The sequence below is a fragment of the Oryx dammah genome, unplaced genomic scaffold (genome assembly GCF_014754425.2).
Source record: "Oryx dammah isolate SB20612 unplaced genomic scaffold, SCBI_Odam_1.1 HiC_scaffold_6, whole genome shotgun sequence".
NCBI lineage: Eukaryota > Metazoa > Chordata > Mammalia > Artiodactyla > Bovidae > Oryx > Oryx dammah.
In genome coordinates this window covers 20741955-21027703 of record NW_024070190.1, presented here as the reverse complement: position 1 = coordinate 21027703, position 285749 = coordinate 20741955, and the positions used below count along the sequence as shown (strand labels likewise).

The 285749-nt window shown below is 41.2% G+C and overlaps 2 protein-coding genes and 1 pseudogene across 11 annotated transcripts in view; all 3 read left to right on the top strand.

Moving 5' to 3' along the window:
* Nucleotides 1-8951, top strand: part of RGR (retinal G protein coupled receptor) — a 10393-nt gene extending 1442 nt beyond the window's left edge. The window contains exons 2-7 of the mRNA XM_040242621.1: nt 558-714; nt 1729-1850; nt 3326-3479; nt 5085-5202; nt 7727-7840; nt 8314-8951. Of these exons, the coding sequence (XP_040098555.1) occupies nt 558-714; nt 1729-1850; nt 3326-3479; nt 5085-5202; nt 7727-7840; nt 8314-8445 (797 nt within the window). The 3' untranslated portion in view covers nt 8446-8951. The remainder of the gene's footprint in view (nt 1-557; nt 715-1728; nt 1851-3325; nt 3480-5084; nt 5203-7726; nt 7841-8313) is intronic.
* Nucleotides 8952-51237: 42286 nt separating this feature from the next.
* Nucleotides 51238-215342, top strand: CCSER2 (coiled-coil serine rich protein 2). Of its 10 annotated transcripts, none has more exons than XM_040242558.1 (12): nt 51238-51500; nt 87648-89103; nt 90232-90428; nt 115083-115173; nt 126379-126541; nt 139850-140045; nt 159238-159321; nt 165248-165334; nt 181323-181412; nt 200344-200428; nt 205714-205755; nt 210911-215342. In XM_040242558.1, the coding sequence occupies exons 2-12, from the start codon at nt 87687-87689 to the stop codon at nt 211003-211005; spliced, it is 2547 nt and encodes an 848-aa protein (XP_040098492.1). In that variant the 5' UTR covers nt 51238-51500; nt 87648-87686; the 3' UTR covers nt 211006-215342. The 10 variants fall into 10 exon arrangements, 8 of the variants coding, with proteins under 8 accessions (XP_040098492.1, XP_040098493.1, XP_040098494.1 ...); XM_040242559.1 differs by lacking the exon at nt 205714-205755 and adding an exon at nt 206012-206051 and having other exon boundaries at nt 210911-211203; XM_040242560.1 differs by lacking the exon at nt 205714-205755.
* Nucleotides 215343-223738: 8396 nt separating this feature from the next.
* LOC120865129 lies at nt 223739-257593 on the top strand (annotated as a pseudogene).
* The last annotated feature ends 28156 nt before the right edge of the window (nt 257594-285749 follow it).

The following is a 285749-nucleotide window of genomic DNA, read 5'->3' as shown; positions in this document are numbered from 1 at the left end:
GCTTGCAGCTCGCGCCCCTGCCTGGGGTCCTGCCGCCTCCTTTCTGAGGCTCTCCCTAACATTGTTCCAGAGTCCTTGGAAAGGGCACTGTGAAAGTCGAAAAAGCTGAGTTCAAGTCCCAGCCCTGCCCCTTACTAGCTGTGTACTTAGGCCAACATCTCTGAGCCTTGGCATCTCTGTGGCAAGTCGGGAGGATGGTGTCCAGGTGAAGACCGACTGGGAGGATCCGTGTAAAGTGCTTAGCCGGGCACGTGATAGGTGCCCAGTGGCTGTCCATAAGGGTGATTGCGCTGGCACAGACCATGCTGCACTTGACTGATTTTCTTCCTCGTCGATCTTTCTATCAGACTGTGCCTTGGTAGAGGGCAGGGTGTACATTTCATGGCTTTCAGTATCCGAGGGCCAGCCTGCCTCATAGGTGCTTGATGAGCTGCAAGGAGATGGGTGCTGAGTGTGATGGGGTGGGGGGTTGTAGAGGGCCCATCCATTCTGTGGGCCCTCATTCTGACCCCAGGAGGGCCTCGCAGCTCCACTGCCAGCTCTCCCCTTCTTTTCAGCTCTTTCTGGCCTCAGCCTAAACATCCTGACCATCCTCTCTTTCTGCAAGACCCCAGAGCTGCGGACCCCCAGCCACCTGCTGGTGTTGAGCTTGGCGCTGGCCGACAGTGGGATCAGCCTGAACGCCCTCGTTGCAGCCACATCCAGCCTCCTCCGGTACCTGCTCCCACCCTAGTCCCTGGGCTCTGGGGCCTGACTTCAGGGCACTGGGCAGCAGGCCAGAGACATGCTTCCTACCTGTAGAAAGCTATAGGGGAGAGGGTGGGCAGACCAAACTAGGGTAAATCCGAAATCCAGGCCATGCCTGCAGAACCACAGCTGATTTCTGGAACACAGGAGTTCCTTGGACTTGACCATCAGAGCTGGCTGACTGTGGGGACTAAGAGCCTGGGCCCTGCAACCAGGCTGCCTAGGTTGGAATCCTGACTTCATTATTTCCATTTCTCTGTAAGTTACCTATTATTGCCTAACTCATATGGTTGTTGGAAGTATTATTTGTAAATAATTTAAAACAATGCTTGGCACCTAGGAAGACTTAAATAAGTATTTGTGAAAGCAAACAGGATTTTGACAAATGTCTAAGACCTTACATGACCGGGGTCTTCCAGTGTGGTCTAAGAAGGTGTTTATAGGATTGTTTTCTTAAGCAGATGGATCATTCCTGTGGAAGCCAGAGCGCCCCTCCCCTCGCCTCTGTGTACGAAGGCTCAGGGCTGACTGTAGGGTCTGAATCAGTGAGGGTTCCTTGCCCTGTTGCCCTTCTGCTCCTTCCCAGGGTGGGGGATGGGCAACTGAAGCTTCCGCCCTGCCTGACCTGTGGGGCCAGAAGTTGGGAGGCCTGGGGTCTACCCTCTAACTTTGCCTTCCTGTGCTTTGTGACGCTGGCTCTACCGCTTCCTCTCTGAGCCTCAGGCGCGAGCTCTCCTCGCATCATGTTGCTCCATTTCCTGTGACATAGGCACCCGATCACCAAGGAGACTCTTTGATCCAACCAAGGTGCCCCCTCACCCCAGTGGCTCGATCTCTAAGGCCTCCGTTTCCTCATAGCAAAACAGATACTAACGCCCTTTTCTAAGGAGCCGAAGGTGCCCTCCAAGCTGCTGACAAGCAGGTGAGGGAGGGGGACAGGGGCGAGGGGGAGGGGTCACTGGCGCCCCGTGTCTCCCACAGGCGCTGGCCCTACGGCTCGGAAGGCTGCCAGGCTCACGGCTTCCAGGGCTTCGTCACGGCACTGGCCAGCATCTGCGGCAGCGCAGCCATCGCCTGGGGGCGCTATCACCACCACTGCACCCGTAGGTCCCTGGGTTCCACATATTGAGGGTGGTCAGAGCGAAGGTCTGCTCAGCATTTCCCAGTTCAGGGAAGTGCGGGTGGGTGTAAGTGTGCCCGAGTGTGAGGTGTGGGCCCCCAAGAAAGGGAGGAGGGTGGGAGAGGTGTTGAGGCGCCTGCTGGAAAGGTTCCCTGTGCCCCTCCCTGTGGCCTCAGGCAAGTCAGGGGTCCTCTGTGAACCTTGCTCTTCTCCTCTGCAACGATGAGTTTTATAGCCAAGTCACAGTTTTATTTGGAAACTCAAATGAGATTCTGGATACAGAAGATGCCCTTGAGGCCAGGCAGTGTTGGGAGGCAGCAGAGAGGTGGTGTGTGTGAGACAGGCTGGGCGCGTGCCTTTGCACCTCACACTTCCATGCAACCTCTGCCATGCAAAGGCTTCATGAAAATGAGTCTGGTTCAAGACTTCCCAAGCTGTATTGTCAAATTCCCTCTTCATAATTAGACATATAAGTGTGCCACCTGCTTTGTTATTTACCTGATGTTTTTCTTAAGTGACTCATTTTTTAAAATTTAAACAACTGCTTTAGTCTCATTCTAAAAAGTATCTGTGAAATCACAAAGTTAATGTCATAATTTTAATACACATAAAGGTAAGAAACACATTCACCCATAGACCATGTAGAATCTCACTCACCATGGCCGAAACATAAACATTCTTTGGGGGCTGTGGCTCAGGCACCCCTCACTCCAACCCCCAGCTTGCAGACTGGGAAGCACAGGTTCAGAGAAGTCAAGTAGCTTGCCCTGCGTCACATGGCTACAGGAGCCAAGCTGGGATTGTGCGTGGCCTGGATGCCTCAGAGGGAGCCTCCCATTTGTCTCCCTGGGCTCTGAGTCCTAATCCCCTGGCAGAGAGGTTACTCTGGGGTTCACAGCTAACATGGCCTTGAGCCGTGAGCATTAGTCCTTTGGAATTGCAGATCTGCCTGTGGACACACGGCTCACTGCCCTCAACAATGTCACATGCTTCTCTCCAGGGCCAAAAACACAAACGTCTTTGTTCTCCGCTAATGCTGACTCCTATCTGCCTCATCTGACCTTGGAGCTCCTCTTCCACTACTAGCCCAGCCCTGTCCCCAAACCTCCCGCAGACCATCACTCACACGTGCACGCACACCTGTCTCTTTGCCATCTCCCTCTTTCCCTCCCTCTTTCCCTCTCTTCTCTAAAGATGGTACAGAGTGTCTCTAGGAGACTTCCACATCCATTGTCTCTTTTATTCTTCATAACGATTGTCGGAGGCAAGGATGATCATTCCCAGTTTATGAAGGAGAAAACTGAGGCTCAGAGAAACTTAACTTGCCTGAGGCACTGCGCTGTTAAGCATCAGCGCCAGCATTTAAGGACATTCCGCAGGACCACCAAGGCCACTATGTTTTCACTCTGCCAAGCTACCGCCTCCCCTCCACCATCCTCCTTCCTGTGTCCCACGCAGGCAGCCGACTGGATTGGAACACGGCCGTCTCCCTGGTGTTCTTCGTATGGCTATCTTCTGCCTTCTGGGCAGCACTGCCCCTCCTGGGCTGGGGCCACTATGACTATGAGCCGCTGGGGACCTGCTGCACTCTGGACTATTCCAGGGGAGACAGGTGAGGTGTGGGCAGCAGCTCCGAGGCTTCTTTGCATGGGAATCTGGGCTTTGAGCCTGCAGTGTCAGCTGCAAATCCAAATGGGGGTGTGCCAACATCTGCCAGACAGTCTCAACTCCTTAGCCATGATCCCCATGTGTAAGTTGACCGTGGGACTAAGAAAACCCCATTCTGAAGATTGGCCAAGGGATGGGAATGTTATGTAAGTTGGGGTGCAGAGTTGGGCCCCAGAAGGGGTCCTGTCCAGGGAGCTGCGTGGGTTATAGCAATGCTGATCTCCTGTGTTAATGATAACGGTCACTGAGCCCCAGGACCACTTTGCCACCTTCAGCGCAGTCAGATCCCAGCTCTGATTTATTGACTCCCACAGAGAGCCATATCCTTGGTTCTATAGTGTCAAAGAATGTTAAGATCTTTGCATTGGGAGGGACCTCTTTGGCATCGAGAACAGTTCTCTGGATTCTCTGAGCTTTTCTGTGGGCCAGACCCTGGAGAGACAGCGGTAAATGCGTGATGGCGCCCCCATCAGGAAGCACTCATCCAGTACTGCCAGGCCCACGGGGCTCTGGGGAGCCCAGGGCTCCCTCTAGGGGCTGCCTCGGGGAGGGACCACATGGGCTCCAGCCCGGATCTTGCTCTGCTAGAGGCACACCGCATTCATCTGCTTGACAGGTTTATTCATGTTTACTCATTTATTTATTTGGCTGTGTTGTGTTTTAGTTGCAACCGGATCTTTCATTGTGGCACACAGGCTTAGTTGCCCTGTGGCATGTGCGATCTTAGTGCCTGGATCAGGAATTGAACCTACATCCCCTGCATTGCAAGGTGGCTTCTTAAGCAGTGAACTGCCAGGGAAGTTCCTATTCATGTTTATTCCTAATGCACCTGCCTTGATGACAGGCTTCTCAGGTCAAACCCACTGGAGAACGCAGGGGCTGGTCTAATGTCCTCCGGGGAGTTCCCTGCAGGTATTTCCCCCGCTGGGGTCCCGCTCCTCTGGCAGCCCTCCCTCCCAGCCCTCCTTATGGACAGCAGCCAGATGTTGTGGTCTCCGCTGCACAGAATGGCAGTCTGCCTCCCTATGACTCCCACCTGCTCCTGGTCAGCCCTTGTGCCTCCCCATGACCACTGCCTGGGACCCCTGGTTCTTATCTGGTCCCTTCAATGATTTCTCCAGTGATACAGTGTCCAGTCTCATCCACAGGGTCCTTCTAAACTCGTGCCAGAAAACTCCTCGAATGATCTTTCCTCCTGGACAACTGACATCTCCATTTGCTAAACACATTTCCCAAACAAATTGTCCCATTCGTGTTTGGGGCACATACAGAGAGAAGGGCTGAGCCCCTGAACTGCCCAGCAGCAAATCGAAGTCAGACTATCCTTTGTCCCAGCTCCTTGGCCTAAAGGCAGGTTCTAGGAGGACCTCATAGCTCCTGGTTCCCAGGAGAGTTCAGCTGGGACCCGGGAGCACCCATATTCTGAATACTCACCTGATGGGAGCAGTTCCCTGCATCTGACTGTCTAGCCCGAGTCTGATGGGCCTTCTTGGGCAACTGATCATCTCTGAGAGGCAGTTCTTGACTTCTCCATCCCCTCTGCCTGCAGAAACTTCACCAGCTTCCTCTTCACCATGGCCTTTTTCAACTTGCTCGTGCCCCTCTTCATCACAGTTGTATCCTATCGGCTCATGGAGCAGAAACTCGGGAAGACCAGCCGTCTCCCGGTAAGGATCAGCTCCGAGAGGAGGAGGAACACCGGGGAATACGAACAACGCGACTGCAGTCGGGTTCTCTGTGTTTTCAATGATCAGGAGAGAAATCTAGCTTTGTATGTAGAGCATGGGGTGTCGGGGCAGAAACACACCCTCCCCTCCCATTACTGGAGGTCACCAAGACCTGGGAGGAAGAAACAGAACTGCCCAGATTTGCCCGGACCCCGTAATACTGAGAGGCAGGGTGTCCCAGTGGACATCATCCTTGCTGTTACCCTTGCTTCTTCCCAAGGATATGAAGATTGACACAAAATTACATGCATTTTAAATGGCTTCAGGATGTTTCATTTAACCGCAGGCACAGACTGTTACCCACAGAGTAAAATCACACCTGCAAGCACATTTGTCCAAGAGAAACAATGATTCAAAATAAGCCCTCCCGGCCATTGCTCAATTTCTGCATTAATATCCTCTTACCGGATTTGTTTTTTATTACCTGAACAATCTCTAGCTGATGAGTCATAGCTCTAAAGATTCAAACCACAAAAACAAGCTAAAAAAACTCAGGTACTAATGCAACTTTATGTGCATTATATAATTTCAATTTTGCACCCAGGCTCTGAGGAAGGAAGGCTTTATTGTCCCTATGTCACAGATTAGAAAATTGAGACTGAAAGGGGCTATTAGCTAAGCAACTGGTCAAAAGCGGCAGCGTTAGTAGTAGCAGCACTGGATCAAACCCAGGTCTGGGGCTCTATCACTCAAGTGGCCAATCCTAGTGCATAAAAGAAGCACTCTCTATTGAATCACTTCATCTGCTACAGTTTTTCCCCTTGTGAATTGGAAAAACCCTGTACCAGTTGATTGTAGCTGTGGACCCAGGGTTTCCTGGTCACAGAAGGAGGGCGAGGGCTGTCCAGGTGTTTTCCTGTTCATCACCGCCTCCACGGTTGCCTGCCTCCAGGCTGCCCTCGCTCCTACCCCTGCCTGGGTGCTCAAAGTCGCCACATTTATTGGAGGTTCAATGGGTCTGCAGACAAGGCTGCCACACGGATTTTCTCATTTTTCCCAGTTGGCTTTAAACCATCCCTCTCACTAGCATCAGCAGGGGTCGCCACGCACTGTCCCAGGGACCTCAGATGCGAGCTTAAGTTACCTTCTTTGTTAAAGGGCGACATGGTCGGTTAGAGAATAGGCACTGGTTTTTAACGTCAGAATTTTAACCTCTGAGTGTACGTGGCGAATCATAATTTCGCAAATTCCATTCCGAAAATAGTACGGAAATCGTGCGCCCTCCTGTGGCCACTGGTGGTACCAGGTCGCCCGCTGCCTGGTTGAGTATCTCACAAGGGTGGAAAGCGGCCGCTTTGACCCCAGGACAGGTCGAGCCGCCAGTGAATGCGCGAGCTGGTTGCAAGGTAGCCCTGGGACCGAGTTGTGAGGGCAGCTCAGCCCGGGGACCTTTAGACACACAGCTACACTCACGCAGCCCCGGGTTTCTCAGAGAACAGGCGGAGAAGGAAGCGAATCCTCTACTCCAGTCGCTGCCTCCAGGCAAGTCAGGCATTATCAGGCCACTTTTTGGACAAGGTCACTGAGGTCAAGAAAGCTTGACTGAGAGGCCTAGGGTCAAGCATCTTAAACAGAAGAGAGATTCAGCTGGTCCCAGTTTGCTCCACACGCTCAGCACCTTCCCACAGCCCTGCCAAGCTGGTCCTGGGACCTCATAGGGCTGCCAGCCGCCTGAGCCAGTCAACGCCACCCTCCTTAAAAAAAAAAAAAAGAATAATTGCTTTACAGTGTTGTGTGGTTTCTGCCATACAACGTGAACCAGCCGTAAGTATACACATGTCCCCACCTCTTGAACTTCCCTCCCACCCCCTACCCCAGCCTACCCCTCTGAGCTCTCCCAGAGCTCTGGGTTGAGCTCCCTGTGTTATACAGCAGCTCCCCCAGTTAGCTGTTTTACGTATGGCACTGTGTATGTTTCAGTGCTGCTTTCCCAACTCTTCCCACCCGTTCCTTCCCCTGCTGCGCCCACAAGTCTGTTCCCTATGTCTGCATCTCTATTTCTACCCTGCAGATAGGTTCATCGGTACCATTTTTCTAGACTCCACATATATGCATTAATATAGGATATTTGTTTTTGTTTTCCTGACTTACTTAGCTCTCCATAACAGGCTTTAGGTTCATCTGCTTCACTGGAACTGGCTCAAATCCGCTCCTTTTCATGGCTGAGTAATATCTCACTGTGTATATGTGCCACAACTTCTTTATCCATTCATCTGTCGATGGACACCTCGGTTGCTTCTGTGTCCTGGCAATTGTGAACAGTGCTTCAGCGAACACCGGGGTACATGTGTCACTTAGAATTGTAATTTCCTTGGGGTTTATGCCCTGGAGTGGAATTGCTGGGTCACATGGTGGTTTTATCCCTAGTTTTTAAAGAAATCTTCATGCTGTTCTCCATAGTGGCTATATCAGCTTACATTCCCGCCACCTGTGACGCCACCCTCCTTCACCCATGTCTCCACAGGTGAACACCGTCCTGCCCGCCAGGACGCTGCTGCTCGGCTGGGGCCCCTACGCTCTCCTGTATCTGTACGCCACCATTGCGGACGCAACCTCCCTCTCCCCCAAGCTGCAGATGGTATGGACACCTCCAGCACTCCAGTGCCGTCTCCCCATCTGTGCACGCCTGTTGCTCCCCATCTCTCTCTCTGGCTTTATAGCCTCCATGATAGGCTTGCTCTTTCTCTTTTCCTCTGAACACTCATAACTCACTGGGTATTTGCTTGTCCCCCTGGTCATGTGGGGCCACTGCTTGACATTGCCCAGGCCTCACGTGAGATGACAGGGACAGCCAGCCAGATGGTGATGCACGCACTCTGGCACCAGGGTCTGAGAGTGGTGTCTGGGGAGGAGCAAGATTCCACGTGCCAGCAACTAGTCAGAGAAGGCTTAGCGGCTGCAGAGTCAAGCCAAGGGCAGATGCCTGGCAGCTGAGGCGGGGCAGGGGTCGGGGGGAATGTTGGGTTGGGGGGGAATGGTGGTCACCCACTGGGACCAGGGAGACGAGCAGCGGCTCTGAAATTTCTTTCCTGGATTTCTCCGTCACAACAGGTGCCCGCTCTCATTGCCAAGGCAGTGCCCACAGTCAACGCCATGAACTATGCCCTGGGCAGCGAGATGGTGCACAGGGGAATCTGGCAGTGCCTCTCGCCACAGAGGAGAGAGCGCAGCCGAGAGCAGTGAGCCTCTCTGGGGGGCTGCCCAGACCCAGGCCCACCCAGGCCTTCCTGGACTGAGCCCCTGCCTGGGCAGTCCTGTCCAGAAGCCTCAGGAGCCAAGCTCCAGACACTCACCCTTCATCCCCGATGGCCCTTTGAGCCTGGCCCAAGGCCGGACATGGGGGATTCAGAGAAAAACCAGACTGCATGGAACGAGCCCAGACTTTGGAGCCACACGGACCTATTGGCCGTAGCTCTCCACACAAAGGCTGAGAGACCTTGGAAAAGTCACACTCTCTGGCTCAGCTTCCTGGCCCCTAACGTAAGGATGTTAATACGGACTTTGGGTCTGTCGTGAAGCTTGAACTTGATAGCATATACTCATATGCATATAGAAGCTGCTGCTCATTAGTACAGCTCTTAGGATTCAGAGACTTACATAGAAAGGGGTGAAAGCCCCAGGTTTGTTTGTGGGAGCTCAAACCCAGGCTGCCAGCATTCAAACACCTCTTATTAAATCGTGATCTCGTACAGGTGACTTCCACTTCTTGGGCTTGGGTTTCCAATTTGTGAGGCACAACGACAGGAATGGTGACTTGACCGTGCAGAAAGGCCCAGCACCTTACCAGGCACATATGAAGTGCTCATCAAGAGTCGCCGTCACCACCCTCCAGTTTAGACAGCTGACTGCATGTTGCTTAGTTGCCAACATTAAAAAAATCAGGACAATTTGTTTAGAACTTCAGACACCTGGAGGTGAGGCCCCGCCAGCCTGGAGGAGGCTCCATGGTGACGGTTTGGGGCACAGAGTGGCTCTGCCCTCCGCCTAGGGCATGTGCTCTCCTGCCAGCTGCAGCTCGTGTGCTCCCTTCGGAGCCCGTGGCATCTGAGTCTGAGATACTCGTGCTGGGGTCCCCACTCCTGGATGCACCTCTGCACCTCCCATGGGCTTAGCCCCTCAGAGACAAGGCATAGCAAGTGCACGGGCCTCAGTGGCACCCAGGCCTGGTTCTAGGGGGAAGTGGAGACGGGTGGAGGATGGCTGAGGGCGCTGCAGAAGGTCTGACGCTGGAGGGGCAGTTGCCCCAGGCACCACCTAGGCAGGAAGTCTGAGAGCCAATCCCGTGGAGCTGAGAGAAGGAGGTGCCGAGGCCGCGGGGTGGAGGTGGGGGACGGGCATGAGAAGAGCGTCCGAGGACCCTGCAGACTGGAGTCTGCCTCTTGGCTTTGCAGCTGTAGAAAATCAGGCCACAGAAACACCAGACCAGAAGTCGGCACAGAGCAGAGGCTGGTTCAGTCATTTTGCAGAAGCTCGTGGGGTGGCAAGAGGACCAAGTCTTTGCGCAGCACTGTTCCAGGCACCGGGAAGAAAAGATATCACTTGGCCTCACTCCAGCACCCACGCAGGGTTCTTGCCTTGGCCCTGGAGTGGGGCCAGGGTGGGGAAACCCTGAGGCTTGATCCAGGCTCATATACAGACTGAAAACACAGGAAAGCAACGGGTTCTGGGGCCCAGAGATGCTGACACTGCCCCCACAGCCCATGGATCTTAGAAGCACAAAGTCTCTAAGGAGGGATGAGGGCCGCAGTGAGAAGAGAGGGGAGATGTGCCCCAGAGTCCAAGAGAGAAGGGCTGGAAGGTAAGGGGGGCTGAAGACTCCAGCAAGAGTGGCCCATGTCCCCAAGCAGATCACACCCCTGCCTGTGCTCAGAGAGGAGGTGGGGAAGGCAGGTTGAGCTCTCTATCCCCAAGTTGTATCTGTCCGGAGCTGCGATGCTGGGCTTGGGGCATCTCCACGCTGAGCTGGGTCGGCCGGAGGTGCGAGGGACTGTCAGCTCCTGGTGGGGAATGACCAGAGCCCCGCCTGACACTGCCAGCTCAGAAGCCCCAGGTCCACCCACACCCCTGCATCTCACTCCTGGGCTGGGTTTAGGGAGCCTCGGTCACCTTTAGGCGCCGCACCTGGGATTATATAAAGCCCAACCTAAAAGCCACAAAGTTTGTGTCCCAACAGTGCCCATTCTAAGATCCATTGATTCCAGGGTTTATTTAAGCGCTTTTTAAAAGAAATATAAATTAGGAGATTGGGATCGACATATAGACACTATTGATACTAGGCATAAAATAGATAACTAGTGAGAACCCACTGTTTAGCACAGGGACCTCTACTCAGCACTCTCCTATGATCTAAATGGGAAGGGAAAACAAAAACAAAACCAGGGAGTATATGTACACATATAGCCGATTCACCTTGCTGTGCGTTAGGAACTAACACAACATTGGGAAGCAACTATACTCCACTAAAATGTTTAAAAAATAAATATAAGTACAGTGGAATAACGTGCCCCCATCTCGCCCCATCTTCTTTCTGGGAAAGATGACTCTGCCTATTGACAAATGGACTTGAATTAAAGTTACAAATACAGTAGCAAGTTGTTTCTGAGGTAAAGGAATATGTCATCTCTGGCCTCCTCCCCAATATCCCCCATTGGAACAAGTTTCCTGAGGAGAAAGACTTCTAACCTGATTAATTAATTAAAAAAAAAAAAGAAAAAGAAATTACTTATGGCCTAAACTATGTCTATATTTTCTCTTAAAAGTAAAGGGCTTCTGCAAATGTTCCACATGGGTAAATTTGACAGCTAGGTAGTTGGCCTAATTTATTTACATCTTTCCCCTTGCCACAAAATTGAAAGGATTTCTGCTGTTTAGAAATCCTTTCAATTTTATTCCTAATATCCCCGTTAGAGATAGTTCGAGTTTGGTTTTTTCAAATACAAGCTCACTCTCCCACTGTCTCCTGAATTGTTTTTCCCATCTCAGTAAATATTATTAATATCTGTCCTGTCAAAAGCTTAAATGAAGAGGAAAGGGGGGACGTGAGGATGCTAGAGCCGTGCGCCCCGTGGTAGGCAGAAGTCCTTGCCTCAAAAACAAGGGTGGCGCAGTGCCTAGTTTCTGCCACAGGGTGGCAGTCCTAACTCGATGATCAATTAATTCAACCTGGGCCTTCAGCCACGATGTCTCTTGAAGAGCCAGGAGGTGTCTCACAAGGCCACTTGGGTGAATTGTAGATTTCTGCAGGATCCCAGACAAGCTTTCTTTTCTGCTCTTGTTGTAGAAGCGTGACGCCTACTTGCTTTCCCCGCCACATCTCTCCTTGAAGGGCACGGAATTGCACACCCACTGTGCACAGGGCTCCCAGAGGGCCCTAGCCAGCTCCCCTTCTCTCTGCCTCCAGAACAGTCATTGACAGTGCAGCCAGATGCCAGCCTCTCAGATCTTCCCTTGCATGGGATGAGGTTAGGAGGTCTGGCCTGGCTTCTGCCTCTAAACTGTGAGAAGTTGGGGCAGTGCCTGAAGTTTTCTTTCTTGGAGTGCTTATCTAGAAAGCAGAGGTGATATACCTTATGCCGATATTACACGTGGAAACACACTGGAAACTACAGTCATTACAAGGGCTGCGCACAGGGAGGCAGCTCAAGCCCCAGCGGAGGCGCCGTAAGCGGCACTGGGTGATGGAAAAGAGTGCTGGAAAAGCCCCGGGTGAAGGCCACAACCACACTCCTTAAGTCTTCCCTGTCCTCTTGGTTGAGGCAACTTGCTGCTCCCCTCTTAGTACTGCTCCCTGGTGGGGACCTAAAGGAGATCTGTTCTGAATATTCACTGGAAGGACTGATGCTGAAGCTGAAGCTCCAGTACTTTGCCCACCTGATGCGAAGAACAGACTCATTGGAAAAGACCCTGATGCTGGGAAAGATTGAAGGCGGGAGGAGAAGGGATGACAAAGGATGAGTGGTTGGATGGCATCACCGACCCGATAGACACGAGTTTGAGCAAGCTCCGGGAGTTGGCAAAGGACAGGAAAGCCTGGCCTGCTGCAACCCATGGGTTGCAGAGTCGGACATGATTGACCGACCGAACTGAACTGAACTGAACTGAACTGGCCGGGACACTGCACATCGGCTCCCTCCCCCCGCTCCCTGCAGCTGCTGCCGCAGTGGCCTCCACTGTCTCCCGGCGAGGCCTCCTCCATCCAGCTGCCCTCCCTTTTGCAGCTGTCAAGACCCCTGCAAGCCCTTCTCTGTCTAGGTGAAGACAGCATGGCAGCTTAGAAGCTGTGGGTATCAGAAAGACCTTGCATGAGGAGGATGGGCCTTTTTTCAATGTGTAACTGAGTGTGAGCAAGCTTCTTATCTCTGACTTTGTGCCGCTCCCACCAGAATGACCTTGCTGGGGTGGCATATTTTAAACCACATAGTATGTAGTGGGTGTTCAATAAATATTAGAGTCCCACCTTATCAACGACTCCCTGATTTTTACTATCATTCAAGAAGGGGGCGTAAGAAAAAAAGAAAGGTGTACAGGAGAATTATGATTGAGTGATGGTTATAAGCAACCTGTGTCCCCTCCACAACTTTATTTAGTTCCCACACCACATCCTCAAAAACATATCCTCAAGCTCATTGGCACCTTTGAACCATCTTGAGACCTGGCGATTCAAAGCGGTCCCTGGACCAGAAACATCTGAATGCTGGTTAGAAATGCGGGTTCCCATACCCCACCCTAGACCTCCCGAATCCAAATATGCTGTTGAAAGAACCCCCAGGACCTCTGGATGCATCTTAAAGCTTGAGAAGCACAGTGGAGCTTTACAGACGGTGATGTCTGGTTTCCTCCCGTGGAGACTCTGATGTAATTGGTCTGAAGGGCTGGCTGGGCTTGAGGCTTTTAAAAGCTCCCAGATGATTCTGTTGTGCAGCCAGGATTAAGAACCATTGATTAGGGGTGGGGGTGGGGGTTATGGACACTCATTTTATGAAGAGTGATTTAGCTGAGATTTACTCTGAGTCAGCTCTGAGGCCATTCTTTGCTGTTCTACATGAATACATTATATATATATACACACATATACATATCTCCACATACACATATGCATATACTTTTCTCTCTAGAAGTCTATTTCTTTGTTACTCACCCCCATCTTACCCTATGGCTTGCTCTCATCTTTCATCTTGTATTAATTCCCCAAATCCCAAAGATCATGAACCCAGCAGCAGTGTTTCAGCCTAAGTAAGGCTTTTCGTTTTATCACCATGATATCATTTACAAGAGAACAGGGTCAGGTCTTGTAATCGATGGTGAGACACTCATAAAGAGGTTAAACCCACTGCTTAAGGCCATATAGTACGTGGGGAAGCCTGGCTTCTGAGTCCCAGTCCAAAGATTCTGGGCTATCAGAGCTGGCAGTCCAGATGCCAGCTGGGAGAGAGCTGGGCTTCTCAAGCCATAACATGCACACGAACCATTGTTAAGGGCACATTCTGATTCAGTAAGTCTGAGGTGGGGCTAAGATTCTACGTTTCTAACAAACTCCCGAGTGAGGCCGATGCCGTTGAAGTTGTGGTGTATTTGCCCAGGGCGGCACACTATGATCCCTAGTCCTGATGCCTGGCTTTCCTTTCCCAGTAGCTGAGCGGGCTGTTCGTTCAGCCTCCCTCACCTGCCAGACAATTCATACCAAAGTTTCAAAGTGGGTCGTCCGGCTATGAACATCGCTGATCGCCATGCTGTACCTCAACCCACCGCTTGGTGACGCTCTGGGAACACCTCCCTGCAGGATTTCACGTTGAGCAACTCTGGTGTTGGTTCAACAAATATTTATTTAACCTAATTATATCAAGATACCATTTAAACAAGACAGTCAAGGTCCTCATGAGCAGTTTACTTTCTAAGACAATAAACAAGGGTATAAAATAGATCATTATGAACTGGGCTAAGCAAGGAGATAAGAGACAAAGTGAGTAGGAGAGGTGGTGAGGAAAGACAGCACCGAGGTGGTGATATCTGAGCTGAGATTTAGAGGATGAGAATAAGGCAGTCAGGTGGAGAGCGAGGCGGGGAAAGCAGTTCAGGCAGAGGGAACAACAAGTGGGAATGGGCTTGACTGTTCAAGGAACATGAAAGTTCATGATGCTGGAGCAGATGAAGTCAGGAAAAGCAAGAGGAGACTCAGGGGCCACGTTCAGCAGGGCTGCGGAATGGGGAAGAAGGGGAGGCTAGGTTATTTTAAGAGCAAATGAAAGCCTTTGGAAGGTTTTAATCAGGGAAATAACAAGATCTGATTTCTACTGCTAACTGATCGAGCTGACTGCTGTGTAGAGGCTGCCGTGGAGGGGCCGACGGAGGGGGTAGGAAAGTAAAATAGGATTGTTACAGTAGTTCAGGCGGCAGGCACTCTTGCCTTGACATGGAACGGTGATGATGTTGGTGGGCTGGGACTGGTGAGAAGTAAACAAATACAGCACATAGTTTTGGAAGCAGATGGGACAGGACTTGCTAGTAGTTTGAATAGGTTTATCAGTTTGGATGCTTTTGATTTCAGGAGACAGAAAACACAATGTTAAGTCAACTGTCTTCAGAATATAAGGGCAATTTAGAGACTCACACAAATAGAAAGTGTGATGAAGATAGCCTTCAAGCAATTTGATTAAAGCTCTAACCTTATTTTTCTACCATTTTCAGTCTCTCCACAGCTCTTTATGTGTTGGTTTATTCTTAGGCTGACTTCATACATAGTTGCAAGAGGCCTTCAAGAGCAAGATACATGCATGCTTGCAAGATGGCTCCATTTGCTTGGAGGAGGAACAAGCATAATTTGTGACAACCGTGAAACAAGAATCTTGATCTTGGGATTGACTGACCCTATTTAAACCAATCCTTTTTGCCAAGAGCATGGATCAGATAGGTGGCTTAATGCTTCTGCTAAACCTCCATTGCTAGCAGACTGATTCACTTTGATAAAGTTACTGGAAAGAATCACCATGTGAAATGAAATTAAGTTACCTTAGTTGGCTTGGATTGATGACGGTAAAGGTGTGTCTGTCCTCCCCAGATGACTGTATAGTAGGTGCTGCATAGTAGGGGAGAACAGCATGGATATTGAGGAGAAGATTGCAATTTCCATTGCAGGAACTATATGAGATTTGAAGGCATGGGAGAACGTAAGGATGACTCCCAGGTATTTTGGAGGTGTGATATCTAAGGAAGATACACAGGCTTGGAGGGGAATAAATACAGACGCCTCTTAGAGGCTCAGGTATCTGAATCCAGTGAGCATTTGGAAACATGAGTAGGAGCCAAAGGGAGTTGTCCTGGGTGGAGTAACCCACATCACATGCCATCCTCTAGGTGTGGGACAGGAGTGCCCTAGGCTTCTGATGAGGGATTTAGGGCCAGGGATTCTCCAGCTAAAGCCATCAGTATTAGTATTCTGCTACTAGGGAAATAACTGGAGGGTCTTAGTGAATATGTGGATTGGGAAAATCGAGAATTAAAAACCTCTTTCGGGACTGCCCTGGTGGTTCAGTGGTTAAGACTCTGTACTTCCACTACAGGGGACGCAGACTCAATCCCTGGTCAGGGAACTAAGATCCCACATACTGCATGACGTGGCCAGAAAAACCACAAACATACAAAAACAAACAAATCCAGGTCTCTTTTTCAAGTCTTTTCTTTCTGTGATTCTTAGAACAAACAAAAGAGTAAAGCAGGAAGGAGATTTGGAGCCCCCTTTTTTGTGAAAAACTGAGATTCACACAGGTTAACTAATGACACCAGAGCCTGCATGAACCCCATCCTCTTGATTCTAAATTAAGCCTCCAAACCCCACAGTTCCAAGTACCAGATAAACTATTCTTGGAGAACATGTCCATGACTCAAGACAGCACGTGCTCAGATGTGTTTTTTCAGTGGTGACTTAACAGGGTGGCAACAGGTAAGCTGGAAAGAGCCCTGGGCTCCCAGTCAAAACAACACCAACCTTGGAATTCCGGCTTTGCCGCTCCCTTCCTGTCTGACCTTGGGTAGGTCACTGAATTTTCCTGGTCTTCATTTTCATCTAATAAGGGATTGGGATTTTATAACTTGTTTTCAAAGTTTAAAAAAATGAAAGTATTTGCTTGTCTGTTTTTGGAGAAAAGCCATACCAGGATGTAAATAAATCAGAGAGATCCCAGCTAACTGGTCCCAGTCCTCTTCTCTGAGAACCATCATCCCGGAAGGTCTGATGACCCTCTTTTTGCATTCTAGGAGTCTGTGTGCTTCCCTTTCTAGGGAAGTCCTGGGGCTGCCCACCCGCCCCAGCTTTAAAGCCTCCTGCGCCCAGGAATGTGCCTCCCAGCCCCTGTCTTCATGCCTGGCAGCCCCACGAGGCAGCAGGTGCTCTCTGTCCTTAGCTCTGTCAGGGCACGAGCCCCACAGATGGAGTGCCTCAGTTGTTCTGCCTGCCTGGGTTTCAAAGAAAGCCTTTGTAGAAGCTCAGGCATCACAGAGCTAAAGACACTATAATTCATCAGTTGCTGTTGGCAGGTACATTTGCCCAATCTTTGCTTAAGTTAAACAGGAAATGATTAAAGAGCTCCCTGGAGTTAGAAAAGGCAAGAAGAATAAACACTCATAATTATGAGCAGCATTGCCTGACACCGTGCCATGTCATCTCATGTAATCCTCTGAACCATACTATGATCATAATATTATGATCTCGGGTATTACTATCCACATCGCATATATGAGAAAACTGAGGCTCTGAATGATTATAAAAACTGCCTTAGGACACTGTTAATAAGTGACACAATTGGGAGAGAAACCTCCAGAACAATCTAGATACAAATAGTTTTTCTAAGATTCTCTGAATTAAGGAATAAAACCAGAGACTCACAAGAAAACACACAAACGTATCCTCAGTGGTTACCTTCTTGGGACTTCCCTGGTGATCCAGTGGTGAAGACTTCCAAAGCAGAGAGTGCTGGTCCATCCCTGATGCGGAAACTAACATCCTGCATGTCACGTGGAACAGCCAAAAAAAGAGAAATGGTTATCTTCTTTGGAATTCAGTCACTCGTACCCTTAATAACAGCTTGCTATTTACCAAGCTCCTGGCTTCATTCTGGAGGTGGAGATAAGGAGATGAATAAGACGTAATCCTTTCCTTCTAGGAGTTCATAATCTAGCAGAAAAATAAAGTCATACATTATTATTTGTTACAAGTGCTTTAGGTGAAGTTGATTAAAAATGCTATGGGGTGTCAGCAGGAAAGACGGAAAAATATATTTCACCATGTAGTTCAGTTTTAAAGTATGTACATTAAAAGAGCTACAGGATCTCAAAGGAAAGTTAAAAGGTACAGGGAGATCCAGGAAGGCTTCCCTGAGGAGGTGAAATAAGTTCCCTTTCTATACCCTCTCAAGTCTCTGAAATATAGTTGGCTTGCAATCATGTTCAAAGTAACGCCTCACTAGAGCACTGAGGTCCGATTCATGGTGATGGTCCTTCCTACTGCCTTCCTTTCCTCTGTAAAGGCTTTCCATCCCATTGATAAAATTCTCCAAACCCTACTCGGTCATCCTTTCTTTAGTGGAAATTTCTTCTACATCCGAATATATTTTTTGTAACCTTTTAAAAATCATTATTTAATAGAGATTTTTTTTTTTTTTTTGGCCACAGTACATGGCATGAAGGATCTTCCCTACCAGTGATGAAACCTGGGCCCCCGCCAGTGGAAGTGCAGTGTTAACCACTGGGCTGCCAGAGAGGACCTTTAATAGATGTCTTGCATGAGAATTTTCACATCTTCCCCATGTTTAAGGCTGGGCCAGGGTGGGGGAGAGTCCGTCCATGGGGATGTAAAGGAAGAGGTGTGCTAGGGGCTGAGTGTCAGGGCACACGGGGCATTATCCTGTGACTTGTAGCATGGTTTTGCAACACACTATGCTTACACCAAAGTCACATGCTATCAAAGCAATGCTGATAAGGAAACCATGGCCCAATGCCAGGATCTGTTGGGTTGTGTTATTGATCAGAATGGGTTCAGAACAACAGATAGTGGTGGAAGCATCCAAGGGGTACCATGGAAGGAGCATAGATTTGGAGATGGGCTGGGAGGAGCAAAGTCCTAACTCTAGGTCCTGGAGGAAGGAGCATTCATCTTTAGAACAGGAATTGCCCTCTCGCCATGCCCCTCCCCGCCCTCCACCACTCTCTGGATCTTAATGTCATTGAGATTTGAGAAAATTATACTATTTTAACTGGGGTGTTTTTAAGATGTGAAAGGAGCTCTAAGGCTATTAGGGTTGAAATAACAAATGGAAAGAAAGAAATCCTGTAAGCTGAGGCAGGACGTACTGATCAGACCACATAGGTCTGTTTACAGATTTTGGATTTCACACTAATTGGAAAGCATAGAGGGAGGTTAAGCGTAAGTCAATATGATACAATTTATAGTTTGACATTCTGCCACAAAGAAGAGTTTTTGTTAGGAAGAGTGGATGCAGGGGACCAGTTAAAGGCTATTTATGGACATCCAGGGAAAAAATGGTGGAAACTTGGATTGTAATGAGAGCAGGGCAAGTGGAGGAAAGAGCTGGAGGGTGGATGGGTTTCCAGGGGAAGATTACACATTTGGCCTGAGATTGTTGTGATGAGATGTCTATGTGAGGCCAAGTGGAGATGAAGAGAGGGTGATTAAATATAAGGATTTGGAACTCAGAGATGTCAGGATAGGGATGCAGATGTGTAAAACTTTGCCTACAGAGTCAACTACTTGAGCTGTAGTCCTAGATGAGATTTCCCAGGAAACGATAACACATGGAGAAGAGGAAAGAGCCTCAGCTGAGCCTTCAGGAACTCCAAGATATTTAATGGCCTGATGGAGGAGGAAAAGTCTTGAAAGGAGACAGAATGAATATCCAGAGTAACAGGGAAAAAAGAACCTGGAGTGGGAGCGTCCAGAAGTAGAGGGAAGTGAGTGTGTCAAAAAGGAATGTGTGAAGTCAAGTAAGCATGGAAAAACGTATGTTGGATTTCGTGACATGGTAGCAATCATTGATCTGGTTAAAAACTGTCCCAGTGAAGGGAAAATGGAAGCCAGACTGGAAATATAGGAGATTATTTCAAGAATTTTGACTGTGAGGTGAAAAAAGAGAAATAAGGTAATGTGGAGGAGAGGGAGCTCTGTGAACTCTTGTTTAAGAAGATTGAGATTTGGGAATTCTCTGGTGGTCCAGTGGTTAAGAATCTGCCATTCAGTGTAGGAGACACTAGCTGGATCCCTGGTAGGGGAATTAGGATCCCACTTGTAGAGCAACTAAGCCTGCACTCTGCAAGCACCGAGCCTGTATGCCCCACAAAAGATCCCGCATGATGCAGTGAAGATCTGAAGCAGCCAAATAAATAAAATAAATATTTTTTAAAAATAAGGATGAGACTTGAGCAAGCTTAAATGTGGAGGGAGACTTGGATGTGTTTGTGGGTGTACTGACTGGCAATATTTATCAGGAAGCTCCCTTTGGATGACTTCAATTTTCTTCGTGAAAGAGGAAATCTGCTATTAGCAAGGGAGGAAGTAAGAACGTCAAAAGTTTAGGAAAAATGATAAGAATGAAGAAGATTTAAAATAAATGTTGAATTTTACCAAAGAGGATTACAAATAAGCACATGAAAAGATGTTTATCATCATCAGGCACTAGGGAAATGCAAATTAAAGCCAGGAGAAGTGACAAAAAAAACACCCCAAAACCCATGAGAGAATTCTTGTTTCCAGGAAATTGGAATAGACATACGATTTCTTGTTCTTCTTGCCAAGTATAACTAAAAACCCCAGACACCATGTATAAAACAAACAAAAGAAATCAGCAAAAAGATGGAGAGAAGGAAGACTGCTCGGAGACCTCAAGACCAAGAAATGACACAGCCGTAAGTTCCCTGGGTTTTCTTTCTTTTTATTTTAAAATATGGCAGGAATGAGGGTGCCTGATTGGGTCTTTTGTGTATGTGTGTGACTGCTCTGGGTCTTTGTTGCTGTGCAGCTTTCCTCTAGTTGCTGTGAGCAGGGGCCAGTCTCTAGTCTCAGCACACAGGCTTCTCATTTTGGTGGCTTCTCTGTTGCAGAGCATGGACTGTAGGGCATACAGGCGTCAGTATTTGCAGTTCCTGGGCTTTAGGGCACAGGCTCAATAGTTGGTGCATGGTCTAGCTGCTCTTCGGCATGTGGGGTCTTCCTGGATCAGGGATCGAACCAGTGTCTCCTGCATTGATTGGCAGGCGGATTCTTTACCACTGAACCACCAGGGAAGCCCTCCCTGGGTTTCCTTTTAGCCTCCTGTATCGCAGATTTGAAGCTGAAGAAGCTAGCAGCCTATCGTGACAACTAGCGAAGGAAAAATAGAGCCCCAGTGAAACCCTGCTCTCTCTAGCCAAGTCAACAGGAAAGATGAGACCTGGCGAGACAGAAAACATTTAGAAAATAAAGACCCCAATTTAATTAAATACCATGGAAAATTATATTTAAACACATCATGTGTTCACATTATGTGAAATGATATAAATTTCACAACTTAAATTTTACCAATTCCTTAAAAAGTGCAAACTACCACAATGTATTCGGTATGAAACAGATCATTTAAATAGCCCTGTAACTGTGAAGGAAATTGAATTTATAGCTTAAAAATTCCTATTAAAAAAATCTCCAGACCTAGAGAATGGTACCAAATGTTTAAAGAAGAATTAACACCAAGTGTCTGCAATCCCTGTTATATAATAAAAGGGAAGTCTTCTCGATTCATTTTATGAAGCTATCATTATTGCCCTGATATCATATTACCCAGACAAAGATAGGACAAGGAAACTACAGACTAATCAGTTCAGTTCCATTCAGTTGCTAAGTCATGTCCGACTCTTTGCAACCCCATGGACTGCAGCACGCCAGGTCTCCCTGTCCGTCACGAACTCCTTCCTAGAGCTTACTCAAACTCATGTCCATTGAGTCAGTGATGCCATGCAACCATCTCATCCTCTGTTGTCCCCTTCTCCTCCTGCCTTCAATCTTTCCCAGCATCAAGGTCTTTTCAAAAGAGTCAGTTCTTCATATCAGGTGGCCAAAGTATTCGACTTTGAGCTTCAGCATCAGTCCTTCCAATGCATATTCAGGACTGATTTCCTTTAGGATGGACTGGTTGGATCTCCTGGCTGTCCAAGGGACTCTCAAGAGTCTTCTCCAACAGTTCAAAAGCATCAGTTCTTTGGTGCTCAGCTTTCTTTACAGTCCAACTCTCATATCCATACATGACTACTGGAAAAACCATAGCTTTGACTAGACGGACCTTTGTTGGCAAAGTAATGTCTCTGCTTTTTAATATGCTGTCTAGGTTGGTCATAGCTTTTCTTTCAAGGAGTAAATGTCTTTTTAATTTTGTGGCCTCAGTCAGCATCTGCAGTGATTTTGGAGCCCCCCCAAATAAAGTCTCACTGTTTCCACCATTTCCCTATCTATTTGCCATGAAGTGATGGGACTAGATGCCACGATCTTAGTTTTCTGAATGTTGAGCTTTAAGCCAACTTTTTCACTCTCCACTTTCACTTTCATCAAGAGGTTCTTTAGTTCTTCTTTGTTTTCTGCCATAAGGGTGGTGTCATCTGCATATCTGAGGTTATTGATATTTCTCCTGGCAATCTTGATTCCAGCTTGTGCTTCATCCAGCCCAGCATTTCTCATGATGTACTCTGCATAGAAGTTAAATAAGCAGGGTGACAATATACAGCCTTGACATACTCCTTTTCCTCTTTGGAACCAGTCTGTTGTTCCATGTCCAGTTCTAACTGTTGCTTCCTGACCTGCACACAGATTTCTCAAGAGGCAGGTCAGGTGGTCTGATATTCCCATGTTTTGAAGAATTTTGCCACAATTGGTTGTGATCCACACAGTCAAAGGCTTTGGCATAGTCAAAAAGCAGAAGTAGATGTTTTTCTGGACCTCTCTTGCTTTTTCAGTGATCCAGATGATGTTGGCAATTTGATCTCTGGTTCCTCTGCCTTTTCGAAATCCAGCTTGAACATCTGGAAGTTCATGGTTCATGTACTGTTGAAGCCTGGCTTGGAGAATTTTGAGCATTACTTTACTAGCATGTGAGATGAGTGCAATTGTGCAGTAGTTTGGACATTCTTTGGCATTGCCTTTCTTTGTGATTGGAATGAAAACTGACCTTTTCCAGTCCTGTGGCCACTGCTGAGTTTTCCAAATTTGCTGGCATATTGAGTACAGCACTTTTACAGCATCATCTTTCAGGATTTGAAATAGCTCAACTGGAATTCTATCACCTCCACTAGCTTTGTTCATAGTGATGCTTTCTAAGGCCCACTTGACTTCCAGGATGTCTGGCTCTAAGTGACTGATCATACCATCAGTATTATCTACGTCTTGAAGATCTTTTTTGTACAGTTCTTCTGTGTAGTCTTGCCACCTCTGCTTAATATCTTCTGCTTCTGTTAGGTCCCATCATTTCTGTTCTTTATTGTGCCCATCTTTGCATGAAATGTTCCCTTGGTATCTCTAATTTTCTTGAAGAGATCTCTAGTCTTTCCCATCCAATTGTTTTCCTCTATTTCTTTTCACTGATCACTGAGGAAGCCTTTCTTACCTCTCGTTGCTATTCTTTGGACCTCTGCATTCAAATGGGTATATCTTTCCTTTTCTCCTTTGCTTTTCACTTCTCTTCTTTTCACAGCTATTTGTAAGGCCTCCTCAGACAGCCATTTTGCTTTTTTGCATTTCTTTTACTTGGGGATGGTCTTGATCCCTGTCTCCTGTACAATGTCATGAACCTCCATCCATAGTTCTTCAGGCACTCTATCAGATCTAATTCCTTTAATCTATTTCTCACTTCCACTGTATAATTGTAAGGGATTTGATTTAGGTCATACCTGAATGGTCTAGTGGTTTTCCCCACTTTCCTCAATTTAAGTCTGAATTTGGCAATAAAGAGTTCATGATCTGGGCCACAGTCAGCTCCCGGTCTTGTTTTTGCTGACTGTATAGAGCTTCTCCATCTTTGGCCGCAAAGAATATATTCAATATGATTGGAGATCAGTGGAGAAATAACTCTAGGAAGATTGAAGAGACAGAGCCAAAGCAAAAACAACACACAGTTGTGGATGTGACTGGTGATAGAAGCAAAGTCTGATGCTGTAAAGGGCAATATTGCATAGGAACCTGGAATGTTAGGTCCATGAATCAAGGCAAATTGGAAGTGGTCAAACAGGAGATTGTGAGAGTGAATGCCAACATTCTAGGAATCAGTGAACTAAAATGGACTGGAATGGGTGAATTTAACTCAGATGACCATTATATCTACTACTGTGGGCAAGAATCCCTTAGAAGAAATGGGATAGCCATCGTAGTCAACGAGAGTCCAAAATGCAGTACTTGGATACAATCTCAAAAATGACAGAAAAATCTCTGTTCGTTTCCAAGGAAAACCATTCAATAACACAGTAATCCAAGTCTATGCCCTGACCAGTAATCCTGAAGAAGCTGAAGTCGAACGGTTCTATGAAGACCTACATGACCTTCTAGAACTAACATGCAAAAGATGTCTTTTTGGTTATAGGGGACTGGAATGCAAAAGTAGAAAGTCCAGAGATACCTGGAGTAACAGGCAAATTTGGCCTTGGAGTACAGAATGAAGCAGCGGAAAGGCTAATAGAGTTTTGCCAAGACAACGCACGAGTCATAGCAAACACCCTCCTCCAACACAAGACTCTACACATGGACATCACCAGATGGTCCATACAGATTAATACACTTCATGAATATAAGACAAAAGCACTTAACACAATATCAGCAAACAGAAATCAACAACACTTAAAAACAATTATACCTAAAAACATGATCAAGAAGAGTTTATTTCCCAGGGACATAAGCCTGGTTCAATATGGGGAAATCTATCAGTGTTATTGTAGACCAAGAATGTCATCTGCCATTTCAGTAAACAAAGAATGCTGACTGCTATTCCATAAACAGCAAATGCTGCCGACCATCAAGCCTTCAGCCGCTGCAGCTGCGACCTCCCTGCGGTACACCCTGAGGGGAATTCAGGACGGGGGAAAAAACAGGATACTGGCCCTCAACGGCTAAGATGCATATTTAAGGAATAATTTCAGTGTGGCTCAAGCTCTTGTATCTTCCCATACATAGAAAAAGCATTAAAATCATCAACTTGAGATGTCTGGGGGTTTTTGTGTGTGTGATTAGCAATAATTTTATGACCTTCAACTACATACTGTTGTTGTTTTTCATGACAAACTCCTGTCTATTCTGGCTTGTCTCTTACCTCTTAGGAGCAGTTCCTCAGAGCTATCTGAAAGGCCTTCTCTCAGGCTTTGGTCCTCAGTAGGATCCCTGAATGAAACATAACTCAGAAGTTTTAGGTTGAGCATTTTTCTTCAGTTGAAATAATCCAGCAAATTAACAGACTAAAGAATAAAAAATCACATGATCATACCAATAGATGCAGGAAAAGCATTTGATAAAGCTCAATACACATTCATAATAAGAATTCTCAGAAAAATAGAATAAAGTTCTTTAGGCCAGACAGATACGGTTTCTTAATCTGGTAAGAACATCTACAAAAACTTACAACTAACATTCTACTGAAAGTGAAAACCTGAATACTTTCTCCCTACTTTCTTAGGAGCAAAGCAAGGATGTCCACTTTCACATGTCGTATTCAATATGACGCTAAAGCTTCTAGCCCTTAAAGTCAACGCAAGGAAAGGAAATAGATGGCGTAAAGGTTGAAAAAGAAGAAATAAAACTACCTCTATTTGCAGAGGAAAAGATTGTCAATGTAGAAAATACCAACAAATATATAAATAAACACCTGGAACTAATAAGTGAGTTCAACAAGGCCGCAAAATAAAAGAAAAACATATAAAATCTATTATAGTTTATATACTAGCAACTAACATGTGGAACTGAAATTAAAATACAATACTATTTATAATTATTCAAAGACAATGGAATACTTAGTGGTGAATCTAACAAGACATATATAGGACTTGTTGATTTTTTTTAAAAATGCACAAGAGAGTTGTGAGTTAAGTTTTATTTGGGGCGAAGTGAGGACTACAGCAGAAACAGCAGTTCAAATAGGTCTGCGAAACTGCTCTGAGGAGGTGTAAAGGGAGGAGCTAGAGTATACAGGAATTTAGCAACAAAGGGCAGGTGGTCAGGAACATCAGAAGATTACTGTTAAAGAAAACCAGATATCCTAAGTTAAGGAATTTAGTGTCTTTCTATGTATTTGTTGTTTAGTTGCTGTGTTCAACTCTTTTGTGACCCTGTGGACTATAGCCCACCAGGCTCCTAGGCAAGAATACTGGAGTGGGTTGCCATGCCCTCTTCCAAGGGATCTTTCCACCCCAGGGATTGAACCTATGTCTCTACAGTTTTACAGTCAAAGGAGAAGTGGGGAGGGGAGAAGACCTTCTTTGTCTTTCTCGAGTAGACTTCATGCTTCCGTCATCATCAGTTCCTCCCGCAGGTTGGCCAGGGCAGTTTTTTGTCCCTACATGGTCAAGCTAGGTTCACAAATTATTGTGTGTGTGTGTGTGTGTGTGTGTGTGTTTTAATGTGCTCAGAGAGCATGTCCTAGGGATTGCTAACTTGCTGAGCTCCCTGGGCAGGATGTGGGTCTTATACCACCACTGTTTTGTTGTTTGGAGGCGTGTCTCACACTTCTGTTGCATGGTTTTGTTGCTAAGCAAGCCAGCTTGGTTTTGTGGTTAAGCAAACCTGACTTCTTGAGTGATCATTAATTTACAGGGGTATCCCATATTTTTTTCTACTTACAGCCCCCTTGTGGGATTAGCTTGGAGAAGGCAATGACACCCCACTCCAGTGCTCTTGCCTGGAAAATCCCATGGACAGAGGAGCCTGGCAGGCTGCAGTCCATGGGGTCGCTAAGCGTCTGACACTTCCCTTTCCCTTTTCACTTTCATGCATTGGAGAAGGAAATGGCAACCCACTCCAGTGTTCTTGCCTGGAGAACCCCAGGGACAGGGGAGCCTGGTGGGCTGCCGTCTATGGGGTCGCACAGAGTCGGACACGACTGATGCGACTCAGCAGCAGCAGCAGCAGCGGGATTAGCTATATCATTACCTCCTTTGTCCCTTCACTGTATCCCTATCCCAGTTATGACTCTGTGTATGATATTGCATCCAGCCCCACCCCTCACTTCCATCTCTGGGGTAATTAGAATGTATTCATTCTGTGCTTTGTGGAAGTCCAGATACCACTGTCTACGTGAAGTCTCTCAGTCATGTCCAACTCTCTGTGACCCCGTGGACTGTAGCCTACCAGGCTCTTCCCTCCATGGGATTCTCCAGGCAAGAATACTGGAGTAGGTTGCCATTTCCTTCTCCAGGGGATCTTCCCAACCCAGGGATCAAACTTGGGTCTCCCACATTGCAGGCAGACGCTTTAACCTCTGAGCCACTAGGGAAGCCCCTACCACTGTCTAAAGTAGTTCTAAAGATCTGCCTTTCTAGTGATCCCATCACAAATGGCTCAATTGAGCCTGGCATGCCCTATGCTTGGTGTGATTTTCTACACAGTACACTCATTATGGGTGGATAAGACAAATGATCTGATTAATAAAGAAAGCTACAATCAAAGCATTTTGGCTGAGACCCTGTAACCCCCGTTAGAAGGAAAATACATTTTCTGTTTGAGAAACCTTGGATTTAAGTCTTCCATTTGGAGGTTGGAGAGTATAAAGAACGGACACTGTAGCAACAAATTCATCCAAATCTTTGTACAAGGTAAAGATCTACTGCCGGCCTATTGTTTGGAGCTCATAGTAAACTTTTGAGTGGAAAGCAGTCTCGAGCGTCAAGGTGACTGCATCTTCCAGCCTCAGAACTCCTGTGTGCCCTTTATATTATCAAGGAATCAAATGTTAATAATCATACACCGTTTGTGATAGAAACCACTTTCACCCCTCTTGGCTTCATTACACACTGCTCTGAAAATGTTTCAAATTCTTCCAAAGACAACTGCCCAGGGAGTAGTCACAGAACATTCTCCTTCAACCTGCTTATTAACCCAGCAAGCAACAGCTTCGGAATTATGCACCTGTGATCAGGCCAAATGTGGTAGGAACATTATTTACCCCTGTCTCCTCAGAGACAAAAAAAACCAAATAAACAAACTCTGCATTGCACATCAGCCTCATTTTTTTTTTTCTTGCTCTCTGACCAGAGATCCAGCCCCACCCCTTAAAAGGCTGTTTATTCAATCAGAGAGACACACATAGTTGGCTTGTGCAAACCAGGCATAAAAGACACAAGAGCAATTTGTTCTGGTTAATAAGCTGGGAACAGACATTTAGAGGTCAACTGTGCGGTGGGCGCAGAAGGGTTTCTTGTTGGCGGGTGTCTAATGTCATGACAGACACTGTTAATTGTTTACCTACACAATAGCCACCCCCTACCCGCCTACTTTATTGACTCGAAAAGAACTATTTGCTCCAGGTATCAGGCAGGTGGCCCTGGGATTTAGGAAAGAATGATTTGCTACCAGCCCTGACAGATGAACAAATGAGGATTTCTCTCTACAAATGCTGGGAGGCAGTTTCGTGATCCGCACGACTGTCAACTCCTGGTCTTCTCGCGCTTGTGTAATTGTCTCCTGCACTGAACAGGGCTGATGCGTCAACCACAGACTGTGGTGAAAATGGCAGGGAACGCTGGCTAGCAGAGCTGAGGACCCCTAGGAATAAAACGTCTCTTAAAACAAAACAAAACCTGAATCAGCCGAGGCCCTCTGGTCTGATGAGAGCTGCCTTTGGACCCACATAACCTTTCTAGCCAGGAGGAAGAAAAGAGTAGATACTCTTACAATGTATATACTCTGTGTTATCACTGGACTAGGTGCTTTATAAAAATTATTTTAGTTGATTCTCATCACACTGTGTGTGGGCAGATATGTAGGCATTATTCTCCTGATGAAGAACCCAAGGCCCAGAGAATTTAAGTAACTTGCTGGAGGTCATCAGTGAGCTAATTGGCAGTAGGGAAGGAAATTCATTCCAGGTCTCTCTCAGTCCAGAGCTCCAGCTCCTTACACTCTGGATGTTGCTATTTCCAAAAAAGTCAAAAACCACAGTGCACCCTTGACTAATCTAAGAAGAACTAAAGAGCATTTGGATTAGATCATAAATATTGTGGATTCTTTACTATTATAGTGCTCTGCTTGAAGTCAGGAGATACTGTTCTTTCCATACCCACATCTTCAGCCTTCAAGGAAGCACCTCTAGGTGCCAAAAAAAAAAGCCTGAAAATAGCTTTTTTAGGGGAAAAAATGAGACCATTCCTGAAAACTTGGACTGGCAATGCCCTGGAAAGTGACTTAAGCCAGAGAGCACCAATGCTTGACTGCAACCTAAGGATTTCCTGGTGTGTGGTTATGTGCCAGTGAACAGAAGGGGCTTCACACACCAGGACTTGAAGCCCATCTTGAAACCATCCCTGAGGTGTGGTCAGTTCAGCAAACAGCACACTTTGGTATAAACCTTTTATAGTAAGATAATAGCCTGGTGGTTAAGTGCCAATTCAGGATGTTTGCATGCTCATTGTTTCCACTAGCTGCATAATCTGGGGTGCATTTGTTTAACCTGTAAGCCTTAGCTTTTCCATCTGTAAAATGGGGATAATAGGGTTGCTTGTATGCAATTATGTATGTCACATGCTTGAGTTATGGAAAGTATTCACTCATCTTTACGTATCTTTATAATCATCATTACTGTGCAGTGATGCAGGTCACTGAAGGAAGAGGCAGAGTTTCAACAATAAAAGGAAGATGGTCCTTACTGTGTCTCCATATTCCTTGAAGCAGAGCTGGAAAGACAGGATGGACTTGGCCTCCCTGCTGCCCTAGGCCCTCGCTGTTGGATTGTCATTCCTTTGCAGATGCAGCCCCACCCATCTCCTGAACATTCCCAACCAGGACAGGAGGATGCCATGGCCTTAACCCAGCAGCTGTATCACAGTTGAGCCTCTTGCCAGATTTCCAGTGAATCCCAGGCCATCGCTTCTCCTATCCTTGTCCATCTGACCTGGCTTCTGACTGGTTTTCTTTGCTGAACACTTGTCTGGGACTGTGTCCCCAACATGGATCTCATGGTCCCCTGCCCAGAGGTTGGGGGAAGAGGCTCCCGCACGCTAAGGTGACAGCTGAGCTCAGTCCCTTGTGAGTGCTGACTGTCGGAAGAATGACGGCTCTCTGTTTAATGGAGCAGCTGCCACTCTGACTCCCATACCCGATGAGCACATGTCATGCCCCTGTGGATCACCAGCTGCTTCGCAGAAAGGTTCTCCAGTCCTGTGATGACCTAATCTGGCTTCCTTATCGTCCCCAAAATATGATACCGCTGAGGTCCCTGTGGGTCTTGCAGATATACTGACAAAGGACATTTTATACACAAGACAAGCTGCTTATAATTAAACAGACTTGCTTTTCAGTTCCTGGGCCCTACTTCATGACAGATGGCAGCCAGCCATCTGGCTTAGCCACATAGACGAAAGGGATTCAGAGGCTTCCCCACTCATTAGAGCTGCCGCCTTCAATTCTAGACAACATCCCTTAGTAGATCTACTAAAACCCAGTCTCTCTGCTTCACCTGCTTGGTGTACCCCAGGCAAGCCCACACGCGGATCTTGATTTCAGTTTCTGTTACTGATTGCTATAGGAACATGGGAAATAGTAACTGCATGAGAAACTGAGAATGCTCAAACTACCGCACAGTTGCACTCACCTCATGCGCTAGTAAAGTAATGCTCAAAATTCTCCAAGCCAGGCTTCAGCAGTATGTGAACTATGAACTTCCAGATGTTCAAGCTGGATTTAGAAAAGGCAGAGAGGAACCAGAGATCAAATTGCCAACATCTGCTGGATCATCGAAAAAGCATGAGAGTTCCAGAAAAACATCTACTTCTGCTTTATTGACTATGCCAAAGCCTTTGACTGTGTGGATGACAACAAACTGGAAAATTCTGAAAGAGGTGGGAATACAAGACCACCTGACCTGCCTCCTGGGAAATCTGTATGCAGGTCAGGAAGCAACAGTTAGAACTGGCCATGGAATAACAGACTGGTTCCAAACTGGGAAAGGAGTACATCAAGGCTTATATTGTCACCCTGCTTATTTAACGTATATGCAGAGTACATCATGAGAAATGTTGGGCTGGATGAAGCAGAAGCTGAAATCAAAATTGCTTGGAGACATATCAATAACCTCACATATGCAGATGACACCACCCTTATGGCAGAAAGCAAAGAAGAACTAAAGAGTCTCTTGATGAAAGTGAAAGAGGAGAGTGAAAAAGTTGACTTAAGACTCAGCATTCATAAAACTAAGATCATGGCATCGGGTCCTATCACTTCATGCCAAATAGATGGGGAAACGGTGGAAACAGTGAGAGACTTTATTTTTCTGGGCTCCAAAATCACTGCAGATGGAGACTGCAGCCACGAAATTAAAAGATGCTTCCTCCTTGGAAGAAAAGTTATGACCAACCTAGACAGCATATTAAAAAACAGAGACATTACTTTGCCAACAAAGGTCCATCTAGTTAAGGCTATGGTTTTTCCAGTAGTCATGTATGGATGTGAAAGTTGGACTATAAAGAAAGCTGAGCACTGAAGAGTTGATGCTTTTGAACTGTGGCGTTGGAGAAGACTCTTGAGAGTCCCTTGGACTGCAAGGAGATCCAACCAGTCCATTCTAAAGGGGATCAGTCCTGGGTGTTCACTGGAAGGACTGATGCTAAAGCTGAAACTCCAATACTTTGGCCACCTCATGCAAAGAGTTGACTCATTGCAAAAGACCCTGATGCTGGGAAAGATTGAAGGCAGGAGGAGAAGGGGATGACAGAGAAGGGGATGACAGAGGATGAGATGGTTGGATGGCATCACTGACTCAATGGACATGAGTTTGAGTGAACTCCAGGAGTTGGTGATGGACAGGGAGGCCTGGCATGCTGCAGTTCCCGAGGTAGCAAAGACTCAGACACGACTGAGCAACTGAACTGAACTGAACTGAACTAAGAAACTGAGCTTGACTGTCAATATTATAGAATCCACATTTATAATAAATGGTCTTGGGCTTGGGTCTGTATTATTAAAGGAAACGATTCATGGATGCTTGCTAAAAAACAGCAAGACAGAGTTTATTTAAGACTATTGCAACAGAGGAGAAACTAAACTCAACTTTGAGTATAAATGGAGATAGGAGGGGATTTATAACCAGGGCAGGATGAAGGAGACACTAGGAGGAACTTGATGAGGTATCAAGAGTCAGGAAGAAGAGGAATTTGATAGGCTCTTGATAAAAGTGGAGCGAAAGGAGTTTGATTGAAAATCAAAGGGTGATTGGGGACAATTCTTCATAAACTGGCTTAGAAGGATTATTTGGTGAAGCTAGACTTGGCAGGCCAAGGATGCACGCTAGTCAAGAAGATCAAGGAGGGAGTCTTTGTCAGTATCAGTCAGAATCCCTAGAAAAACGGAACCAACAGGTTACATGTATATGGAGAGGGGATGTGGGATGAGACGGAGGGAGAGCAAGAAGGAAAAAAAAGAGAAAGAGATTTATTTTAAGGCATTGACTCATGTAATTATGGAGACTGGCCAGTTGAAATCCATAAAGCAGGCCAGCCAGCTGGAAAACCCAGGCTGAATTTCTGTGTTACAGTCTTGAGGCAGAACGTCCTCTCTGGGAAACCTCAGTTATTTACTCTTAAGGCCTTTCATGGATAGGTTGAAAACCACCCACATTATGGAGGGTAATCTGTTTGTTTATTTCTGATTTTTTTTTTTTTCACTGCACCACTCAGCATGTGGGATCTTAGTTCCCAGGACAGGGATCAAATCTCCACACCCTACTTTGGAAGTGCAGAGTCTTAACCAGTGGACGTCTAGGGAAGTCTCCGCTTCATCCCTGCTTTATTTTTGTAATCTGCCTTTTTTTCCCCAAGTCAATTGATTGTACCTGTCAATCATTATCTATAAGTCACATTTGTAGCAACATCTAGACTAATATTTGGCTGGAAGACTGACCCTCTTTGAACCACCTTGACATAAAATCACAAGGTTCAAAGAAAGTACAGTATGTGGAAAGCCAGTGGGCATGTCCAGTCCCCTTTGACATCTGAGGGGTGCTCACCAGCCTCCTGATCCCAGTTTTAGAGAAGATGAGACAGAGGACCCCTCTCTACAGTGGTCCTCTTTATAGCCCAGAGATTAAAGTGAGGTAGAAAATACTTGTGCCTTTATACAAGTGGACATCTTTTGTTCAGGCACCCACTGTTCTGGGAACATCCGTCTCCCTCAGCAAAGGTGTTTTGAGCTGTTTCGTACAGATGCACTGTCAAGGAAAGGGCAAAAATAGTCACTTGAACCTAAAAGCAAGGCCTCAGTCCCGGAGACATTGAGGTTTGGCAAAAACGCTAAGAACACTGATACAGGCACCACACTGTTATTTAGAGGTAAGAGCAAGGAAGGCTTAGGCCATAGACCTAATGCTGAGGGATGATGGAAACGAAAAATCTCACTTCTCATAAATGCTATTGTCTCCTGACTCAAAAATGAGCTTCTAGACTGGGCAGGGTGGGAAAAAACACACAGATAAAAATGGCCACCGTCCTCCCCCAAATAGGAAATTGCCAGGGAGCATCTTACTGGTCTGCTGGATCTTCATAACAATAATCCACAGAGTGAAAGCTAAGCTGCTCAGGACCAAGTTCCCATGGCCGGCGGCTGCTGCTGCTGCTTCACCAGGCACCTCAGTTCCACCAGGACGGGCTTGACCTTATTTCACGGGGAGTTCCTCTAGTCGAATACTGAGTTGGTCTTCAAATAAGCAAGGGAGTGAATATAGTTTTCCTCAGTTCTGTGATGGATTTTCTTGGTGTTATTATAAAGCAGGATGTTTGTCTTTAGAAACACAGCTCCCTTGGCTTTACTTACTACATCCTGTTCTCCCGGAACTTAGACATTAAAGGCTGCTCTGAAGGACAAAGCTGCGAGACGCCGGGTCTGGCTCCTTCTTGATGACCAAGCCTGATTGGATGAGGCTCAGCCTGTGGGAATTCCTCCCCTCTCATTCACTCACAAATGCACTTTAAAAATATATTTTGAATGCTTATTATGCACCAGGCTCTGCTCTGGGTGCTAGGAAATCAGCAGAGACCACGCAGCCTCCACTATCCTGAATTGTCCTGTCTCGTAGAGAAGACCTCTGGTCTCATGACCCCCGTGGTCAGATGTATCCAAACTGGCCTGCTTTCAGTCCAGACTCAAGATGGGCTCTGTCACCCTAGCTATGTTTGAGCCATGATGCGAAGCATGAGAAAACTTCCCCACCAGGAATGGAATCTGTGCCCCCAGCAGTGGAAGCTTGGGGTCTTAATCACGGGAGCATCAGGGAATTCCCTGCATATTTTAAAGAATATTTTGAAAGATTTGTCAAATAGCGCTTCATGGTAGATAGAGATCTTTAAAATAGGAAAATACAGAATAGTATAAAAAAGAAAAGTAATCCTTTCCATTGATACATCCATGCCCAGAGATAACAACTATTAACATTAGTATATCAGTATATTTCCTTCCAATTTTTCCCCAATATGTCTAAAGTTGAAAACATACTACCCATCTTTGTAATGGGAAGAATTGGCTATTATCTCCATTTCCTCCAAAAGGACTTGGAGGATCAAAGGCCCTTGGCTGAGGATGAAGCGAAGGCATTGTTAGAAGCATCATTTCACAGATCCTTTCAGATGCTTCCTCTTGGCATAATGTGGCTTCTTTAGTTTTCAGGCCAGGCCCAAGGAGAGGCAGGAAACAAACCAAGCACGACACAGCCTGACAATGTGGCGTACAGACTCCCAGGAAATAGGGAGGTGCACTTCTAATTATGGAGCTGCTCAGGCAAGAACTCCCTGCTCACTGTGGGTTTGGACACTGTCTCTGACTACTAGCATTGCTGTTTGTCCTTGGGACATATGGGTGTTGATGCTGGGTTTAACAGCTGCATCATTTGAGGAAGCTGGATGTAACAGGTGCATCCCTGGTAGGAATGTGGCAAAGGAAAGCTGACCAGATGACGGCATCCATGTCAACCCTTGACATCTGAGGGCCAAAGCCCTCCCCACTCCAGCCCAGGATGTGCAGGGAACTAGATTATGGGGTAGGAGCTCCCCATCATCCTTGCAAAGCCCAGCAGATGACAGACTCGGGCCTGGGGGAAAGCACTGGAACCTTATAAAGGCATGGGTGTGGGGAGCGAGAGGGCTTCCCCAGTGGCTCAGCAGTAAAGAATCTGCCTGCAATGCTGGAGATGCAGGAGACTTGGGTTCGATCCCTGGGTAGGGAAGATCCCCTGGAGAAGGGAATGGCAATCCACTCCACTGTTCTTGCCTGGAGAATCCTATGGACAGAGGAGCCTGGCGGTCTACAGTCCATAGGATTGCAAAGAGTTAAACATGACTGAGCATGCCCGAGCATGTGGGGAATGATATACTGTTCCTCAGATGCGGGCTGTGTTGCTCAGAAGTTGAGTGGAGGTTTAAAGAAGGAGGCATCACCCCAGTGGAGCTGGCGCAAGAAGGGGACCTAGAGCTAAATTAGGACCTTGGTCATGCTCTGAGGAGCCCCTCTGTGAGTGGCTCATCTCTTTGGCACTGTTTCTTTGGATTCTGGGGAGAAATGCTAATTACCACCTTCATGAGACAAATCCTCTTCTTTTACGCCCTAATCAAAGGCCTTGAATGACATCAGGGGTCAGGAGGCCCAGGTCAGAGTAGACAGGGGCCACTGCAAGGGGAAGGCTCTGCCTCCTGGAGAAAAAAGGAGATAACTGCATACCTATACCACAGAAGCCTTGCTTTTGTGGTTACTGTTTAAAAGAAGAAAAGAAAGAATGTGAAGGCTTCAAGAAAGAAAGACACAAAGAAAGGAAATCTACTGATAATGAACTCCCACTCTAAGGAGAACATTGTCAACGTGGACACAATCAGGTAGCCTCTGTTTATTGATCTAACCAAAATAGTAATGGAACTATATTGGGAGAATGGAAGGAGGGAAAGATGACGCAAGAAAGCTAAATCATGATTCGAAGGGAGTAAAGAAAGAATGTCTAAAATTAATAAATTATGATTAAAAGTGCTCTTCCAGGGAGATCTGGGCTGTGGTCAGTGGTGGTGCAAGATACTGCTTTATCATCCTTCCCTTCCTTCTCCTTCTCCTCTTAATTCTCTTGGCCATGTTTGTGCATAACTTTTACCAAACAGTTACAATCTAGGAAATTATCTGGGAAATGGAAATGTGATTGTTTATGTGGCTGGTACATGGAGAGAAAGTCTTGGGGGCTACAGGAGGGTGGTAGAAGAGGGGGCTTCCTGCATGACTCCCCGCCTGCCAGCCCCCATGTGTGTGCTGTCTTGGAGGATGAGCAACAAGCAGCCACCTAGTCGATAGAATCCAGGAACAGCTTGAATGCTGAGGACATCCAGCAAGGACCCTTCCTGAGATACACAGGTCAGACCTTCTCCTGACTTGTGTAAGTGAGAGGAAGCTGGTTTTGGATGGGGAAGTTGAGGCTGACCCTGATGTTTCACATAGCTCTATGACTTGCTTTTTTCACTTGTCGTATCGGCATTTTTTCATTATATATATATATGTCCACTTATATTTTCAAATTTCCCTTTGGACATTTGATTGAAGTGATATCTGGTCTCGTGTTGTGACTATGCCATGTTCGCAGCAGAACCCAAAGCCGCACCGCTGGGTAAGACGACAGGTGTACCAGTCCCATCTTCTGGGCTGGAGTCCTGGCTCTACCACTTTCTAGACGTGTGACTTTGGGGACATACAGCTTCAGTTCCCGCCTCTGTAAAATGACCTACTTCACAGGGCAGTTGTGAGATTTAAATAAACGGATACATGCAAAGTGCTTAAAATAGCATCTGTTCCGTAGTAAGCACTTAATAAATTGTAGCTATCACTTAAAAAATATTTAACTATCCTCATGTTTAAATTTAGTTTTTTCCCTTAAAGCTTACTTTGATAAACATCCTTGTACAATATTTTTTTGTGAAACAACACAATTATATTTATTATGGAATTTATATTAATTTAATTTATTTATTATATTTATTATAGAAAAAATCAACAATGCAGATGAACAAAAAATAGGAAAAGGAAAAGAAGAAAAGCTGCTTGTAACATTACGCCTCAAAGACAACCGAAATATATTTGGTGTATATATTTCAAGTGTTTTTCCTATATATGTGTATACACACACACACACACACACACACACACACTCTTTACAAAATGAATCTTGTGATACTGTTTTATGATTTTCTATCTACCAGTTAGGAATAATCATGACCACTTGTCAGGAAAAAAGGCAACGACCTAGTTTTTATTAGCTGCCTAGTATTCCCTTGTATATCATTCTTTATTAGCACTTGCTGCCAATTACAAACAACATTTTATTATTCAAATTGTGTATATATGGTGGGATAAAAAGATAAGCACATTCTCCTCAGATGCAGACGAATACAGCTTTAAATTTTCTCTATAATTAGCACAAAGTAGTCTCTATCAAGTGGAGCAATGACAAGAATTTAGACCTGCCATATAAAAAGTTTTGCTCTCTCTTCTGGTCTTTATCTCTTATGGGTGATATTAATAAACTGCCTGTCAATATTTAGTCTTCTTCTGAAATGGGGATCTCGGTTGATGGGAGCATGGTGGGTATAGGGAGGAGGAGGCTAGCTCTGAGGCAGAACTTGGAGCTCTGTCTAGCATCAAGCCTCTGGGGGTCCCTCTCTACCACCTGAGCCCTTGACCCCTGACTCCTGCAAACCCTCTGGCCACTTTCTCCATTAGTCTCCTGGACAGTCTGTCTTCACCAGTACTTATCAATCTTCAGTACATAGAGCAATTAACTGGAGAGCTTGTCAAAACAGATTCCTGGTATCATACCCAGAGGCTCTGATTATAGGTCTGAGCTGGGGCCGAGACTTTGCATTCCTAACAAACTCCCAGGTTAGGCAGGTTCAAAGCCCATAATTTGCATAGCCCTGGTCCACGTCTCCATCACAACCTCTGCTTTGGGGTCACGTTGCTCTCACGAGGTCTTATGGCTGGCTCATTGGGTTCCAGCTCAGCTGCCTACCCCATGTGTCAATGCATGCCTGCTCACTCATGTCCTAGTCTTTGTGACCCCATGGACTGTAGCCCACTGGGCTTCTCTGTCCAGTGGAATTTTCCAGACGAGAATACTGGAATGGGTTGCCATTTCCTCCCCTACGGGATCTTCCTGACCCAGGGATCACACCCAGGTCTCCTGAATTGTAGCTAGATTCTTTATCATCTGAGCCACCAGGGGAACCCAGAGAACAGTATGGAGGTTCCTTAAAAAACTAAAAATAGAGCTACCATGCATGCATGCGTGCTCAGGTGCTTCAGTCTTGTCCAACTCTTTGCAACCCTATGGACTGTAGCCTGCCAGGCTCCTCTGTCCATGGATTCGCCAGCTAAGAATACTGGAGTAGGCTACCACTTCCTCCTCCAGGGGACCTTCCTGATCTGGGGATCAAACCCACATCCCCTGCATTGGCAGGAGGATTCTCCACCACTCTGCCACTGGGGAAGCCCATCCCATGTGTTACTGGGAACTTCAGAGGATTTCCGGATTCCTTGCATTCTACAAGAGAAGCAGGAGTTGGGGCTGGGGACATGCTTCCTCTAGGTCCCCTGGATGAGCGTTCCATGCTGCCTCTTCTCCCCTAAAATGAGGGTGGGAGCTCCCTCTGAGAAGCATCCTTACAAAGTAGTTGGAAAGAGAAACACAGGCTCCCTGTGCTTTAGGCTTTTGGTCAGAAGAGGCAGTTTACGATCTTCCCCCATTTTAACATTAAGATGAAATGAATGTAGGGAGGGGTAACACAAGGGCCCTGGCATTGTTCGTATCTCTCTCGGTCCTCTCCTTTTGAAAGAACCAAAAAGGCTTTTTAAAAAATTTCCCCCTTTGTCTGAAAATCGCTTTCCCATTTTTAAAGCCTCCTTCTTCCTATGGTGGACATTTGGCTGCCTTCCCTGGGGCCATAATGGCAGAGTGGCTTCTGGGAAACATGAATTAGAGAATATTAAAATATATACAGTTTAATGTTTTCAAAAGGTTGTCTCTGATACATGCAGTAATTGTGTTATCTTTTTTCTCTATTACATTTGCCAGACATTTGTCTATTTGTTTATGCTTCTTTATTTGGTTTGATTTATTAATTCTACCTTTTTTCCTATTTTAAAATTCAATAATACTGTTACTTTTTTTTTTTTTTTGGTTGCTCTGCGCAGTTTGTGGGATCTTAGGTCTCTGACCAAGGATTGAACCTGTGCCCCCTGTAGCTGAGTCTCGGTGTCCTAACCAATGGACCACAGGAAATTCCCAATATTTTTACTTTTATGACATTCTTCCATTTTATATTTTTACTTATTTTTTTTCTAACGTCTTGAATAGAAAGCTTAGTTTATCAGTTTTCATCATCTTGAACTTTAAAAATATATTTCATAGTCACATATGGTACAATAGGCAATTTTACATAGATGGGATCATGTCACATATGGACACCTTCTCTGCTATCCTCAGTTACATCATACCTTTGCATCAGCACTGTATCCCTTTGCCTTTTTCTTCTTATAGAGCATTTGAGGCTAGAAGTTTATCCCTTTAAATAGTTTTGGTTGTATCCTATTAGTTCAACATATAGCATTCTTACTGTCTTAATGTCTATAGGCATTAAACTCTGGCTGTAGGTTGCCACATAAATAATGTGAATTTGAACATGATGCAAGTTTAGTTTGTTGAGATGGTGCTTGGCCCCTCCCTTCCTCTGAGCCCTCTTCTTCCTTCTCCAATAGGGGGCAGCTAGAATTCTTATCTTCTGCAGAGGAAGGAGAATGTTAGAAGATGTGAGACTGGACAATGAGATGAATTTAGCCGACAGCTTCCTGGGATTCTCCTGGCCCACTCCCTGGACCCAGGTCAGTTGGAAGACAATCACTAAGAGAGCCTGGGACTGTTGCTTATGTCTTGGATGGAAGCAGCCACAGAAGTCAGATGCACCCCTGCGAATATTTAGGTTGGGGCAGCCATTCGCTAGCAGGTAGGACCAAATGCAGCCAGGACCTGGATGATTTGGGCAAATCCCAGCTACAAAGACTTGGCCCTCATCTTTTCATTTCATTAAGCTTCCAGTAACATAAACCCGTACATTTTACAAAACTGAATATTTTGGACCCTTCTAAGTGGGTTATGGTGGGGTTTTACTGCGGAAGGTGTCAACAAAGGATAATGAGTGTCGATCACCACCCACTTATATTGATACAAGGGTTAAGTTGAAACTCACTGCGGTTGCCCACCAACAGTATACCTGAGAGAAGTTCAGGATGAAAAACAGGATGAGGTACTCTGTGCTTTGGATAAATGAGCTCCTGTATTCCTAGGGAGTTAGGTGCCTATCTCAGGAAAAATTTCAATGACTCTCACATCTCCCCATATATATAACAAAACACTAAAAGCATTCACTTGAGATGTCTGTTATTTGTGATTAGCAGTAATCTTTTACCTTGATGTATGCTTGACTGTATGTATTTCCTAGCCAAAAACAAAAAAACTGGCTACCCTCCTACCTCAGTGCTAACTAAGTGGCCGTCTCCATGGCTATAGTCCTCACTAAGACCCTGAATAAAACTTAAACTCTCCACTCATATTGTGTGTTTTTGTTTAAGTTGACAGATGAAATATACTTGAGTCTGTTCCTACTCACAACGCCATGAAAGTGCAGTGCCAGAGAACGGCTCCTGCCCCTGATGTCCCCTTACCCGCCGCCCTCCCTCGGCTCATCTCAACTGTTGTCCTGGTGCCAGGCTTTTCTGCATTTTGCAGCCTTCGGTCCTATTCCTGTCTGCCATTTCCTCCCTCAAGCCTTCTGCTCCAACCAGTGATTCCGGTACTTTTCTTTTTGACTGTGTTTTAAAATTATTATTATTACTATTACTAGCAGTAGTAGTAACAATATTTATTTCCTATATTGCATAGGTATTTTCTGCATACAGTACAGCATTGAAAAACTGCACAGGCGTGTACAGTGAAAATAAAGACTCCTTTCATTCCACATCTCTTAGTATTAGAACTCTTTGTGAAAGCAACCACTGTTAGAAGTTTCTTGAGCGTCTTCTGAGAGATGTCCTTTAAAAAATACAAACATTTGTGTACATATGATAGCATCACTGACTCAATGGACATGAATTTGAGTGAACGCCTGGAGATAGTCAAGGACAGAAGAACCTGGTGTGCTGCAGTCCAAGGGATTGCAGAGTCAAACAGGACTTAGCTACTGAGCAACAACAAAAACCTATTTGTTTTTCTCTAAACAAATTGTGGCACATTATAAGTACACTTTGCACCTGGCTTTTTCCCCTTGACATTGTGACTTAAAGGAAGCCCCATTCCAACACATGGAGACTTGCTCATTGCTATTAACATCATTACTTTTCTTTCACCTTAACTTTTGGAAAAACATCTTGGGTCATTCTTGGGAACCCCCAAAGCTGCCTTCTGCTCCCCACACCGTCAATTCCAGTAAGAGATACCCTGTGCAGTCCCCCGGCCCTCAGGGACTGGCTCTCCCTGGCTTTCCTGCCACTGGTGGAGAGGAACGAGCAAGTTCTAGCCACAGCGCTCTATTTCTCCCACAGAACAGATCAGCTGAAAAGGGAAATGGCTTTTTCTGGAAGGGAGTTTGTGGACCTTCAACAATGACATGCTGAAGCCTGGCAAGGAGCCCAGAGTCACAAATTCTCCCCAGTCATAGCAGGCAAATAGTGTTTATACGGGGAGGGCAAGCCTCAGTAACATCAAATCAGCAATCCTTTCTGCTTTATCTGCGTGTTTATCCTGTAAGAAAAACAAAGGGTCACTTTCCACAAGGACCTGTCAGCATCCTTCTCAGAGCCCAGACCTGCAGAATATCTCAATTTTCTGACTCCTTGATCATACAGGTTATTGTGTTCTCGTTTCCTAAAAATCAGCCTTTTTCTTCCTAATTCGACAAATATTTTTGAATACATACTATTGTATTCTAGGCACCAAGAATATACCCATACAGGAAGGTCTTTGCTTTCAGTCTAGTTTCCCTATTTTTAAGTTCTCCAGTCTTCTCTCTTACATACTCTAAAACCTGTTGGCCACTTCTTGTATGATATGTTCATGAAGTGAAATGAACTGTTAGTCGCTCAGTCGTGTCCCACTTTTTGCAACCCCATGCTATGTCCATAGAATTCTCCAGGCAAGAATACTGGCGTGGGTTGCCATTCCCTTCTCCAAGGGATCATCCAGACCTAGGTATCAGACCCAGGGATCAAACACAGGTCTTCTGCATTGTAGGCAGATTCTTTACCATCTGAGCTATCATAATATGTTCATTGGAGAGTAATTTCGTGGGAAGGATTAAAAAACTTTGTTCAACTTCCTGCTTGCTTTTAGTTCCTATGCCTTCTTCCAGACGTGTCCTTGGATCAAGTTTTTCAAGCAAAATCTCCTGGCTTTCTTGGTTTAGTGCCTTGGTGCTCTGGATCATGTAGAGAAGGAAGCTGAAGGGAGAAGCAATCAGACACTTCACTGAAGTTGTTTGTGGGAGAGATTGCCTCTAATACACATTCTCCTTTTCTTCATAGGCATAGATTTTTTACCTGAGCACAGAACTATAGAGAGGAATGAATGCATTTGCCAGCCTCCCTGCAACTAGGTGTGGCCAGGATCTAAAGTTTGGCTGAGGAAATATAAGAGGAAGTGTCCTCTCCACTTTCAGGAATCTTCTTTAAGAGACTGCTGGAGCATGAATTTGCCCTGTCTTCATTTCTTTCTCCAGCCTACTGTTCAGAACACAGTTGTTGACTTAGATCTTGAAGATGGGAGCCACACCCTAGGGATGGTAGAGCAACTTCCAGAGAAACTGATGGTGCCAAGGCCCCATACCAGCTGATACTGGGCTACATACACCTTGACTTTTCCTTGAAGGAGAAAGAAATTTTGGTGTAGTTGTAACCTCTGTCAGGTTGAATTTTGCTGATTTTTTTCCTGTCCCTACTGTATTCTATATCATAAACTGCCATCCATTCAAAATTCTCAAGAAATGTATTTTCAGGTTTATTTTTAAATCTCTGCTATGCCTTATGGCAAGGGTTAATTTGTAAATGTTGATTTAAAAGCTATCACCTTCCTTGGGACTTTCCTGGTGGTTCAGTGGCTAAGACTCCACACTCCCAGTGCAGGGGGCCCTGGTCAGGGAATTAGATCTCACATTCTACAACTAAAGATCCTGCGTGCCGAAACAAAGACCCAACACAGCCAAATAAATCATCAAATTTAAAAAATAATAAAAGCTATCAGCAATTCTCAGCCCGCTGCCTTTCCAACCTATTCAGTAAATTCTTCAGCTTGAAACGTCAGGCCTAGCCTCAGTCTTACCCAGTGTGGGTGAGCCTGAGATGGGGGCATGGAGTGTGCCTGTGGAGCAGGGCAGGGGGTACAGAGGAGAACTGTCTCTTTCAGGAGCCCAGGTTACCCAGGTGATGCTCTGGACGCCGTGTGCTCAGCCCAGCGCCTGCCTGACCCTTGGTGTTTTGCTTTTCCATCATGAGCAAGTCACTTACTCCTCACGGACGCACTTCCTCTTTCACGTCTGTTGTAAGAACTAGCTACCGGTCAGCGCCCTTGGATGGGAATCCTCTCCATGACTGGTCCTGAGTACCAGGGACATTGGAAACAGAACTGACACAGGAGCCAGTTGGGAAGAAAGGAAGAAGGCAGCCCATGGGTCACTAAGCAGATGGTTTCCTATCACTGGCACATTATTGGCTGGAGGTTCATGGGCCCATTTACCCAGCTGAAAAGTCCAGGCTCATTTGTATAGTTTCTGACAGAAGCCTCTATGGGTTGTTGGTGCCTGGTGCTTGCACTCTGCCCAGCTCTAAACCAGCTGGGTCACTTGGAAGGGCTCAGATGCTGCCAACTGGCTTATAGTGTCCATATTGTTTAGAGAAGCTACTTTTGGGCTTCATCACTATATCAGACTGGGATGGATGCTAGCTCATAATGTAACTCATATTTGCTATGTACTGTGTATGCTGATTTGGAATCACTGCTCCCTGTATTGGAAGTCCTCTCTACAATGTCCTCAGTGACCTGAGCCTTGGGATTACTCATCATCCCTTTTCTTCCTGGTCCATTGTTGATCCAATTGCCCAGGATTACAGACAGATTTCAGAAGCTCTGTGGTATTTGCAGGAGCTGAGGTGACGCCAAGTCATCCAGAAAGAGCTACTGAGCCCGAACAAGCCAAGAGAAACGTATCTCCTGCTACCTAATCTGGAGTCTCCACCTGGAAGGTTAAACAAGGGACACAGCTTCAGTGACTAGAGAAGGCAGAAGACAGCATCTTTGAAGACCCCAATTCTTCCCCATGACCATAAGGTCTTAAAAGCTATAGCCCCTGCCTCTGTCATCCCCCATAAATTCAGATACTTTCTTACAGAGAGAAGCAGGGAATGGATGCTGCCATTGAGATATTGTGCCTTTTAACCGAGAAATAATCAAGGTATTATTTAAAAGATCAGCTATGTCCAAGTTTTAAGCAGATTGATAAAAATTTCCCCCCAAAACCAGCAGATAAAGAGTCAGGGGGAAAGTCAGATTAGTTATAATCAAATAAAGAAGTTTAAATTTCTCTGCTATTATGGGTTAAATTGTGTTCCCCTAAAATTCCTATGCTAAACTCCTCACCACAGTACAAAATGTGTTTGGAATGGTAATTAAGTATTAATCTGTGTTTAAGGTGGTAGTATATTTAAAGTAAAATGATTTCAGTTAAGGTAAAATGAAATCATTACTGTGGGCCCTAATTCAACATGCTGGTGTGCTTTTAAGAAGAAGCGAATAGGACATAGACACAAAGGGACACAGGGAGAAGATGATCTACAAGCCAAGCAGCAGGGCCTTACAAGAAACCAACAATGCAGACACCTTGGTCTTGGACTTCCAGCCTCCAAAGATGAGAAAAAAATTTTTATTGTTTAAGCCACACAGTCTTTAGTACTTTGTTATGCAGCCCTAGAAAACTAATATATCTGCACATCTGAGTAACAGTGTAAATAGATTTATATTCCCATAACAACCTTAATTTTTATATAAATTGAAGTGTGCTATAATAATATCTAATTATTTAACACTTTCTCTGTGTCGGGCTTTGTTCTAAGGGCTTACATATGTTCATTTTATTCTTTTTTAAAAATTTCTTTGTAATTGGAGGATAATTGCTTTACAATATTGTGTTGGTTTCTGCCATATAACAATGTGAATCAGCCATAAGTATACACATGTTTCCTCCCTCTTGAACCTCCCTCCCTCCCCCGACCTCATCTCATCCCTCTAGGTTGTCATAGAGCAAAAGGTTCATTTTATTCTTATAAGAATAACCTCATTTGATCTCTGTTTACAGATAGGGACACCGAAAGACCAAAAATGTAGCTTCTAAAGCCCCACAAAGTCTGTGGCTTGTGACACAGCCAGGATTCCAAGATAGACAGTTAAGCTCCAGAGCTACATGCTCCATCAGCATGGGGAAACTTGGTATTTCACTGAAACATAACGCTTCCTGGTAGTTTCCCATGTTAGTACATGCATACCTATCACGTTTATTTAAAGAGTCACATGAAGTTATAGTTTTATTCTAGGGTAGGGAAATTAAACCTGCATTAGTGTTTTTGCTACTTTAACAAGTAGCCTTTTGTCCAGTCTCAGGAATAGTGATTCATCCGGAAAGAATTAAGGTATTTCCTCTCACCCTGAATGAGCAGGGTGGCTATTGTGCTGCTAAAAATTGGTGGACCCTGGCTTCCCCGCTGCCTCGGCAGTAAAGAATCCACCTGGAGTTCAGGAGTCTCGGATGATCTCTGGGCCAGGAAGATTGACTGGAGAAGGGCATGGCAACCCACCCCAGTCTTCTTTCCTGGAGAATGCCATGGACAGAGGAGCCTGGCGGGCTACAGCCTACGGGATGGCAAAGACCTGGACACGACTGAAGTGACAGAGCACGCACGCGCCTTCACTTTGCAGGGCTCCTTTTTGAGAAGCTTTGCTTGAAAGGAATTTATGACAAAAAAAAAGCAAAATAAAAATTTGTAGGAGAAGTCTTAGATGGATTTGTCTGGCACCTTGAGAAATGTCTGGGAGCAGGGGGTAGGAAGAAGTCCTTTGAAAGGTCTTGGGGCCCATACTTGTATGGTCCTATCTGTGGCATATAGTGTGGAGAGAGTCAGGTCTAACGTGAATGGGGTCAGAGGACTGTAAGAGGTTCTACTGGAGTGGCCAGGGTGGATATCAGATTAGAGGTGTGCTATTCTGCAACAGAGGCGAAAAGCCAGGGTGGGCCACACAGTGGGAAGAGGGTGTTTGTCCTGTCTGGGTGCTAAGATGCTGCCTGCCCAGCCTCCTGGGAGAGCCTGTGAAACCCACATTCCCCACTGAATCATCTGCCAGTGAGGACTTCCTCTTCATACTCTAGGAATCTGGCATGCCTTCAGGAGATTTCACTGAATTATTTAATCTCTTGTCTTCAATCTTTTTCTTCTTTCATCAATTTCTGAGAGATTTCCTCAATTTATTTTCTATCCCTTTTATTGTGTTTTTTTTTTCCTTGCTGTTATATCTTTTTCATTTCCAATGGCTCTTGAAAATTTTTTTCAGAACATTTCTTTCTTTATGACATGTGTTCTTGTTTCATGGATGCAAGGATATTTCTTATTTCTTTCCTAACTCCTTAAATTATTATTTATACTTTTTTAAAATGAGGCAAGTGAATGAGGGATAGTTTTCTTCTTCTGCAGAGTTTCTGGTTCCTTTCAGGTCTATTTGTTTGAGTCTCTGTTTTCTGTGTTAGAGGTTATCTTCCAGTGTCCTGAAATTTTGGTTTCCTGTTCATTGTCAAGCAGGAAGGGGGAACTAAGGAATCCTATAAAACGATACTGAATTCTGTACCTATAGAAAATATAAATTTTTTTGAAGTGCACAATGGAAAATTCATGAAAATTATCCAAATAGTACACACACCAAGAAAATCTCAAGCAATCCCAAAGAACAGAACTATACAGATAACATTCTCTGATCACAGTGCTGTAAAACTTTGAGAAATTAATGACAATTTCTGAAAAATAAAAAATTTCCTTTAATCCATTAATTATTGGATTGAAGAGAAAATAATAAATAAAACTGCAAAATTTCTTGAAAATAATAATGAAAACATGACATAGAATCTCTGTGAAACCACTCAGGCAGTTATTACAGGAAAACTTAGAGCTTTAAAACACCCTGATTGCAACAGAAATAAAAACATCAATATAATGAATTTAACATCCAAAATGGGAAAACTAGGAAAGTAAGCTAAAAGAAAGGAGAAAGAAATTAATAAAGATAAGATTACAAAATAATGATTTGGAAAACAGAAAAGAGTAGAACTAACAGATCCAAGGTCTTCCCTGGAGGCTCAGACGGTAAAGAACCTGCCTGCAGTGCAGGAGACCGGGGTTAGATCCCTAGGTTGGGAAGAACCCTTGGAGGAGGGAATGGCAACGCACTCTAGTATTCTTGCCTGGAGAACCCCATGGACAGAGGAGCCTGGCGGGCTGCAGTCCATGGTGTTGCAAAGAGTTGAACACGACTGAGTGACTAAGCACAGCCATAAATCCAAAAGCAATAAATCCAAAAGCAGGTTATTTGAAAAACACAACAAAATACATAAACCATCAGCCAATTTAAGCTTTAAAAAAGGAGAAATGGCTCAAGTGGTAAAGAATCTGCCAGCCAATGCAGGAGCATGCAGGAAACACAGTTTCAATCCCTGGGTTGGGAAGATACCCTGGGGGAGGAAATGGCAACCCATCCTGGGATAATCCCGTGGACCTAGGAGCCTGGCAGATTACAGTCTAGAGTCGCAAAGAGTCAGATACAGCTGAAGAGACTGAGCGTGCAGGCACACACAAATACAAGAGAGAAATTGCATTAAAGGGGATAAACCACTAGCTAAGTTACGATTTAAAAAGAGAAATAACAAAAATAAGAGGAAAATCACATAGAAACAGAGAAAACAATTTTTAAGAAAAAAGGACTTTGTGCAACTCTGTGCAGGTAAACATGAAAACTTAGAAGAAACGGGCATGTTTTCAGGCAAAGAGAAGCTTCCAAAATTGATCCTAATAGAGACAGAAAGTCTAAACAAGTGAATAATTAGAAAAGAAATGAAAAGGCTAAAGAGTTATTGCAAAAAAACTAACACACAAAGAATCAGTAAGTCAAATGTTTTCATAAAGAGATTCCACATAATCTTTACAGGCCAAATAATTTCATTGTTACTTAAATTACTTCAGAGCATTTCTTTTTAAGAAGCACATATAATCTTAATCTCCAAGCCTGATGAAGACTGCCAGATTTTTATTTCAGTACATTTCAATTTATTTGGAATAAATTCCAAAGATTTTTAGTCCAATAAAAGGAAACCACAGACCATTTTCACTTAAGAATTTACTTATCTATTCATCCATGTCTTGGTTATTGTGAATTATGTTGTGACTAACACTGAGGTCGGAGAAGGCGATGGCACCCCACTCCAGTACTCTTGCCTGGAAAATCCCATGGATGGAGGAGCCTGGTAGGCTGCAGTCCATGGGGTCACTAAGAGTCGGACACGACTGAGCGACTTCCGTTTCACTTTTCACTGTCATGCATTGGAGAAGGACATGGCAACCCACTCCAGTGTTCTTACCTGGAGAATCCCAGGGACGGGGGAGCCTGGTGGGCTGCTGTCTACGGGGTCACACAGAGTTGGACACGACTGAAGTGACTTAGCAGCAGCAGCAGCAGCAACACTGAGCTACAGACAGAGCTTCAAGATAGTGCTTCAGTGTCCTTCAAATATGTACCCAGAAGTGGGATTTCTGGGTCACATGGTAGTTCTATTTTTAATTTTTTTGAGGAAACTCTGTAGTTTTTTCCATACTGGCTGTACCAAGTTACACTCCCACCAATACTACACAAGTATTTTCTATTCTCTAAATCCTTGCCAGCAATTTTTAAATCTGATTTTTTCTTTTTTTTTGATAATAGCCATTTTAAGAGGTATGAGGTGATATCTTATTGTGGTTTTGAAGTGTATTTCACTGATGATTAGTGATGCTGAGTATGTTTTCAAAGATAATAGATGTGTATTATAGTCCTTGAGCAATTAATTAATATAGAAAGTCCTTAGGAATACTAACTCCAAACTAGTAAAACATGTTAAGATATCTATGAAATTAAGAAAATACACTGAAAGATTATGATTGTATTAAGTGTGTTTGTTATTGTGTAATATTATTGTATGAAGTGTGTTTGAGAATTGTGAGAAAAGTCTTTGCTTTATCTATTATGATTCTACTATAGATACTTTTTAATCTAATAAACATGCATGGTAAAAATATATAAATATGCTTGCTGACTCTTCTTTAGATTCATTCCCATGCAAACATCCATAAGTCAGACACCTCACCTCCCAGACATTCTGTGCTGTCATACCATTTTTCTTAATAAGCAAGTCCAGACTGCAACGGGAAATATCATCCAGTTCCCTGTTTCTGTGCCCTGATAGCACTGGGTCCATCCCACAAAACAAGGAAGGTTGTTACAACACCAACATCCCCACCTCAGCATTTTATGCACCCGCCCCTGACTCTTCATCTTCTGTTCTATTCCTCCTGCTCCTGGGTCTGGGTTCATACCCTGGACTTCTCACCTGTTCTCTGCTGCCTAGCCTGTGTTGAAGGCTGTCACAGTCATGATATTTATCCACATGAAAACACAGGACACTTAAACCTTTGTCTCTCATCAGTGATTCATGGGTTCCTGGGAGATGGTCATCTCCTACCTGACTAGGATGATAGTTGCATAGATTGTTGTTAGTAACAATGGTTCTAAAGGTGTGGACATTATTCCTTCCAGGAACTTATTAAAAATACAAATTCTTGTGTATCACCCAAGCCTTCTGAATCAGAAACTCTGGGGGTGGTGACCAGCCATCTATGGTTTACTAAGCTCCCCAGGTGACTCTGGTGCATGCTAAAATTTGTGAACCACTGCTCATTTCGATCTGCCCTCTCACCTTTAACCTCTGTCATAAACTGGCTTTAGAATCTCAGAGGTCAGACTTCCATGGATATATATAATAAGTGTATACAATATATTTGTATTTAATATTAGAAGCTTTTCTATATATAGCTTATGTGCCTGATAGAATTAATGATAACAACCAAGTAAATGAAATTGGGATTAAGAGTAAACAGCACTTTTCCCAATAAGGAAAATTAGATGAAACTGGGAACTATTCATACATAGCAAGCACTCAATAACCTTTGTGGAGGAGGAAGGGAAAGGGGACAGAACTTAAGAGCTGCCAAAGAGAAAACAAGATGACCTCAAGTCTTTAGAGAATCACAAGAGAGTAACCTAGCAGTTTTGAGAAACATAGCTCTTTCTGGTTTTTAATTGAGAGATGTTCCTTTCCCCAGCCCTTGTATACATACTATCGCGTATGTAGCATTTTCCCCAGTTCCTATGTATACAAGCCATGAGGAGCCATTTTTTGTACCACCTCTCAGTTTAGCTGATGGCATAACTCCCGAAGCACGTGTTAGTTAAGTGCATCTCTTGAGGATGTTCTTGAGGGTTGTGTTCAAGGGTTCAGTCTGGTGTTTGTCTAATTACTTGACTTAATCCAAAGATAAATTATAGACTGTTTAGAGCTAGTCTTTCTCAATATTTTAAACATACATCTTATCATCCAAGAAATTCAAACTTTAACTTTAGGGGTTGATATTAAAAATGACACTTTATTTTCCAAATATAAAAGTATTAGATCATATTAAGGGAAATGTGGTTCTACAAGTCAGGCATTCTCCCTGGTATCAGTCTGGCAATTTTCATTCCCTTTCCCTTGGAGTGTCACTGATCTGGAGGATGGAAGAAATAAGTATTTTTCAAGAAATTCTCCTTAAATATTATTCACTGCAGTGGAGATGTTGATAAGGCTGGCCCCTTATCAACATGTAGCTAGCTTATTGCTACCTAAGGGCACCTCCAGGGCTTTTACATCTAGTCACATCCAGGGCAGAGACCTCCAGGCTCAAGAACACTAAGAGGCCCAGCCATCAAGAAAGAAAGAAGAGAAGGCGCGATTTAAGTCCCAAAGGGAAGGAGGACCTGGTCCCAGGCAAAGGAAACCCGGATTGATAGTGTCCTGAATTTGTTTCCATTCTCAGCACTCCTGTGTGCCTCTTCCTTCCCCTCAATCTCAGCAAGATCTGCCAGACTGTGTGGTTCTGACACTACCAGAGCAAGCACGGGAGGGCAGAGAACACTGATGGACTTAGAAATACAAACTGTTAGAGGTGTCTTTTCTATCGAAAGGTGGGAGAGGAGCCCATGTCAGACCCAAAGCTCAGACTACTCCTAACTTCTCAGGGTCAGGAGGTTGATTTGCCGGGTTTGACCACGGTCAGGCGACAAATGTTGGTTCAGGAGGCCGGCTATAGGTGGGTCAGCCTGTTAGAGGCATCACAGGTTTGCATCCAGCAAAGGCCTGAGTCAGGGTGCAGAGAGGCAAGGTCAGCGGAAGGGGGCGGGTCCCGAGTGGGGGCGTAGCCTGGGAAAGGCTGGCGTGAGGGCGGGGGCGGTGCCAGAGGTGGGCCGAGGCTGGAGTCAGACGGCGGGGGCGGGCCCAGAGGCGGGGCCTAGCCGCAGAAGGTTCGCGCCTGCGCGTGGGGGGACCGGGGGGGCGGGGGCTGCGCGCGCGCGGTGTGCGGGCTCCGGAGGGCGGAGTCCAGGCAGGCGCCGGCCGAGGGAGGGGGCGCGGTGGCTTTGGAGTCCTGCGCTCCCTCAGGCAGTGGACGCAATGGTGGCTGCTGCGGGGCAGGCGGCGGGACCGGCGTGGATGTGATGGGCGGCCCCTCGCTTCACCTGTAGTCCTTGGGCCTGTAGGTCGCTGGGCGACCCATAGGCGGGCCGCGGCTGAGGAGGCAGCGCGACCTCCGCACGGTGAGAGCCGGGGTCGGGGCGAGAGCCGGAGAGCGAAGTCGGGGGCGGGAGACGAGGGGCGGCGAGCCCCCACGGCAGCGCTGAGCAGGGGGCGCGGTCCTGGGCCCAGACCTGGGCTCCTGGGATAGGGCTGTGGCGGCTTCCGGCCTCCTGCCTTCCGGAGGACCCTCTGGAGCCCCCGCGAGCCGCCCGAGGCCGGGCAGCTGTGGAGCGGGGGGGCCAGACGCCCCTCGCCCCTGGGGCCGTGACAGGCGCATCGGGGGCCTTGGGCCGCTGGGGCTGCAGCCCTTCTCTCAGGAGAAATCAGGGGGAAGCTGAGATACCCAGTGATTTCAGTCAGGATGCTTGTGAGGGTTGATAGGGGAAAGTACCGGGGTGCCCCGAATGACTGTGGGTTTTTTTTTTCCTTTTTAAAATTACTGGGCCCAAACAAAGACACACCCTAAAAACACATCTTGAGGAGAAACTTTGGTGGCCCACACCGTTGCATAGGTTCAGATTCTTCTTTTCTTTTTATGCATCTGCTGTTTCCTACATATATATTTTTAATGCACCCTAAACTCTTTTTTATCAGGCAAAGGGAGAATGAATCCTTTGGGGGAGCGTTTGATGGCCAAGCTTGAGTTTGAATTTCAATAATTGCAAATTCATCTTTGTAGGCTACCCAGCCAATTAGGCTTGCTGTTCCTAGACTAGGCCTGAGCAGTGTGGAAATTACTGATGCAGGGACTCTTTGCAGTCGCAGATTGAAGTGTGTACGTTTCACTCCCACTGGTAAAATAACTGGAAGGTAGCTTTTTCAAAATAATATTTTGAAAGACATTCTTTTTCACCCCCCAGCATTGAAATATTAATCGAACCTATTAATTTTGCCATTTAAAAAAATTCTTAAGTGTAATCTTTTAGACTAGTTTAAAGAGAGTTTGGTTGTGGCACTTCTTTAACCTAAAGGAATTTAAGATACTTGCTTTCTGCAGAAGATAGTCACAGAAAACATGGTTTATCTGTAATTGATTTGTATATTACAAGAATTTAAGCATTCCTCCCTGTTTTGCCTGAAGTCAGACGTTATATTTGTTTACCTCTTCATTTACTACTTCGTATCTTTAGTAGTTTCTTGCTTGTTTTCTTTGATGATTCATCATCACTGATGTCAAATAATCTTTAGGTAGCACACACAACACGCACTTCCTTGAACCTTTTAGCTGTAATTCATACTCTCTTACTTCAGCGTTGTATTAATATGCCATAGTAACCAACTGCTGGAAGCCATCCTGAACAGCAGGAGCTCTCCATTTAACAAAAACGTTAGACAATTTATTCTACCTTTCCTCACTCAGACCTACATTTTCTGTTTGACTCAACTTTGAATGGGGGAAGAAGGGGAGACTTTTAAATTTCATTTTTATAAATCCATCAGTGACTCTTCATAATTTGTATTTGATAAAAGTCAAGAGTCCTTCACAGTTTCCGGTACTTGTCTATATTTCTGATTTCATCTTCTGCCATTTTGCCTGCCCTCTCTGTACAAAGACTACTTAGAGTTTTCTGAAGATGTCCTCTTCCTTTGTGGTTTTACCTCTTGAGAATTTACCTGTTGCCTCTATTGATAATTCTTCTCTCGTAAACAACTTGCCCTTCAAGACCTGACCAAATTATCACCTCTGAATCTTGTCCAGACATCTTATCCCACTGTCTCCACTGATCCATTAGTACATTGTACATTCTGCAGTTAATACTTGTCAATTGGTAGTTAATGATTTCTTAACATGTCTGTGTCCACTAGACTTTTGGGCTTAAGGGAAGAGACATGCTGTTATATGGCACAGGTGCTCACAAACTGTTCATTGAATGAATTTTTGAGGAATGCTCCTAATCTTGAATATAGTTTATAGGCAAAGCATGTTAGCTACCTCTTTCCATGTTAGAAAACTTAGAAGAGATGACTGCACAAGTTACTTTAAAATTTCTAAGAATAAAATCAAACTTACCATTGCTAGTTAGGAATGAAACCCTATTCAGAAACTCTATTATGAAACCCTTTATAAAAAAAAAAGCCAATATGTTTTATGACACAAGAATGACAAAGAGTATGACCAGTAAGGATTGCTGCTTTTTAAATTTAGGCCTTTATTTTAAGACAGATTTGGCCAAGGTCATGCAGGTAGGAAGGGACAGAACTAGGATACAATCCAGGTCTTTTGACCATCTGTGTCCCCAGTTTCTTATTTCTAACTCTTGTTACAGTCACAGTAGGAGATTTTGAGAGGTTTGGACTTATTTAGTTAAGGGAGTCTATTAGTGGAATATTGAACTTGAAAGAATTAATAGATTATTTGGTTCAACTTTAAAGTTTTCACTCATTAAACAACTAAAGCCCCAAAGGGCAAGAACTTACTTGAGGTTACTTAAGAGTTAGTTGTATCCCATATCTCCTGACGTCATGCTGTGTACTTTTCATTATTCCATGGTGCTCTAGGGGAAAATGAGGAAGTTACCAATTTACAGAGGGAGAGCAGATCAGCTTCAACCTCCTTGACTGCTTAGCTGCCTGCCACTCTTAGGGTCTTAGAACCCTTGAGGCTAAGAAACATGATGATTCATTTGGGAATATAGGAGAAACCTAATCTCACTATTCCATTTGTCTAGAGAGTTTTGGATCTCATTGCTCGACAGAATGTCCTATAATAAGTGGCTTCTGCTCACCATATGGAGACCCCACATAAAGTTACATTTTGATGGTAAAATAAGATTTAATAAAATAAGGTTGCAGCTGGCTAATAGCATGGTTAAAGTTACATGTATGGCTAGCTGTATGTGAGAAGAGCTATCTGATTACACCTACATGATAGGTTTTTTGGGAAAGTAAAATTGGTTTTATGCCTTTGAAAACTTAGTTTTGAAATGTGTACTTAGTATAATAGGCCTGATCAATATCAGCAGGCTACTTAATGGTCAAAGAAATTTAAAAATAATTAAAATAAACTTAAAGTTTTTTCTCATTTATTTGTCATATATACACAATTTTGTACTGTAATCAAAGCATAGATATAGTGTTCAATATTTGCTTTCATATTTAATGTTTTCTTATTATGGTTTTTATGCATTTAAATTATTATACAGTGTTACAGTGAATTTATTTATTTATAATAATTGGATATCTAAGCTGCTTCCCATTTTTCACAGGATGCAGTTAGTTAACTTGTAGAGGTCCTTGTTTTGCTTCTTACCTTTAGGCTAAAGTTCCAGGAAGAGGCTTATAAGGTTAAAAGGTGTGAAGGTTTTTGTCATCTTAGAAAAATATTGCCAGATTTATTTCTGATGGTAGTATTTATTTACACTGCTTCCAGCAGCTTGGTTGACCAGTTTTATTTTTTACTTTTACAGACTTTTGTTTTTAACTTTCTTTCCCCAAATGAGTATAAGAGTATCTGGTGTCTAAGATCACTGTTCACAATAGAAAAGGAAGTGCAGTATTTTTCTCGTTATATTTTCTTCTTTGTAGGATTGTTTGTCTTTTGCCTATAAATTTACTGGAATCTTCTTACTAATTTTCTTTAGCACTTAGCCTCATAAATATATTATTCTCTTGAAAGATGTTTGTGATCCGTTTTATTTTTGTTATTTTTATTGCTGTAGACTTTCAACTTTAAAATTATTAAAATCATTGACTTAAATTTTTTTGTGTGAGATTTCATCTTTTGATTGTGAGGTCTCTGAGAAAAATGTCCTTCCACCATGTGATGCATATTTTTATTTTCTTAAGCTTGTAGAGTTTGTTATATATATATCTTTAACAATAATATATGCAGTTGTAGTTACATTTAAGTTATGTGGATTTTATACTAAAGAGAATCACATTCTTATGAGTATCTGAAATTCCGTTGCTAAACTACTGTCTTTTTTCTTCTTGAACTTGGATAGGAAACAAAATGAAGCTAATATAGTTTTTTTTTTTTAATAAATGGATTTTTTTGAAAAAATAAAGTAAATTTAGACCAAAAATTTCATGAAAGCAATATTTTAGTTAATTGAAATAGTTGTTGGTTCAGGATTAACTAGAAGATCATTTCTGATTTAACTTTTATTGTTAATCATTCTAAAATATATGAAAATAAAATTTGGTTATTTTCTTCCTTTGGGAGTAAGTCTATATAGATGAGACAGTCTTGGCGCCGGTACTTTGCTGGCACTTGAATAGAACTTCTTAATCTTCATAATGATCCTAAGATGTGGGTTCTTTTCATATTTTCATTTTGGAAATGAGAAAGAGAGGTAAGTTGACCTGCCAAAGGTAACACAGCTAGTAAGCATTGGGACGAGAACTCAAACAGTCTGCCTGCTTTTGAAGTTCTCTATTTGAAAAATATGTTATTTTCCCTGCTAAAGATTTGAATTTTATCTTCAGGTCCTGGAAGCATATTAGATGTTTCAAAGTAAGGGGGTGATATAGGATGTTATATCTTTTAGGGAGATGGCTGCTGTGTCATTGGATACATGTTGACATATGTATATTGACATATTGTGGATATATATTGAATTGTGTTTCTGATAGGAAGTAGTTGAAATAGGTCTAATGAGAAATGAAGCCTAAACTGCAAGTTGGAAGTAGAGATGAGGGGATATTATGGAAATATATGGAGCTTAGTAACTGATAAGAGAGTGGGAAGCTGGAGTGTTGATTTGGACGTTATCGAGTGGGGTAATGACAAATGACTGTGCTCACAGCACTTTGTTCTGTTTTGCTCATAGCACTGACTGTGATTTATTGTACCTAACTTGGTGACACAGCTACCTCCCCTGTTGGGTTATGTACTTGCCAAGGCCAGGAGCTGAGTAGAAGGCATGAGCTAATACAGGAAGATGGCAAGAAACTGAACTGGGAGTATGAAACATGAAATCACCAAAATCAAAAAGTGGCTGGAGGACGAGGAGCTCTAGAGTGTGGCAGCTGTCAGGGAGAAGGGGGAAAGCCATCCGCAGGATGAGGTGTGTTAAGGAGAGGGGAGGGTGAGCACTGAAGGGAGTACAGAATGCCACCGCTGGCTGCGGATGGTTTCGGTTCGTGTGCCCTCGTGTGATTTGCTGGTGGCCAGTGGCTCTGTGGAATTAAACAGGCTTTCCTTTGTTTCTGACCTTTTCCCCTCCTCAGTACCTTTTGCAGACTATGCTGTGTCCTCTTTATACTTCCGTCATCTGCTTGCTGCAGGTGCTGATGCTGGGGGCCTGACTCAGCCTATAGAGAGCAACCAATCAGAATGGTCCTTTCCTTTTAAGTGAATTGACCAAGCGAGAGCATGATAGGTGTAGTTGCTTGAGTTTTCAGTTCTTTTCTCCTGAGTTGGTTGCCTTGAATGCTTCCAGAATTACCTCTCTGACTTGGTTACTGTCGCTGGTTGGTTGAGATTTGGAGTCATTTGGAAGCCAGAGGATTCTTAAAGCCTGCATCCATGAAAAATTTTCACATTTTCCACGTCAATCAGAAAGTTAATTTGAAAATATTTAGATCATTTTTGAGGATTGTTGACCATCATTCCAAATAATTAAGAATCTGTGTTCTCTTTGTATAATTCTATCATTATCTAAGGTGTGGGATCTTGTTTTAAACTTTTGTGATCAGTTCCTAACTTATTTCATTTGTCTGTTTTTCGAAGAGTCACTTAGAAAAGGAATTTGTGCGTGATATCGTCTGCTGCCATTTGCTTCAGAGCATCCTTTCCTTCACTGTCTGCATTGTCCTTTCTCTTATCCTTACGCCCAGTTTCTGTATTCAGTAAGTAGAATAGGAAGTGGAAAAGAGAAAAAATATGGGTAATTATTCCTCTCTCCCGCCTTTCCAGTTGTTACTCTTTTCCCTCCCCATTACTGCTCCCAGCTGTCCATTTTGGCATGATCTGCCCCATCTCTTCAATTCTGTGTGTGGTAATGGGAGATGCAAGGCAGCTCTTTAATTGAGGAATGCTGGATTTCTTAGGGTTTTGGTTCTTCTGTGATCTCTGTTTTGATGTCATATTGAAGAGCCTAGGTGACATCTTATATCTTAACAGATGTTTCGATTCCCTGGCAATCTACTTCTCTTTAAAATGGAAAAGAATAAATGCAAGTTCTGTTTCTTTGAATCCCTCCCACCTCCCTCTCCTCTCCCCCAACCCCCAACACATACCTCTGTCCTCCTGTATCAAGATACCGCAATCTTTTGATGATGGAGTCCCTAGTGGATACACTAGAGACAGTGAAGATAGGCAGTCACCAGAAGCTTCTTTGAATTGTTGTTGTCATTATATTAATGAGACTTGGTTGCAACCTGAGTGCTTTGGGGAAATTTGAGAGCTTTCTCTGACCATTATGTCTCGGCAGCTAGTGTTAGGGTTGGGAGTTACAATTTTCTCAGAAGACAATAGCTCAGAAAAGCTGGGACTATTCATAAGAGCTGTTGAAGTGTATGAAATGGATCTGGTGATATTTTGATCTGAATTGGTAGGCCAGCCTCCAGGAAACATATCTAGATGATATTTCTTTGCAGGGAGGCAGGGATGGCCATTTCTTCTTCTTTTATTTAAAAAATTTATCTCAAGCTTATTTTAAGATAGTCTGGACTTGGCAGCCCTTATTTATAATTGGCATCAGTTAGAGATGTAGATTTGGACGTTTTTGTGGCTAGTTCTGCAGCTGACTTTTTTTTAATGACTTGAGGATTACTTCATGGTAAGGTTCCTCAGCTCAGACTTTGAGACCAGTTCCTGAATTTGGATTTTCTTCATTCATGCCATCTAGCCATTCAACAAATACCAGCTGGGCCCTTGCTAGTAATGATGCAGTGAAGAAAACATATTTTCTGATCTTGTAGGAACTTATATTCTAGTAACAAGAAATGGGAAGTAAACAAGTATATATGTAACATGTCAGTTACTTTTGTTGCTCAGTTGCTAAGTCATGTTTGACTCTCTTTTGTGACGCCATGAACCGTAGCCTGCCATGTTCCTCTGTGCATGGGATTTTCTAGACAAGAATACTGGAGTGGATTGCCTTTTCCTTCTCCAGGGGATCTTCCTGACCTAGGGGTTGAACCCGAGTCTCCTGCACTGGCAGGTGGATTCTTTACCGCTGAGCTACCAGGGAAGCCCATCAGCTACTATATTGCTGTGGAAAAAAGCAAAGCAAAACAAGATGGGAAGAGCATGCAGGGGAGATGCTTCTGTTAAGGTGGCTAGAGGAGGCTGCAGTGATGAGTGGTGAACGGAGGTGTGGAAGAAGTGAGGCTGTGATTAATTTGTGCTGATATTAGGGGAGGGAATTTGAGGAAGGTGAAATAAGAGCACAGTCTTTCGTCTGAAGCATGCTTGTCCTATTGGAGGAGTTGTAAGTAGATCCTTTTTATTTTTATTTTTTTGTACTGTGGTGAGGGACAGGGATGCCTGGTGTGCTGCAGTTCATGGGGTCGCAAAGAGTCAGACATGACTTAGCGACTGAACAACCACCACAAGTAGATCATTGGAGGCATCGAGGGAAATGACCCGAAGGTGGAAGATGAGGTCAGAGAGGTGGGAGAGGGGCTGAAGGGATGGCAATGGGTGTGTGAAATAGATCATATATGACGTTGTAGGCCAACAGAACTTTTCAGTTTTTACCCTGGAAGTGGGAAGCTGTTGGTTGAATTTGACTTGTTTTAAATAGACCTCTTCAACTACTGTGTAGAGGATGTCAAAGGTGAGGCATAATCAGATAATTCAGCAGGCTCCTGCAGTAACCCCCGATGGGAGATGATGGTGATTTTAGACAGGGTTGGGAGAAGTGCGCATGTTCTGTATACAGTACATTTTGAAGGGAGAGCCAGCAGAATTTGGTGGTGGATTGGATGTGGGTTGTAGGTTTTGACCTGAAAACCTGAAAGAATGGCATTGCTGTTTACTGGCATGGGGAAAACTTCAGGAGAAGCAGGTTTTAGGGGTAAGTAATAATGAGTTAAGTTTTGGATTTGTTAGCAGTCCAAGTGGAGATACTGTCTAGACAGCTAGGTATACATGAGTCTGCATTTCAGGTCAGAGAAGTAACTGGGGACATAAGTTTCCTGTCATTGGCATAGAGGTAACATTTAATACTATTAAAACTGATTGAGATAATCTAGGGAGTGAGAGACTTCTCCACTGGAGAGGTCAAGAGACTTTGCCTTGGGATCCTGTAATGCTGTTGGAGAGAGGGGCCTGGAGAGCAAGAGTCAGTGCTGGAGTGAAAAGGGGAGAGTGGATCGCGGAGTCAGACACGACTGAAGACTGAGGAGGCGTGCGCGCACAGATGCGCACAGACGCACGCGCACACGCACACACACACCAATTTTATCCTAATCTGTGACCCTAAGGTCTGTCATTATCATATATGTGTCTTTATATATTGACCTATTTTTTCCCAAATGAAGACAGTGGCTTCTGGAGAGAGAGAGAAAAGAGCATCTCTTCCCTCCAGTTTGGTGAGTTTTCTTCAGTTCAAAACTGTAATTTTTATATGTGGGTTAGCAAAATTTTTAATGAGTTATTAGGAATCTGTTAAGTTTTTTTTTTTTTGGTTGTTGTTATTTTGACCAGTTTTTCTTTGGTAATTTTTACCAATTATCATTCTCAGTAGTTTTCAACAGTGCTAGCCATGTGGTTTGTGTGTTAGTCGCTCAGTCATGTCTGACTCTTTGCAACTCCATGGACTGTAACTCAGCAGGCTTCTCTGTGTGTGGAATTTTCCAGGCAAGAATACTGGAGTGGGTTGCCATTCCCTTCTCCAGGGGGCTCTTCCCAATCCAGGAATCGAACCAAAGTCTCCTGCATTGCAGGTGGATTTTTTATCGTCTGAGCCACCAGGGAAGCCCTTAGCTGTGTGGTAGGTTCTGAATTTTGATTTGGTTTTCTCTGTCTGCTCTTGTAGTTTTGTTATGAAGTACCTTAAATTTTTTTTAAGTGATAAAAACCTTTTAAAGTATAAGCAAAATACTTTTAAGGGAAAAACTCAGCGGCCACTCTTTCTCCTTTTTCCTAACCTCTCTGGTTGCACTTGTACTGTAATTGTTTCTGATTAGTGAGTTATCTGAGATGAGCTCTGAAACGCATGTTGAAAGCCCATATTACAGTTACAGCACTCTGTGTGCCTCTTTCTGTGGTTCACTTATGGTTGAGTAAGTAGCTGTCAATATTTAGTGCTGGGGCATTATTGCAGCCGTTTCTTCGACTTCTTTAGTTTTCTTCCAGCTTTTCTTTCCTTATCCACTGATCCATGATGCTGGCTTGGATTTCTGAAACAAGCTTTGTAATCGCTTAAAAACCTCTGTGTCCCCGCCCTGGGTTTTTCGTCTTTCCTTCCTCCTACCTGCACTTGAGCTCTGCTTTAGGGATGTAGAGTGCTCCTTAGAGAATTCTAGGGCACATTTGATGTTTCTTACCACTGGACGACAGGGGAAGGGTCAAATTCCTTATCAGTGTACAGAGAGTCCTTCATGAGCTGTGGCCCTCACCTCTGTCATGGTTCCATGAAGATGAGAAACTCTTTTGACATCTCCATGCTTTTGCACATACTATTTCTTATTTTTCCAGAATACTATTCAACTTCTTAGCTCTATCTTGTTAAGTGACTTCATCTTTTGAAAAGCTCAGCATAGACATCTCCTTTTCCAGGATGGCTTCTAGGTCTATTTTTATCATGTCTGCTCTCCCCGTCGTCCGTTATCTTCTCTGTTCTGTTACCTGTGTTCCTTTACATTTTGCAATTATTTTGTTGTAGTATTTGCTGTATTTTACTTTGTTTGCTTTTTGTCTGGTCTCCTTTGTTCCATTGTAAACTGATAGTCCCTCAATAAATTTTTGTTGAATGAATGATTGAATAAAGCAAGTAATTATCCAGTATTGACCCAGTTTAGATTGACCTATTTGGTTGGGCTTTTCAGTTCAGTTTGGTCGCTCAGTCGTGTCTGACTGTTTGTGACCCCATGAACCGCAGCACGCCACCAGGCCTGCCTGTCCATCACCAACTCCCGGAGTTCACCCAGACTCATGTCCATTGAGTTGGTGATGCCATCCAACCATCTTATTGTCTGTCATCCCCTTCTCCTCCCACCTTCAATCTTTCCCAGCATCAGGGTCTTTTCAAATGAGTCAGCTCTTCACATCAGGTGGCCAAAGTATTGGAGTTTCAGCTTCAACATCAGTCCTTCCGATGAACACCCAGGACTGATCTCCTTTAGGATGGACTCGTTGGATCTCCTTGCAGTCCAAGGGACTCTAAAAAGTCCTCTCCAACACCACAGTTCAAAAACATCAATTCTTCGGGGCTCAGCTTTCTTTATACTCCAACTCTCATATCCATACATGACTACTCGAAAAACCATAGCCTTGACTAGACAGACCTTTGTTGACAAAATAATGTCTCTGCTTTTTAATATGCCATCTAGGTTGATCATAACTTTCCTTCCAAGGAGTAAGCGTCTTTTAATTCATGGCTGCAATCACCATATCTGCAGTGACTTTGGCGCCCTAAAAAATAAAGTCAGCCACTGTTTCCACTGTTTCCCCATCTGTTTGCCATGAAGTGATGGGACCGGATGCCATAATCTTAGTTTTCTGAATGTTGAGCTTTAAGCCAACTTTTTCACTCTCCTCTTTCACTTTCATCAAGAGGCTTTTTAGTTCTTCTTCACTTTCTGCCATAAGGGTGGTATCATCTGTATATCTGAGGTTATTGATATTTCTCCCGGCAGTCTTGATTCCACCTTGTGCTTCTTCCAGCCCACCGTTTCTCATGATGTACCCTGCATATAAGTTAATATATATACAGCCTTGAAGTACTCTTTTCCTGTTTGGAACCAGTCTGTTTTCCCATGTCCAGTTCTAACTTGCTTTCTGACCTGCATACAGGTTTCTCAAGAGGCAGGTCAGGTGGTCTGGTATTCCCATGTCTTGAAGAATTTTCCACAGTTTATTGTGATCCACACAGTCAAAGGCTTTGGCATAGTCAATAAAGCAGAAGTAGATATTCTTCTGGAACTTTCTTGCTTTTTCCATGATCCAGCGGATGTTGGCAATTTGATCTCTGGTTCCTCTGCCTTTTCTAAAACCAGCTTGAACAACTGGAAGTTCATGGTTCACGTATTGCTGAAGCCTGGCTTGGAGAATTTTGAGCATTACTTTACTAGCCTGTGAGGTGAGTGCAGTTGTATGGTGGTTTGAGCATTCTTTGGCATTGCCTTTCTTTGGGATTGGACATCAGTTTCATTTTTACAGGCTATGCAAATAAACAATTCAGACAGCATTCTTAAAGCCAAAGACTCATCCTCATAGTGTCTTAGGAAATTGACATTTTGTTAAATATTTGTTCCTATGAGCAAATAATAATATTTGTTGATTTCATTATGTAGCTCAAATTTCTCTTTTTGTCTGAATATCTGAATGTAGCTGACTTGAACAATACAGGTTTGAACTGCATGTCCACTTATGTGTGGAATATTTTCAAAAGTAGATACTGTAGTACTGTACCATCTTGGTTGGTGACATCTGCAGATACAGAGGGACCAACTATAGGGAAGGCTGAATGTAAGTTGTACTTGATTTTCAGCTGCTTAGGGGGTTGGCACGCTTAGCTCCTGTGGTTTCATTTTTTTCTCTTTGATGTTTCTGTTTGGATATTGTCCTTAGACATCTCTCATCCTAACCATGTCTTAAACTCATTCCCTAAACTTTATCTTGACTTCTCCATTAATGTTTTCTATATTACCATCTTGTAGTCACTTGGGTTTCTCTGTGTTAACTTTGAGTCTTCCTTCTATATCTTGTCATTACTGAGTTCTTTTGTAATTCAACAAAAATTTTTTGGCCACTTCCTGTGTTCCTGTTTTGTTCTAATTGTGAGAGGCCTAATAAGAGAGGGTTCCAGTCCACAAATGATTATGATGCAATATGATGGATATAATAATTTAGTAATAGTGGAATATCTAGGGCACCCTGGGATTAGAGAATATCTCTGTTTTGTGTATCTCTTTAATTCTTATTTTGTCTACTGCCAGCATCTTTCAGGCCCTTATTATTAACGTTTAGATAATTTTAAGGCTGCTTAATAGCTTGTAACTCTCTTGTCATTCCAGTTCATCATGAAATTTGTCACCAGGCTAGTTGTTTCAAAAAGGAAAAAAGAAAGCTACATGTCTTTCTTTTTTCTCACAGAATAAAATCTAAAATAGAATAAAATCTGGAATGCAAAGTCTTTGGCCCAGACTTCCTTTCTTGTCTTCTGCTACATGAACCTTTCATTCCAGCAAAACTCTCCCACATTCTGTTCCAAACACACTTTGCACTCTTCCTTTTTTGTTTCCTCCTCCCAACAATGTGTTTTTTTTTTTTTTTCTCTTGTTCCTACTTATTGAGATTATATCAATCCTTGGACATAATTACTAATTGTTAAATCCTGTGTGAACTGTTTAGATAGTCATGCCCATATTCTTGACACCTTCTTTTTCTTGGCTTCCGTGATATCACTCTCTCCTGTTTCTCTTTCTTACCTCTTCTTTCTCAGCTGTCATTACTAACTGCTGTCCCTTAATGTTCATATTTTCTAAGGTTTCAGCCTGACCTCTTTTTTCTTCATTTTTATGCTTTCTTGAACACACATTATTTTTTGTTATCTCATATGTGTTCATTTATTCACCCTAGTTTCTCTCTTGAGCACACCAGTCCTTAAGTTTGCTGTTTAGAATGTCCATCTGATTGTTTAACAGAAAATCTGAAACTTAAAACATCAAAAATTTGTACACAGTCTTCTCTGGACTCACATATTTACTTCATTTCCTGACTTGGCTAGTGATGTTGCCAGTCACTCAGTTACCCCAGTTACAAACCTGAGAATCCTCTTGACTTCTGTTCATTTTCCTTTGGCTGTCAAGTTCTGCTGATGGAGCTTTTCCTTCTCCATTCTCCTTACTGTTTCCTTGGGCCAGGCTCTAATATTCTGAGTAGACTATTGTAAAAAGCCCTTTTGAAAGTGATTCTTCTCCTTGTGTCCTGGATATTCTACAGGAAATGCATGTTGGTTGTATCCAGCAGGAATGTCAAAAGGCAAAATAATTTTGAATTTGCCATCCTAGAATAGCACTTGAACCAAAGACTAAACGTTATGTATCCATTAAAGGTCTGTTTACTAAATGTCTCTGTTAGGTGACATCGTTATATGCTTTTTGCAAGAAATTTGCTTAAGGGTTAATAACATAATCTGTAAGGATTAATGGGAAAAAGCAAGAAAAGATATTTGGATAAGTGCCAGATATAACCTTACAGGACATTTTCTTAATGAGGTTGAAAGTAATACTTGCTGTTCTGTGTCCAAATGCCAGTTACAGAACAGCCGAGTTTAGAAAAATCTTGAGGCTGTGAATAAATGGAAATAGCTTTAGTGTGGAGAATTGTAAGCTAATACATTTGAGTAGTACTTTGAAGAGATGCTGTTTAACTGTCAGTTAACACCCAGAAGAGACTCCTGATACCACTGTTGCACGTTCCTGGAAGACGCTGATGCTGCAGATAGGACAACATGATCACTGTACCTCTTCATCCTTCAATATGATTCACCAGCACAAGGTGTTTAGTACGGAATCATCATTTTCTGAACCCAGATATAGCCACAGAAGAGCTCTTTAGTTTCCTGAACTTTTTCTTGATTTGCTAACAGATTTTGTAAAATTTTGTGGAATTTGTCTTGCTTGTAACATTTAAAGAATTCTACATTTGCAGAAGAAAGCATTTTAAAATTTGAATCTTTTATATTTTGGATGCTTTAGCACATATTTCAAAATAATTGAGTTTTACATGCTGGTGAATATTTTGCAGAAATATTGTGTATTTTTATTAGCCTTTGCTGTTGCTATATTGTTGATCTTTATTTACGTTTTGGATAAATTTAGGGTTTGTGAGGCTGGCAGTAGATTCTCACTTGGAAATCATGTTGGAAAATCTTTGAGCATCTGTAATGTAGCATTTTGACATTTAGAGTGGGGTGTGTGTATCATTTTGGCTTATATTTTTCTGCCTAGGGAGCACCCTTGAGGAGGTAAGAAAGAAAGGTAAAAAGTCTTCAGAGAGAGTCCCTAAGGTGGACCAAGGTGAGTGGGCATTTTGAGCCAAGGCGGGTAGTACGGCTGCAAGACTGATAAGTCCTGAAAGATCATGGTATGGTCACAGACCCTTGGGTGGTTTGGTGTAAGTGGAAGACAGGGTTTATTGTGCAGTGATGAGAGAGAGCTGCTGCGAGGGAATGAAAGCCAGATTTTGAAGGTTTTTTTGTCTTAACTGCATTTCCTTTTAATTTTTATTTTTAGTTGGAGGATAATTGCTCTACAATGTTGTGTTGGATTCTGCTGTATAACACTGTGAATCAGCCAGAGGTATACACGTATCCCTCTCCTTCCTGAGCCTCCCTCCCAGCCCCTCCTTCCACCTCACCCCCTAGGTCGTCTCAGGGCATCAAGCTGAGCTCCCTGTGTTATGTTTAGTTGCATTTTCTTAGTGTCTGTGTGTCTGTGGATAGGTCGTGTGATTTCTCCAGTTTCCTTTTGCTTAAATTTACAAAATGAGAATAATGGAAATATTCTACATTGTAGGATAGTTGTGAGGTTTAAATGAGGTGTTGTAGGTACTTGAGATTCAAGTCCTCAGTAGATGTCACCTGCTGTTGTTAGTACTGTTTTAAAGCATTTGTTCTTTGGAGGGCCACCGAAAGAATTTGAGTTGAAGAGGGAAATGATCAGATTTGTGATTCTAAATATCAACTCTGGGAAAGCTATAGGGATGAAATGAAGGGGAAGAAACTGAAGGTAGGGAAGTAAGAAAAATTATGCTAGAATACTAGCTAGAGATGGTAAGATTCTAGATTAGGAAATGAGGTAGTGTTGGAGAAGACAGGATGGAGTTGAGAATTGTTACAAATTGACATGCACATTGTATTCCATGAGTTGGAGAGATTTAAAGGAAACTAGATGAACAGACTGCCATCATAGAGTACCCAGCTAGGTAGGAAGCATTGTATTCTCCTACTCATAAGAGTGCAGAGAGGGTGGTTAGAAGCCAGTACTTGTCATTGCCAAGGAGCTAATGACTGAGCTGGGTTGCCTACTTTCCTCAGTGGGGCAGGAGCATTTGGGCAAGTCTGGATGAGTCCAGAGCAGTGACTCTGGGCAGCTCACTGGGATAATGTGCCTACTGTCAGGAAGCTCTCATGAGTGGAGAAGAAGAATGACATAGACCACAAGTAGACCTAAGTGTAGTGGGGCTTCCCAGGTGGCGCTAGTGGTAAAGAACCTGCCTGCCGGTGCAGGAGACAGAAGAGACATGAGTTTGATTCCTGGGTCGGGAAGATCCCTTGGAGGCAGAAATGACAACCCACTCCAGTAGTCTTGCCTGGAGAAACCCGTGGACAGAGAAGCCTGGCAGGCTACAGTCCATAGGATCGCAGAATCAAACACAACTGAAGCAACTTAGTGTACATAGACCTAAGCATTGCTGCTGCTGCTGCTACGTTGCTTCAGTCGTGTCTGACTCTGTGCGACCCCATAGACGGCAGCCCACCAGGCTCCCCTGTCCCTGGGATTCTCCAGGCAAGAACACTGGAGTGGGTTGCCATTTCCTTCTCCAGTGCATAAAAGTGAAAAGTGAAAGTGAAGTCGCTCAGTCGTGTCCGACTCTTAGTGACCCCATGGACTGCAGCCTTCCGGCTCCTCCGTCCATGGGATTTTCCAGGCAAGAGTACTGGAGTGGGGTGCATTGCCTTCTCCAACCTAAGCATAACCAGGTATGAAATAGAAAAAGAGCTAATCCCTGAGGAGTTGGAATGACTGATGGACAGTGTTGTGCTGTGTTGTTATTTGGATTTTCTAAGTACTAAAAGAGGATCAAGCCCTACTAGAGACTCACCTGAGGTGGTTTTGTTAATTTTACAAGCCCTTCAGACATTTGCTGAAATGTATCCTTCAGACATTTGCTATTTTAATATTTGATAGTGAGACCTTTTGAGGTATTACTTTATAGTCATTTTGGGTAAAGATGTATTTCTATTTTTTAGTTGTGTTTTTTTTTGAAATACTTTATACCCTTTATGTTTGTGTATTTTCGTTTAATTGTGTTGTGTCTGGCAAATTTAATTGTAGCATTTGAAAAACTACCTTTCACAGTAAAATGGTTAGTTTTTAATTTGTTTACTAAGTTGACTATTCTTACCTGACATAATTTGACTTAAACATTCTTTCATAACAGAGAACAAAGTTCTATCTAGAATCGTATGATATGTATTTTCTTGTTACTGAAGTGTTCTGTGCGTTGTATTGAACAGTTGCCAGTATAGGTTAAATATAAATGTACTTTGATTTTAAGGTGTGGTTTTAAGACTTCAGACTTCTGTGGTTTTAATACTCAAGACTTCAGCCTTTAACTTTTTTCAGTCGTAGTTTATGAAATTGTCTATTGTTTGTGTCTTTAAGGTAAACATGATTTTGGGATTGTTCATAGTGATATTAGTATTTTCATTTCTTTATCAGCAACCCCTCGTTGTTATGTTTCTTTTGCTATGGAATTAGAATAAGACTCTTTCCTACATATTGCTATGTCCAAGGTAAAACAAACAAACCCAAAACACACTTTTACTGGAATTGTACTCATAACATTTATTTTCCTCAGTAACTTTCATTTCTTCACTCAGTAACTTTTACTGTTTTTTTCTACATCTTTAAGAATGAAAATTATTCAAATATGTTGTGGTCCTTGTTTTCAGGGAGCTTGCAGTCTAGTAGAGAAAGTAGAGCACATGTAGACATGATTTTAAAGGTAAAATAGTGTGATACTTGCTATACTTAGAGAGGTATAGGAGTGTTTAGGAGGAATACTTAGTCTGGGTAGAGGTCACATGAACATGCTAATTCTACAGTGAGGTTTATTGTTTATGTTACATGAAAAGAGAAAAATACAGAAGCACAGAGCTGTCATCTAGTAGCCTGAAATAGATCAGAACATAAGGCATAGAACATTCCCGAGAGCAGAAGTATAGATATTGTACTTCCTGTGAGGTTGCAAATTGCAAAAAACCTGTTCTAGTCCTTCACCTCTTCCCATGCCATCTCTTTGTGGAGCTGTTGGGTATACTTCTTGTCTCCCTGGTTGGGACACAGCTCTGGGTGGTAGAAGAGACAACTTGGCTTGTTGAAGGATTATACATATGAGATGGGTTGATTATTTAGCATGAGTAAGAGAAATTTAGGACTAACTGCTTAAAACATTTTTTTTCTTTTAAATTTGGAAATTATTTCATACTCAGGAAAGTTACAAGAATGAGAGTACTACAGAGACTTAGTAGTGTTTATCCAGGTTCACCTTTTGTTACTATTTTATGCCGTTTGCTTATCATTTGCTCTCTCACATATGTACATAAATACATATATGTATACACACGTCTGTATATGTGTCTGTGCTCTTGGCTGTGCCCACATGTGCCAAGCATTCGGGACTAAGTTGCATATGTCATGATGTGTACGTGCTGAGTTGCTTCAGTCGTGTCAGACTCTGTGAGACACCATGGACTGTAACCCAGCAGGTCCTCTGTCCATGGGCTTCTCCAGGCAACAATACTGGAGTGGGCAAGAATAGTGAATACAAACTACTTCACTAAATTTTACAGTGAGACAATAATTTAATCTACCATTTGTATTCCAATTTAAAAAAAATTGAGTCTCTCTTATAGCTTTAACCCCTTTCCACAGACTGCCTTTTAAAGAGCAGAGAATGAATCTTGAGAGATTTTTGGTAACAGTTTTCTATTAAAAGTCTAAAGGAAATCATGGAGACTCAAGTTGGATTCCCCTTTTATTCTGCATCTTGTCTGTCCCCCAGTCTTTCCATCTCAGAAAGCGGCAGCCCCAGTAGAACAACCATACGTTGTTCCATTGAATCTATCACCAAATGCCGTGGCTTCTATTTCCCCAGTCACCGTGGACTCTTTTCTGTCCATCTGCTTCACCCTGCCTCTCCATATTTCTCATCTGAATCCTTCCTGCCTAGCTTCTAAACTGATTTCCCTGCTTCCATCTTTTCTCTTTTACAATTCATTCTCCACATAACAGCCGGAATAATCTTTTAGAAATGAAAATTGGATCGTGTCACTCTCTTGCTTATAACCTTGATTGGCTTTTCATTGCATCAGACTGCTAGCTCCTTTTAAGTAACAACTTAAATATTATCCCTCTAAGATGCTTTCCTTGATGTCCAGGATGCGCTTTTCTCCTAGCATTTCACTGTTTTCCTGCATAGGATTTATGATTCATAATTGTTTACTTGTTTTCTTTTTTTTTCTGTTTCCTACACCAGACTGATTGCAAAAACCGTAACAGTCATGTCTGTTCTGTCAGCTTTGGTATACCTGGCACTTACTATATTGCTAGGCTCTTAGCAAGTCATTAATAACTATTTGAATACTCTAGTAAAAGGACACCTGGGAGGTTTTCTAGTTCTTCTGCCACTCAAGGTATGAGTCTGCACTGCCTCTGGCAAGTGATTATCTGTCTTGTTTCTGAATGCATTAACTTGTTGAGTAAATTCTGACAGTTTGAAATTTTTTCGTTATTTTGGACTGAAAACCACCTTTCTGTTGTTTCCATCCACTGTTCCTGGTTCTGCCTCTTTGGGGCTTAAACTACTTGACAACAGTAAGAATACATTCTCTTGGTTTTGCTAGGCTAAAACATTTGTAAATGCTTTGTTTTTTGTCTTGACATGATTCTTCACCCTTACACCAGATCTAAATAAAAGTGGTTTATTGAAAGATAAATATACTCATAATTGGTACAGTAATTTGTGGTAAAATAATTTATAGTATATAAATTCAATATAGTATATTGTAGCCATTAAAATAATAACTATAACTGTATAGATATGGAGAATATTTATAAAAAATGATATTTAAAGAGTAGAATGTTAAATTGTTTCTAGATATTTATCATAGCTGACTTTGGCATATAGATGCAATTGAAAAGGGAAATAAAGTAACGAGAACAGTTTTGTTAGGGTAGTAGAATTACAGGAAGACATTTTTAAGAAAGAGTTAATAGTTTAATAAAAAAGGATAGAATGTACTGCTCATAATGTCATTCCAACTAGAGTTAATTCAGTTCAGTTGTGTCAACTCTTTGCAGCCCCAATGACTGCAGCACGCCAGGCTTCCCTGTCACCAGCTCCTGGAGTTTACTCAGACTCACGTCCATCGAGTCGGTGATGCCATGCAACCACCTCATCCTCTGTCGTCCCCTTCTCCTGCCTTCAATCTGTCCCAGCATCAGGGTCTTTTCTAGTGAGTCAGTTCTTCGCATCAGGTGGCCAAAGTACTGAATAAGTTTCAGCTTCAGCATCAGTTCTTCCAATGAATATTCAGGACTGATTTTCTTTAGGATTGATTGGTTGAATCTCCTTGCAGTCCAAGGGACTCTCAACAGTCTTCTCTAACACCACAGTTCAAAAGCATCAATTCTTACTAGGCGCTCAGCTTTCTTTATATCCATACATGACAACTGGAAAAACCAGAGCTTTGACTAGACTGGCCTTTGTCGACAAAGTAATGTAGCTGCTTTTTATTATGCTGTCTAGTTTGGTCATAGTTTTTCTTCCAAGGAGTAAATGTCTTTTAATTTCATGTCTGTGGTCACCATCTGCAGTGATTTTTGGAGCCCCCCAAAATAGAGTCTCTCACTATTTCCATTGTTTCCCCATTTATTTGCCATGAAGTAATGGGACCGGATGCCATGATCTTAGTTTTCTGATTGTTGAGTTTTAAGCCAACTTTTTCACTCTCCTCTTTAAGAGGCTTTTTAAGTTCTTTGCTTTGTCATCTGCATATCTGAGGTTATTGATATGTCTCCTGGCAATCTTGATTCCAGCTTGTGCTTCATCCAGCCTGGCATTTTGCATGATGTATTCTGCATATAAGTTAAATAAGCAGGGTGACAGTATGCAGCCTTGACATACTCCTTTCCCAATTTGGAACCAGTCTGTTGTTCCATGTCCAGTTCTAACTGTTGCTTCTTGACCAGCATACAGATTTCTCAGGAGGCAGGTCAGATGGTCTGGTATTTCCGTCTCTTGAAGAATTTTCAACAGTTTATTCTGATTTACACAGTCAAAGGCTTTGGCATAGTCAATAAAGCAGAAGTAGGTGTTTTTCTTGCTTTTTCCATGATCCATCAGATGTTGGCAATTAGATCTCTGGTTCTCTGCCTGTTCTAAATCCAGCTTGAACATCTGGAAGTTCACGGTTCACGTACTGTTGAAGCCTGGCTTGGACAGTTTTGAACATTACTAGCGTGTGAGATGAGTGCAATTGTGTGGAAGTTTGAGCATTCTTTGGCATTGCCTTTCTTTGGGATTGGAATGAAAACTGACCTTTTCCAGTCCTGTGGCTACTGTTGAGTTTTCCAGCTGTGCTGGCGTATTGAGTGCATTTTTACAGCAGCATCTTTTAGGATTTGAAATAGTTCAACTGAAATTCCATCACCTCCACCAGCTTTGTTCGTAGTGGTGCTTCCTAAGGCCCACTTGACTTCACATTCCAGGATGTCTGGCTCTAGGTGAGTGATCACACCATCGTGTTATCTGGGTCCTGAAGATCTTTTTTGCATAGTTCTTCTGTGTATTCTTGCCACCTCTTCTAAATATCTTCTGCTTCTGTTAGGTCCATACCATTTCTATCCTTTATTGTGCTCATCTTTGCATGAAATGTTCCCTTGGTATCTCTGATTTTCTTGAATAGATCTCTAGTCTTTCCCATCCAATTGTTTTCCTCTATTTCTTTTCACTGATCACTGAGGAAGCCTTTCTTATCTCTCCTTGCTATTCTTTGGACCTCTGCATTCAAATGGGTATATCTTTCTTTTTCTCCTTTGCTTTTCACTTCTCTTCTTTTCACAGCTATTTGTAAGGCCTCCTCAGACAGCCATTTTGCTTTTTTGCATTTCTTTTTCTTGAGGATGGTCTTGATCCCTGTCTCCTGTACAATGTCACAAACCTCTGTCCATAGTTCTTCAGGCACTCTATCAGATCTAATCCCTTGAATCTATTTCTCACTTCCACTGTATCATTGTAAGGGATTTTATTTAGGTCAAACCTGAATGGTCTAGTGGTTTTCCCTACTTTCTTCAATTTAAGTCTGAATTTGTCAATAAGGAGTTCATGGTCTGAGCCACAGTCAGTTCCTGGTCTTGTATTTGCTGACTGTATAGAGCTTCTCCATCTTTGGCTGCAAGGAATATAGTCAGTCTGATTTTGGTATTGACCATTTGTGATGTCCATGTGTAGAGTCTTCTTTTGTGTTGTTGGAAGAGGGTGTTTGCTATGACCAGTGCATTCTCTTGGCAAAACTCTGTTAGCCTTTGCTGTGCTTCATTTTGTACTCCAAGGCCAAATTTGCCTATTATTCCAGGTGTTCCTTGACTACATACTTTTGCATTCCAGTCCCCTATCATGAAAAGGACATCTTTTTCAGGTGTTAATTCTAGAAGGTCTTGTAGGTCTTCATAGAACTGTTCAACTTTAGCTTCTTTAGTATTACTGGTCAGGGCATAGACGTGGATTACCGTGATATTGAATGGTTTGCCTTGGGAACGAACAGAGATCATTCTGTGATTATTGAGATTGCATCCAAGTATTGCATGTAGGAGTCTTGTTGACTCTGATGGCTACTTCATTTCTTCTAAGGGATTCCTGCCCACATTAGTAGATATAAGGTCATCTGAGTTAAATTCACCCATTCCAGTCCATTTGAGTTCACTGATTCCTAAGATGTCGATGTTCACTCTTACCATCTCCTGTTTGACCACTTCCAATTTGCTATAGTTAAACTAAGGCCCAACATTTATTTCCTTGAGATTTAAACACGTTTTAATTTTTCTGCAGTAATGTATTAAATTGGCTAAAAGACCTGAGATAGTTTAAATGAGAGATTGGTGTGTATTCTTTCCTGTCTAAATTATTTCTTAAAGGTACCAAGGCAGACTGCTAGTACATTATTTAACTTTTTTCTATCAATACTGTGATCCCTACTTTCCTGGAATAGGATACTATTTTGATATTACTTTCAGTTAAAACTAATAATTAAATGGTAATTATAACTAAAGTTTAGAAAGGTTTTTTTCTGAGAAAAATCTTACTTATGTAACTAACATATTTAAAAGTAGACTTAAAAATAAATCCATATTTTGTTTTTACAGAGACATGTCTTTAGAATTGAATTATAGTAATGTCCAAACTTCAAGATGTTTATTTGAATACTTGGACAGCTGAATTCTTATAAAACATTATTTTATGTTTGTACAATCCAAAATAATAGACAGTAACACCGTTGGATATTAGTAGTTAAATTTAGAAAATAAAATTGATTAATATTATTCATTTGAATTGATCTGTGAAAAGAATCATGTTTTATTAGATGAGCATTAAGGACATTTAAAAAGAATGAGGGAACTGACAAAGGATTAATTTCCAGAATACACAAGAAGCTTTTACAACTTAATACCAGGAAAGCAAACTACTCAGTCAAAAAGTGGGCAAAAGACCTAAACAGACATTTCTCCAAAGAAGACATACAGATGGCTAATAAACACATGAAAAGATGCTCAACACTGCTCATTATTAGAGAAATGCAAATAAAAAACTGCAGTGACATATCACCTCACAGCAGTCAGAATGGCTATCATCAAAATATCCACAAACAACAAATGCTGGAGAGGGTGTGGAGAAAAGGGAACCCTCTTGCACTGCTGGTAGGAATGTAAATTGATACAGCCACTGTGGAAGACAGTATGGAGATTCCTTAAGGAGCTAGGAATAAAACTACCGTCTCACCCAGCAATACCACTTCTAGGCATACACTCTTGAGGAAACTCAAACTGAGGAAGACACATGTACCTCAGTGTTCATTGCAGCACTATTTACAATAGCTAGGACATGGAAGTAACCTAGATGTCCATCCACAGCTGAATGGGTAAAGAACTTTTTGACCACCCCAGTATAGTTCTTTACACTGGCCATCGTGTGACAGTGTCTACTCAGGTCTGGGGAAAGGGGAAGAATGAGGGGAGCAAGTCCCCGGATGACTGACAGTATGCAAAGTTTTATGTAAATGCAAAAGTTTGTTGGTGGGTCTTTACATTTTAAAAGTTTCTAAGACGTTGGAATAGAGTGTTTTATCCTTGTGTATTTGAACATTTATGTTCAGAACATTTTACATGCTGCATACACACACAGACACGCATGACTGAAACTATAGTGTCATGAAATACTTCCACTATACATGATGCCTTCTGCTATTTTCTGTTCCATCTTATTGTTGTAGCTGTAGTAAGGGCATTGATTAAGTAGAAAAAAACTGTTTTAGGATTACAGTAAATCTGTAATTACTAAAGTTTAATACAAAGATGACTCTGAAATGTTGCAAAATTTTAAAAAAATCCAGCTGAGCTTTATAAAAACTGCTGAAGCTGTAACTATCTTAGGTTCTACATTGATTTTCCTTATATGAGACAGTTACAAAAGAAAAGTGTTTACATAAAATAATTACATCTTATAGTACTATTTCAGGTGTTGAAAACATTGCAGGCGTGTTTTTTGCTCTAAGTCCGCTGAATGTGACATGCCTCATTTCTTTGACCTGGCAAGTAAGACCGTTACTAGCCACTAATGGTGGCACTCCTTAGGAGGAGTCTGTCACCGTTTTACAGTCTTTTCTACCTTAGTCTTCCATCAGCAGCTTGATTATAGAACTCAGATGCATCCTTTTGAGGTTGTCTGCAACCTCCGTCTCCCTTTGCTGGCATTTTCACTCACCGTGGTCCATTCCAGTGTTATTTTGCTGCTGTTGTTCAGTTGGTAAGTCGTGTCAGACTCTTTGCGACCCTATGGATTCTGTAGTTCATCCTAAATAACAATTGTTTTTCACCTTCAGACGGTTTTGCTTTTTATTTCTCAGTTGTATCAGTGTGAATTTCTACTTGCTGTTTTTCTCCTTTAATAATCATTGCCTACTTGTATTTGTATTCTCTTCCAACATCTCTTTGCCTTTTAGTTACTCTAAAATAAATTCTAGCTTTCCCTGAAGTTCACCTGCTGCTTCTTGACAGAAATATGTCTTCTTTCATCTGTTTTGTGTCACTTAAAATTTCCCAGTTGTCATTTTATAGCTTCATCTTTCTTTATTTGTTCCTTAATTTCCTTTTAATGATGAAGCTGACTGGCTTCCAGTTCATTATCTCTTCTTTTACTTAAGATTTCTTCCCCAGACTGCTTTTAGAATTTCTCTCTGCGTCATTTGAATCAGACAGTTCGACTTCCAGTGGTCTTATGGCATGTTCCTGTATAGAGAATTGGTTTTCATTGTCATCTCCTGATTTCTTAGCCACCTCTGATACCTTTAGGTGGCGAGAAGTATCTTCTTAGACTTAAATACAAGTGTTAAGTTCAGCCTCTCAGTCATGTCCGACTCTTTGTGACCCCATGGACTGCAGCATGCCAGGCTGCCCTGTCCATCATCAACTCCCAGAGCTTGCTCAAACTCATGTCTTTCGAGTCGGTAATGCCATCCAACCATCTCGTCCTTTGTCATCCCCTTCTCCTCCTGCCTTCAATCTCTGCCAGCATCAGGGTCTTTTCTAGTGAGTCCGTTTTTCGCATCAGGTGACCAAATTATTGGCGCTTCATCTTCAGTCCTTCCAATGAATATTCAGGACTGATTTCTTTTAGGGTGGACTGGTTTGATCTCCTTGCAGTCCAAGGGTCTCTCAAGAGTCTTCTCTAACAGCACAGTTCAAAAGCATCAATTCTTTGGTGCTCAGCTTTCTCTATAGTCCAGCTCTCACATCCATACATGACTACTGGAAAAACCATAACTTTGACTAGATGGACCTTTGTCCAAAACTAGAAAAAACCAAAACTGTTACCTTTATATTCTCTTAAGTTATTGCCTTTTTCTTTTTAGTCTTTGAAAGAATGGATCACATTTCCTGACTCCATTTCTTTATCTTATATTTACTCTTGAGATCTCTATAGTTAGTTTTCTGTGCCTCATCTTATCCCCTGAAACTCCCCTGGCAAAGGTGACCAAATTTGCAAACTGCCAAGGGGTGATCATTCTTTTCAGTATTCAGTTTTTCTTTGTTTATCTGAGAATTTGACACTACTGCCTATTACCGTTTTTCAGATTCTCTTCCAGTTCTTTTCTTTCCTTTGGATTGTGCATTCTCAGCTGCCTTTTTGTTGTTGTTTTCTTCTTCATTTCTTAAATGTTGGTGATACCCTGGATAGTGCCCTCAGTCTTTTTTTCCTTTTTCTACATTTTCCCCAGGTGACCTCACCTGTTTCTGGTGGAACATTTGTCAGTTATCTCTATAGTCACAAATCCCAAATCATCATCTCTCATTCGGACCTTGCCCTTGCATTTCAGACTCCTTTCCATGGCTAGTAAACACCCCCACTAGCACCCTCTGTAGGTCCCTCAAGGTCAGCTTGGCATGCTAAGTTCATGGTCTGTTTCCTCATGTATAATATTTGCCTTCAGTTAAAGGTACCACCCTCTGTTCAGCCAGACAAACCTGGAATCCTGAATCCTTTTCTCTCTACATCTAATCAGTCAGTCATTCATCCATTTCCACCTCCTGTACCTAATCAGTCAGTCAATTATTCATTAAGTATTGTGCTCTCGTTTTGTGTCTACAATTGTGATAAAGTTCTCAAAATTCAGTATTGCTAATATCTTTTTTATTTGTACCTTTTCCCCTAACCTTTTTACTACAATCCTTGCCATCTTTCTCATGTTAAAACCTCTTATTCTGTCTCCCTTCCTTTGATCCAAACTTCATACTGAAATCAGAGTCAGTTTTCAAAATTCAGATCAGATCACTGTTGTTTTCTGGCTTAAAACCCTTAGACTTCCTAACTGCCTATAGTAGAGTTCAAATTCTTAATATGGTGTTTAAAGCTTTTCACAGACAGTATTTTCCTCATTCACCTTCTCTCTTTTCCTGTTGTATCTTTGAACCCTGTTCACGACCCTTGTTTAATAAGTTTCCTGAATGTGCCATGCTGCTTCTTTGCTTTTGTTTATGCTCTTAGGCTGTATTGGTTCTCATATTAAGTGTCTTTATTATTATTGTCTATGTATCATTTGAGATTCAACTCCAGCATTGACTTATGACACCGTTTGTGAAAACCCCTTCTGCCAATTAAGTGCTTTTCTTTTTGTGCCCCTCATGGTATGCTCTCCTTTAGCAGTTATAGTGCTTTGTTGCCTTTTTCTTGTCTGTATGTCTTTTCTGTGTATTGGAGTGTTTGTTGTATCTACAGCCTCTAGCACAGCCTGATTTGTGGTCAGTGTTTCAGTGAGAGTGAAGTTGCTCAGTTGTGTCCTACTGTTTGCAACCCCATGGACTGTGGCCCACCAGGCTCCTCTGTCCATGGAATTTTCCAGGCAAGAATACTGGAGTGGTTTGCCACTGGGGATCTTCCTGACCCAGGGATTGAACGCGGGTCTCCCGCATTTCAGGCAGATGCTTTACCATCTGAGCCACCAGGGAAGTCTTTCAAAAGGCTTTCAATACATGTTTGATGACTGAATTAATGTGTTCTAAGTTGTTGCCATGATGAAAACTTTTCTTCCTTTGCCAGCGCTTAAGCTCCTCCTGGCAGGCATTATATCTTAACCTGTATGCCTTATCTTGTCTCATTGGTGCTTAATAAAAATGTGTTGTAGTAATCTGAGGTGGAGGTATGCAGTGATATAAGTGGGGCTTCCCTGCAGAGGAAGAAGTTGAATTGTGTTAGTCCTAAGCACAATAAGATTGCTCTTATATTATGCAAATACTGTACCTAACCTTAATCATTCTGATTTTTGCCAAATCAAGAAAATTCGGAGTGCCAGTACCTCAGGGGATTGATTAAATGCTGTTAACTAGCTTGAGGATTTTTGCTTTTAAAAATGGTAAAGGAGCTCCCTGCTAGTGCAGCGGTTAGGACGCTGTGCGGCCGAAAGAAAGTAAAGTTAGAGTATGGCTGTCCTACTTCCATGAAAAGTTGTAGAGTGATTATCTCAAAGACTTTGTAATTAAGTCACACAGAGTCAGAATTTAAAGAGCACAATCAGACTAAGACTGATTGTGTCATCCCATTTCTTTTGTAATTTATTTTTTTTAAAGAAGTTTTAGGCCAAAAGTTTTAGGTTCCTTGGAAAAAACCAAAGAGTTAGGTGTGCATGGGTATGGATAGGGAATGAGATTCCAAACTGGAATAAATTCTTAAGAAGAAAGCTATCAAGGAAGAGATTGACTTCTTTACTGGGTTTAATAATGAAGTATGGTTTGAGGAGGGGTGGAGAAAAAAGCTAGTGTCATGAATTTGGGTATCTGTTCTACCTAGGAAAGTAGGAGTTTATAAATAGAAGCTTATATTTGTGCCAGATTGTGTTATGTTTTATACACATAGATTTTTATATTGTTGATTTGAGGTAAAACTAACACAGTTCTCAGAAAGTCACTGTTAAGGAATATGCTTTTCTTGCTTTCAGCCTGCATTTATAAAGTGCCAGTTATGTGCCAGCCACTTAATTTCTTCACTAAGACCACAGTGAGTAAACAAATGAGTGAAAGGCATGTTTGTATTCTCAAAGAACTTGGTCTGCAGTGAAGGGAACATAAACCTGGGGTGGTCTGAGGAATGCTTCTTGGCTTGTTGATAAGAAGTAGGAGTCCACCTTCATTTGGATACCCTGTGCAGTTATTGAGTTTTATCTGAATTGAATAGTAAAATTTGGAGAGAGAACTTTTGTGGTTTGGCCAAAGGAGCTTGCAGTTAGTTCTTCTTTACCTACTAGTATTCTCTTTGTTCCTTAAATTTAAGTTTCAGGAAGTAATATACTTAGAATCTACATTTAATAACATCATTTAATGTTCCTAAACCACAAATTCATTTTGAGACTTTAAATCCCAAGTTGCTTTGATCCCCATCTGCCTGAGAAGAAGTTGTAGTTTGAGGACAAAAAGTTCAGCTTGACTTAAAAAAACTGTGGACTTTTGTGTTGAGCTTGGTGTGCACTCTTCAAAGCCATGAAGAAGCTGGAATAAAGTTGTATTGTTTTAAACCTTTATTTTTGAGGATGCCATTTTTGCTTATTTAATTGCTGTAATCAAGTCTTTGAATCAACTTGACATAGATGACAGCCAGAGAAAAACAAGGGAGAAGCAGATTTGGTTGAGTGACACAAGGTCAAAAAAAAAAAAAAGTTCTTTAAAAAAATTAAGATGTAGTTATCTGAATGTGAAAGCAAGTTTCCAGAATTGACTGGTAGAGGCATGTAGTCATCAGCATTGTTGTTTAGTTAATTGCTCTTGGACTCTGGAATGAATTTATGCCTATGTAAAAGCCCTGAAATGCATTCAAATTCATACCTTCTAAAAAGCTACTTGAAAAACTAAAAAAAGAATTTGAGTAGGTGGTTCCTCTGATGATAGGGTAATGGATATGAAAGGAATTTGAAACACTGAAAGCTCTTGTTTCTCTGCGAAAACTCCTTTAATCATTACCTGTGTTTTTTGCTGTCTTCATGCTCCTCCTCTAACCTCCGCTGTCCAGTTCCTTCACTCTGTCCCAAGCTGTCAGTAAACTCAGAATAGTCATTCCTTTGTCTGGAAGGCAGTCTGCCTGGATCCTGAAGTCAAGTGGACATGAACCTGGATTCTCTTCAGTAATGTCTGAACTTGTGAGTTTGGACAAGTGTTTTAGCTTTTCTGAATCTTGGTTTATCTATTTAAAATAGGATGAACTCTACCACCTTATAATATTAGGATGATCAAACAGTTAACAGGGACAAAGGGAACAGGATGGTACCTGTCGTATAAGTCCTCAGTGATACTGGCTCCTGCTTTCCCCCTCCCATCCAGTTGTGGATTCCTTATGAAAGCCAAAAACTTTGATTTACAATTTCTTAAATAGGGAATTTATAAGTAGTTTTGGAAATTCTTTTAAATGTGAATTTGGTGTTCAGTTGCCCAGTTGTGTCTGACTGTCAGCGACACCGTGGACTACAGCCTGCCAGGCCTCTCTGTTTCTCACTATCTCCCAAAGTTTGTCCAAGTTCATGTCCATTTCATTGGTGATACCATTCAGCCATCGCATTCTCTTTCTGCTCCCAGTCTTTCCCAGCATCAGGAAACTTTTCCATTGAGTTGGCTGTTTGCATCAGATGACTAAAATACTGCAGTTTCAACTTCAGCATCAGTCCTTCCAACGAGTATTCAGGATTGATTTCTCTTAAGACTGACTAGTTTGATTTCCTTGCTGTCCAGGGGACTCTTCAGGAGTCTTCTCCAGCACCACAGTTTGAAGGCATCAATTCTTTGGTGCTCCGCCTTCTTTACAGTCCAGTTCTCACAACCGTATGTGACCACTGGGAAGACCATAGCCTTGACTGTACGGACATTTGTTGGGAGAGTAATGTCTCTCCTTTTCAACACACAGTCCAGGTTTGTCATAGCTTTCCTGCCAAGAAGCAAACCTCTCTGATTTCATGGCTGCAGTCACCATCCACAGCAATTTTAGAGTCCAAGAAGAGTAAATCTGTTACTACTTCCACCTTTTCTCCCTCTGTTTGCCTTGAAGTAATGGGTTCAGCAGTACATGAACCGTGAACTTCCAGTTGTTCAAGCTGGTTTTAGAAAAGGCAGAGGAACCAGAGATCAAATTGCCAACATCTGCTGGATCATTGAAAAAGCAAGAGAGTTCCAGAAAAACATCTATTTCTGCTTTATTGACTATGCCAAACCCTTTAACTGTGTAGATCACAATAAACTGTGGAAAATTCTGAAAGAGATGGGAATACCAGACCACCTGACCTGCCTCTTGAGAAACCTGTATGCAGGTCAGGAAGCAACAGTTAGAACTGGACATGGAATGACAGACTGGTTCCAGATAGGAAAAAGAGTATGTCAAGGCTGTATATTGTCACCTTGCTTATTTAACTTCTGTGCAGAGTACATCATGAGAAATGCTGGGCTGGATGAAGCACAAGCTGGAATCAAGATTGCCAGGAGAAATATCAATAACCTCAGATATGCAAATTACACCACCCTTATGGCAGAAAGTGAAGAGGAACTTAAGCTTCTTGATGAAAGTGAAAGAGGAGAGGGAAAAAGTTGGCTTAAAGCTCAACATTCAGAAAACGAAGATCATGGCATCTGGTCCCATCACTTCATAGGAAATAGATGGAGAAACAGTGGAAACAGTGTCAGACTTTATTTTTTTGGGCTCCAAAATCACTGCAGATGGTGACTGCAGCCATGAAACTACAAGACGCTTACTCCTTGGAAGGAAAATTATGACCGACCTACAAAGCATATTAAGAAGCAGAGACATTATTTTGCCAACAAAGGCCCATCTAGTCAAGGCTATGGTTTTTCCAGTGGTCATGTATGGATATGAGAGTTGGACTGTGAGGAAAGCAGAGTGCTGAAGAATTGATGCTTTTGAACTGTGGTGTTGAAGAAGACTCTTGAGAGTCCCTTGGACTGCAAGGAGATCCAACTTGTCCATTCTAAAGGAGATCAGTCCTGGGTGTTCATTGGAAGGACTGCTGCTAAAGCTGGAACTCCAATACTTTGGCCACCTCATGCAAAGAGTTGACTCATTGGAAAAGTCTCTGATGCTGGGAGGGATTGGGGACAGGAGGAGAAGGGACGACTGAGGATGAGATGGCTGGATGGCATCACCAACTCGATGGACATGAGTTTGAATAAACTCCAGGAGTTGGTGATGGACGGGGAGGCCTGGCATGCTGTGATTCATGGGGTTGCAAAGAGTCAGAAATGACTGAACTGAACTGAATGGGTCTGGATGCCATGATCTTAGTTTCTTTTAATGTTTGGTTTTAAGCCGGCTTTTTCACTCCCCTTCTTCATCCTCATTAAGAGACTCTTTAGTTACTCTTTGCTTTCTGCCATTAGAGTGGTATCCATCCATGTATCTGAGATTATTGATCTTTCTCCTGCTTATCGTTTTTTTTCTTTAATGCATTTTACCTTTCATTTATTTATTTTATAATTAAAGGATAATTGCTTGATAGAATTTTGTTGTTTTCTGCCAGATATCAACATGAATCCCACTTATCTTGATTCCAGCTTGTAACTCATCCAGCCCAGCATTTCTCATGATGTGCTCAACATATAGATTGAACAAGCAGGGTGGCAGCAGAGAGCCCTGTCGTAGTGCTGTCTCAGTCTTGAACCAGTCACTTGTTCCATACAGGATTCTAACTGTAGCTTCTTGACCCACATACAGGATTCTACCATACAGAATTACCATACTTTAAATGTACTGTACTTAAAAAAAGATGACTCTTATAGAAAGTAACTCAGAAAATCTCAGACATTTCTAAATCCTGCACCATGAATTATTCTTAGTTCAACATTAAATTAAAACTCAAAGACAATTGTAAAGTATTTCAGAGAAGATTATATCATTAGATTGTGTAGTCAACATGTACTTTTTCCAAATCGTTATGACTGCCTTGTTTAATTGCTTAATGGGGACTGTGTATCACAGCTCCTAAAATGAAGCCGACTAACAATGTCTGCTTCAAAGTTATAAACAAATATAGGAGAAAGTTTCATGAGTATTTGAAGACCAGAAGTTAGCTTATCAACAAGTGAAGTGATGGCATTCATAATGCAAGCAAATAAGGAAACTTTATAGCTGAGCTGTCAGATTAGCTTTGTTTCAAGAAAGATCACAGTCCAAGATGATTGATATCATTTATGTTGCCATTATTTGTGCATTTAGAAATGAATAAATAATCTTGGTAGGAAATAGTACATTCAGGTTCTAATCCTTTTTTTTTTTCCAAGTGATAGCACCCTAAGCATTTTGTTAGTAACAGTGTCTTTCTTGTGGACTTGTGCCTCTCAGTTATGAATACTTAAGATGTTCTTGGGAGATAACATATATTACCCTTATTTCGGACTATCAAGTAGAAGTATAGAGAAGTGAAAGAACGTTCCGTTCCTTGTCTACTCGTGACTGGCAGGGGAATATTAAGGCCTTTCTGACTCACAGATGACTCACCAGAGGACAGACGCATTAATGTGGGCTCCCTAGTGATCTGTAGGATGGCCCTGATACCTGCTGTCATTATCAGTGCTCTTACGGTCATCCGGAAAGGGTCTGTGCGTGTGGAGTGTGTTTTGTGGTGAAGGTTATTATCAGAAAATAGGGATGGCAGTCATCTGGCTTAGGTGTGCTGTCTCTTTTCCTGTTCATGGCAGATATTGCTGTTTGATCACAGTTCTTTACTGCAGAGTCTAGATTTCACCTCAGAATCCTTCTGAATGGATTGCTCAGGGCCATTACCACAAAATGAAATTATTACTTTTCAGTCTTGACTTACTATTTATTAAATTAATTTACACTAAGATTATGAGTTTACTTAAAAGTTGAGGGTCTGTCATGTTTGTGCTCCTATAGTAGGCACCAAATATGCCCTCATACCTTCTTTCAGGCCAGACAGACATGCATGCAATTATAAGACAGACTCAGCGCTATTGGTGGTGTGAAGGGAGTAGAGAAGGATGAAGAATTAGTTTTAACTGGAAAGGTTTGTGAGTGTAGTGCTGTTTTACTTGGAGGGTGGGGTCTTCCAAGTGGTTTTTACAACTTTAGCAAGGGCATAGAAGGTAGGAAGTAGAGGATAGATTTTGAGAAATGATAGAAATGTATCTTGGCTTGAATGGACAGTTCTGCAGCAATAGGGTGGAGCCTAACAGAGAAGCTTGATCTCTGTCAGTGGGTTTGGGTTTTATTTTATTGTTCCTGGGCCACATGTGGTTTTTAATCTGTAGAATGATATGATCAGATCTGTGCTTTGAGAGAATACCTGTTGACAATCTGTATAGAAGTGAAGTGGAAATCTGGATAACGGAGGAAGCCTTTGTAGTCATGCAGAAAGAGGTGAGGGTGAGAACTAGAATTGTGGAATGGAAATGCTGTATTTAGTATAACATTTTAAAGATAAAATCGATGTGACACATTAAATTGAGGTTGAAGTTTGGAGAGATTGAAATGGTATCTGTTGACTAAAAGAACTTTTTGTGCTTTTTAATTCAGACTTCTATTTTATGTCTTTTTAAGTATATTCATGTACTATTATAATTTTTAGAACTTGTTTGATACTGAATACATTAAAAAAATTTTAATGCAGTTTTTTGCTTAAAACATTTTAAGTGGCAAATATATGGGCATATTTAAAGTACAATAAGCAATAATGATTAAAAGTAAAAGAAGCTTTCTTTTCAACAAATTCTCACTTCCCTAATGGTAATCACTATTAACAGTTTTTTGTGTTTAAATATACAGGTGTACACATATCTCTGTGTGATATCTTCATCTGTTTATCATGTTACTTTTATAAAAATGGGATTCACTGTACAGATTCTGTAAGTAACAGAAATGAACATGTTCATTTACGTGTCCCAAAGATCGAGTCTTTCTGTAGCATACGATAACAACAAGCAAAATATGCAAACTTGAAATTATACTTAGTAATCAAAGTTTTAGTATTCTTACTTAGAAATGATGTAGCAAGCCAATGATTATCCAGTAATTAATTTAGTTTGTCTAAGCTTTTCTTTCCTTAAGTTTCTTGGAAATTATCTGTAAGCTGATGTTTAAGTATATATTTTCTATAAACATAATTATTATTGAAATAAAATGTTTGTTAGAACAGTCATTCAATTTAAACAGTTTTACATTTTCATAATCTCAAACATTGTGTATGAGTAATATTGGCTTATTTGATCAGTAAGCCTATATACATTTTAGAAAGTTGTTTTAAGTCATAGTCACTCTGCCTGCTTCAGCTTAGGTTTCAAAGCTGTGCTGAAGATGTTTTCCTGGACTTTTCTAGGGCATGCCTAAGCAGGTCTTTCCATACAAACTAGAGGATACTTATTAGTTTCCAAGTTTTACTAACTCAACAGTTTTTTCTCACTACTCCTTCTAGGCAGTGTAATCAGGCTAGGAGTGACCATACTGTATGGAATCTTTTTCTGGCCACTACTTTTTAAAATTTAGAGATTTTTTGTATAAGCATTTTCTTGTTTGATTGTAGCTGGTGGGTTTTTGGCTGAAAAATTACACACACACAAACACACATTTTGTATATTCTGTCCCTTTTATTTATTATTGAGGTTAGGAAGTTCTGTAATTCTGTTTCACCCCACTATCTTTTATTTATTTATTATTTTTCACTTAAATGTTTGTATGATTTTCTAACTATGTACATTTGACATGACTAATAACTAACACGTACATACTTTAGAAACTCTCTAATTCTTAAGGTCAGACATTAGAATAGATTTTTTTAATTGAAAAAATAAAACCAACAAATTAAAGACAATGTCTTAAGATACATAGTTAAAAACAATCAGTGACCCTAAGACATGCATTTTGCTTTTATTTGAATTTTGCTCTTGTATGTGGTCTTATAATATTTCTGTATAACCACAGAGATCATATAGTGGCCATATTATATTTTTGTTACATCTTGTTGGGACATCTTAATATTTTTAATATTTAATATTAATCTCAACTGTAATGTCATCATATGACATACTGTAATATAGTAAATAGTTACTCAGATAGAGGACTCTGTTTCTCATTTTATGCTCTTGTGTGTACTTTGAACCTTTTTATTGTTTTTTTAATTACCTCTAAAATAAATCTTGAGAGGTTGAGATTAATGGATTAATCAATGTTACTAAATCACTTTGCTTCTTACTCTGGCACTAACTGTAGTGTATGTTTATATTCCTGGATAGATATACTTTTGAGATATTTGTTTTAAATGACAGCTGACATTTTATTCCTTAATGCCAGAATAATTTTTTTGCTGCTGTTGGATTCTTTATCTGCATCCTTCCCATAAACTTTAATAATGAAAGTTTAAAGTTTAAAGTTTTTGTAAGAGCATGTGTGCTTAAAAACAACAACAGCAAAATCACACATTTTTATTTTTAAAGGAGATGTTGTTGTTGTTTAGTCACTCTTTACGACCCCATGGACTGCAGGCTTCCCTGTCCTTCACCATCTCCCAGAGTTTGCTTCAATTCATGTCCATTGAGTTGATGGTGTCATCCAATCATCTCATGCTCTGTCACCTCCTTCTCCTCCTGCCCTGTCTTTCCCAGCATCAGGGTCTTTTTCAGTGAGTTGGCTCTTCGTATCAGGTGGCCAAAATATTGGAGTTTCAGCTTCAGCATCAGAACTTCCAATGAGTATTTAGGGTTGATTTCCTTCAGGATTGACTGGTTTGATCTTGCTGTCCAAGGGACTCTCAAGAGTCTTCTCCAGCACCACAGTTTGAAAGCATCAGTTCTTCATTGCTCAGCCTTCTTTATGGTCCAACTCTCACATCTGTACATGACTACTGGAAAAACCATAGCTTTGATGCTATGGACCTTTGTTGGCAAAGTGATATTTCTCCTTTAATGTGTTGTCTGGATTTATCATAGCTTTTCTTCCATAAAGCAAGCATCTTTTCATTTCATGGTTGCAGTCACTGTCTGCAGTGATTTGGAGCCCAAGAAAATAAAGTCTTCCTAAACAGAAAAATAATTTGGGTTAGAAATTGGAAGTTGTGCTATAGAAGTGTTATTTTCTGTACAGATTTGTAGTCTAATTTTTATTATTTCTGGATTTTGCTATCATCATCCGTAGCCCAAGTTTATACAAATGCCTATAAAGATGTTCTTATCTGGGAAAAGAAAAAAATTTCATTTTAATCTCCATTTTTAAAAAGTAAAGCAAAAATTAAAAGACATTAGAATTTACAAATAACCCTAATGATTGCTTTAAAATGTAAAAAGTGTTTAACAGACTTGATTATTCTTTATTTTCTTTTAATGTTAAGTTCTTAATTAGTGCATTTAGTATTTATTAAGAGTTCTGTAGGGATCATGAGTAGCTTTTGGGCTTTCCTGCATATAATTATTTAAGAATATGCATTCATATTATGTGGTAATCCATGTTATTATCTTTATTTAGGAATGTTTAATCTATTCTTTTGTCTCCTCAGATTCTGTCAAATTTTAAGAACAAATGCACCGTATAGCTCATGGAAGAGAAAACACAAATCAAGACCTTTTTGGGTTCCAAGTTGCCAAAGTATGGAACAAAATCTGTAAGAAGTACACTGCAGCCAATGCCAAATGGGAAACCTGTTAATTTGCTGGGAACTTCCAAGAGCAGCAGTGTCAAAAGTTACATCAAAAATAATGGCTCTGATTGTTCATCGTCCCATTCATTTAACTGGAGAACAGCAAATAAATATGAGTTTAGTGCACAAAGTCCTGAAGAGCCTAATAATACTCAGAGTTCACGTGCTAAAGTAATTGATCCTGAAAAAATTGCACCTACTCAAGGAGTGTTTGATAAAAATGGGATGAAGGGAGGTTTGAAAAATATTTCTCTACTCACGTCAAAGTTAGCAAAGCCATCCACTGTGTTTGTGTCATCGACAGAGGAGTTAAACCAAAAGTCTTTGTCCGGACCATCTAATTTGGGTAAATTCACCAAAGGCACATTGTTAGGAAGGACGTCATATGCTTCAGTCAGTGTTCCAAAATCTCAGTTGAATGGATTTTATGGAAACCGATCAGCTGGTAGCATACAAAGGCCTAGAGCAAACTCCTGTGCCACCAGAGGCAGTTCTGGAGAAAGCTTAGCACAATCTCTAGATAATATCAAATCGCTTGCTTGTGAAAAAATGGTAAGGTCACAGAGTTTTTCACATTCCATTCAGAATTCATTCCTTCCACCTTCATCTATAACCAGATCACATTCCTTCAATAGAGCTGCAGATCTTACAAAGCCTTATCAGAACCAACAGCTACCCATTAGAGTGCCTCTGAGGTCAAGTATGCTAACAAGAAATTCCCGGCAGTCAGAAGTCCTCAATGGGAATGAACATTTAGGATTTGGATTTAATAGGCCTTATGCTGCTGGTGGAAAGAAGTTGGCTTTACCAAATGGCCAGGGTGTAACTTCTACTTTCGGTTATAGGATGGTTCATCCCTCTCTTCTGAAATCTAGCCGACCTCCGTTTTCTGGGACTCTCACAGTTGATGGTAATAAAAATTCACCTGCTGACACCTGTATAGAGGAAGACGCTGCACTTGTGGCTAAAGACAGAGCTGTGGATCAGGACCAAGAAATGACTGAAAATCATAGTTATAGAACAGAGAATGACCAGACCATGAAGCGCGATGCTAAAATTAGATACCTGAGTGATGATGTGGATGATATTTCCTTGTCTTCTTTGTCATCTTCTGATAAGAATGATTTAAGTGAAGACTTTAGTGATGATTTTATAGATATAGAAGACTCCAACAGAACTAGAATAACTCCAGAGGAAATTTCTCTCAAAGAAGAAAAGTGTGAAAATGTACCACCAAAAGATATATTTGATTCCCCCAAGGAAAATGAAAAATCCTTCAGTAAAACTGATGAATGGATAGATATAAGTGTCTCTGGTAAATATTAATGTCCTTAATTTTTTTGCTTTCTTCTAGATAATATAGCTGAGTTTATACTTAAGATTATCTTCTGATTAATTTCAAAATACTAACAGTTTCATGGAGGGGTGGATCTGGACACAATTGGAATGGAGCAACATTTAATGTTCTTGTGACTTTCGTTCCTTGTCCTATTTTTCATGCTAAAACAACATCCATAAAACATCCATTCCCCTGTAGTATCTTACCTTTGTTCTTTGTCATGCACAGGCTTATTCCTGCTTGTTTCAAATTTTTTTTTTTCCCTGCTTCCTCCAATCAGTGGCATCCTATTTTAAACCATCTCTTCCCTTAGGAACTAGATCACTGCTGTGTGTTGAGTAAAGCTGTACTAAAGGGTAAATGACTAACAGACATTATGTCCAATCTAATGGATTTTTTTTATCCTAGACAGTTTTCATTTTTTTTAAAGGAAGACAGATTTTCTTGCTTTGCAAATCTAATGGTTATAGTTTTGCAGGAGCTTTTTTTGTTTTTTTTTTAAATGAGAGAAGAGAGGTAGCACCTGTTTGACATTTCTTCTTATACTTGGTAATCCTGGTGCTGAATACTGGGGGAAATATATCTCTTTGCCAATCTGGACTCAGAAAAGAACAAACTGAGGGTTTGGGTAGAGGCATGTAGTCTGATCAAGGGAGCAGGCTATCACTGAAGATATGTATAATCTCTTGACTGTCTTGAGGGTCTTCTAGTTAGGAATGACTGCTGGAACAATTTATTTCCTTATTAAGAAGCAACTGCAAGATTAAATGATAAACACAGAGTAAGGAGTTTCCTGGGCAGTGCTTAAAAATAAATACCCTAGGAAATATTCAAAGAATATGAGGCTTTATTTACATTTCCAGAAATACTGCAGAAGTGAAAGATGGCTCAATGAAATATATTGGGAAATATTTCAGTAGGTTATTTTTAAGATTTTACATCCTGATTTTTTTATTGTTTAGATTTAGAATATACTAATTATGAATACTTTTTTGCCAACTTTTGCTATATCAATTTATTAAAGCTTATATTTTTCAAACAAATAATTATATTTTGTGAACTAATAACTTTTTTTTCCCCTCTCTTTTAAAAATTCAATTGAAGACAGGAGTGAATGTTCAAAACATGCTTCTGGAAATAACTTGATTTCACCAGACACAGATTACAGAGCTGGTTCTTCATTTGAACTCTCTCCATCTGATAGCTCTGATGGAACGTACATGTGGGATGAAGAGGGCTTGGAGCCCATTGGAAATGTCCACCCAGTTGGGAGCTATGAGTCCTCCGAAATGAACAGCATAGTATGTATGGATTTATGTACCATATGGATTTTGTTTACTTTGCTATTAGAGAGACTTGGGATGTTTGGGTTTTTGTAAGTATGAATTAATTCTCCTAGTCTGAGAAATGGGAATTCATATTTCTTAAGGGTCTACAAAATACCTGGTCTTAAATACATAATAAAGCATATATTTGTGTCATATAAAGATTGAGTTAATTATGGTCTCATATCATTCATAATGTAGTTGACCTTTGAACAACATGGGTTTGAATTTTGAGGGTCTACTTATCTGTGAATTTATTTCACTAGTAGAAACACTACAGTACTACACAGTCTGTGGTTGGTTGGATTTGTGGATGCGGAACTGGATGTAGAGAACAGCATATATGGGGTGCCAGCTGTAAGCTAACCATGGATTTTCAACTGTGCAGAGCGTCATCACCTTTAACCTTGTGTTGTTCAAAGGTCAGCTCTACATAAATAAATATACATGCATATATTCACATAGGCATATTGTATTTTTCAGTTTCTCAATCTAGAGATGTTTTTGTCACATTGAGGAGTGCTGCTGGTAACTAATGGGTAGACACTGGGACACTGTTTAACATCCTGTAATACACAGGATAACACCCACAACAAGGAATTATCCAGCCCAAGATGTCAGTAGTGCTGCTGTTGAGAAACCCTGGGCTAGGCTGTGTTGTGGTAGCATTCTCAATGCCAATTTGCAGTGAGCTAACAGAATGAAAGTTTATTTTTTACTCTTACAAAGTCTGTTGTAGGTCTGGACAACTCTGTAGGGCAGCTGTCTTCGGTGTTCTAAGCCACTTTGATCTTGGGGCTTCATTGTGGCCTTCTGAGACCCTTTGTTCCTCTGGTACTGAGGGTGTCACACGAGCAGTTTACTGACAGAGGATTTACACATGCAGTTACTGCTTTGGCCTGCAGATGGCATATGGTACTTTTACTCACAATTTACTAAACTGAGTTAATCTTATGTATTAAGTGGGCAGGAAGTGTAATTTTCCTGTATGCGTGGTAGGCAAGGGAACCAGACATGTATGTATGTATTTATACATGCATATTTTAAGAAAAATTGCTAGTAATGTGGATTATATGCAGTGTGAATGAAGCATAATTGGTGTGATTAAAACTATTCTCTATGATTACTTAATGTATAAAATACAATTTTCCAGTAGTTGTAAGGAAAACTGGTAGTCCTTGTGGATACATTAAATTCCAGGAAGATTTTAGGTGATGCAATTTTCTGTCTCCATGTAAACCTGTGATTTGGAAAAAAAATAAAGGTCATTACCAGCAGCTTGTTAAATTGCACAGACATGGAGAGGACAGATACTTAATTTAGAGGCATCATCTCGTTTCTTTAGATAAAGGAAGTTCAGAAAAGATTACAGTTTAAGAGCGTTACGTGCTGTCTTACTAGAAAGAACTTTTTAAGCGAGTATGATTGGAGTTGAAATGAGCATTGAGTCCAGCAGATGGCAGCAGTCAGCCACCTGGTACTGGACATTTTTCAGACAGTTCATTGTTCTTATTACTTTAATGAGATAGCCTCTGGAAGAGTTCAGTACATATCTGAATGGACCATTAGTTTCTACAATTCACGAATTTCCTTCTTGGTTATTTGGCCTGTGTATATGAGATGGTAAACAACAAAAATATTCATTCTGTGCTTTGCAATGGAATGATGTCTATGTGTCATTCTCTTTGGATCTAAGAGGAAGACAGTTTGAGAAAGGATGGAGAATTAAGTTGAAAAGAGTGTGATAATGGGTTTACCATTTTTCTCTAAAATTCTACCAACTTTTTGTTTTTTCTACTTTAAATGAACTTTATTAGGTATATACTTGTTTAGAATTGTTTCCTTGGTAAATTGGACTTTCAGTCATTGTGTAGTGATCTTCTCTAACCCTCATTATGCCTTTTGTCTTAAGGCTTCTTTTTTTCAAAATCAGTATATTTTACCAGTTTTATTTATACGTTTTTGTTGCCTTTATCATGTATGGTTTTAAATTTTCATGTAAATAAGTTTAGTATTGTTTTTCTTTACAGTTTTTACTGTGTGTGTGTGTATAAGATAACGTTTTCTAGTCCTGGGGCCCTACAAAGTACTCAGTATGTTGAGAGCTGCTGCTGCTGCTGCTCAGTCGCTTCAGTCATGTCCGACTCTGTGCGACACCATAGATGGCAGCCCACCAGGCTCCCCCTTCCCTGGGATTCTCCAGGCAAGAACACTGGAGTGGGTTGCCATTTCCTTCTCCAAATGCATGAAAGTGAAAAGTGAAAGTGAAGTCGCTCAGTCATGTCTGACTCTTAGTGACCCCATGGACCGCAGCCTACCAGGCCCTCCATCCATGGGATTTTCCAGGCAAGAGTACTGGAGCGGGGTGCCATTGCCTTCTCCGAGTATGTTGAGAGGCAGTATAGCAAATAATTAAGAACCAGTGCTATGAAGCAAATTAGATTAAAAATCCCATTACTGTCATGTACTAATTGTATACTTTTGGATTCTCTGATCCTTTTTTTTGTAATAGAATGGGGATAATAACAGCACATATCTCTAGGGCTCATATTGGGAAGTACATGCCTGAATGTTTTAAGCCATGTGATAGTGGTTGTTGAGTATTTTGAGTATCATCTCAGACTACCCCGTAGGATTGCTGTGAACCTTAAATAAGGTCATACATAAAAAATAATTAGTGCCAGGGAAATAGTAAGAGCTCAGTAAATGTTAGCTATTTATTATTATCCTGTTGTTTTCATTTCTTTTTTAAATTTAAGACTTCCATCTGAAGTTGGTATGAGGCATAATAATTTACCTTCATTAATATTCTTTCATAATATACTTGGGGTGCTGTGTGGAAAAAAAAATAATTAACAGAGTAGCTGAGTTTGCCTATCCTTAGAAAGGCTGACCCTTTGCTGGTAAACAGTTCCCTTCAGTTCAGTTCAGTCGCTCAGTCGTGTCCGACTCTTTGCGACCCCATGAATCATAGCACGCCAGGCCTCCCTGTCCATCACCAACTCCCGGACTTCACTCAGACTCATGTTCATTGAGTCAGTGATGCCATCCAGCCATCTCATCCTCTGTCGTCCCCTTCTCCTCCTGCCCCCAATCCCTCCCCAGCATCAGAGTTTTTTCCAATGAGTCAACTCTTCGCATGAGGTGGCCAAAGTACTGGATTTCCAGCTTTAGCATCATTCCTTCCAAAGAAATCCCAGGGCTGATCTTCAGAATGGATTGGTTGGATCTCCTTGCAGTCCAAGGGACTCTCAAGAGTCTTCTCTAACACCACAGTTCAAAAGCATCAGTTCTTCGGCGCTCAGCCTTCTTCACAGTCCAACTCTCACATCCATACATGACCACTGGAAAAACCATAGCCTTGACTAGACGGACCTTAGTTGGCAAAGTAATGTCTCTGCTTCTTAATATGCTATCTAGGTCGGTCATAACTTTACTTCCAAGGAGTAAGCGTCTTTTAATTTCATGGCTGCAGTCACCATCTGCAGTGATTTTGGAGCCCCCCAAAATAAAGTCTGACACTGTTTCCACTGTTTCCCCATCTATTTCCCATGACGTGATGGGACTGGATGCCATGATCTTCATTTTCTGAATGTTGAGCTTTAAGCCAACTTTTTCACTCTCCACTTTTACTTTCATAAACAGTTCCCTTACTGTGACACAAAACTTCCCCTCAGTGGTAAGAGTGGTTCACTGTGCCTCTGCTGTACTCTGTGGTTTATGCTGTGTACCTGCTTTCCTTCTGTGGTTCTAAAGTTTTCATATATCCTAGGCAGAGGGTGCCCATGTCACCAGCCCTCAAAAACAACTGAATTTCTTAGGGACATGTGTAATAGACAACACTTTTCATGTGTTGTTGCAACTTGTTGGAGGAATTGAGCATGTACATTGATTCTGCTGGGAGAGGACTCAAAGCGAATGCTTCGTTTCTTCAATTCTGCCCTGTCTGACTTTTCCTTTTCTCGTTTTGTTTCATGTCCTTGTGCTGGAACGCATCTTGGCTGTGAGTATATATGACTGCTGAGCCCTGTGAGTCCTTCTTGTGAACCGTCTAACGTTGGGGATGGTCTTGGGCGCTGATGTAGGCACTGATTCAAAGTCACCTTTGTTCACTGCAGTGTCCTTTTTATTTATCATCTTTCCATCTTTCTATAAGAATCCTTTGAAGTAGCTATGGACCAGTTAGTAACTCTTTCTTCAGATTTGTTTGAATTTAGGTGGGTTGAGTAAATTGATATTGATAGGTTGGGAGCTAGCTTACTCTCAGTCTGGTATTCTTGATTTTCAGCCTTATATCTACTCAGGATAACTGAGCATTTTAAAACTCAGTAAACTTTTAGTTGATATTTAACTTTTTTGAACAGGAAATACAGCATTTTTTTTTGCTTGTAAATATTGTCAGAATCATACTGTATGTGCACAGCTTTAAGTGGAAGCATTTTCCGCTGTTGTGAGCACAGCGAACCGTACTCAGAATCATCTTTGCTGTGGTGCTGTGACCAATATAAGAGCTCCTGTTGCAGGGGAATTGAGTTCGAATGTCACAATGACTGATTTCCCGACACTTAAATATTTAGGGATTTTGATAATTTTAAATCATCACATGGTCTGCTTTTATTTTTGGAAGGATTTTTATGGAAGACTGAAGAAGTGGTTGAACCAGATGTTCCTGGCTTTCTCTTTTTGTTCTATCAGCCTTGACTTATCTTCATATAGTAGGCAGCTTTAACGTCCTTATCATTTAGATAGAACCTTTTTCATTTTAAAATGTAGATTCAAATTCTAGCTTGGAAGCTTTTGACAGTCTGTAAGTAGTTACGACTCATGATGCCAACACCTTTTATTGCACATTTCTTTACCTGTGCATTTGTAAGGGAACAGCTCGGTAGGTTTGGGTTGCTACCTTGGTGACTGATGTTGCTAGACTTTACTGAAACTTAAATGTATGCTAAACGTCATAATATTCCTTGCAGTAATTTATGTGGGAATAGGACTCCCCTAGGGTTTTTTTGCACTGAATTTTGAAATTACCTGTGGTCTAGAAATGTAGCAGAGGAATACCAGAATATCATTTTGGTTTGTATTTGTCATTTAGTTTTACTGTGCTTGGTTTAATTTCTGTCTATTGTTTCTTTGGGGTGTATTAACAGGAGTCAGCAGGCTACAGCCTTGAGGCTGTCCACTCATTTTTGTAAATCAGTTCAGTTCAGTTCTCAGTTGTGTCTGACTGTGACCCTATGGACTGCAGCATGCCAGGCTTCCTTGTCCATCACCAACTCCCATCGAGTGGGTGATGCCATCCAACCATCTTGTCCTCTGTTGTCCCCTTCTTCTCCTGCCTTCAATCTTTCCCAGCATCAAGGTCTTTTCTGATGAGTCAGTTCTTCGCATCAGGTGGCCAGAATATTGGAGTTTCAGCTTCAGCATCGGCCCTTCCAATGAATATTTTTGTAAATAAATTTATGTATATTTATATATGTAGATAAGTTTTTGTAATAAATTTACATGTAGTCTGGCTGCTTTTGTGCTACTCTGGCAGTGCTGAGTAGTTACAACAGACTGTATTGCACACAAACCTAAAATATTTACTCTCTGAGCTTTAAGAAATAGTTTGCTGACCCTTATATTAGAACACTGCAAATAAATTTTAAAGATTCAGAGATTAACTTTTTAAACCAAATAAAATTCTATGGAAACTTCTTAGGCATTCAGTTTTCTCTGTGTTGTCCTTGCTAAGCCATCATCCTCTGGCTCCCGAAGGGAGGCAGCCATTGATATATTTAACATATTTGAGTGACTGTCATGGGCAGAGCACTGAGGAGACAGTGATCAAGACAGCTGCAGGTTCTGCTTTGGTGCTTACATTCTGTTGAGGCACATGTAGTTGAAGTATTTAGCTAATCATTAATTTTCTTCAATTGATAAGTGAGGAAAGTGCTGCAAAGGAAAATTACCAAGTGAAAGTATATTGCTGGAACACCTAGTCTGGTGTGGTGTTAAATAAGGCTTTTTTAGAAAATGATGGTTAGGCTTAGTTGGCCCAGGGAATATAGTAAGTTGGTTAAAAGGATATATGTGATTGGAAGAATGTTGGTTTTAAGCTGGAAAGGGGCATAACTTGATTTACATTTTCAAAATACTTTGGATAAAGATTGAACTAGAAGAGAGGCAAGCAGTGTGCTGGAAGCTGTCATTCATGTGAGGAGTGGTAGTGGCTTGGACTAAAGTGGTGGCGGAGGGCAGCTTAGAGGAATCTGCAGTTTTGAAAGTGGGTTTAGAGGGTACAAGCGATTAAATTCCATTACTCGTTGACGGTAAGGGAGAAAAGTGTTACCTCCTCACTTTTAAAAGTTATGATTAGTACTGCTGTTCTCATTCATTCTGCCAAAATCACCCTAAATCGCCAGTTTGACTCATTTTCCTGATGGTTTTCCCATTCCTTATAACGTCAAACCTAAACTACTTGACTGGCTCTCCATCTCCTGTTCTGCTTTGTACAGGTCTGTCTAGTTGCTTTTAATCTCCAGATCCTACTACATGCCTTGAATATAGTGATGACATCTCTCTCTCATCACTCTTCTAGGTTTCTGGCACTAAATAAGGACTCAATATGCTTGTTGAAACAGTGTCATGATGATGTGCCATTTAATTCAAAATAAACAGAAACACTTAAAACTAAATATAACGTTTAATATTATTCAATGGTTTTTCCATACACATTGTGACATAACCTATTTACAGAGTATGTTTCTAAGATACCACGTGTCATAATAGCAAGTTGCAAATAGCTAAAAATGTGACATTAGCATAAACTGATAGTGGAGGGACAGCTTACAGAAAGTTGAGACCGACCTAATATAGGTAAATAAACATGTCAAAGTGACAGTGATACTTTCAGTATGCTCTGATACAGAATGCAGAACTTGAACTCATGGAAGGGATCTATTACAAATAAGGGGAACAGAATGAATTGAGGAAACAATTTTTCTTAATTTCCTTTTTATTGGCTAGGTGAATTTGCCATGCCCATTTAATTACTAACATAGGTTCTTGGCCTGTTAATGTAGCTTTTAGGTTTAAAAACAAAGGTTAAGTCTATTTTATATAGTTGTGACCCTTTAAACATAATATTTTTCTTAATTCTGCATTATTATTATTTCTTATAGATTAAATCTGTTTAATATGAAGTTCAATTCAGTAATTATTTATTGAGCTTCTGGTATGTCTCAGGCATACTGTTCAGTGCTAAAATTACTGAATATATGTAAGGCTTGTCTTTATTCTTTATGGATTTAAAATCTAATATGATAAGCGATTATATAGTCGTAGTGTAGTTTTTAAGTGATAATCATGCATGCTGTGTTAGCATATGTATGATAATGCTATGAGGAAGTGGCAGCTGAGTTGAGTTTTGAAGAATGGATACAAAGTTAACCAGTTGGTCAAAGAAAAGGGAAGGTGGGTATTTTGGGCATAAAGAATAGCATGTACCTGGAGGGACCACAAAATCATGATGTATGAGAGGAATATCTGCATTGCTAAGACTACGATGTGTGAAGTAGAGAGTGGTTAGCGATGAAGCTATGAAATTAAGAAAATGAAAAGGAAGAAAAATCTTGTATCTCAAATCAGAAAGATAAATGTTTACAAATCAGGTTTTAGAATAAGGCAGATATAATTTAAATTTTACATCAACATCTGCGTTTCAGATCTTTATACATACTTCCAGTCTGTATATTAACCATTAGTAGAGTGTTTTTTCTGCACTTCTGGGTTAAAGCCCCCATTTCAGAGAAAAGTGAATTTAAAAGTAGTTTGTTAAAAATAAAAAGAATAAGTAGTTCACTACGAAGTCCTTTTTACCTAGCAGAGGACCTGGCATAGAGTAGATGCATAATTAGTAATATTTATGAATAAAATACTGAATTCCATGAGTTGGATCAGATAGACGTTATGAACTACTTATAGTTAATGAGGATGCTGAGGCTGAGTAGTTAAATGCGTTTACTAATTAAATGAAATTTGGGCTTCCCTGGTGGCTCAGATGGTAAAGAGTCTGCCTCAATGCAGGAGACCCGGGTTCAATCCCTGTGTCCAGAAGATCCCCTGGAGAAGGGAATGGCGACCCACTCCAGTATTCTTGCCTGGAGAACCCCATGGACAGAGGAGCTTGTTGGGCTACAGTCCATGGGGTCAGAAAGAGTTGAATATGACTGAGCTGCTAACACAGGAGTTATTGAAGTTGCTGTTCTAACCTAAGTGAGTAGTCACTTGAGAGTTGTTCATTTGTACTCCCACAGGACATACCTTTATCAATTAGAGGATGGTGCTCATGTGGAATCCCTTTGCCTTTAGCCTTTTGGGCTCCGTTCATTTCCACAGTTACTTAGGATAATGTTTTATTCCCCTCACCTCCTGCAGTGAGATGGTTTCATAAACTTAAAAAAAAAATTGTATGCATTAAGATTTACTCTGTGTGCTATAAAGATCACTGAATTTTGACAAATGCTTAATGTCTTATTTCATAAAGAGTAGTTTCACCATCCTAAAATGTCCCTATATTTCATGTGTTTATCCCTCCCTGCAACGAACCCCTTGCAAACACTAATGTATATAGAATATCTCTATAATTTTGCCTTTTAAAGAATGCCGTATAATTAAAATCATACAGCATATAGCTTTTTCATATTCATTTAGCAATATGCGTTTAAGACTGATGCATATCTTGTTATGGCTTGCTACTTCATTTCTTTTTATTGATGAATAATATTACATTGTATGGATTACCGCAGCTATCAAAGGACATTTTGGTTGCTTCATTTTTGGCCATTATGAATAAAGCTGCTGTAATTGACCTGCAGATATTTATGTGGACAGGTGTTTTCATTTCATTCGGGAAAATACCAGAGTGCAATTGCTCAATCATGTGGTAAGACTGTTTAGCCTTATAAGAAATTACCAATCTGTTTTGCAAAGTGGCTGTACCAAATTGCATTCCCACTGACGGTGTGTGAGAGTTCTAGTTCTCCATTCTCACCAGCAATTGCTATCGTCAGTGTTTTGTTTTTAGGCATTCTAATAGGTATACAGTAGTATTCTGTTATTGCTTTAAATTTGGAAATTCCCTAACAGCAGAACATTTACATGTGTTTGTCATCTGTATATCTCTAAGTGTCAGTTTAGTATCTTTTGTCCATTTTTAAATTGATTTCTTGTTATTGAATCTTTGTATGCTTTGGATGTGTCTATTATTAGATATGTGATTTGCATGTGTCTCTCCCAGCCTATGCCTTGTCTTTTCATCCTCTTTAAAGTGTCTTTCACAGAACAAAGTTTTAATAAATTCCAACTTAATTTTTTTTCTTTCACAGATCATGCTGTAGGTTGTATTATTAAAAATCATCACCAAACTCAAGGTCATATACTTTTTCTACTTTGTTTACTTCAGTAAGTTTTATAGTCTAATATTTTGCATTTTCGTCTGTGATTCATATTGAGTTAGTTTTTGTGTAACACCCATGTTTGGGTTAATTTTCTTGCAAGAAGTTTTGTCTAAGAGTTTGAGCACTATTTGTTGAGAAGACTATACTTTCTGCATTGAATTACCATTGCTCTTTTGTCAGAATCAGTTGAGTGTATGTGTGTGGGCCTCCTTTTGAGCTCACTGTTGTGTTTTGTTGATCTGTGTGTCTATCCTTTCGCCAGTAACATACTGTCTAAATTATTGCCTTGTTAATGTCTTATACTAAGTCTTGTGTTGTATAATAAAGAATTCAGCTGAATTTTGTTCTCAGTTTTTGTGTGGGAGCTTCTACATCTTTGGAATTTCCCAAGTGATAGGGGTGTTTTTGTTCATGGTGGGTCCTGATAGTTTATGCTAACGAGGTGACTGAGGCTGGGGGTAGGGCATGCAAGAAAAACCAAACATGCAGTTAGAAAGTTGGGGTCTTGAGCCCTCTGATAGTTTGACCTCTAGGGAGCAAGGGAACTGGGCTGGAGATTGCGTTTAGGCATGCGGCCCATGATTCAACCTCGGATGCCTTTGTAACGAACGAAACTCCAGTGAAAAGTCTGGAACCACACTTTCTGCCTATTGTTATTCATCAGTTTGCCAAGGAGGTGACCTATTCTGACTCCATGGAGAGGGAACACAGAAGCTTCACGTTTGGGACCACCCTAGACTTTGCCCCGTGTGTCTCTTCTTTTGGCTGGTCTTGATTTATACCATGTGGACTATAATACAAGTGTAATCATAAAAAGTATAATCCTTTGCTTGAGTGTCGTAAGTTGTTCTGGTGTACAACCTGATGGAGTAGTTTGTCGTTTAGTTGCTAAGAAGTCATGCCCGACTCTTTTGCGACCCCATGGACTGTAGCCTACCGGTCTCCTCTGTCTGTGGGATTTCCCAGGTAAGAACGCTGGAATGGGTTGCCATTTCCTCCTCAGGGGATCTTCCTGACCCAGGGATCAAACCAGTGTATCCCGCGTTTTTATGGGCAGATTCTTTACTGCTGAGCCACCAGGGAAGCCTTGAGGAGGGAGTATTGGGAACCTCCAGTGTTGTAGTCAGGTAGGAAGTACAGGGCCTGGGAACCCCTGAGAGTTTTTGGCCAATGGTGTCTGAATTAAATGTTAGTCTTGTGTAAGACTGTGCCATCTGTGAAGTTTGTGCTAACTCTGGATAGCTAATGTCGAAAGTCATTGTAGCTGGTGTCAAAAAAATGAAATATGCTACGTCTAATCTGACTGAAACACATGGGAAGCAAAAGGATTAAAGGACTGGGAATGAAGAAATTTTGATTCTTGGATGACTGTGTAGTCAGTGATCGTATGAAACTGCAGCTGTGCTGTGATCTATTACTAAAGGCAAAAGTTTTGAAATAGAATTTAAAAATGGTGATAGCCACAACCCCCAATGAGGTGACTCACTGGATACAGAAGAAAATGCAGAATAATAAGAAACAAACTGAATATATTATACGTTGGCTATTGTTACTTGTAATAGCAAGAATGAAAGTAATACAGAGTGCTGGGGCTGATTGTGATGCTGGACCAAGCTTAGATTTCAGCCTGACCTACTACCAGTAGCTTTAGAGCCAACCCTAATGGGAACGATTATTCTAGGACAAAAGGCAGTACTCTTATGAACACTGGTTACCAGGAAGGTAGTAAAATTAGGGAGAGGATGAAACCGTAAAACTACTGAAACCAGGGGTTATAGTGCTGGGGAGTAGTCTTATATTGTGGTCTGTGTCGTCAACTTCCTGAAGAACTTTTATTAAATGGATTGTGAGAGTGACTAATTTAGGAGTAGTATATTTGGTTTTAAGTGCTTCAGAGTGGAAGAGAGTATTGGGTTGATATAGGTAGGATCCACAACTCACTATAGAACCATCACAGATGGCTGTTCACAGTAGGTTACCTGGGGGAGTGGGTAGCCTGGTGGACTGGATAAAACCTACTGTAATCTGTGTACCTGAGAAGAGAGACTATGTTTCTTCCGTAAATGCTAAGTGGAACATCACAGATGACGGGGCTGTGCCCCCTATAGCAAGCCATGCTGGACCGACTTTATGATGATTGTGTTATTTTTCTACTGAATATGCCCCATAGTCAGGTCACATCGACTCTTGTGATTAAGAGGACTCCTTTTACATGGGCACCTCATGAAACCATACTGTCGTAAAACCAAGCAGCTGTCTGAAAAACCTTGTTAGTTTTGCTGTCTCAGTTTCCCTTATTGATATTGAAGGTAAAAAAAAAAGAGTCATTAACAAGAAAAAGGAGGAAAACAGGAGAGGAGAGCCAAGGGATTTGTCCCAGTAGGGGTTGATGTTTATGAGAAGTGGGGTGAATATATGGGACATTGATGAGGTTAAGACAAAGCTGTTAAAGCAGCACTGTTGAACGTTGAGTGTCCCAAGAGGAGCCGATGCTGGTTCTACAACGCCAAAGGGACCTCAGCAACACCATTCTATTTATCTCGGTTTGAAGGAATTTTAAAAGCTGACAAAGATGAAAACGAGGACTCTGACCTGGAATCACCTGGGACAGTAATCTGGTAGATTAGACAAATGGAAGATAGATGGACAAAAGGGAGATAGATGGACAAAAGGAAGATAGATGATAGACAAAAGGAAGATAGATGGACAAAAGGGAGATAGATGGACAAAAGGGAGATAGATGGGCAAAAGGGAGATAGATGGACAAAAGGGAGATAAGATGGACAAAAGGGAGATAGATGGACAAAAGGGAGATAGATGGACAAAAGGGACAAAGTCCCTTGGCTCTTACCCTCTGAGGAAGAGTGAGTGGGTGAAAGAGTCACCAGCTGTAGAAGAGATCTTTCCGTACTCCTTGACACAGATATCCATGTACTTTGGTATCGAAACATGTTGATGAACAAGTCCTAAACTGGGGCCCCTTTTAGAGTGAGAGAAAATAGTAATGCTTGGGTTGATGGATTAAGGTGAAAGTTCCAAGTGAAAGTTAAGCAGGTTTTATGTAAAGTAATTGGTCCTGTTAACTGAATGTTTTATGGAAAAGGATATTATGCCCTGGGTAGTATTGTGAAGCCAAAAGTTTGATAAAATTTTAATAGAGGCTACTGTTAGGAATTCATAATTGATGGTCCTATGAAGGTCTGAGAGTAATAATTCCACCACTAAAAATACAATTCTTAAAAACAGCTTGAGGATTTTTATCTTTATCTATTTGAAATAGTTTCTCTCTGAATGGTTATTCCATGAACTTGATACACAAGTTAGACTTGTGTATATTATTTTACTTTTGATTTTTAGGGATTCGTTTAAGCATTATTTGCAATAGTAGAATATTGAAAACAGCATAAACCCCCAAATAACATTCATATTACATAAGAATAGCATATTATAGAGGCTAAATGGGGGAAACAGTATGAAAATAAAGATATTTGTTTAAAAGTTTCAAAATTTTATTTTTTAATTAAATTAACTAAAGATTTATTTATAAAATAATTTAATTGTAATTTGTTTATTAAATTTATTTTAAAAATAAGTTAAAAATTAAATAAGTATTTAATTTTAAATCAGTAATTTATTAATTACTTAATTTTAGTTAATACTCTAAATCAGTAAATCTTAACAATTATGAATAATTTATTTTAATTTAAGGTCAACAATTTATTTCAAATTAATAATTTATTATTTAATTTTTAGAAAATTAAGCAAATATGAATATATTTACCACTCTTCAACTTCTAAGCATATACATTATGCTTTTGCTGTTACAACTAGTTCTTGAATAAATAGCCTTGTCTTTTTGTATTTTGGGGATAGATATATAGAATTGTGATACTGTATTAAAGGTTAAATGTACAAGCAATTTCTTAGATATTTGAGTATATTTTTAAATTTTCAAAAGCTCTCTTTTATTCTTGAATGAAATGTCTTTCAACATAAATGGTTAATTTTATGTTGAATGAAATTGCATTAGAAGTGGATTTAGAAAAGGCAGAGGAACCAGAGATCAAATTGCCAACATCCATTGGATTACCTAAAAAAGCAGGAGAGTTCCAGAAAACATCTATTTCTGCTTTATTGACTACACCAAAGCCTTGGACTCTGTCGATCACAACAAACTGTGGAAAATTCTTCAAGAGATGGGAATACCAGACCATCCGACCTGCCTCCTGAGAAATCTGTATGCTGGTCAAGAAGCAACAGTTAGAACTGGACATGGAACAACAGACTGGTTCCAAATCAGGAAAGGAGTACGTCAAGACTGCATATTGTCACCCTGCTTATTTAACTTCTGTGTAGAGTACATCATGAGAAATGCTGGGCTGGCTGAAGCATAAGTAGGAATCAAGATTGCTGGAAGAAATATCAATAACCTCAGATATGCAGATGACACCATCCCTATGGCAGAAAGTGAAGAAGAACTAAAGAGCCTCTTGATGAAAGTGAAAGAGGAGAGTGAAAAAGTTGGCTTAAAACTCAGCATTCAGAACACTAAGATCATGACATCCAGTCCCATCACTTCATGGCAGATAGATTGGGCAACAATGGAAAACAGTGAGAGACTATTTTTGGGGGCTCCAAAATCACTGCAGATGGTGACTGCAGCCATGAAATCAAAAGATGCTTGCTCCTTGGAAGAAAAACTATGACCAACCTAGATAGCATATTAAAAAGCAAAGACATTGCTTTGCCAACAAAGGTCCATCTAGTCAAAGCTATGGTTTTTCCATTAGTCATGTATAGATGTGAGAGTTGGACTATAAAGAAAGCTGAGCGCCAAAGAATTGATGCTTTTGAACTGTGGTGTTGGAGAAGACTCTTGAGAGTCCCTTGGACTGCAAGGAGATCCAACCAGTCAATCTTAAAGAAAATCAGTCCTGAATATTCATTGTAAGGACTGATGCTGAAGCTGAAACTTCAATACTTTGGCCACCTGATGTGGAGAACTGACTCACTGGAAAAGACCCTGATGCTGGGAAAGATTGAAGGCAGGAGGAGAAGGGGATGACAGAGGATGAGAGAGTTGGATGGCATCACTGACTTAATGGACTTGAGTTTGAGAAAGCTCCAGGAGTCGGTGATGGACAGGGAGGCCTGGTGTGCTGCAGTCCATAGGGTCGCAAAGGGTTGACACAACTGAGCGAGTGAACTAAACTGAAAGTGAACATTTCAGTGGCAGTTAGTGTGTTTGCAATATTGTGTAACCACTACCTCTCTTTAGTTCCAAAACACTTCATCAGCCCTCAGTAAACTTTATACTCATTTATTAAGTAGTTACTCCCCTTTCACCCCTTCCCAGCCTCTGCAAACCATCAATCTGCTTTTTGTATTATCTATTTTGGATATTTCATATATGGAATCATACAACATGTGACCTTTTGTGCCCAGATCTTTTACTTACCAGAATGTTTTTGAGGTTCTTCTATATTTTTGAAGCATGTATTAAGAGTCCATTCCTTTTTAAAGTTGAATAATATTCCATCATATGTACATGCCATTCATCCATTGATGGACATAGTACATATGGGCTGTTTCTGCTATTTCGTTGTGAATAATACTGCTGTGAACATGTATGTACATGTATCTGCTTCAAATTTTTAAGGTGTATATATATATCTTTGATTGAGATTGTTAGACTATGTAGTAATTCTGTGTTTAACTTTCTGAGCAGCTGCTGAACTGTGTGTTTTTGTTTTTTTTAACTATGGCTGAATCATTATATTCCCACCAGCAAAGTGTAAGTCTTCTAGTTTTTCTACATACTTGATGGCACTTGCTTACTGTTTTTTGTTCTTGTTTTTTTTTTTTTAAATTATAGTCAACCTACTGGATATTAAGTGGCATTCCATTGTGGTTTTGATTTATTTACATTTCCTAAATAAATAATAATGTTGAACATCTTTTTGTGTGCTTATTGGATATTTGTATATCCTTTTCAGTTAAAGTCTATTTAAGCCTTTTGCTCATTTAAAAAACTGAGTTATTTGTGGTTTTATATATCCTGGATAATAGACTCTTGTTTGATATGATTTGGAAGTATTTTCTTTCATCTTATAGGTTGTCTTTTCACTTTATTGATAATGTCCTTTGATGCACAAAAGTTTTTTTTTCTTTCACAAAAGTTTGTAATTTTGATGAATCCAATTTAATTTTTCTTTTATTGCTTCCACTTTTGAAATTGTACCTAAGAATTTATTGCCCAATGCAGAGTCATGAAGATTCAGGTTCTTTCATGCTACCACACACATTTTATAATTATTTGTTCTAGTTCTGTGAAAAATGGTGTTAGTATTTTGATAGTGATTGCACTCAGTCTGTAGATTGCCTTGGTTAGTATGGTTATGTTAACAATGTTAATTCTTCCACTCCATGAACACATTTCTCTCCATCTGTCTGTGTCATCTTCAGTTTCTTCACTGTCTTATAGTTTTTCAGAGTAAAAGTCATATTCCTATATATTTTATTCTTTTTGATGCAATTGTAAATGGGATTGTTTTCTTAATTTCTCTTTTTGATAGTTTGCTGTTAGTGTACAGAAATGCAACAGATTTCTGTATATTAATTTTATATCCTGACACTTCAATGAATTAATTTATTCTCAGTTTTTTGGTGGTATCCTTAGAATTTTCTGTATATAGTATCATGCCATCTATAAACAGTGACAGTTTTACTTTTTACTTTCCAATTTGATTTCCAATTATTGTTTCTTTTCCTTGTCTGATTGCTGTGTCTTGGACTTTTAATACTATGTTAAATAAAAGTGGCATGTGTGGGCATCTTTGTCTTATTCCTGATCTTAGAGAAAATGCTTTCAAGTTTTCACTACTGAGTATGATATAAGCTTTAGGCTTATATATAGTTTTTATTATGTTGAGGTATGTTCTCTCTATACCCACTTTCTGGAGAGTTTTTAATTGTAAATGGATGTTGAATTTGGTTAAAAGCTTTTTCTGCATCTATTGAGATGACCATATGGTTTTTATTAATGAGTTTGTTAACGTATTATATCACATTGATTGATTTGCATGGATTAAGCCGTCTTTGCATCTCTGGGATAAATCCCACTTGATCAACGTGTGTGATTCTTTTACTGTGTTGTTGAATTTGGTTTGCTAGTGTTCTGTTGAGGAATCTTTCTTGTGTTGCTATAAACTTCCTCTAGAGTGCTTTCGCTGCATCTCATAGATATGGGAACATTGTGTTTCCATTTTTATTTGTCTCCAGGTTTTTTTTTTTTCCCTTTGATTTCTTCTGTGACTGTTTGTTCAGTAGCATATTCTTTCACTTCCATATGTTGTGGTTTTTTTTTTTTCTTTCTTGTAGTTGATTTCTAGTGTCATAATGTTATGATGGGAAAAAATACTTTATGTGATTTCAGTTTTCTTAAATTCATTGATACTAGTGTCATGGCCTGTGGTATGATCTCACCTGGAGGATGTTTCATGTGCACTGGAAAGGGGTGTGTATCTTGCTCTTTTGAATGGCATGTCCTGTAGATAATTATTACGTTCAGAGACTAATGCATTCTGTAAAGCCACTGTTTCCTTACTGATTTTCTATCTGGATGATCTGTTGATGCACATGGGGTTTTAAGGTCCTCTACTGTTACTGTATTACTCTCAGTTTCTCCTTTTGTGTTTGTTTAATTATTTCCAGTATTTAGGAGTTTTTCACTTAAATTGTTATACTTTCACCTCCAGAATTTTTATTTTTCATTCCCTTATGTTCTGCATCTTCACTGATGTCCCGTACTGAGATGTAAGCATATTTAAGACGGTTGATCTAAAGCCTTTGTCTATTAAGCTCAGTGCTTGCGCTTCCTCAGGGGTCATTTTTGTTAGTTTTTTCTTTTTCCTTTCTGTGATAGATACTGCTTTCTTTGCATGTCTCTAAAAAGGTTTTTGTTGAAAGCTAATCATTTTAAATATTTTAATTTAGCAACACTGGAAATCATACCCTTCGTCTTCCTTAGGGTTTGTTTTTGTTACGTTTTTGTAGACTATAGTATAGTGTTTATTTTAGTGACTTCTCTAAAATAGAGAAGAGAGTGTGAGTCTCTTCTCTTCTCGTCATGTGTGGTCTAGGAAGTGTGTGTTACTTTAGTTTATGTTTATCGAGTGTTTTATGCAGAGATTTCCTTGAATACCAAATGGCAAATGAAAAGAAAAAAAGAGGGGGAGAGGGAGAGTGAGAGTAAGAGAAAGGGATTAAGGGAAAAAAGAAGATGAGGAGGCAGAGAAAGAAAAAGAATTAAAAGGAAAGTGAATTAAAAGACCTTACAGTCAAATTGAAAAAAAAAAAATCCTCCCAGTGACTCTGTCTGTACGTTGGCCCAGTGTTGGGACAGTCCTTAAGTACTCAGCCTGGCCATTTACCCATTTACAGACAGTTCTACCTTTGCCTTCATTTGCTCGTTTTTTCTGGGCTAGAGATCAGCCAGAGATGAAAGCTTTGGGTTTTCTTACTTAGGTCTTTACTGAGAATACATTCTGCCCTGGGCAATTTTTGTGTCTTCTGAAATTCACAACATTTACGTAATTTCCCAAAGAAATTCTCTCCCCAGCCTTTTTTTCTCCGTCTTTTAGTATTCTATGTCTCAACTATAATCTTTTGTCCCAGGGTGATATGGATTATTTATTTGACTTAAAATGTTTTTGACTAATGCTCACAGCTTTTCTGCCTGAGTAAATTCCAAGTTGGGCAAAGCAATGATAAACACTTTGTATTAGTCATTCAGGTAACCTCAGACAGGTTAGAGCAGACAGATACACCATTTCATGAGTAAAGTTGCCACCGTGTTCTTTGGAACCAGTAGCAGAATCCCACACTAGAAAGATCTGCTTTAAGTCTGCAGTCAAGCTGGGGAGGAGCATATGGGAAAAGCCGATCTCAATAGTGATTGGAATGCAAATCATTACAGCAGTTCTGGGAAATGGTTTAGCAGTTCCTTATGAAGTTAAACATAGACTCACTATATCACCCAACGATTCTACTCACCTGGGTATTTACGCTAGAGAAATGAAAGCTTATGTTCACACAGAAACCTGTACGTGAATGTTCATAGTAGCTTTATTTATAATAACTGAAAACTTGAGAAACCAAAACATCCTTCAGTGAGTAAATGAATATACAAACTGGTGTGTTCATGCAGTGGAACACCTTAGTTTTGTTTAGTTGCTGAGTTATGTCCAACTCTTTGCGACCTCATGGACTGCAGCCCGCCAGGCTCCTCTGTCCATGGAATTTCCCAGGCAAGAATCCTGGACTGGGTTGCCATTTCCTCCTCCAAGGGATCTTCCCGACCCAAGGATTGAACCCATGCCTCCTGTGTTTCCAACACTGGCAAGCAGATTCTTTACCACTGAACCACCAGGGAAGCCCTACTCATCAGTAAAGAAGTAACATTATTGACATATTCAATCAGTTTACATTAATCATAAAGGCATTCTGCTGAGTGAAATAAGCCAGCTCCAAAAGGTTACATACTGTATGATTCCGTTTATATGATATCCTTAAAAGACAAAAGTAGTGATGGAGAACAACAGATCACTGTCTGCTAGGGGTGATGGGTGGAAGAGGGTGTAATTATAGCTGGATAGTACAAGGAAGTATCTTTGGGTGAAGAGACTATGTGTCTTGATTACATTGGTGTTTACACAAACTTATATGTGTTTTAAAATTCATAAACTTTATAACAAAAGAAAAAATTAATTTTACTGCATGGTGATTAATAGAAACTGGTGAAGGTGTCCTTCGTTTGTCAGAATCATTTAGGCTTTCTCCAGTTTATTAGTGAAGGAGAAATTCAAAGAAGGAAGCCCTGGCCCACCATCTCTTAGTTCACCCTTCTTGAATGAAAAAGCATTCTCAGAGACCGAGGAAGTTTTGTATACTTCTGCTAATATGTGTTCAGTCAGGGTTTTAATTCCAGTGGGACTTGTGGGAAGCCTCTGGAAGTCAGAGAGTATACAAATTTAGCTTTTCATTATCATACTCTCAGCTGATGGTTGTGCTAGATGGTCTCCCAACTAAACCAGGTGTATGTGGATGTTGGCTCCCAACAAATGCAAGCTTGCCAGCGAGAGGAAGAGCCTGCCATCACAAACATGGGACAGAAACTCTTTCTCATGTTAAGCAGTCTCCATGCTTATATGGCTTCCTTTCTTCCTGTAATAATGCATTTCCTGGGATGTGCAGATGACAGATTCCCAAACCAGTGAAAAAAAATTACAATAGATTTTTTCCCCCCTATCTCTTTGCTTGAATCCTTTCTGAAAGATCTAATAATATCTCTGATACAGCTCTTCTCAAAATCTGATATTGGAGAAGCAGAGACCTTCTATAAAAATGAATCTGGGAAAGCCTGTCTAAGGCAGATCTCAGAACCCGGTCTTCTCAGCACTGTCTCTCTTGTTAGGCTCAGCATTTGATGCTTCCAGCTGTCATTTATGTGAGTGACTCCCACACCTCACTGTTTTTGCTCAGCTCCACTCCCCTGTGTGTTTAGCTGTCTGGTGGACATCGCTTTTTGAAGATATAGCAGGATGTCAAAATTGTCAGGTTCTGATAGTGTGTATTAATTTTTTTATCTCTTATCAGATCTGATTATCCTTTTCTAATACTTTATTTCAGTGAATGGAAATCACCCATCTGTTTCTAAATCTAGGAACCAAGGAGTCATTCATGGCTCTTTTTTTACTTCTTAGTGAACTTTGGTCCTTTAGATCCTGACTCTTCTGTATGTCTTGTAATTGTTTATTCTTTCATTGTCATTGACATTGATTATCATCAGGCTGTGTCATATGTTACGTGGATTCTGCAGTAGCTGCTAAACTGTTCCCCGCCCCCCATTTAAATCCATTGTCTATACTGCAAACAGAATAATGTTTCTTTAATGCAGATCTCAATTTGTCACTTCTTAAAATAAAGCTCAGCAGTCATACCCTGTCATTGAAATACAGTCCAAATTCCATAAGATGGCTGAAATGGTGGTTCCTGATGTAGGTGTACTTCTGGCCCTTCCCCTTACACTTTGTGTTTGAATGTTGTCTTAATTCCAGTTACTATAACAGAATACCAGAAACTGAGTGGCTCAATCGACAGACAGTTATTCTGTTCAGTTTTGGAACCTGGAAACTCTCGATGAAGGTATTGGCAGATTCAATTCCTAGTGAAGGTCTCTTCACCTTTTAACAGCATCCTCACGTGGTGGGGAGAGAGAGCATGTGCTCTTGTCTCTTTCGCTTCCTATAAGTGCTACACTCAATATGTCAGCAAATCTGCAGAACTCAGCAGTGGCCATAGGACTGGAAAAGGTCAGTTTTCATTCTAGTCCCAAAGAAAGGTAATGCCAAAGAATGTTCACACTACCACGCAATTGCACTCATCTCACATGCTAGCAAAGTAATGCTCAAAATTCTCCAAGCCAGCCTTCAACAGTACGTGAAGTGTGAACTTTCATATGTTCAGGCTGGATTTAGAAAAGGCAAAATTGCCAACATCCGTTGGATCATTGAAAAAGCAAGAGAGTTCCAGAAAACATCTTTTACACCAAAGCCTTTGCTCTGTGGATCACAACAAACTGGAAAATTCTTCAAGAGATGGGAATACCAGACCACCTGACCTGCCTCCTGAGAAATCTGTATGCAGGTCAAGAAGCAACAGTTAGAACTGGACATGGAACAACAGACTGGTTCCAAGTTGGGAAAGGAGTATGTCAAGACTGCATATTGTCACCCTGCTTATTTAACTTATATGCAGAGTATATCATGCAAAATGCGGGGCTGGATGAAGCCTAAACTGAAATAAAAATTACTGGGAGAAATATCAATAACCTCAGATATACAGATGACACCACCCTTATGGCAGAAAGTGAAGAAGAACAAAAGAGCCCCTTGATGAAAGTGAAAGAGGAGAGAGAAAATGTTGGCTTAACGCTCAACATTCAGAAAACTAAGATCATGGCATCTGGTCCCATCACTTCATGGCACATATATGGGGAAACAATGGAAACAGTGGCTGACTTTATTTTTTTGGGCCCCTATATCACTGCAGATGGTGAGTGCAGCCATGAAATTAAAAGACGCTTCCTCCTTAGAAGAAAATCTATGACCAACCTAGACAGCGTATTAAAAAGCATATTGTGTTGCCAACAAAGGTCCATCTAGTCAAGGCTATGATTTTTCCAGTAGTCATGTATGGATGTGAGAGTTGGACTATATAAAGAAAGCTGAGTGCCAAAGTATTGATGCTTTTGATCTGTGGTGTGGTGTTGGAGAAGACACTTGAGAGTCCCTTGGACTGCAAAGAAATCCAACCAGTCAATCCTGAAGGAAATCCTTCCTGAATATTCATTGGAAGGACTGATGCTGAAGCTGAAACTCCAATACTTTGACCACCTGATGTGAAGAATCAACTTCTGAAAAGACCCTGATGCTGGGAAAGATTGAAGGCAGGAGGAGAAGGGGACGACAGAGGGTGAGGTGCTTGGAGAGCATCACTGATACAATGGACATGAGTTTGAGAAAGCTCCGGGAGTTGGTGATGGACAGGGAATCCTGGAGTGCCGCACTCCATGGGGTTGCAAAGCCTTGGACACGACCGAGCGATTGAACTGAAGGACACTAAGCCATTAGTGGGTCCCGACCATCCTGACTTTGTCTAAACCTATTAATAATTATCTCCCAAAGGCCCTATTTCCAAATATCCTCATATTGGGGTTTAGAACTTCAGCATATGAATTTTGGGGAATGCACACACAAACATCCAGTCTGTTACTAGTTTTAATGGTCTACTTGAAGTAATTAGAATAAAACAGGTCAGCAGACCACCCTGTATGCCAGATTTGACCAATCACCTGATTTTTCACAGCCTGAAAACTAAGAATGTTTTTTACACCTTCAGAGGTTACAGTTTAAATGGTTGTATAAATACCTACGTAATATACTTGATTCTGTCTGTAAGCTTGTAAAATCTGTAATACTTACTTTTCATCTTTTAAAAACTTTTTGGCCAACATTTAGAATGATGATGCGGAGAAGGTGATGGCACCCCACTCCAGTACTCTTGCCTGGAAAATCCCATGGGTGGAGGAGCCTGGTGGGCTACAGTCCATGGGGTCACTGAGGGTTGGACACGACTGAGCGACTTCACTTTCACTTTTCACTTTCATGCATTGGAGAAGGAAATGGCAACCCACTCCAGTGTTCTTGTCTGGAGAATCCCAGGGATGGGGGAGCCTGGTGGGCTGCTGTCTATGGGGTCGCACAGAGTCGGACACGACTGAAGTGACTTAGCAGAGTGATGATGTGTTTTGCTTCCTTGCCCTTACTATACTGTTACTGCAGAAGGCAGTCTCCTCTTCCATGTTCTAGAGGCCAGATTTGTTGTTCCTTAGGTTGTCTCGACTTGCATTTGTTTTATGTTGACTTTAATTTGCTGAAACTTGTATCTATCTGATGAACCCTCGTGACACTTGGACATTACCATACTATGAAGAACTGTCTGTTTGAGGGAAGACAGGTAACCTTGGAGGGTTGTTGTGACTTTGTTAAATTAACATTTGTTAACTAGAGCCCCAAGGTGTTGGCTGGTGAACCCCAGTTCAAGAAAAGATCACATGGGAACTTGAAGTAGAGAAGTTTCTTGCTCACAGGTCCTGGAGGAAGGACATGGCATGCATTGAGGGGCCGTGCAAGGGCAGACAGAGTGGCAGGGCCTGGGCCATGTGCTTTTATCATCAGGGTTCATGGCTGGAGTGCTTTGAAGCTTCCAGGGCTGTGGCTGGCTTGGTCAGTTCAAACCAGAAAGCGCAGGGTTTTCATAATGTCTGTGGTGGTCTCATCTAAGGTTGCGAAAGGGGCAGTACCTGGGAGACGGGAGACCGTTGCTCAGAAGGGCTGCTGGAGAAGCCCTGTTAGGAACTTAAGATTTGCTTGTGACTCTGGCTATTATCTGGGGATGAGCTTGGGGAAGGGTCCACTTTCAGTCCAAGACCGCTGCAGGCTGCTTGGCCACACAGAAATGGATGCCACTGCAGCAATATCATGGAGTAGTTTAGCTAAACTCAACTAAGATAGGGATTGTCTTTTACCCAGGGTTGTGCCTTGTGTATATTGGTTTTTATATGTGTTGAATTTTTCAAGGTGTGTCTTGTGGTTGCCTCATGGAGGCGGGATCAACTCCCCTCCACCCAAGTTTGTTTTGATGTGAGGAAAGATGGTACTATACATGTAGCAAGAGAATGTGGAAAGACTTACTCACACAATGAGACTTTCTGGGAACACTAGGGCAGGTACCCAAACTAGTCCAGATTGGCTTGAGTGAAGAGGGAAGAGGCAGGTGGTTGTGGTGGATGGGCTGAACTGAGGATTCCCATGTGGAGGCTAGATATGTGTGCTTTGAACTTCCCTGCTCTTGCTGTAAGAGGTTAACTTTTTTTCAGTGTGAAGTTTTGCTTATTATAAAAGCAGTATGTCCTTATTATGAAATTTAAAAAATGTAAAAAGTCACAATCAAAAAGAATACAAAGAGCATAAGCACATGTTGTCTCATGTAGTAGAAATTAATACCAATTCTTTGGTATATCACCATTTGGACATTCAAATGTGTTTTTCAGCATTAAAGATGAAGTCATATTGTACAGATGTAATTGCTTCCCCCCACTATTTTACAGAACGCCTTTCCATGTGTGTAGATAAATTTCTGAAACATCATACATAATGATTAATTATTGATGAGTGTTACTGTGATTTTCTGTGCATTAGTTTCCTCATCTATAATATGGAGATTATATTAGTCACAAAATCAAAGTGAAGACTAAAATTAATTAATACCTGTAAAGTGCTTAGAACAATATCATATAGGTAATAAACACTGTGTAAGTTTTTAAAATGCAAATAAAAACCAACTGGTGGGGAAGAAGACTAGGGAAGGATGTTAAAATAGCTTAACCAAGCAAACCAGTTGAATTTATTTATTTATGTTTTTTCATTTAAAGATTGTATCTTTAAAATCTTTTCTTAACCACACAAACATTGAGTGAAATCAAATTTTCATGTATCAATGTTCAGAAATAATGATTATACTGAGCTAGGTTATAGCATTATTTTTTTTTTGCTTTTGTTTTCAGGATATTCTGAATAATCTTGAATCGTGTGACCTAGAGGATGATGACCTTATGCTTGATGTGGATCTGCCTGAGGATACACCTCTTGAAAATGGTGAGTGTGGATAATATTGGACCTCCAGAGCTATTTGATAATACCCAGTTTGGTATTTATTATCTACAGACTTCCTAATCTCTGTGGAAGTAGCCTTTTCAGACTGAGAATCAGTCTTAAGTGACATTAAGTAGGTTCATTTGCACATTTGTTTAAATGTTTAAGACCTGACTTTGTAGGTCTTAGGTATATACTGTATGTGATCCAGTAAAATTATGTACTGTATCATAAAGTAACTGGTAGATGGTATTTGTCCTTTGATTCCCTTTGTGCCAACTCACTTTTTCTTCCCTTTGTCTCATTTGGATTTTAAGGAGAAATACATTTAGAGAAAGAGAGATATCTTTTGTCTTATGAAACAGTAGTAAAGACCATTTAGTTAATAACTATTTTTAAAAAATCAAGATGGTGACCTGAATGAATCATTCTATTCTTTTTACTCCCAAATTCAGTCTGTCTTTGTCTCTGGATCCCAGTAACTTCTGAAGTGGGGCTTTAGATAATCTGTGTAAAAGACGGGCCTGGATGCTCTTGCTTCCACTGATGTAGCATTTGTAGGATTTTCTGTCTTGAAGACTGGTTAAGAACCAGAGAGTAGCCTAGGAAGCCCCTGGGGCAAAGATTGAAATGGGATCCTCATGGTAAGAAGAGTCTCAGAGAGCTGTGTCTTTCTTGTCAGGCAGCACTTGCCAGGTTTCTTTGACTTTCTGGGGCAGGGTTGAACTAAAAAGGGTAGTAAAGGCCTTTTTATACCCAATGCTAGAAGAATACAAGGGTATTTTTCAGAGAGGCTGGTTGGTTGTTCTAGTGCTTCACTGAGGTTCTAGGACCCTGCTTGCTGCTTGCTTTTGTCATATTGGTCAGGGTTATTTTTTTCTCCCTTACTTCCAGGATGCTGCATAATAACCACTCTCAGAATCTTAGTGGCTTTCAAAATAAACACTAGTTTTTTGTTTTCTTGAATCTGTGGATTAGCTGGGACAATTCAGGCTGTGGAACTGAATTTAGGTCTACTCATTGCTTCTTCATTTTGAAACCAGGACTCTTTGGAGCAGGACATGCTCATGGTAAATAGCAAGCAGAAGGGCAACAGGGAGAGCAGAAATACGCATATAATGGCTCTTAAAACTAATCACTTAGAACCAGTACACTGCTACTTCTACCCACTTTCTGTTGGCTAAACAGGTTACATGGCCAAGCCTGACACCTGTGGGACTGGGCAGGGTACTCTGCTCACTGTGTGAATCTCTGTGGCGGAGGACATTGGATATGTAAGTTTATTGAAGGACAGTGTGGAGCTGAGAACACTATTCTTCCTCAGGGACAGAGACTGTTGCATCTTCTTACGGTTCTGCTGTCACTTGGGATACTCCAGCAGTCAGTGCTGAGTTCTAGTCAACTGAGAAGGAAAGGTCACAGCCAATACCCAGGAAGAGGAACAGGGAAAACAGCAGAATGGGATTAGAGTGGCCCAAAGAGGTAATAACAAGGGCATTTAGATTCCACTGCAGCACAGTGCTTTCTAGAGTTTATAAAAGATTTCCCAGTAGAACGATAGATGACAGAAAGCATAGCCACTTTTGAAATCTAAATTAGTGTCCTGGAAGATCAAGTAGAAACAATATTATAGAATACAGATGAAAAGCATAAACCATTAACAATTATAGGAGAAAAGATAATGAGACTTTGTGATCTAGAAGATTTAATGTGAAGATTGTAGGGCTGGTATTGAGGGTGGCTCAGCTGGTAAAGAATCCTCTTGCAATGTGGGTGACCCCAGTTCAATTCCTGGGTTGGAAGATCCCCTGGAGAAGGGATAAGTTAACCACTCCAGTATTCTTGGGCTTTCCTGATGGTTCAGATGGTAAAGAATATGCCTGTACTATGGGAGACCTAGGCTTGATCCCTGGGTTGTGAAGATCTCCTGGAGGAGGGCATGGCAACCCACTCCAGTATTCTTGTCTGGAGAATCCCCATGGACAGAGGAGCTTGGTGGGCTTCAGTCCATGGGGTCGCAAAGATTCTGACATGACTCAGCAACTAGGCACACAGAGACACACACAGACACACACAGACATACAGACATACACACAGACACAGACACACACAGACACAGTGAGCAATGAAGGATTTACCTCCATGAAATAAATTACATCCTTGATAACGGATTTTACTTTGACAGAGCTATAACAACTTCTCTCTGGAAGCCTGAGCTAAATCAGGAAGCAGAGAGATGGTGTTGGTCTTAGAGCCTGCTTCATCTTTCAGTTCAGTTCAGTTCAGTTCAGTTCAGTTGCTCAGTCATGTCAATTCTTTGCGACCCCAGGGTCTGCAGCACGCCAGGCCTCCCTGTCCATTACCGACTCCCGGAGACTACTTAGGCTCATGTCCATTGAGTCGGTGATGCCATCCAACCACCTCATCCTCTGTCGTCCCTTTTCCTCCCACCTTCAATCTTTCCCAGCATCAGGGTCTTTTCAAATGAGTCAGTTCTTCGCATCAGGTGGCCAAAGTATGGGAGCTTCAGCTTCAACATCAGTTCTTCCAATGAGTACTCAGGACTAATCTCCTTTAGGATGGACTGGTTGGATCTCCTTGCAGTCCAAGAGACTCTCACGAGTCTTCTCCAGCACCACAGATCAAAAGCATCAATTCTTTGGTGCTCAGCTTTCTTTATAGTCCAGCTCTCACATCCATACATGACTACTGGAAAAACCATAGCCTTGACTAGATGGACCTTTGTTGGCAAAGTAACATCTCTGCTTTTTAATATGCTGTCTAGGTAGGAGAAGGCAATGGCACCCCACTCCAGTACTCTTGCCTGGAAAATCCCATGGATGGAGGAGCCTGGTAGTCTGCAGTCCATGGGGTCGCTAAGAGTCGGACATGACTGAGCGACTTCACTCTCACTTTTTACTTTCCTGCATTGGAGAAGGAAATGGCAACCCACTCCAGTATTCTTGCCTGGAGAATCCCAGGGATGGGGGAGCCCAGTGGGCTGCTGTCTATGGGGTCGCACAGAGTTGGACACGACTGAAGCAACTTAGCAGCAGCAGCAGCAGCAGGTTGGTCATAACTTTCCTTCCAAGGAGCAAGTGTCTTTTAATTTCATGGTTGCAATCACCATCTGCAGTGATTTTGGAGCCCCCCCAAAATAAAGTCTGCCACTGTTTCCCCATCTGTTTCCCATGAAGTGATGGGACCAGATGATCATAGTTTTCTGAATGTTGAGTTTTAAGCCAACCTTTTCATTCTCCTCTTTTACTTTCATCAAGAGGCTGTTTAGTTCCTCTTCGCTTTCTGCTGTAAGGGTGGTGTCATCTGCACATCTGAGCTTATTGATATTTCTCCCAGCAATCTTGATTCCAGCTTGTGCTTCATCCAACCCAGCGTTTCTCATGATGAATTCTGCATATAAGTTAAATAAGCAGGGTGACAATATACAGCCTTGACGTACTCCTTTTCCTATTTGGAACCAGTCTGTTGTTCCATGTCCAGTTCCAACTGTTGCTTCCTGACCTGCATACAGATTTCTCAAGAGGCAGTTCAGGTGGTCTGGTATTCCCATATCTTTTAAGAATTTTCCACAGTTTGTGGTGATCCACACAGTCAAAGGCTTTGGCATAGTCAATAAAGCAGATGTAGATGTTTTTCTGGAACTCTCTTGTTTTTTCAATGATCCAGCGGATGTTGGCAATTTGATTTCTGGTTCCTCTGCCTTTTCTAAAACCAGCTTGAACATCTGGAAGTTCATGGTTTATGTATTGTTGAAGCCTGGCTTGGAGAATTTTGAGCGTTACTCTGCTAGCATGTGAGATGAGTGCAGTTGTGCAGAAGTTTGAGAAATCTTTGGCCTAACCTTTCTTGGGATTGAAAACTGACCTTTTCCAGTCCTGTGGCCACTGCTGAGTTTTCCAAAGTTGCTGGCATATCAAGTGCAGCACTTTCACAGCATCATCTTTTAGGATTTGAAATAGCTCAACTGGAATTCCATCACCTCCACTAGCTTTGTTCATAGTGATGCTTCCTAAGGCCCACTTGACTTCACATTCCCGGATGTCTGGCTCTAGGTGAGTGATCATACCGCCGTGATTATCTGGGTCATGAAGATCTTTTTTGTATACAGTTCTTCTGTGTATTCTTGCCACCTCTTCTTAATATCTTCTGCTTCTGTTAGGTCCATACCATTTCTGTCCTTTATTAAGACCATCTTTACATGAAATGTTCCCTTGGTGTGTCTGATTTTCTTGGAGAGATCTCTAGTCTTTCCCATTCTGTTGTTTTCCTCTATTTCTTTGCAGTGATCACTGAGGAAGACTTTATCTCTCCTTGCTATTCTTTGGAACTCTGCATTCAAATGGGTATATCTTTCCTTTCTTTTTACTTCTCTTCTATTCACAGCTATTTGTAAGGCCTCTTCAGGCAGCCATTTTGCCTTTTTTGCATTTCTTTTTCTTGGGGGTGTTCTTGATCCCTGTCTCCCGTACAATGTCATGAACCTCTGTCCATAGTTCATCAGACACTCTGTCTTTCAGATCTAGTCCCTTAAATCTGTTTCTCACTTCCACTGTATAATCATAAAGGATTTGATTTAGGTCATACCTGAATGATCTAATGGTTTTCCTTACTTTCTTCAATTTAAGTCTGAATTTGTCAAGAAGGAGTTCATGATCTGAGCCACAGTCAGGTCCCGGTCTTGTTTTTGCTCACTGTATAGAACTTATCTATCTTTGGCTACAAAGAATATAATCAATCTGATTTCAGTGTTGACCATCTGGTGATGTCCATGTGTAGTCTTCTTTTGTGCTGTTTGCTATGACCAGTGTGTTCTCTTAGGAAAACTGTTAGCCTTTGCCCTGCTTCATTTTGTACTCCAAGGCCAAATTTGCCTGTTACTCCAGGTGTTTCTTGACTTCCTACTTTTGCATTCCATTGCCTCATCTTTAGAGCACAGCAAAAAGGTATCCCTATAAAGTAGAATCAGAAGGAAGTTTAAAGTTTTTGAGGTTTTGTTTGTGAAGTTGCTCAGTCGTGTCCGATTATTTGCGATCCCATGGACTGTAGGCTCCTCCGTCCATGGGATTTTCCAGGCAAGAGTACTGGAGTGGGTTGCCATTCCCTTCTCCAGGGGATCTTCCCAACCCAGAGATCGAACCCAGGTCTCCCACATTGCAGGCAGGCTCTTGACCGCCTGAGCCACCAGGGAAGTCTTTCATAGGTTTTGTTTGGGGACCTATGAAAAATTAGAGGGAAATCCTGAGGTATAACATCTCTCATATTACAGATTTTCTGAGGAGAAGGCAAACAAGTATTGACTATTTTGAGCTAATTGAACACTAAAGGAAACAGAACCTGGGTGTAAATAGGTAGCCTTAAGAGGCATCAGAGATAAAACAGCGTTTAGGTTTGGTGTTACTGGAAAGGAGGGGACGACTTTTCTCTTTATAACTCTGAATGTACCCACTGCCTCTCAGGTTTTCTGTTGGGAGGATAGGAATGTTATAAGGATTAGTACAAAATTTAAGGAGTCTTCTAATATATTTTGACTGTGGGTTTTAGTTCCCTTGAGCTTCTGGTTTTTGAAGCTTTTGTGCAAATATGAGTACAGTTTGGGATGGATCACTCTGGATTTGATGGGTTCAGCCCCACTAATTCTGCCAATATCAGTGGTATTTTTGTTAATAAGAAGACTGGCACCTTGTTGAGATCTTCAGTTTGGGTTTGATTTGGACACAAGTTTGCTGTGACTTCATTATGAAAAGGGGAGTCTTCTGGGATTTCAAGGAAGAGGCCATGAGGAGAATATTTCTCTGGCAGTTGTATTTCTATACATATTAGGGTAGCATATGTGGTAGCACAGACAAGGAAGAAAGATTTGTGGTCAGATCTTCCTTGGACAGTTTTGGGCTAGGATTTGGGAACTGTCTGAGTTATTGGAGATCGCTACACTGGGTGGTTTAGTGACACTGAAGGGGAGGTTATATAACAGTCACAGGGTTAAAGGTTGGTATTATAGTATACCAAAATACTATATAAATATAGCAGTAATATATTTGCAAGGTTGTCCTTTATGATCTAGAAAAATTTATCTTTGAATTTAAGGGTAAAGCCAGAAATTGGGGGCTTGATTTCCCCCTCAGAATACTCTGGTTAGTCACTCACTTACTTTTTCTCTTTTATTTCCTAGGCAATGCAAGACACTTCATTTTTTTCTTTCTAATGCCCTGCTATTTATATTAATAGCATCTATAAGTATATTAAGAGACTTCTTTCTCCAGTATTTAATTTATTGGAGTGGAAGCATCTAGTTGTTATATGTGAAAGACATAATTTATTCTGAGCCTTATTCTGCTTTTTTCTAAGGCTCTTTCTAAGCATCGGAAGTCTGGCAAGGAGGCTGTTTACCTGATTGCTGCCTTAAAATCTTTTACAGAAAGTGAGGGGAGAGACACGATCATATCACTTTCAGAGTCTACTCCTGAATGCTCTCTAAGGGTGGTCAGTCTAAATCTGTAGTGGATTTTGAAATCTGTAGTGGATTTTATTCTTTCTTTGCTTATAGAACTGAATTAGAGCCCTTTCTGTGTTCACAGAAAATTCTTTGTTGGCAGCTTCTGAAAGTCCTTTTCTAACTTCTTCTGATTTCAACTGCAGTTGTTGTAGTTTATGATACACGGCCCCCAAATATGGCACCTTGGCATACTGGATATTTTAAGCTGAAGGTGTTTGAGAAAGTGGCAGAAACAGGAATGTGATTCTGTTTTTCTCCTCCTATTGTCCATCTTCCCTGAAACAGGTCATAAAATCCTCATGTGAGAGGTACCCTCCCCATACCTGTAGGAAAAGACCATCCTTATCTCTGAAGACAGTTAGATTAAGATCCTAACAAACAAACCTTCGCTAAGCTTCCCCAGTCTACCATGCTTATTCATATTTCCTGCCATATTCCTTCTCCACTCTTCTTCGAGCCTAGCATAAAAATACACAGGTCTAACTGTTTCTTTGGGTCTTGTCTTCATTTCCTCAAGAAGGCTCCCGTGTCACATATTAGATAAGTCTGTATGCTTTTTTTCCTGTTGATATATCTTGTCTGTTTTATTTTTAGACCCAAAGAGAGTTGAGAAAAACTTCCCTCCTCTACACAGTCATGGGTTCGTAAGTCCACTTTGGGTTTTTCACACTGTGCCTTTTCCATTCTTTTTTTCTTTTTTGCTCCTAAAGTTCCCTCTTTTGTAGGAATTAATTCCTATAGACATAGGGGCCCTGGATTATCAATTCCTAAAACTGTTTTAAATTCCTCTGCATATATCTCCTAAACTTGTTTAGACCTTAAAAAGTATATAACCATGGCTCTCAGCTCAGAATGAGACCAGATCTAAAAATTCACCTTAAGGAGTTTTCCCCTCTTCTGCAGGAAGATTAAGAGGTATAGAGCTTCTGAGGCTTCTGGCCAGCTTGAGGGGGTAGGGAAAGGGGGGCAGAGGGAGAGAGGGGGCAGAAGGAAATTGAGCACAGAATGAGCGAAGAAGGAGTAAAAGGCAAAAAGACTTTAGATTTGAGCTGTGATTTGGGAGGATCTAGAGAGAGATTGTTTTCTTCTACATTTTTCTTTAACCTTGGTCAAGGAATCTCTTAAGGAAATAGTTTTGGAATCTGAATTTCTTGTAGCAACCAGTGGGTACTTGAGATTTGCTCCCTGTTTGCTCTAAGGGTCCCGCGCGTGAGCAGTTGTGTGTGTGCGTATCGCTTTATTCTCTCGCTCAGGCTCTTCTAACGGTCACTCAGTGCCTAACATTTGGCATGTGTGTAATGTCATCTTCAGGTTTTGGCAGTTTTCATAGTGTATGTTTTCTTAGGTGTACTCTTTATGCGTTTTGTTTTAAACTTTTCTCTGTTGAAAAAGATGTCTTTCATTACTTCCTGAATCCTATCCCACTAAGTTATGGTGCCTGTTAAATTTTACATATTTCATGTTGTTTCCTAAGGCCACATTTTTGTTAAACATTTTACTAGGGTAATAATCATAGGAGGTCACTAGTACTGTTTTTGATCACTTTTTAATTATTTTCTTCTGGAAATTTTCTTTTTCAGTACTAATGGTGTTTAGTAATAACAAATACATGATTTTCTTTTTAATGAGCTTTTCTTCTTTCAAGCCAAATTTCATCTAAAAGCTTTCCTGTTCAGTTTGTAAAACCTCCTGCACAATACATTTTTTCTAGACTTTGTGATGTATAATTTCTTCCTGCTATCTTCATAGCTAGTTGTTGGTCATAAATAGAAATACTACGTGTTATCGGTCATTATTTTCTTAGAAGTTTAAGTTATCAGAGAAAGAATCTAGGTTACTTTTGGCATCACATTTTATCCCTTATCAAATTAGAAGAGATGGGTATGATGAATGTCAGATGTAGACATCTCCATATCCTGTACCTTTCAATTAGCTGTATTAGATTCTCTTTCCCTCTTCAGAGGGTACACGTCCTCATATTATTTGTCTCTTACTCATAGTAAAAAAACTTCTAAAATCTGTTGCCTTTTACTTTTGTAGCTAGAAAGCCCCTTCAGAAGGCCTTTATTTATTCTCTGTCCCTAAACTCACAGGGTAAAATCCGGTGTGTAGAAGTTTTGATCAGCATATTGGTTAAACATTTTTTGAGCTGGAATACCTTTAGGGCTGCCCTATCCTTCTCTATGATATTACACATTCAGAAGGATTTACTGCCTTTCTTAGTCTTGTTTGTCCTGTTCCTTCATTGACTCTGGAAACTTGGTTTAAATTAATTCCATCTTGTAATTTTATTGGCTGTGCATTTTATTTCTATGTTATTTCTTTCCCTCTGTCACAGAACCCTTAGTTTTTTCTAAGAAGCCTCAACTAATGTTATTAAGTATTTTTGTCTTAGTAACATTTTAAAGTATATCAAAACATGATTGATGGATGCTGTAGGTAAGTAGTATAAGCAGGACTCTTTCTTCATTCAGGGTCTCAGAGCAGTCATTTTTCTGAGAGTTTAAGCCTCCTCTATCCCAGTTTTAACAATAGTCCTCTGTGGTCCTGGAAAATATTTGTTTCCAGTTCTTATTTGCCATTATGCTGATGGTTGAATTCACGTTTCAGTAAAAGTGCTCTATCTGGAGCCAGTGTGTAGTACTAGCAATCCTTGGTAAATACAGCATATCAATTTAATAAGAGCAACACACTGATTTCTGTATTATAATTTCCCACAGTATTTAACCGCATCTCCTGGCCTCATTATTTTGCTTTTTAATGTTATGGTGTCATATTTCAGATTCTTATTACAAAATTTCTTCTTTGGAAAGTGTATTTTTACCTAAGTGAATAGGAACTTTCCTAGTGGTCCAGTGGTTAAGACTCCATGCTTCTACTGCAGGGGGTGCAGGTTTGATCCCTAGTTGGGGAGGTAAGATGCTGCATGGAGCAGCCAAAAAAACCTGAAGGCTTTACCTGCATGAATTAAGAATGTAAAGTAGATATAGATTATCCCTCAGCTACATAGAGTTGCTTAAACTAAAGTTACATTTTAATACCATGTAGAAATACTTAAGAAACTTAACTCTGTCTATGAGTATAATGCAAATGTGAACTGAAAACATTTTTAAGCTTTTGGATTATTTTTCAGTTTATTTTTGTTTTGCAGTCATATTTTCTACTCCAGATTTTTTTTTTTTTTTGGCATAATGGTCACCATACCTTTATTTACCTAACAGTCAGGTTTTCATTATTGAACTTAAAAAAATATATATATATATCTTAATTTATCCAAATATGATAAGAAATCATTTCAAATGTAAGACTTCTTAAAAATTTTTTTTAAACTATAAAACCTAACATTTTTTCCCAAAATTGGTTCTGCTAATGGAAATTTTCTAATAAACAAAATTTCAGTATCTTTTGAAACTTTATTTAAATTGTTACTCATCTACAAGTAATATGTTCACAGTGAGTTCAGTGTATATGAGAATTGAACATATGCACTTTAACTGCATCAGCCTTTCTTTTTTGGAGTGGGGAAGTTTGTTTTTATTTGGTATACTGTGCTTCCGTATATCAAATTCAGGTTTGAATTATGTGAAAACAAGTTATTTAAATAATGAGTTCCCCCCCTCCCATTGGGAAGGATTACATTGATTTCTGAAGTTTTCTTATCACAAGGAATTCTGAACATGCAGGATTTGAATTTTCTCATGTAATAATTGTTCTGCTAGAAAACCCTTTCCTGTTCCTGGCTTGGGTTAGTGTTTAGCTGTATTTTTAGTAACAGTCCTAACTCAGAGGCTATGTAAGCACTGAGCGAAGATGGAGTCACAGGGTAAACTGGGCTTGCTTCCCACAGGGAGGGCTGGGAGTTGAGCAGGAAGGAAGGCCTGTTTGTCAGTGCAACTATGTCTGAGTAGGCAGCAGGCGACACAATGTCTCCCTTGTACAAAGTAACTCTCTTAGGGAGTGCTCAGATATGTGAGGAAAGTGTTTGGGTAAGTGAAGGAGAAGCTTGGGGTATTTCAAAGAGATTCTTTTCATGTTTTTGTGGCATTTGGATTTCAGGGAGTGTACTATTTGTTGCAGCAAAGTACTGGCTTTGTTTTCCGTGGCATTGTAGAATTTTTGAACAAGCTCTACTAGCGGCAGTTTGGAACGTTTTACTTTCTAAAACTGTGAGCTTAATTTAAAAAATACGATTTGTTTGTGATGAAAAGTTAATTTGTACTTCTTGAAATCAGTAAAAAATTAACTGTGGCATTCATTTTTAGGAATGAGTTCTTTCCCAGACTTAAAATCTTCTACTTTTTATTGTCATTTTCATTCTGAAGTCTGAGCCAACTACTGATCATGATGAAAACCACTTAAAGCTGATTACTGGTGTTTAAAATGTATAATGTTGATTTCAAGGATAATTTGCTTGTTTTAAAACAGTGGGGCTGTTGTTACTTCAGTGACTGTGATGAAAAAGTTTTTAAAATTTACTTCAGTTTGAATAATATAAAGTTCAGTTTTCAACAAAAGAACTAGTCATTTTTCTTACGGAAATCCTGATTTTTTTTGTGGTCGTCTAACATAAATGGCTGTTATTTTAGAATACCGCTTTTATATTTTCAGCAGCCTTTAATTATCAAGCTATAAGTAGTTAACTTTTATAGAGTGTATGTACATGTCTCTAGTGTTTTGCTTTTGGATTTGTCTAGTGGAGTGTGACAATATGAACCGCTTTGACCGATCAGACAGAAATGTTCGACAGTCTCAAGAAGGATTTTGGAAAAGGCCACCCCAGAGGTGGAGTGGACAGGAACATTACCACCTTAGCCATCCTGACCACTATCATCACCATGGAAAAAGTGACTTGAGCAGGTGAGTCTAATTTAAAATGTTTTCTCTCTTAACTAGTTTTGAATCGTAGTTACCCCCTAACCTCTCAAAACCGTTTTTTGCCTTTATATTTAGAGGCACCGAAAAACATTTCAAGTTATGTGTGGTATTAATTGGAATAATATGTCTAATTCTTTTGTTTTGGCCTAAATCTTTTTTTTCTATGTCTGCTGTTTGAACTTTAAAGTTCGATATTACTGTCTAGTTCTCATTTGGAAATGATCAGGTGTTTACTTTGTTAAAGTTTATCATGTTTCAGATATTAATGTGTGAAACTAGTGCTGAGTGATTTGTCTTCTTTTGTTCATGTAATAAATTGAAATTTAAAAATTCCTCAAGTATGATGCTAGAATTCCTTTTCTTTTGAAGTGTAACGTAGTCTTTAATTTGGTCAGACCTTATGAGTAATGTGGCAATGTAGTCATTCAAAGCTGGGATCACACTCTGGCCTGGTACAGTGTAGCTTTGTTAGCTTAGATAATTTTTTAACCTCTTTCTACTTCAGTTTACCATCTGTAAAGCATACTTAATAATACCTTTCTCTCAGGCTCAAGGATCAGGGATAAATGTGCCTGGAGCAGTGTTTGACTTAGTGTAGGCACCCAATGGCGGTTATTAATTTTTTTCTTTTTATTCTCTCATCTCATTCCCCTAGGGATTTAAAGTCCTTTTGGAGCACATTATTAGTACAAATAGTAAAATCGGGATAAAGAAATAGTGGAAAGGGGGAAATATGAGGTGCTGTAGAGTTCTTGAAGAAAGAAAGAAATTTGTCTCTAAGATTCCTTGTAGCAAAGGAAAAGAACAAAAAGCAAAGAACAAAACTTGATCCATTACAAGATTTATAATGTACATGGATAAAGGATATGTTTCTCAGTTGATTTGCTTTTATGAGACAGAAACCTATAAGGGATTGCTTTGCATGAGGTTTTATAAGGAGAACACCTTGTGATGTAGTGGAGAGGTCTCAGACAGAATCCCAACGTAGAATTAACGATAAATTCCTTAAATCTTTAATTCCTTAAGTTAATGATAAATTCCATAAATAAAAAATGCTTTTTCATTTGTGTTCTTCAGTTCATGCTACAAAGAACTCTGGTCTTAGAAAAAGTAGTTCTACAAGTGAATCATTGGAGTTCTACAATGAACTCCAACTAAAGTTCCTTCTGTTGGTAAAGTCTGATGCCAGGATGAAATTTATAGAGTGTCTGGAAGAATATATGTAGTACATATTCTCCCAGACATTATTTTGGCTGTTCTCTTCCTTACGTCTGGGCTTTTGATAAGTAATGGACATCAGAGAGTTGGTCCTATCAGACAAGAATCTGATGTGAAGATAGTCTTCATTGCTAATAATGGCGATGATGCTTCCTTCATCTTTGATGGTTGGTTTGTAAGAAGGTAAATTTATGGCTAACTTATGAAGATTTAGAAGCCTACTTAAAATGTGAACCTTGCTTATAAGATAAGATTTATTCAACCATTTAACAGATATTTATTGAGAACATGTATGTTGAGTTCTAAACTCTTAAACTGGAATGAATTTGGAGATGGTGTGAGAGGTGAAAGCTGTAGATTGGTAATGGCTTCTTGGAGCATTGTTTTGAGAAGGATAAAACAAATTATGTAGTGTGTAAGCTTAGTTGGACTCATTGCAGTTATCAGCTTGGTAGAAGATTTTTGTGCCTTTTCCATCCCATGAAAAGATGAGTAGTAAATACTTCCTGCTGCCAGGGTGTTTAGAGTATGGGAGAGAGGTATGTAGATAGTTATAATGCGGTAGTACAGTGCAATGAGGATAGGTGCCTTGAAGTGATGTATACAGGACTCCGGAAGCATGCAGTTTTTTGCTCAGGATAGTGGTGTATCAAGAAAGTTCCTGTTGAACTGATAACTTGACTGTAGCAATTGCAGAGGCTGAGTTTCTATATAGGGGCTTCCCAGGTGGTGCTCAGAGAAGGCAGTAACACCCCACTCCAGTGCTCTTGCCTGGAGCATCCCCAGGGACGGGGGAGCCTGGTGGGCTGCTGTCTATGGGGTCGCACTGAATCGGACACGACTGAAGCGACTCAGCAGCAGCAGCAGGTGGTGCTAGTGGTAAACCTGCCTGCCAGTGCAGGAGACACGAGACCATGGCTTTGATCCCTGGGCTGGGAAGATGCCCTGGAGGAGGGCATGGCAACCCACTCCAGTGTTCTTGCCTGGAGAATCCCTTGGACATAGGAGCCTGGCAGGCTGCACAGTCCATAGGATTGCAGAGTCAGACACAACTGAAGCAATTTACATGCACGCATGCAGTTTCTATATAAGGATGAGTATTCAGATGGAAAAAACAGTGTGTACAAAGCCATGTATGGAACACTGTGGCATTTTGAGAGAGCTACTCTTAGGTTCATAGCTGAATTGCTAGGTCATTTGGAGGAGTGAATAAATGTGATCTCTAACTATAGATAGAAAAAACTATCCATGCATTTTAAGATAAAGGGTGACAAGTTTCAACTTTGTGAGACTTAATAAGAATGTCCGAAATGGAATGAATTACCTGGAGATAGCAATCTCTGTCCTTGGGAATGATCAAGCTGTGACTGATTATTTATCTGTCAGAAAAGTTAAACATTTTTCAAAAACTGTATTCCTGGATGTCAATAGGTGTAGAAAAGAGAACCTTTGATCAGATGACTGTAGGAACGCCAAGTTAAATGATTTTTTTAATAGTAGACTCCAGTGCCTTTAATATATAATGATAGTTCTGTGATGTTACAAAAACTGGTAAAGAAAAATATGTAGCCATTTCCCAAAACACCTGACAACAGATCCCTTGTAAGCAGTCTACTCTGAGGTCCTAGTGATATGTGGGTCATCTGCACTCGTGAGTCTGAATGAGGAGAGAGAAATGCATAATACTGTTGATGGTTGCTGATTTGACTCAGGGCAGAACTTCCCAACAAATGAATTGACACACACTGGTTTCTTGCAACTAGTTATAAGTTAAGCAGCTGATTGATCCCCTCAGGCTTTTGGGTAGCTGTGTGAGGTTTAGGACTCTTAGATTTCTTAGAGCCAGTTATGGGGCGGATGGTAAAAAAACCTCATCCAAGATAAGCCTTACTCCAGCAAACCTTAGAACTACTATTTTCTTTCTATACCTTGATTTTAAAAGATTTGGGTGTGCTAACCCCAGGGCCTTTTAATATATAACACGTGTAAAAGTTCCTCTTCCCATTCTTTGACTTCTTAAATGTTGCTGGTTCTCTTTCTTGTCTGTCCTTTAATTCTCATCATTGTCATAATTAATTATAGGAGTATGTCATATCTGTAACTCAGGGGACTGGTGGTTCAGAACCACTCATCTACTTTCTCTGTATTTTTGTCAGTACTGCTCTGTCTTTTCACCTGACCTAACCTGTTATTCCTTTTTTTCTCTCCAGACCTCCCCTTTTCCCTACAGCTTTACTAGCCAAGTGAAATTCTCTTACATCTTAATAAACCCACATCCTTGACCTCTTCCCCTACATTTTCCTGGTTGTAACTTTCTCCTGAGTGTACTGATTCCTCAGTAGCCTTCTTAGATGAAGGATTCTTATTTTCTAGTCACTCGAGAACTGTTCTGTTTAGGGGTGAGGCTTTGTCTCCATTCCTCATCTTCACTTCTGAATGAAGTGTTCCTAAACCTCTTTGCTTTGACACTTAGGGCATTTGTCTTTATCAGCTTTTCCTTAGTGGTCCCTTTCCCCATTTTACAAAAGTCTTGGCCCCAGGCTCACTTCCCTCTGCACTGTAAGTTTTGCTACAACTCTAAATGAGGCCTCCAATGTTCCTGTAACAGGATTCATTTAAACTTCTGGCTCCCTAGTTCCTCTTACATTAATATGTAAAATCTGTCATCTGCAAATACAGATAGTTTTACCTTTTTCTTTCCAGTCTGGATACTCCCTCCCCCAGCCCCACATGATTGCTGTGGCTGGAACCTCTAGTACTAGTTGAGTGATAAGAGCAGTCATCTGTGTCTTGTTTCTGATCGTAGGATCAAAGCATTTAATCTTTTACTGTTAAATATGTTCACTGTGGGTTTTCATAGATGGTCCTTATCAGATTGAGGAAGTTCCCATCTGTTCATATTTTGTTGAGTGTTTTTTTAATCATGAAAGGGTATTCAGTTTTGTCAAATGCTACTGCTGTGTCTATTGGTATAATTATTTTTCCTTTCATGCTGTTAATGTGATGTATGCCTTTGACTGATTTTTCAGATGTTGTACTAACTTAACATTTCTCAAATAAATCCCACTTGGTCATGATATCCTTTCAGATGTTGCTAGATTCAGCTTGCTAAGTATTTTGTTGAAGATTTTCTATATACATTCGTAACAAATATTTGTAGTTTTCTTGAGATTTTTTGTTTTGTTTTTGATATTATCACACAGATTGAATTGGGAAGTGTGTCTCTCATTTCTATTTTTGGAAGAGTTTGTGAAGGAGTTTTGTTAGCTCTTCATTTACTATTTTGTAGAATCAGCTGTTGAGGTTATTTGGGCCGGGGACTTCTTTTGCAGCGAGTGTTTTGATTGCTGATATACTCTCTCGGATGATCTGTGGATGTCTGTTAGGTTTTCTCAGTTTGTAGTGTTGTTCACGTCTTCTGTTTCTTTGGTGACCTTAGTTGTTTTATCTGTTAATGAGGAGGAAACATTAAAGTCTCCACCTTAAGTATATCTTGTAGGGAAGGTTTGATGGCAACAAATTAGGTTGTTATCTGGGGATATTTTAGTTTGTCTTTAATTTTAAAGGATAGTTTTGCTGCATGTAGGATTCTTGGTTAATAGCAAAGCCTTTCTTTTATAACTCCTATGCTTTCTGTTGAAAAATCAGCTGTTAATCTTGCTGAGCATGTCTTCTAACACAATAAAAGAACGGTTTTTATTGTTGTGTTCAGGATTCTTACTTTTTATTTGGCTTTTGTTGGTTTGAATATGATGTGTCTCTCTTTTAGTTTATCACATTTGGGAACTAATGATTAGAAAGCAATTTCCTTAAATGCCTTGCACCAATAAGTTTCCAGCCTTTTCCAAGGGGCTGTGGGTGTGTGTGTGTATTCAGGGATACCTTCAACAACATGATAAGCAGTTTGCAGTACTGCCTTAGCCTTCATTTCCTGTTTGCTCAGAGGTTCAACATCAGCCGAAGGTGAGGGATTAAGACCTTCTTAGATATTTCCTTGACTTGCACATGTGTATGGTCTTCTCTGTGCCCAGGAATATGTTAGGGCTTTCCAAAGCTTCCTGTGGACATGTGATTCCTCAGGTTTCCTTTAAAATTTTTCACTTTCTTCTTTGTCCCAACTGGTATTGCCATCTCAGACAGCTGAGATTTTTAAACCATTGTCACTAATTTTCTTCTCTTTTCTCTTTTAAAACATTAGAATTAAGGCTGTTCCCACTGAGGGGGCTCTGAATCAGGTCAAATAAAACAACTGCTGAGAATGGACCTTTTCTAGGGAGGTGCCATTTAGGTCAAATAGTAACACTTCTCTGGAAATGGTGCTGCTTAGAGAGTTCCAATCCCAGTGTACCTCCCATCTCACCCTTAAGAGATTGCTGAATGTCACAGCTACTGCAGTTGTAAAGCTATTGTTTTTCAAGCTGCCACAGAGCTAGGAAGATAGACAAGGAAGTAGAATAAATTAAATGTCACAGAGTTTGGTCTTATGAAAGTCAGTTGGTTTTCTTCAGTAAGTGCTTTTTAGTTGTTAATTCCAGAGTTGATTTGCTTGTTTCTAGAGTTCTGAAAAAGTTGATTTTGCCAAATTTGCCAGTGTTCTGGATAGCTCAAATGGCAAAGAATCTGCCCACAGTGTGGGAGACCTGTGTTTGATCCCTGGGTTGGGAAGATCCCCTGGAGAGGGGCATGTTGACCCACTCCAGTATTCTTGCCTGGAGAATTCCATGGACAGAGGAGCCTGGAGGGCTACAGTCTATGGACTTGCAAAGAGTCGGACATGACTGAGCGACTAACACACACACACTCTTAGAGTTTTTATGTGGGAGAGGATTTTTGGAGATCTTTGATTCTGCCATTCCGTAAGTTCTTCCTTTTCCTTTTGTCATGACTGTTCAAAAAAAAATTAATGGCCTTTATTTTTTAGAGCAATTGTAGGTTTACAGACATTTTAGGCAGAAGGTACAGAATTCTCATGTATTCCCTTAACTCTTATACACAGTTTCTCTATTATTAACATCTTATATTAATGGGGGATATTTGTTTCAATTAATGAGTTAATATTGACACATTATTATTAACTAAAATTCATAGTTTACATTAGGACTCATTCACAGTGCTTTGAACCAGTAAGTTGTGTGTACATTCTGTGGACTGACACATGCATAATAGTGTGTATCTACTGTTACTGTATCATACGGAATAATTTCACTGCCCTTGAAACCCCACATCCTCCATCTATTCATCCTTTTCTTCCCTCTCAACCCTGCCCCCTGGAAATGTTCTTGACAAACAGTGAAACAGTGATCTTTTTACTGTCTCCATAGCTTTGCCTTTTAAACAGAATGCCATACAGTTGGAAACAGAATGTAGCCTTTTCAGATCAGCTTCTTCTAGCAGTATGTATTGGAGGTTCCTCCATGTCTTTCTGTGGCTTTATCTCACTTAAGAACAGTCATTTCTCTTTATCACTAAGAAAGAGTCCATTGTGTGGATGAACTGAAGAACCCAGCTACCAGTGAAGGTAGACATAAGAGACGTAGGTTTGATCCCTGGGTCGCGAAAATCCCCTGGAGCAGGGCAAGACAACCCACTCTAGTATTCTTGCCTGGAGAATCCCATGGATAGAGGAGCCTGGCATGCTGCGGTCCATAGGGTTGCAAAGAGTTGGACACAACTGAAGTGACTTAGCACATTCGCACATGCGCGTATGGATGAACTGCAATTTGTTTATCCGTTTACCTACTGAAGGATGTCTTGATTGCTTCCAAATTTGGTAATTATGAATAAAGCTGCTCTAAACATTTATGTGGGTAATTATTCAACTCATTTTGGTAAATATTAAGAAGCATGATTGTGGCATTATATTGTAAGAGTGTATTTAATTTGGGCTTCCCAGATGGTGCTCGTGGTAAAGAACCCGCCTGCCAATGCAGGAGATAGAAGAGACCAGGGTTCAATCCCTGGGTCCAGAAGATCCCCTGGAGGGGAGGGCATGGCAGTCCACTCCAGTATTCTGGCCTGGAGAATCCCACGGACAGAGGAACCTGGCAGGCTGCAGTCTATGGGGTCCCACAGAGTCGGACTCAACTGCAGCGACTTAGCATGAACACACACGTGCATACGTGTTTAGTTTGGTAAGAAATTGCCATGGCTGTGCATTCGCTTCTCTTCCAGCAATGAGTAGGAGCTCCTGTTGATGCATACCCTTGTCAGCATTTGGTGTTGTGGATTTTGATCGTTCTGATAGGTGTTCAGTGGCATTTCATTGTTGTTTTAATTTGCAGTTCTCTAATGGTATGATTTTCGGCATTTTTTCATATACTTATTGGCTATATCTGTGTTTTGTCTTAGTGAGATGTCTGTTTAGATCTTTTGCTCATTCTTAAAATTGGGTTATCTGTTTTCTTGTTAAACTTTAGGAGTTCTTTATATATTTTAGATACCAATCCTTTGTCAGATAAATTTATTACAAATATTTTCTCCAGTCTGTGTTTTGCATTTTCATAATGATAATTTTCACAGAGCATATATTTTTAATTTTATGCTGGACAACTTGTCAGTCTTTTCCTTCATGGGTTGTACTTTTTGTGTCATATCCAAAAACATATTGCCAAAGTCACCTAAATTTTCATTGTTACTTTATAGTTTTGCATTTTATATTTAGATCTTTGACCAGTCAGTGTTCAGTTAATTTTTGTGAAAGGTGTGCAAGATGTTTTTTTTGTTTTGGTGTATAAATGTCTAATTATTTCAGTACTATTTGTTGAAAAGACTGTCCTCTTTCCTTTGAATTGCCATTGCTCCTTTACTAATGATCAGTCAGTTCAGTTCAGTTGCTCAGTCATGTCTGACTCTTTGTGACCCTATGGACTGCAGCACGCCAGGCTTCCTTGTCCATCACCAACTCCTGGAGCCTGCTCAAACTCATGTCCATCATGTCAGTGATGCCATCCAACCATCTCATCCTCTGTCGTCCCCTTCTTCTCCTGCCTTCAGTCTTTCCCAGCATCAGGATCTTTTCCAATGAGTCAGTTCTTTGCATCAGGTGGCCAAAATACTGGAGTTTCATCTTCAGCATCAGTTCTTCCAATGATTATTCAGGACTGATTTCCTTTAGGATTAACTGGTTTGATCTCCTTGCAGCCCAAGGGACTCCCAAGAGTATTCTCCAACAACACAGTTCAAAAGTATCAATTCTTCAGTGCTCAGCTTTCTTTATAGTCCAACTCATATCCATACATGACTACTGGAAAAACCATAACTTTGACTAGATGAACCTTTGTCAGCAACATAATGTCTCTGCTTTTTCAACGTAATGTCTCTGCTTTTTAATATGTTGTTTAGGTTGGTCATAGCTTTTCTTCCAAGGAGCAAACATCTTTTGATTTCATGGCTGCAGTCACCATCTGCAGTGATTTTGGAGCCCCTCCCCCCCCAGAATAATGTCTGTCACTGTTTCCATTGTTTGCCATGAAGTGATGGGACCTGATGCCATGATCTTCGTTTTTTGAATGTTGAGCTTTAAGCCAACTTTTTCACTCTCCTCTTTCACTTTCATCAAGAGGCTCTTTAGTTCTTCGCTTTCTGCCATAAGGGTGGTGTCATCTGCATATCTGAGGTTATTGATATTTCTCCCGGCAATCTTGATTCCAGCTTGTGCTTCGTCCAGCCCAGCATTTCTCATGATGTACTCTACATAGAAGTTAAATAAGCAGGATGACAATATACAGCCTTGACGTACTCCTTTCCTGATTTGGAACCTGTCCGTTGTTCCATGTCCAGTTCTAACTGTTGCTTCTTGACCAACATAACAGATATCTCAGGAGGCAGGTCAGGTGGTCTGGTATTCCCATCTCTTGAAGAACTTTCCACAGTTTATTGTGATCCACACAGTCAAAGGCTTTGGTGTAGTCAATAAAACAGTAGATTTTTTCTGGAACTCTGTTGCTTACCAAGGATCAGTTGACTGTATTGGGTGAATTTTTAGACCTTCTATTCTGTTCTATTAATCTTTTTGTCTCTATCACAGTCTTGATTACTGTCAGTTGATACAGAAAGTCTGTAAGATAGTATCAGTATTCTGACTTTCTTCTTCTTCAGTATTGTGTTGGTTATTCTGGGTCTTTTACCTGTTCATATAAACTTGAAGTGAAGTGAAGTCACTCAGTCATGTCCAACTCTTTGCAACCCCGTGGACTGTAGTCTACCAGGCTCCTCCATCCATGGGATTCTCCAGGCAAGAATACTGGAGTGGGTTGCCATTTCCTTCTCCAGGGGATCTTCCCAACCCAGGGATCAAACCCAGGTCTCCCACATTGCAGGCAGACACTTTAACCTCGGAGCCACCAGGGAATCACTGTTAATATCCATAGAATATCTTCTTTGGATTTTAATTGAGATTATGTTGAATCTAGCATTAAAGAATAGATAACCATGATGTTAAAAATATATGTGTTTAACTTTTAATATACCATGTCTATTAATGGTGAGAAAAAAGCTAAAGGTTTTGTGAAGTCAAACTGTGATTGAGATTAGGAGATAAATGATAAAGAAAATTCCCCAAATCTCTCTCTTTCTCTCTCTCACACACACAGAGTCTCTCCACTCACCATTCTAACCTTTGAATCACAAATCTTCAGTTTCACACAAAAATCACATATCTTAGTCATAAAGAAGCTCTGATAGAAGTGGAGAAGAATGTAAATGTATGGATAGAGCCATATAATTTGGGGAGATTACTTTGAAATTGTGATAAGTGATTCTGCAGCCAAGTGATTATTTGATGTGTAGATTGAATATCAGGTGCTGCTCCTGTATGTGGTTTAAATTTAAATTGGTTTTGAAAAAGCTTATTTCTTACAGATTCCTTTTTGTAGTTATTCTGATCCTTTTTTGTTGTTGTTGTTGATTTTATTGGCTGTACTTATAGAACAATGTTAAATGATACTGATGGTAGTGAGCATTTCATTCTTATGCTTCTTAACCACTGAGGTAATTTTTACCTTCATCCATACCTGTATTGGTTCAATTCTTCATATCTACCAGCCTATTTGGCCTGTGATTGACCACATAGGTTCTGCCTTTGCAAACACACTGCTCACCTTCCAGTGTTTTCTCCAAAGCAGCTTGAAGTCTTCTGCTGCTTTCATGACCTAATTTCTCTTTAGAAGTCAATGATTGTTAAAATCCGTACAGAAGTACAAATTTATGACTATCAAGCTAACATAAGGTGTTTTGTCCAGTCCTCTTTGTCTCATGTTTTTACCTCGCATTCTTTTTCAATGATTCAGATTTTCCTTTGGGAACTGGATCATCTTCTCAGAAGGTGAAATCTCAAAATCTTCATTATCTTGTTTTTCCCTTCTGTTTTAAAGTCTCTTTTTATTTTCTGAAAACAGCCTCTTATATATTTGCTTTCTGTCTCAGTTTTGTCTTCTTCTGTCCTTGTACCTTCTCAATTATATTCATTTTATTCCCCAGCAACCTTCAGATGGCCCTCATTGAGATGTTATGTTATTTCCACCTTACTTCATATGGTTTAGTAACAGTTTACACCCATATTAACAGAGCATTGTGTCAACATTTATCAATTGGGTAATCTAGGAGAAGGGTATATGCCATTATAGTGTTCTTTTGACATTTGTGTTAGAAAAAATTTTCAGTATAAAGAAGTTAGAAATTATTGATAGTAATAATAATAGTAATACATTAGTAATTGGTTTTTACCTAACAATTATTACATATCAAGCACCATTCCAAACACTTTAGCATATATTATTGCCTCATTTAATCCTTTTACCAACCTAGTGAGATACTCTTATTCTCATTTTATAAGTCAGGAAAATGAAGCATAGATAAAGTAACTTGCCCTTTGTGTTATATAGCTAGTGAGTGACAGAGCTGAGATTTGAACTCAGATAATCTGCATTAATTGGATAATGTAAAAATGAATAAATCCTTATTTTTAAAAGGCTTATAATCAGAGATGACATGTATGCAGGTTTCTTTCATTTATGCTATAAAATAACTTATGGATCATAAAACAGTTGAAGGTCATTAAGACTTGGACTAGATAAAGGTTTAGTTTTGGGTCTCATGGTGGAAGTATTAGAAATGCAACTTAAGGCATATGAACTTTATTTGGTAGGCTCTGGACAGCACTGAGAGAATCTGTAGCCCAAAGATACTGAGTATTTTCAATAGCTAGTTACTATCAGCCAACATAAAAACTTAAGTTCTAGCCTGGAGCTGTGTCTTTTACACTATTTTGGCTTCTCTAGGTGCCAGTTCTTTGTCCCCATAATCAGTTAGTGATCAAGACCTTTTGACTCTTCCTTCAAAATGTTTTTAATTCATCACTTCCTTACATATGGTTCATATTTATGCCTAAATCTAATATAAGCCATTATTCCATTTCTGATTCATGCTTTGGCAGTCTCTGGTAATTGGCAGTGGATTAAAAAGTCGGTCTGAGGGAGGCAAGTATATGGAGGGATGAAGTAGAAGAATGAATTGGATTCAGGCTGTTTGTGGTCCCCTAAGCCATATGTGAGAGTCTCCTTGTCCCTGAAAAACACGCACTTTTGTGCCATTTCTTTTTATTTTCTTTTTCTAGAAAGCTTTCACCTTTCATTCCTGCCCAACTCAAACCTTGTACTTTATAGTTCATCCCAAGTTCTTTCCTATTCAAAAAAATTTCCCAAATTATGTCAGCTTTTTCTCCAAGAACATAACTCTTGTCTCTACTATTCATTTGCCAGGTGATTCTTTTTGTCTTACTACTTGAAAAAATTTTCATTACTCTGTATATGTCTTGTCTATTCAGTTATGGATGGTAGAGTCATAGTAATAATTATCATTATTTAAAATTTAATAATTCAACTATATTTTGAATCAACAAAGATAAAATAGTTAAATATGAACAAATTAGGGTCTTACCTGTGGATCAGCAGTTTAAATGTTCTTAAAAATCTCTTTCTTGAGTTGAAAGAAAAATCAGACCTGAAATCAAGTATGAGAAATAGCTTCAGAGAAGAATAATTATTTATGAAAACTAAGCTCATATTGAATATTTGAGAATTTAGAGATTTGGGAATATTTGTTAAAACCTAGAAAATTTATTAGAAAATGTATTTCTACTTCTGAAATTTAATGCATCCATGAATTTAAGTTTAATCCTGATATGTTAATGTAGATGTTATATTGGAGAGAATACTTTTTTAGTGTATTAGTTTAAATATTGAAATTTTACATATAATCACAAGTTCTTATATTAAAAACTAACTGGGATTATGTATAATGTGAATGCAGTAATTTTTAGATTGCTATAGCTATAACTGCTGGTTAAAACATTGTGTTATTCATGTCCATGAAACACATTACCCCTAGTTTTTATTTCTTCTTATTCAACCTGTGTGTTATTGTATGGAACAAAGGAAACTTTAAAATTTCTTTAAAAAATTTTAAAAAGAGTAGATATTTTTTAAGGTAGTTTAAGATTAGGAAATATGTGATGTGTTTAAGACTTTGGTAAAACCTTGTTTAATCTTTACTGGAAAAGATGGTTTATCAGCAATGTAAAAACAAAAGAAGAATAACACTATATTTGTCTTAACTATCTGCTGGAACTTCCCAGAAATAGGAGTCCAGGGGTATATCTAAACTGGGAATTAATGAGGGTAACAGCTAAAAAAAGATGTGAAGTTTAAGAGAGTGACTAAAATTAAAAGCTAAAGGTCAATCAGTGGAGAAAAGTAAAATAAATATAATTTTTTCCAGGCAAGGCCTTTCCCCAGAGGTTTTCGTTTCTACTCTAGTTCCTAAGGAATAAGCTTTACATAACTAATGTGTAAAATACACAAGAAGGGAGAGCAGATGATAACTGTGTTAATGACAACTAAAATTGATTGAAATTTTCAGTGAAAGCAAATTCACTATCTGAGATGAGTAAAAGTCAAAAGGCTTTGTGATAATAAATGATTTGTAATAATCACTGTAATAATTTCATAATCTTTATTTCTTTCTGAAATTATATTGTATATCTTTTCCCTCCAACTTCTTCCCCTGCCCTTCCAGAGGCTCTCCCTATAGAGAATCTCCTTTGGGTCATTTTGAAAGCTATGGAGGGACCCCCTTTTTCCAGGCTCAGAAGATGTTTGTAGATGTACCAGAAAATACGGTGATACTGGATGAGATGACCCTTCGGCATATGGTTCAGGATTGCACTGCTGTAAAAACTCAGTTACTCAAGCTGAAACGGCTGCTGCATCAGGTTAGTACATAGGGAACATTTTCAACTCTGATGTTTTGAATTGCAAATGGATTGACTTTACTATTTTTTTTAAAGTAAAGTTGAGTTTCTAATGACTGTTCAGATTTGTGGAGAAATAATGGTCGTGAATAGTACCTAACAGAAACTCTTCTGAGAGGAAAAACACTTGGGGTTTTGCTTGATGGTCTCTGTAAAGTCACCAACATTTATGAGCTATATAATATTTGGTGAGCTCTCTGCTTCTGTTTCCTCATTTTCATAGTACCTATGTTGTAAGGTTGTTAAGAGAGCTAGAGTTCATGGTTACAAATTGAGTGATTTAATACCTGAAACATAGTAGGTGTTCAGTCATCAGTGCCACTATACTTCAGCACTATACTGCTGCTATAATTTCAGCTAAGTGAGAAATAAGAAACAGCGTTTTATATAATCATAGTCACATAATCCCACTTTGGTTTGAAACCTTCAAGTTTAAACTTCCCCAGTCTTCTCATTTTTTTTGGAGAAAACATGGACTCAGAGCAGTGATGCGCTCGTCCACGTGGTGAGCTGATAGTAGAAGCTGGCTTCTGATTCAGTAGTATTTTCTTGGTTTGAACAGTTAACACATACATTTCCAATGTAAATAAAAAAACTAAGGAATAAAATACTAACTTTAAGTCAGGAATATCTTTAGTTTTAAATCTATATTTGTGTTTTGTAGACTGGGCAAGTTTAACTTAAAATTATGGTTGAGGAAGAACAGTCTGGATTCTCTGCACAACTTACTTTTTGAGTTACCTTCCTCAGGATTGTTACCTTCCTCTAGCTTGTTATGAGCAGGGACCACGTCTTAGAATTTCTGGTGGCCATCCAAACCATTTGGAGGCTGTTGAGATAAATGCTCAGGAAAGGCTATTTAAAATGAAATGTGGCTCCTCTGTTAGTAATTACAACTACTGTGAATATCCTCCTAGTCATGTAAATAGTTTTATGTTACTCAGTTATGCTGAGTTATGCTGGACTGCTCTTCTCTATTCTTGTAGATATTTGAGTAGTTTGAATAGTCTCCCTTTTAAAAAAGATTTATTTGCATATTTTTGGCTTTTTGTTGCTATGCATGGACTTTCTGTAGCTGTGGTGAGGGGGGTGCTCCTCTCCATTGCGGTGCCCGGGCTTCTCGTTGTGGTGGCTTCTCTTGCTGTGGAGCACAGGCTCTGGGCGCACAGGGTCAAGAGCACTGGCCCAGTAGTTGTGGTGCACAGGCTTAGTTGCTCCTCAGCATGTGAGATCTTCCTGCACCAGGGATCGAAACCATGTCCCCTGCTTTGGCAGGAGGATTCTTAACCACTGGACCACTAGAGAAGCCTTGATATTTGACTGCCTTCTTAAAAGACACCTGTCTGTGTAAGGCCGGGAGCAAGAAAGTGGAGAATCCTTTTCGGATCTGAGATTCTTAGATTTCTCTCGAGGCAGAAAGAGATTCAGTGATTCAAATACCCAGACACAGAGTTAACACCTTAGTTTAACTGTAACTGCTACTGCTAAGTTGCTTCAGTCGTGACCGACTCTGTGCATCCCCATAGATGGCAGCCCACCAGGCTCCCTCGTCCCTGGGATTCTCCAGGCAAGAACACTGGAGTGGGTTGCCATTTCCTTCTCCAACGCATGAAAGTGAAAAGTGAAAGTGAAGACGTTCAGTCGTTTCTGACTCCTACCAGGCTCCTCTGTCCATGGGATTTGCCAGGCAGGAGTACTGGAGTGGGGTGCCATCGCCTTCTCCGAACTGTAACGAAGAAATACACCCAGACACAAAACAGGGTAAAGCTAGTACTAACTCCAAATACATATTTAACACATTTCAGCTACTTCTCACCTCTTCTACCTTTTCTTTCCAATGTCTCTGAAGCTCCTGATAAAAAAATCTTCTAAAGATTTCAAATTGACTTTATCCTTTGTTTATGTAGTGAAAACAAAATTATGAGAAGAAAATTGCAGAGTCTGTTTAGGATATCTTTAACATTTCCCAAAATGCTGATAGAAGTTAAAAGCTGAATTAGTCCAGTATTTTGTATAACAGCCTCTTAATTTGTCCCTTTTAGTAATTATAAAAACTTCAGTGCAAGACATGTACATGATTTAAAAAAGTCACATAGTATCCAGAAGCTTAATGAAAAAAGCAATATTTCTGTCCTTCTCCCCACTTGAGCCAGCCTTTTCTAATCTGAACAGGTTACTAAATGTCTTTAGAATCATCATATACAGATTTCTTTCATCATCTTGTAGGATTGAGACTGTTATTTCTTGGATAATTTATCTTCTTTTTTCTTGGTTTGCTCTTGTATTTAGCAGGAATATATCCTTAATTTACTTCCTAAGAGAGGGCAAATGGATGGTACTTTTTTTCTAGCTGATATGTCATTGAAATCTCTTATCTACTCTCATATTTAGTTTATAGTAATAGTTTGGCAGGGATGGAATACTTTGGCTGGTATAGAAGTGAGTTTTTCCTTAGAAATTTGAAGTCATTTCCAGTTTAGCCACTGAGAAAAGTCCACTACATTCTAATCCATTTTACCTTGTGTTTTGTCTGTATTTAATCTCTCTGGGAGATTTTTAGTCTTTTATTTCTGGCAGTTTGCAGTTTCAATGATGTCCTAGGATTTAAATTTTGTTGTACTTGTTCGTATTCCACTTAATGTATGGGTAATCATTGAGTTTTATGAAGATTCATGTAGTGTGAAATTTCTTTAAGTCATTTCTATGATTATTTTATTTATCCTGTTTTCTCTGGGTGTCTGAGTGTATCTTTCTGGAATTCTTGGTAATCCAAACTAGAATTTATGAGTTTTCAGTCTTCTTTTCTTTCATATTTCCCTTTTCTTTGAGTTTGATTATGTTTTCTGGTGTATTTCCTCATCTTCATATTCCAGCTCCCTGTTTCTGTTGAATTCTTTATCTTGGTAGTTGTATTTTCAGTTTCTAAGAGCTCTTTATTGTATGCCTTTCCTTTTTCATATCATTCAGTTCTTATTTTGTCTTATTTTGTTAGTAAATATGTTAAGTAGCTTGTTTCTGTTGTGTTTTGTTAAGATTTCTCAAGTTCCCTACATTATTATCTCTTCATAAATGGTCATTTTGTTTTTTCTGTTTTAGTTTCTCTTTCTTTTGGAATATTTCTTCAGATATATAATGAATCTTTGTTGTTTATTAATATTTAAAATTAAAGGGTAAGAAAGTTGATTCAGGACTCTTTACGCATGGGTTGTCTTGTCAGCTGGCTGGCTTCACTTTAGAGTGACACATGAATATTAGTGGACCCTCAGTACTTAACCAAGTAGAGTGCTTTTCCTTCTCAGGTTGTTACTGTCTCTCCAGAGAAGAAACTTCTGCTTTTTTTTCTTCTTGGAATAGTGGTAGAAGACTGGGAATCTATTCTTGCCTTATGCAGACTTCCAGTTAATTCTCATATTTCTAACCTACATGAGCATGAGTGGTTTTGCTCATCCATTTTCTTCACTCTTGGTTCATTATTTTTCCTGTTATCATATTTTCACATTCAGCATGTTTTGACCGTGGAGTGAGAAATGAAAAATGTGTAGTAGTGAAAAGTACATGATGGTATGTATCTCTTTGATATTTTTCTTTGGGATTACAAAATATTTGCTCCTGATGATTCATACCCTGTCTCCCTGGCATGAGCCTGCGTGTTTTTTGAACTAGCAGGTACGCCATTCAAATGTTTTGTTTTGTTGTTTGCTCTCAGCTCCAGGGTTGAGAATAAAGCCAGTAGTGTGTCTCTCACATAATTCTCTCGTCTGTCGGTCTCTGGCTCTCTCTGTTCCTCTCTCTCTCTCTCTCTCTGTGTGTGTGGGGAATGGACGCATGGGTGCAGTGCCAGATGGATGGACTGTTTACAGCAGTAGCACCTGCGTGAGTGCACTACGAGTTGAGAAGCTGCTGAATGATTGCCACGTGGTGGCAGAGAACCGCAGAAAAGTCAAGGAACTCAAGGTTCTCTATCCCCAGACTTTTTTCATTATAACAGGAAAACTAAGTTCATGAAATATACATAAAAAGAGCCTGTACAGCATAAGGGTACCCTTTAATGAATAACAAGACACAGTTTTATACTCACCACCCAGGTTAAGGGATGAGACATTAAGAAGTGTTCATTCTTCACTGCAGTATCTTCCCTTTCCAGAATCTAGTACTTCCCTCGTTTCTTTTTCTGTTAATTTTTGGCCGTCTCTGTTGGCTCAGATTGTAAAGCATCTGCCTGCAATGCAGGAGACCCAGGTTCATTTTCTGGGTCGGGAAGATCCCATAGAGAAGGGAATGGCAACTCACTCCAGTATTCTTGGCCTGGAGAATATTATGGACAGAGGAACCTGGCGGGCTGCAGTTCATGGGGTCACAGAGTCTGACATGACTGAGTGACTAACACTTTCACTGTCTGTGTCCCTATAAATATACTAGTTTTGTCTCTTAGAGCTTTATATAAATGAAATTATACTGTAAGTATTTCTCTGTGAATTGCTTCTTCCATTCAGCATTTTATTTAAGGTTCTTTGATATTTATGTTTAGTTCTGCTTCATTAATTTTCATTTTTTTAGTCTCCAATTCTGAACAGTTTCTTTCTCCATTTTACTATTGATGTCCATTTTGGTTTTTTCCAGGGTTTTTTTTTTTTTTGCTATGACAAATGATATGAAGTATTCCTGGTATACATGTGTGAAAATTCATCTGGAATAACTAACTAGGAGTGAAATTTCTGTGTCATGGGACATAGAAATATTCCAGAAATAGGAAGCTATTTACCTAAATTGTTCAGTCTGTTTCACTCTTTTCAAATAGTAAATGCTTTTTTTGCATTGTTCTACATCTGAGCAGCACTTGGTATTATCAGATTTATTAATTTTTGTCATGTGATGGGACTCTAGTGGTGTTTAATTGTGGCTTTATTCTGCATTTCAAAATCAGGAAATTTGAAACATTGACACATTACTACCATTTAATCCTCAGAGCCTGTTCAGATTTTGCCCTTTGTCTTGGGGTTCAGTTCAGTTCAGTTGCTCAGTCGTGTCCGATTCTTTGCGACCGCATGAACTGCAGCACACCAGGCCTCCCTGTCCATCACCAACTCCCAGAGTCCACCCAAACCCATGTCCATTGGTCGGTGAGGCCATACAACCATCTCATCCTCTGTTGTCCCCTTCTTCTCCCACCTTCAATCTTTCCCAGCATCAGGGTCTTTTCCAATGAATCAGCTCTTTGCATCAGGGGGCTAAAGTATTGGAGTTTTAGCTTCAACATTAGTCCTACCAATGAACACCCAGGACTGATCTCCTTTAGGATGGACTGGTTGGATCTCCTTGCAGTCCAAGGGAGTCTCAAGAGTCTTCTCCAACACCACAGTTCAAAAGCATCAATTCTTCGGTGCTCAGCTTTCTTTATAGTACAACTCTCACATCCATATATGACCACTGGAAAATCATAGCTTTTGTTGACAAAGTAATGTCTCTGCTTTTTAATATGCTGTCTAGGTTGGTCATAACTTTCCTTCCAAGGAGTAAGCGTCTTTTAATTTCATGGCTGCAATCACCACCTGCAGTATTTCGGAGCCCAGAAAAATAAAGTCAGCCACTCTTTCCCCGACTCTTTGTCTTGATGTAGTATTGTTTATAACAGAAAGATCTGGTTTACCATCACATGTTGCTTTTAAAAGTTGTCATGTTTTTGTAGATTTCTTCAAACTGTGGTACTTCCTCAGTTTTATTTTCACTTTGGTGACCATAATATATTTACTCTTTTAACCAATTCTGCTGACAATGGCACCTCACTCCAGTACTCTTGCCTGGAAACTCCCATGGACGGAGGAGCCTGGTGGGCTGCAGTCCATGGGGTCGCGAAGAGTCAGACACGACTGAGCGACTTCACTTTCACTTTTTACTTTCATGCATTGGAGAAGGAAGTGGCAACCCACTCCAGTGTTCTTGCCTGGAGAATCCCAGGGATGGGGGAGCCTGGTGGGCTGTCTGTGGGGTCGCACAGAGTCAGACATGACTGAAGTGACTTCGCAGCAGCAGCAGCTGACTATAATCAGCTTCTCACCGCCTCTCTTGTACACTTGACCTCCTCCCCTCTCTAAGATTCTGAATCTGCATGCTTGGCTACTCTCCCGTGTACACCTTCCTCACCCTACTTGGGCTCTGACTCCTTGTCAGCCTCATGGATTCTGACACACGACGCCAGTCTTCTCTTCCTGTGGATGGTACTTCACTCTGCTTGAGCTTGACGCTACAGAGGTCAGCTGATGCCTGCACATGGGCGCCCTCTCAACCCTACTTGGGTCTGACACCTGACACTAGGCCTTTTCCTGCAGAGATGCCTCTTCATGCTGCTTGAGCTCTTGTAGCTCTCTGAAGGCCCTCCTGTGGGAGTGTGCCCACTCTACACCACCCTGCTTAGACTGACAGCCCATACCAGGCTGTACATATATCCTCCTCTTTCTGTTCAGATTTGACTCTGGTATCAGATTGTTCTCCCATCCCCTCTGTGTATGCCCTTTTCAGTCTTTTAAGCTCTGACATGCCTTGGTAAGCTGGCCACTGGCAGGGACCTGTTTTTCAATCTCCTTAGATTCTGAAACCCTGTGCTGGGCTGTCCTTTTTGGTTGGAGACTTATTTATTTATTTTTGCCTCATTCAGGAAGATAAAGGAGAGTAAGGAGGAAAAAGACGCAAATTTTAAAAAAATGATTGACTTTATCAAGGTAGAATTTGCATTCAAATGAATTGTGCCTATTTTAAGTATATAATTTGAGTTTTGATGAATATATACAGCTGTGTGACCACTACCACAACAATCAAGATATAGGACATTTCTGTTGCTGCTAAAATTCTCTCATGTCCCTTTGTAGTCAGTCTTCTCTCAAATCTGGCCCAGGCAGCTATTGCTCTGTTCTGTTACTAAGGTTTTGTCCTTTCTAGAATTTCATCTGAAAGTTTTGTCTTCCTCTAAACTATACAATGTGTGCTTTTTTGTTGCTGGATATTTTTTCACTCACCATAATGATTTTGATACTTATCTGTGTTTTGTGAGTTTCAGTATATTAATTTTTATTGTTGGGTAACATTCCATTATGTGTGTGTGTGTGTGTGTGTGTGTATATATATACCACAGTTTTATTTTCTTCCATTTACTTGTTGATAGACATTTGAGTTGTTTTTAGTTGTGGGTTAATTGAGATAATGTTAAATTTCTAGAATAATAATGAAAGTTAATAATAATAGATGTATTAAAAAATTAGAATTTGAATTCAGGACATTTTTTTCCACTTGTCTGTTGTGTGATCTTGGATAAGTTAAATTACTTAAACTTCCTATGCCTAGATTTCCTTATAACAGAAGTAGAAATTATAATAGCTCCTGTTTCAGGACTGTTGTAAAGAAAACATGAGGAAATTTAGTCAAGTGCTAAGCATAGAGTCTGATGCATAGGAAGCAGTTAATGTTAGCTGTTATAATACTGATAGTAGCAACATCAATAATGATAAAAATGTGAAGGTCAAGGATTTTTAATTCCTTGCATTGCTTATAATTTTATGTAGCTGCCTAAAAAGCTAATTCTGTTTACTTTAGAATCCATTCATTGTTATTTCATCATTCAATATACTTTATTAAGCACTTGTTGAGTTTCAAGGATTGTGCTGGTAATGAAGATAAAAAGAAGGAAGATGTAATTCTTGTCCTGTGTCTAGTGCATTGTTCTTAAAACTATGTGTTACAGCTGGTTAGTAGATTTTGAAATAAATTTTGTCCATCGTAACTATTTTTCCTAATAAAGTAGAATAGTATAGAAACTGTGCTGTGCTTAGTCGCTCGGTTGTGTCCAAATCTTTGCAACCCCATGGACTGAAGCCCATCAGGCTCCTCTGTCCATGGGGATTCTCCAGGCAAGAATACTGGAGTGGGTTGCCATGCCCACCTCCAGGGGATCTTCCTAACCCAGGGATTGAACCCAGGTCTCCCACATTGTAGGCATATTCTTTATAGTCTGAGCTGCCAGGGAAGCCCAAGAATGCTGGAGTGGGTAACCTATCCCTTCTCCAGGGGATCATCCTGACCCATGAATTGAGCCGGGGTCTCTTGCTTTACAGGCAGATTCTTTACCAGGTGAGCTACCAGGGAAGCCAGCAAACTCAGATGGTTTGAAGAGTTAAATATTTTTTTAAATGTAGAAAAATTAGAAGAAATCTACAACTACTGTTTTTAAATGGCAAAATAAATCTATAGAAAAAGATATCTATATGTACAAGTTAAACACTTAGGTTTAATAAAAAAAGTTTAAACTGATGAAATTTATAAATAAGATTTGCTTAGAATATTACAGATTTTAGCCATATATAACAATGTTCTAGTCAATTTGAATGTCAGTAAAATTTTTGTTTTGAAAATGTCTTTGCCCCAAGCATCTGTGAGGATCAACTGATTTCTTAAACTCTTATTGAAAATCAGGCTTTATGATTATATTTTTATAATCTCTCCAAATATAGTTTGAATCATTAGATTTTAAATCCCATAGGTGAATTACAGTCTTACTCAAAAATTTATCTTAGCACACGTTCTAGTTTGTGTGATGTGATACAATGTTCGTCCATTTACTTCTGCTATTTAAAAAAGTGACTTATGAAAAGAAAATGAAAAATATCTCTCCTCTTCCTCCACTCCCTTTCCTAGGGTGCCTCTTGTGATTGTGTTGTAGCATATCAGAAACACAAGGGAGCTTTGTTGACATCACTGATGCTGCTTGTCAGCAGAGACTGGTCAGTGCTGCCAGGCTTTTGGTTAGTTCATTTCAAGTGTCCATGTCCGTTGCAACTGCTTTGGAACTGATAGGAAGATCCCAATTTTTGGAAACTAATGGAAGACTCGCCAGGGTAAGATGGAATTTGTTGTAGGGTTTCCTACATGTTAATATGTGAAGAGTTTAAATATTAGAACAAAAGTTTACCTTTATGCTTTGTTGAAAAAGGAAAATGGAAGATGGTGGAAGTGTTCCTCTTAGAACAGAGGAAAGTTTACTGGTCTTTTTGAATCTTTAGTAAAATACTAATGACATAAGAGTTAGTCAACTTAAGGTTAATTGCATTCAGAGCTCAAAAATCCTGACTAGGACTTCCTTGGTGGTCTAGTGGTTAAGACTTTGCCTTCCAATGCCTTCCATTCTTGGTTAGGGAACTAAGATCTCACATGCCTCATGGCCAAAAACCCAAAATATAAAGTGCAAGCAATATTGTAACAAAGTCAATAAAGACTTAAAAAAAAATCCTAACTAGAACCCACAGAAACTGCGGAAACACTTCACTTAGCAAAGCAGCCAGAACGCTTGGAGAATCAGTCACCTGTGAACTGCTTACTTTTGTGCAGCAGTGTGTTACAGCTTTTATGTTTTTCATCTGTGCATTTATTAAATATGTGTATTCAAAATGCTTAGAACAGTGCCCAACACTGGTCAATAAGCTTACCTCCTTAGGTGGTGCTAGTGGTAAAGAACCTGCCTGTCAATTCAGGAGACATAAGAGACACGGGTTTGATCCCTGGGTCAGGAAGATCCCCTGGAGGAGAAAATGGCAACCCATGCCAGTATTCTTCCTGAAATCCTGTTGACAGGGGAGCCTGGTGGTTATGGTCCATGGGGTCACAAAGAGTCAGACATGACTGAAGTGACTGAGCAAGCCACTAGTATGTGTAGGATGAAGCATGGACATTGCATGCATGGTTGTTATTCAGTGATTTTTGAAAAGAGAATGTTTTCTGTACATTTTATGATTCCCCACCACCACCCCCAAAGCTTAAAAAGACTTGTCTCAAAATGTTTCTGAATTTTGGCCTGAATACTTTTAGTTATTTGGAGGGTATGTGGTTTTATTATAGATAGAATTGGAGATTATATTCATGATCTTTAAACTCTTGTGCTTTGATGGAAATAGTAGCCTTTTCCTTCTTTGATCTCTTGAATCTATACTGTTAGCCTGTTAAAAATTGGAAGGCTCTGAGACATGCCTTTGAGACATGTGGTTGTTCAGTTGCTCAGTTGTGTCCAACTCTTAGCGATATACTGATAACTTAAACATTAATGAATCCCACTTGTCTTGGGCCGTGCTATAAATTTATTTTATTTAGAAGAATTTTTTTAATTTTCAAAAATGCAGGTTTGGTATACAAGACTTCTTTTCTAATTAATTTCTAATTTGGTGGCTCAGCAGTAAAAAAAAAAAAAAAAGACGCCTGCAATGCAGGAGCTAACAGGATCAATCCCTGGGCTGGGAATATTCCTTGGAGAAGGAAATGGCAACCCACTGTAGTATTCTTGCCTGGGAAATCACATGGACAGAGGAGCTTGGCAGGCTACAGTCTATGGGGTTGCAAAGAGTCAGACACGACTTAGCAATTAAACAACAACAAATCTTAAAACATTAATAGTAAAGAATAATGTCTATAGGATATAAATTCTTTGGAATGTATTGATATTTCCTTTATGTCCTAAAGCAAAACTTTGGAAACTTTTGAAAACTTTTCCTTTGGCCATATAGTAAATATATTTTAGCCCTTTTAGATAAGAGGCAAAATTGATGTTACATTTGTTGTTCAGTCACTTGGTCGTGTCCGACTCTCCGACCCTGTGGATGGCAGCTCACCAAGCTTCCCTATCCTCCATTATCTCCAGCGTCTGTTGCCCCCTACACTTCATGCCCTTAATCTTTCCCAGCATCAGGGTCTTATTCACTGACTCAGCTGTTTGTATCAAGTGGCCAAAGAATTGGAGCTTCAGCTTCAACACCATTCAGTGAATATTCAGGGTTGATTTTCTTTAAGATTGACTGGTTTGATCTCCTACAGTCCAAGAGACCCTCAAGAGTCTTCTCTTTCAAACACCACAGTTGGAAAGCATTAATTCTTTGGCAGTCAGCCTTCTTTCTGGTCCAACTCGCACATCCTTACATGACTACTGGAGAAATCATAGCTTTGACTATATGGGCCTTTGTTGATAAAGTGATGCCTCTGCTTCTTAATACACTGTCTCGACTTGTCATAGCTTTTCTTCCAAGGAGCAAGCATCTTCTAATTTCATGGCTGCAGTTACCTTCTGCAGTAATGTTAGAGCTCGAGAAAATAAAGTCTGTCACTGTTTCCATTTCCTTCCCCATCTATTTGCCATGAAGTGATGGGACTGGATGCCATGATCTTAGCTTTTAGAATGTTGAAGTTTTAAGCCAGCTTTTTCACTCCTCTTTCAACCTTCATCAAGAGGCTCTTTAGTTCCTCTTCACTTTGTGCCATAATGGTGGTATCATCTGCATATCTGAGGTGATTGCTATTTCTCCGGGCAGTTTCGAGTCCAGCTTGTGATTCATCCAGCCCAATGTTTCACATGATACACTCTGCATATAAGTTAAATAAGCAAGACATAAATATATAGCCTTGATGTACTCCTTTCCCATTTTGAGCCTGTCTGTTGTTCCATGTCTGGTTCTAACTGTGGCTTCTTGACCTGGATACAGATTTCTTAGCAATCAAGTAAGGTGGTCTGCTAGTCCCATCTCTTTAAGAATTTTCCACGGTTTATTGTGATCCACACAGTCAAAGGCTTGAGTGTAGTCAATGAAGCAGAAGTAGATTTTTTTCCTGGAATTCTCTTGCTTTTTCTATTATCTAGCAGATGTTGGCAATTTGATCTCTGGTTCCTCTGCCTTTTCTAAATCCAGCTTGTACATCTGGAAGTTCTAGGTTTATGTACTGTTGAAGCCTAGCAGTGTGAGGGTGTGTGAAGTGAGCCTGTGAGTTATATGATAGTTTGAAGAGTCTTTGGCATTGCCCTTCTTAGTAGTAGTATACTGTATACATATGTCATCGTCTGTTTATCTGTTTAGCAGTTGAAGGATATTTGTGCCTTTCTCCAGTTTTTGGCAATTATGAATAAAGCCACTATAAATATTCGTGCACAGATTTTCATGTGAGGATGTTTTAATTTCTTACCTGGGCACGGGAATGCTGGTTGATAAGTATATATCTAACTTCTAAAGAGCCTCTTGATGAAAGTGAAAGAGGAGAGCGAAAAAGTTGGCTTAAAGCTCAACATTCAGAAAATGAAGATCTTGGCATCCGGTCCCATCACTCCATGGGAAATAGATGGGGAAACAGTAGAAACAGTGTCAGACTTTATTTTTTGGGGCTCCAAAATCACTGAAGATGGTGATTGCAGCCATGAAATTAAAAGACCCTTACTCCTTGGAAGAAAAGTTATGACCAGCCTAAATAGTATATTCAAAAGCAGAGACATTACTTTGCCGACTAAGGTCCGTCTAGTCAAGGCTATGGTTTTTCCTGTGGTCATGTATGGATGTGAGAGTTGGACTGTGAAGAAGGCTGAGCGCCGAAGAATTGATGCTTTTGAACTGTGGTGTTGGAGAAGACTCTTGAGAGTCCCTTGGGCTGCAAGGAGATCCAACCAGTCCATTCTGAAGGAGATCAGCCCTGGGATTTCTTTGGAAGGAATGATGCTAAAGCTGGAACTCCAGTACTTTGGCCACCTCATGGGAAGAGTTGACTCATTAGAAAAGACTCTGATGCTGGGAGGGATTGGGGGCAGGAGGAGAAGGGGATGACCGAGGATGAGATGGCTGGATGGCATCATTGACTCGATGGACTCCAGTCTGGGTGAACTCTGGGAGTTGGTGATGAATAGGGAGGCCTGGCGTGCTGCAATTCATAGGGTCGCAAAGAGTCGGACATGTCTGAGCGACTGAACTGAACTGAACTGAACTTCTTGAGAAATCAGCAAGCTGTTTTCCAAAGTGGTTATTTGATTTTGTATTCCTACCACGATTAATGAGAGTTCCAAGTGTTCTGCATCCTGGTCCATACTTGATATTGTCAATATTTTTCAAAAGCGCTTCCCAAGTTATGCGTTGGTATCACGTTCTGGTTTTAATTTGCATTTGCCACATCCGCTGGATCATGGAAAAAGCAAGAGAGTTCCAGAAAAACATTGATTTCTGCTTTATTAACTATGCCAAATGCTTTGACTGTGTGGATCACAAAAAACTGTGGAAAATTCTGAAAGAGATGGGAATACCAGACCACCTGAACTGCCTCTTGAGAAATCTGTATGCAGGTCAGGAAGCAACAGTTGGAACTGGACATGGAACAACAGACTGGTTCCAAATAGGAAAAGGAGTACGTCAAGGCTGTATATTGTCACCCTGCTTATTTAACTTATATGCAGAATTCATCATGAGAAACGCTGGGTTGGATGAAGCACAAGCTGGAATTGCTGGGAGAAATATCAATCACCTCAGATATGCAAATTACACCACCCTTATGGCAGAAAGTGAAGAGGAACTAAAAAGTCTCTTGATGAAAGTGAAAGAGGAGAGTGAAAAAGTTGACTTAAAGCTCAGCATTCAGAAAACGAAGATCATGGCATCTGGTCCTATCACTTCATGGGGAATAGATGGGGAAACAGTGGAAACAGTGTTAGACTTTATTTTTTGGGCTCCAAAATCACTGCAGATAATGATTACAGCCATGAAATTAAAAGACGCTTACTCCTTGGAATGAAAGTTATGACCAACCTAGATAGCATATTCAAAAGCAGAGACATTACTTTGCCAACAAAGGTCCGTCTAGTCAAAGCTATGGTTTTTCCAGTGGTCATGTATGGATGTAAAAGTTGGACTGTGAAGAAAGCTGAGTGCTGGAGAATTGATGCTTTTGAACTGTGGTGTTAGAGAAAACTCTTGAGAGTCCCTTGGACTGCAAGGAGATCCAACCAGTCTATTGTAAAGGAGATCAGTCCTGGGTGTTCTTTGGGAGGACTGATGCTAAAGCTGAAACTCCAGTATTTTGGCTACCTCATGCGAAGAGTTGACTCATTAGGAAAGACTCTGATGCTGGGAGGGATTGGGGGCAGGAGGAAAAAGGGACGACAGAGGATGAGATGGCTGGATGGCATCACCTACTCAATGGACGTGAGTTTGAGTGAACTCTGAGAGTTGGTGATAGGCCTGGCGTGCTGCAATTCATGGGGTCGCAAAGAGTTGGACACGACTGAGCGCCTGAGCTGAACTGAACTGAATGACTAATGACATTTAGCATTTTTTCTTATGTTTATTTTTCAATTTTATATCTTCTTTTGTGAAGTGTCTTTTTTTTGCTAACAAATTTTTTGTTTGTTTTATTTGTGATTATTAATAGTTCTTTATATATGTTTTTTTATCAGTTATGTAAATGATGAGATAAATGGATATTGAAAAAATTGTACTTTTGGGGCAAGTATTTAAAATTTGAGTTAATGAAGTAAGTTGAAAACCCTAGATTTTCACATTATCATTATTTTTGTTGCTGTTGTTAAAAGCAGTCACTTTATAAATGCCTTTTGCATGTTTTGGTGATGGTTTGCAGTTATCAAAAAACCTGCTTTGGCTCCATTGATTTCTTTTTTTTCCCCTGCATGTTTTAAATTGGCTTCACTGATTTCTGTTTATTGATTTTCAGTTTCATTAATTTCCATACTCTGTTATTTTCATGTTTTTGTTTGTGCTAGCTTTATTTTGTTCCAGTTATGGATTTGACAACTTTGGTTTAATATAAGTATCGGGTACAATAATTTTTCCCTCTAAGCACTGCTTTAATTGCATTCCACAGATTTTGATGATGTGGTTTCATTTTCCTTTCAACTCAAAAATTTTCTTATTTACCTTGGTACTTCTTTTGACCCATGGATCAAAGAAGTTTCTTGTTACTTTCTAAGTGTTTGAAGATTATTTTTCTGGTTTTGATTTTCTAGTTAACATTCCATTTTGTTCAGAGAGCACATTCTATTTTCTGTTCTTTTAAGTTGAATTATTCAAATATGTAGGTTCATGTCTTTCACCAGATATGAAGTGTATTTATCCATTATTTCTTCAAAAATCTTTGCCGCGGGCTCTACCTTCTATGACGTCAGTGATATGAATATTAGATCTCTTGTTATTGTCCTATAACTCCTGCACCAAGCTCTGTTTTCTACCCCTCCCCCATCTTTTTTTGTCTTTATTGTTCAGATTGGATTTCTGTTGATCTCTCTTTATGTTCAGTCTGTAACTCAAATGTTGATACTGTGTTTAGTCCATCTACGTCACAGTATTTAGTGCATGTAGTATCTAATGCATCTAGTGCACTAGAAATTTTTGGTTATTGAACCTTTGCAGTTCTGACCTTGTCATTTTCCACTTTGTGTGTTAAGTCTTTGCTGAGACTTTCTCTTTCTGTTCCCTTTAAGAGTTCACCTTTACTTTTGTAGAATTTTTATAATAGCTCTATTAAAATCTCTTATAGTTAATTCTTTTTGTTATTTAATTTTAACTTTTTAATATGTCATTGATGTTAGTTGTCTTTTTCTGTGTGTTTTGAGGTTTTCTTTCTTTGTACATTGAGTAGTTTTGGATTATATCTTAGATGCTTGACTGTTGTATTCAGTTCTGTTCAGTTCAGTCGCTCAGTTGTGTCCGACTCTTTGCAACCCCATGGATCGCAGCATGCCAGGCCTCCCTGTCCATCACCAACTCCCAGAGTTCACTCAAACTCGCGTCCATCGAGTCCATGATGCCATCCAGCCATCTCATCCTCGGTCGTCCCCTTCTCCTCCTACCCCCAATCCCTCCCAGCATCAGTCTTTTCCAGTGAGTCAACTCTTCGCATGAGGTGGCCAAAGTACTGGAGTTTCAACTTTAGCATCACTCCTGTAGTATGAGACTCTTAATATTGTGTAAACTTTGTGGGGAATGTTGATTTTTTCCTTTTAAGCAGATAGAGTATTTGGTTGGGACCACATGCCAAGTTCTGATTAGCCACCTTTGGGTTGTGGTTGTACTGTCAGTTGTTCCCAAAGCCTTTGCCGTGCCTGCCAGGTCTGTTTTGAGTGTACACCTTCCAGTGGCCAGCTTGGGACCTGGGCAGTGTGGTCTTGGTTTATTTCTCAAAGTTTTTGAAATGCTTCTTAGGATCAGATCCAAGCAAGTGTGATGCTCAGGAGTGGTGAACCTAGAAATTTATATACAATTTTCTAGAGTTACTTTCTTCATGACATCCTGGTATTTTCTGTTCTACGAGCTTGCCTTTTTATTCCTCTACAGTGAAAGTTCCTGTTTTACTGCACACTTCCCACAACTAAATCCATGTGCAAGGCAAAGTGGTGTGAGCTTGTGTTGTCTCCTATTCTTTGGGGTTCCTACTTTGCAGTGGCCAGGAAGGTATTGTAGATGTTGGAAAAGAAGTCGTTTTATAGTTCCTCTTTTCTCAAATATGTACTTATATATAGGACTGGCCTTGTTTTTTTTTTTTTAACTTAAAAAAATTTTTGTATTGGGGTAAAGCTGATTACTATTGTTGTGGTAGTTTCAGATGAACAGTGAAGGGACTCAGCCGTCCATATACATGTATCCATTCTCCCCCAGACTCCTCTCCCATCCAGGCTGCCAGATAACCAGAGTTCCATGTGCTATGCAGTAGGTTATCCATTGTATATAGTTGGTTATCCATTTTATATGTAGCAGTGTGTACAGGCAACCATAAGTTCATTCTCTAAGTCTGTGACTCTCTGTTTTGTAGATAAGTTCATTTGTATAGTTTTTTTTCTTTTTTTTTAGATCCCACATACAAGTGATTGTTGTATGACATTTTTCCTTCTCTGTCTGACTTACATCACTCATTATGACAGTCTTTAGGTCCATCCATATTGCTGCAAATAGTGTTATTTCATTCTTTTTAATGGCTAATATTCCACTGTATATGCGTACCACATCTTTATCCATTTCTCTGTCAGTGGACATTTAGGTTGATTACATGTCTTCACTATTGTAAACAGTGCTACAGTGAACATTGAGGTGCATGTATCTTTTCAGGTCATGTTTTTCTCAGATATGTGCCCAGGAGTGGGATTGCAGGGTCATATGGTAAATCTGTTTTTAATTGTTTAAGGAACCTCTGTACTATTCTCTTTAGCGGCTGTACCAATTTACATTCCCACCAACAGTGTAGGAGGGTTTCCTTTTCTCCACATCCTCTCCAACATTATTGTTAGTGGATTTTTTGATGATAGTCATTCTGGTTGGTGTGAGGTGATATATCACTGTAGTTTTTATTTGCAGTTCTCTAATAATTAGCTATGTTGAACATCTTTTCATGTGCCTCTTGGTCATCTGTATGTCTTTGGAGAAATTTCTATTTAGTTCTTCTGCCCACTTGTCAGTTGAGTTGTTTGTTTTGATATTGTTAAGCCTCATGAGCTGTTTGTAAATTTTGGAGACTAATCTTTTGTTGGTCACATCATTTGCAAATATTTTCTCCCAATCTGTGGATTGTCTTTTCGTTTTGTTTTTTGTTCCTTTGCTGTGCAAAAGCTTTAGAGTTTAATTAGGCCCTATTTGTTTATTTTTGTTTTTATTTCCATTATTCTGGGAGTTGGCTCAAAAAGGATATTGCTGAGATTTATCTCAGTGTTCTGCCTCTGTTTTCCTCTAGGAGTTTAATAGTGTCTGGTCTCACATTTAGGTCTATACAATCCACTTTGAGCTTATTTTTGTGTGTGGTGTTAAAGAATGATCTAATTTCTTTCTTCTTTTTTTTTTGTATGTAGCTGTCTGGTTTATAGGACTGGCTCTGTTTTTATAGTTCAAGGCAGAGATAAAGTTTACTAAAATGAGTCTTGTAAATTCCTTACTTTTTTAAAAAACATTTTTAATGTATTCTGTGAACATTTGTTATTCATTAGGATGTTGGATTCTTTCTCAGGTCGAATCCTTGTCTATGGCATCACCAATAAAAATGTAATTTATCTCTGCTGGAAATTTGACAAATGCTAATACTTCCCTGTCAGTCACTCTTACTTTCTGAGTTTTTCTAAATACTCCTTCCCGGGCCCCATCACTAGAGTTTCTGATTCATTCTGTTCCAGTGTAGGAGATTGCCATGTCCGGGAGATTTCCTTCAGGACAGATAGGTGCTATGGTAGTGCTCCTATGCGTACTATGTGCGTACCACATCTTCTTTATCCTTTTCTCTCTCAGTGGACATTTAGGTTGATTACATGTCTTCGCTATTGTAAACAGTGCTACGGTGAACATTGAGGTGCATGTATCTTTTCAGGTCATGTTTTTCTCAGATATGTGCCCAGGAGTTGAAGGCTGTTGATTCAGTGGGTATCACAAGGCAGCCAGGTACCATCTGAACAGATAAGATATTGAGCTACAGTTGTACTGCACTGGTCAGGATCTAGGTCCCTCATCATCATCCCAGACATATTCTTAGTTCATCTTTTTTAAGGTTGTCTGTGAATCATTGGACATGCCATGTTTTATCTGATTATTCCTAAACTATTTCAGCAAGACGTAGGACTTAATGATACCCTGTTATTTTTTTAAAAATTGCATTTAAGGACAAAAACTTTAATTTTTTCAATTTTTAAAATTGAGGTATCGTGTATATCCAGTAAAGTACTTAAAGGTGTACCAGTCTTAAGTGTAAAGCTTGTACTTTTCACTTGTATGTACCCATGTAACTGCCATACAGAGAGGACACAAAACATTTCCAGCATCTTTATGGGTTATAATACATTTTTCTGTCAATAACCCCTTTCTTCTAAGTCAGCCACTGTTCTGAATTTTTAGCACCATAGATTAATTTTACCTCTTCTCAAACTTGATAGAGTCATGCAGTATGCATACTCATGTGTCTGTTTCTATTCAAATGTTTTCTGTGGTCAGATCTTTTTGAGTCATTTCATATTATTGTTTCTGACTCCTTTGTACTCAAAGCACTAGACCTGATTCAAATCAGATTTAATTTGACTTTTATTTTACATTTTTCATAGGTGGAGTAATCTTAAGATTTTTAAGGAGTTGTCCTATGTTTCTTTTCCCATTCCAAAACTTTCACTGGCTTTCTCACCGTCAACTTACCTAGTGAATATTCCACAAAATATTCTTTCTTGAACCCTGTTGTTTCCTCTTCTGCGTTTGTTTCTACCAGTGCATGGAGGTAAAAAGGAGATTTCTGAAATCTTAATTGATTACCACTCTAGCATTTGGTCTGGGGTGAGTTCAGGTTGAGCAGAATGCTTGCAGTTAATTGTATTACTCTTGCGTTTTCCTTTTCTTCTTTCTGACAGCATGATGGAAGTGGTTCATTGCATGATGTTCAACTCTCATTGCCATCTAGTCCGGAACCAGAAGATGGTGATCAAATATGCAAGGTATGATGACTAGGTAGTCATGCTGCACTTAAAAAAAAGTTTTTTTATAACTAAAATTATAAAGCAATAATAACACTTTTAATAATAAATATATTTAAACCTGCAACTTTGTTGTCTTCGGTTTTGGTCAGATTTGCCTTTCACTTTTACTAACTTTTTAAGTTAAGTTGATATCCCTGTGGTACTTTGAGTTGTTTTATCAGTTGGATAGTCATCTGTCCCAGTATTAATATTGGTACAGGATTCTTTTTTAAAAATTAATTAAATCTTTTTTTTTTTTTCAGAATTATGAATAGCAATTTAAAATATGACTACTAGTAAAAATTAAAACTGTTAATAGTACTGCTCATATATATATGTGTATATATATATATAATCATAATATTGAAGAACAATATTCTTCAATAGCTGAAAATGACATTTTTTAATGTTTAAAGATATATAGAATGCAGATGCATTTTGTACTTGTATATTTTTTTATAGTTCTCATCTTTAGGTCTAGTTTTAGTTGAAGAAAATTCTTTTTGTATCTTCATGAATCACATATTTATTTCTTAAGGACATACAAGTATTCTTGTCTTTCCTAGTTTCAGGTAAAATTATTGTTTCCTTTCACATTCTGTTTTCAAAGTATTCTAGTCAATGTATTCTACTTGTCTGTAGTAACAGCCTCAAAATACTGGTGGCTTACAATAACAAAAGTTGATTTCTTTTTTTTCTTTGTTTTTAAAAAAAGTTTATTTCTTACTTATTATTTCTCATTATGTTGCATTTTGGTTGTAGATTAGTGAGACTTCATGTTTTTTCTTCTTTCTGGGATTCTGGATGAAGGTCATGCTTTTTGTACTTGAGGGAAAGTAGCACTGGCAGAATACATTGGTTGAATGTAACATATGTTGCTTCCAAAACAGGTCAACTGACCAGTCTTGATGTTAAGCATCAGGGAAGCACAGTTTTCTCATAGGATATGGAGTGACTTTTGGGGAACAAATTTAGTATAAAACACAAAATCAAAAAATATTGGTTAATAGTCACATCTGGTTGTCCAATCCTGGCTTTTCATCGTGTTACCTACCTGTTCTTTAATATAAATTTCTTCCCATCTTCAAGTTTCCATCCTGTTGTGAGTATAATAATAGGTTTGCAGGAGGACATCTCTTTTTGAAAAACTTATTTACATACTCCCTTGCGAGCCATTGATTTAGATGATTTCTGGTTGTCTCAGTTGTTTTTTGTTTGTTTGTTTGTTTGGTGATCGCTACTTTAAAAGTAAAAATTGACTTTTTTCTAAATTTTTTTGTGAGAAGTTTTTTACATATAAATAAATTCTTTTTAAAGAAGAAATTTAATTCCAGCCTTTGTTGCAGAACTCGTGCCTTTGCTTTTTCCACCCTCCTTTAAAGTTCGTCGTGTGTTTAGTGTTGTGAGATGAACACAGCGTGTGTTTCTCTCTTGTCCTCAGTGCCTTTCCTTTCAGGCAGATCATCCCTAGTCTTTCTTCCTTCTTTTTGAGGTTAGATGCAGTTTCTCACTGGGCTTCCCGGGTGGTGCCAATAGTCCAGAATCTGCCTTCCAATGTAGGAGATACAAGAGACAGGGGTTCGATCCCTGGATCAGGAAGATCTGTGAGTAGGGGATGGCAATCCATTACAGTATCCTTGCTTGGAAAATTCCAAAGACAGAGGAGCCTGGCTCCGGATCACAGTCAGACACAACTGAGCGAGCACGAATGTATGCAATAGCTCATACTTGCTCTTTCTAGTACACTAGACAGTCCCTCACGTTCATCAGCAAATCCCCAAATCTGCTCATTGAGGGTGGTTTTGCAGTTCAATTTCAAATGATAGGAATATTGTGACTTATACCATTACAACTTGAGGGCCTAAACTCTCCAGTGGACCTGCCCTGTCACCAGTCTCTCCTGATCCCAGCACAGCTCCCTCTGCCATGTCCCTGATGAGCTGTTTCAGACATTGACCACTTGTCTCCTCCTCTTTCTCAGCTGCTGCATTTGCCTTGTGTTCATCAAGGAAGATCTTCTTTGCTTTTCTGCCTCCCAGCTTATCTGTGTCTATGTCACTCTGATTTACTTTATTCCAGTTACAGGGAAAAGTGACCACTGTGCTGTGGAAGACTACCCTTTCTTGTTCTCGATTCTATCTTCTGCTGTAGTGAAAGACCAAACTCTGTCTGCCTCCTCTCTCACGTCTCATTAGTGTGCTTCATTTACTTCCTCTTCATCGTCACTTTATAGATTTCTGTGTCTTACCTATCCTAAATTCAGTAAATCAGATAAACCTTTCCTTGACTCTCTTTCTAGTTGTTGTGGAAACCTGGAAAAATACACATTTGGCACGGCCTTTGTCTTAAAAGCTTTATCCTTTGGTTTTTGTGTCAGTTCTTTCTGAATTCCCTTACCCCTTAACATCCCCTCTTCTCCTCCACACCACCTGCCTGCCCGCCTTTCTTGGATTCTTTTCCTTTTTAGAATGTAGGTTTGTATCTTTAGTCCAGTGTTCATTGAACTTTCTACTCTCATGATTTCACATGTAACATGTTGTGTTGTTAGTCGCTCAGTTGTGTCCAACTCTTTACAACCCCATGGACTGTAGCCTGCCAGGCTCCTCTGTCCATGGAATTTCCCAGGCAAGAATATTGCAGTGGGTAGCCATTCCCTTCTCCAGGGAATCTTCCCAACCCAGGGATTGAACCCAAGTCTTCATTACAGGCAGTCTTCTATCTGATCCACCAGGGATACCCCTACACGGGTTTCCCATTGTCAGTGGGACACATTGGAAATGTCCTGTGGACGAGATTACCACGTATGAGAGACAGTGATTTTATATGTATTACTATAATCACTGTCTCTCATACTTGGTAATCTTCTTATCCACTGGACATTTCCAGTGTCCCGCTGTTCAAACACATCTCTCACAGATGTGTGTACTTCTAACAGTATTTTTAAAACTGAAAAATATTCTTCTTTGGACACACTTCTCCTCCTTCATTCTGTTCTTTCTGTTCACTGTGTCATCCAAGCTAGAAATGGAGATGACACTCTTGACTGCTCTTCTGTGCTCTTCTCTCACATGCAGTGAACTGCCAAAATCTCTTTTCCTCTTTCTTCTCCTCCCTAGTATCACACTCTTGGGTCAGGCTCCTGCTCTTACCTGGAGTACTGGAACATCTTGATAACCACTTTCCTAGCCTAGTTTTGTTGTTATCCTTGTCAAATATATCCTCCAAATAGCTGTCAAAGCCATCTCCAATGCAGATCTATCTGTTACTCCATGACTGAAGCATGCTTGATGTTCAGGCCCTCTGTGATCTGTCCCTTGCCTGGTTTACTAACCACATTGCTCCCCACTGTTCACCATAGCCTTCGTGTGCGGCATTAGTGGTTATAATTCTCCAAATATGCTATCCTTGTCCCCATCTCTGTATTGTCTTACAGAATCCCTAAAGTCAAAAGTTTGCCACACTTTGTGTCGTTAGAACTTCTTACTTACCTTTAAAACTCCATTGGGATTAACCATTTCCTGATATGTTTTCCTTTTCCTATCTTCATGTGTAAAATGCTTAGAGCAGTGCCTATCATATAAATAATGCTATAAGCATGTTGGCGCTAAATGTTTTACATACTCATATTTTGATTTCACTTTTGGGTTCATTTTCTCTAACATCAGCAGAACCTAGCAATGCCTGAATGATGGCTATATAGTATTCCATCCCGTTGCTACATTATATTTCAGTTGTCCTCTTATGAGGCAGTTCTAAGTTTATGAACTTGAAGATATCTTATTATAGCTTTTCTTGTACTTAGGATCATTTCTTTGGCATGTGAGTTGCATAACTGAAACCGGAGTGCAAGTAATTTTTATGACTGTTGTATATACAGTCATATGTTTGTACAAAAAGATCAGTTTTTATGTCTGATAATGTACCATTTTTTCTGCAGTCTTATTAATCACATTGAGTATTTCTCCCACTAATTTAACTCATGATTTGTAATCCATCTGTTTTGGGGCTTGATTTATGAATTTTTTTAAGTCCCTGAACATTTAAAAAATTCAACTGAAAGTCATTTTTTTCATACATAATAAATAGTTCTTCGTCATTGCTGTGTGCATAACAACTGCAAAATTAAAAAAATATTTTCTTCTCTGTTGTTTCTTCCCCATTCTGATGCTTATTTGATACATCAGAGCCTTTATAAAATGTTTGTTTTTGATCTCTCTTGTTAAAGAGACTGCAGTATTTTTTGTTCCCAACCTATCTGAAGAAGATGGTATACTTTGCTCAATACCAACACATTATATTTGCTTACTTATTATTCTCTCTGGAAAGATGTATCATTTATGTATATATTCTACAGATGAGCCTTGAACAAGTTTTGAATTGCATGGGTCCACTTATACTTGGATTTTTAAAAAAATACTATAGTACTACATCGATCTGCAGTTGGTTGAATACAAGGATGTGAACATTCTGGTTATGGTGGAACTGTGGATGTGGAGCACTCACTAAAAGTTATACCCAGGTCTTTTTACTTTGTATAGGGTGGGCAACCCTAACCCCTGTGTTGTTCAAGGGTTAACTTTAATTTCCCTTGGCAGCACTATTTCATCAGTATATATTTGTGGATAATTAAATAGCAGTAAACAAAGTGGTCTAACTATAAGATAATGATACCTTACATGTGACAATATAACTGAATTCCTGCTTACCTTGATAATAGGTTTGTCTTCAGTTCATTTCAGTTGCTCAAGTCATGTCCGACTCTGTGACCCGATGAATCGCAGCACCCTGGGCTTCCCTGTCCATCACCAACTCCCAGAGTTCACCCAAACTCATGTCCATCGAGTCAGTGATGCCATCCAACCATCTCATCCTCTGTTGTCCCCTTCTCCTCCTGCCCTCAATCTTTCCTGGGCATCAGGGTCTTTTCAGATGAGTCAGCTCTTTACATCAGGTAGCCAAAGTATTGGAGTTTTAGCTTCAACATCAGTCCTTCCAATGAACACCCAGGACTGATCTCTTTTAGGATAGACTGGTTGGACTCCTTGCAGTCCAAGGGACTCTCAAGAGTCCTCTCTAACACCACAGATCAAAAGCATCAATTCTTTGGCATTTAGCTTTCTTTATAGTACAACTCTCACATCCATACACGACTACTGGAAAAACCATAGCCTTGACTAGACGAGCTTTGTTAATACCTGTTAATACTATTAGGAATTTCTTTTTTTTTATTTTATTTTGGGAAAGGGATTGGCCTCGATAGAAATTTCTTACAAACTAAGTCAGCAGGGAATTTATTCTCTGATTCAGGCAGTTCTCATGAAAGTAGCTCAAAGAAAAAGAGTCTTCCTTGATACCCTTTCAGGCACATTTACCTTGCTACTGATTTCTGCACCTGCCATGAAAATGACTCTGTGCCTTTAATGATGCAGTTTCCTCTACTTGTGGCCTTCATTTCCTCTACTTGTGGCCTTCGTTTCCTCTGACAGGCAACTCATATATTTCTTGAAATCTAACTGAAGTTATTATTTTGTGTTTAATTTATTTTAGTTCCTCTTATCTCTGAAATGGGGATAGTAGTATCTACCTCAGAGTTGCAGTTGGAATCAGTTACTTAGACACCCAAAAGTACTTAGGTCTTGGCACCCAATTAGTACTAAGTGAATGTTAGCTGTTGCTGCTCTTATTGTTCATTGTTTATGTGTCAGACTCCTTTAAACTGTGAGTTCCTAGAAGACCAAACTGGATTTTTTTTTTAATGGATAAATAGCTGGGATATTTAAGAAGAATCTTCATGTTAAATAAACACACAGTTCATTGCTCAGCCTGCATCCTTAATTTAATATTTTTCATTAGTGTTTTAAAATACAATTAAATACTTCACATTGAATCTTTTAAAATATTTCAGAATGAAGATTTACTAAATGAAATAAAACAACTTAAAGAGGAACTAAAGAAAAAAGATGAAAAAATCCAACTATTAGAACATCAGCTTGTAAGTATTATAGTGTGATATATAAAATGAAGCCTTTTCAAACTGGGTAATATATATATATATTTATAAACTAGCCAGAATTGACATTGGACTTTATTTTTTGGCTTTTAAAATTGCACTATTGTTTTGTTTTTAGGTTATATGCACTCTATAAAAGTATGTGGTTTAATTTTCAGTCTAAATAATTTTTCAGAGTGAAAAACTCAAACCATTTTCAGTTGCGTCTGTTTGGAGATTTGAAATTCACCAACTTACCTTCATGTTACTGAGGAATGAAACTGGGTATTTAGTCTTTAGAAATCTGAATGGTTGTCTTGTTAGAAGAAGGTTATTCTAAAAAAAATGTTTCCCCATGGGCGATGTTCCATGATTTCTCAGAGCCATATGATTCTTTATAATTTTATAATTGTTAAAATGTCAGATATTAGTTCCATATGAAAACTGTATGTGCTGTGTCTTGAATTTAATTATAATTTAGTTTGTAATAATAAAAGGCCAGGATAACAAGAACATAATGGCATAACAACCACAGTAGGCCAGAGCTTTCTTGGAAGTTAAAAGCTTATATTGGCCAAGCAAAGTAATTTGGTGATATGAAATAGTAATTTCACTCAGAATATAAAATATAAAACATACTGAGTTCTGAACCACTGGGGTCAAGTCAGAGATCCAGCTTATGAATAAATAGTAAGGATAGATGGATCAGATGTTATGATTAAGGGTATCAGAAGATGTAATAAACTTGAAAAAAAAAGAATAACCTAATAGTGCAAATTGAGGGCCTACTAAATATAAAATTAAGAAGGACAAGAGTAGGACTAGTTTTTGTATTTCAAAACTAAAGACAGAGAACAAGCTGGTGGAGGAGTAGGTGGACACAGAGTACGTCTCTCTCCACGGATACATCAGGAGTACCCCTTCAGACACAGAAGTGCATGCAGAACACAAGCTGAGAGTGAACAGGAGTAGCTGACAAGAGGAAAAGAACATATAGAACCACATAAAACTTGGTAGGACAAAGGAACTAGGGGAAAAAGCCGAAGTGTTAGGACTGGACCTGTCCTCGGCGGGTAGGGGAACTGAAACAGAAACCTGAGCCCCACGTTGGGGCAATTGTCTGAGTTGGAGGAGAAACATTTAAGGCTGAGAGTGATCTGTGGCAGCCTAAATAGAATGAGATTCAGACAGTCCTTGCCAGAGCTGTACATGCCCCAGACAGGGACTCAGGTTCCCTGGAAGGCTTTAGTGGCTGGGAGCTGGAGTTTAGGGATTCTGAAGCAATCCCAGGGCGAGGGCTGCTGTTGACTGCAGAGAGTTGAATTGAGGGGATGTGAGGGAGGATATTGTGGTGGGAAATGCCTGTGGAGGAAATCCAGGCAGCCATGGAAGCAAGGCGATTCTGCTGAGTCACGCATAGGGGATGGAGCCATCACCGTAGCCTCTCTCTCCCAACAAGCCAGCATTGGCAGCTGAACAATAGAGAGGCTGGCCCATCAAATGCCTGATGCACTGAACTACAGAGCAAGACCCCACCCAGGGTGCTCCTTTAAGTGCCTGATGCGCCGATCTACAAACTAGGACCCCAGCTAGGGGGACCCCTCTATGTCCCTGACCCATGGAACAACAGAGAAGGACCCCAGGCAAGGGAGCCCTCAAAGTGCTTGCATGGGTGGAGCTACAGAGAAAGACTGACCAAAGAGGCCTTCTGATTGACAGCTACAAGAGGCTTGAAAAAAGACTGATAGCGCCATAACATCCTGTGGCAGAGGCAGTCTGTGTCCCTGCTTGGTACCACCAGAGTCCCCACAAGCCAAGCAGCTTCACCACGTTCATGCTTAGCTGTCACTGGGGCAGAACTGCCACAGGGAAAATAAGTCTTGCATCTACGCGTGCAGGATCGCTTTGCTAGTGTCCAACTCTTTGCGACCCTGTAGACCAAAGCCATCCAGGCTGCTTTGTCAGGGAGAGAGGTTCTCCAGGCAAGAATACCGGAGCGTATTGGCCAGTACTGGTTGCCATACCCTTCTAGAGCACTATATTTCCTGCTGCGCTAGCTGCCAACTCCCCTGAAAACCTGGTGCTGCCAGAACCCCTGCGACCCAAGCAGCAGACCACCTCCACACCTGGCCCCCACAGGGCAAACCCAAGTCCTCCAGGACTGCCTCAGGAGCAAACCCCAGTGGACGACCCACATGCTGAGGTGGAAATAAAACCACAATTGAAACCCAGGGGCAGTGTGGCTAAGGAAGAAGATCCAAAACATTCCCACCAGCTGTACAAGCTGCAGATTAAATCCGCACGATCAACTAGGCAGACTCTGTGCCTATGGAATATATAAAAGGTCATTGAGAGCTCCCACAAAAGAAGACACACTAGTTCTGATAGCTGTGGACATTGGAGGCAAGAACACACAGGAGGAGGACCAGATTAGAATCTGAGCTGCCCCCACAGCAGATCCAGAGATGAGCAGAGTGTTAGAGGGCATCCTAGGGAGGTGAGGTGGACTGTGATTCCCAGCGAGGGAAAGGACTCTGATAGCAGTGACTCAAGAAAAACATTTATCATTCTTATGTTTTTACTTGTCTTGTAGATTCTTTTGGATTGTTTTTTCTTTTTTGTTCCTCTCTTTCCCCCTCCATTGTAGTTATTGGTTTTATTGGCACTATGAAATCCAATTAAGCTTTTGAGCTTTTCTTTTTTTTCTCAGTCACATTTTTATTGTTGTTATAAACCTCTGCCTCTTCATTGGTTGGGCTTTTGCAGTTCTGTGGCATTTTCCTTTTTTTCTTCTTTTCTCTTTTTTTAATTTTAATTTTTTAAACCTATTATTTTTTTTACATTTATTCCTTTGTTTGCTTTTCCTATTGTTCTCTTCCCCTTGCAGTCAATCTTTAAAACATACATAAATCTTCATTTACCTCTATTTAACTTTGCATATCTATTCTTTCTTTCCTTTCCTCTCAACATATTTGTTAGTTTTATTTTCATTGTTTTATTCCCCAATTGGAACCTTGCTTTAGTTTTGTTTTCCAGTTTGTGCTTTAGGTAGTTTTGTTCTTAACTGATTAATATAGTTTTTGGTTTTCTTTGTTTGCCAGGTCAATCTATTCTACTTTATTTTGTTGGACTGTTTCAATTTTGCTTATGGTTGTATATGTATATATTCAGTCACACATTTTATTGTTGTTATAAACCTCTGCCTCTACGTTGGGCTTTTGAAGTTCTGTGTTTTCCTTTTTTCTTTCTTCTCCGTTTTTTTCCTTCCTTTTTTATGATTTTAATTTTTTTAAACCTACTATATTTTTTCTACATTTATTCCTTCATTTGCCTTTCCTACTGTTCTTTTCCCCTTGCAGTTAATCTTTATATAAATCTTCTTCATCTACTCCTGTTTAACTTTGCATATCTATTTTTTCTTTCTTTTCTTTCCTCTCAACATATTTGTTAGTTTTGTTTTCATTGCTTTGTTCCCCACTTGGCACCTTGCTTTAGTTTTGTTTTCCAGTTTGTACTTTAGTTTGGTTCTTAACTGGTTAATATAATTTTTGATTTCCTTTGTTTGCTGGGTCAATCTGCTGTACTTTATTTTTGTTGGACTGTTCTGACTTTGCTCATGAATGTATATGTATACGTGTATATTCCATTATTTTAATTATTATTTGCCTGACGTTGTAACTGCCATTTGTCTGGGGTTCATCTTTGGTTTCTCATTTTTGGGTATTTGTTCTAATCTCACTTATTAATACCATAACAAACCACTCCAGAGATCAAGCCTTGAGCCTTTGGAGTGGGAGCACTGACTCCAAGACCCTAGACTACCAGAGAAATAACCCTAGGGAGTATCAGATAGTGAGAACTCAGAAAGGAAACCACTTGAATGCAAGACCCAGCATCACCCAACCACCAGTTGCACCCTGTACAGGATGCCTCATCTAAACAACAAACAAAACAAAAATACAAACCCAATCATCAGCAGATAGGATTACCACCTCACTCAACCTTGCCCATCAGAGGAAAAGCAAACAAAAACTCAGCACAAATCTCACCTTATATGAAGCTTACAGAAACCACTGGAACAAACTTAGGAAGGCAGAAAACAAAAGGAAGAAAGAATTCAACCTTGAAGCCTTGGAAAAGGAGACCTCAAACACAATAAGTTAAAATAAAAATAATGAAAAGGCAGAGAAATACTACACAAATGAAGTAACAAAGTAGAAACAGTGAAATCCAAATAAATGAAGAGGAAATAGGCAAACTACCTGAAAAAGAATTCAGAATAATGATAGTGAAGATGATCAAAAACCTTGAAAACAAAATGGAGAAAATGCAAGAATCAGTTAACAAAGACCTAGAAAAATTGGAGAAGGAAATGGCAACCCACTCCAGTATTCTTGCCTGGAGAATCCCATGGAAGGAGGAGCTTGGTGGGCTACAGTCCACAGGTCGCAAAGAGTCGGACACGACTGAGCGACTTTACTTCACTAGAAGAATTAAAGAATGAACATACAGAGACAACAACACAATTACTGCAATTAAAAATACTCTAGAAGGAATCAATAGCAGAATATCTGAAGCAGAAGAACGAATCAGTGACCTGGAAGATAAAATGGTGGAAATGACTTCTGAATAGCAAAATAAGTAAAAAAAAGAATGAAAAGAACTGAGGATAGTCTCAGAGACTTGGGACAGTATCAAATGCACCAACATTCAGATTATAGGGATCCCAGAAGAAGAGGAAAAGAAAGGGTATGAGAAAGTTTTTGAAGAGATTATAGTTGAAAATTTTCCCAACATGGAAAAGGAAATAGTCATTCAAGTTGAAGAGGCACAGAGTTCCACACAGGATAAACTGAAGGAGAAACATGCCAAGACACATACTAATCAAGGTAAAAAGGATTAAACACAAAGAAAGAATATTAAAAGCAGCAAGGAAGAAGTAACAAGTAACATACCAGGGAAACCCCATATGCTTAACAGCTGATCTTTCAGCAGAAACTCTGCAGGTCAGAAGGGAATGGCAGGATATATTTGAAGTACTGAAAGGGAAAAATCTGCAGTGAAGATTACTGTACCCAGCAAGAATCTCATTCAAAACTGATGGAGAAATAAAAAGCTTTTCATACAAGCAAAAGTTAAGAGAATTCAGTACCACTAAACCAGCTTTACAACAAATGTTAAAGGGACATATATAGTCAAGAAATACAAGAGAAAAAAAATGATTTACAAAATCAACCCCAAACAATTAAGAAAATGGCAGTAGGAACTATATATCGATAACTAGTTTAAATGTAAATGGATTAAATGCTCTAACCAAAAGACACAGACTGGCTGAATGGACACAAAAACAAGACCCATATATATGCTGTCTACAAGAAACTCACTTCAGACGTAAAGATGCATAATAGACTGGAAGTGAGAGGATGGAAAAATACATTCCATGCAAATGGGAAGCAAAAGAAAGCTAGAGTAGCAGTCCTCACATCAGACATAATAGATCTTAAAATAAAGAGTATTACAACAGAGAAGGAAGGACACTACATAATGATCATGGGACTAATCTTAAGAGGAAGACATAGTAATTGTGAATATCTGTGCACCCAACATAGGAGCACCTCCATAGGTAAGACAAACACTAACAGACATAAAAGGTGAAATCGACAATAACATACTAATAGTAGGAGACTTTAACACCCAGTCACACAAAGGGACAGATAATCAAAACAGAAAATTAATAAGGAAACACAAGTCTTAAATGATACACTAGATGAGATGGATCTCATTGATATCTTTAGGACATTCCATCCAAATACAGAAGAATACACCTTCTTCTCAAGTGCACATGGAACATTCTCCAGGATAGACCACATCTTGGGTCACAAATCAAACCTGAGTAAATTTAAGAAGATTGAAATCATATCAAGCATCTTCTCCGACAACAGCGCTATGAATCTAGATATCAATTACAAGAAAAAAATTGCAAGAAACACAAACACATGGAGATTAAACAATACGTTTCTAAATAACCAACAGGTTACTGAGGAAATCAAATGGGAAATGAAAGAATTTCTAGAAACAAATGCCAATGAAAACACAACAACTCAAAACCTATGGTATGCAGCCAAAGCAGTTCTAAGAGGGAAGTCTATAGCAATACAATTCTACCTCAAGAAACAAGAAAAACATCAACTAGACAATCTAACTTTACACCTAAAACAACTGGAAAAAAGAAGAACAAAAACCCCCCGCAAAATTAATGGAAGGAAAGAAATCATAAAAACTCAAGCAGAAATAAATGAAAAAGAAATGAAAGAATAATAAAGGTTAATAAAACTAAAAGCTGGTTCTTTTAGAAGATAAACAAAATTGATAAGCCTTTAGCCAGACTCATCAAGAAAAAAAGAAGAATCAGTGCAACAAAATTAGAAATGAAAAAGGAGAGGTTACAACAGACAAAGGAGTATGAGACTATGGTTAACAACTATATGGCAATAAAATGGATAACCTGGAAGAAATGGACAGATTCTTAGAAAAGTTCAATCTTCCAAGACTGAACCAGGAAGAAATAGAAATTATGAACAACCTAATTCCAAGCACTGAAATTGAAGCTGTGATAAAAAATCTCCCATAAAACAAAAGCCCAGGACCAGATGGCTTCAAAGGAGAATTCTGTCAAACATTTAGAGAAGAGCTAATGCCTATCCTTCTAAAAGTCTTTCAAAAAATTGCAAACTCAATCTACGACTCACCCTGTTCCCAAAACCAGACAAAGACAACACAAAAAAATAAAACCACAGACCAATATCACTGATGAACATAGATGCAAAAATCCTCAACAAAATTTTAGCAAAAAGATTATAGCAGCACATCAGGAAGCTCATATATCGTGAATAAGTTGGGTTTATTCCAGGAAAGCAATGATTCTTCAATATATTCAAATCAATCAATGTGATACACCATATTAGCAAACTGAAAGATAAAACAATATGATACTCTAAATAGATGCAGAAAAAGACTTTGACAAAATTTAGCACCCATTTATGAATAAAACTGTTCAAAAAATGGGCATAGAAGGAACAACTCAACATAGTAAAGGCCATATATGATAAGCCTACAGCAAACATTATTCTCAGTGGTGAAAAACTGAAAGCATTCCCCTAAGATCAGGAACAAGACAAGGGTGTCCACTTTCACGACTATTAGTCAACATAATTCTGGAATTCCTACCTACAGCAATCAGAGAAGAAAAAGAAAGGAATCCAGGAATCCAGATTGGAAGAGAAGAAGTAAAGTTCTCCCTGTTGGCAGATGATGTGATACTGTACATGGAAAACCCTAAAGATAGTATCAGAAAATTACTGGCACTAATCAGTGAATTTAGCAGAGTTGCAGGATACAAAATCAGTACACAGAAATTACTTGCATGTCTATATACTAACAATGAAAAATCAGAAAGAAATTAAGGAATCAATCCCATTCACCATTGCAACAAAAAGAATTAAATATCTGGGAATAAACACCTGGGGTAACGGGCAAATTTGGCCTTGGAATACGGAATGAAGCAGGGCAAAGGCAAATAGAGTTTTGCCAAGAGAACACACTGGTCATAGCAAACACCTTTTCCAACAACACAAGAGAAGACTCTACACATGGACATCACCAGATGGTCAACACTGAAATCAGACTGATTATATTCTTTGCAGCCAAAGATGGAGAACCTCTATACAGTCAGCAAAAACAAGACCAGGAGCTGACTGTGGCTCAGATCATGAACTCCTTATTGCCAAATTCAGACTTAAATTGAAGAAAGTAGGGAAAACCACTACACCATTCAGGTATGACCTAAATCAAATCCCTTATGATTATACAGTGGAAGTGAGAAATAGATTTAAGGGACTAGATCTGACAGATAGAGTGCCTGATGAACTGTGGACGGAGGTTCGTGACATTGTTCAGGACACAGGGATCAAGATCATCCTCATGGAAAAGAAATTCAAAGAAGCAAAATGGCTCTCTGAGGAGGCCTTACAAATAGCTGTGAAAAGAAAAGAAATGAAAAGCAAAGGAGAAAATGAAAGATATAAGCATCTGAATGCAGAGTTCCAAAGAATAGCAAGGAGAGATAAGAAAGCAACAGAGAGGAAAACAACAGAATGGGAAAGACTAGGGATCTCTTTAAGAAAACTAGAGATACCAAGGGAACATTTCATGCAAAGGTGGGCTCGATAAAGGACAGAAATGGTATAGACCTAACAGAAGCAGAAGATACTAAGAAGAGGTGGCAAGAATATGCAGAAGAACTGTACAAAAAAGATCTTCACAACCAAGATAATCACGATGGTGTGATCACTCACCTAGAGCCAGACATCCTGAAATGTGAAGTCAAGTGGGCCTTAGAAAGCATCACTACGAACAAAGCTAGTGGAGGTGATGGAATTCCAGTGGAGCTATTTCAAATCCTGAAAGATGATGCCATGAAAGTGCTACACTCAGTATGCCAGCAAATTTGGAAAACTCAGCAGTGGCCACAGGACTGGAAAAAGTCAGTTTTCCTTCCAGTCCCAAAGAAAGGTAATGCCAAAGAATGCTCAAACTACCGCACAATTGCCCTCATCTCACATGCTAGTAAAGTAATGCTCAAAATTCTCCAATCCGGGCTTCATCAGTACATGAACCGTGAACTTACAGATGTTCAAGCTGGTTTTAGAAAAGGCAGAGGAACCAGAGGTCAAATTGCCAACATCTGCTGGATCATTGAAAAAGCAAAAGAGTTCCAGAAAACATCTACATCTGCTTTATTGACTATGCCAAAGCCTTTGACTGTGTGGATCACAATAAACTGTGGAAAATTCTGAAAGAGATGGGAATACCAGACCACCTGACCTGTGTCTTGAGAAACCTATATGCAGGTCAGGAAGCAACAGTTTGAACTGGACATGGAACAACAGACTGGTTCCAAATAGGAAAAGGAGTATGTCAAGGCTGTATATTGTCACTCTGTTTATTTAACTTCTATGCAGTGTACATCATGAGAAACGCTGGGCTGAATGAAGCACAAGCTGGAATGAGGATTGCCAGGAGAAATATCAATAACCTCAGATATGCAGATGACACCACCCTTCTGGCAGAAAGTGAAGAGGAACTAGAAAAGCTCTCACTGAAAGTGAAAGAGGAGAGTGAAAAAGTTGGCTTAAAGCTCAACATTCAGAAAATGAAGATCATGGCATCTGGTCCCATCACTTCATAGGAAATAGATGGGGAAACAGTGGAAACAGTGTCACACTTTTATTTTTTTGGCCTCCAAAATCACTGCAGATGTTGATTGCAGCCATGACATTAAAAGACGCCTACTCCTTGCAAGGAAAGTTATGACCAACCTAGATAGCATATTCAAAAGCAGAGACGTTACTTTGCCAACAAAGATCTGTCTAGTCAAAGCTATGGTTTTTCCAGTGTCATGTATGGATGGGAAATTGGACTGTGAAGAAAGCAGAGCACCGAAGAATTGATGCTTTTGAGCTGTGATGTTGGAGAAGACTCTTGAGAGTCCCTTGGACTGCAAGGAGATCCAACCAGTCCCTTCTAAAGGAGATCAGTCCTAGGCGTTCTTTGGAAGGACTGATGCTAAAGCTGAAACTCCAATACTTTGGCCACCTTATGCGAAGAATTTTCTCATTGGAAAAGACTCTGATACTGGGAGGGATCGGAGGCAGGAGGAGAAAGGGACGACAAAGGATGAAATGGCTGGATGGCATCACGGACTTGATGGAGATGAGTTTGAGTGAACTCCCGGAGTTGGTGATAGACAGGGAGGCCTGGCGTGCTGCAATTCATGGGGTCGCAAAGAGTCAGACACAACTGAGCAACTGAACTGAACTGAAGGAGACAGAAGAACTGTACAGAGAAAATTATAATACACTAATGAAAGAAATCAAAGACAGCATAAACAGATGGAGGGATATTCCATGTTCCTGGGTAGGAAGAATCAATATTGTGAAAATGACTATGCTACCAAATGCAGTCTACAGATTCAGTGCTATATCTATCAAATTATCAGTGGTATTTTTCACAGAACTAGAATAACAAATTTTACAATTCATATGGAAACTCAAAAGACCCTGAATAGCCAAAGCAGTCTTGAGAAAGAAGAATGGAGCTGGAGGAATCAATCTTCCTGACTTTAGATTATACTACAAAGCTGCAGTCTTCAAGACAGTATGGTACTGGCACAAAAACAGAAATATAGACCAGTGGAACCAGATTGAAAGCCCAGAAATAAACCCATGCACCTATGGTATGTTATTTTTGACAAAGGAGGCAAGAATATACAATGGGGCAAAGACAGCCTCTTCAATAAATGGTGCTGGAAAAACTGGACAACTACATGTAAAAAAATGAAATTAGAACACTTCCTAACACCATACATGAAGATAAACTCAAAATGGATTAAAGATCTAAATGTAAAACTGGAAACTATAAAACTCTTAGAGGAAAGTATAGGCACAACACTAATGACATTAATTAAAGCAAGATCCTCTATGACTCACCTCCTATAGTAATGGAAATAAAAAGAAAAGCAAACAAGTGGGACCTGACTAAACTTAAAAGCTTTTGCACAGCAAAGGAAACTATAAGCAAGGTGAAAGGACAACCCTCTGAATGGGAGAATATAATAGCAAATGAGACAAGTGACAAAGGATTTATTTCCAAAATGTTCAAGCAGCTCATACAACTCAATACCAGAAAAACAAACAACCCAATCAAAAAGTGGGAAAAAGACCTCAACAGACGTTTCTCCAAAGAAGACATGCAAATGGCTAACAAACACATGAAAAGATGCTCAACATCACTTATCATTAGAGAAATGAACATCAAAACTACAATGAGGTATCACCTCACAGCAGTCAGAATGGCCATCATCAAAAAATCTAGACACAATAAATGCTGGAGAGGGTGTGGAGAAAAGGGAATGCTCTTGCACTGTTGGTGGGAATGTAAATTGATACAGCCACTTTGGAAGACTCTATGGAGATTCCTTATCAAAGTAGGAATAAAACCACCATATGACCCAGCGATTAACTCCTGGGCATATACCCTGAGGAAACCAAAATTGAAAAAGGCACATGTATTCCATTGTTCATTGCAGCACTATTGCCAATAGCTAGAACATGGAAGCAACCTAGATGTCCATCGACAGATGAATGGTAAAGAAGTGGTGGTACATATACAAAATGGAATATTACTCAGCCATAAAAAGGAATGCACTTGAGTCAGTTTTGATGAGGTAATGAAGCTAGCACCTATTATACAGAGTGAAGTGAGTCAGAAAGAAAGATATAAATATCATATTCTAATGCATACATATGGAATCTAGAAAAATGGTACTGAAGAATTTATTCACAGGTCAGCAGTGGAGAAAACAGACATAGAGAATAGACTTATGGACATGGGGAGAGGGGAGGAGGGGGTGAGATGTGTGGAAGAGTAACATGGAAACTTCCATTACCATATGTAAAATAAGATAGCCAACAGGAATTTGCTGGATGGCTCAGGAAACTCAAATGGGTGCTTTGTATCAGTATCAGTCTAGAGGTGTGGGATGTGGCGGGAGATGGGAGGAAGATTCAAAAGGGAGGGGATGTATGTATACCTATGGCTGATTCATGTTGAGGTTTGACAGAAAACAACAAAATTCTGCAAAGCAATTATCCTTCAATTAAAAAAATACAGCTAAACACAAACCCAATCAGTGTAGCCAATTTTCAGGGAAAAGAAAAGGTAGCTTTAAGAAATTAAACTTCAGATTTTGCAGAAATATATTATAGAGCACAAAACTTGTATCTAGTGATTTTAGAAAAAAAGATTATGACTCTCATATTCTGTAGCTAAACCCCTTTTTTTTAATATACAGAGGTACATTCTCTGACCTTTAATGTATTGAAAAATATGCTACACATTTATCTTTGTAAAATTATTTAATGATGCATCCCAAGTACTTGAGAGAGAAATTTTAAAATAACTCAGGAATAAAGAAGTAAAGATTAAAATGAATGAATGGTTAAATGGAAACCCACCTTTAGAGAGATTCAATCGGATAATCTTCCCAACTACTAATGGGAGAAAACTTAAGGCTCATTATTTAATCATATGTCATTGTATATCATTTGAATGTTAAATTTATTTAATTTATAAATTAAAACATTTTTGAAATAAAAATTATTTTTAACTAAAAGTTTAAGTTGCTATTTTTGTAAGTATTTAGATAAAATATATTTCAGGAAAGAGATAAAGGGTATACTGAAGAAGTACTGAGTTATTTATCTACAAATAAGTATCTAAAATTATTCTTGTCATATACTTAGACAAAATGTTTGTGGACTGCTCTAAGGTAACTACTATTAGAATAATGTATCTTACGAAAGATAAAAGTAAAAGAGGACATAGAGAAATATCAAAGATATCTAAAAATAGCAAAACTAAGGTGACAGAAATTCAACTAAATGTTATAAATATTAATATAATAATAAATGGAAATGGCATTATCTCATGTAGAGAGCTTTGTTGAGGATTTAAAGTAAAATTCTTTAATTTCTTTACATAAGGGAAATTTAGGTAAAGTAAAATGGCATAGTAATACTGTATATAAAAGGTTGGGAGTTTCAATATTAAAATTAAAAAAGTAAATCTAAGACAAATAATTATGAAAAAATCTATGATTAATAAATAATGAAAAATACAGCTTTTTATGCTGAGAAGTTTTAATAATTCTTTTAACTTCAGTATGCCCTTTAAAAAATATTCTTTTCTCATTTATAATATTACCTTTAACTAGTTAACAGTAATTTAAAAATATTTTCTAACATTCAGTCCATATTCTGATTTCTCCAGTTCTGAAAATATCTCGTATGTTTATACATTGCATCAAGTTATATCCCCTAAGTTTCTTTTACTTTAGAATCATTCTTTTTTTTTCCCATTGTACTCCCTTATTAAAGAGACTGGGTCAGTTATCCTGAAGAATATCTCACCTTACAAATAACGTTTAGAAATGTTTTAGAAATATTTAAGAGAATCCTAAAGAAAGAAAGAAAAACACAAGCAAAAACATTACTCTTTATTGATATGTGAAATTGTCTGTATTTGATATATTAAATTTAGATATTATTTATTTCAGAAGAGCCTATCACCTATCTTTAGTTATGGTCTAGAAAGTCTCTTGTTCAAATCAAGAATTTAAAAGGATATAAACCATTGAAAGCAGAAATATGCAACTGCACTTTTCAAATTACCAAAATTAAAATTGCCTGTCTCTTTTTAGTCTTTTTCTTTCTTTATATCCCTTAGTTAGTTTTCTTAAAAATAGCAGAATGTCATCAGAGGAGCCATGGAATAAGAATTAGAGAACTTTTCTTGTTCGTATTAAGTAGCTGAATGACATTGGCAGTTTCTGTCACTCTAGTGCTTTCTTTATCAAAAATGTAGAGGTTTTTCTAGGTGATTTCAAAGTCCTTTTCCATTTCTAGCTTGTTATACTTTTAATCTTTTTTCAGAAATAGGTACTCTAACCTCTGTTTATATGTAAACTTAAAAAAATACATTGACAATATAATATGTTAAATTCTTATTTTATGAGGAATATGCAGATATAAAATCATATTGCAGTGCTCCAAAAATTAAGCCAAAAAGTATAGAGGCTTCTATTTAAACCTTATTCCAAATGTTTAGAATGTTTGTATATTTTCACCTCAGTATACTGCAGTTAAATAATAATTAATTTAGATATATTTGAGTCCTCAGAGTAATCCTATGAAAGTACTGGTGTAGAATCTTCTTTGTAGAGACATAGAAAGTGGAATTCAGCTTAAGTAGGCTGGCTGTGTAGTTGAGTATTTGAGAAGCCATGACCAGACTGAAGCTGCATAGACCTAGGTTCAAATCCTGGCTCTGAACTTAGTAGCCATACTCTCTTAGGGAAGCTACTTAATTTCTTTTAAGCCTCTTCTGTGTGTGGGGATAGTAAAATAATGCCGACCATATAGTGTTGTATTATAAACTAAATGAACTACGTATGTAAAGTCCTTAATGCTATAATTGGCCCATGGATACATGATAAATAATAACTCTTATTTGATGATTTGCTCCAAATCATCCATCCTAGTGAATCAGTGCCTGTCTAGTGATGTTTTAAGTAAAAGTCTGACTAAAGTGACTTGAAAATAAGAATGTTTATAAACTTAAATAACAAGAAAGTGTATTGGCCTGTCTGTTTTCATGGTTTCTTAATTGGTCATGTGGGTAATGGTAAAGTTCTCGCATGACTTTTCTGAAATCCTCTTGGATTCTTGCATGTACTTTCACGGTCACAAGATGTTTGTGGTAACTCTGTGTCATATACTCACGCCTTGGTCCCCCAAAGTAGGAAAAGCACCTGTTTTTCTTTAGCATATCCATTTTTAAAATTAAGAACACTGTCTTAGAAATAACCCAGAAGTGTCTCATGTTTTATTGGTTAGATTTGGGTTCTTTGTCCCTTAAGCATTGGGGAGTAGGATTAATCAGATTGGTTCAGACTAATCAAAATCTGTCATTGAGTCAAGAGACGATACATACTTCCTGAAATATGGGGCCACATAGAAGGTGAGCATCTGAAAGAATCTGTCAGCAGTAAAGAACACAGATGGAGAGGGAATGATAAGAGTAGCTGTTATCTGCCTATTGAAATGTCCCTAAAAGCTACATTTTCCGAATTATGGAAAATTCAAATATTTGCCAGTTATTGTCCTACATATGTTAGTTAGCACATAGGCTGCAGAACGGAAATTGTTTCTGGAATTGCAGTAGTCAAGATAAAATAAGTAATGTGCTTGCATTAAGATAAATGTTTGTTTTTTTTTTCTGCTTTCATGCCTCCCATATATGTTAAAAGTTAAGTCCTATTGAATTCCAAGAGATCTAAGTTGACCTGCTTATATATTGAATTTCATTTCAGTGATTGTCCCATGTTTTGGAATGGAAAATATGTACATAATACAAAGAATAGGAAACATGTCTGTATTACAGAGGTTTTTGTTTTGACTAGATTTTGATTGTGGAACTTGTAATGAGTTGATTACAATTAAGAAAAAATTTGAATATTGGTAAATATTTTAGAAGTAGAGATGTATCATTTTAGCTTGATGAAATAATCAAGAATTTGTAACAGGTTTTCCTATAAAAAGTATATTGACCTCCAGTGAGGTTGTTTGATGAATAATACAGCTGTGTTTCAGCTTCACACTAAGGAGAAATTCTCATTATCATTCTTTTCATTTTTTAAAAAAGTTTGATGTTTATTTGAGAGACCATAGTTTACACAATAGGCGTGTTACTTTGTGTTGTGTAAATGACTGAATGAGTATGTTCTGAGTGAAGTTATGAGAAGAGAATTTATTTACAAACTGAGATGGTCAGATGGATTTTGTCAAAGGACAGAAATCCTTTAAAATATTCCAGTCCAATAAAGTTAACACATCTTTAAAGAGGCTTTTAAATGCATTGCACAAGTGAAGAGACAACTTTTCTGGAGGACTGGTGGTATTTAATATCTGAGTTCCATCAAAAATGAGTAAGAGACCTGGGTGCAGTGATTGCAGTACCATTTTAGGGAAATATTTAGTTTTGCAATTATGTTCTTTATATGCTTATATATTGCTGTATATAGAATATGTATCTATATACATGTATTTTTATATACATAAAACCATAGGTAGTGTGTTTCATGGTATGAGATTGCCAAGGGTAGTTTTGACTATTTAAAATTTTGCCTTGGTGGGTGAACAAAACCTAGTCTGTGGATAAGATGGGAGACTATTGAGTAGATTTTGACGTTTTCCTTTTATTTTAACCTAAGAGAGACCCTAATTGTTTTGTTTGTATGTATAAGTGTATATGTAAAATTACACTAATTTTACATATACAAATTTTTAATGTAAAAATTTGTGTTTTTGTTTAGGCAACTCGGTGTAACTGCCATCAAAAATCTAAAGAGGAAAAATGTACATATGCTGATAAATATACCCAAACACCCTGGAGAAGAATTCCTGTAAGTAACACATGCTCTTATCCTCTTTTCTTGTCATTTTCTATTTTGATGTTTTGTTTTACTGCTTTTGCTCTAATAATTTTGCATCTGCCATGACTGTCAAAAAATTTTTTTAAGGTAAGTGGATTTTTCTTGTCTCCCAGTTGTTTCTGTGCTTTCTAAAGTTTCTATTCTGTGTCTTATATGAATGAATGTGCTTTAATAGCTTTTCCATTCTGCGTACTGTAGGTCATTTTATTTGAGTGTCTAGTCTCCCACTCATTGCATGTGTTTATGAGAGTGGTGTTTCCCCTTGCCTATAAGAAAAAGAAGTCCAAAATACAGTCTTCCCTCTTCAGTGGCATATGACTCTGAAAATATACTATGTAGCATATTCTTTTTATTTGTTGAGATTTTTCAAATACATTCTTTTATTATAATTACCCAAATGTTGAGGCTGTTAAGAAGCATGAATGTATTAAGATACAGACAAGTAAAGGTTATGTTTTAGGCATAGAGTAAGGAATGGTTTCTTTTAAATGATAGAAAATGACCATGCATTCTGTGCTTCTTCATTTTTTTCAAAAATATTGCATTTCAAAAGATATTAAGTGCTAAAATATACTTTCTGAAGTCAGTTCAGGATATGCCTGAGCCAGAGAGCCATCATGGCTATCAGTCATTATTATCCTATGGTATGGTGCCAAGTAATAAGTACTTCTTGGTAAGAGAATGCCTGATAAGCCAGCCTTGAGCCTGCTTTTGCCTTATTTTAATCTGTGGAATCCTAGTAACATAAATGAACAGGGAATTATAATGGTTAATTAATCAACAGTCTGATTTTTTTTAAACTTATAGGCCTTTAAAGTTTATAAAATACTTTCTTTTCATTTAATAAGTAGTTACTTTTTGTGTGGTCTGTATAAAGTGCGATGCTAATAATTTCAGCAAAGGTTTGCTAAGCCCTTCCTATCTCAGTTATTAGCCTCTTGAAGTGTGGAACTGGGGAAGAAAACACAAAGACAAAGAAAGATTCATCCATCTTCCATTCTTCCACAAAGTGCTTATTAAAGGAACTGGCAAGGTGATGTAATTAAAGTGTTGAAAGTGCTGTAAGGTTCAAAGGATTGGGAAAGTCTAGATAAAAGAGTCGAACTTAGTGAAAAGAGTAAATAGGGTGGTTGAACCACAGAAAGCAAAAGATGTCAGTAGATAGAGAGGAGTTCTAGAATTCAGAATGAGAGACTCTTCTGCGTTAGCACTCTTCCGTAGAATGTCCTTGCTATCTAGTGCAGTTGCCACTAGCTGAATGTGACTGTTGAATACTTGAAAATGTGGCTAGTGTGACTGCAGAAGAGGATTTTAAGAAATATTTAATTGTAATTAATTTAAATATAAATAGCCACATATGGCTAGGAGATATTGGACAGAACATCTCTAGAGTTACTGATGAAGTAGACCCAGATGGATATGGGAAAACTGCTGTGCATCATTGCTCAGTTGTGTCCGACTCATTGTGACACCATGGACTGTAGCCTGCGAGGCTCCTCTGTCCATGCGGATTCTGCAGGCAAGAATACTGGAGTGGGTTGCCTGGAGCAATAAGTAACAGGGAAGTCAGTGAAGGCAATTTTTATAAAAAATGAAGGACAATTTAAACAAAAATGGAGTTCATATTTAGGTAGTGGAAAAAAGAGAGAAAGAGGTAATAATGAGTTGTAGGAGAAGATGGTACCTTCAGAAGAAGAGTGGATAAGTCAGTTTCTGACCAGATGTTCTCATCTGAGGGATGGAATACTCAGATAAAATGGTGAAATGGATAATGTGGCGAGAAGAATAAAAACATGAAAGGTATCTAATCATTCACCCAAAAATACTTGGAAGACTAGGAATATGCAGGAAAATGGTGGTTATGTGAGAAAGAAGGATTCACTTTAGACATAAAAACTTAATGAAACTTACTTTTAAATATTACTGTCCATGTGCAAACATGGTCTTATAAATAGCATTTATAAGAACATTTATTGGACTGAGTTAAGTTTTTTTAATGTATTTTCAATGTCATTTTTAAAATGCTACTCTGTTTATTTATGACTGCACTGGGTCTTTGTTGCTGCACGCAAGCTTTCTGTAGTTGTGGTGAGTGCGGGCTGCTCTCTAGTTGCAGTATGTGCCTTCTCACTGTTGTAGCTTCTCTTGTTGTGGAGCGTGGATTCTGGAGCTTGGGCTCAGTAGTTGGGGCCCATGGGCTCAGTTGCCCTGAGGCGTGCGAAATCTTCCCAGACTAGGGACTGAACCCATCTCACCTGCACTGGCAGGCAGATTCTTAACCACTGGACCAACAGGGAAGTCCTGCAGTATCATTTTAGAAGCATGTAGCGTCGGTATTTGAAGAATCTGTTAGTTTGCACATTAAGTAAATTCTAAATTTTCATGATATATACTTTTATAAAGTATTTGTTCAAACATCTTAACTATAGAAGCCACAATACCAGAATACATTTCTAGACTCACACATCAGAACTTAATATTTTGCCCTTTAGTCTCAAAGAAGGGATTATAAGATGGACCCAAAGGATTCATATAATGACCCAACCTGGATTACTCTGAAAATTGAGTGTAGTGTTTTATCAGTATCAGTAGTAAAGCTGCCTATCAGTTAAAACTTAGATCATGAACAGTTTGACCTGATACTAGTTTTCTCCCATATTTTAAGAATTCTTACTAAGAAAAAAAACTAGGCTTAAACAGTATGTGAACCAAGAACTTCCAGATGTACAAGCTGGATTTAGAAAAGGCAGAGGAATCAGATATCAAATTGCCAACATCCGTTGGGTCATAGAAAAAGCAAGAGAATTACAGAAAGATACGTACTGCTTCGTTGATTACGCTCAAGCCTTTGTGTGGATCATAACAAACCGTGGAAAATTCTTTATGACATGGGAATACTGGATCACCTTACCTGCCTCCTGAGAAATCTGTATGCAGGTCAAGAAGCAATAATTAGAACCGGACATGAAACAACAGGCTCGTTCAGAATTGGAAAAGGAGTACGTCAAGGCTGTGTGTTGTCACCCTGCTTATTAAACTTAATATGCAGAGTGTATATCATGTGAAATGCTGGGTTGGATGAAGCACAAGCTGGAATCAAGACTTCCGGGAGAAATATCAATAACCTCAGATACGCAGATGACACCACCCTTATGGCAGAAAATGAAGAGGAACTAAAGGGCCTCTTGATGAAGGTGAAAGAGGAGAGTGAAAAGCTGGCTTAAGGCTTAACATTCAAAAAACTGAGATCATGGCGTCTGGTACTATCACTTCATGGCAAATAGATGGGGAAACAATGGAAACAGTGACAGACATTATTTTGGGGGGCTCTAAAATCACTGCAGATGGTGACTGAAGCCATGAAATTAAGATGCTTGCTCCTTGGAAGAAAAGCTATGACCAACCCAGACAACATATTAAAAAGCAGAGACATTACTTTGCCTTTAAAGGTATGTATAGTGAAAGCTATGGTTTTTCCAGTAGTCATGTATGGATGTGAGAGTTGGACCATAATGAAGGCTGAGTGCCGAAGAATTGATGCTTTTGAACGGTGGTGTTGAAGAAGACACTCGAGGGTCCCTTGGACTGCAAGGAGATCAAACCAGCCCATCCTACAGGAAGTCAACCCTGAATATTCATTGGAAGGACCGATGCTGAAGCTAAAACTCCAGAATTTTGGCTACCTGAGGCGAAGAGCTGACTAATTGAAAAAGACCCTGATACTGGGAAGGATTGAAGACAGGAGGAGAAGGAGATGACAGAGGACGGCAAGGTTGGATGGAATCACTGACTCAATGGACATGGTTTTGAGCAAGTTCCACGAGATGGTGAAAGATAGGGAAGCCAGGCATGCTGCATGCAGCCCAAGGGGTTGCAAAGATTTGGACACGACTGAGTAACTGAACAATTAGATGTAGCAAAGGAATGGAAAAAGATGCTTTTAATATAAATTTTAAATGCTCTGTTGAACTTAGTTTCTAGTACTGAATTAATCCACCTTATAGCATATTTAATAGATATGAATAAATTTTATATAAATTTAATATTGAAATATGGTCAACATCATCTGTAGTCCTTTGTGCTTATGCCTCAGATTTATTGGATCATTCATATATTTTAAAATGTCATTGACAACTAAGTTCCTACTTCAGCTGTTTATAAAATAGAAAATAATCAGGAAAATTTATAACAGACATACCACAAAAAAAGCCTATTGATTGTCCATAATTCCAAAAGGAGACAGAATTTACCTAGCTCTTACAGTCATGATTTATGTGCTAGTAAAGAACTCTGATCCTTTTTTTCTCTTGCTGAGGATATAAGGTGAAATGTTAAATGTGAGGATTAATGTAGCTGAAAGATTTGGCTTGAGTACTTAGTTTTCTTAAGGACTTAGTTTTCCTAAGTCCTTTTTCTTTGATCAGAAAAATGCCTTTCTGATTTGGAAGTGGGCAGCATTATGGGCATTTTTATGTAAGGTTAATGTCCTGATTTTAAACATAGATGTGCCACTTTCTCCCAATTGGAGAGATGTTCCATTAGTGTTAATATATATTTCTAAAGGGAATTAAGGGATTTATTTCTTTGCCAAATTATTTATTTATATTCACTATTGCTTATTTTAAAATATGCCCCTGGAAAAAGTATTTTAAGTGAAAAAAATATATTGCCTTATGTGTATATATACATACATACTTTGCTGTATAAACATGTGATATTTATGATGTGGTCGTGCAATAATGTTTAATCAGTACTAGACATTGAACATTAAATATGACCTATGTTTCAGTGAGCTAAATGTTGATAGGAACCATCTTTGAACCAAGACAGCATTCTGTCATGCATTTGTGCATTGACAACACACCAAAAATTCTATTATATATGCCTTTTACACTAGATTTTATAAGCAAAAGCACCTGAAGCTAATAATTGAAAAAATGGAATTATTTTTCAAGGCTAGGGACAAATGAAATTTAGATATTATAGCAGTTGAGTGACTTCAGTTCAGTTCAGTTGCTCAGTTGTGTCCGACTCTTTGCGACCCCATGAATCGCAGCACGCCAGGCCTCCCTGTCCATCACCAACTCCCAGAATTCACCCACACCCATGTCCGTCGAGTCGGTGATGCCATCCAGCCATCTCATCCTCGGTCGTCCCCTTCTCCTCCTGCCCCCAATCCCTCCCAGCATCAGGGTCTTTCCCAGTGAGTCAACTCTTCCCATGAGGTGGCCAAAGTACTGCAGTTTCAGCTTTAGCATCATTCCTTCCAAAGAAATCCCAGGGCTGATCTTCAGAATGGATTGGTTGGATCTCCTTGCAGTCCAAGGGACTCTCAAGAGTCTTTTCCAACACCACAGTTCAAAAGCATCAATTCTTTGGCGCTCAGCTTTCTTCACAGTCCAACTCTCAACATCCATACATGACTACTGGAAAAACCATAGCCTTGACTAGGCGACTTATCTGATCACAAATTTAAGGATATTTAAATTTATGTTCTCTAATACCAAATTCCAGAACTAAAATAGTAAGTTTGCTTAAAAATATCCACTGAAAGAAGAAAAGTTTGTGTGCACAGCAGGTAGAAAACAAAGAAAGGACAGCACCAGTGTTTTCCATTGCTGGGAAATATTTCATACCGTGAGGGCAGGACATAGATTTTATTTTTACAGTTTAATGTTAGGAACTTCCTGGGTGGTCCAGTGGTTAAAAATCCACCTTGCAATGCAGAGGACAGGGGTTAATCCCTGGTAGGGGAACTAAGATCCCACATGCCGAGGAGCAGCTAAGCCTGTGTGCTGTAGAGGCTGGCCGGGTGATACAGTTAAAAAGTCTGTGTGCTGCAATGAAAGATCCCATGTGCCACAGCTAAGACCACAACTATACAGCCAAATAAATAAAGGGTTTTTTTCCCTTTTTTTTTTTAAAAAGAATTTAATGTGAGGTAGTGAGAAATGCATGATCTTGCTAACTTTCTAAGAAGCAGCTTGATTAAATCTGTCTTTTAGAAGAAATTAATCAGCTTCCATAAGAGATAATAAGAGATGATAAAAGTTGCTCCTCTTTTAGTTTGTGTTAGCAGAGTGCTAATTTATTAGGGTTTCATTTGTTGGAACATTCTAGCTTTTCTTTTTCTTAGGTAATTACAAAAACATTTTTCCAGATGTTTTAGAAAATTCCTTTTTTTAAAAATGTCATATGTAACTAAAATTTTCTTCCTAGAGAATGTCTCTTTAGTATTATGCTTGGAAGCTTCGTTTGGAAAATGACGCTGACATTCCTGACATAGCAGAAAATAATACCTAGTCCTGAAATTTCTCAGCAAATGTAGCTACCCTGATGATTCAGAGCAGTAAAGTGCCAGTGACCTTCAGCCAAAGCCCACCTGTTATATACCTGTGAAACAGGGTGGGTGGATTACTTCTTGTGGCCAGGAAGAACACACACCATGAAGAATGATCTCCAGCATGTGCCAGAAAGAATCTTTTACAATATTTCAGCTTTTCTTGGGTGGTTTAAGGGAAGATCTAAGGAAGCCAGAGTTTGCTGAGATTAAATTCTAACGGAAGGTAGAAAAGTCTAGAGTATTTCCTGTAGGACACGGTATAACCTTGCTTTATCTGTACTTAGGCATGATTATGAAGTGACCTTATTTTGTTTCATGTTACCATGGTCCTGGGATAACTGTGGTACTCTGTGAGATTATGAGATCACTGAGCACCACAGGCTGCTTGTTATCTTTCTCAGAAGGATTACCTGGGCATGGATTAAATAAAAATTTACCAAGCAGATGACATTTATTCTACTGTTAAAACTCTGTAACTTGTGGATTGGTTGGTAACCTCTCTGTTTTTAAAAATCAGTTACTGTACTTTGCCATGTTTTAGAGTAGTTATTGGTGATTGGTAGTAGTAATGATTACATTTAGAACATTATGAGGAAGAGAGAAATTTGGAGAATTACACTTGGATGGAATTACAGAGAGACTTAGATATTAAACTGAGAACATACAACTTAATTCTGTATCCGGAAGTTTCTAGCAGGGACCAAACTTAGTATATTTTGCTATAGGAAGAGTAATATGAGGGGAGAAGCTGAACATCTTGAGGCAGGGGCTGGGTCTCATTCCTTCCTGTGTACTCAGTGTCTTAGCGCAGGGCCCAGAATGACTGAATCAGTCCCAGTGAGAACATAATGAAGGTAAGGAAAATTTGTTAGAAGATTATTATAACAGCCCAGGCATGAGGAGATGAGGGCTAACTTGTGATTTTTGATCTCTGATGGAATGGAGAGGAGATCACTGAGGCAGAATCTGTTGTCTTGATAGGTGATTAGATGAAAAAGGTGTGAAGAATGAAAAGAAGATGACTGTAAGTTATCAAATGTGGATGACAGGGTAGATGGCGTGTCAGTTAAGAAAATGGGAGAACTGAGAGAAAAAATTTCATTAGGGAAGGAAGACTGCTAAAGGTTTTATTCTATTTTAATCACTTGAACTTGGATTCTGACAGGACAGAAGGGTAGAGGAATTGGAATATGTAGGACTGGAGCTTGAAAGGTGCCAGAGAAATTAAGATACAGGTATAGATTCAAAATGGGGCAGGTTGTGTGTGTGTGTGGGGGGGGGGGGAGACATTTCATCCACAAGAAAGCTCAGCGCTTCAGTGCCACGTGCCCAGACCCCTTCTGAGCAAGGAAGACCATCCCAGGAGACTTCCTAAGCTCTCCCAGAAGAGGGAGACACAAGCAGACTAATCTTCATGAACCAGAAAAAGGTTTATCTCTTCAGTGTTAGAATGAAAAGTCCGCCATCCTCTAAGCTCACGGTGACTCTCGTCTGTCCTCATCTCTGCTTCAAGAAAAAGCAGCTGCTGAGGAAAGCATGGCAGGTATTCTGAAGGATCTGGCCCACAGTTCCTTATCTTGTTCCACAGGGTTAGAATTCACAGAAGAATGTTTCTGCTTGGACTCTTCAGGCTTTATCTTGAGAGAAATGAACTTTTCTCTCAACCCCGAGTCCAGAGGCTCTTTGTGTGTTATGTCTCCATGCTCCTTTGTTCTTGTTTGTGTGTGTATGTGTGTGCTGTCCCACCAGTTTAAAGTGTAACTTGAGTATTACGCATACAGTTAAGCTGTACGTCAGATATCCTGTTTTCCTACAAGTACTTTATTTTTCCCTTGGATATAATATATTCATATGCATTCCTACTGCTTTTTGTCTTTATACACGTCTACTGTGATTTCTCTAGCAGAAAGCATCTCATGTTAACCATTTCATCTTAAAAGTCATCAGAAGATTTACGGTAGACTCAGATGAGCAAAAGGCTCTTTCCTGGGCAGAGCTTAACTAAGAAAGCACCAACTAAGAAAGAATTACATGCTTTCCTGTCCTCTAGTTAGTGCTCCAATATAAATATAATGTGACCTATATATATAAATGCTTTAGTATCCAAATTAAAGGAGAAACATGCAAAATTAATTTTAATAAAATATTCTGTTTAACCCGGTAGTACCATTTGAACGTGTAATCAAAGATATTGAGATAGATTGCATTCCAGTTTTTGTTTTTGTACTAAGTCTGTGACATCTTGTGTGTATTTTACATTTATAACACGTTTCAATTCAGAAACGTGTGTGCTTGGCCCCACGTAGTTGGCTAGCAACCATATTGGACAGGGCCAGCTCTGTATGGAGTTCAGTGGGTTTGGCTTTAAACCTGAACTAAGTAACAGGAATTGACCAAAAAACAAAATAGAAAAAACCATAGATCCATTTATTCAGGGAACTTTGACTAGTTTTTTCTGTATGTCAATCCCAGCACTAAAGTCTTTGGATATTAAATGAAAGGTGTTGCCTGGTTTTTGGCTTGTGATACTCATGGAGAGACAGCAAGATGTAAATCTGATGATAGGCCTTGTTTCTGTACCAGAGGATGGTGGACGTGTGTTCCGGATATGGGGACTAGGCCTTCTGACCCTCAAAACTGCCTTCATGCTGCCGTGACTTCTGCAGCTTTAGTTCAGGGGTAGTATATTCCAGCACTCACTGCTAGAACAGACCTATTCATCTGGGAACTTTTTCTTTCTTTGGTAATGCTGTCTTTTTGCTCAGAATTAAGTTTCCCACCCTTTGCTTATTAATTCGTACATCGTCTAAGTTTCTAAGTTAAACTCTTCTCTACAAATTCTAGAAACACATCCAGTAGACGTGGAATCATGGGGAGCCAGCACACGCTGTTTCTGAGTACTCTGGCTTGGAGCTGCTCACATGTCTGCTGTCTCTGAACTTGGCTGGTCTCATTTAGTTAGTCATATTTTATAGCTATTTTAGTTGTTTTTAACTACTGAAAGGAATATATAACTTTCTTATATATAACTTGTATATATGTTTTTTATATATATATACTTATATATATGACTTATATAACTGTCTTATATATAACTGAAAGGAATATATAACTTTGTGGAAATTAGTTTATAGAGTTGAAAAGGTCCTTAAACATATTTCCCTTCTCTCCCCAAGAAAATATGATCCTATCAATATAATTAGCATTTCAAATAATTCTCCGCTATGTTATCTACAGTGTGTTGCTTTTACTTCTCTATTTATGCTTTTAATTTTTATTTTAAATTCTTATAAATTCATAGGAAGTTGCAAAAATAGATCTATTTCTTTCACCCAGTATCTCACAGTAGTTACATTTTATATAACTGTAGTAAAGTATCAAAACCAGGAAATTGACATTTAGAGTATGTACTATTGCATTTTATCACTTGCGTAGATTCCTACAATGACTGCCGTATTTAAGGCACAGAATTATTGCACCACTACAAAGTTCTCCCTTGTGTGCTGCCTTTTAATAGTCATAGCCACTTCTTGCCTTTCCTAACCCCTGAAAACCACAGTATTTTCCATATCTCTAATCTTGTCATTTCAAGAATTTTCTATAAATGGTATTATATAGTGTGTGAGCTTTTGAGACTGGCTTATTTCAACAAGCATAATACCCTGGAGACCCATCCAAGTAGTTGTGTCTATCAGTAATTTGCTCTTTATTGCCAAGTAGTATTCCATAGTAGGGATGTTCCAGTTTGTTTAACCATTCATCTATTGATAGACATTTTGGTAGTTCCCAGTTTTTCACTATTACAGATAAAGCAAATATTTGTGTTGATGTAAAATTTTTCATTTCTCTGGGATAAATGCCCAATAGTGTGATTTCTGGGTAATATTGTATCTGTATATTTAGTTTTCAAAGAAAGTGGCTAACTGTTTATCAGAGCACCTGTGCTATTTTAGATTCTAATCAGTATTGTAGGAGTGATCTGGTTTCTCTGTATCCTCATTAGCATTTAGTGTTGGTATTACTTTAATTTTAGCCATTCTAGTAGGTATGTAGTTGATATCTCATTGTGATTTTAATTTATATTTTCCTAATGGCTAATAGTGTTTGTGTTTTTGTGTGGTTATTAGCCATCATCACTGAAGTGTCTCTTCAGATCTTTTATATAATTTTTTTAATTGGATTTCTAACTGGATTGGATTTTTCTACTATTAAATATATACACTTTTTATATTCTTGATATGAGTCCTTTTTCAGGTATGTGGCTTGCGAGTTTTTACCCTCAGTAGCTTGTTTTTTCATCCTATCGACAGTCTTTTATAGAGCATAAAATTTTAATTTTGATGAAGTTCAATTTATTAATGGGTTTTTCTTTTACAGATTGTGCTCTTTGTGTTATGTATAAACTCTTCTTGATGCCCGAGACACTGAAATTTTTTTCTTATAAAATGTTAAAATATTTATAGTCTAATATTTTATATTTAAATCTGTGATCTATTTGAGCTAATTTTTTGGTAGAATATGAGATTTAGATCAAGGTGCATTATTTTTCTATGAATATCTAGTTGCTTTGCACCATATGTTTAAAGACTCTCCTTGTTGAACTGCTTTTGTGCTATTGTCAAAAATCAGTTGACTGTACTTGTGTGGATCTGCTTCTGGGTTCTCTGTTCCACTGATCTATGTGCTTACTCCTTCACCAATACCATATTGTCTTGACTGCTGTAACTGTATTTGCTGTTGTTCAGTCGCTCAGTTTTGTCCGACTCGTTGCAACCCCAAGGACTGCAGCACATCAAGCTTCCCTGCCCTTCACTATATCCCAGAACTTGCTCAGACTCACGTCCATTGAATCAGTGATGCCATCCAACCGTCTCGTCCTCTGTCATGCCTTCTCCTCCTCCCTTCAATCTTTCCCAGCATCTGGGTCTTTTCCCATGAGTCAGTTCTTCACATCAGGTGGCCAAAGTATTGGAGTTTTAGCTTCAGCCTCAGTCCTTCCAATGAAGGACTGATTTCCTTTAGGATGGACTGGTTGGATCTCCTTACTCTCTAAGGCACTCTCAAGAGTCTACTTCAACCACAGTTCAAAAGCATCAATTCTTCAACACTCACCCTTCTTTACGGCTTAACTCTCACACTATGGGCTTCCCTGGTGGCTCAGCTGGTAAAGAATCTGCCTACAATGCAGGAGACCTGGGTTAGATCCCTGGGTTGGGAAAATCCCTTGGAAAAGGGAAAGGCTACTCACTCCAATATTTTGGCCTGGAGAATTCCATGGACTGTATAGTCCATGGGCTTGCAAAGAGTCAGACATGACTGAGCAACTTTCACTCTCACACTATATAATAACTCTTAAATTGAATACAGTGATTCATCCTACTTTATTATTTTTAAAAAATGTTGCCTTTTGATGTAATTTTAGAATAAGATTGTCTATATCTGAAAAAACAAATCTTGGCCAGGATTTTGAAGGAAATGTGTTAATACCTAAATATCATTTTGGAGAAAAGTAACATCTTTAATATGTTGAGTCTTCCAATCCATAACTAAAATATATCTCTCCATTAGTTTAAGACTTCTTTTGATTTCTTTCATCAGCATTTTAGTTTTCGGAATACAAGTTCCTGTATATGTTCTTAGATTTATTATTTCATTTTTGAGTGATCATAGATGATATTATTATATTTTAAATTCCAGTTTCCATGTGTTCACTGTTGGTGTTTAGAAGCACAATTGATTTTTGTGTATTTATCTTGTATCCTGTGAACTTACTGAACTCACTTATTATTTCTGGGAGTTTTTCTTTAGATTGGGATTTTCTTTGTAGACCATCATGCCATCTGTAAATAGGGATGCTTTTCTTTCTTTTTGATCTACATATCTTTATTTCCTTTTCTTGCATTATGCCACTGGCTAGAACTTCCAGTACTTTGTTGAATAAGAATGGTGAGAGTGGGCATTCTTGCCTTGTTCTTGATCTAGGAGGGGAAGCACTCAGTCTTTCACTACGAAGTAAATTTTAGCTGTAGGTATATCATAGTGGGAAGGCTGAGGAAATTTTCTTCTATTCCTGGTTTGCTGAGAGGTTTAATCATGAAATGTGTGCTGAATTTTGTTAAATGCTTTTGCTCTACTAGTATAATATGAGCATGTGATCTTTGCACTTTAGCCTGTTGATTACATTGATTGATTTTTGAATAGTGGATCAGTCTGGGTAACCTAAATCCTACTTGGTCATGGTGTAAAATTCTTCTATGTACACTATTTCTCAATTATATACACTAGTCTTTTGTTAAAGATAGTTTACATCTATATTCATGACAGATAATGGTCTGTAGTTTTTTCTTTTTTTGATGCTATTTTTGTCTGGTTTTATGTTATTAGGTAATTCTGTCCTCATAAATGAGTTGGAAAGCATTCTTTCTTCTACTTTCTGGAAGAGATTGTGTAGAATTGTTGTTAATTCTTTGAAATATTTGATAGCATTTGTCAGTGAAACCATCTGGGCCTGACAATTTCTTATTTGGCAGTTTTAAAATTGTTATAGACCTATTCAGATGATCTCTTTCATCTCAGATGAGTTTTGATAGTTGGTGATTTTGAGGAATTAGTCCATTTCTTCTCAAATTTATGACGAAAAAGTTGTTCATAGTATTCGCTTGTCTTTTTCATGGCTGGGAGACCTATATTGATATCTCACCTGATTTTGTTAATTTGTGTCTTCTCTGTTTTTCTTTGTCAGCCTTTGGTGTGTTGATTTTATTGACTTTCTTGTTCTCTTAATTTTCTTTGTTCAGTTTCAGTACTTTCTATTCTTTGTTGTATTCTTCTTTCTACCTCCTTTTGGTTTATTTTGATCTTCACCCCCTCCCAAGTTTCTTCAGGTATGAAGTTTTAGCTTATTGATTTGACATTTATTTTTTCTGTTTTTTTTGCAGCTTTTGAAATTTTGTCACTGTGTTAGCTGTGTGTTTTGCCAAAAGTTTTCACTTCTGTCTCAAAGGATTTTTTAACAAAATAAGCCACTCGTTATATACAGATACATAATATAAATATTTATTAGAGAGTTATCTAGCTTACTTTCAAAGGAATGATGCTAAAGCTGAAACTCCAGTACTTTGGCCACCTCATGCGAAGAGTTGACTCATTGGAAAAGACTCTGATGCTGGGAGGGATTGGAGGCAGGAGAAGAAGGGGACGACAGAGGATGAGATGGCTGGATGGCATCACGGACTCGATGGACGCGAGTCTGGGTGAACTCCGGGAGTAGGTGATGGACAGGGAGGCCTGGCGTGCTGCGATTCATGGGGTCGCAAAGAGTTGGACACGACTGAGCGACTGAACTGAACTGAACTGAATGTTAAAAGAAAAGAGAAATAGAAACAGCAGAGGATACGTCACTGAATTGGGTTTTGACCAACATCCAGACTCAAACAGTGCCGTGAAGTCCTGTGTCACAGCACATTTGGAGTCCCATTTGGGAAAAGGTCCCAGGCAACACGTCTGCTCTGTGGGTGAGATTTAAGATTGCAGTTCAGGGTTCCGGTTTATAATCCCAGGATGCAAACTTATATCATCATCCATCAATCTGTGACCAAATTGGAGCTCTCATTTCATATTAATGCTGTTTTGTTGCGTAGAACTTGCAGTGTAGTTAAGCCTGGGGCTTGGTTGGCCAGGCCCCCTCCAGGGGCTCAAGAATCTCAAGATTTCTCCCGCATCTTAACTGTGGTGCTGCAAGTCTTCACTCTCAGCAGGCAGTCACCCACAGTCACTCCCAGTCAGGGCAGAGTCCAGGCAGGTCAGAAGCAGGGTCAGAGGCCTGCTCTGCTCTGTCTCTGAAGCCTAAGCAAGACTGTTCATTTAATTTCCCTACCATTGAGTCCTGCAGCTTCTGATATTGTGTCCCTGCTTTAGCTGTGTCCTACAGCTTTCAATAATATGTATTTACTTTTGTGTTCATATGTGTGTTTTTTTAAATTTTCCTTGAGAGGACCTATTTGACCCATGAATTACATTGTTTAGTATCTGAGTGATGGAAATTTTCCTGTCATCTTTCTGTTACTGATTTCTCCTTTGATTCCTTCATGCTCAGAGAACACATTCTGTGTAATTTCAGTTCTTTTAGGTTTGTTGTAGTTTATTTCATGGCCTAGGCTATGGTCTGTTTTGGTAAATGTCCTGTGGACTCTTGAAAATAATATGCATTTTGTTGTTAGATGGAGCATTCTACAAATGTTGAGCAGACCCTGTTTGCTGACGGGGTCCTTGAGTTCTTCCACATCATTGCTGATTTTATTGTCTGGTGGTTTTATCGGTTGCTGAGAGAGAAGTGTTGGACTCTCCAACTGTAATTTGGAATTTGGTTATTCTCATTTCAGTTGTGTCAGTTTTGTTCCATGCACAGTTGGTGTGTACACATTTAGGCTTGTTTTGTCTTCTTGGTGGATTGATTCTTTTATCATTTCATAAGGTCCCTCTCTATTTGGTAATTTGCTCTGAATCCTCCTTTATCTGATATTAATATAGCCACTCTTGCTTTTTTTTAAAGTTTTTTTGCCTGGTATATACTTTTACTATTTTACTTTAAAATACTTACACTTTTATATATTAGGTGGATTTCCCGTATGCAGCATATAGTTGGGTAATGATTTTTTTAATCCATTCTGCCAATCTGTCTTTCCATTTCTGTCTGAGCACCCTTTATATTAATGGAATTATTGATAACGTTAGGGCTTAAGTCTACCATTTCTTTGGCTCATCTTTTTTCCTCTCTTTTTTCCGTTTTCTTGCCTTTCTCTGTGTTATTTTTAGTTCTTTTAGAATGCCATTTTGACTTATATGTAGTGTTTTGAGTGTATCTCCTTATAGAGAAATATTATGGTTGTTCTTGGTATTATGTTATATATATATAACTTTGTGTGGTATATTTACTAAGCATAGAAATCTTACTTTCATTAGGTCTCTTCTCCCCATTTATAATATACATATTTTAAATATTTCCTGTACTTAAGAACTTGCTAACTGAAAGGACCACAAACTGTACAGAGGCAAAAAGACAGTTTATTGGGGAGGGGGGCGGTCTTCAGAATTGCAGTTTAGTGGTCACAGATTTCTAGAGGAAACGAGAATATTATCCCACTGGAGAAAAATGGGCAGAGGTTTTCATAGGAAAAAGATGGAAGTTAATGAAAAGTTATTTACTGAGAGTTTGTACTGGAATTTAAAATTATTCTATACATACAATAGGGTTATGGAACGCATCTCATTCATTATGAGGGAAAAGTATGTTTTCTTTAGTTCAGAAGATGACCAGTTCTCAGCGTTATTCTCTTTTAGCAACTATTCAGCAGTTTTAATTTAGGATCTGTAGCAGGAGTCTAGCATGTGCAGGAAACATAGATTAGAGGTCCTCAGGTCACATCGCCATCAAACCTGGCATAGCTTATTTCACAAACTCCATAAGACATTGGTGGTAGAGCCAGTGAGGGTGGGAGCCTGGGTTTCCCCGTGGTCCCTTTTAGTGGGGACAGGCGTGCTAGAGCCACTGTGTGTCCCGTGGCGCTTCACAGTTTATTGTGCACAAGTGTGTATTGCCAGGCCACCTCTTTCCTGCTCCTTTGGCAGGGTGCAGCTTTTCCTTGAGACTTTGGTGATTTTGTTTATGTGTGTGCCCATTGGCATTTCCAGTTGCTGGCTTCTTCATCACCTATTCTGGGATACATTTGCGGGGGGCGGGGGGAACCAGGGAATTTTCTACGATGTTTTTTTTTTTGGAGAGTTGAATTTCTAGGACCCTAGCTTGTCTGTCTTCTCAACTATACCTTTCAGAGTTCTTTGTTTTAGATTTAATGTCTAGAGTTTTTAGCTGTACTTTGCAGAAGAAAAAGGAGAGTGTATCTGTTGCATCTTGTGTGGAACTAGAATTCTATCTTCTATTAAATTTTAATCATAGTATATTACTTTGATTCTGTGAAAGTCAAGAAGATATAGTTGACAACAAGAAAAGTAAGTAAGCTATTATTATCAGGATGGTTATCTTTAATACAAGAATAAGGAAAATACTCAAATCAACATAATGAAAAGAAGAAGAAAAATTCTGTGAGACAGGTATCCACCAAGAGATATGGATGCTTATAAACAAAATGATCGTAATTTATTTAGGTAGGATCAGAAAAAGCTTTTACAAAATGGTTTGAAATGGATTGGGAAGGCTGGATAGGATTATGACAGCTAGGGTTTTGGAAGTGAAAGGAAGCATTTTTAAGTGGCAAAAATAGAACAAGTAATGTTCTTTGTCTTTTTAGGTAGAAAGTCAAATGTTTGACAGCTATTCAGTCAACTTAATAGAGGAGTGCCCCTTGGCAGTCATAGGCAGAACTGTTTTTATGTATTATTCACAAGATTCTCTCTTTCTCCTCCTCATGCTCAGGTCCATCTCAGAGATCATGATTTGTTGGTCTTGGGGGAATTAAGAATGAGTATCATTGTGTTTGTTTTTTTAAGAGAGACAATTTAATACAAAGTTGATTGTTTTAAGTGCCATATAAATAGAGGTATGAGGTTAAAGAATCACAATGACTGTGGAGTGGGGATATGGAGCAACTGAATCATAACAACTAAAAGTGAGAAGTTCATCTAGGCAGTTATAACAGAATACCATAGACTGACTGGCTTATAAACAATAGAAATTTATTTCTTACAGTTTTGGAGGCTGGTAGTTCCAAGATCAAGGTACCTGCCTGCTTCCAGATCGTGGACAGTTGTCTTTTCCCTGTGTCCTCACATGGGGAGGGGACGAGGGAGTTCTCTGTGATTTCTTTTACAGGGTGCTAATCTGGCTCATGAGGGTTCCACCCTCGTGACCTAATCACCACCCAAAGGCCCACCTCCAAACCATCACACTGGGGCAATAGGTTTCAACATGTGAAACTTGGGCGTAGGGACACAAATTCCAGCCCTGCATCTTACAAATGAAAACTGAGATTTAGAGATCAATGGCTTTCTCAAGGTTACAGGGCTCTTAGAAGATACAGGGGAAAACACAGTTCCCTGATTCCCAGTGGATACTATTTCCATAAACTTCCAGAGAGAACTTCTTTGAGAGGGAATCTCTTGACTGCTGGTTTAGCTTGTATACAAAATCCTTACCTGAAAGTTTCTTTAGCCAGTGCAGTGAGTAGAAGCTGACTCTGCTGAAACCCACAGGGAGGGAAGGGCATGCTCCTTCTTGGCTGTGGACTTGCTTTGTGTAAATGTTTTGGGTCAGAACATCTCTTAAGCAGCAAAATGGAGTTCTCAAGTAACATCTGTGGAGAGCGCCTGAGGTCATCACCCTATTAAATATTTTCTAATCTATTTCTAAAAATATCCATTGCTAAATTAGTGGAGAAATTACAATAACTTCAAAAGACAGGATCTCTATTTACTAGGATACTCTACAGATTGTTCATTGTATTAGTTTCTTCTGGCTGTTTGTTACCTTAATCAACATAGAAAATGATCTTCTCTTTTGGTTTTTGCTATATGGTGAGCAATGTAGAATTACTCTTAAATTTAAATAAGTGTTTGATTATACTGAACCATAGCCAAGGAATGCTGGTACAGGGGTGGAAATAAGTTTTCTATTTGGACCTGAATGTTCCTGAAATCTCTAAACATCAGTAAAATACACTTGCAATCCTTTAGTACTTCATTTTCATATCAGATTAATTGGTTTGAAAAATTATGCATACTTTGTTTTTGCAAATTGAGCTAGTGGTGTTTATGGGCTCATTTTTCTTGATGCTATCATGAGTGTTTCTGTAGTTTAAATGTGTCTCATCAGTGAGGAGGCAAGAAACAGAGAGACATGAGACCCAATCTGGTTCTATTTGTGTGAACAAATTCCCTCTAGAAGACCCAGTTTTACCTGGAACGTGAGGAAATTGAAGTAAATGACATTTCAGTTGTATTCCAGTTCATAAAGCTAAGAAGCCACAAGGTTTTAAAATTAAAGGTCTGCATGTGTGGCCCGTGGCCTGTCTGTCGCGTTCTTGGTACAGTGCTCACTCTTACAACTTCCTGAGTCTTTTGAGCACTCTGGTGGTTCCACTGTCTTCACTAATGTTCATTATTTTTCTTGCTAATCCTTTGAAAACCTAGGATTTAAAAAAGAAATAAGTTTTTGAATGGTAATTTTTAATTGCCTGATTTACTATTGATGCAATTTCTGTGTGTTTAACCCCTAAAGTCTGTCTTCCCTTTTAAGTGCTTTCATTTTTGCAAAAAAACTGTAATGTACTACTTTAAAAAGAGATATATAAACTAAGTGTTTACCAAAAAAATATATTACTTCATATGCATTAACCATAAATGTTAGAGAAAATAATTTTTTCTTCATATATGAAAAATAGTTTGGATTAAGATATAATTTTAGTAATTTGGACTACCTGTATTTTAAAAAATGGAATCCGTCTTTTCATTAACACTGTTGTTTTTTTTAAAGTATGACTGTGGTGTCTCTATGTTTGGTTCCCTTTTTTATTATGCCTCCCACCCCCGTCTCTCTCTGCACAGGGTGGGTATTCTGCTCCCTCCTTCTCTCCTTGGCAGGGCTCCTTCCAAGGGATCCCACGGACTGTTCCGCCGCACCGCAGACAGAGTGAGTCTGTGTCTCTCACTCCTACCCTGCTCTGCTTCCCGTTCACGTGTCCCCTTTCTGCATGACCGTCCCTCCCCAGCACCTCCTCTCTGTTCAGTGATCTGCAGGCACGTGCTAAACCAGCACTCCCTGGGCTCTCCTCTCTTAATTAACATTTCCTACATCTGCATGTGAACAGACTTTTCCACATAGAGCCTCAGGAAAGCTGTCTGAAGTTAATGTCGTTCTAATGCCATTTAAACCTGTTGCCAGTGGCGCTATACCTACCGACATGCATCTGTCTTTAATGTATTTTCTCTTTTCATGACCTTGAGATAATATGAATAAAGCTTGTTTTTTAAATATAGTCATGTTAAACATGTACACTCAAAATGCAGTGGTATAATGGACAGATGCATATTGTTTAGGGAGCAGGCTTACTAGACCATTGCACATTTCTTTAAATATTTCCTAATCAAAAGGCTTTGATTGCGTTTCACTGTTTTCTAATACAGAAATCTTTTAAGTCATTTAAAGGGTGTTTTTAAATAACTAATATGTCTTTACAATTTATCAGCCGCTTTACAGTACAGAAGAAATGACTTTTGAATATGCATGGTTTACTAACGTTTCTAATGATTTAGTAATTGTTTGACTTAAAAAAAATATTTGTTTACATTGAATCTGCTTTCCAAAACAGTGTTTATTTGTGTTATATACTTACCTGGTAAGTTGATTATATTTTATCTTTTTTGAAAAGTCACCAAGAAAAGCTAATATTAATGAAAAATAAATTTAAATATTGTCAGTCACAGTCACTTTTATGCTTTCTCCCTGGATTTGCCCTAATTTTTAATTAATATCAATTTTTTCATAAATTATCCTTATGGAAATAATGTGAAGTATCAAAGATCTAACAGGGGGAATTTTAAGCAGTTAAAATTTTTAAATGTGATTTATTCAAATAAAATTTTATTTCTTGAATTAGTCAATAGGAAGTATCAACATGAATTTGAGACAAGGTTTGAAATGTACGTTTTGGTCATTATGCCTTTCCTTCCCTTTTGCACTTTTTAAAGAATAGTGGGATAGAGTTTGCATAGGCTTTTATATCAAGTTATTTAGTAGCAAGTTAATTTGTTCAAAGCATCCCTCCCTTCGCCTCCTTTCCCATCTCCCACCACCTTTGTAAATCCTCCTTTTTACTTCCCTTGCTTCAATTAAGTTGCTTTCTTTTCTCCTCTAAAGATTGCTAGCACATGAAGAATTATACTAAATTGCTAGTGAACTAATCTGAATTTCAAAGGGCAGTTTTGATAATGTATTCTTAGGCTGTAGCCACTATACTCCATGGCTGGCAGATTTACCTCAGAAGGATGCACCTACCTTGGATTTTCTGAAGCCCCCTCTTATTCCCCATTCTTTTACCCACTGTTTTTCTCTTCTATTCTCCTTCCTCTTATCTAGATGCAGTATGTAATTGGAGTTTGCAGTTAACTATTCAGTATTACAGATAGTTGTAGATTTATTTTTTAAAACAGGTTTCCCAAAGTACCCATTTCACCAGTTTCTTATCTGCATGCCTTTAGAGATTTCTTGTCCCTCACCTGAGTCATTGGCCCTCCATTTCCAAATGCTTCTTTCTCCTTTGGATTTAGAGCTACTTTTTAAATTTCTAACTGTGAAGCGACACTGTTCTTCCATACTACTATCAAGATCTGTCTTTCTAGCTTTTCTGTAGATCAAACCTCCTTTCTCTGCATCTCCAAGTTAGCAAAAAGAAAGTTTGGTTCTCTAGCATTTGAATGTGTTGGCCTCAATATACATTGAGTCTTTTTCTTGATCATTTGAGACCTTTAGGACTCTGTGGAAAGTGATAGAGGACTTGTTCACAGCCTTTTGACAGTTCTTCTTGAGCTTTGAAGGTTCCTTTAAAGGAAATATGTATAAACTACTACATTATTTGAATGTACCCTGAGAACAGCTGATGGGAAATATAAAAATAATAAGTATAAAATAATAACATTATTATTATGTAATGACAAAATAATAGAGGAGAAGGTTGTGAAACAATGGATAAATCCAGTGGTTTTCCAGAGAGTTTGGGAATAGGTGTCCCCTTTTCCTACACTAAACGGCTTATGTAGTCAGTGATACAATACAGTATTTGTCTCCACATTTAATCAGTATGTAGCTTCCAGGGCTGATTTTTGGAGAGGTTAATTCTGTAAGTGATGGCATGTAGTTAGTTGAGAGAGTTCTCCTACATTATTGTATTTCAGTAGTAAGTTCTTTCTGATGCCCTCCTGAACATCAGCTTAAGCAAACTGCCTTTTTTGGTAAATGCAGAAGCCAGGTAAGCTTGGCTTATTAGTTTTCAGTAAGATAGTCTGTGTTTGGTTTTCTATTTTAAAATGTGTAAGAGCAGTGGACCTAACAGAGGCATAAGGAGGTAGCTTGTTGTAGATATTGCAGAGCATGAGATAACTGATGTTTATGGGACTGTTTAGCTCTGATGACTCTAGAAAGCTGCAGTGGCTAAGGATGGTCTTGGTCAATTTAAGAAGACCTCTAAAAAGATACGGAGATAAACAGAAGACAAAGGAGACAAAAGGAAAATCCTGCTCTTTTGTTTGTCTTTTTTTACCCCTTCAGGAAATTTTGACTTATATTTCTTTTCTCAGGTATATTACTAATCTTAACTTGATGATGCTTGTCTTCTAGTTTCAAATTAACTTTTGTCTAGGTTAGAAAATATCTACATTTAGACATTCCAAGGTCTTCCTGTTGTCAGTAGGCACTTCAGCTTTTATCCAAATTGACTTATCAGCTGGCATTAGTTTAGTATTTCTAATTTCCAACTGTGTAAAAGTAGAAATGATAGTTTTATGTGTATGTGTATAAAAGTTTATATATATATATGTAAAACCTACTTCACAGTATGAAAATTTAATAAAAATAATAACTTGTGGCAAGTAAAAGTCTTAATAGTAATCTTAAATAACTGTTCTTGCCAGAGCATACTGCTTCTAGAAATACTTGACTTTTTAAAAAGTGTATTGAATACTGCCTATTTCTTACCATGGCTAAAGAGACTTTTAAAATTTGCTCTTTAACACCTTCCTTGAAAGAATTTAGAAATCTTACTACCTTTAGCTTCCATGTGTAACTTAAATTGGAAGAAAAAAGATACTTTTAAGCAACAGAAGTCATTAATAATGTTTACATATTAAAAGCTCTATTAAGCCCAAAGTTTCTTTTTAAAAAAATTTTATTAAAGTACAGTTGGTTTACAATGTGTGTTTAGTTTCTGCTGTACAACAGAGGGACTCACTTATACATATATATTATTTTATTTTTTTTAATTATGACTTATCACAGGATATTAAATATAGTTCCCTGAGCTGTACAGTAGGACCTTGTTGTTTCTGCATCTTATATATAATAGTTTGCATCTGCTAATCCCAAACTCCCAATTCAGACCAGTAGTTTCTTGATTTAGTGTTACCTGGCTTGTAAATTTATATAATAATTATAATTAATTATACTCACCAGAATTATGTTAAGAATAACAATTATATTGTCTTATATTTTTTTCCTCCTCTTATAACCTTCAGTGGTTGTTTTACAAACCTTTTTTGACAACTGACACAAATTCATTTTACATCATAACCCGGTATGTATTTATTGAATGAAACTATACAACCCAATATATGCATCTGTGTATATTTAAAATTCAGATAAAAGATTCCTAAAACATTACTTTTTCTTAGGACAGATGATATGCTCATATTTTCAGTTTTTGTTTTTCTTTTTTCCATATAGTATTTTATGAGCATTTTTCATACAGTAAATATTTCTTGAAAACATCATTTTAATGACTACATGGTAATATGTTATCATGTGATGTGCTTAATTGTTTTCCTGTTGTTTGACATCGATACTATTTCCATTTCCCCCTATTAAATAGAGATACTAGAGATATTATTGTAGTGCAGTTTATTCTTGTGTATAGATCAGAGCTAGCACTAGAAGGATGGTTGTTAAAGGGCGTGTGCTTTTTAGAATGCTTGATGTGTATTGCTGAACTGACAGACATGTTCATAAGGTATATCTTAACGTGGCTCAATCTGATTGGCTTTACCATGTGACTGTAATCAATTTTATATGTAAAGATAGCATGTCAGTGCTTTAATGAGAAATTAGCTCGGAGAGTGACTTTTCATAAAAATAAAATATTTTTCAGTGAAATAGAAAAGGGTAGTAACTCAGTAAAAACAGAACAATTTGATTTTACAGCAGGCTATTTTTTAAAAATGTAGTTAATATAGAATATGTGTCCACTGTGTCCATTTTTGCAGCTAGTTCAAGTGCATATTAGTCATTGGTTAATTGACTAGAAATGTGCGTCAAACATGGTCCTGGAAGCTGCCCTGTAAATGTCAGCATGGGTTAGTTTCTTTCTCAACAGCTTGCAGTTATGAGAAACAAAGCTGTTGCTGTTGTCTGTGTAAGCCATTTATAATCCGCAGATTCTGTGGTGGTTTTGTTAGCTGTGTTTGTTGCCTTGTCATAGTGCCTGCAGCCGCCTACTCTGGATAAGTATACCATGCGTATTGGTCACCAGTGGAATTGTCCTATTATGATGTTTAGTTTTTTATTTTTTTTCTGAAGTATTATGCATCCCAGAGGTAGATTCTGATGGGTTTTACATCTCAGAGATGTAAACTCATGAAATTTAGGCATCTCATACTGATTATGCCTGTGTGGTAAATGGCTTAAGTCACTATTATTTACCTTGTTAATTTTTAAAAGCTGTTAACTGGTTAACTTAGAAAAGCCATTGAACTCCTTATTTCAGAAAGTGCTTCTTTTTAATTTGTATTTAGCAGTCAGGTATCTTCCTTAAGTTCTCTTGAGATTTGGGGGCATTACTCTGACTTCTAGGGAATAAGACATTCCTGGTCTCCCCAAATCCCTGAAAACTTTGATTGGGTTCATGTTAATTATAGAGCAGAAGTCATTGGACCCAGTTATGCTAGGGATTCAGTCCTGTCTTCCATCTCTCTAGTGATGTATGGAGCCTTGCTTATAATGTGGAACATCATATTTAAGACATACATGAAGATCAGATTAGTCTTTTATTGCCCTTTAATGCAGCAGCAGTAAACTGAGTTGTGTTTGCAATGTGCAAGACTCTGAAGTTATTAAAAATGATTTCTACTTCTTTTATAAGGGATTACATGCAGTTAAACCCTTTTAGATCTTTGGAGTATGAATATTAATTGTGTCAAAACTCTTTACAGTATTTTATTTGTGTAAGATTCTTCACGTGATTCCTTTTAAGGGTAAGAAGTTTATATACACTGTGCTGTGGATAGGAATATTTGTATTAACTTATAAACTACTTCAGCAAGTATAAATCTATTAAGATATTTTTTCATGTTATAGAAATACATTAAACTAATGCCTGAAAAAATACAGCGAAAGCAAATACTGTTGGCTGCTGCCCAGGCACGGCAGTCCCTTGGTGTTGCGTGTGGTCTCTGACACCATTGTCCTGTCTTTTTCTTGTCTCTGCTCTCCCATTATGCTATTGGCAAGGAGTTGAGAAGTTAGTCCATTACTTCTCTGACAAAGCGTGGTACAGTACAATTTCAGATTTTTTCCTACCACCTTCCTCATTGTCACTTTTTTTTCCCCCAGTTTGCATGATGCATGTCAGAGCCTGCATGAAATTACAGGCATGTTACAAGTGGCTCCATTACCATCTTCCTTTTAATCTTTAAAATGTATTCAGTATTGATAATAAAGTTATATGTAACCAAGGAAAAATAATATTAGATAATTCCTGTGTCTGTTGTGCAGTAGCATTATTATGCCTTAGGACATTTTCTTCTTTCTACCTTACCTAGTTTGACATACTTTTATTCCATCAGGACTTTATATTTCTAGCTGCTCTCTTACTATTGGTCACTTTAGAACATGAATGTTTACAGAAACTGATACGACTTTTTCCTTATGTTCAAATGCTCGAAATCTTGGAAGTGGTATGAATCAGAGGTGGAAAGGTTTCCTTAGTGATGTGTGCTGATCTCCATTTCCTGTGCTCAGTGTATTTCCTCCAGTGGATCACTTGGAACCACTTTTTCCTGGAAATACTGCTTCACACTGTGGCTTGAGTTTGGTATCTGAGCATTTTCCTGTGTAGGACAGATCAGCTGAGAAGGCAGTAGGGCACCATCTAAAAGAGTTAATACCTGAATGTTGGTATTGAATCTGCCTTTTGAGTTTTTAAAATAATCAGCTGGCTATATTGCATATTCTGAGAGTCTGTGAGCTCGTTGGACTTAACTCAGTATACATAGAATAGTGGAGCTTCCCAGGTGGCTCATTGGTACAGAGTCCTCCTGTCAAGCAGGAGACACAGGTTCAGTCTCTGGGTTGGGAAGATCCCCTGGAGGAGGAAATGGCAACCATTTCCTTGCTTAGAAAATCCCATGGACAGAGGAGCCTGGCGGGCTGCAGTCCAGAGGGTCGCAAAGAGTCTGACGTGACTGAGTGAGCATGCGCGCACACAGAAGAGTCAAGCTTTAGTGCTGCGTTTTAAATTCTGTCAGTTCAAATGCTGGCTTTGCTCTTTGCTAAAGTGTATGAATTTGGATAACTACTTAATTTCATTTAACCTCAGTTTACTCATTTACAAAAAGATTATACCTTCCACCTAGGGTCTTAACGATAATCCGAGATCATGCATGCTATGTAGAGTTTAGCTGTCTACCACTGGGAAGAAGGGAAACCCTTCTTTAAGTCTGAAGTATATTTCTCAAGTATTTGGGATGTGTCAGGCGTTATATTGATACTGAATACTGTATGCCTGTTATCATTGTGATTAACAGCAATTCACTGAGGTGTAGGTACTGATATTATCCTCATTTTACAAGTTATGAAATTCCATCTCAGAGGAGTAAGATAATTTACCCAGTATCTCACTGATAGATTGAGAAGCCAGAACTTAAACCCAGATCAGTATGTCTTCAGAAACTAAGTGGTTCAGTACTGCGTTGCACTGGCTCCTTCATATAGCCACATGTAAATTCTCTCTAAATGTTGAATTGCCTTGCATTTCCTAGCTTTGGTTTATCTCCAGGAGGGCACTGAAGGATCTGTGTCATATCAGATATGCCTCCTGTATATGACCAACATTATTGAAATATGTATTTGGATTCTAGAAACCTTGAAATCTGTAACAACTAGTTTATTATAATACTATTACAGAATTTGCTTTTCCCCCCTCCAGACCTAGCTACTAAAGGGCCATAGCTTGATTTAATCATTTTCATACCTTTTAACAATCATAAGTGACATTTATTGAGCAATTTTGACATGCACTGGGAGGTTCTATTCTAAGTGTTTTACATGTTATAGTCATTTTTATTATTAGAATTAGAAATGGAAAATAGTTGAATGCTTGTTAAGATAGTTTCCCTAACACATTTCATCCAGAAATGTCTAGTCTCCAACTAAAAAGCACCTCTGGCATAGCTGGTAAGTCACTATGGGGGGTGCAGGTCATATGGGAGGTGCTGTGTTGAAGTTAACATGTAATGAATCCTTCAGGCTGTGCTTCTAAACTTGAATCATTAAGCTGACCCCAAACTTAGAGAACACATTTTTTAAATTATAAAATTTCTTGTCCATCAGTGTTTTTTTTAAAAATTTGTTTAAATTAGTGCTGTATCATCGACCTATGGTAATTTATTACCGAAGAGGCAATTTTGGAATGTACTATTTATTAATATTTATCCATTTATCCTATAAATACATATTTAATCCCCATTATGTGGGCTTCCCAGGTGGCGCTTGTAAAGAACTACCTGCCAGTGCAGGAGACACAATAGATGTGGGTTTGATCCCTGGGTCAGGTAGATCCCCTGGAGGGGGAAATGGCAACCCACTCCAGTACTCTGGCCTGGAGAATCCCATGGACAGAGGAGCCTGGCCGGCTGCAGTCCACAGAGTCACAAAAAGTTGGATGTGACTGAAGCGACTTGCACACACGCACGACATGTGCGAAATACTGAGGATACCAACTACAGCAACAAAAAAAATACAAATAAAGCATGGTACATGCTTTAAGGAGCTCATAGTCTTTGGTTATCTTTGTAAGCAGCACAGAACAGACTTTTAAGATTACCATTGAAGATGCCTGTCAGCCCCTGGCATAGTTACTTGGTAGTGCGTATTGCTGGCACTTTTGACCTTAACAGCTGTAGCCGCTGCATTTGAGAATTCTCAGAATAGTGCGTTGACGTGTATGTATTCAACTACTGAGGTAAGACTTGAAGTAGCTGAGTCCAGTTAGAAGCACTGAGCTCTTTCAGTCTAGGAATGGGTCTCATTTTAAACTTTAGTAACTAACTTTTCTATAAATTATAAGGATGGAGTGCTAAAGCTCTACTTATGTATGACTACAGAGTTTCCTGAAACCCCCCAGGAGTAGGGGAATTGGTCCTGCCCTCTGAGTCGTGTGGGCTGCCGAGGCTGTGCAATGGAAGGACTGTTGGGCAGCTTGCGCAGAGGCCATTTGTTTCTGATACAGGGTGGTATCCCGTCTTTCATCTTCAAGGCCAGAAACCTGGAACTCACCTTAGACTTCTCTGTTTCACCTTCAGAATCTTTTTCAATCCTCCCCCCCCCCCTTTTTTTTTTTTTTTTTACTAATATCCTAATTTAAAACCCATATATTAATAATTCACCTGGGTGTTGGCAGTGGCATACTGCCTGGGTATTCTGCTTGACAATCTCATCCCCTTCTGTTACCTTCCTCACTGATTCCACCAGAATGACATTGTAATGACATTGGGTCTTAGGATTCCTCTGCTTAAAATGCCTCAATGTCTCCCATCACCTACTGTACAGAGTCAAGACTACTCAGCCTGATGTGAGTTCCTTTATGAGCTGGCCCTTCCCCACTCCTTCTCACCAGCACTGTGCTTGCTAATTCAGTCTAACAATTTGAAGTTGCTGGACCATATCAGCCTTTTTTTTGCTTTTGTATTTCACATGTTCTGGCCCTCTACCCTGACTGTTTTTCCCTTCCTGTCGTCTTGGCAAGCTCCTGCTCTTATTAAAACTCAGTTCAGATGTTGGTATTTCTTGGATGCCTTCTGTGGCCTCTCTAATCAGGCATATGTTTTGCTTCTACATGTTGTTATCCTTGAGACAGGGTCTCATCTTTTGTTTACCTGACTCTCTCTCGTGAGGCCTTTCAACCACAGGAATGGCATTGTGTTCAGGTTCATATTTTCCTGTACCTACTACAGTGAGTGACATGTCAGACATTTTTAGAAAAGAATGTATGGGAGTGTGTATGTATGTGTGTGCATTTAAAACACCTATAGCAACCATCCCTGTATCATGATAGGACCAATAGGCTTTGCCCCATATACTTTAACTATTTGGGCCATAGAAAGATAACTTTAAAAGTCATACTATCTTTACCGACTGCCCAAAAGTAATAGAAATTGTATGTTTCCCTTGATTTGTATAGAATATAATCACATAGTGGGCTCCAGAGAAGTGTGTACAAGGCATGTCAGCCTTAAGAACTTTTCTGTTGTAGGCTTCTGAGCTTTAGTTCAGGTTACAGGCAACTTGAAATCTGTTTTACTCTCAGACATCATTCAAAAAAGCTGACTATTTTTAATTTTATTAATGGACATTTATTCCTGGGAAGGGTAAATCCATTTTTCACTTATCGGCCATAACGGAGCCGTAGTTGATCCCTCAAATGGCAGTGAGACAGAACAAATGAGCTGTGAAAGCCTTTCATTCTGAAACTTTTCAGTAAGAATGCTAAAAGTAACTTAATATTAGCTTAAGACGTTGACCTATTTTTGTGTAAGTGATTAGAATTTCACATCATCGTGGAATATAATCTTCATTCTAAATTGTGTTTATCTGCGGGTAATTTTAATTCTCAATAAAAATGTAGAGGTACAGCACCTGACACTTTTAAATTAATACTTCTAATAAAGTGTTTTGAAGTGGGATACAGCTTTCCTTTAAAAAAAAAAAAACTTTAAAATGGGTAATATTCTGAAATTCTTAGTTACTATCTGAATGTTTTATGGAGATTAAACCAAATGACTATATAGAAATCATTCTGTCAAGCTCTCTTTATATATAAAGTTTTAAATAAGTAATGAATCAAGATAGGAATCTCTCTTCCTCAATAAACCAGTGCCTCAATATTCTTTTACCCCGTTTGATTTGGATCTTGTGTAGTGTTTACTGCTTGTCCATGTTTTGTTTGCATCATCACTCATATGTGTCTCATAAATTACTTGAATATTGCAGCTTATTTTTTAATTAAAGAAAAACCCACATGCTTCTCATATTAAAACATAGTAAGTGCCAGCACAGCCTAATTGGAACACATTAATTCTGGGTGGTGTTTCTAAAATGAATTGTTGCTAATGTTGTTTTTAATTTTAATAGCCTCAAGTACTACAGCCTTCCAGCAGCCTTCCCAGACCCACAGACCACACCCAGGGAAAACTAGTAAAGCTGCAACATACCGAGGCCCACAGTGAGTGTACAGTCCGGGGCACACATAAGGGTGTTGTACCTCCAGATGAAAGCTTTACACACGGCTCGCAACAAGAAAGCAGTAATGGTCTGGAAGACCAGCCTTTTTCTTCAAGCCCGGAATTCACTAAGGATGTGGTGAAGAGTATGCCTTCTGAAGCAAACTTGAACACGACCTTGAATGCTCAAGAGCCTTATCATCTGGCAAATAATCAAATCATTGACATGCAGTTTGTGCCCACTTCTCTTCAGACACTTCCCCAGTCAAGTACAGATGACCAGGCTAAGAAAGTTGGAAGAAATCAGTCTTCTCCAGAGGGCTACACATCTCAGCCCAAGTCCTCGCAGCTTTTTAAGCCACCCATCTTGAATTCTTTGGTATCGCCTCCAGTTCCTGAAACATCTCCAAATAGGACTCCCACTTATAAGAAGTCACCAGTAATCACACAATGTAATTCCGCAAAACTCCAGCCAACATCTAGTCAAACAAATCTTGCAAGTAATCCAAATCCAAAAGCGTCTAAGCTCCGTCCCCCTTCTGGCTCTTTCAAACAAAAACACGTAAGCAGCCCCCGACTAGAGCCTCAAAACTTCCAGGCCAAGACAAGCATCCCAAGGCCACTAATAAGAAGAAAAGAAATCATGCAGACTCCTAATGACAATTTGAATTCTGGGGATTGTTTGGCCTCTAATCAATACTCTCGTCTTCCTAAACCAAAGATACATTAAGTGCATAGCCATCACCTGCCAATTTGTTTTTTTTAAAAAAAATCTGTTCCGTAATAGCTTTATGTGTGCAGTTTGCTACCACGATGGAGGTTCCATTGAAAGCTTGCAAATCTTAAAATTAAAACATGGAAGCTTCTAATGGTTTGGCTCTTCTGTTTTATATCCTGGTTGAAGTACATACCGTTTGAGCATATTTGTCTCAGGTAAACACGGAAGTTTGCTTACTCGTTCAGAGGTCTACAGAAGGCTCTGACCATGTCATCCATTCCTCTGCACATCAGAAACTTCATAACATTCTGCTTAGCAGGCAGCAAATGTGCTTGCTGACGTAGTCCCTTTAAGGTCTGCATCAATTGTGGTTCTCAGAGCCTCACCCTTTTCCATTTGTCCCTCTGTGAATATGGTTATTATTTTAACTGGAGATCTGGTGATAAGGAAAGATGATAGCCTGTAAGCAGAGTTCTGGCCAGTGATTTGCATATTTTAAAGGTCTATGCAAAAGCTCTGTGATGAATAAAGGAGATGAGGCTTTTAATGGGAAGTTAGTGTACGTTTTATTTTTCCTTGTTATAGTCTCAGTATTTATTTATTTACCAGACAAACTCCCCTGGCTAAAGCTCTTCATATTATATATATAAAAACCAATTATATGTTGCTTTAACATCTTGTTAAACACACACCCACAGATTCACACATAATTTGTATTTGTTTTTGTTACTGGATAAATTTTGGAAGGCTTGAGTGAAGATCCACCTGAAACCTGACCTAAAGATAGATACATTTGTAACATATGTTGGTGCTAGAGTTTTGCTGGTAATTCCATTTTGAATCCTATAGGCTTATGGATCCATGCTAGCTGTTTTGAGGTTCCATAGTATATATTTTAAATTAAGTCTTTATTGTAATATTTATATTTATTGACTTTCTGCTAATATCCGAAGACTGGAATAATGGACTTGAAATGTTTGCACAGAACTTTGATGGGATATAAATGACTCATACGTGGGGATTTAAAACTATTTTCTATAGCAAAATGAGTTAAAATATTTTGAGTATAATTATAAATTTAAGTAAGACTATCTTGAGAAAACCAGAATTCATAATAGTTGTGTTCTTCTGAGTTTTCCAGGTTTTCCTTTTATGTTGGTGTGTATTTGAAAAGTAGATTTGGGAAGAAAAATGAAATTGGAAAGGGGAAATTGTGTTTTATTAAAATGTATTAAAAGATATTTCAATGGCAATATGCTTATTTATTTTAATATGCTAGGAAGGCAGCTGCGGAACTGCCAAGGGACCATACGCGTTAACCTGACATCCTGTGACCTCTCGTCGGGTGGTTCAGTCAATGTGCCCTCCTGTTCTCCCAAATCATGGTGTCGCTGGGCTGTTCATCTGCTGCTGCTTTCGTTAGGGTTAATGTCTTTCAGACAGACAGTATTTACAAAGTCAATTTTTGTTGTGATCAGTTGACCAAAAATTTATCAAAAGGGATCATGGCCAAAAAGTCAGTCACTCAAATTTCTAGGGGTCCCTTTACAAAATGTACATCACCCCGTTTTAGAGAAACAACACAGCAAGAGCTCTAGTGGAAAGTTGGGAAGAGGTGTTCACTGCCGTGTGACACAGTCATCCCTTGCCTGTCAGGGAACCATTCTGGGGGGTTTGCCACTTCACCAGATAACCAGCCCTTCTTGGACTTGGTAATAGGTGAGCAACCCAAGTCTCGAATCAGGCTCTCATCCGACAGCACTTCTGCCAGAGAAGCACTAGAGTTGAGAAAGTTTTCACGTAATGCAGGTATTGTTACTATGCTAAGGGATGAGGTATATCAAGAAGGCTCTTGTTTTTACTTCATAGAGCAAGCAGTCATAGCTGAAGCTGGAAGTGGGTATGTGTGGTCTTTCATTCTGAGGACGAAAGAACACTGTTCTCAGATGGTTCAAGTGAGGTGTTTCCCCAAACTAGAACATACTGATTAATAGGCTTTGGTTTATTTGGAAATTGAACCAAACTCTTGAGAAATGTTACCTTTATCTTTAGGGAAAAGTTTTAAATGTTCACTTTAGCCCCTGGTCTGAGGGTAGTGTCTTTGTGTATTAAAATGTTGACTCCTGCAGTGTTTGCTCTGATCTTTTTCCTGGTCTGTTTCTTATTCCTGATGAAATTGCAGAAATATTAACCCATCAGTTCAATTTCTGTGTACCTTTGTTGAGCCTTAATCATGGCAAAAGGCTCATCAGTATAATTATGAAGCATACTATTATATATAAGAGAAAAAACTCTAGGATGCTTGCACGAAACAACAAAGTATTTGCCTGCAGTTTTCTTTAAAAACTGCCAGAATATTATGCTCGTCTGCTCCTTAGTAAATGTTAAGTCAGAAATGAGGTGGGCAGTAGCTCACCTGAATAGTCAGAAATTTCTGTCTCAGATTTGGCTTGACCTCTCTATCATGCTTCTGTAAGTCAGCTCTGTGCCAAATCCCTCTCCAGAGGAACTCAGATCACTTTTTTCCTTGGTTCTTGTGATTTTGGTGAATATGGTTGCAGCGTATGAATTTTTAATCCCGAGGAAGAAGTTTTTATGGGTGTTAAGTTTCACATTTGTGAAAGAGGAATTAGAGTATGTGGACTCCTATATTTGGCTGTTAATGGGATGCATATCGAATTCCTTAAAGACAGCTTGGCCTAAGGAGTTAATCAGTACAGATGCAGATGATTTTAAAGGCGCTAAAGAATTATATAGTTAATAATCATTTTAGAATGTTTCTGATAACTGAGACCCTCTAGCTTTTTTCTTTAGGAGTCTCATTTTAATTTGTGCAATATTTTCAGGCATACAACTACTGTTCATTGTATTTATATAGATATTAGAGAACCTTACTAAGTATTTTAACAAGTAAAAATCTGAATATGAGAGAAACTATCAGATTTGCACTTTAAATGAGCTTAATTGCTTGGAGTTGTGCCTGAAATATCGAAATGCCTCCTATTGGGTGTGGCTTTCTTTGTGGAAATGAATTTCTCTATAATTGTTGCTGTTCGAAGTACAGCCTTTCACAGTTGTATTCTAAGCATGTCACTTTTTCCATTAAAGCACTAAGTTCTTTGAATGTCTCATTGTCCCATTAAGTATTTTACTCAGACGCATCAAAGAGAACACAGTCCCCCTATAGCTGCCACTTCTAAATCTTCCTGTAGCATAGACGGTACAACAGACACAGAGACGCACTCTTCATTTCTGAGCGGAATTGTCACGATGGTTTCCTGGTCTCTGGGGCACTGAGGATGGAATTTGGAATCACCAAACACGCTTGCAATGGAGAGCAATAGACTGCAGCATAGTTTTGGTTTACTCTCAATCTTAAGTTTTCGTGCTTTTGAATTAGTTGGGGTAGTTACGTTTGCATGTTTATCCATACATTTGAACATTAATTATAGCTGTAATACAAATACCTGATGTTTTTCCTTGGGGATGATGGCCTTGCTATTTTTCTTAATTCTGATGCCTGAATTATATTTTAAAATTTTCTTTTCACACCTCCCTCCGATTTTTCTGCTGCAGCAATTTGAAAGAGTATGTTTGGATAAATGATTATGATGGTGAGCACCAATCTACAACTATGCTGTTAAGTAAAGATACATTGTATGTTTTAACCTCATTGGGGGAAAGCTACCCACTTTCTCCTTGGTAAGCATCACCACAGCAAAGCAAAACTGACCCTAAGAATTTAAAATCTCTTAATCATTGCTGACTAAGAACACCACAGTCTTTACTATCTGCAGTCTTGTTTTTCCCATTGACTTAAAAAACCAGTTCAGAGTAAATACTGTATATTAGAATTTGCTTGTAAAATGAATCATAAAAACTGGATGTAAAGTCTCTTTCCTGAAAATGTTGGCATAGTAAATAAAAATAAAGTTCATAATTATAAAACTTTCCTTGTCTTTCTCAACATTGATGTCCACAATGTACTTTTTCTCATACCTTTTTTCCACAAAGATCTAAAATGTTCGTTTGGTTGATCTTTTCTTTTTCAAACTCTGTATTGTTTCACACATGCCTTTGACATATACATCACACTCCCTGCTTTTATTGAGTAAAAGCAATAAATAAATAATAAATTAATAATTTATTTCATTTTCCAATTTATCTTTATGTGATAGACATTATATATAGGATATTAGAAGTTGCTGCAGGGATATGTCACATTGTTAACCCAAAATGGCTACATAAATGCCAGAAAAAGAGTGAATGAAATTTTAGTAGTAATAAAGAGGACGGTGGCATTTACCACATGGTAAGACTCTTATATCAGCTTTAAGGCCCTTGGTGGTGGTAGCAAGTATTCTCTTAAAATACCAGTCGTCACTCTAAGCACTTTATACACTACTTTTTAATTCTAGCAACAATCCTATGAAGCAAGCACTAATATCTCCATTTTACAGAGAGGAAGGTAAAGCTCAGAGAAGTTAAATAAGTTGCCTAAAATCTCAACAGCTATTCAAATGGCACAACAGAATTTGAAACCAGACCATCTGTTTCAGAGTCCATGCAGTTAATCACAAGGCCATTATCATTTCCTAAGATATATTTCACCTGTTTCTTTTTCACATGATAGAACAGACTTGGGATGTTAAAAATCACTTGCCCAAGTCACAGTTATTAAATAGCAGAATTGGTTCTGGTGGGGGTGGGGAGTGGAAGCTAATATATTCTATTGAGCTATGCTGCCGTCTAGTGGTAAATTATCAGAAGAGAACGTTCTTTCACATGTGTTACCTTGCCGGTTTCCAAGAGGCTTCAGAATTGTGTAACATTTCAGAAGAGAGAAACCCTGCAAAGTCCCTAAAGCATTAAATTAAGAGTGAAGGGAAAGCAACTAGACAATAATGGAGGTATGCAGGAGACAGTATCTTTAGAATGAGAGCCGACACGGTTCTGAGTTTCCTGGTAGCCACAGCAGAGAGAAAATTTTAGTGAAAATGTTACTTGCTCATTCGTGTCCAACTCTGCAACCCCATAGACTTTATAGCCTGCCAGGTTCCTCTGTCCACGTAATTCTCTAGGCAAGGATACTGGAGTGGGTTGCCATTTCCACTCTAGAGGATCTTCCTGACCCAGGGATTGAACCTGGGTCTCCCACCCTTACGGGAGAAAGTGAAGATGAACTAAAGAGCCTCTTGATGAAAGTGAAAGAGGAGAGTGAAAAAGTTGGCTCAACATTCAGAAAACTAAAATCATGGCATCTGGTCCCATCACTTCATGGGAAATAGATGGGGAAACAGTGGCTGACTACTTTTTTGGGCTCCAAAATCACTGCAGATGCTGATTGCAGCCATGAAATTAAAAGATGCTTGCTCCTTGGAAGGAAAGTTGTGACCAACCTAGACAGCATATTAAAAAGCAGAGACATTACTTTGCCAACAAAGGTCTGTCTAGTCAAGGCTATGGTTTTTCGAGTAGTCATGTATGGATGTGAGAGTTGGACTGTGAAGAAAGCTGAGCGCTGAAGAATTGATGCTTTTGAACTGTGGTGTTGGAGAAGACTCTTGAGAGTCCCTTGGACTGCAAGGAGATCCAACCAGTCCATCCTAAAGGAGATCAGTCCTGGGTGTTCATTGGAAGGACTGATGTTGAAGCTGAAACTCCAATACTTTGGCCACCTGATGCGGAGAGCTAACTCATTTGAAAAGACCCTGATGCTGGGAAAGATTGAGGGCAGGAGGAGAAGGGGACAACAGAGGATAAGATGGTTTGATGGCATCACTGACACAATGGACATGAGTCTGGGTGGACTCCGGGAGTTGGTGATGGACAGGGAGGCCTGGCGTGCTGCAGTTCATGGGGTCGCAAAGAGTCGGACACGACTGAGCGGCTGAACTGAACTCCCACATTGCAGGCAGGTTTCTTTACCACCTGAGAGACCACAGGGAGAAGCGTCCATTCTTCTCACTGCCAAAAAACGAAATAAAAATACACCAGCAGAGTTTTCCCAGTCTTGGGTTTCATTAGTAATTCAACAATAGCGCTGAAAACACTGGAGGTGCCCTCCGTGTGGACACTCACTTGCTGGAAAGGCCAACCTAGAGTCTCAGTAGAACAGGTGTGTCTGTTTATGTAGGAGCCCTGGCTTAGCGTCTTCCTCTCCCCAGACAGTCTTTCCTGGGATGGGACTGCCTTGTGAAGTCTCCAGCAAATTACCCACTAGATCTTTCAGGCCCAGGTACCCACATGCACGGTACTTTCGGCCCAGTCCTATTTCAGAAGCAGCACTCGGAACCTGACATGCTGGTTTGGAAGATGGCGATGATGAGGCTCAGTTGTGTTGGAGCCCACAGAGATGGACTCCAGACCTGAGAGTCCAGTAAAGTCGCTGTGAGCCGCTCGTGGCTGCTGAGCAGTTGAAGTGTGGCTAGTCTGAATTGGGATGTCCTGTAAGTATAGAATCTGGATTCCATATAAAAAGGGTAGAATCTCATTAATAATTTTTATCCTCATTACTTTTTGAAATAAAGTATTTCATATTGTGTTAAATAAAACATGCCATTAAAATTAAGTTCATTTATTTCTACAGTCTTTAAATGTGTCTTTAAAAAATTTTAAAATAACATATGAGGCTTTCATTGTATTTCTCTTAGAACCAGTCCAGACCATTTGCCATCCTCTTCCTGACTCCTCCCAGGTAGCAGGTGTACTTGGCACTGTGGTTGCCCTGTGATGCCCAGGACCCTTCAGGCTTCTGTGCCATCAAGAGGAGAAACCCGTTCCCATCTTCCAAATACAGGCTGACTCCAGAGGGGATTTTCAAGACCCTAATACTAACCATACCAAAGCTGGGTTAGCAATGGAGAATTTGACTAAAATGTTCAATAGTCCCAAATAACTTTGCTTCATCTTGTTCTCTAGGTAGATCTTGTTCTTGTTCTTGGTAAATCTGAATTGTTCTCTAGAAACAATTCTAGGATGGGGGGTGGGGAGGGTGGAGGTGGGGTGGTATTGCCAGCAGTGGGAGAGGAGGAAGCAGAAAGCAGGTCTGTTTTTGGAGCCCAGAGTGAACAACCCCCTGTACCTAAAGGAGGTCTCTCTTTGGTAAAATGTTCTCCAGGGTCTAGGGCCAGGGTTTGGACTCCACCCACCCACTAAGGCACTCTCTGATTTGCTTTTACAGTGGTCATAGCTTTCAAAGGCCAATCTCTGCAGATTTCCTTTGGAGGCAGCATAAAGTTTTTGTCCATTATCAAAATCCCAAGAATAAACATGTGCCCACATTTTTGCAGGAACCACAATTCCCCGGTCAGATAACAGCTCATCATCACTGTGATCCCATTTTTTCTTAACGTGATGTGTTATAGTATTGAGTCAATTTCCCAGAAGTTTCAGTGGCTTTGCTCTGACTGTGCCAATTATATCAATAACGAACCCTCACAGTCACATCAAGTGAATGTCAACAGATCCCAGCGTGCCGAGCTCTGCATAATGACTATATGAAGCCAAATTTCTTTAGAGAGTTTTTGGGGGACAACAGGAATTTTTGGCAAAATCCAAGAGATGGCATCAAGCTCCTCCATGTGCCCTGGGCAGCCTATCCCAAACGTGATGGCCTGGATAGCTGGATGGGTTTCTTCAAATTGTCGAGTCTACTCCTAAGGCATCTAAGGGGTACCCTCCAACTCTTAAGCAGGATTAGGTAGGATGAGTGCCCACCTGAGTTATTAGACGGGTATGTGTGCCTCCCACACAGTAACTCCTCAAGTGCAAGTCTCTATATCAAGGAAGCCAGAGGTACATGAAGCCTTTTCCTGGGGCTTGAAGTTGGGGAGGGATCAGTGAGAAACCTGCTGAGGTGCACAGGATTCATTATGGGGGCTTGCTCCTTGGTAAATCTGAATTTTGGGGGGTAGATCTGAAAGCCTCTATCTGTAGAGGACACAGCATCAAAGCCAGGAAGGTGACTGGCTCTTGGCGGGACTCCCATCAGCCCAGCTGAATGCAAGAGTGAAGTTGAGTGAGCTGTGCTGGTCTTGCTGCCTGTTACTCTGGGCCACTTGTGTGCTGCCCCAACTCCTCAGAGCAGCCCTGGAGGGGCCCTGCACCCAGTCCAGCTGAAATTCTGATGAGAGGCCTAAGACCCTGGGCCAGTAGGTGCTTCCTGAGTCCCCAAAAGGAAGGGGAGAGGGTGCTCCTCAGGGGGAGTGCCTGTCATAGGAGGTCCGGTTCTATGAAGTGTCTCAGTTTGAGTAAGGCCTGTCGAAGGGCTCCAGGCACCTCCCCTCTTCTTTCCCCTCCTGCCCACAGGCGGTGCTTTCTCCCCAGGGCGTTTCCCTGCCGGTTTTGAGCCTGGGGTGGCCAGGTTCCAGGACCTGCGTTTCCGGGAATCGCCACACGGGGGCGCGCGGCTCCCGTTCCGAAGCAGCTTCTGCGTCTGGGAAGGAGAAAGGCAGACCGGCGTAGGGCCGAGGACGACTACTTCTTAGGGTCTCAGGATCCCTGGGCCCCCTCCTCATACACCTGTCTTAGGGCAGGATTTCCTTTGAGCGTCTAAGAGGTGACGCCGCGGAGCCTGGAGGTGTCCTTCGACTTCGTTTCCAAGGACGCTCCCGGGGGGACCGCTGGTGCAGCCTGGGTTCCCGCCTATCGTCTGGGAACAGTGACAGCAGTTTTTGCCTGCAGGGTTGTTGAGAGATGGAAAACGTTGACAGGGCCCAATTAGTCCTTTTCAGGTGCAGGGGAGATGGATGCAGGTCTCTTCTGCCTGCGGCGGGGGCGAGGAGGGGGCGTGTAGCAGAGGCGGAGATGGTGCCACGAGGCCCGGGAAGCACAGGCAGGCTGGGGGCTCCCTCAGGAACCCTCCCTCTGCGGTCCTCGCCTGTCTCCTCCCGCCTCTGAGCATGGGTCTGTTTGTCCGTGGTTCGCAGGGCCGCAGCGTTTGCCCCCAGCTGGGAGCCTCCACTGTGAGAGAAATGGGCTGGCCCACAAACTTGACCACTGAAGAAGGGAGGGGTTCCTGACCTTCAGTCCAGTCCTGAGTCATAAAGGGAACCAGCCTCCAGACTGACAGGAGCGGCTGGGGTGACCAGCCCGGCCCAGAGAGAGACCTGGCAACAGAGGGGCGGGCCGGTGGAGCAGCAGTTCCAGCATCTGGCGCTCACTCCAGGCTGGGCCCTCCATGTCTCAGATGGTACCTCACTTAATCCCACTGCCACTCAGGGACATAGGCGCTCATGGTCCTGGTTTGCCAGATGAGAAAAAGGAAGCACAGTCAGCTTACGGAACTTGCCCACAGCTCTACCCACCTGTAGAGGGCTACAGGGCTGTGAGGCTGATCTTAACCACTGCAACCTCGGGGCCCCAGGACCTAGCCTCTCCTGAAGGTTCCGTCTGCTCTCCTGGCAGCCTTTCAGGTTTCCTCTCAGGGCTGCCCAGGTGGCACTAGTGGTAAAGAACCCTCCTGCCAATGCAGGAGACATAAGAGACAGGTTCGATCCCTGGATCAGGGAGATTCCCCTGGAGGAGGGCATCGTGACCCACTTCGGTGTTCTTTCCTGGAGAATCCCGTGGACAGAGAAGTGTGGCAGGCTCCATCCCGTACAGTCACAAAGAGTCGGACATGACTGAGGCGACTTAGCTGGTACGTACTCACATCTGAGCTGAGTATCCTTGTCTAACACATCTAGGCCTTTCAGCACTGCTGGGGTGAAATGAGTTTCTTGTAAGACGCCTGGGGCAGACCCAGGCCCAGAGAAAAGGTTCAGGAAGTAACTTTCCCGGGGAGCCCACAGGTGGCTGACCCAGGGTACAGAATTCCCGTTGTGAAGGACCAGGAAAGTGTCTCATAGCTCCTGGGGGATTCTTCTGTGTTTTATGTGAAAGTCTGGAGTGCTTTTTCCAACAAATATTTTTAAAGTGTTTGCCCTCTGTCTGCTCCAGTTCAAGGTGTTAGGGTACCAGTGTGGAGAAAAACGGACACAAATCCCTACCTTCGTGAAACTTACATTCTGGTGGGAAAGACAGAACAGAAGATAAATAGACCTTTAAATGGTGATGTGTGCTAGAGGAAAAAAAAAGCAGAAAAGCAGGACAGGAGACAAGGAACTTGTGTGAGTGTATAATTTTGTTTTTGTTTGGGAGGTCAGGGTAGGACTTCCTGAGAAGATGCCATTTTCACTTGCTCCCTGAGAAAACCAGGTGAACCCACCCTCTGACCTAAGCTGCAGGGACTAGAGAAGCAAGTTTACAAGACCTGGAGCAGATGGGGTACGTATGGAGGCCCCCGAGTCCTCAGCACTGGCATCTGTAGGAAAATGACCGGTCATATTCTCAAAGGCTCCAGGGACAGCAATTCCTGTTAGAACAAGACCAGGAACACGGAGACAAGAAAATCGACGAAAAGGAGAATGTCCTCTAGACGAGTAACTGGTTACAGTTGTAATACATTTGAATATAGGATAACCTGGAATTTAAACCTTCAGTAGCAGCAGGCAGAAATGTTGAATTTGACCTTCATAAAGTGTTTTATTTGAAATCATTAGATGTCCTGCCAGTTAATGTGCTGAGGAGGCACCAAAAAGGCTTCCAAATGCATGCGTGTCCCCAGGGTCCTGCTTTGGGAACTCATTAGGTCTCCTATGGGTGGGCCTGCTAGGGGTCAGGCTGCAGCCCTGGAAGTTGGGCTCCTGGCCAGCACAGTGCTCATTATTGGCCCGTGGCTGCCTCAGCCCCGTGGGCACAAGTGCCCGTCTCTGTGTGATGAGATTCCAGAGCCCAGGTCTCAGCACAGTCCTGCGCTGACTGCCCAGGGGTTGGCCATCTTGTTGTGATTCGGTCTGGCTCTTGGACTGAAAGTCTCACCGCTGGAGAGGTCCCTTCTCCCAGGAAAACCTGGAAGGCTGGTCTTCTGCTGGCGGTCCAGGCACCCTCCCTGGGTCTCTGCCTGCCCCTCTCTCCTTCTGTGGCCTGTAGATGATTTCTGAGGATCTGCCGATTAATGCTATGTTCCTGCTAGGACCCTGAAATTGGACAGATGCAGCCAGGCACTTGGACAGCTCAATTTCACGCAGCTACTTCCGGGCTTTTTCCCTGGCCCTTGGGCATGGTGGCTTCCTAGCCTCAGTGTGGGACTCCCAAGGGAGGGCTCCGATTGGGCCATCTAGATCTGCGGACTATGACCAGCCAGGAGAGGGCTGCTTCTGGGAGAAGGGCTGCAAGGGACTGTCACAGAGCGACGTCTATGGTAGAGACCATATTTACAGACTGGCGTTACTATCCCCATTTTACAGGGGAGGAAGTTGAGGCTCAGGGAGGAAATAATCTGCATTACATGGCTGGAAGCAATGGGCTGAGATTTGAACTCAAGTCCAAACGACTCCTAAAAGCTTGCCTCTCCGTATTCCAGGCCTGTTTTGTGGGGAGCCACGTGAAGAGTCCCTGGGCTCTTGACTGACACCTTAGGACAAACGAGTCTGCTGCTGCTGCTAAGTCACTTCAGTCATGTCCCTCTGTGCGACCCCATAGACGGCAGCTCACCAGGCTCCTCTGTCCACAGGATCCTCTAGGCAAGAATACGGGAGTGGGTTGCCATTTCCTTCTCGGACAAAGGAGGCTGGGCCCTCCCTTTTGTGCGCTCGGCCTCAGGTCCTGGCTTTCCAGGTGTCATTTCTGTCTGGGCCTCTAGGTGTCGCCCGCCTCCAACGTCCAGTCTGAATGCGGTTCCCTGAATTGGCAACAAAGCCAACAAAGTGTGCCGGACCCCACCAAGTACAGGGCCTGGGTCTCCCTCCCACAGGCTCCTGAGGTCCTAGCCGCTGTGTGCACCCCGGTAGGCTGCGCATCTGGGCGGCTGAGAGGATGCGAGGAGTGGGTGGGGCCATGGTCTCCCCGTGGGCCCCCCCCCAGCCCCTCCTCTGAGCAGAAAGGCTGCCCCCCATTCCTCCCGTCCCCTCGCCCCCAGCTCCCCTCCCCTCCCACCCTCGCTCCTACAGGTGGATCCTTTAGGCGCGCTAGCCGGCCATGATGCGCAGCTCCAATGATGAGCGGATCCCCACTTATGGTTGTGCTGGGGCTCCGGGTCCTCTGCAGACCGTCCAGCTCTCCCTATTGACCCCGCTGCGCCTGCCCCCGGGGGCCGGAGGAGCCCTGGACATTCGGGTCTCTGCCAGTAGGCCCCATCCGCGGGGCGCAAGACCAGCGTCTGTGCAGTGCGGCAGGGCCGTCGACGGAGACTGCTGCTTGAGTTCCTTCCCGGCACGCGGCAGTCCTGAATCTGACCGTCCCGGAAGTGGGTGTACCGAAATAGTTGGGTTGTTTCTTAACGAAGTAGCTCTGCTTGTTCAGAGACGCCGGTTTCCACCCGAGAGCGACGCGTTGGCAACCCGAGGTGTCTGTGACTTTTCACTTGGGGGGACGCCGCTGCCGGCTGGCTGCGGAAGCTTGTCCCCTCTCCCGTCCCCTCCAGGGTCTGGGGGTGACTTTGCCCGGGGAAGCTGGGGTAGAGGGGCGTTGGGTCTCAGGGCATCTTCGGTCCTCCTCCACCTCACCTGAGGGGCCCAGTGAGTCGGGGTCAGGCGGGCCCTGTGCCCCCGCTGTCACTGGCCCCACCTCCATCTCCGCTTTGCCGGCCCTTCATCCCAGCCATGGCTCCTCGCCCACTGCCTGGGTCCCGAGGAGGGGTGCACAGGTATTCTGGAGGGTTGTCCCCAGGCTTTGGGCTGGGTCCGAAACAAAGAAAGCCCTTCTCCTCCACTGTTCGACGTTTCAACCAGTAAAAACCCAAACTGCTAACCATCGTCTCTCACCCAAATTCAGGACACCAGCAACGTTAAATTATGCTTCCTGGTGCTCTGTCCGCTGGCACCTAATCTTCAGCAGCTCAGCGAGTCCAGTGCTGTGAGCAATGTTGCCCGTGTCACGGGGCCAGCAGCTCATGGTCAAACCCAGACCCACCTGGCTCCAAGCCCAGGTTTTTCCCACCCCCACAGGGCTGCACGGAGGGGAGCAGATCAGAGAGGGCTCCAGCAGAAGCTGCTTCAGTGTCACAAGCAGGCTGAGCGCAGAGTGAGCGCCCACGGGTGCTCTGTCCTCTCGGCCACAGTCCCTGGGCATCACAGGCTCGGGGGAGAACAGGACGGCGTAGAAAAGAGAAAGTGAGCAAACCACGGGGGAAGAAGTGAAGGCGCCCAAGGAGCTCACACTTCCTCCCTCTGAGGGCGGGTCAGTCATGTTTTCCCTTGTGGAGGAGCAGGGTTAACTCCCAGGGACGGGGGAGCCTGGGGGGCTGCCGTCTGTGGGGTCGCACAGAGTCGGACACGACTGAAGCGACGCAGCAGCAGCAGCAGCAGCAGCAGCAGCAGCAGCAGCAGCAGCAGCAGCAGGGTTAACTCAGGGTGACAGTGTGTCTATTGGGGCTGCTACCACAGAACAGGTGCAGAAACAACGGAAGCTGATTTCTCACGGTTGTGGAGGCTGAGAGCCTGGGATGAAGGTGCCAGCATAGTTGGGTTCTGTGGCTTCCTAATTTGAACTCTGTCTTCTCACTGTAACCTCACTTGGCAGAAGGGGTGGGGGAACTCTCTGGGGTCTCTGCTTTAAAGGTGTTAATCTCATTCACAAGAGTTGCAGCTGCACGGCTTAGTCACCTCCCAGAGGCCCCCTTCTAAATACCATCACACTGGGGATTAGGAATTCAGTATATGAAATTTTGAGACTTCCTAGATGGCACTAGTGGTAAAGAAGGCACCTTCCAATGCAGGAGACATGGGTTGGATCCCTGGCTTGGGAAGATTCCCTGGAGGGGGATCTGGAGGAGGGCATGGCAACCCACTCCGGTATTCTTGCCTGGAAAATTCCATGGACAAAGGAGTCTCTCAGGCTGCAGTCCATGCGCTTGAAAAAGTCGGGCATGATTAAGCACACACACATGCACACGTACATACATATTAAATTTTCAGGGGACACCAGCAATTCAGCCAGTTAAAATTCATGTGGTCTAAAACAGCAACAGAGCTGGGACTCATCCCCTGCCCATCTGTGAGGGGTTGCTTGGGGACGGTCTTTTCCTCAGCTCCAGGCTTAGGTTTATCCCTGGGGGTTTAAGTTGCAGCCTTGAGTAATGTCTGCAGTCAGTTTGCGTGGATCTGACAGGCCCAGATGAACCCCTTGCATTCTCCCCTTACCTCTGCCTGGCCCAATAGGTTTTCCCATGCTTCCCAAGTCTAGACTCAGCTCTGCCCCTGCCCTCCTCCACTGCACACACAGACACCCACACAATCCACAGCTCACCTCTGGGGCAGCTAGCCCCAGCTGAGTCCCCTTTTTTCCATTAGTTTGAGCCAGGAGGGTATGTATGTATACAGGGTCCCACGGCTGGTTATGGGGTTGTCTGTTGTCCCCCTCGTCTTAATTTACAACCTGGGGTGTCCATGCTACCCTCCACCCCCACGGCCATGACCCATGGTGATAACATACCCCTGACTCTGAGTTCTTGAGCTCAAGTCCCAGTTAAAGACTTGATTTTCTCCATTATCCTCAATTTTAAACTCCTGTGTTCTTGTGAAAGAAGCTAGTTGCCAATTGACTGCTTGGAAATCTGAGGATCTCACCCCTAATATCCCCGAGAAGGCTCTCGAGGTAGATTGAAGCATCGGTAGTAGGATCCTACATCCACCCTCACCTGGCCTCATGCTGTGGGGAGTGTTCTTCCTGGTCCCGGGCTTTGGCCTTGGCTGTGTAACTTTGGCCAGTGGAATGCTAGCAGACGTGAGGTTAGCAGAGGCTTCGTGATGTGCTTGGCAGATCACCTTTGTCTCCTGCCGTCCGAATGTGAAACACGAGACTCGTTTCTCCTGCTGCCCTTTCATGCTGGGCTCCAGGACGAGCACGTGCAGAGCAGGTGCCAGCTCGCAGTGGGGAGAGCATGGCAGAAGCAGAGCCGCCCTTTGTGCCCAGCTTCCACCAGCGGTCCTCACGGGCCACACGCAGCAGCCCGAGACGTGCAGACTGCCACAGGCCGCCGAGGGCGTGTGCGGGCCGTCCAGCGGGGCTGCAGAGTTAGTGCTACAGCCCAGTTCCACGACATAAACGACTTCACAGCAGTGCCTGCATGTGGAGTTGTGTCCGACTCTTTGGGACCCCAGGGACTGCAGCCCGTGAGGTTCCTCTGTCCGTGGTATTTTCCAGGCAAGAATACTGAATGGATTCCCATCTCCTTCTCCAGGAGATCAAACCTGAGTCTCTCGCATCCGCCCCGTTGGCAGGTGGATTCTTCACTGCGTCATGACTTCCCGGTGACACTAACATTCTGAAGACTGTGCAAGCCAGACTGCTGTTGGTTTCTTGGCGGGGGGGTGCGGATGTGTGTCTCTTGCATGGAGTATGTATGGAGTACGTGTGTGATATCTGTATGTGTGTGGTATGTGTATGTGGTGTGTGTATATGTATGGTATACATGTAGTGTGTATGGTATGCATATGTGGTGTGAGTGTGATATGTGTGAGGTATATATGGTGTATGTGTACAGTACATGTGTGTGGTGAGACTGTGTGTGTGTGTTTAAGTGGTATGTATATGTGATGTGTGTGGTGTGTATGTGTTTACTTCAGTTGCTCAGTCGTGTCCGACTCTTTGCGACCCCACAAATCGCAGCACACCAGGCCTCCCTGTCCATCACCAACTCCTGGGGTCCACCCAAACCCATGTCCATTGAGTCGGTGATGCCATCCAGCCATCTCATCCTCTGTCGTCCCCTTCTCCTGCCCTCCATCTGTGCCAGAATCAGGGTCTTTTCAAATGAGTCACCTCTTCGCATCAAGTGGCCAAAGTATTGGAGTTTCAGCTTCAACATCAGTCCTTCTAATGAACACCCAGGACTGATTTCCTTTAGGATGGACTGGTTGGACCTCCTTGCAGTCCAAGGGACTCTCAAGAGTCTTCTCCAACACCACAGTTCAAAAGCATCAATTCTTCAGCACTCAGCTTTCTTTATAGTCCAACTCTCACATCCATACATGACTACTGGAAAAACCATAGCCTTGACTAGACGGGACCTTTGTTGGCAAAGTAATGTCTCTGCTTTTGAATATGCTATCTAGGTTGGTCGTAACTTTCCTTCCAATGAATAAGCGTCTTTTAATTTCATGGCTGCAATCACCATCCGCAGTGATTTTGGAGCCCAGAAAAATAAAGTCAGCCACTGTTTCCACTGTTTCCCCATCTATTTCCCATGAAGTGATGGGACCAGATGCCATGATCTTCATTTTCTGAATGTTGAGCTTTAAGCCAACTTTTTCACTCTCCTCTTTCACTTTCATCAAGAGGTTCTTTAGTTCTTCTTCACTTTCTGCCATAAGGGTGGTGTCATCTGCATATCTGAGGTTATTGTTATTTCTCTCGGCAATCTTGATTCCAGCTTGTGCTTCATCTAGCCCAGCGTTTCTCATGATGTACTCCGCATATAAGCAGGATGACAATATATAACCTTGACGTACTCTTTTCCTATTTGGAAGCAGTCTGTTGGTCCATGTCCAGTTCTAACTATAGCTTCCTGACCTGCATATAGGTTTCTCAAGAGGCAGGTCAGGTGGTCTGGTATTCCCATCTCTTTTAGGATTTTCCACAGTTTATTGTGATCCACACAGTCAAAGGCTTTGGCATAGTCAATAAAGCAGAAATAGATGTTTTTCTGGAACTCTCTTGCTTTTTCCATGATCCAGTGGATGTTGGCAATTTGATCTCTGGTTCCTCTGCCTTTTCTAAAACCAGCTTGAATATCTGGAAGTTCACCGTTCATGTATTGCTGAAGCCTGGCTTGGAGAATTTTGAGCATTTCTTTACTAGTGTGTGTGTTTTTGCAACTGTGCAATAGATTGAGCATTCTTTGGCATTGCCTTTCTTTGGGATTGGAAGGAAAACTGACCTTTTCCAGTCCTGTGGCCACTGCTGAGTTTTCCAAATTTGCTGGCATATTGAGCGCAGCACTTTCACAGCATCATCTTTTAGGATTTGAAACAGCTCAACTGGAATTCCATCACCTCCGCTAGCTTTGTTCATAGTGGTGTTTCCTAAGGCCCACTTGACTTCACATTCCAGGATGTCTGGCTCTAGGTGAGTGATCACAGCATCATGATTACCTTGGTCATGATAATCTTTCTTGTACAGTTCTTCTGTGTATTCTTGCCACCTCTTCTTAATCTTCTGCTTCTGCTTCTGTTAGGTCCATACCATTTCTATCCTTTATTTTGCCCATCTTTGCCTGAAATCTTCCCTTGGTATCTCTAATTTTCTTGAAGAGATCTCTAGACTTTCCCATTCTATTGTTTTCCTCTATTTCTTTGCACTGATCACTGAGCAAGGCTTTCTTATCTCTCTCCTTGCTATTCTTTGGAACTCTGCATTCAAATGGGAATATCTTTCCTTTTCTCCTTTGCTTTTCGCTTCTCTTCTTCTCACAGCTACTTGTAAGGCTCCTCAGCCATTTTGCTGCTTTGCATTGTGTAGTGTGTGTCTGAGTACGTAAGGTGTGTGTGTTGTGTTTGTGTTTGGCAGGGGAAGAGGACATGCTGTCCTGTGGAACTCAGGCAAATGACCTGCACACCTGTCCAAGGTGAGGGGCCAGGTTCCCACCTAGCATTACCCTGGATGGAATTCCTCCTTGACTTTATAGACAAGTTGGCTTGACACCACAACCTTATTATTCGTCATCTCCCAGTCCCATAAGCCTTCTTCTTAAGGAACTGCTGATGCCTGTGGGTAGATCCCAATTTTGTTTCCTTTTTTTCTGTTGGGTGGAAGCAGGGTCCTGTCTCCATTTCAATGCCACAGCAGGTACTGCTACCAGTGAAGTCAGTTGTTTGCAAGCATTACAGATTTCCTGGTCCTCCTGTAATTTAAGTACTGTGTCGTGGTCTGAAGACCCTGATTTGCCTCGAGTTTCCATACCAGAAAGAGGTATCCTTCCCCAGAACCAAAAAGCCCTGCAAATGGAGGCCTGAGCACCCTGCACAGGTGTCCACGGTTGTCAGCCACCAGCCAGTAGGCTGCATCTCACTGAGGCAGGTTCTCCAGGGTTCACCCTCTGGTTTGATAGGGTAGGTAGAAACCTCTGGGGGCTTCCCACTGGGCAATAACAGCTGGCCTTTAGCCATCATTGTGGCTGCCTTTCCTCCCTTGCTACCCACTTGGGTGTGGTGCCTTACTGGGGCAATTTCTGGCCAGCTTTGGACCCCTTCCCTGGCTCCAGCCCCTTTTCATCCTTCACCACCACATCTTCCCTGGACATTGTTTTGTGCAAAGAAAGAAAATACCAGGGAGTTGTCAGAAAATGGAGGGGTCTCATAGGACCCATTGGGTTTGATATCCGAGCTTCTTTTCTGAAATGTTGCTTCTAAAACTCAAAAATCGAAGCAGATTTTTAGCAGTGGCTCCAACTCCTTTAGATATGATGAAATAATGAGAAGCAATTGCCCTGTGACATCTGACACAAAACGTTTCTGTTTCTAGTTTACCCAAATAACTAGATAGTTTCATTTATAATGAGATAAACGGAAAGGATGCTCAGTAAGGCCTGGTGTCATTATAGAGCTATTTCTGTGTTAATGGCGATGGGAAGAGAATGCAGAAATGGCTGTCACAGATTGAAAGGGGTGATGTTAAGTATGTCCAGTGTAATGCAGCCAGGGTGGAAGGCCCCATTTCAGTAAGGAGGATGAGCAAGTACTGTATGACTTGTGTGTTTCCTGGAGAAGAGGGTGTCTGTGGCCCTTTGAGCCCCCTCCCCAGAGTCTTCCCGTCAATTAGTCTGGTCTTCTCACACCAGACATTTGACCCTTTAGTGCAGGGGTCTGGGGGATGGCCCCACAGATTCTATGGGATACAAACCTCAGGTGGTCAGGCTGGGCGCCAGCAGGCCCAGGAGGAGACAGAGTACGGTCTAAGGGGCCAAGGAAGGAACCCGACATTGAAGACAGGGCGGCCGGCTCCAGGCTGGGCTGGGGGGTGAAGCCATGGAATTGACTCAAGCGGCTACTGAGAGGCCAGCTACAGACTGGCTTAAGCGGAAGGGGTTCAGGTGTGGCTTGATTTGGGCTTGAAGGAAGCCGTGGGAGGGCCATGTCTTTCTTCCTGCTCTGCGCTCCGCTCTCCTCCATGTCTTGTCTTGCCTCAGGCTCCCCATCGTGGTCAGGCCCCGACCCCTGGCACTGCAGTCGCATTCTGGCAGGCTCTGGGGAGAGAGGGAGAATCCTTTTCTAGGGCAGCTAGGAGCATGTCATTGCCTACCTTTGACTCTGATTGACCCCTGTGCCCATCCCTGAAACACCCCCGATGCCAGTTGAGATGCGGTACTCTGGTCAGGCCTGGGCCATGGACTCCACCTGAATCCCATGGTCCCCAAATGATGGTCCTCTGTGAGTCCTTGCCCATGTCTGGGGATTTCATGCTCCCCAACAATGCTTATAAGGGATCAGGTTGGGTGAAGCAGGATCCAGCCCAGAGCCCACCAGGGGGTTTTAGGGAGGCAGATCAGCCTGGGTCCCACATGTATGGGAGTACCTTCCATGTAACTCTTGGCTCATCCCCTCTTTCTGCCTGCATTGCTGCTGCTTTATTTTGAGCCCCCCATTTTTCTTTTTTCCCTCCCAAATCATTATGGTCTGAGACCATTTTGTGGAACATAAAACCTGAGTATGCCACATCCACGCCAGGATGAGGCCAGAGTCCTTAGTGTGGTATCAGAGCCTTTCCTGCCTAGGCCTCTGCCCCTTCCTTCCAGCCTCCTCGGACCAACCCAGGACCCCTAAACATCATGCTTGTGTTTTGCACATGCATTTCCCGAGGTGCCCAGTCACCCCTGCCTGCAGCTAAAAACTCCTGTGTGTCCCTCAGGACCCAGACCACATTGCCCATTCCGCGACACCTCCCCACGTTCTCCCAGACGTTTGTCTGTCTGTGCGCAGGCTCTCTGTGTCTGCTTTTTCTTTATCAGTTTTAACAGCTGCTTCCTTGTCTCATGTCCCCAGAAGCCTGGAAGTTCCTTTAGGACTGTGCTATAAACTATTCTTTTAAATTTTTTATTATGAAACATTTCAAACATTGGAAAACTACAGAAAATAACAAATATGTATTCACAACCCAGATTTCATAGATAACAACAGCTTGCCACATTTGTTTTAGATTTCTCTTTGAAGAAATAAATATTAAAAAATATCACCAAAGCCCCAATTCCCCATTCCCTTTCCCCTCGCTCCGAAGCTCCTGAAATTGGAATGAATTTCTATTCAACACTACACTCCCGAGAATCATCCGTGTTGATTTGTGTAAATATGTTTGGCTCATTTGTACCACAATGGAGGGCTTTTGATTTTAAGAATAAACTGTAGTTTATTTATCCTTTTTCTCCTCCCAGTGAATGGCCCTGTTTTTGCTTTTTCAATGTTCTAAATGTACCACAGGGAAGGTTCTTGTGCGCGTCTCCTGAGATCACAGGCAAGGAGGTATCAGCAGATAACCCAGTGGTGGAATTGTTGGTTCACACGTACGTAGAGTTCATGCATCCTTGCCTTTGATAAACTTTGCCTGAGTTCTCACCAGGGTGTTCTTACCAGGTATACCTGCTTACATGCCCCTGAGGGATTTCAGCTCTGGGCTGATCACAAACTTCCCCAACACTGACTATTGCGAGGCTTTTAAATGTTATTCGGACCAGAAGAAAATGAAGTTTTGTTTCCTTCGCCTTGCCCCACGACTGATGAGGCTGAACATCTTTTCATATGATTGTTGAGTTGCCGGTTTTCCTAGTGGCTTGCTTGTCGCTCTGCGTCCTGGAGTGGACTCCTTTTTCTGCTGGACACATCGTGTCTTATCCATCAATGAGTCCCTGCATCCCTCCCCTGGCTGCCCCTGGTGAATGTTTGCCAGAGAGAGAGAATGGAGGAGGTGAACTGTGGGAAGCAGAGAAGCTGGCCCGACTGTATGACTGTACGGGATGGAGGAGATGGGTCTGCTGGGAAGCGAGGTGCTGGGGGCTAGAATCTGAGTGAACAGAAAGGAGGAGATGGCAGACCGCGCAGGAGGATGGAGGTTGAGGCCCTGAGAAGGGATGTGAGCGAAGGGTCCAAGGCTGTGCTTTAAAGAAAGCCTCCTGAGGAGTGTGGTGGGGAGGAGAAGCTGGGGAAGGGTCTTAGCAGGAGTGGTCGACCTGCCCATGAGGAGTGAGGACGTCACTGCTGCCTGAAGGCCAGGATGGGAGTCAGGGAGACTGCCGGGTCTGGTGACCCTTCTCAGCTGCACCTTCCAGAGCAAAGAGTCTCTGAGTCTTCCCGACTCCGTTGATAACAGTTCCTCTGACACCTCGCTAAGCTCCTTGGGGGCAGTAAGAACTGAGCCACGGGTCTCAGTCCTCTTCTCCAGATGAACCTGTTAGCAACGACCTTCAGGACTTGTGTCTAGACTTTTTATTTCCAATTCCTCCTGGACTGAGTCACTCAGCAGGCCCCCAGAATGTCTCCACTCGGACACACACTCGAGGGAGGGCAGCCCCTGGGGGCTTTGCAGAGATGGTAGAGGATGGTCCTGGGCTCCAGCACTCACTGGGAGAAGTGGGCACTGGAGTCTCAAGTCCTCATCACGTCTTTATTAGCAAGGATCCACTTGCAGCCACTCTGTGGCCACAGTTCAATTCTCATCTATGCATAAGTGACTTTTTAAATAAAGTTCAGAATAAGCTTTGAGAGGACAGGGGTCGTGGCCGAAAGCATGCCAGCGCCTTCAATACAGCTAGCACATAGGAGGCTGCACTAATGAGATTTTTCAATAAATGAATGAAAAGATCAGAACCCCCGACACTTCAAATATGGCAGCTCTCCCTGAGTTTGTCTATACATAGAATTCCAATTCAATTAAAATATCATCAGGGTCTTATTTTATTTTTTAAACACTTAATCTAATTATTCTTAAAGTTCATCTGAAATCATGAACATAAAATGGCCAAGAAAATCCTGAGATGAAAAATTTCCACAAATTAAATTTCCTTCCTATAATAAAACCTATCATAAAGGGACAGTAATTGAAAGGATATGGTACTGGTCCAGAAATGGATATATTAATGGAAAATATTAAAATGCAGAAATGTATTTAAGTAATATTGGAATTTTGGTCATAATAAAATGGCATATCAAAACAGTGGAAAGATGATTATTTAATTGATGGTGTCGCAACCTCTGCCAGAATATTTGGAAAACCTGAAGAGTTAAATCTTGGCTTCACACCATGCACAAAATGAAGATCCAGGTGCTAGGGGAAGTTTTCTAGAGTGCATTTCCAGTTTCCGTTGGACCAGGATGCCTTGTTCCTTACCTCTAACCCCTCTCAACAGAGGGGTCTTGGGCCCAGCCCCACTTCCTTGGCCTGTCATGAGAGGCCACTGTTCTTGCTGGATGTGGGTCCTTGGGTCCTTGCTCTTTCTGCTCAAGAGGTTGCCGTCCTGTAGGACTGTGAGGATTTGAGGGGCTGATGACGGTAAAAGATATGACCATGAGAGGCAGCAACACACAGCAAACTGTTGGGTGATGCTTGGATAGGGTTGCATGTGGGGGAAGAGAGTCGGAGCAGGAGCCTGGATAGAAGGCCTGGCAGCTCAGGGTTGCTGCTCAGAGGGGAGGAGGGCAAGGGACATCTCCAGAAGAGAAAGGAATCGAGGGGGGCAGCTTACCTATCTGTCTCTCAGTAGTATAGGCCTTAGCAGCTTGGGGCCTTATCACTGCAAAGCCCCATCTTATCAATAGGTAGCAGCTGCTGGGTGAGGTGGTTTGCAAAGCAGGCATTCTCTAAATGGCTAAAAATGTGCTTGTTTGGACTATATTAAAAATAATTGGATGTGTAAAAATTTGAATTTAGCAATGGCAAGCTTTTGAGCTTGGGGTCTCAGTCTGCAGTGGAGAAATAAAGCACCATGGAGACCAGTACACAGAGGCCATCTTTGGCTCATTTATATAGCAAGTCCCTATCTGCAGCTTCAGTGGAAGTGACTGGTGGGCCCCCCTTCCCTTACCAGAGAAGCTGTGTATGAGCAGATCCTCTGAGTAGGGTCCAGAAGCCAAGATTTTTTTTTTTTTTTTAAGCTCCCCATGTGATTCTACGGTTTTAGGCTTCACTGGAAACCACCGACATAGGTCCATGGTCCTCAGACCTAGCTGCCTATTAGACTATTTGGGTGAAGGGGAGAAGGGTGATAGCATCTGCCAGGAGGGCCTCAATGCCCACATGGACAGGAAGTGAGAGTGTCCAGTTAGTGGCTGCCTGGGGCTTTCCTGGTGGCTCAGTGGTAGAAGAATCTGCCTGCCAGTGCAACAGACTCAGGAGATGCAGGTTTGATCCCTGGGTCGGGAAGAGCCCCTGGAGAAGGAAATGGCAACCCCTTCCAGTATTCTTGCCTGGGAAATCCCATGGACAGAGGAGCCTGGTGGGCTAGTCTATGGGGTTGCGGAGACTCAGACATAACTGAGGACACACACAGGTACTTGCATGATTCCCTGTGTCCTTGTGTCATTTCAGACAGGAAGCCACGCCACCCAGCCTTCCACTCCCTCCTATTCTCTTCTCCGTGTCACTCAGGCTTTGCCAGGACTTTTCCTTGACTGGAAGTGACACTGCCCAGAGCTGGGATTACCTGTAGCGGTCATGTCCATTTACCTCCCACTCCTTCTGTGGTGTCTGACAGGGCTCTCTCTTGGCCTGCAGAGCTGAGATAGAAAGGTGACTTTCCAGCTGAAAGGTGCTGGAATTACTGGCACATCTTCCAGTGGCCCCGACTGAGGCCTTGTCTCTCATAGCTCAGCACCTTCCCCACTGAGGTGGGCTCCCCTCAGCTCTCTCATTGCTGCACAGATTCAGAATCTGATCTCAGAGTCTCACGTAGCCATGGTAGCGTTCTCTGGGGTGCAGATGGCTGAGTGCTGAGGTCCCTCTCCAGACTGAACTGAGAAGAGTGCACAGTCTGTGCTCTGTGTGCAGGGCCTGGGGCTCAGCCTTGCACTCATCTCCTCTCCTGGCTGCTCCTGAGCCGGTATTCCGCTGGGTCCCAGGCAGTCTGCAATCCTCTTCCCTGAGACGTGTGGGCTGGGCAGGGAGGGAGGGGTGCCGAGCCCACCCTTGCTCGTCTCTCTTCCCTCCTTGCCTGCCCAGCTCCTTCCTGTAACATGTGTGCCCAAGCGAGGCACCAATACCTCGAGTGGAGTTTGACCTTTACAGAAAGGAATGATTTGATTTTCCAGGGAAGGTGGTGAGCATCAGATAGACTTTAGCCATATCAAAGCAGCATATCAATTAAATATCTGCCTAAGAGTCCTCTCTGGATTTCCATCTTCTAAAAGGCTCACAATAAAATTAACTCCAAAGTTACTGAACTGAAAAGTGTACAATTACTGTCTTGTTGGTAGAATAAAATAGGAAGGATTGTTTAGGCACTTAATTGGCATCCAACAACAGGCTATGGTATGTTAATTAGATGTCAATTATGGCAGGGCGCTAATTGACATTTGATAAGCATTCTGACTGATAAGCAATGTTTGCTCTGCCAAATTAAATGGCTCGGTGGACTGTGCTTGATGGCTAGGAGGGGGCTTATCTAAGGGCTGCAAGTGCCTGGCGGCCTCCAGGAGGCCCAGGCTGCCTCTGGGGCGCCCTTCCCCTCAGTCAGAAACACTTCCAAGAGCCAACTGATTGCTTCCTGGTCTTGAGTTTTCTTCAAATGTTGCCTCTGGGAAAAGAAATGGTCCTCCTGATGGAACCAGGTTTCACTTGCCTCACAGGCAGATCATCTTTCCATTTTCTGTCTTTCCTTCTCAGCCTGCTTGCCCCAGTGTGAGTCCAATTTCTTTACAGTCATGCCTATTTGAATGCTAAGCCTGGATCCACCTCTTCAAAGCTGTGAGCCCTGGACAAGTGTAGTTGACTTCTCTGGACCTCATTTTCCTTCTCACTGCCACAGACACATTGCCTCAGTATCAAGACCATTGGCAGAAGAGTGTCAGCCGGATTTCTAGCACAGAGGAGGAGCTCGATACATTTTAGTTCCTCTTTTTCTCTCTCCACTTTCCCTTCTGGTCTCCAAGCCCTACTCCTGGGCTATGGGTTTGCTCCATTCTGCTGCACTGTGGCCTGATTGCCATCATTCCCAGTGCTCCATCTTAGCTGAGACCCAGGTTGACAACCACCAGAGAAACACATAGTGACTTGGTTGAAATGCCAGTTCCACTGCTCATTAGCTCTGTGACACTGAGCCAGTTACTTCCCTTCTCTGTTCTTTGGTTTTCTCCTCTGAGTTGCAGGAATAATTGACGATGCTTATCTTCTGGAGTTGCTGGAATGCCTTAAGATGAAGCCTGTGCTCTCAAGTGTTCAGTGTACATTGGCTGTGTAGTCATCAGACCCAGTCATCTAGACTGAAGCCATTGAACTTGATTCTCTTATTCAGTAACCAACTCTTGAGTGTATTCAGGCTTCCACAATCCTTTTTTAAATGGATGGCAGCATGCCAAATGGCCTTATTCCATCCTCTTTACCTCCTTTCTCTTGAGGACTGCTGGATTGGTTCAGATAAACTCTGGCTGCTGTATGTGGCAACTTCATGGCATGCTTTGTTAAAGGGTGTATTTGCACGTGCATGTGTGTGTGTGTGTACTTAGTGTTAGTGAGTCCTAGTTCTCTTGTCATTAAAAAAAAAAAAAAGTGACTCTTTTTTTGCTACCAGTTGGCATTTTATTTTAAAATAACCCTTGGGAAATTAAAATTGCTGAAACTAGGTCAATTTGATGACCTAGTTCTCTTGTCATTAAAAAAAAAAAAAGTGACTCTTTCTTTGCTACCAGTTGGCATTTTATTCTAAAATATCCCTTGGGAACTTAGATTGCCGATGAAACTAGGTCAATTTGATGAAAGCTAATTTGTTGAATGGCTAATTTGCCAAAAGCCAATTCACCAGAAGTTAATTTGCTGAAAATAAGTTTGCTGAATCGTTAAATCACTGAATGACCAGTTCACTGAAAACTCAAACCCTCCACCCTGTTTAGGAGTGGTAGCTGTAGATGTTTTGTGGTCAGAACCAGAAGCACATGTGGAAAAGACTCAGAGGCAAAGGCAAGGGTTAGGCAAAGATCCTTAAAAATAAAGGAGCTAGGAACTGGAATTAAAGGGAAAGCCCCTCTGCTTCCGGGTAAATACCTTCCATTTAAAAAGTGCTCTGCCTTTGAGCATTGAAACCATACATAGTTGACCTGGGCTGCTCTCTGGTTCAGTGGCTGCAAGCAAGGTATGATGAAACAGTAAAAAAAATTCATTCTCAGATATGTATGACTAAATCACTTACAGATTGGCTGTGGCAAACTGATTTTCAGTGGATCAGTGAGAATGGCCAACTGAGAGAGGCCAGTCATCCAACCATAGAGAACAAAAGGCTGATGGTGGCCTCTGGCCCACATCTGCATCTCAGCTGGGGCTGGGACAGGGGAACTGGGACAGGCAGCAGGTCAAGCAGCCTGTGCCTCTGGGTGGCAGCAGGATTGAGGATTAAGCCGGCAGTGGTTCTTAGTTCTGGGGCATGCTTAGAAGACACAGACACTGCTAAGAAGGGGACAGGCAGAAGCTCAGAATTGAGCTGGGCCCAAGGCAATAGGCAGGGCTCTGGGGGGGGGGGGTGCCTTGCAGCCCCAGGCCTTCTATGAGGAGCAAAGCAGAATTGGCAGGGGCCTGGGGACGGCCCCAGCACACCAGCTAAGGTGGGGACCTCAGGTTCCCTGAATGTAGGCTCACTTATCAAGTAAAAAAAAACAACAAAGAAACTATCACGTGCTCATAACAGTAGAAAGAAAGAATATTAGCTGAATATGTTCTCAGTTGCATCTGACTCTTTGCAACCCTGTGGACTATAACCCACCAGGCTCCTCTGTCCATGGGATTTTCCGGGCAAGAATACTGGAGTGGGGTGCCATTCCCTTCTCCAGGGGATCTTCCTGACCCAGGGACTGAACCCAAGTCTCCTCCATTGCATGGAGATTCTTTACCATCTGAGCTACCAGGGAAGCCCCTGAATATATTGAGCATTTACTATGTCCTAAAACCATGCTAAGCACTTGTACATAAGATCACAGAACTAACAAAAGTCAGGGAGTGGCTTTACAACTAGCTCTGTCTGGTTGCAGATCTATGCCCTTGACTCAAAAAAGTTTATATAATTATCAGTGTGCTAAGTTGCTTCAGTTGTGTATGACTCTTTGCAACCCTATGGACTGTAGCTTGCCAGGCTCCTCTATTCATGGGATTCTCCAGGCAAGAATACTGGAATGAGTTGCCATTACCTTCTCTAGGGGATCTTCCCAACCCAAGGATTGAACCTGTGTGTCCTCGACTCCTGCCATTGCACGTGGATTCTTGACTGCTGAGCCACCGAAGAAGGCTCATATATAATTATATGTAAACATATATGCATGTTATAGCCTTTATTTTTAAAATACATATGAGATAATATACTGTTCTATTTACTCTTTTCATTTAAGTACATGAATTGAAATTCTTTCTATGTAAGCACATATATATACTTCATTCTTTTAAAAAACCTGAGTGGTATTCCATTGTGTAGAGCTGTTGAATCGTTATTTATTTAAACAAGTATGAGGTTCCGATTGCTATATTTGACAGTTCCTGGTATTACTCATCCTTCTAAGTTTAGCCCTTCTGGTGGGTGTGAAATCGTGTTTCATTGTGCTTTTATTTTTAAATTTTATTAATTTATTTTTGATTGTGCTGAGTCTCTGTTGTTGTCTGAGGGCTTTCTCTAGGTGCGGCAAGTGGGGGCTCCTCTTCCTTGCAGCGCACGGGCTCCCCAGTGCAGGGGTTGCTCTTGTTGCAGAGCACAGACCCTAGGGGTGCGGGCTTCAGTAGCTGTGGCATATGGACTCAGCAGTTGCGGCTTGTGGGCTCTAGAGCTTGGGTTTAGTTGCTGTGGTGCACAGGCTTGGTTGCTCTGCAGCAAGTGGAATCTCCCCAGACTAGGGACTGAACCCAGGTCCTCTGCATTGCCCGGTGGATTCTTATCCATTGTACCACCAGGGAAGTCCTCATTGTGGTTTTAGTGTGCAATTTTGTGATGACTATTGGAATTGAGTACATTTTCCTGTATCTATTGGGCATTTTTCTACTTCTTTGTGTTCTCAAGAGGCTTTCCTGTTTTTCTATTGCAGTGTCTTATTTTTGTTTGTGTGTGTGTTAGTCATTCAGTCGTGTCAGACTCTTTGTGACACCACAGACTGTAGCCCGCCAGGCTTCTCTGTCCGTGGAATTCTCCAGGCAAGAATACTGGCATGGATTGCCATTCCCTTCTTGACTTGTAGTAAATCTGTGTATATTCTGGATTCAGGTCCTTTGTTACTTACATATGTATATTGCAGAAGTTCTTGCATCCTCTGACTTGTTTTTGATTCTTTGAATAGTATCTTTTGGAAATAAGAGTGTTTTCATTCGTTTGTTTGTTTTTGTAAGTTGGGTTGTGGGATCTTAGTTCCTGACTAGGGATTGAACCTAGGCCCCTTCAACCCTCCACCCCCAGCAGTGGGAGTGCCAAATACTGGATTACCAGCAAATTCCAAGAATTCTCAGTTTTAATCAGGCTCAACCTAGCAGTTCAGTTCAGTCGCTCAGTCGTGCCCGACTCTTTGCGACCCCATGAATTGCAGCACGCCAGGCCTCCCTGTCCATCACCATCTCCCGGAGTTCACCCAGACTCACGTCCATCAAGTCCATGATGCCATCCAGTCATCTCATCCTCGGTCGTCCCCTTCTCCTCCTGCCCCCAATCCCTCCCAGCATCAGAGTCTTTTCCAATGAGGCAACTCTTCTCATGAGGTGGCCAGAGTACTGGAGATTCAGCTTTAGCATCATTCCTTCCAAAGAAATCCCAGGGTTGATCTCCTTTAGAATGGACTGGTTGGATCTCCTTGCAGTCCAAGGGACTCTCAAGAGTCTTCTCCAACATCACAGTTCAAAAGCATCAATTCTTTTGCACTCAGCCTTCTTCACAGTCCAACTCTCACATCCATACATGACCACAGGAAAAACCATAGTCTTGACTAGAGGGACCTTAGTCGGCAAAGTAATGTCTCTGCTTTTGAATATACTATCTAGGTTGGTCATAACTTTTCTTCCAAGGAGTAAGCGTCTTTTAATTTCATGGCTGCAGTCACCATCCGCAGTGATCTTGGAGCCCAAAAAAATAAAGTCTGACACTGTTTCTACTGTTTCCCCATCTATTTCCTATGAAGTGATGGGACCAGATGCCATGATCTTCATTTTCTGAATGTTGAACTTTAAGCCAACTTTTTCATTCTCCTCTTTCACTTTCATCAAGAGGCTTTTTAGCTCCTCTTCACTTTCTGCCATAAGGGTGGTGTCATCTGCATGTCTGAGGTTATTGATATTTCTCCTGGCAATCTTGATTCCAGCTTGTGTTTCTTCCAACCCAGTGTTTCTCATGATGTACTCTGCATATAAGTTAAATAAGCAGGGTGACAATATACAGCCTTGATGTACTCCTTTTCCTATTTGGAAGCAGTCTGTTGGTCCACGTCCAGTTCTAACTGTTGCTTCCTGACCTGCATACAGATTTCTCAAGAGGCAGGTCAGGTGGTCTGGTATTCCCATCTCTTGAAGAATTCTCCACAGTTTATTGTGATCCACACAGTCAAAGGCTTTGGCATAGTCAATAAAGCAGAAATAGATGTTTTTCTGGAACTCTCTTGCTTTTTCCATGATCCAGTGGATGTTGGCAATTTGATCTCTGGTTCCTCTGCCTTTTCTAAAACCAGCCTGAACATCAGGGAGTTCACGGTTCACGTATTGCTGAAGCCTGGCTTGGAGACTTTTGAGCATTACTTTGCTAGCATGTGAGATGAGTGCAATTGTGTGGTAGATTGAGCATTCTTTGGCATTGCCTTTTAGGGGGATTGGAATGAAGACTGACCTTTTCCAGTCCTGTGGCCACTGCTGAGTTTTCCAAATTTGCTGGCATATTGAGTGCAGCACTTTCACAGCATCATCTTTCAGGATTTGAAACAGCTCAACTGGAATTCCATCACCTCCACTAGCTTTGTTCATAGTGATGCTTTCTAAGGCCCGCTTGACTTCACATTCCAAGATGTCTGGCTCTAGATTAGTGATCACACTGTCATGATTATCTTGGTCGTGAAGATCTTTTTTGTACAGTTCTTCCGTGTATTCTTGCCACCTCTTCTTAATATCTTCTGCTTCTGTTAGGTCTAGACCATTTTTGTCCTTTATCGAGCCCATCCTTGCATGAAATGTTCCCTTGGTATCTCTAATTTTCTTGAAAAGATCTCTAGTCTTTCCCATTCTGTTGTTTTCCTCTATTTCTTTGCATTGATTGCTGAAAAAGGCTTTCTTATCTCTTCTTGCTATTCTTTGGAACTCTGCATTCAGATGCTTATATCTTTCCTTTTCTCCTTTGCTTTTCGCCTCTCTTCTTTCCACAGCTATTTGTAAGGCCTCCCCAGACAGCCATTTTGCTTTTTTGCATTTCTTTTTCATGGGGATGGTCTTGATCCCTGTCTCCTGTACAATGTCATGAACCTCATTCCATAGTTCATCAGGCACTCTATCTATCAGATCTAGACCCTTAAATCTATTTCTCACTTCCACTGTATAATCATAAGGGATTTGATTTAGGTCATACCTGAATGGTCTAGCGGTTTTCCCTACTTTCTTCAATTTAAGTCTGAATTTGGCAATAAGGAGTTCATGATCTGAGCCACAGTCAGCTCCTGGTCTTGTTTTTGTTGACTGTATAGAGTTTCTCCATCTTTGGCTGCAAAGAATATAATCGATCTTATTTCGGTGTTGACCATCTGGTGATGTCCATGTGTAGAGTCTTCTCTTGTGTTGTTGGAAGAGGGTGTTTGCTATGACCAGTGCATTTTCTTGGCAAAACTCTATTAGTCTTTGCCCTGCTTCATTCTGCATTCCAAGGCCAAATTTGCCTGTTACTCCAGGTGTTTCTTGACTTCCTACTTTTGCACTCCAGTCCCCTATAATGAAAAAGACATCTTTTTGGGGTGTTAGTTCTAAAAGATCTTGTAGGTCCTCATAAAACTGTTCAACTTCAGTTTCTTCAGCATTACTGGTTGGGGCATAGACTTGGATAACTGTGATATTGAATGGTTTGCCTTGGAGATGAACAGAGATCATTCTGTCATTTTTGAGATTGCATCCAAGGACTGCGTTTCGGACTCTTTTGTTGACCATGATGGCTACTCCATTTCTTCTGAGGTATTCCTGCCCGCAGTAGTCGATGTAATGGTCATCTGAGTTAAATTCACCCATTCCAGTCCATTTTAGTTCGCTGATTCCTAGAATGTCGACGTTCACCCTTGCCATCTCTTGTTTGACTACTTCCAATTTGTCTTGATTCGTGGACCTGACATTCCAGGTTCCTATGCAGTATTGCTCTTTACAGCATTGGACCTTGCTTCTATCACCAGTCACATCCACATCTGGGTATTGTTTTTGCTTTGGCTCCATCCCTTCATTCTTTCTGGAGTTATTTCTCCACTGATCTCCTGTAGCATATTGGACACCTAATGACCTGGGGAGTTCCTCTTTTTGTATCCTATCATTTTGCCTTTTGATACTGTTCATGGGGTTCTCAAGGCAAGAATACTGAAGTGGCTTGCCATTCCCTTCTCCAGTAGACCATGTTCTGTCAGATCTCTCCACCATGACCCGCCCATCTTGGGTTGCCCCGCGGGCATGGCTTGGTTTCATTGAGTTAGGCAAGGCTGTGGTCCTAGTGTAATTAGATTGACTAGTTTTCTGTGAGTATGGTTTCAGTGTGTCTGCCCTCTGATGCCCTCTTGTAACACCTACCATCTTACTTGGGTTTCTCTTACCTTGGGCGTGGGGTATCTCTTCACGGCTGCTCCAGCAAGGCACAGCCGCTGCTCCTTACCTCGGACGAGGGGTATCTCCTTACCGCCGCCGTTCCTGACCTTCAATGTGGGAGAGCTCCTCTAGGCCCTCCTGTGCCTGCGAAGCCACCACTCCTCGGGTTGTTCCTCCCGGCCGCCGGCCCTGTCCTCGGGCGTGGGTGGCTCCTCCCAGCTGCCGCCCCTGGCCTCGGGCACGAGGTGACTTCTCCCGGCCGCCACTGGCCTCGGATGCCGGGTAGCCCCTCCCGGCCATTCCTGCGCCGTCGCAGCCTGGCACTCTAGGCCGCTGCCCCTGACCTCGGACGTGGGGAAGCAGTTACTTCCTTTAAAGTTGATGTCCTCTGGGTCCTGTTTAAACATGATTCTTTATTCGAAGATACTGAAGAAGTTTCCCCATATTATCTTCTATAAGTTTTATTGCTTTATGTTTTTATTTATATGTGCAATCCACATGTTTAATTTTTGTTGATGACATAGAGGTCCAGATTCCGCTTTTTTTCCAAATGTTTATCAAATTGCTGATGTATCCATGGAGAGAGGTGTACTCCATGTCAGCCTACTCCTCTGCCTTCTTGTTCTTCCTCCTTCTGTTTATCAAATTAGCCTAAGGCCAGGTTCATTAAAAGGCCATTGTTTTCCCCTCTGCTGTATCAAGTTACCTTTGTTGTAAACCGGGATTACAAGGATGGGGTTGACTGTTTCCAGACCTATACTCTGCTTCACTGTTTAATTACTGCCTCAAGTATTTTGGCTTTCTGAATCTTTATAATGAGTAGCTCCTACAATTCCATCTGGTTCTTCAAAAGATTCTTCGTTTTTCTTGGCCCTTCGTATTTCTATATACATTTTAAAACTGTCTTGCCCACTTCCAGGCTGAGTAAGAAAAGCATGCTGCATGATGTGGTGTATCTCTCCTTTATTTAGCTGATCTTCAATTTCTCACAGTATTTTGTAGCTTTCCGCAGAAACTAGAATTATTGTGCCTTCTTTGTTAAATTTATTCTCACATTTATTTATTTTTCTTACCATACTATAGTTGGAGTATTTTAAAATTTCGTTTTCTACTTGTTCATTGGACTTTATTATAAAGCTACAATTACTTTTTGTGGGTTGAATTTGTACCACTGACTTTGCTAAATATATCAATCCTAGCAGTTTGTCTATAGATTTTTGTGTATTTTCTCTCATACAGTCTTTAATACAGTCTATATGTTAATTTATGACCCTTATATTTTCTTTTCCAAATTTTAAATATTTCATTTTTGGTTATGGCATAATTGCACTGTAGTATCTCTAGTATAATGTTGAGTAGATACTGTTACGACAAGAATTCTTGTCTCATTTCCAACTTCAGGGGGAAAGTGTTTAGAATTTCATGGTTACATGTAATGTTATTTGTAGATTTTTTTGTACCTGTAAATTAATAGATTAAGACAATTTCATTTTAGTCCCAATTTGCTAAGATTTTTAAAACGTCATGAATGGGTGTTGACTTTATCAAATGATTTGTCTTTATTAAAATGATCATGTGAGTTTTCTGCTGTATTGTTTATGTAGTAAATTAAATTCACTGATTCTCTAGCAGTAAATTCCTGTCAGCAGAACAAAAACAGCTTCATTGTGGCATATTATTATTTTTATGTCTCAAGATTTCTATGATTTTTGATTCTATGTTTATAACAGATTAACTTGTGATTTTCTTTTCTTGTAATCACTGTCAGATTTTGGAATCAAAAGTTGTGCTTGCTACATAGAACACATAGGGAAGCATTTTCTATTTGGTTGTTTCTGGAAGAGTTTAGGTGTGTCTGACATTATTTCTTCTTTAAATATTTTGAAGAATTCATCAGTGCAGCTGTCTGGACCTGAAGTTTTGTTTGAGGAAATATTTTTTGTTATGGATTTAATTTCTTTAAAATGCCATAGAACACTTTATATTTCCTATTTTGGGAGTGTTTTCTTAGATATTTATCCTTTTCATCTAACATTTACATATATTCGCTAAAGCTTGCTTATTATTTTCACTTATTTCTTTCTCATGCCTGGCAGATATAAAGTCCTATCCATTTTTTCATTCTTGATATTGATTCTTGTACCCATCCACCCCATACTTAGTCTTCCTAGGGATTTATAAATTTTATTAAAGCTTTCAAGGAGCAAACTTTACTTTAGAACTTGGGCTCTCTTGATTTTCCTCTGTTCTACATTTGTTTTCTCTTTCATTAATTTCTGTTCTTTATTATCTTCTTTGACTCTGAGCTTGATTTGCTGCTCTTTTGCTGACTTAAGATGGATGTTAGATCCTTGTCTTTTGGCGTTTCATCCTTTCTCATGAGTACATTTAATAGTAAACATTTTCTTCTATTTATAGTTTTAACTTAATTCCATACATTTTGACATGCCATGAATCACTGCCTGCTGCTGCTGCTGCTGCTGCTGCTGCTGCTGCTGCTGCTGCTAAGTCGCTTCAGTCGTGTCCTACTCTGTGCGACGCCAGAGATGGCAGCCCACCAGGCTCCTCTGTCCCTGGGATTCTCCAGGCAAGAACACTGGAGTGGGTTGCCATTTCCTTCTCCAATGCATGAAGGTGAAAAGTGAAAGTGAAGTCGTTCAGTCGTGTCCGACTCTTAGCGACCCCATGGACTGCTGCCTATCAGGCTCCTCCATCCATGGGATTTTCCAGGCAAGAGTACTGGAGTGGGGTGCCATTGCCTTCTCCATTCAACTCCAAATATTTTCTAATTTCCATTGTAATTTTTTCTTTCACTATGTACTATTTAGAAGTATATGGCTTAATTTCTAAATATTTGAGTTACTTTGTTACTCATTTCCAGTTTACTTCCATTATAGTTAAAGGTTATACTCTGAAAATCTAATCTTTTTACATGTGTTGATATTTGGTTTATGAACAATAATGGTTGGTACTGGTAAATTTTCTGTGTGCCCTTTGAAAATAATTGTATGTGTTGCAGTTTGAGATATAGTGTTGTATCTATGTCAATTAGCTAAAATGTCTTAAATAAGTTTAAATACTCTATCTGGAGTTTTGTCTACTTACCTTTTCAGTTATAAAGAGATGTATATGAAAAATTTTCATGCTAAAATTGTGGATTCATTTACTTTTTTTCCTTTTATATTTGTCAATTTCTGGTGTTATAAATTTTGAATTTATGCCATTAGGTACATATAATTTTATTTTTTTTCCCAATTTTACTGATTGTTTACACTTTTATCATTATGAAATATCCCACATTCCCATTTTGTAATGTGTTGTCCCTAAAGTTTATTTTGTCTGATATTATTATAGCTATCAGCTTTTCAGTGCAGTTCAGTTCAGTCGCTCAGTCGTGTCTGACTCTTTGTGACCCCATGTATCGCAGCACACCGGGCCTCCCTGTCCATCACCAGCTCCCAGAGTTCACTCAAGCTCATGTCCATCAAGTTGGTGATGCTATCCAGCAATCTCATCCTTTGTCATCCCCTTCTCCTCCTGCCCCCAGTCCCTCCCAGTATCAGGGTCTTTTGCAATGAGTCAACTCTTCGCGTGAGGTGGCCAAAGTACTGGAGTTTCAGCTTTAGCATCATTCCTTCCAAAGAAAACCCAGGGCTGATCTCCTTTAGAATGGACTGGTTGGATCTCCTTGCAGTCCAAGGGACTCTCAAGAGTCTTCTCCAACACCACAGTTCAAAAGCATCAATTCGTTGGTGCTCAGCCTTCTTCACAATCCAACTCTCACATCCATACATGACTGCTGGAAAAACCATAGCCTTGACTAAAAGGACCTTAGTCGGCAAAGGAATGTCTCTGCTTTTGAATATGCTATCTATGTTGGTCATAACTTTCATTCCAAGGAGTAAGCATCTTTTAATTTCATGGTTGCAGTCACCATCTGCAGTGATTTTCTAGGCCCCCAAAATAAAGTCAGCCACTGTTTCCCCATCTATTTCCCATGAAGTGATGGGACCAGATGCCATGATCATTTTCTGAATGTTGAGCTTTAAGCCAACTTTTTCACTCTCCTCTTTCACTCTCATCAAGAGGCTTTTTAGTTCCTGTTCACTTTCTGCCATAAGGGTGGTGTCATCTGCATATCTGAGGTTATTGATATTTCTCCCGGCAATCTTGATTCCAGCTTGTGCTTCTTCCAGCCCAGTGCTTCTCATGATGTACTCTGCATATAAATTAAATAAGCAGGATGAAAATATACAGCCTTGATGTACTCCTTATCCTATTTGGAACCAGTCTGTTATTCCATGTCCAGTTCTAACTGTTGCTTCTTGACCTGCATGCAGGTTTCTCAAGAGACAGGTCAGGTGGTCTGGTATTCCCATCTCTTTCAGAATTTTCCACAGTTTATTGTTTATTTGGTACCTTTTCTAGTTTTTTACTTTTGTTCTTTCTATATCCATATATTTGGGGTATGTCTCTTATAAGAAGCATATAGTAACTGATTTTTAATCCCTATGATAACCTTTACCTTTTAATTGGAATATTTAACTTATTTATTTTTAATGTATTTCTTGATATGTTTGGGTTTAAATCTGTCATCCTGATGTTTTTTTTCTTCTTCTTCTATTGATTCTGGCAGTTCTATGTTCCTTTCCCTATGTTTTCTTGCTTTCTTATAGATTCATCAAGTAGTTTTTATTCCCTTCTCTGTTAGTTTGATGGCTTTTATATTCCTTTACTGTTTTTTAAATGGTACCTTAGATGTTACAGTAAGTGTCCTTGATTTTTTAAGCTCTAATAAATTATCCTTCACATCTCAGTAATTCAAAGAGTTTGAGATACTTTAACTTGATTTGTTTGTTGCCTTTTGTACTGCTTACCTTATGTATCTTAATTGTGTAAAATTTTAAACCGTGCATGACGTCATTATTATTGTTGTTTTATACTGTCATTTAGATCTACCCATCTTTCAGCCTGTCTGTATGTATACCCTTTCTAATTCTTTTTGTTTTTTTCTTGGAAGTCTGGGGTTCCATTTAGAATTATTTCTCTTCTGCTTAAATAACTGTAGTGTTTCATGTAATGCGGGTATCTTTCGTGAAAAAATGTCTGTATTTTGTCTTTATTTTGAAGGACATAAAGAATTCTTTTGCTGGTGTTAACACTCTTAGTTGTCGGTTAGCACTTTGAATATATCCTACCACTATTTCAGACATTCTCCTCTTTGTCTCCAGTGGGAAGCAGCAGTCTTATTTCCGCTTGATAATCAGGATCATGTAACCCAGTCTGTGTTATGCCCCCTTGTTGCTTACTGGTTTAATGGCATGTGGAGCTCAAAATTGCCATGTGGGAATCTCAACTCCTAGTGTCTCTGGAAGAATAATCTCTCCCTTTGTAATTATGAGCTTGAAGCCAGCAGAGCTCCATTTTGTGCCATATTTGGGCTCTGAGTTATGCTGTGATCTTATCCTAGAAGAGGGTCTTTAGGCAACAAGGAGTGGTAGTGGTGGTAGGGGTGTGGATCTTAAGAAGTCTGAGTCTCCTTTTGCAATTAATCCTCTTGATGCCAGGTAGTCAAGATCCTTTAATCAAGGCAGAACTATGTAGTCATCACTGAGGAGAGAGGGGAGACTTCTCTTGACAAAGGATGACTCAAAAGGGTCTGGGAATTTGAGGTTTTAGGTTTCATCCAAGTCTACCCAAATGACCCCATTCTCAGGGTCCAACCCAATCATCCTATCTTTATCATGAGTAATCTGGTGAGAGTGTGATTCTTGTTCTCAAGCTGTTTATCCTTTGACTGAGAACACTGCAGGAGACTCTTGCTTACCTCACAGTAATTACAAAACCATAGGTTGGATGAACCAGAAAGTTATTTCCAAGTCTGAAGAGAACAGAGTCATAATGAAAACAAATAGTAGGATTAAAGAATGTGTGCAACATTTGTGTGACAATGGGCGGAAATCCTTTTCAAAAAAATTACTTCCATCCCTTTTTAGTAGGAAGAATCATGGCCCATAAAGATACCCACACCTAATCCCTCAAACCTATTCAAACATAAAACAGTTTGTTTTATGTGACAGAAGGACTTTGCAGATGTCTTTAATGGACCTTGAGATGGAAAGCTATGCCTGGACCACTAGGAGGGCTCAATCCAGTGCATCATTAAAAGCAAAGAATCTGTCCTGGCTGCAGGGAACCAGAAGAATGACAGCATCAGAAGGACTTAGATAGTTACTGTTGGTTTTGAAGATGGGTGAAGGGGCCATAAGCCAAGAAATGTGGGTTTCCTCTAGAAGGTGAAGGAAGAAAAGAAACAAATTCTCCCCTAGAACCTTTAGATAGTAACATAATCTAGCCAACAACTTGATTTTAGCCCACTGAGGCCCATTTCTCACTTCCTACCTTTATAACTGGAAGATAAGTTTGTGTTGTTTAAGCTACCAAGTTTGTGGTAATTTGCTATGGCAGCAATAGAAAACTAATACAGTGAGAAAAAGACAAATAACTCAACAGGAAAATAGGCAGAGAATATGAAGAGATAATTCACAGAATTAGACAATTAACATTTGGAGAGATGCTTAATCTTACTAATGAAGAAGGTAAACGCAAACAGAAACAAGGTACCATTCTTCACTCATCAAATTGGCAAATGTTAAAGCAATTGATAATACACCCTAATAGTGAGAAATAAGTACTTTTAAACATTGCTGGTGGGAGCTGAATTTCTGTAACTTTGGGGAAAGTAATATGGTGATAGCTAATAATATAAATAACATACAAATTTTCTTTTTTAGAAAGATCTTCCCCCTTTATCTATGGCCTTCCCTGGTGGCTCAGATGGTAAAGAATCAGCGTGTAATGCAGGAGACCTGGGTTCAATCCCTGGGTCAGGAAGATCCCCTGGAGAAGGAAATGGCAACCCACTCCAGTATTCTTGCCTGGAGAATTCCATGGACAGGGGAGCCTGCCGGGCTACAGTCCATGCATTCGCAATGAGTCAGACACGACTGAGCGACTAAGCACAAACTCTTTACCTGGAACTCATAGTCCCTCCTAGTTCTCTTATATATCTTTATGTAGTTTTCAAATTATTTTTGACTGTGTTGGATCTTTGCTGTTTCTCAAGAGCTTTCTCTAGTTGCAGAGAGCGGGGGCTACTCTGCAGCTGTGGTGCTCGGTTCTCTCATTGCAGTAGCTTTTCTTGTTGCAGAGCATGGGCTCTAGAGGCTGGGCATAGTAGTTGTGGCCTACCAGCTTAGTTGCCCCTAGGCATGTGAAATCTTCCAGGACCAGGGATCAAACCAGCGTCCCTTGCATTGCAAGGTGGATTCTTAATCACTGGACCCCCAGGAAAGCCCCAACACACAAATATCTTGACTTAGTAAATGAATCCAATTTCGGCCATCTTTCTTTTACAGAAATAATAGGCCAATTTTTTTCTGTAATGTAAAAGAAAATTTGGTGTCAGAAAGCTGGAACTAATCTGAATTTTCATCTTGGGTGGTGGTTAAATAAATTTTGATAAATTCATGATATAAACTATTATGCATAAAGTAATATTAACTAAATCTCTATGCAGAGGTCTATAAGGTGGTCTCTTGTATACTATTGAATAAATAGGTTGCAAGATAATGTCCATAATATGAATCCATTGAGATGCAAAATAATACAAGAAAGCATAAAGTAACATTTGCCTGCATATGTTTTTATATATTTCTATTTGTGTAGAGAAATATGTGTAAAGATATACACAGAACAATTAACATTGATTATATCCAGAAATGGCAGTGGAGGTGGGGGAGTAAATTAACTTTTTCTTCATACATCTCTATTGTTCATCTTTTTACAGTGAGCACATGTAACGTTTCACTAAACATTTAAACATTTCGAATACAACATTTAAGAAAGGGATGAAACCTTACATTGTTGAACTTACACGTTCGCCCATCAGCTGACAAATGACCCTTTCAGCGGGTGCTGGTGGCAGTGCCCCTGGCCACCAGTCCAGTTTTGGGCACAGCATACCTTTTTGTCTACACAGCAGTGTAGCTTTATGTAGCTACTTCAGCGTTTTGTCCCTCTTTTATAAAAATGAGGGGAAGATGGGAAAAAATGAAAGTGCAGATAAGAAGTGTAGGTTTCATAAATTTAAAACAATAGACTCCAAGATGGAAATCGTTAGATGTGCTAAAAGTAATAAGTCTCTTGCCTGAATCAGATGCTCACTGGACTTGAAACAGTTGATGGTGAGTTTGGTTGTGAAAGAAAAGAATAAAATTAAGGAAAACAGGTAAAGGTTTTATATTTTTTGAGGCAAGTAATTTGGGGTTACATGATATATTTTTTTTCTTTCCAAGATGGAACCACCTCTAAACACACTTAAAACTGATAGGTATATTGCAGGTTATTCTCATAATTACACTTTTTTTTAGGTACCCATTGGATGTGTACAATGATAATTTATGCTCTTACTGCTTTTTCCTGGCATTTCTTTGTACACATGTCCTGATCCTCACTTCTGGTCAGGTAAGACCCTCATGTGCTCTTCAGGATGGGTAAGATAAATAGGAATAAAAAGAGCAAGGAATAGTCAAATTTCAGCTATTTGTTCCCCCAAATGGGCTTTTAAGATTCAAAGGGGCAAACCCAAGTGAGACAAGGGACAGAATTTATATCACAAGAAAAGACTTGGAGAGAAGTCAGAAGGAGAATTAAAAAAGGAAGGACCAGGCTACACCTCTCATGCCAACTGGGAGCAGAGGGAAGGGTGGGCCAGGCTGGAGAGGAGAAGGGTAACAGTGAGTCTGTCTCTATGTGACCCCGGCAGGGACCGTGACAGCCTTTGGTCTTTGATCCAGAGTGAATATGCACATCATTTCCTTTTAAAACAAAACAGCTTTGTTTATTAATCTAGAGGCAACACTAAGGTGCTCAGTGATATTATTTATTCTTCAGTATTATTTGGATTTTTTGTCACTTCACACCAGCAGAAGCACTAGTGATCTGGGGACCCCTTTGCTTGCCTGTTGCCCACCTTCTCACATGTGCTGATAGAGGGGTGGTGGGCTATGTCCCCTCTACCCCTGCCTGTAACTGAGTGAGTCAGTGGTGGACGCAAGACCCAGATTTGTTCAGTATGGAATTTGCAATAGTAACTCAGAGACTCTGCTTCTGTAGTGCTGAGTGCTGTGAGGAGGCCTCAGGAAGAGCTGAGATGGCCATGTGCTCAGGAAGAGAAAGCTGGGGAGAAAGAAAGCTGAGGTTGGGCTTCTAGGAGATGAAGGGATGAGAGAGAAAGAGGACCCGTCGGTGGAGCCTGGACGGACAGGGGAATCTCGTTCCAGACTTTTCCATCTCTGACTTCCTCCTGAGCCTTAACTGTATCCATCAACTTTTTTTTTTTTTTTTTTTTGCCATGAAAACACAGGCTATTAGGGTATTTGTATTTCCTTTTACCTCCTGCCTCCACTATTTAAAAAAAATAAAAATTTTTTTTTTGGCTGCATCTCTTTGCTAGTGGGATCCTAGTTCCCCAATCAGGGATCAAACCTGCATTGGAAGCCCAGAGTCTTAACTGCTGAACCGCCAGGGAAGCCCCTCCTCCTGTTTGGTATTTTTATTAGTTCAGTTTTTTTTTGTTTGTTTGTTTTATTTTAACCTTTTTACTTGGAAATAATTTTAGATTTACCAAAGAGCTGGAAGGGTAGTACAGTGTTCTTAATGTCACCATTCACATCGCCAAGATATACTTTAGTCTAAAAGTAAGAAATGAACTTGGTAACCCACTCATCCAGGTTTTTCTGAGACTTACCGGATTTTAGCACTGAAAGCCTCCTGCACCAGGAAGCCCCCTGCACCAGGAAGCCCCCAGTTCCAGACAAACCAGGGCTATCCTGATTTTTAAAACTGGAAGTCCCATGCCTTAGAGACCCCTTCAGTCCTGGCAAACCAGGGTGGCTGGTCATTCTGTTACCCAAAGTCCAGACTTCCTTGGGATTTCCCCAGTTTTTCCACTCTTGTCCTTTCCTGTTCTGGGATCCAGCACAAGAGATCACTTTGCACTTAGTTGTCCTGTCTCCTTAGCCTCCTCTGATTTGTGACTATTTTCAGTCTTTCCTTGATTTACATGACCTTGACACTTAAAAAAAATTGATTAACTTATTGTAATTGGGAGATAGTTACTTTGTAATATTGTGATGGTTTTTGCTATACTTCCACATGAGTCAGCCACAGGTATACATGTGCCCCCCATACTGAACCCCCCCACCTCCCTTCCCACCCTGTCCCTCTGGGTTGTCATAGAGCACTGGCTTTGGGTGCCTTGCTTCATGCGTTGAACTTGCACTGGTCATCCATTTTACATATGGTAATACACACGTTTCAAAGCTATTCACTCATATCATCCCACCCTCTCCTCCCACAGAGTCCAAAAGTCTGTTCTTTACGTCTGTGTCTCTTTTGCTGCCTGTGTGTAGGATCGTTGTTATTGTCTTTCTAAATTCCACATACACGCATTAATATACAGTGTTTGGGTTTCTCTTTCTGACTTACTTCACTCTGTATAATAGGCTCCAGTTTCATCCACCTCATTAGAACTGACTCAGATGTGTTCCTTTTACAGCTGCGTAATATTCCATTGTATATATTGTACCTCGGCTTCCTTAACCATTCATCTGCCGCTGGACATGCAGGTTCCCCCACGTCCTGGCCATTGTCTGCAGTGCTGCAGGGAACACTGGGGTGTGTGTCTGTTTCACTTCTGGTTCCCTCGGGGTGTATGCCCAGCAGTGGGGATTGCTGGATCATATGGCTGTTCTATTCCCAGGTTTTTAAGGAATCTCCACACTGTTCTCCATAGTGGCTGTTCCAGTTTGCGTTCCCAATAGTCCAAGAGAGCTCCCTCTTCTCCACACCCTTCCCAGCATTTATCGTTTGCAGACCCTTTGATGATGACCACTCCGACCAGCGTGAGATGATACCTCGTTGTGGTTTTGGTCTGTATTTCTCCAGTAATGAGTGATGCTGAGGATCTTTTCATGGGTTCATTAGCCACCTGTATGTTTTCTTTGGAGAAATTTATGTCTTCTTAAGAGACACTTTTAAACAGTACTGGTCAAGTATTTTAATGGTAGCTTTAAAAAACGTATTCATCTTTTATTTTTGGCTGTGTCGTGTCTTAGTTGCAGCTCTCCATTGGGGGGCGCAGGCTTCTTTCTAGTCGTGGCATGCAGGCTTCAGTAGTTGAGGTGCGTGGGCTTCAGTTGCACAGAGGCTTGTGGGATCTTGGTTCCCCGACCAGCATTCGAATACACTTCCCCTGCACTGAAAGGCAGACCGTTAACCACTGCACAACCAGGGAAGTCCCCGGTCAGTATTTTATAGACTGTTCCTGAACTGGGGTTTGTCTCATATTTTCTCATGGGTGGTCTGGGGTCATGAATAAAAGAGAATGAAGGAGGCAGTGCCCTTCTGCCATATCACATGAGGGACACATGACGTCAGCTTGTTATTGGTGACTTGACCTTGACTGCTTGCTTAAGTGATGTCTGTCAGTTTCCTCTACTGTAAAGCTATTATTATTATTATTATTATTGCCCTTTCATAGTCTGTTCTTTGAAATTGATTCAGTATATCCAGCTCACACCCAGGAGAGAGGAGTACCTAAGAATTTCTGGACATTTGCTAAAATTACCATAGCAATGATTGGTGGAGATGCTTTGAGGCTGGGCAAATATCTTTGTTTCTCCTAAAAAACTGCCCGCTAATTCTTAGCATGCATCAGTGGGTCTTGCTTGTAAGTAGTTGCTGTGGTGTTCTAGTGCTGATTTTCTATCTTTTTATTAATTTAATAGTCAAAGTTTATAACATTGGTACTCTGTCCAGGGTGCCTCTTCTCCTCTTTAATTCTGTGAGCTTTACCTGAATTTTTGCATTGATTCTCCATTTTCCCAGGGCTAGCTCAGCTGGATTCTTTTCCTTATAAGCCAAGTGAAGCCTCCGAGAGTGAGTACTTAAGATGTAGCAGGTGCTCAATAAGTAATTTCTCGCTATTGCCTTTCTCCCCAAGGCTAGCAGGGATCTATGGAAAAGAACAGCATCTCACTTGGAGCGCTAGTGGCTGAGGGTTCTGGAAGGAGAGACTGAGGACGTAGATGCCACTTCCCAGAGTTTCTCTTCCACCTTAGTAGAGGGCTCACCCAAACATGGAAGCACTCTCCTTCTTTCCTTCCCCTTCCCTATACCAAGTTCTCCTCCATAGACCTTTCACATGGCTGCCAGAGTTCCAAGCTGTCTTCCTCAAATGCAATACTGATCATGGTTCTCTCTTGAAGGCTATTCACTACAAACAGAGTTACATTTTAACTTGTCACAAGATCCTCCCTATACTGTCCTTTACTTCCCCCTTCATCCTCATCTTTCACTATCCTTCTCTTTAGATCTAAAACTGGAACCACACTGTACATCTTTCCTTTTCCTAAAACACTACTGTTATTCCATGGCTCTGTGACTCTGCATAGCATGACCTCTCCAGCTGGACTGTCTTTCTGAGATATCTTCTTTGACTCTCCCAAGATCTAGTTTCCGATGTTCCTATAGCAGCTTTAACCTATAAACCTCTGTCATGAATCATGTTATGTTTTGCAATTTATCTGTGTCCATTTCTGTCTTTTCTACTAGAGTAAGAACTCTTTAAAAGCAGGTCATCTTGTTTATTATTTATGTATTTTCATCACGGAGCCTGGCAACTAATAATATAAGCTAACATTTTTCAAGTGCCTGCTTTATACCTGACAAGACAAATTATATCATTGATTCTATTTAAGAACTCTCTAAGGGAGGTATTTTTTTAACAGTTCAATGGAGCCAAGAATAGTCTTTTCAATAAATATTTCTGGGAGAACTAGATAGCCACATGCAAAAGAATGAAGTTGAATCCCCTACCTCACACCTTATGCATATTTAATTAGATCACAGGCCTAAATGTAAAAGAAATTGCACAACTCTTAGATTAAAACATAGGGGTAAATGTACGTGAACTTGGGTCAGGCAGTGGTTTATTAGATATAGGGCACAAGCAACAAAAGAAAACAGGTAAATTGGACTTCATCAAAATTAAAAACTGTTGGGCTTCAAAGCACATTATCCAGAAAGTGAAAAGGCAGTCCACAGAATAGGAGAAAGCACATGCAAATTGTGTATCTGATAAGGGTCTTGTATTCAGAATATAAAAGTAATCAGGGCATGTGTGTTTGCTAAGTTGCTTTAGTCGTGTCCGACTCTGCGACCCCACGGACTGTAGCCAGCCAGGCTCCTCTGTCCGTGGGATTCTCCAGGCAAGAATACTGGAGTGAGTTGCCATGCCCTCGTCCAGGGGATCTTCCCCACCCAGGGATCAAACCCACATCTCTTACATCTCCTGCACTGGCAGGCATGTTCTTTGCCACTAGCGCCATGTGGGAAGATTTTGTACAACTTAATAATTCAAAGATAGTGGTGCCAGCAGTTTGGACAGGTGTCTTGGTCTTTGTACTGCCAGGAGACTCTGTAGTCACTGATGAGACCAGCAGTGTGATAAACAGTACAAGAAAGCCCATCTGGGCAAAGCCATGAAGGCCAACCCTTTTGAAGTCACTTCTCATGTGAAAGGAACTGCACTAAGCAATGTGGAGTTTGGAGCCAAACAAGCAACTTCCAGCGTCAGGCAGTGTGCCGGGGCTCAGCCAATCAAGAACGGTGACAATAACACAGCCTTTGTACCCAGCGACGGTTGTTTGGATTTTATTGAGGGAAATGCGAAGTTTCCGTTGCTAGATTTGGTGAAAAGGTCATGCTGTTGGTGACATTCCTGGAGTCCGCTTTAAGACTGTCAAAGTAGCCAGTGTCTCTCTTTCAGCTTTGTACAAAGGCAGGAAGGAAAATCCAAGACCATAAGTTTTTTTTTTCCAAGATCATAAGTTTTGATGGTGAAAGTGTGATAGCAATAAATTTTCATGTGCCCCCCAAAAAATAATTAAAAGACTACCCAATTAAAAACGGGCAAAATATTTTAATAGATATTTCTCCAAAGAAAATATGCAGATGACCAATAAGCACATGAAAAAATGCTCAGTATCATTAATAGTTGTGGAAATACACATCAAAAACAAAACGAAATGCTACTTCACGCTTATTGGGATGGCTGTAATCAAGAGGACCAGTAATGACAAGTATTCGTGAGGATATGGAGAAATTTGGAACCCTCATATACTGCTGGTGAGAATGTAAAATGGTAAGTCACTTTGGAAAACACTGAAAGTTTCTCAAGAAATTAAACATGAAGATACCATATGACCCCACAAGCTCCTATATATAATTGTCCTATGTACAGTCGTCCCTCTGTATTCATGAGGGATCAGTTCCAGAACCCTGCTGATACCAAACTTCGTGGACATTCAAGTTGTTTTTATAAAACTGTGTAGCATTTGCATATTACCTATGCACACCTTCCTGTACACTCTTCAGCATCTCTAGATTACTTGGAATACCCAATATGATGTCAGTGTTGTTCAACCAGTTGTTGGGAGTGAAAGTTGCTCCGTCATGTGTTCAGTTCAGTTCATTTCAGTCGCTCAGTCATGTCCGACTCTTTGCGACCCCATGAATCGCAGCACACCAGGCCTCCCTGTCCATCACCAACTCCCGGAGTTCACTCAGACTCACGTCCATCGAGTCCGTGATGCCATCCAGCCATCTCATCCTCGGTCGTCCCCTTCTCCTCCTGCCCCCAATCCCTCCCAGCATCAGAGTCTTTTCCAGTGAGTCAACTCTTCGCATGAGGTGGCCAAAGTACTGGAGCTTCAGCTTCAGCATCATTCCTTCCATCGTGTGTTGGTGCACTGCAAATTCAAGTTCTGCTCTTAGAAACTTTCTGGAACGAAACAGTTTGTTTTCTGGATCTGTGGGCTCACAGATACAGAACCCATGGATATGGAGAGCCAACTGAATATGCTCAAAAGCAATGAAAATGTGTCTGCACAAAACCTTGTACTTGCATGTTCATAACAGCCTTGTGGGTAATATTCAAAAAAGCAGGAACAACCTAATGTCCGTCAATCAGTGAACGGTAAACAAAATGTAGTATAGCCGTTAAAGCAGAATAATTATTCACAATAAAAAAGAATGAAATGTGGATACATGCTACAGTGATTGCTAGATGGACTTGGAAAACACTATTCTAAGAAACAGAATATGGTCACTAAAGATCATATAGCTTCCCTCATAGCTCATTTGATAAAGAACCTGCCTGCAATGCAGGAGACCTGGGTTTGATTCCTGGGTTGGGAAGATCCCCTGGAGAAGGAAATGGCAATCCACTTCAGTATCCTTGCCTGGAAAATCCCATGGACAGAGGAGCCTGGTGGGCTACAGCCCATGGGGTCACAAGAGTCGGACTTGGCAACTAAACCGCCACCAAAGATCGTATATTGTATGATTACATTTGCATGAGTATTCAGAATAGGCAAATCCACTGAAAGAGAAACATAGGTTCGTGTTTACTTGAACTTGAGGAGGAATGACTGCTAATGGGTTTCTCTTTGGGGGGTAATGAAAGTATTCTAATATTAGTACTAATGGTTGCACAACTCTGTGAATATACTAAAACCCAATGAATGCTACACTTTAAAGGGACTAATATTATGCAATGTGCGTTATATCTCAATTAAGCTGATATGTGTCATAATATATCTGGCTTAAAACTCAACATTTGCAAAACTAAGATCATGGCATCTAGTCCCATCACTTCATGGCAAATAGATGGGGAAACAATGGAAACAGTGACAGACTTTATTTTCTTGGGCTCCAAAATCACTGCAGATGGTGACTGCAGCCATGAAATTAAAGCTATGACAAACCTAGATAGCATATTAAAAGCAGAGACATTACTTTGCCGACAAAGGTCCGTCTAAAGCTGTGGTTTTTCTGGTAGTCATGTATGGATGTGAGAGCTGGACCAGAAAGAAGGCTGAGAGCCAAAGAATTGATGCTTTTCAACTGTGGTGCTGGAGAAGACTCTTGAGAGTCCCTTGGACTGCAAGGAGATCAAACCAGTCCATCCTAAAGGAAATCAACCCTGAATATTCATTGGAAGGACTGATGCTGAAACTCCAATACTTTGGGCCTCTGATGTGAAGAGCTGACTTATTGGAAAAGACCCTGAGCCTCGGAAAGATTGAAGGCAGGAGGAGAAGGGGGTTACAGAGGATAAATTTGTTGGATGGCATCACCAACTCAATGGATATGAGTTTGAGCAAGCTCTGGGAGATGGTGAAGGACAGGGAAGCCTAGTGTGCTGCAGTCCATGTTGTTGCAAAGAGTCTGACAGGATTGAACAACTGAACAACTGCAAATGTCATAATATGTGTATGTGCACACACACACTTAAAGATATGAGGTGGAGATAACCTGTGATTATGTCAACACTAATTGAAACTAATTTATTAGTTACTAAGAAATTTCTTCTACTTAAAAAAATTGAAGATGTTTATCAATGCTCTCTTTCTAAGAGTTTAATCAAATAATATTAGGTATTTTGAGAATGTTTCCTTATCCAGGGGCTTAATTAATTCAAAAGGTAAAAAAACTTTTCTTACAAGTAAGAATTCTGAGAAACTATGGAAGAAATGAAAGTGAAGTATTAGAGATGAGATAAAATAAACTCAGACACTTATATGAAGTGCTGGAACCATGACGTTGGGCAGAGCACACTGAATAAAGAGAAGGATACTTGGGAAGAGAAGTGTGAAGAGTCCCTTTGGAGCCATCCAGTAAAAATCATGGGGCTGCAGTTGTTAGCAAGCTGGAAGTAGCAGAGAAGGGTTACCAGGGGAGTACATGTGTAACTGGGAGGTTGGCAACGCTTGGTGCTGGAGACCAGAGCCAGACCCACGCAGTACCTGGAGAACGATCTTATGAATAACCACTGAGATCTGCAGGAACTGTACAAGCGACACTCGGTGCATCTACTTAGATAATGAGAGGTCTGGAGAGAAAGTGTTCAGTAATGGTTAGTTATTTCCCCCCACCCCCCGACCGTGCACACTTTCCTCATTTCATTTCCTACAGTTAATGTTTTATGTGCTTTAAGTGATCCATGTAACAGAAGATACTTTAAGCCATTGTCTGTGAGCTTGTTCTTCAGTGACAATGGCCAGAACACTCTCCTTGGGTTCAAATGGGGGAAAAATTAATGGAGATTTGAGGGTAGAGCTGCAGTATGAGTAGAAATGGCTGGTGGTTTCTGAAGACTTGGTGAACTGGACTTTTGTGCATTTTCATGTTTCCTTTCAGGCAAACTCAAAACAGCTGTACCTTTGACAGCTTTGGCAGCTAGCTGCTAGGCTTGCTCCTGTCCATGGTCTTCCAGGCTGCCCACGTGGGTGGCTGGACTGCCGGTTTCCTTCTGGAGTGGGCGGGGCCTGACCCATCATCCTCCCCCTTCTCTCACCCTCTCCTCCTCCTGGTGGCCTTTTGGGGAATGTGTCCTCTGGGGAAGAGGGTCATCTTGACAGCAGTCTCCACTGCTCAGGAACTCTATATAGGGACAGTGTGGAGCAACAGTCTTGAGTGTGGCCAATCAGGATTACATCTATTATTTCCTGGTCAGTCCCCAGAAAATCCTCCAGGTTACTAAGGAGAGGAGGTATCATCTAAAACTGAGTCAAATAAAAGAGCTGTAAGAAAAGACACTGGTTCTCCCCGACTGGGGAAGAGAACACCCAAAGCGGGCATGTCCAGACACAACACTGAGTGCAGAGATTAGAAATGAAATGAAAGTGTCACAGTTCTGCACTGGGCTGGCAACAGGAGCTTCAGCTTCAGCCGTGATGGGTGAGGTCCGTTTCATGGCCACGAGCCCAGGGCCACGCAGGAGAAGCAGCGTGGGCAGGGATAGTGAAGACAGGAGTGTGACACCCACCCGCCCAGAAGCACCCCAGGGCTCCGAGTGGTAGGGGCTTGTCTGAGGGGCTCATGAGGATTTCACACCTGGGGCAGAAGTCAGAGACTCTTGTGACTGGGACCCACATTTCGTGATTTTGGTTTTTCAGTCTGGCCTGTGGGAATGGACGCTATTTCTGGCCTTGTTGAATGCTGATCCCCCTAATACTTGAAGGTGCCTCCCATGCAAGCTTCCGGTGGTTTATACACACACACACACACTGCTTGCTAAGTACTCGTGGGGATGGGCTGCACAGCTCTCGATTTCCTTCCCTGTGCCCCTCTGTCCTCCTCCCGCCTCTGTCCTGGGGACTCTGATCACCTTGATCCCTCTGGACTCTCTCTGCTGTCTCCTCTCCTCGTCGAGCCAGGGCCCTGCACGGACCCCACCCCGCTTCCTCCCTTGAAGCTCTCTCAAGGCAGGAAGCTCACCATGTCTGTTTCCCATCTCTCATGGATCACTATTCTTCATGGCCAGATATCCAGGGTCTTGAAAACCATTATTTTATACATCTAATGTGTTTGTTGTTATTTCAAAGGAGGAGGGGAAATCCAGTCTCTGATACTCCATCTTTTCCAGAAGCAGGAGAAATCAAGTTTGAACTTGGACCCAGTCCACCCCAGTGCATGCTTCACCCCCACCACCCCTCAAGCCTCAGGCAGAAAGAGACTGCTTCTGAGCCAGCAGACGTCAGTCCAGCAAATCTCAGTTGATGTGTCTCCTCCTCAGGCCCTTCCTGGCCTCCTGAATTTGAGTTTGGACTCCTCCTGCTGTGCCGCAGGAGCTCCCTGTGGCCCCCGTGGGCTGCTCCCTGACTCTCGTCAACATCTCCCCTACCCAAGCTCTGGGGCTCACCACCTCTTCCAGTGCTCAGCCAAGACCGGTCCTATGGATGACTAAGGGGATGAATGAGTGGAGGAATCCTGCTCCTTGGTCAGCTGAGCCCCGGCAGACTGGGCGGGAGGCAGCTTAGGGAGGGAAATGATCAAGTCTGGCCTGGTAATTCTGGCAGAAGTTCCCTCTGAAATCCCCAGTTTCTAGGCTGCTTGACCAAGTATGGGGACTTGAACCTGTAAAAACAGAGTGGCATTTTATGGAGAGGAAACTTAACCTTCTTAGTTGGCAGATTTTCAAGTGAGAAAGGCACCATCCAGTGAGGCTGGGATTGTGGTTCATCAAAAAGATCTGTCTTCTCGGCCACTTTCTCATGAGGGCTGGGGAACGGGGCTCAGACTCAGGGATGCTGGGCGTGATTCTTAGCATCCAGGAAAATATCAGGAAATGCATTGCTGCTGATGATAAAACCAGGTCTTGGGGGAGGGGACAGGGGGAAGAGACCTGTGCAGAGTGGTGTGGACTTGGGAAAATAAGAGAAAGATGAGAATGATTTGTTTCTAGGCAAGGATAGCGTCATTTCATGGGCTCCCCAGGTGGCCCAGTGGTAGAGGATCCACCTGCAAGGCAGGGACATGGGTTCAGTTCCTGGGTCGGGAAGGCCCCCTGGAGGAGGGCATGGCAACCCACTCCAGTATTCTTGCCTGGAGAATCCCATGGACAGAGGAGCCTGATGGGCTGCAGTCCATAGGGTTGCAAAGAGTTGGACAGGACTGATGTGACTCAGCATGCACACACACCGTGTGGTCTCATACTGTTGCCACATAGAGGAAAGAGTATGACTTGTGTCATACACACTTGGTATAAATTTAAGAACTCATTGCTTATTAATGAGCAGGAAGGGCTCATTGCATCACTTCCAAGAGACTCAGTTTTGCTCTCTGTTGAATGGGTTGCCTGGCTAGGGAAGACGATGTATGGGAAGCCCGAAGCTCCGCACCGTGAGTCTTTTCTTCCTCTTCTCATCTCTCACCAGCTCCTGCTCCTTTACACAGGATGGGAAAAGACAAGCCAGATGTATATGGTTTCAGTTCCTTAAGGAAATGAGGGCATGGGAGCACATTCTCTCTACCAGCCTGTCTGGAGCTTTAAAGGCGGGGTGACTGTGCTGAGGTTGCCCCATCATTGGCTGGTTGAGGATGCTCAGCCCAGAGTAGTATAAACAGCAGCAGTTTTATTTTTCCCCAGTTGTTTCTCTTATCCACACCTTGCTGAATCTCTTTTGCATCCTTGACAACATCTCGCTGAAGATTCTGTAACTTTCAAGTCTCTTTTGGATATTTAAATTTAATCCCGATTTACACCTTCAACCTCAACCTTGATTTGAACTCACCTCCTTGGAATGTAGGACATTTTTTTTTTTTGCCTTGCCTTGTGGCGTGTGGGATTTTAGTTCCCCAACCAGGGGGCACTGAATCTGTGTCCCCTGCATTGGGAGCATGGGGTCTTAACCATGGGACTGCCAAGGAAGTTCCCAGGACATTTTTTAGTGGGAAACCGAACCGCTAATTCTCAGGCAATGGGGAGACTGTCCCTCAACAGGAGGTTTTGCTTCTTCATGATGGAAGGGCAGGGATGGGCTCTTGTGGGGTGGTTAGAGGGACTTGTCAGCTTCAGCTGCTGGTGTCGGCCCTGGAGTGAGGAACCGGGTGTGCTTGTGAGTGCGGAGAACACTGTTGGCCTGTTCTCTCTCCTGTCCTCAGACATGTGCTGTCCATCTGAGGTTTGGTAACGTCATTTAAGAGCGATTGGAATCATCTCCACCCCTGAATTCTAACTAGATAGTCCAGTTGTCTTTCTTTCTGGGCCACAGTTTCTGCTGAACCATTAAGAAATATGCCTCTCAGGTAGAGGGAGATCTGATTCACAGCCCCGCCTCCCATATTTCCTGTCTGCCGGTGAATGGGGAGCCTGGCAAGGGTGCTGGGAGGCCATTTGGTCCTCTCTTCTCCTACTTCCAAGTGCCCACACTCTTTCCTGAGTCAAAGCCAACCATCCTAGCTATAGGATGCTCATGCCATTATTCTGTGGTCTTTCCTTCATCAGCTCCATTTTTTTTTTCTCCATCGCTCCTCTGAGATGGTGTCCCCTTGCTGACCACCTCTCCAGCAGGCTGAGCCCACATGTCAGGGCAGGTGCCGGGCCCCCGGGTTGGTAGTGGGGACAGCAATGGTGTGGTGCTGGGCACCAAGGAGAGGGGTCCAAAGGCAACATCATAAATGGCAGGGAAGACAGTGGGATTCTGAGCAAAAGGGAAGACTCCAGGGGTTTTGTAAAAGACGAGAAATCTCAAGAAAAGAGAAAGGTGTTTTCCAGCTCCAGCCCCCAAGTCCTCAGGGGAAGCTGTTTCCCATCAGCAGTAAGGGAGGGCTCCAGGCCTGGGGGGCCACTCCCCAGCCATGGCTGAGTTCCTCCTTCCTCCTGAACCCACTCATGGCCATGCACTGTGCTCAGATATGCAATGACTTCTTTCTAGATCCCCACTTGGAGGCTCTTTACACTTAATCTCACTATCTACATCAGACATAAAACAATCTCATTGTTTGTATCTCTTAACTGAACATGCTTACGAGACCTCATTTTCACTGAAGTCAGGACCAGCCCTCTCACTGTGTATCAGCCAACCAACTTTAACCTTGATAGTGCAGTTTCTTCTGGTTTAAGACATTGTACATTTGGTTAAGTATTCAGCCAGATTCAGAACGGACCCTTTCTCCTCCCCCTGTCCTCACTTCTGGGGAGAAATTAGTTCTCAGTGGGTGTTTCTGTGCCATCTCAGCTTCAGAGAAGGCAGGATGCCATGAGACACAGACAGCTGACAACTGAGCCCTATTCACCTTGGCCATGGGCATCGCTGCTCCCAGACGGCTGGACTTCATCCCACCTCTGCCGCCATGGAAACCAGCTACCCGATCCTGGGCCCAGCATCATGCAGGAGCCAAGGCCTGGTGGTAGCACCTGATTGGCCAAACTCAGGTCACATGTCCACCCTATGGACTGCAGGCGGGGAGAGGGAGGAACTGCTTCCCTTCTTCTCTACCGCATGGCTTTAGAGGCAAAGCCATTCCTCTTTATCCTGGGATTCCCCCAAATAGGAAATATTTTTGGGAAACCAAAATGAGAAATATTTTCTGGAGCCGGAGAGGCCCTGAGGGAATGTCTGTGTTCCTTCCCACCCCCTAGTCTCTCTCAGCTCTTGCAGAGCCAGGAGAAAATCCACAATGATTCCCTGGTGACTCAGGTAGTAAAGAACTGCCTGCAATGTGGGAGGCCTGGGTTCAATCCCTGGGTTGGGAAAATCCTCTGGAGGAGGGAATGGCACCCCACTCCAGTATTCTTGCCTGGAGAATCCCATGGACAGAGGAGCCTGGTGGGCTACAGTTCATGGGGTCACAAAGAGTTGGACACGACTGGGCGACTAACCTTTCATTTCTTTTGGAGAGGGATGCAGACATTGAGACAATGTGCCAGCCAGAGGTCACTGTGGCGTGGGGCATTGTCCTCCCAGTGAGTGAGGAGCAGGCTGGGAACAAGGGTGGGCCTGACTAGTGAGTCTCAGAGAACTAGCCGTGTGAGAATGATGGAATCATCTGTAGAAGGACATGGGCCAGCTTTGTGCAGCCAGCGGAGAGCATGAGTTGACCAGCTTCAGACGCTTGGCCGTGGCGTCTGCATGGGCAGAGGCCAAAGGCCAGAGATCACCCAGCTGACTGCCCAGCTGAGGCCTCATGTCCCAATTTCCTTCTGTCCCTTCTGGGATGCTCTGTTACCCTGCCGATAAATGTCTTTTCTGCTTATTTAGCCAGAATTGGTTTCTTTGCTTTAAACCAAGAATCTTGACAAATATGTTACTAAAATGCGGTGCCACCAGCTCTATTTTCCGGGGGTCCCACGATGCTGTAGAGCACCTGGGTGATACTATTTCAGAATTTCAGCACAAAGTGGGGAAGCCTCCTGTCCCCTACTCTCAGCTTCCCTTCCACGTAACTCAGCTCTCTCAGTCCCTTCAAAGGCTCACAGATAATGTCCCGTATATGGTGTCACCACTTCCAAATCCCCCTGATGACCCCCAGGCCCGTCTCTGCAGGGAGATGGTTCTTTATCCTATCCTGTTTCCTTCTCCACATTCACCTCCTCCGCTCTGGGACTTTAACTCCAGGCTGCATTGACAGAGCTCTGGTTCCACATCTTCCAAATCAAATACATCCTTTGAAATTCAAAGGAAAATCAGTTCTCTTTTAAGCACCCAGCTCTTGGAATTGAGCTCAAAGGTGAGAATTTAACTCTTTGACTGGTCCGAATCTCTTGTCCCCCTTCCCGCCTGCTGAAGGCACTGCTGAGAAAAAGCGAAGGTTCCCTGAAAGGTGGGAAAAGATCACAGGACAGGACCCCTGGGAGCTGCCTTTTACTAATTGAAGATATTATAGCACTACATTTTACTTTTTAAGTTAGGTCACACTTTTAATAATTATCCCTGGAGGGCTTATTAAAGTTTGAAGATTATGGTATGAAATTATTAAAGATGACTTTATAAATGGTAATGCATTTTTGAGTCCAGATATTAAACTCTATCAAAGACTCAATTCCAGATGGAGATGAGGAGATGTGTTTGTAGAGAGGTCAGCTGAAGACTCTGTTTGCCTCCAGGGAGCAAATGTGCAGGAGCCTGGAGTTTCCACAGTCGATGCTCCCTCCTTGCGACCCCAAACCAGGGAGCAGCTGCTGCCTTTGACAGGCAGCCCTGCTCACTCAGCATCCCTCCTCTCCCCTACCCCAGGGAAAGCCTCTGGGTTTTGCAGAAGTGGATTCTACATACTCTACCAAGAGTAGTAGCAGAGCCTCTGCAGGGGGATGCTGAGGACTGAGGGCCGGCAGCAGTGCTGAGGGACCTGAGGACCCTGGAGGGAGTTCTAGGCCTGCTTCCTGGGTTCTCAACCCACAGATAGCCGAGGCCAGAATGACTCTGCATGGAGGCAAGAAGCTGTTGGTGGTGTCCTTTTGTTCTGTTGGGGAGTGATATTTATATGGATCTATGGGCTTCCCAGGTGGCGCCGGTGGTAAAGAACCCTCCTGTCAATGCAGGAGACACAAGAGACCTGAGAACGATCCCTGGGTCGGGAAGATCCCCTGGAGGAGGGCGTGGCAACCCGCTCCAGTGTTCTTGCCTGTAGCACCCCATGGACAGAGGAGCCTGGCGGGTTATAGTCCACAGGGTCACAAAGAGTTGGACGTGACTGAAGTGACTCAGCACACACTCAAGGGTAATCAGGAACATGGCATCTTGATAATGCCAGCTGGCTGGGACCTCGGTGACTGGGGATGGCATGACCAGGGAGGTCCTAGAGCTGGGGGTGGAGTGAGGGGCTTGGACAGTGAGCTGGGGCTGGCAGCAGGATAGAGTCCTGATCCAGGAGATGGAAGGGGTGAGCTTTCTAATGACAGCATCTGAAGAGCTAGTTCTCACTGTGGGTGGTTCAAGCCTGACTTGACCTGGATGCTACTTTCCTCCCAGCTCGAAAGGGAAGAGGCTGTGATCGCTGCAGAGTCTTTGACAAAGATTTGGCTTACGAGGACCAAGGTGTAAGCTAGACAAGGGGGACTGGGCAGGTGGGCAGGGTGTCAGCTTCCATTTGGCCCCTGACATCTAGGATAGACCCTGCCCTGGAGGGGTTAGGGTGCAGGAAGTGGAAAGAGACACACATGCCAAGGTGCAGCCGGCCTCAGGGGGCCAAGTCCTCTGACTTTCCTCCTCCCCTGCCAAGAGCCACAGGCAGCAGACCTGCCTGGAGGCCCCCCCTTTCTGTATTTAGGGACCTTCTACCCTGGAGGTCACTGGACAGATGGAATCAAAGGTCAAAACCCTCCTTCCACTCCTCTTGCCACACCTCCAACCCTATAGTCCTTTATTTTCAGAAGGCTGAGCCCCAAGAGCTGTTCTTGAAAAGATCCAAGCAGGACCTTCTTGGCCAGTCCTGTACTCCTTCATGTACTGTTTTTTTTTTTTTTTTTTTTAATATCCCAGTAAGTGATTTATTTATTTTTTATTTTACTTTACAATACTGTATTGGTTTTGCCATACATCAACATGAATCCACCACGGGTGTACACGTGTTCCCAATTCTGAACCCCCCTCCCACCTCCCTCCCCATACCATCTCTCTGGGTCATCCCAGTGCACCAGCCCCAAGCATCCTGTATCCTGCATTGAACCTAGACTGGCGATTCGTTTCTTACATGATATTATACATGTTTCAATGCCATTCGCCCAAATTATCCCTCCCACAGAGTCCAAAAGTCTGTTCTATATATCTGTGTCTCTTTTGCTGTCTCACATACAGGGTTATCATTACCATCTTTCTAAATTCCATATATGTGTGTTAGTATACTGTATTGGTGTTTTTCTTTCTGGCTTACTTCACTCTGTATAATCGGCTCCAGTTTCATCCACCTCATTAGAACTGATTCAAATGTATTCTTTTTAATGGCTGAGTAATACTCCATTGTGTATATGTACCACACCTTTCTTATCCATTCGTCTGCTGATGGACATCTAGGTTGCTTCCATGTCCTGGCTATTATAAACAGTGCTGCGATGAACATTGGGGTACACGTGTCTCTTTCAATTCTGGTTTCCTCAGTGTGTATGCCCAGCAGTGGGATTGCTGGGTCATAAGGCAGTTCTATTTCCAGTTTTTTAAGGAATCTCCACGCTGTTCTCCATAGTGGCTGTACTAGTTTGCATTCCCACCAACAGTGTAGGAGGGTTTCCTTTTCTCCACATCCTCTCCAGCATTTATTGCTTGTAGACTTTTGGATCGCAGCCATTCTGACTGGTGTGAAATGGTACCTGCTTGTGGTCTTGATTTGCATTTCTCTGATGATGAGTGATGTTGAGCATCTTTTCATGTGTTTGTTAGCCCTTCATGTACTGTTAAAGCCTAGCTTGGAGAATTCAGCATTACTTTACTAGTGTGTGAAATGAGTGCAATTGTGTGATAGTTTGAGCATTCTTTGGCATTGCCTTTCTTTGGGATTGGCCACTGACATTTTCCAGTCCTGTGGCCACTGCTGAGTTTTCCAAATTTGCTGGCATAATGAGTGCAGCACTTTCACAGCATCATCTTTTAGGATTTGAAATAGCTCACCTGGAATTCTATCACCTCCACTAGCTTTGTTTGTAGTGATGCTTCCTAAGGCCCAGGTGACTTCACATCCAGGATGTCTGGCTCTAGGTGAGTGATCACACCATCGTGATTATATGGGTCGTGAAGATCTTTATTGTATATAAAGATCTTCTGCATATTATTGCCACCTCTTCTTAATATCTTCTGCTTCTGTTAGGTCCACACCATTTCTATCCTTTATTGTGTCCATCTTTGCATGAAATGTTTCCTTGGTATCTCTAATTTTCTTGAAGAGATCTCTAGACTTTCTCATTCTATTGTTTTCCTCTATTTCTTTGCACTGATCACTGAGGAAGGCTTTCTTATCTCTCCTTGCTATTCTTTGGAACTCTGCATTCAAATGGATATATCTTTCCTTTTCTCCTTTGCCTTTCACTTCTCTTCTATTCACAGTTATTTGTAAGACCTCCTTGGACAACCATTTTGCATTTCTTTTCTTTGGGGATGGTCTTGATCACTGTCTCTTGTACAATTTCATGAACCTCTGTCCATAGTTCTTCAGGCACTCTATCAGATCTAATTTCTTGAACCTATTTGTCACTTCTGCTGTATAATTGTAAGGGATTTGATTTAGTTCATACCTGAATGGTCTAGTGGTTTTCCCTACTTTCTTCAATTTAAGTCTGAATTTGGCAATATGGAGTTCATGGTCCATGCCACAGTCAGCTCCTGGTCTTGTTCTTGCTGACTATACAGAGCTTCTCCATCTTTGGCTGCAAAGAAGATAATCAGTCTGATTTCGGTGTTGACCATCTGGTGATGTACATGTGTAGAGTCTTCTCTTGTGTTGTTGGAAGAGGGTGTTTGCTATGTCCATTGCATTCTCTTGGCAAAACTCTATTAGCCTTTGCCCTGCTTCATTCTGTGTTCCAAGGCCAGATTTGCCTGTTACTCCAGGTATTTCTTGACTTCCTACTTTTGCATTCCAGTCCCCTATAATGAAAAGGACATCTTTTTCGGGTATTAATTCTAGAAGGTCTTCTAGGTCTTCATAGAACCATTCGGCTTCAGCTTCTTCAGCATTACTGGTAGGGGCATAGACTTGGGTTACTGTGATATTGAATGGTTTGCCTTGGAAACGAACAGAGATCATTCTGTCATTTTTGAGATTGCATCCAAGTACTGCATTTGGGACTCTTTTGTTGACTATGGGAGCTACTTCATTTCTTTTAAGGGATTCTTGCCCACAGTAGTAGATATAATGGTCACCTGAGTTAAATTCACCCATTCCAGTCCATTTTCATTCACTGCTTCCTAAACTGTCAGTGTGCACTCTTGCCATCTCCTGTTTGACCACTTCTAATTTGCCTTGATTCATGGACCTGACATTCCAGGTTCCTACACAGTATTGCTCTTTACAGCATTGGACTTTATTTCCATCACCAGTCACATCCACAACTGGGTGTTGTTTTTGCTTTGGCTCCATCTCTTCATTCTTTCTGGAGTTATTTCTCCACTGATCTACCATAGCATATTGGGCACCTACTGACTTGGGGAGTTCTTATTTCAGTTTCCTATTTTTTTGGCTTTTCATACTGTTCATGGGGTTCTCAAGGCAAGAATACTGAAGTGGTTTGCCATTCCCTTCTCCAGTGGACCATGTTTTGTCAAAACTTTCCACCATGACCCGTCCGTCTTGGGTGGCCCTACACGGCATGGCTCATACTTTTGCTGAGTTAGACAAGGCTGTGGTTCATGTGACCAGATTGGTTAGTTTCCTGTGATTGTGGTTTTCAGTCCATCTGCCCTCTGGTGGAGAAGGGTAAGAGACATGGAAGCTTCCTGATGGGAGAGACTGACTGTGGGGGAAACTGGGTCTTGTTCTGATGGGCGGGGCCATGTTCAGTAAATCTTTAATCCAATTTTCTGTTGATGGGTGGGGCTGTGTTTGACCTGAGGCCAAACTATGGTGGACATAGTGAAGATAATGGCGACCTCCTTCGAAAGGTCCCATGCTTGCACTGCTACACCCGGTGACCCCAGCCCTGCTGCAGGCCACTGCTGACCCACGCCTCTGCCGGAGACTCCTGGACACTCCTGGGCAAGTCTGGGTCAGTTTCTTGTGGGGACACTGCTGCTTTCCTCTGGGTCCTGGTGTGCACAAGGTTCTGTTTGTGCCCAAGAGTTTGTTTCCTAGTCCTGGGTAAGTTCTGGCGGGTTTATGGTGGGACTAAAGGTGACCTCCTCCAAGAGGGTTTATGCCACACCTAGGTCTGCTGCACCCAGAGCCCCTGCCCCTGAAGTCCACTGCTGACCCGGACCCCACAGTTCAGTTCAGTGCAGTCGCTCAGTCGTGTCTGACTCTTTGTGACTCCATGAATCACAGCACGCCAGGCCTCCCTGTCCATCACCAACTCCCGGAGTTCACTCACACTCATGTCCATTGAGTCGGTGATGCCATCCAGCCATCTCATCCTCTGTTGTCCCCTTCTCCTCCTGCCCCCAATCCCTCCCAGCATCAGGGTCTTTTGCAATGAGTTAACTCTTTGCATGAGGTGGCCAAATATTGGAATTTCAACTTTAGCATCAGTCCTTCCAATGAACACCCAGGACTGATCTCCTTTAGGATGGACTGGTTGGATCTCCTTGCAGTCCAAGGGACTCTCAAGAGTCTTCTCCAACACCACAGTTCAAAAGCATCAATTCTTCGGTGCTCAGCTTTCTTCACAGTCCAACTCTCACATCCATACATGACCACTGGAAAAACCATAGCCTTGATTAGATGGACCTTTGTTGGCAAAGTAATGTCTCCGCTTTTGAATATGCTATCTAGGTTGGTCATAACTTTTCTTCCAAGGAGTAAGCGTCTTTTAATTTCATGGCTGCAGTCACCGTCTGCAGTGATTTTGGAGGCCCCCAAAATAAAATCTGACACTGTTTCCACTGTTTACCATCTATTTGCCATGAAGTGATGGGACCAGATACCATGATCTTAGTTTTCTGAATGTTGAGCTTTAAGCCAACTTTTTTCACTCTCCACTTTCACTTTCATCAAGAGGCTCTTTAGTTCCTGTTCACTTTCTGCCATAAGGGTGGTGTCATCTGCATATCTGAGGTTATTGATGTTTCTCCTGGCAATCTTGATTCCAGCTTATGTTTCTTCCAGTCCAGCGTTTCTCCTGATGTACTCTGCATATAAGTTAAATAAGCAGGGTGACAATATGCAGCCTTGATGTACTCCTTTTCCTATTTGAAACCAGTCTGTTGTTCCATGTCTAGTTCTAACTGTTGCTTCCTGACCTGCATATAGGTTTCTCAAGAGGCAGGTCAGGTGGTCTGGTATTCCCATCTCTTTTAGGATTTTCCATAGTTTATTGTGATCCACCTCCACAGGAGATACTCAAACACAGTTCTGTCTCAGTCTCTGTGGGGTCTCTGGGTCCTGGTGCACACAAGGTTTGTTTGAGCCCTTTGAGCGTTTCTGGTAGGTATGGGGTTTGATTCTAAATGTGATTTCCTACCCTCCTACCATCTTGCTGGGGTTTCTCCTTTGTTCTTGGATGTGGGGTACCTCCTCACAGTTGCTCAAGCACCGTGCAGCTGCCGCTCCAGCACCTACCATCTTGCCGGGGCTTCTCTACCCTTGGACATGAACTATTAGATGTTCAAGCTGGATTTAGAAAAGGCAGAGGAACCAGAGATCAAATTGCCAACATTTGTTGGATCATTAAAAAATCAAGAGAGTTCCAGGAAAAATGTCCACTTCTGCTTTATTGATTATGTTAAAGCCTTTGCCTATGTGGATCACAACAAACTGTGGAAAATTCTTCAAGAGATGGGAATACCAGACCACTTGACCTGCCTCTTGAGAAATCTGTATGCAGGTCAGGAAGCAATACTTAGAAGTGGACATGGAACAACAAACTGGTTCCAAATCAGGAAAGGAGTATGTCAAGGCTGTATATTGTCACCCTGCTTATTTAACTTCTATGCAGAGTACATCATGAGAAATGCTGGGCTTGATAAAGCACAAGCTGGAATCAAGACTGCCGGGAGAAATATCAATAACCTCAGATATGCAGATGACACCACCCTTATGGCAGAGAGTGAAAAGGAACTAAAGAGCCTATTGATGAAGGTGAAAGAAGAGAGTGAAAAAGTTGGCTTAAAACTCAACACTCAGAAAACTAAGATCATGGCATCTGGTCCCATCACTTCATGGCAAATAGATGGGGAAACAGTGAAAACAGTGTCAGACTTTATTTTGAGGGGCTCAAAAATCACTGCAGACGATGACTGCAGCCATGAAATTAAAAGATGCTTACTCCTTGAAAGAAAAGTAATGACCAACCTAGATAACATATTCAAAAGCAGAGACATTACTTTGCCAACAAAGGTCCATCTAGTCAAGGCTATTGTTTTTCCAGTAGTGAGAGTTGGACTGTGAAGAAAACTGAGTGCTGAAGAATTGATGTTTTTGAACTGTTGGAGAAGACTCTTGAGAGTCCCTTGGACTGCAAGGAGATCCAACCAGTCCATCCTAAAGGAAATCAGTTCTGAATATTCACTGGAAGCACTGATGCTGAAGCTGAAACTTTGGCCACCTGATACAAAGAACTGACTCATTTGAAAAGAGCCTGATGCTGGGAAAGATTGAAGGCAGGAGGTGAAGGGGACAACAGAGGATGAGATGGTTGGGTGGCATCACCGACTCGATGGACACGAGTTCGAGTAAACTCTGGGAGTTGGTGATTGACAGGGAGGCCTAGTGTGCTGCAGTCTATGGGGTCGCAAAGAGTCAGACACGACTGAGCAACTGATGTGAGCTGAACTGTACTGCTTAAGAATCATTACAAGTATGAGAGCAGGAGTCAAGACCATTTCAGTGCAAAGAGGGTAATGCTTGTTTGATACCTGGTGGCTTCCCTTATGATAAAGCACTTTTTCTGTGTCCAATCTAACACTGAGGCTGGACTATGAGACTCAGAGGTCTAGGGAGTAGGAAACAGGGGCTCCTGTGAGAAGGGTGCTCTTTGGGCAGGTAAGAGGAGGATGAGATGCAGGGTGCCCCATTCCCTGGTGGCGATGAGGATGGAGGGTTTGGGGAGAATCCTGCCTGGGGCCTGGGGAACACGGCCCCCACACCTCACTCCTTGACCTGTTGGGCAATGGGCAGGAGAGGGGGCTGAGCGGAGAGGAGGAGCTTGGGCTTCTGAGGGAAGCCACGAGTGCAGCTAGTTCTGGAACTACATCTGTCACTCGCTGATCCTTTGAAAAGTGCTAGTCTCCTCTCCGCCTGCTGGGACGAGACACCTTTGTCATCCAAAATAAGAATCAGAAGAATATCATTGTGTGCTCACTCTTGAGGGAGAAGAATGTATTTTTTCCTGAATGTCTTACAATTCTGACTTCTTACTGATAATAATGAAGTTTGCTTATGGCTCATTCAGGCTCTGAATGAGCGCCATGGACCTCAGCCTCAGGGGACACCCCACTTTCTTCTGCTCTGCTCTCCAAGTCAGACTAGCTCCACCAGGGTCCCCTGGGTCAGTGGCTGCTGATGCGGTCCAGAGTACAGATGGGCAAAGGGCATTGCTGAGGGAAAGGCTGGAATTCAGACCTCCGGATGAGAAGGCTAAAATGGGATTGTTTTTGAAAGCACCCAGGACTAGTTGGAATTCAAATGCCTGAAAGGAAGCCCATAGAATCAGAAAAGGGAGGCTGCTTTGTCCTCCCTGGAGCGGCTTCCTGCTGAAAGAGGCTCTCAGTTCTGCATTACCAGCCGCCTGAAACATCAAACCCCTAGAAACCAGTTTTACTGCAGCAGAAAATGATTTATTCTCTGGAGTTAATGATCCGGAACAATAGATGGGCCTTGGTCAAAAATCAATTTTTATTATTTGGAGAAAGGGTTGGATAAAGTCTCCTTTTCATTATCAGGCCCACAGATGACAATCCTAAATTACGATTGTTCAAGGACAAAGCTTCATTTGGATTGTGGTTTGGGCACATTCACAATTTTTTCCTTTCATTAATTCTTAAAGCTGAAATCCATACTTGGTGATGACTTGTGTAACTCTCACTTAAAATAAATCAGCTAGATTTGGTTTCTACCTAGAAAAGAGGAGCCTGGCACTCTTGGATACAGTTCTGAGTGAATGGTTCTTAAGTGGGTTCCTTGTTTGTGTGGCGCTGCCTGGAACATACTGGGTTGGCTCTGAGACCTCACAGCAGAGCTGCTTCGGCACTTGTGTGGGGTGCGTGCGTTCTCAGTCACTGCAGTCATGTCTGAACCTTTGTGACCCCATGGCCTGTAGCCCGCCAGGCTCCTCTGTCCATGGAATTCTCCAGACAAGAATACTGGAGTGGGTTGCCACGGCCTCCTCCAGGGGATCTAACCAATCCAGGAACTGAACACGCGTCTCTTGCATTGGGAGATAGGTTCTTTCTTGGAACTAGTCTCAGGACCCTACAAATCATAATTCTCTGGGTCTTTCTATCCGTGGTGAGAAGCAGGAGGAGCAGGATGGCTCCTACTCAAAGGAGGAAGGGAAGGAGCCCGGGGAAAGGTGACAGACAGACTGCCAAGATGACCCCTCTCAGTCCTGATAGCCTAGGTCCTCTCTCTGACTGATGAACTGCATTCATTCTCTCTTTCCCCCAGAGCTAGAAATCCCGTGGCATTTCTGACACTTTCTGCCTTATTAAGGCTCAAAGACCCTTGGGGGTCTGGCTCCTACCTTTACTTCCCACCCCATAGACCTTACATGAACAGACCCTCAGAGCTCAGGGGCTTTGCCACTCCTGTCTGCCTGCTTGGACTGGCCCTGCTCCTTGAATTTAAGCTTGGAGCAATCGTCACCTCAGCAAGACTCCATGCTTCCCTGTTTGCCGTCACTTTGTCCCTGCAGGGTTAGTTAGAGAGGCATCAAGTCAGCCTTCATTTCTTCATCTCTACTTTTCTCTTTTGTCTAGAAACTTAGGTGCCAGTGCATGTAAATGGGTCCCAGGGCAGGGTAGGGGCTCCTGCAGAGGAGGAGGAAACCATCTGGACTGGGAATCCCTGTTCATGCCTGAGTGGCAAGGATGCCTGCTTGGTGTGGATGGGGCATGCCTGTAGCTTTTGATCCTCAGAATCTGATTTCATGGATCTTTGAAATTTATCTAAGCTTTCTTTTTTTTTGTCTTGCCTGAAACCCATGGATAAGGTTATTGCACACAAAGAGGTTGTGCCAGGGAAAAATGCCAGTTGGAGTTTGCAAGTGACACGGGGAGGAAGCTCAAAAGATGAGCCACACACTGGGGAGGCTGAGCTGTTTGGGTGCTGGGCTGCATGGGGTGGGTGCCAGGAGGCCAGGTATAAGGTGGGTGGCAGGTGTGTGGAGACAGCAGATCAGGAATGAACTGCGGCCTTATATTCCCCACGGGGTCACCATCTCACTATGATCTCCCTACCTCCTGGGGCTTGCTGACCTACTTTGTGGGTCACTAAATTACCGCACAATTGCACTCATTTCACATACTAGTAAAGTAATGCTCAAAATTCTCCAAGCCAGGCTTCAGCAGTACATGAACCATGAACTTCCTGATGTTCAAACTGGTTTTAGAAAAGGCAGAGGAACCAGAGATCAAATTGCCAACATCCACTGGATCATGGAAAAAGCAAGAGAGTTCCAGAAAAACATCTATTTCTGCTTTATTGACTATGCCAAAGCCTTTGACTGTGTGGATCACAATAAACTGTGGAGAATTCTTCAAGAGATGGGAATACCAGACCACCTGACCTGCCTCTTGAGAAATCTGTATGCAGGTCAGGAAGCAACAGTTAGAACTGGACATGGAACAACAGACTGGTTTCAAATAGGAAAAGGAGTAGGTCAAGGCTGTATATTGTCACTCTGCTTATTTAACTTCTATGCAGAGGACATTGTGAGAAACGCTGGACTGGAAGAAACACAAGCTGGAATCAAGATTGCCAGGAGAAATATCAATAACCTCAGATATGCAGATGACACCACCCTTATGGCAGAAAGTGAACAGGAACTAAAAAGCCTCTTGATGAAAGTGAAAGAGGAGAGTGAAAAAGTTGGCTTAAAGCTCAACATTCAGAAAACGAAGGTCATGGCATCTGGTCCCATCACTTCATGGGAAATAGATGGGGAAACAGTGTCAGACTTTATTTTGGGGGGCTCTAAAATCACTGCAGATGGTGACTGCAGCCATGAAATTAAAAGACGCTTACTCCTCGGAAGAAAAGGTATGACCAACCTAGATAGCATATTCAAAAGCAGAGACATTACTTTGCTGACTAAGGTCCGTCTAGTCAAGGCTATGGATTTTCCAATAGTCATGTATGGATGCGAGAGTTGGACTATGAAGAAGGCTGAGCACCAACGATTTGATGCTTTTGAACTGTGGTGTTGGAGAAGACTCTTGAGAGTCCCTTGGACTGCAAGGAGATCCAACTAGTCCATTCTGAAGGAGATCAGCCCTGGGATTTCTTTGGAAGGAATGATGCTAAAGCTGAAGCTCCAGTACTTTGGCCACCTCATGTGAAGAGTTGACTCATTGGAAAAGACTCTGATGCTGGGAGGGATTGGGGGCAGGAGGAGAAGGGGATGCTAGAGGATGAGATGGCTGGATGGCATCACGGACTTGATGGACGTGAGTCTGAGTGAACTCCGGGAGATGTTGATGGACAGGGAGGCCTGGCGTGCTGCGATTCATGGGGTCTCAAAGAGTCGGACACGACTGAGCGACTGAACTGAACTGAAGATTTCTCATTGTCCCAACTTGACCATATCCTAAGTAGTTTTCTTGAGAAGGAAATGGCAACCCACTCCAGTACTCTTGCCTGGAAAATTCCATGGATGGAGGAGCCTGGTGGGCTACAGTCCATGGGCTCGCAAAGAGTCAGATACGACTGAGTGACTTCACTTCCACTTTTTCACTTTCATTGTACCTGTACTTTGAACATTGTCTCTGGGCTCTCTTGACTTTTTGGGTACCTCCTCTTTACCACCACTGGGGTTCCCATTGAGGTCTTTGCTGGCTTCTGTTTCCAGTGGGAAGTTCAGTTCAGTCACTCAGTTGTGTCCTATTCTTTGTGACCCCATGGACTGCAGCACATCAGGATTTCCTGTCCATCACCAACTCCTGGAGCTTGCTCAAATGCGTGTCCATAGAGTCGGTGATACCATCCAACCATCTCATCCTCTGTCATTTCCTTCTCCTCCTGCCTTCAGTCTTTCCAAGCATCGGGGTCTTTTCCCAGTGAGTCAGTTCTTTGCATCAGGTGGCCAAAGTATTGGAGCTTTAGCTTCTTCCAGTGGGAAGAAATCTTGCCAATTTAGGGAACTTTTTCTATGTCTGGAGCTCTTTTTAATACTTACATGCATTATCTTATTCTCCATCAAAACTCTATGAAGGGGTGAAAGTGAAAGTTGCTTAGTCCTGTCTGACTCTTTGTGACCCCATGGATAGCCGTGGAATTCTCCGGGCCAGAATTCTGGAGTGGGTAGCTGTTCCCTTCTCCAGGGGATCTTTCCAACCCAGGTCTCCCACATTGCAGGTGGGTTCTTTACCAGCTGAACCACCCAGGAAGGCCAAGAATACTGGAGTGGGTAGCCTATCCCTTCTCCAGTGAATCTTCCTGACCCAGGAATCGAATTGGGGTCTCCTGCATTGCAGGCAGATTCTTTACAGGCTGAGTTACCAGGAAAGCCTATGAAGGGGTAACAGAGATGAAATAATCTGCCCAGAAAACAGAGTATAGAGGTAGGTCAACTGGAAGGCAAAGTACTACCACCAGCTCTTCCTCCTCCTATTCCTGACTGGTGATTGCCCATCACTGTTATTTAGTGACGCACTGGTAACCTTCCAGATGTAGTACTTCTAGGTTGGGTGATAAGGACAGGAAGTGAGTCAGGGAGCCATTCAGCAGGTGGTTCCTTTTATGAAATGATCATATGTTTGAAAAGACACTTGCAACAGGGTTGGGAAGGGGATGATGAGAGATGCTAATCAAAAAAGAACTTTAAGAAAATTCAGTATGACATTTTTAGGTTAGGTAATATGATTGGGGAATTGATCTTATCAGATGTTTGTGTTTAGAAATATTTTGGGTATGATTCTTGTCTTAGGAGTAGAGTTAGAATGTACTGATTCAGCTGAATCAGAAAAATAGATCTAGGTCAACAATACAATCAGCAAGACAGTCACAAAAAAGTGGAAGACATTATCTTTTTATTTTTAAAACCTTTTGTGGGACTTCCCTGGTGGTCCAGTGGCTAAGACTCTGAGCTCCCAGTGCAGGGGGCCCAGGTTCGATCCCTGGTCAGGGAGCTAGATCCCACATGCTACAGCTAAGACCCAGAGCAGCCAAATAAATAAATAAAATTTAAAAAAAAAATAAATAAAACCTTTTGTGTTTGACCACTTTAGTAATTACACAAAAATGGATAAGAGAAAGTCATATTCTCTGTATATTCATCACTTAGCTTTTCAGTTATCAACCATGGTCAACCTTGTTTCTTTTTCTGAATACTCTTTTTAAAAAGGAAAAATATTTATTTATTTGGCTGCACTAGGTCTTAGCTGTGGCTTGCGAACCCTTAGTTGGGGCACGTGGGATCTAGTTCTGCTACCAGGAATCGAACCTGGGCCCTTTGCATTGGGAGCATGGAGTCTTAGCCCCTGGGCAATCAGGGAAGTCCCTCTTTCTGAATACTTTTGAAGCAAATCCCTGACAACTAATACGGATGTTAGAAAATAAACATAATCATTACATCTAAGAATTTAATAATAATACTTTCAACATCAATATTCAGTCAATGTTTAAATGTCCCTGTATTAATAAATGTGACTTTTAATCAGTTTATTTGAATCAGGATCCAGATAGGGTCCACATCTTGAGATCAGCTGATTTCCTCTAAGCCTCTCAACTTTGTTGTTGTCTTTCTTATAAAGTTTTCCCTGTCAGTTTGGTTGATAGCATCCTCAGAATCGATTACATTGTTCCTTGTCTCTTGTATTGCCTGCAAATAGATCTAGAAATGTGCCCAGATTCAGGAGAGGTCTGTTGGCAAGACTACTTCCTAGGTGGTGTTGTGACTTCCATTAAGAGTTATGGAGTGTCTGGTTGTTTATTTTCATGATTAGCAGCCATGATGATTGTACCTTAGGACCATTAATTCATTAGAAGTAGCAACACAGTGTCATCCTATTTTTTTAGTCTTTTTTTTTTTTCATTTATAAACTGGAAAATCATCTACAAAGAAAAACCTCACTTCATTGGCTGTTGGAATACCCAGAACTCTAGGTGTATAGGAAAGAGAAAGAGCCTTAATTCTTCCCCTTTACTTATAAGGTTTTAAAACAGTGAGCTGATTCCAGAATCTTATGTACCCAGTGTAGATTTTTTTTCTTATGAGCATTATTATGGAACTCATAGGTTGAAGCATATCAAATATGTGTCAATCCATTGTAGCTTTTAGCCTTGCTGATGCCCAAATTGTCCCTTCTTTGCTGGAAGATCCTCAGTCTGTTCAATGGCTCTGAATCCTGTGGACGTGACTGATCGCTTCTTACTTTCTAGTTTAATGAGGTGTAGCATTCTCATCTTGTTCATGTCCTGATCCAGAAGGTGCACTTCTCCTTGGAACCCTGCTTCCCTTTCGTGGGATTTGGAGGTTGCCCTCTGAATGCTTTAGAAATCATGCCTTAGAAAGCATGACTACGAACAAAGCTAGTGGAGGTGATGGAATTCCAGGTGAGCTATTTCAAATCCTGAAAGATGATGCTGTGAAAGTGCTGCACGCAGTATGCCAGCAAATTTGGAAAACTCAGCAGTGGCCACAGGACTGGAAAAGGTCCGTTTTCTTTCCAATCCCAAAGAAAGGCAATGCCAAAGAATGCTCAAACTATCACACAATTGCACTCATCTCACACACTAGTAAAGGAATGCTCAAAATTCTCCAAGCCAGGCTTCAGATGAACTTCCAGATGTTCAAGCTGGTTTTAGAAAAGACAGAGGAACCAGAGATCAAATTGCCAGCATCTGCTATATCATCGAAAAAGCAAGAGAGTTCCAGAAAAACATCTATTTCTGCTTTATTGACCATGCCAAAGCCTTTGACTGTGTGGATTACAATAAACTGTGGAGAATTCTTCAAGAGATGGGAATACCAGACCACCTGACCTGCCTCTTGAGAAACATTTCTGTTGCAGGTCAAAAAGCAACAGTTAGAACTGGATATGGAACAACAGACTGGTTCCAAAGGGGAAAGGAGTACGTCAAGGCTGTATATTGTCACCCTGCTTATTTAACTTCTATGCAGAGTACATCATGAGAAACACTGGGCTGGAAGAAGCACAAGCTGCAATCAAGATTGCCGGGAGAAATATCAATCACCTCAGATATGCAGATGACACCACCCTTATGGCAGAAAGTGAACAGGAACTAAAAAGTCTCTTGCTGAAAGTGAAAGAGGAGGGTGAAAAAGTTGGCTTAAAGCTCAGAATTCAGAAAATGAAGACCATGGCATCTGGTCCCATCACATCATGGGAAATATATGGGGAAACAGTAGAAACAGTGTCAGACTTTATTTTTTGGGGCTCTAAAATCACTGCAGATGGTGATTGCAGCCATGAAATTAAAAGATGCTTACTCCTTGGAAGGAAAGTTATGACCAACCTAGATAGCATATTCAAAAGCAGAGACATTACTTTGCCAACAAAGGTACGTCTAGTCAAGGTTATGGTTCTTCCAGTGGTCGTGTATGGTTGTAAGAGTTGGACTGTGAAGAGAGCTGAGCACTGAAGAATTGATGCTTTTGAACTGTGGTGTTGGAGAAGACTCTTGAGAGTCCCTTGGACTGCAAGGAGATCCAACCAGTCCATTCTAAAGGAGATCAGCCCTGGGATTTCTTTGGAAGGAATGATGCTAAAGCTGAAACTCCAGTACTTTGGCCACCTCATGTGAAGAGTTGACTCATTGGGAAAGACCCTGATGATGGGAGGGATTGGGGGCAGGAGAAGAAGGGGTCGACAGAGGATGAGATGGCAGGATGGCATCACCAACTTGATGGACATGAGTCTGAGTGAACTCCGGGAGATGTTGATGGACAGGGAGGCCTGGCGTGCTGTGATTCAAGGGGTCGCAAAGAGTCGGACACAACTGAGCGACTGAACTGAACTGAACTGATCTGGATGCTAAGGATGCTCATTGCTATTGGGTTGGTTATTGCTTCTAGACCTTCTCATTAAGCATAGCTAGGAAACATTTATTTGCTTTTTAAATAAATTACATCATGAAATCATATTGCTACTTCCAGTTCTAATTGAGGATTGTTGAATTTTTACTTAACCATATCAATTCGATATCCATGTCTCCTCTTATGTTGAATATCCCAAGTTTTCACCTGGGATTTCACTTGCTTCCCGACACCCATTGCAGGTGTCTTTCTAAACGTGTGATTATACCGACATAATCTTTTGCTTTTTCTCAGAATATCCACAACAACAGAGGCTGGGTTAATTTTCTAGCTATCACACGAGTGAGAGGAAATGGCTTTCAGTTTGTGAGGAGCCCTTGGCAAATGTAATGACTCCACATACATGTGAAAAGTTTGATTTGAGGATAAGGGGGAAGGAGTACACTGGACCCGAGATCCTGAAAACTCTTGGGCACTTCCTGTCTGTGGTTTGTCCCACTGGGTGTTCTGAATCTACCTGTCCTACCTACGGGCTCTAACTATACAAGAAGCTCTGTCCTGGGAGCAGGAAGGCTCATGCTTCTGGTTAGTCTAGTGAGTGTGACGCATGATGGCACCAGGTTAGCTGCCTCGGTTTACCTTTTCCCCTTTGATTTCAGCAAAGGGAGGTGAACTTATTCCTCTCTCAGGGGTAGGATAAATAGGATGAATCCCTTTCCATCCCTGAACAGACACACTATTTGTTTCACATCGCTAGTTTTTTCCTACCCAAACCATCCTTTGTTGCCTCTCTGGGCGTCATTACCATTCACAAACGTGCCATGAGTCTTTGGGTCCATTTTTCATGCTATTGCATACTTAATCCCTTCAGTCGTATCCAACTCTTTGTGACCCCATGGACTGTAGCCCTCCAGACTCCTCTGTCCCTGGGATTCTCCAGGCAAGAATACTGGAGTGGGTTGCCATGACCTCCTCCAGGGGATCTTCCCTATCCAGGGATCCAACTGGCGTCTCTATGTCTCCTGTGTTGGCTGGCAGGTTCTTTACCACAAGCGCTACCTGGGAAGTCCTTCATGCTATTAAAATAGCTGAATATTAAAGTAGGATTGTTGGAAACACAGTTAACCTTCCCGTGCGCCAAGCCTTTCTCTCCGCTTACAATCTTCTTAGGTTTTCTTTGAGGGAGGAAGAAGAAACACACTGATTTTTCCTGGTTTGCTAGGGGGCAGGCTCATTATTCTCTGATGGCCATGTGATTATACACGGCCTGGGGAAGTCCCTCGGGGAATTTTCCTGTTACCTTCTGTAAGATCACTCACTCCTGCTGGAGGACCCTGATCGTAGCTCCACGTGGTGAACAGAGGATACCAAGGAAACAAGATTTGTTTTCGGAGGTAGAGTAGATTTGAAGGACTGTCTTGGGCTCAATCTTAAGCCAAATGTTGGAACTTGATTTATGAGATCTCTACTCTGTGGACTCCTGGCACCGCCAATAATAAAGTGACATTCTGCTTCCTGTTTTCTGTTGCCATTATCTGCGTCAGCAGGATCCTTGGACCTGTACTTCTAGTCCCTGAATATGGTATCATTTAATAGTCTCAAGATGTAATTCTTATTTTTAATATAAAACTCTACCGGGTTTGAGTCTTAAAGGAGATAGGTAATAACATCAGAGCTACTTTGTGGGTTAGGACATAATGAGCTGTGGAGGTGGCACTGGTGTGTCAGTGTGTGTTTGGGGTGGAATAGAGTGAAGATGGGTTCTGACAGTGCTGTCTACTGGCTGGGTGACCTTGGGTCAATCAGCTGGCCTCATCAAGTTCCACTTCCTTGTGTCTAAATAGGAATGCGAGTACTTACTTCACAAGGTCCTGAGAATTCAGTGAACCAGTGGCACAGCACCGGTGCGCGTTCAGCAGATGTGAATTTCTTCCTGATCTCGATTACCACCTGAATTATTGAATAAAAACAACACATTCATTGAATAAAATAGTTCCCTCCTGTGACCCACCCAAAGCATCCTGGCCTTGCTCTGGCAGAGTCAGATGAAGGCATCATTGATGTCATCCTTCCATCCCTAAACGTGCCAGGTGGGTCTGAGTTCTCTCTCTGTTTCTTGCTCTGAGGCCGTATTTTCTTCTGTCCCTTGCTTATTCTTCCACGTCTTCTCTTGGCCTCCTCTTTCTGACTCAGTTTTCTTCCTTCGTCCTCTCCCCCCGCCTACTGAAGGTGACTAGAACCATGTGACGTGTGACGATATGGCTCTTGATTTTTTTTTTTTTTTTTTTCTGTAAAGCAATAGTGCTGTGAGCCCAGGGGATGCCGAGCTCCAGGGGCTTTCTGGGATTTCCAAGATGAAACCTGGTAAGTTTCCCTGTTGCCTTTGCTTGCTGGAGACTCAATGGATTTGTCGGTATCACAGTGCAGGCTGTGCAGCAACACCACATTCCACAACAAAGCCACTCAGATTGTGACTTATTTTCCAGGCTCTCTTTCCTCTAAGTGCAGGACAGTGGCTAAAGGCCTGCCAGGGGTACTTCCTGGGTCCGCAATGCTTATTTGTCCCTCTTGTAGGAAGGTTTGATTTCCACCCAGCCTTCCTGGGCAAAAAGTCAAAGACCCATCTACATAGAAACAGAAATGAAGTCAAACCCATGTCTTCTCAAACTCAAAGAGCAGAAATATCTGTTCAGGACTCTCCAGTCCCCACCCCATCATCATAGGTCAGGTCTTCCCAATACTGGGCTCCACACGTGCAGGGGGAGGTCTTTTTGGACACTAAGTTAGGGCCATGCAAAGCTAAGCTCTGTTTCTGCTTCATATATAGAGGATTATTGGACCACCCCATCCATCCATGTCACCCAACTTCCATTTATCTGT

Excerpts from the sequence above, each read along its gene's own strand:
- CCSER2 (XM_040242557.1), top strand. The coding sequence starts at position 87,687 with ATGGAAGAGAAAACACAAATCAAGACCTTTTTGGGTTCCAAGTTGCCA. Across the intron at positions 89,104-90,231 it reads GATAGATATAAGTGTCTCTG|ACAGGAGTGAATGTTCAAAA; the intron begins GTAAATATTAAT and ends ATTCAATTGAAG. Across the intron at positions 165,335-181,322 it reads AACTATTAGAACATCAGCTT|GCAACTCGGTGTAACTGCCA; the intron begins GTAAGTATTATA and ends GTTTTTGTTTAG.